This window comes from Erythrolamprus reginae, chromosome 7, assembly GCF_031021105.1.
Source record: "Erythrolamprus reginae isolate rEryReg1 chromosome 7, rEryReg1.hap1, whole genome shotgun sequence".
NCBI lineage: Eukaryota > Metazoa > Chordata > Lepidosauria > Squamata > Dipsadidae > Erythrolamprus > Erythrolamprus reginae.
In genome coordinates this window covers 34,641,865-34,930,222 of record NC_091956.1, presented here as the reverse complement: position 1 = coordinate 34,930,222, position 288,358 = coordinate 34,641,865, and the positions used below count along the sequence as shown (strand labels likewise).

At 42.6% G+C, this 288,358-nt stretch overlaps 2 protein-coding genes across 5 annotated transcripts; one reads left to right on the top strand and one right to left on the bottom strand.

Annotated features, from left to right (window-relative positions):
• Nucleotides 1–39,693: 39,693 nt before the first annotated feature.
• LOC139170651 (Krueppel-like factor 2) lies at nt 39,694–41,667 on the bottom strand. Its single transcript, XM_070758142.1, has 3 exons — nt 41,314–41,667; nt 40,641–40,989; nt 39,694–39,869 (listed from the first exon to the last, which is right to left on the bottom strand). Exons 1-3 carry the CDS (start codon nt 41,665–41,667, stop codon nt 39,694–39,696), a joined length of 879 nt encoding a protein of 292 aa, XP_070614243.1.
• A 32,190-nt stretch (nt 41,668–73,857) lies between these two features.
• LOC139170309 (uncharacterized) lies at nt 73,858–270,907 on the top strand. Of its 4 annotated transcripts, none has more exons than XM_070757319.1 (20): nt 73,858–74,029; nt 75,477–75,577; nt 82,055–82,124; nt 83,984–84,114; nt 86,558–86,643; nt 99,305–99,404; nt 103,499–103,542; nt 103,790–103,867; nt 106,502–106,698; nt 129,605–129,669; nt 130,633–130,739; nt 131,304–131,415; nt 133,026–133,125; nt 196,010–196,049; nt 204,079–204,130; nt 212,430–212,541; nt 220,614–220,697; nt 237,487–237,610; nt 260,817–260,907; nt 270,776–270,907. In XM_070757319.1, exons 1-20 carry the CDS (start codon nt 73,876–73,878, stop codon nt 270,848–270,850), a joined length of 1,923 nt encoding a protein of 640 aa, XP_070613420.1. In that variant the 5' UTR covers nt 73,858–73,875; the 3' UTR covers nt 270,851–270,907. The 4 variants fall into 4 exon arrangements, with proteins under 4 accessions (XP_070613420.1, XP_070613419.1, XP_070613422.1 ...); XM_070757318.1 differs by lacking the exon at nt 270,776–270,907 and adding an exon at nt 269,485–269,802; XM_070757321.1 differs by lacking the exons at nt 260,817–260,907; nt 270,776–270,907 and adding an exon at nt 238,557–241,648.
• Nucleotides 270,908–288,358: the final 17,451 nt, after the last annotated feature.

Below are 288,358 nucleotides of genomic sequence, written 5' to 3'. Positions count from 1 at the left end.
GGGGTCCTGACCCCCAGGTTGAGAACCACTGTATTAGAGTAATGTGATTTCTGTATATGCTTTTTACACTTTCAAACTTGAATGTTTGTTTTGTGTAACAGTTTGTGTATTATATTTGTTAAGGTGGTTCTTTACTGTTTATAAATGTATGTTTGAGGAGGGTGTTGCACATATGTAAAAAAAGACCATTTAATGTAGCATTAGTGTTGTTTGCTGAATACAAATATTTAGACGTTTTTCCAATATGTTCTCTTGGACTATATGGTATATTTTATATGTTTCAAAATCCTGTAAAGCCCACAATACTGTGATTATTTGCATATGCTAATTCAACTGACCTGTTATAAAAGCAAGGATCTGATCAACATGAAGGCATCTGCAAGGCTATTAATCCTGATAATTTCACATTATTGGGCCAATTTCAGCTGGGAATAGGATGCCACTGACCATTTTAAAAATAAGCTGCAAATAAAGTATGTTAAGGTCACTTGTTGCTGTTTTCTTTAAAATCATAAAAGTTAGTTACACTAGCACTTTAGAAGCTTCCTTTCTTGCGTTTAACCAAGGATGGTAATATTTCTCAGCTTCAAACATTACTGAATTAAGACTGCACAACTTTGAATGCAATTTGGGTATGAAGAAGCACCTAATTAGGAAAATAAGGGGAATAATGGTTCCAGAACAAGACAATTCACCAAGTTGTGCAGCCTTAATTCAGGTAAATTACAGAAAATGTTCTCTGGAGGACTAATTTAAGATAGAAATTATAGCAAGGACACTCCTAAGCAACAAAAAGGATTATAGCATTAAATAAAATTGTGAAACGTGTTTCATCATAAATCATCTAAATTGATTAAATACTCAGATGCTCAAAATATAAACAATTACAGTCACCGTGTGACTGTCATAGTCATACGTTGTGTGGTTTCTTTCTTAATATTTTAATCCATACTATGTCGAGCAAAAAAAGAAAGTGGTCGGACGAATATGTACAACATGGATTCACATGTATCACGGAACGTGATGGAAGTCAGCGTCCTATCTGCATGATTTGCAATGCCAAGTTGAGCAACTCTAGTCTCGCACCGGCAAAACTGAAGGAACACTTCTTGAAGCTGCATGGAGATGGGGAATACAAGAACACAAAGCTTACTGAATTCAAGGAGAAAAGAGCCAGATTCGATGAAAGGGCCACTCTGCCTGCTCTTGGATTTGTACCTGTGAACAAACCGACCCTCATTGCATCGTACAAAGTTGCTTACCTGATCGCAAAGCAGGGCAAGCCACATATCATTGGTGAAATACTCATAAAACCAGCAGCGTTAAAGATGGTGAATCTGATACTCAGAACAGCGGCCGAAGGTAAATTATCCCAAATTCCTCTTTCAAATGACACCATCAGTGACAGAATAGAGTGCATGAGTAAAGACATCTTGTCTCAAGTAGTCGCAGATCTAATTTCAAGTCCAGTAAAATTCAGTCTTCAACTCAATGAGACCACAGACGTTTCTATTCTAAGCCAGCTTACTGTTTTCGTGTGCTATGTGAAAGACAACATGATAAAAGAAGAGTTTTCATTTTGTAAGCCTCTTACAACAACAACTAAGGCAGCCGATGTGAAGAAGCTTGTGGATGACTTCTTCAGAGACAACAATCTTTCATGGGATATGTTTCTGCAGTTTGTACAGACGGAGCTCAAGTCATGCTGGGAAAAAAGTCTGGTTTTGGTGTGCTAGTAAAAGCCAATGCACCACACATCATTGTTACGCATTGTATTCTGCTTAGGCATTCATTGGCAACAAAAACCTTGTCTCCAAAAATGGCAGAAGTATTAAAAACTGTAGTGGAATATGTGAACTATGTGCGAAATAGTGCTCTGAGGCACCGCATCTTCAGTGAGCTGTGTAAAGAAATGGACTCTGAATTCAAGGTACTCCTGTACCATTTTAATGTTCGGTGGTTATCCCTGGGACAGGTGCTCAATCGTGTTTTTGCCATGCGTGTGGAATTAGCCCTGTTTTTGCAAGAGCACCAACATTGTCATGCAGATTGCTTCAAAAATCCTGAGTTCATTCTCATTTTAGCGTACATGGCTGATATATTCGCAGCTCTAAATCATCTCAATCAGCAGGTGAAGGGTGGTGGAGTCAACATCATGGAAGCAGAAGAAAACCTGAAGGCTTTTCCAAAAAAAACTACCATTATGGAAACGACGAACAGAGAACAATAACTTCGCAAACTTTCCCCTTCTGGACGACTGTGTAAGTAAGATCGAAGATGTGTCTGGAATCCGAGACATTTCTGTATCCATGGAACTGAAGCAAACAATTGCCATGCACTTAGATGAGCTTGCAAAGTCTCTCGATGGATATTTCCCTACAAGAGAGTCATATCCAGCATGGGTGAGACAGCCGTTCACGTTTGCTGTTGAGACAGCAGATGTCAATTATGAATACCTCGACGAAATCATTGAAATTCAGCAGAGCCAGGCTCAACAGCAACTCTTCAGAACAACCACACTCTCAATGTTTTGGTGTCGACAGTTGGAAAAGTACCCAATTATTGCTAAGAAAGCCCTGGAATTTTTTATACCATTTGTTACAACATATCTCTGCGAACAATCCTTTTCAAGGAGGCTGGACATAAAAACAAAGAAAAGGAACAGACTTTGCTGTGAAAATGACATGAGAGTAGCACTTGCCAAGGTGAAGCCACACATATCTGAACTAGTCTCTCAAAAACAACAGCAGAAGTCACACTAATTTGCAGGTATGTAATTTGTTGTGAGTTCATGCACTGTGTTGGTTTTGTTCTTTGATCAAGGTGATGTTCATGCACGGTTCATTTTGTGTACAAGTAAAACAACATATACCAATGTCTTGAATTTGGAAAAAAATCATATTTGATTTATCACTAAAGAAGGGTTCAATGAATGTGCATATGAAACTGGTGGGTTTGGTACCTCAAACAAGGCTAAGAACCACTGGTCTAGTTGCAGGGAGTAAAATTATACAGTAGATGATAAAGAACTCTGCTTCCGGGTTGAAAGTGAAACTGAAAGTAACTGTCTAAGGCAGGGTGTCTCCAATCTTGGCAAAAGAATTCTGGGAGTTGAAGTCCACAAGTCTTAAATTTGCCAAGGTTGGAGACTCCTGGTCTAAGGAGTTTCTTTTCACTTTAATAATGAATCGAAACTCTTCATTCAAACATCACCTTCTCTGGCTGAGTGCCAATCCGGGGCCACTTCCTCTCTCATAACCCTCCAATGGAAGCACTCAGGAAAGACCAAAGTTAAGTGACAGAGCAGGCTGACCAATAGAGTACAAAAGTGATCCTATGGGCGGAGCTTCCATGGCCCTCTGAATTAATGGGATAAAGAGTCTCAGTATTAGAGGCAGGGTTTGTGTTAGGGAAAAAAGAGGCAAGTGCGTAGCAGCAGTGGCAGCAATCTGGAAGCAAATAAAGGGTAAAAGGCACTCAGACTCTTGGAGTTCTTTGCTCAGTGGTGTTGTACATACTCCTGGTCAGTTGGAGGATGATGAAGAGCTTGAGGACACTGATACAGATAGTGTTTATGAATTAGTGGTAGGCCCTGGGTTACAGGTATTAGAACAGGTGGGAGGCCAGCAACAAGATGTTGCTATGAGTCCAGAATCTAGTGAGGAAGAAACAGACATTCGTTGGGTCAATCCTCAATTCAGAAGGGTCCAAAAATGCAAGGAACAGGTGTTAGGAAAAATATATTAAGGGGAGGAATGGGTTAAATACTGTAGTGATGTATTAGTTATGTCAGGAGGCCAGTGGGGAAGAAGGGCGGAGTTTCAATGTTGTAGTTCTAAGAGGAAATGTGCAGGAACAGTGGTCCAAGCACCTATTTGAAAACTTATCCCACCATATAGAATTTCCAAAATGTTTCCGTCTGTATCGCCTATTTGTTGGAAATGTAAAAAAGAAATTGGTACATATTATCATGCGTGGTGGACATATTCTGAGACAAAAATATTTTGGAACAAAGTAGAGAATTGGATAAATGAAATAACAAAGGAGAAGATTAAAAAATCTCCTGAACTCTTTTTATTGGGTATTTCAAATACAAAGTATAAAAAAGAAACCTATTATTTAATAATACATATATTGGTTGAGGCTCAAATAGTATTTGCACAGAAATGGAAGGAAAAGACAATACCAAAAGACACTGAAGTATTTAAAAAAATTATAGAATGTGCAGAACTAGATATGATGACTAAACGTTCAAATAATCAAACTGAAATAGAATTTTATAAAATATGGGACAAAGTATATGATTGGTGGAATTTTAAAAATGGTATTAACAATTAATTACAAGATAGAATGAAATAGTATATAGTATAACTAACTTAGAAGTGTATATATTTTCCTTTTTTTGTATTACTAATAATCTCTCCCTTTCTCTTTTGTATAAGTATAGAATATTTTAAAATATAAAGAAATTTAATTAATAAGTTTAATATTAAAAATATAGAGTTAAATTCAACATGAATGTAACTTACATGTGTGGCATTTCTGCTTTGATCTGACTATATTTAGGATTTTTTTATATTTCTGTATTAGTTAGACTTCTACGGCAAGCGGAGCAATGGTAGCTCCTTAAATGTTTAGTGTTGTATGTCCTTGTCTGTCTTTTTGAAAATCAATAAAAATATTATTTTAAAAAAAAGAAAGAAAACATATCTTGGTTGGTAAGCCACTCCCACCCAGTCACATGACCTTTAAGCCACCCCCTGGTCACATGGCCGGCAAACCACTCCTATTCAGTCACATGACCATCAAGCCACATCCACAAAATAAGCCATGCCCACAGTGTGGCAGTAAAAATCTTGTCAGCCCAACACTGGGTAAGATTAAGGCTGATATTTGGTTTACAAAGCAGGGGTATTAGCCTTGGAATAAGAACTGATGAACTTTTGTTAGGAACAAAATAAATAGGGTAGAAAATGGTATCCTTGTACATTCTTAGACTCAGTGGATGTATCAGATAGGTGATATCAACCTTTCATAAAAGGTATGTTTGTATGTATGCATGTATAAATATATAATTAAATGTTTTTGCAAGTGGTAATAAGTTTTCAACCCTAGCAAATCCCACCAAAAAGAACTAGCAAACAGAGTTTATTCCCCCCACCCCTGGAAAACGAGTAATGTAAATGTCTGTACCTGATCTCATAACTCAATTTACATGAGCCAGCTCAGATTATCAGGAAAGGAACCTTATGTTCACACTGAACCTCATGCCAATTTTCTGCCTATGGCTATCCTCAATCATCTGGAAAGACACACTGAGGAAGAAGTAGAAAAGCAGAAAAGAACAGTCAACTCCATCTTTTGAAACAGCATGACAAGATGTCACTGCAACAATGCCTAAAAAAAACCCAAGTGACTGCAGGGGTTGGCAAGTAAATAGAAGCTCAAGAAGCATTCAGCTTAATTTTTTAATGCCCCAGTTGTAAGCCATTGCCAGTTTTATCCCCTTCAATCTTTTGTAGATTACATAATGTTTTCAATCTTTTGTAGATTGATTACATAATGCTTTCCCTTGCCACCCTTCTGTTCATGTTTTTATTATTTTCTTTCAATATCCATGAAACTATAAATTAAGTTATTTTCTGTTCATTCAATAAGTATTTTTTCCAGTTTAAATTTTTTTATTAATTTACAATTTAGCATACAAAGAAAATACAAAAGTAAACTGTAGGGAAATTAGGGAAGAGAAAAGGGAAGAGAAGAATGGGAGAAAGCAAAGGAGGAAAACAGAAAAATGCATTGACTTTCGACTCCATTTGGTGCAGTACAATAAGGAATTAATATCAAACCTCAGGTTTTTACTTTTACATAATAGTATAAATATTTTCACACTTATGATTATTATTAATATTATTATTATTATTATTATTATTATTATTTTACCTAATTAATTAATTAGTTAATTAAGTTAAGTTAAATTCATATTTAGTTATACTCATAAATATATATTTACATAGGATAACACCATCTTCATTACCCTTTTCTGCTATCATTTGAATAAATAAAATTATTAAGATCATAAAGATCTATGATTTGTTTTACTTATTTATTTACCTTGAAATGAAAATAATACTAATGCTATGAATTATCTATAATATCTATACTGGATCATTTGCCAGTCAGTTCTCTTTTGATTGTGATCATTTTTTTTTTCTCCCTTCTATTTCTGGTAATGTTTCAAAATCTGGTTTTGCATTTTTGATAAATTGTAAGCTCATATATCTGAAAAATTATAATTAATTGATTGTATTTATTAAGTACTTCTATAAACATTTATTATAACAATAGAATTCTTCGCATCTTTGAAGGAACGCTATATTAATAATATAGATTTAACTTACAATACATGGATAGATTCTAGTAAGGAATATATACATTAACTGGAAAAAATTAAGTAGACAAAGAGGGAAATGATAAGAATATTAAAATCTACTTGGTTTGAACTAAGCTTAACACTATTAAGAGTGGAAGGAACTAAAAAAGCTGTTACTAAGTGGGAGTCTTGGTGGGACATCATAAAAATGACGAGTCTCTCCAACCTTACCAGACTTGGATCGGGGAGAAGACCAATCAATCAGTCTACCTCCCCATTCCAAGCCCCTCCTCTCAGAGATCTCTCAATGATATGCTCCCCAGGGAAAGATCAAACTCTTTTAAAGACCTACAGACCATAATGTTACAAATGCAAGAAATGATGTCCAAAAATCACGATGGTATTAAAAAAACAACTAGGAAAGGTTAAAAACGATACAAGCGAGCCAAAAGAAAAAATTCAAAACATGGACAAAACCCACAAAATTTTCCAACAACAAATATTAAAACATGAGCAAAAAATTCAAGAGTTAGAAGACAGAATAGTTCAGGATCACAGAAATCTAGAAGAAATGAACGAGAGTCTAATGCAGGCAAATAAAGAGCTGGAACTGTCAGTGATCCAGTTAGAAGCTGAAAAAAGCAAGCCACTTTCTCCGCTTTCAAAATCTTAAAGAAGAAAGAAACGAGGACTTGCCCGACACTATGGCTGATATCCTTTCTAAAGCGTTAGGTACAGAGAAAGAGGTTATGCTAAACGAGCTCGATGAGGTATACCACATTAACACTAATTATGCAAGACGCCACAATTTGCCCAAAGAGGTCCACGTCAAACTCGTCAAAAAATCTGTACGAGACAAAATACTCCATAGAGCTAGGGAAGATCCCATAGAACATAAAGGGAGACAACTAGTAATTTAGAAACAGGTACCTAAAAAAATCAGAGATCTGTGCAAGCCGTACTCCTTCTTGACCTCCAAGCTTACCAGACACAATATCAATTTTAGATGGTTAGTTCCAGAGGGTGTCTTGGTAACATGGCAAGAGAAAAGAATAAAAATAGATACCATAGCTAAAGCAGAAGATTTCTTCGAGTAAAACTTTAAAAAAGAACCCCCTCCAGAAAACAAAAGTACTATGGACCAAACAAGACAGCTAGATATAATAGATGCTCAAAGGAAGCGACAACAAGAGATAGTGGACAAGATAAGAGAAGCAGAGCCTAAAGAACCTAGAAGTACTAGAGCAACTAGGCCTAAATACAAGTAAAACTCCCCGTAGATACCATCTATGGAATGGAAATATATTCGGTAAAAGTTAAATTAACTAAAAATAATTTAGATATCATTGTGCTTCAAGAGGTTCACATCAAATAAAAATTTAAACACCTTCTAAATAAAGAAAAGCTAGGCAACCTATTTGCTTCACTTGCAGATGAAAAAAAAGAGGAGTATTTTTTAATATAAATACGAATATTAAGGCAAGTCTTAAATATAAAGACATAGAGAGAAGGATATTAATTGTAGAAATCCAAAAAAATCAAGAGGCAATAACTTTAGTAAATGTATACGCCCCTAATGAAGCCCAAGAAAAATTCACAATAAAATTAGAGAATTCTCAAATGAAAATTTATGTCTCATGGGAGATTTTAATGGAATAGTTAACAGAGAATACGATTACAAAAATGGAGGTATTCAAAAACAAAAGAATTTTTTTTTACCAAAAGCTTTTTTTGAATTAATTAAAGAATTTAAACTAAAAGATGCCTGGAGAGAGAGGAATCCCTAAACTAAAAAAATTACTTATTACTCAAACAGTCAAAAATCTTGGTCAAGATTAAATATGTTCTGATCCACAACAGAAATAAATTCTCAAATAGCAAATGTAGAGATGGAAACAAATTTAGCCACAGACCACAATGCCCTAAAACTAGTCTGAAAAGGTAAAAAGTCGCTAAATCAAGAATCTTTTATACAAAAATTAGGAAAAGAACTAAAATTTTATTTCCAAGAAAATTATTAAAGGACATACTAATCTTCAAAATGTATGGGATACATCCAAAGCAGTAATCAGAGGTATAGCAATATCTTATATGGCCAAAGAATACAAAAAGAAGAACATAGAAATGGAAGAAATGGAAGAAGTTTATAAGAAAACTGAAGGGGAACTCCAAAAACAGCCACAAAACTCTGAATTAAAGCATCAGATGCTTTTAATTAAACACAAGCTAAATCTAATTCAAAATGAAAAACTAGCCCAACAAATTTAAAATAGTAAACAATAATATTTTGATAATGCAAATAAACCTAGCAAATGGCTAGCAAATAAGCTTAAATGCCAAAAAGAAAAAAATTGATTAATTGCCTTAAATCAGAAGAAGGAGAGATTTGCCATGATTTAGAGGGAAAAAAACAGATTGTAAATCATTTTTATACCAAATTATATGAAAACCAGGACTTAAAAGATGAGACGCAGGACCTAATGATTCATGACATATTTACACAAGCAAATCTACAAAAAATCCTGACGGAAACCAAAATATTTTTAAATAACAAGATTACCATGACAGAATTAGAAGAATCAATTAAAAGGCTAAAGAATAATAAAGCCCCTGGCCCTGATGGTCTCCTGAACGAATTGTACAAAGTTCTTCCCAAAAAAGCCATAGAATCTCTGCTAGAGCTTTTTAATGAAGTTCTGGATGAAGGGAAAATTCCACCTTCATGGAAAGACGCTAATCTAGCATTAATAGCCAAAAAAGATACTGATCCAATCCATATTGCTAACTACCGTCCCATTTCTCTTTTAAATTTGGACTACAAAATTTTCAGTTCTATCCTTGCTAGCAGGCTTAAAATTTATTTAAATCAATTTATTCATTGAGACCAGAACGGATTTCTCCCTGGCAGACAATTAAAAAAAATATAAGAATTATCCTAAATATCCTGGAATACTATGAACTGCACAGTGAAAAACAAATAGCCCTAATTTTTTTAGATGCACAGAAGGCGTTTGATAATGTTTCGTGGAAATTTATGATAAAACAATTAGAATTTATGGACTTTGGTACAAATTTTATAAATGCAATTAAAGCAATCTATTCAGAACAATTTGCACATATTATCATAAACAATGATGCTTTGACAAAAATCAGCATTAAAAAAGGCACAAGACAAGGTTGTCCATTATCACTTCTCCTCTTTATCTTGACTTTAGAAGTCTTAACCAGAATAATTAGAAATAAAGAAGAAATAATTGGATTAAGATGTAAAAATGAAATTTATAAACTTCAGGCCTTCCCCGACGATCTAGTGGTTATATTAGAAGATCTGATAGAATCAGGATCAAACCTTTTAAAAGTACTGGAAGAATTTGGCAAAGTGGCAGGTTTAAAAATTAACAAAACTAAAACAAAAATGATAGTAAAAAATTTGACCAATTCACAAAAAACAACCCTTGCCAAAAAATTAAACTTACAAATAACTAAAAAAATAAAATATTTAGGAATTAACATGTTTTATGTATTCTATGTACCTTGTATTATATTTGTAAATCATTTTTTTCAAAAAAAAATAGTATAAACTAGCCATTTCTAGTTTAATCTTTTTTGTATCTTTGTTAAGTTTTTAACCAAATTTTTCGTCTTTTCTTTATTATTATTTTGGCCCGCCACATCTCCATATTCTTCTATTTTTTCTCTTAATTGTATTCCTGTTTCCATTGGTTCCTCTAAAACAGTGGTTCCCAAACTACGGCCTGTGGGCTGCATGCGGCCCGCTGAGGCCATTTATCTGGCCCGCGGGGAATGACAGGAGCACAGGATGCATCCGCATCCTGTGCTCCTGGCCACTGTTCCCTCTAGCCTGTGCGGTCACGTGGCCATGCAGGCAAAAAACAAACTCTGCACAGGTTTTTCAAACCCCACGGGATAGAGCCGGTGCCATTTCTCCTGCCTGACAGCTGATCTGCTGTCAGCCGGGAGAAACCCCCGTGGGCTCTGAGCCCCGCCTGGCTTCTCTGGCTGTGTCCGGGGACTATGCCCCACCCACTCCTACCGATATTCTTCCCGCCACCAGGAAGAAAGAGGAAGCCAAAAAAACCATGAAACAAGAGGCAGCGGTTGGATGGCCTCGCCACCTGTGTGCAGAAGCGGCGCCCTGGGGGAAAAGTGGCGGGCATAGACTTGTGCCTACACTGGAGCTGTCGCCTTGCCCTCTCTCCAACTTTCCCATAAGTTGACTTGCGGGGAGTCTCATTTTTTCCACACAGAGAGAGACAGAGACGCACCCCCTCAAGTTCATTCATCCTGCCTGCTTAGACTTTTTAATATTGGAATTGTCCATTGAAACAATAAGTGATCACGTTACATGGGTCTCAGTTATGTGTTAAATTGAAAAAGCTTTCTCACAGGATATTTTGTGGGAATTAAAAAAAACACCCTCATAAAAAAAACACCTTCTTATTTAGAGTCCTCTCATTTTTCAAGAATTCTCTCATATTTTTTAGACATTGGCTTTGTTAAACGTTAAGCGTACTTTAAATACAGATTGATAATTTGGGCGTTCGCAGCAGAGCTTCTCCCACCCTTCAACCCCCTGAGGCACATGGCAGGGCACAGATGTTTTTGTGAGAGGGAAAAGAGAGAGAAAGAAAGAAAAGGGAAAGAGAGGGAGAGAAAGAGAAGTGGAGTGGAATGGAATGAAGGAAGGAAGGAGAAATGGAGGGAACAAGGAAGAAAGGAAGAATAGAATGAATGGAGGGACAGAGGAAGGAAGGACTGGTTTTTTTTAGGGGTAATTTTTAAAAAAATTCTCTTAACATATATTTAAACAACACAGTGTACCATCTAATTTTCCATGAATAAAATGTGGTATTTTGTTAGTAACTAATATCAATCATCAAAAAAGTTGCAAAAGGTTTTTTTTTTCTAATTTTGTCCTCCAGTTACATTCATTTTCTTTTAATTAAATTCCCTCCTTAATGTTCCTTCAAAAAGTACACCAATTATATTTCTAATTTATTAACCATTATGCCAAAGTGCTTCCTTCTTTCTTTATACATTTTTCTATAAACCAAGAAAACCTTGCATAGCCAATCAGATGTTAACAAAAGAAAATTAAAAACAAAACATAAACATATATTAATTTCAGACTTCTTCCCCCCCTCTAAATCGTATGTTCCCATTTTGTTTTTTACACAATAAGGTATGTGCAGTGTGCATAGGGATTTGTTCATAGTTTTTTTTAATAGTCCGGCCCTCCAACAGCCCAAGGGACAGTGAACTGGCTCCCTGTGTAAAACGTTTGGGGAACCCTGCTCTAAAATAAAAACCAAATCATCTGCAAATGCCTGTAGTTTATATTGTTCCTTTTATCCAGTGAAGGGCTACCAAAATTTTTACTACCACACGGTGGGTGTGGATTATGTGGGTGTGGCTTCATGGCCATGTGTCCAGGTAGGAGTGCCTTGCATTAGGTTTCAGGCATTATTCATTTTACTTTCTAGAGTAGGGGTCCCTAAACCTGGCAACTTTAAGCCTTGTGAATTTCAATTCCCAGAATTCTTCAGCCAGCTATGAAGACCTCTGTTCTAGAGAATACTATAGCCATTCGGAAAGGAGGGGGAGGCAGAAACCCAGATCACATAGAATTAATTCCAGATCTTATCACCTTATACTTTTCCTAGACACTTTTGTTTGTAGCAGAATTGCCAGGTTTGGGTTTTTTAAATGCTTTCAGGAAGAACGCAGAGGCTGCCCAAAGAAGCATTTTCTTTCAACATCTTTTGGTGCAAATTGGGTGCCCTGGAGTGGAGCTCCATTTTTGCTACCCCACTGCATTTCCCCCAGTGAAGGACTATCAAAATTTTTACTACCATGCTGCGGTGTGGCTTATGCATTTTCTTTCAACATCTTTCAGTGCAAATTGGGTGCTCTGGGGTGGAGCTCCATTTTTGTTACCCCACTGCATCCCCCCCCCGGTCCAGGCAGAAGCCCACCTCTGTTTCCCCCTTTTCGGGCAGCAGCCCACCCCTGCTTTTATCTCTACATCTTGTCTAATACAGTATTTCTATTTAGTACCTCTAATGTCGATATAAAAAGCAATGGTGACAAGAGACATCCTTGTCTTGTACCTATTTTGATGATAATTTTCTCCATCACATCTCCATTAAACCTACAGCCTACAAAAAAGCCAACCAGGTGCTTTTTTCCCCCTTCTTTTATGCAGATAACACGTTTCATGAAGATAGAGTCTAAGTAAACAAAAAATTCCAACTCAAAGAACTTTCTCACGAGTACAGTCTCTACCAATAGATGGCAACCACACCGTCTTAAATCTGTTACTATTGGGTTTTTTTCAGCTTTTCAACTTTTAAATCCAAATAGTATATATATAAAAGAAAATTAGTAGTGCGTTTTTACAAATTCACCAATATTCTTCCAAGATGATTTTTAGATGTTAACTTCTAGTTCCATTCGAAATGAAAAACAGCAATTATAGTGTTGTGGTTGGCTCTGGGCCAGCTCCTGCTCCAAGGACTGTGGTCGTTAATCTGAGCGAATCCTCCCATTGTCAGAGGCCCGTTTTGCTGCCGGCTGCTTCCGACAGTGAAGAATCTGGGGAGGATTCTGAAAGTGAAGTGGGGTCGATGGAGGAGGTAAGGACAGGCAGCCCATCAGATAATTCCCCCGTTCGTGAATGATCTTATCATCATTAGATTCTGAAGGGGGAGACATTCATAGATGTGCGCAGATGCAGGGTGATGTCAAGGAAAGAACTACTGCGTAAATATTACAGGAAATAAGAGAGATCACCTGTGGCCGGGGTAATTAGGCTAATGGGGCTGCTGTTAAATAGCCAGCAATGCTGCCTCTGGGCCTGGAAGTTTATCCGTTTGATGATAGTGAGAACTGTGTTTTACATCAGGATTTCACAAGGACTCTTTGACCTGTTTCAAGGTTTTTCCAGGACTCTTGGACTAACTCAGTTAAGTTTTGACTCAAGGACTCTGAAAGGGGGGTAGCTGTGATGTCTTCACAGCTGCCTTTTATCTACTCTGTTTTTATTTTGTGTTCCTAACAGCGTTCAAGGCTGTTGACTTGTGGGAGAGCACTTTAACTGACTAACAGTGTGTTTGGAAGTATTTTCCTTTCGATAAAACAACTTTAGTTCCTTTACAAACGTGTGTGTTTGAATTTCTCTTTTTGGATTTAATCAGGGGCTCGTAACAAGAAGCCTGGCAGAACATATAGTATCCATTTAGCCGCTCTCCCAAATTTCTTGAACTCCTTTTTCCATAATCCATAAGCAAAAAGCAACAAAAAGATGTTTCCTCCAGCAGCATTGCTCAAATTAATAGTCAATTCTCCTCTCCACAATTCCAGCACAAAAACTTACATTCCCTTTTCTTTCCGGATGACTTCCCTTTCTTCAAGCAACTCTTTCTAGCACGCAGTCTCCTTTGCTAATGGCGGCTAGCCGCCTTCACACCGCCTATGGTGGAAGCTCCAGATCTGGTCAACCCTGAGGTTTGCCGACCTGAAACAGGGACAAAACCAAGTCCCCTTCTTCTCCCCCCCTTTAGGGAGGTTTGGGCTGATTCAAACTGAATCGGCACCCCCAAACAGTGGGGTTTGGTGATTCTCCGCAGGAGCAGGAGAACCGCCGCTAACACCAAGGCGCTGACCACGCACCTCTCCGATTATAAATCTTAATAAGTTAATAAGATCACTAAATATGGTATGTAAATATCTAAACCCTAAGAATAACTGACAATCAAAAATCCTAGATATCAAATAAATAAGTAAATAACTAGCTATAGTCAAAGAATATAAAGAGTATAGTTCAAAGGCTTTTTGGAGACAAATATCCTAATAAATCTTAAAATATAAAAATCAAAATTCACAAATAAGATATAAGAAAAATAGAGAAAAAAGCATTTCCCAATTCCCTTTAACAGTTATATGTAAATAAGATCATAGGATCAAATTCATTTGCAAAGTTATCAATCAATGTTCAGTATGTTCAATCAATGTTCAATAATCAGTGATGTTCAATGCTCAGTAAATTGAATTAATTTTATATAAGTCTCATTTCATAATTTTTAGTCCAAAACAAATACTCAGAATTTAAGTTCCAAATTCCTTTAGTAACCAAAGAAGAAAGAGGGGGGGGGGGAGTTCTCTGCCACTGTCTATTACTATCTCTTCATTTAACTCACAGCAACCTCTGATCTGGTTTAAAATAGTCTCTATCAATTGCTAATCGCCACTTCTTCCCACACTGCTGTGTTTTTTCTTTCTTTCTTTTCTTTTTTAAAGTTAAATGTTGCCTCTCTTTCTCTCACACACATTGTTTTATTTGGGTGGCACCGCTCTTTCCCTCCAACTCGTCTCCTTTTCTGGTCATCTCGTCTCCCTCAGGTTCCTTCTACTTTCCTGGACTCTGTTCCCGATCTCTTAAAGGGTCAGCGTTCTCTCAAACTCTCAAACTCTGTTGCCACAATCTCCACCACAATCAAATCAATTGGATCAATAAAGTTGTTCAGAGTAGACAGCTAACAATCCATTAAGGTCAGTTTCTCTTTCCTTTAAGTTTTTGGTATTTTCTTCAAAGATCTTTTAGTTTAATGCTTTCCAGTTCACTTGCTACCTTTTCACGGTTCCTTTCTCCTTCACTTTCCACCACCAAGTAGCCACTATTTAAACTTTATGGTTCCTTTTACATCGTCATACTTGATATATTATCACTTATCTATCCACTCTAATAGTTCATTTAAATACCGTATAGGGTCACTTTTTGATCATAGAATCAGAATTGTATTATATCTTTTTCTTCTTCCTCTGTTACAATGGGCTGTCACGGTCCTACCATCACCATGTTGACAGGCGACGCTTCTGCAACAGAGTTTACAAGGGGTGATTGCCTTTCACCACAACACTTTGAAGGTTTTCTCGTTCTTTCACCCACTCCTCCGGTGTGGATGTAGCAAAAATCTGGCCTTATCGATTATAAGGATCCAGGTCTAGGAGAGCGGAGCTTTGCTCTCTTGTGCCCGCTCGCCATGTAAGATGGTTATTAAGTGAGTTCTGCCTCACTTTACTGTCACGCTGAATATTGCCAGCCCCAGAGACATTTAGTAATTAAAGAGTTAACTGTGTGTGCTTTATTAAGTTCTTCCTATTATGATGTAATATTCTGCCACATCTAACACTGCTTCCTTCTTCTTCATCCTAAAGCTTTCATTCTTCTTTCTATCCACCATCATGTAAGACATATTTTGTTCTGTTGTCCACCGAGACATGTTTTATTTTCTACTTTTGTAATAAAAGAAATCTTGTTTTGAACACATGACTAAAAAGCTTCCATCCATCGCCTCCACGGTAATTAAGGTTCAAACGGACTTTAATCATTTTCACTATCATGACATGGTAGCAGGAGGTTGGTTACCTTATTTAAGCCTGAAAAACATTAATCTGTAAAGGCTTCATATGCCTGCTAAGAAGAAACAGTTTTATCTTTCACAATCTATGTTATCCGGAATGTCTGACAGCCAAATATCTGATGCGTTCTCCAAGCTAACTAGAACTCAAGAAGAACGTGCTGCTAACATGCAAACACAGTCTTCTGATCAAAGAGAATTTTCAGCTGAAGCAGTTTTACCTCCCAGAGAAGAAGAAAATTCAGCAGTTGTGAGTAAAAGTTCCACTCCTATTTTAAGTGCTGACATGCAACAATTGATTGATGTTACACAGTCTATAAAAGTCACAGAAAGTTCAGCTCAGCAGATTTATGCTTCAAGTCAGTTAGAAAATATTTTAATGAGTTCTTCAGAGCCGTGTAGCCAGGGTATTTCTGAGTGCGACACAAGTCATAAACATGGCGCCTCCCTAAAAGCAAAAACGAAAGTCAGACATTCCATTGAACGAGAGTCCTTAAAAAGCTCTGCAAGCAGTGTGAGTTCAACTGAAGATATTCAGACAATAAATAATTTAGTGGCAAACTTAGAGCAAAGCTTACAAGACAGTCAAAGTTTTCTCTCTAATTTTTATACACAGAAGGGACCAAATCCCCTAAATGAAAGTGAAAAACATTTAATGGATTGTTATTTTTCTGATATCATTGGGTATAAAGGGAAGCTTAATAAATTGAGAGATATACAAGTGCGCTTTTGTGAGAGTGATATTGAAACAGATAACAGAGCCGAGATACTAGATGCACAGAACAAATTATAATCTGCAATGTATAACCTAAAAGACATGGCATTGTCTGAAGAAAGTGATGTTGCAGTGCCACCCAGTGGCCAAATTAAGCAAATGCAGCCTACTATTTTCCAAATAACAAAAAAATTCAAAAGTGGTGTTGCAGCACCATCTAGTGGCGTAAAAGATATTAAATACAATGATGTATATTTTGCTAAAAACCAACCAGATTTTATTTTACATGATCCAATGAAGCAAACAGAGCATACAGTGCACTACTACCTTGCAGATAAACTGCAGACACCACAAATAAGCCAAAATGTGCAAATGCAATAGGATCAACAACCATGGATTCCAGTTTCACATATACAACCATTGTGGGTTCCAGTTCCTCAGATACCACCAGTGGTACTACAAGCTGCAGTTCAAAAGCAAGTTCCTGTTTCATCACCATTGCAAGGTGAGTCAAAATTAAAGAATAATGGACAAAATTATAAAGCATGGTTACATGAAATTAAAATAAGACTACACAGTGAAGGTGTTCATCACATGGCGTTTAATCCACCAAATAAACCATGGACTGAAGAACAAAGGGCCTCAGATACCAGAGCCAGTACATTAATGCTAATGTCAATGGAAACAGATTTATCAGTTAGATTTTCACACGATATCAGTGCCAATGATTTGTTTAAAGCTCTAGATGAACTTTATAGATCAATTTCAGCTGAAGGGACATGCTTATTGTTTTCTTAATTTTTACTGCAAAATTAAAGCCTGGAGAGAAAATTGCTGCACATTTATCTAAACTCTTAGCAATGCAAAAAGAATTAATAGAAAGAGGATACAGCATTGACAACATTCAGATGAACACAGCGATAATCATGTCTTTAAACGATGATTGGAGAGATGCTATTTCAAAATATAATAACATACCTTTAGCTCAATGCACCACATCCAGAGTTTGAAAAAGAAGAAGTTATTATGCAAAGTAGACTTAAATCCAGAGCAGCTACTTCCAGAGCTCCAATGAGTCACAATTACCAACAAAGGGGCTACGCTCCAAGATATCCAGGGTATAACCAGCCCAGAAGAACAGATTTTCAACGCTCTCAATCTACAGATTTGCAACGCTCTCAATCTGGTGATTCTCAACGCTCCCATTATTCTGCTCAGCCCAGAGGAACAGATCCTAGGGTTGGCAGACACAGAAGCTCCAGCAGCTACAGATCAACTCAACGAGGTTCCAGAGGTGAACCACGTCCTTACATCAGTTCTTTGGTCCTGAACAACATTCCAGATTTAAATCTTGAGTACAACACTAAATATTTATGGACTTTAGATAGTGGAGCTGCTTTTCACATTACTTACCAAAAAGAACTTTTCACAGAACTACATAAGACTGACATAAAAGAACTACATTCAGTGTCAAATCACTTATGCAAAGTTGAAGGAGAAGGAACTGTTTACACAAAAGAATTAGACCAAATGATTCCATGTGTTCTATACATTCTACAAGCTACAAGCAACTTACTCAGTATGTATCACCTATACGAAGACTTAGGTTACAAAGTTATATTTTTAGGAAAAGAAGCCCACGTTGTCAAGAACGAAACAGTTATTGCTCGTGCTTTTCCAATTAGAGGTGTTTACTATCTAAGGCCAAAACCTCTTATGAAAGTTGAAGTAAGTATAAAAGTTCCAAAGGGTGAAAGCACAGGTCCAGAGAGAAAACCTGTTGCTACTATAGAAACAAAGGCTCATAAAGCCAATGAAGTTCAAGAGGTTCCACATAATGTTGCAAATGTTAAACCTGTACTAACAAACAAATCTTTTCATTCCAGGTGTGCTCACCGTTGGCATCGTCGTTTGGGCCATGTATCCTTTGCAGTTTTATCCAAGATGCCTGAATTTCTAAATGGTTTTAAGGTTGATAATAATTGCAAAATTTACTTAGATTGTTCTGTTTGTAACAAATCAAAATCCAAAGCAGCACCTATTGCTAAACATGCCACACGTTTGTCTACACACATTTTTTATTTGGTTCATACCAACATTGTTGGTCCATTTTGGCCTACTAAAGGTAATTGTAAGTATTTCTTAACTATTGTTGATAGTTATTCTAGATATGGTTTTGTGTACCTAATGAAACAAAAATCAGAGACCTTTCAGATCTTTAAAGACTTTGCTGCAGAAGTTCTCAATCAATATGGTGTCCGTATCAGAAGAATACAAAGTGATTGTGGTGGAGAATTCATGTCCCAGCAATTCCAAGGATGGATGAGACGAAATGGAATACATCACCAGACTTCAGCACCTTACACTCCAAGTCATAACGGTATTGTAGAATGACAGCAAGGTGTTTTACAGACTATGTTTTGTTGTCTTCTACAACAACTTCTATTGGGGTGAAGCACTAAGGTATGCCAATTATATTGTTAACCGTATTTGAAGCAGTATTTTAAATCAAACTCCTTTTTACATGCTTTACGGAAAGAAGCCTGATATCCAAAACCTCCACATTTTTGGCTCATATGCCATGGTTAACATTCCACTGGTCCAGAGAAAGAAAGGAGGTCCAGTAGCAGAAAGACTGAGATTTATAGGTTTTGATCAAAGTTCTAATTATTATAAATTTGCTGACTCTAATCACACAGTTGTTATTTCAAACTCAGCTACATTTGAAGAAGATACAAATTTACAAAGGTCCAGAATACACAGTAATGATACTTCAGTTTATTTTCCTAAAGATGATGTTGAAGGTACAGTGCAACCTGATCCACAGGCAGCTGTTCCAGATGTTGTTTCTCCAAAAGATGATGCACAGTCTTCACCAGTTGCAGATGATGTTCCTAGCGATGCAGTTGGAGACGGAGATGACAAAGATGATGAATGGACCACAGTTCTAAGATGCTCCAAGAGAACCATGCCAGGAATTCCTCCAAAGAGATACCAACAGCAAGTATTACAAAAATCTTTTTCTTTTCTTTGTAACAATGTTACACTTCCTCCTGAGAATTTTTCTCAAATAAGACATTTACCTGAGTCTGAACAAGAAAAATGGTACGAGGAAATGGAAACTGAACTGAACAGTTTAAAGAAACTGAAAATGTTTAAATATGTTGAGCCTCCAATGAACAAGAAGATTATTGGTACACAATGGGTCTACAGAATTAAACAAAAACCAAATGGTGAGAAAATATACAAAGCAAGATTAGTAGCACAAGACTACTCCCAAGTTTATCCAGAAGATTACACAGATACATTTTCACCTACAGTTAAAAATGAAAGTGTCAAAATTGCCTTAACCACAGCTATTGCCTTGAATTTAGAAGTTTACCAATTTGGTGTTGAAACTGCTTATCTGAATGCTGATTTAAATGAAGAGATCTACGTGAAGGGCACACCCGGTTTTCAGGATCAAGAAGGAGATGTCTGGTACCTGCAAAAGAGTCTTTATGGCCTGAAACAATCTGCTTTAATGCTGCATAGATGTCTCATTGACAAGCTAAATTCAATGGGCTTTATTAAGTCCGACTCTGATGAATGTGTGTTTACAAAAGGGCAAGGTAATGTTTATGAAATTATACTTGTTTATGTTGATGACATTGTTTACATTGGTCCAAACAAACGTATGAGTGAAGTCTTTGCAAAAGGTTTAGAAAAACATTTTACATTGAAAAGCTTAGGGCTCATTCATGATTATCTAGGTGTTCAGATTGAAAAAAACTGAGAAGGGGTTTAGCCTCTCATAAGAAAACAAAATTGATCAACTTTTGCAAAATTGCAACATGACTAACGCACATCCATGTCGATCTCCAATGCAAACAGATTTTTACAAGTTGACACAACAGAATAGTCCTCAATTTGAAGATCAAACACTTTATCGTTCAGTCATTGGGTCACTGTTATACATTAGCAGTTGGACAAGACCTGACATTTCATTTAGTGTCAATATTTTGTCAAGGTATGTTGGCAAAGCAACTACATTTCACTGGACATGCATAAAGAGACTGCTGAGATACATGAAGCACACAAAAGACATGAAGTTGTTCTTAGAACCAAAACACAACAAGTTTCCTGAGTTAGTTTTCTATGCAGATTCTGATTGGGCAGGTGATAAAGAAACACAAAAAAGTACTTCTGGTTATATAATGGTTTTAAATGGTTGTCCAATTTATTGGAAAGTTAGAAAGTAGAACTTTATTTCTTGTCCTTCCACTGAGGCAGAATATGCTTGTGTTTCTGACTGTTGTAATGCTTTAACCTGTGTTTCTGCTCTCGTTGATAGTATTTGGGGTGATCCCATGAAACTAATTGTTATTATGGAGGACAATGTTTCAGTTACCTCCATATCTGAAACTGAATGTGTTGGATCGTGTTCATGGCACATCGACATAAGATATAAGAATACAAGAGAATATGTAAAACAAGGATTCATGAAACTACATTATGTGCCCACAACTGAACAGATTGCTGATGTGCTGAATAAACCACTGCCAGCTGACCAACACGAATATCTCTCAAAGAAAATGTGCCTTATGTGAACCAATGTCACTGATGACTGCCAAAGAAGGGGTGTCACGCTGAATAATGCCAGCCCCAGAGACATTTAGTGATTAAAGAGTTAACTGTGTGTGCTTTATTAAGTTCCCCCTATTATGATGTAATATCCTGCCACATCTAACACTACTTCCTTCTTCTTCATCCTAAAGCTTTCATTCTTCTTTCTATTCACCATCATGTAAGACTTTTTTGTTATGTTGTCCACCGAGACATGTTTTATTTTCTACTTTTATAATAAAACAAATCTTGTTTTGAACACATGACTAAAAAGCTTCCATCCATCGCCTCCGTGGTAATTAAGGTTCAAACGGATTTTGATCATTTTCATTATCGCGACATTTACCACCTTTCTTGCCACAGTTGTTAAGTGAATCCCTGCAGTTGCTTGTCAGAAGATCACAAAAGATGTTCACATAACCCTGGGACATTGTCACCATCATAACTAGGTTGTCAAGGGTCCAAAGTTTGATCCAATAACCCCTTTATTTTTCTTTGTTTTTTAGTCAACATTTTTATTATTTTTTTAAAATATGAGACAAAACAAGACAAACAACATTTAACATGTAGAGGAGCTAGCATTGCTCCGCTAAGCATAGAAGTCTTCCTAATACAAAAAAGAATAACCAATTATAATTAGATCAATACAGAAAAGTAAAAATTGTTAGTTAATTTTTTCTCATCATTCCTTTCACCCATTTCCTCCCATGTTGACTGTATAACTTGTTGCTTATATCCTAAGATTTTTATTAATATTGCTTCTTCATTGCTTATTTGACCCCTATGACAATCATTAAGTGTTGTACCACATGATTCTTGACAAATGTATATTTTATTTTATGTACGCTGAGAGCATATGCACCAAGACAAATTCCTTGTGTGTCCAATCACACTTGGCCAATAAAAATTATATTCTATTCTATTCTAAAAATTGTTAGTAACATATCTCTTGATATAACTACTATGATGTAAAATCTACACAATTCAGCATTTTTGTTGTATCATTGTAGTTAAAATAATCACAATTAATAAAACTAAAACTTATCCATTAAGTATCAGTATACAATATATTCAACCTGGTAAAATGAACTTTTCTATAGTTTATTTTTGTATCATTAATAATCTTTATTAGCATTCCACCAGTTATATACTTTCTCCCAAGTTTTATAAAACTCCCTTTTCATTTGATTATTTAGCCTTCTCATCATCATATCTAATTCTGCACATTCCATAATTTTCTTAAAGACGTCTTCATCTTTTGGAATTTCCTTTTCTTTCCATTTTTGCGCAAATGCAATTCTTGCCGCTACTAATGTATGAATTATTAAATAGTATATTTATTTTTTATATTTAGAATCAGTAATACCTAATAAGAAAAATTCCGGGGTTTTCTTAATTTCCTTATTTGTAATTTCCTTTAACCATTTTTCTACCTTATTCCAATAGATCTTACATTTTGGGCAAGTCCACCATGCATGAAAATATGTACCAATTTCTTTTTTACATTTCCAGCAAATAGGGGAAGCGTTTGGAAATATCTTTGAAATCCTATATGGTGGAAGCTGCCATCTATAAAACATCTTAATTTGGTTTTCTTTGAAGGAGATTGATTTAGTTATTTTCCAGTTATATACCCATACCTTTTCCCATGTAACTAAGTTTATTTCTTTTCCGAAATTTTTACACCAACTAATCATATTATCTTTCAATATCCAACCTATCATCTTATAATTTATTAAATATTTATATAACTTCCCAATTAATTTCCCTTGATTTTGAATTAATAATTTCCCAAGTATATTATTATCTTTCTTAAAGATGAATGTTCTCACATCCTTTTGGTAACTAGAGTTAATCTGGGCGTACTGCCACCAATCCATTTCAGCCCGTTTCCTGCAATTCTTGTTTTGTTTTCAGTTTTAATTGATTATCAAGTAAATCTCTATATTTCCATATTTTACCTTCTTTTAACAAATTGGGATGAGAAATAGCTTCTATCGGTGAAATCCATTCTGGCATAACTAAAAAATGATTTTCTCATTCCAAACATCTATCAATGCCTTCCTAATTATATTACTTTTAAAATGTGAGTGGGTTTTGGACTTTTCATACCATATGAAGGCATGCCAACCTAGCATTAAATCATGACCCTCCAGGTTTAGTAGTCTTCTATTTTCCAGTGTTAACCATTCCTTTATCCATGTTAGTGCAGTAGCTTGATAATATAACTTCCAATTTGGGAGGGCAAGCCCTCCTCTCTCTTTCAGGTCCTCTAATGAGCATTGTTTTATTCTTGGTCTCTTACCCTGCCATATAAATTTTTTAGTAATTTTATTTAATTCTTTGAAAAAATTTGGTCCTGGATTAATTGGGATAACTTGAAATAGAAACAAAACTTTGGGAAGAATATTCATTTTGATTGTGGAAATTCTTCTAACTAAAGATAGCTGTAAATTGTTCCATATTTCCAGGTCTTTTTTTATTTGTCCTAGAAGCTTTGTGTAATTATCATTTTTTAAAGACATAACTTTGGAAGTGATCCAGATACCTAAGTATTTAACCTTTTTTGTTATTTTCATATTTGTTAAGTTTTCAAGATGTTTTATGTATAAGTCTGTCGTGTTTTTTGTAAGTATTTGTGTCTTTTCCTTTTTAATTTTCAAACCTGCTACTTTCCCATATTCCTCTATTAAATCTATTAATTTTGATGTTGATGTCAAAGGGTCTTCTATTATAAAGGCTACATCAAATTTGTCTGCCTGGTAGGAATCCATTCTGATATTCATGGATTATTTCATTTATAATGTTTTTAAACCTAAATGGATATATTGATATAAAAATTTTATAATCTACATTTAATAGTGAAATCGGTCTATAATTTTTGATTTTTTCCTTTTCTGTTCCCGCCTTGTGTATTAATATTATTAAAGTTTCTGTCCATGATTTAGGTAATTTACTATCTGCTATTATCTTATTAAATATCTCTAACATATTTGAGAAAAGTATTTCACTGTCTAACTTATAGAATTCTGTGGGTATTGCATCTGGACCGGTGGCTTTATTATTTTTCTGATTTTTAATAGATTGCTATAATTCTAATTCTGTAAAGGGTTTGTTTAATTTTTGTTGTTGGTCTTCAGTTAATATAGGTAAATCTATAGAACTTAGATAATCTGAAATCGCTTCTTTTTTATTTCTTCTTTTTCATATAGTTTCCTATAGAACTCTAAGGCTATTTCCTTCTTTTCATCTATTCTATGCCTTATTACTCCTTTACTATCTATTGATTTTTTAATGATTTTAGTTTCTCTTTCTTTCCTTAATTTATAAGCCAGCATCTTCCTGGTTTATTTGCATGTTCAAAATATTCTTGTTTCACTCTTTTATTTTTTCTGCTATTTCTTCTTGTTCTATCAATCTTATTTTAAGTTTTAATAGATCCCTCTGATTTTTAACTTTATCACCATACTCATTTTGTTGCATTTCTAATTCTATTTTTTTAAATTCATCCTCTGGTTTTTGATATTGTGTCTTTCTCTCTCTCTCTCTCTCTCTCTCTCTCTTTTTGGCCATATAAGAGATTGTTAGCCCCCGTATATATGCCTTTGTTGTATCCCAAAGATTTTGTGGGGTTGTATCATTATTTTTATTTGTTTTAAAGAAAAATTCTAATTCTTTCCCTATCCACTCTTTACATTCAGGGTCGCGCAATAAATTTCTATTCATAAGCCAATTATTAGATTTGTCTTTACTTTTCCAATATATAACTAATGGATTATGATCCACCCAACTGTTAGTTTCTATCTCAATGTCTCTCATCTTTTCCATTGTATGTGCTGGTGCCCAAGCCATGTCTATCCTAGTCCAAATTTTATGGGGGTTTGAGTAAAAGGTATATTGTTTATTTTGTGGGTGGCATTCGCGCCATATGTCTTTTAATAATAATTCCGCATTCATTTTCCAAAATGTTGTTGGTAAGATAACCTTTTTTTCCTTTTCTTTCTTTTTCCCTGTATAGCCCATTTGACTGTCTGAGATTGCATTGAAATCACCTACTATTATCATGTTTTCTATTGATAATTCAATTATTTTATCATGTAATTTGGTGCGTATATTGATATAATGACGAGAGGTTTCAATTCTAGATCTAATTGTACAATTAAGATTCTACCTTTACAATCACTATATATTTGTTTTGACTCAATTGTTTCATCAATATACATTGCTACACCTTTTTTTTGTTTGCTAGACTGGTATAAAGTTTCCTTAATTTTGGTTTATTAAGTAATTTTCTATTTGATTTCTTAATGTGAACTTCCTGTAGAATATTTATTTGTGCTCTTTGTTTCTTAAGTTTAGTCAATATTTGATTTCTTTTCCTGGGGTTATTCAATCCATTTATGTTGACTGAAAAGATTTTCAAGTCATGTGACATCTCTATTTATAGTATTTTTTGGTTTCTTTTGGTTCACACAATCTGCTGTCTAACACCAATTCTTGTTGAATCTGTAGCTGTTTCTTTTTAACATCTTGTATTCCCTCCCTCTCCTTATAGGTAGCCCCCTTTTCTTCTTCTTTATCTTTAGGTTCTTTCTGTGGTTGCTCCGTTCTATTCACTCCACTTTGTGCCAGAAAGGCTCTTCCTTCTTCCAAGTTCTCTATCTTGATTCTCATTCCTTGCCACGTCAAAGAGAGTCCTTCTGGTATCGACCATAGGAAAATTATATATTTTTTAATTAATACGCTTGTAAGGAAGTAATATTCTCTTCTGCTTTCTCTTACTCTCTTTGGGACTTGTTTCAAGATTGTGATGTCTTTCCCTTTATGCTTCCAAGTCTGATTTCTTGCCTGTTTTAGGATGTCATCTCTAATTATTCTTCTAGAGAACTTTATGTGAACTTTTCTTGCTAGGTTGTGCCTCCGAGCATAGCCAGTCTGGACTATGTAAATTTCATCTATCTCTCTTATAAGCTCTTGTGGGTCCATTTGCAATATTTCTCCTATTATCTCTGCCATCTTTGCTGTTAAATCTTCATCTTTCATCTCAGTTATATTTTGGAATCTCAATCCATGTGAGGCGGATCATAATTCCAGGTTGGTTATTGCTTCATCAAAGCCTCTGTTAATTGCGTAACTATGTTCTTCATATTCTTCCTTTTTTTGTCCTTCATCCTGAACTTTATCTTCCATTGCTTCCATTCTTTTTTCATTCTCTTGTAGATTTTGTTGTATAGCTTTCATGTTTCCATCCATCTCCTTCATGCTTCCTTTTACTTCTCCCATTTCAGTTTTGAGATCTCTGATCTCCATTTTGAGCTCAGCTTTCAAATCTCCCATCTCATTTTTCATTTCTTCTTTCATTCCTTGTAGATATTTTTTTCACTTCTTCTTTATTTGTATCCATTGTGGTTTGTGTTTTCTGCATAAAGTCTTGAATAATTGCTAAAGTATCTTGGATAGTCTGGAGATTTTATTCAATCGGAGTTTTCTCCTTTTCTTTTTCTTTTTCTTTTTCTTTGGCCAGCATTGTTGTTATTGATCTTTGTTGTAATGGAGATGATGTAGGGGACACCTATGGAGTAAGAGTTGGAGTGGATATTTGTTTTCGAATTGTTGTTGTAATAGAAGTCACACTTTGGGTCTTAGAAGAACCTTTCATGTCTCAGAAATTTACAGTTTATTATGCAATACCTTAAGTAGCTTTCTTTTTCAGTTAATAATAAGATTATATTCTTTAAAAATAACTATGAGACTAAAGTAGTCAAACTAAATAATAATGCAATAAAAAGGCACAACAATCAAACAAGGAATACCAATATTAATAAGCGATGGAGGAAGAGTAAGTCTGAATCTGACCAAACACTTGTAAGAGCTTTTATTAAGATTTACAAAGTGGCGCTCAAGGTGGCAAGATGCGTGTATCATGCCACCTTGATTGCATCAGCGGAATCCCGCCCGGCCGCTCTGTTTAGGGTGACCTGCTCCCTTCTTACCCAGGGGGAATTGGGGAGCCCTTACAGAGTAGTGTCGAGGATTTTAACACGTTTTTCGCTGATAAAATCGCTCGGATCCGGGCGAACCTCGACTCCAATTGGAAAACAGAGTCGACTGACAAGGAGTCAGTTGAAGTGACTGGGGCCCGTACTTGTCCACTTGTCTGGGAAGAGTTTGATCTGGTGACACCTGATGAAGTGGACAAGGCCATTGGAACTGTGAGTTCTGCCACCTGTTTGCTGGATCCATGTCCCTCCTGGCTGGTTTCGGCCAGCAGGGAGGTGACACGGAGCTGGGTCCAGGAGATTGTCAACTCTTCTTTGGGGAGGGGGTCCTTTCCGGAACCCTACAAGGAGGCACTTCCTCCTCAAGAAGCCTTCCCTGGACCCAGCCATTCTCAACAACTATTGCCCAGTCTCCAACCTTCCCTTTATGGGGAAGGTTGTTGAGAAGGTGGTGGTGCTCCAGCTCCAGCGGTCCTTGGAAGAAGCTGATTATCTAGCCCCTCAACAGTCAGGATTCAGGCCTGGCTACAGGACGGAAACTGCTTTGGTCGTGCTGATGGATGATCTCTGGCAGGCCCGGGACAGGGGTTTCTCCTCTGTCCTGGTGCTTCTTGACCTCTCAGTGGCTTTCGATACCATCAACCATGGTATCCTTCTGCGCCGGCTGGAGGGGTTGGGAGTGGGAGGCACTGTTCTTCAGTGGTTCTCCTCCTACCTCTCCGGTCGGTCACAGTCGGTGTTAGTGGGGGGGTCAGAGGTCGACCTCTAGGTTGCTCCCTTGTGGGGTACCTCAGGGGTCGGTCCTCTCCCCCCTGCTATTTAATATCTACATGACACCACTGGGTGAGATCATCCAAGGGCATGGGGTGAGGTATCATCAGTATGCAGATGATACCCAGCTCAACATCTCCACCCCTTGTCCAGTCAGCGAAGCAGTGGAAGTGATGTGTTGGTGCCTGGAGGCTGTTGGGGTCTGGATGGGTGTCAACAGACTCAAACTCAACCCTGATAAAATGGAGTGGCTGTGGGTTTTGCCTCCCAAGGACAATTCTATCTGTCCGTCCATCACCCTGGGGGGGAGTCATTGACCCCCTCAGAGAGGGTCCGCAACTTGGGCTTCCTCCTCGATCCACAGCTCACATTAGAGAAACATCTTTCAGCTGTGGCGAGGGGGGCGTTTGCCCAGGTTCGCCTGGTGCACCAGTTGCGGCCCTATTTGGACCGGGAGTCACTACTCACAGTCACTCATGCCCTCATCACCTCAAGGCTCGACTACTGCAATGCTCTCTACATGGGGCTATCTTTGAAAAGTGTTCAGAAAGTTCAGATCGTGCATAATGCAGCTGCAAGAGCAATCATGGGCTTCCCCAAATATGCCCATGTTACACCAACACTCCGCAGTCTGCATTGGTTGCCGATCAGTTTCCGGTCACAATTCAAAGTGTTGGTTATGACCTATAAAGCCCTTCATGGCACTGGACCAGATTATCTCAGGGACCGCCTTCTGCCGCACGAATCCCAGTGACCAGTTAGGTCCCACAGAGTGGGCCTTATCCGGGTCCCATCAACTAAACAATGTCGTTTGGCGGGACCCAGGGGAAGAGCCTTCCATGTGGCAGCCCCGGCCCTTTGGAACCAACTCCCCCCAGAGATTAGAATTGCCCCCACCCTCCTCGCCTTTCGGAAACTTCTTAAAACCCACCTCTGCTGTCAGGCATGGGGGAACTGAGATATTCTTTCCCCCTAGGCCTTTACAATTTACGCATGGTATGTCTGTATGTATGTTTGGTTTTTATAATAAGGTTTTTTTTAGTTATTTTAGTATTGGATTGGATTGTTACATGCTGTTTTTATCATTGTTGTTAGCTGCCCCAAGTCTACGGAGAGGGGCGGCATACAAATCCAATAAATAAATAAATAAATAAATAAATGAATGAATGAATGAATAAATAAATAAACAATGGGAGAGTATAAGGGAAAAGGGAAAAGGGAGAAAGATTAATTAAAAAAGGGACTATGACAATGGTTTTTAAAATACACTCTAAATCAAATATCAATAAACTTAACCATAAAATGATTATATATATATAAAAGGACAAAAAAGAAAAAAATAATAAGATTTATGTTCTTTAAAAATAACTATGAGACTAAATTAGTCAAACTAAATGATAATACAATAAAAAGGCACAACAATCAAACCGGTAAGACAATCAAGCAAGGAATACCAATATTAATAAACAATGGGAGAGTATAAGGGAATAGGGAAAGGGGAGAAAGATTAATAAAAAAAGGGACTATGACAATGGTTTTTAAAATACACTCTAAATCAAATATCAATAAACTTAACCATAAAATTATTATATATATAAAAGGGGAAAAAAAGAAAAAAAGGAGAAGAAAAAGGAAAGAGTAAATATAAGATATAATCTAGGATGTATTATAAATCTGGGGGGGGGGTACCAGATCAAGAGGTGGGGGAATAATATTCTAGCACATTTTTAATATCAAAGACAAAAAGAAAGGAAATAGAAAAGCCAAGGTAAGATATAAGAGAAAAAAATATAAAAACCCTATATAAAATATAAATATGTAAATATGTAAATATAAAAATGAAAATTATAGCAAGAACAAAGAAAAAATGTAGATATGCAAATATAAAATGTAAAAATATAAAAATATAGTTATAAAATTATAATATATTAAAAATGGAAAAATAGATAAATGCTTAAAGAGAAAAAAGATTTTCAAAATTTTTCCAAGGTTCAGTCTTTCTCAAAACAGTCTTGGGTCTTTAATTACTATTTTTTAATTCTATTTTACTGTTCTCAAATTCGCAATCGAAATCCTCTGTCCAAATTCCTCAGTCTTCTGTTAAAAAAAACACCAAAATCCGCAATCCACAAGAAAAAAAAGGAGAAAATGGGGAAACGGATGTATTGAGAATAAAAAAAATAAAGAACAAAAAGAACAAACTTTAGTCTGTTTCGTCCGGTTTAATCATTATGCTGTTGCTGTTTTTAAGTAGTCCCTCTGCAGATATCTCCGAGTCACCAAAGTCCGTTTTGTATAAGAAAATCAAGTTCAGGGTCCAGTATGTATATTTTCTTAGGATGTCTTAAATTTTGTTCATTTTAGTCCAAATAATATGAATGTTCACTTAGGAATACATCTTCTTTTTTTAAAAAAGTTGGAAATCATGGGATACTTGGTATTTTCAATCAGTAAGATTCCCCTTTATTTAAATTTTATCCCCGATTTACCAAATTAGATCATTAGATTAGATTAGATTAGTTTAATTGGATTTATATGCTGCCCCTCTCTGCAAATTCAGGGAGGCTCACAACAATAATAAAAACAGTACATAGTAACAAATCCAATTCCCACCAATCTAATTACAATTTTAAATTAAAAAATTCATAAAACAATCCAAATATATATAAAAAACAGGCACACAGTCAATCAATGAAATGGCAAAACAACATGGGCAAGGGGGAGATGTTTTAGTTCCCCTATGCTTGATGACAGAGGTGGGTTTTAAGGAGTTTACGAAAGGCAGGGAGGGTGGGGGCAATCCTAATCTCAGAGGGGAGCTGGTTCCAGAGGGTCGGAGCCCCCACAGAGAAGGCTCTTCCCCTGGGTCCTGCCAGACGACATTGTTTAGTCAACGGGACCCGAAGAATGCCGACTCTGTGGGACCTAACCGGTCGCTGGGATTCGTGCGGCAGGAGGCGGTCCCGAAGATATTCTGGTCCGGTGCCATGAAGGGCTTTATAGGTCATAACCAACACTTTGAATTGTGACCGGAAACTGATCGGCAACCAATGCAGACTGCGGAGTGTTGGAGTAATATGGGCACACTTAGAGAAGCCCATAATTGCTCTCGCAGCTGCATTCTGCATGATCTGAAGTTTCCGAACACTTTTCAAAGGTAGCCCATTATTTCTTCCAGGGATGTAAAATATTGAGGGGTATCTCTTTCTCTTAATATTATTTGATTATAGGGACAGGAAATAACTTAAAGTATAAAAAGAAACAAGTGAAGAAAATAGATCCGGTTGTGACTTAAGTTTATGCCCAAGGATATGTTCTTACAGAGAAAAAAAACTTTTTTTGTTCGCCTTTTATTCTGAGATCTTTTCTTTTCTTTTATTTCCTTATACAGTATAATGAAATCCAAAAGAAATACCTTGTTCAGTGCTCCTTTTTCTCTTTTCTTTTCTGATAATCTTTATTCTGTTGACTTCTGTTAACTTTAAAAACTCCCACTTCGTGAGCAGGAAGCCGCTATGGCCGCATCCCAGCCAGGACAGAGGTGCAGTTCTTCATCACTGGAGGTGTGGGGTTATCCTCTCCCTTCAGGGCCGTGGAGATCCACCCCTCGGAACCAGGCAACCCCCTGTTCTGGATCAAGCCCTCCAGGCTCGAACAAACCGCAAAATACGATCCCCCAGTGACAAAAAAGGAGCGACAGGGACGGAGGTTTATCCCCATCTTCCCAGCGCGACTCGTACCTCACCCAGAAATCATTCCTTCCTAGAAGGAAGAATAGAAAGAATAAAATGGAAAAGAGGGTTAAAAGGGGATACAAAAAAATTAAAAAGGGTTCGGTTCAAAGTTCTGCTTAGATTAAAAAAAATTGGAGTTTGAGAAGGGTTGATTAAGCTTGGAGTATTGTTTTGCTTGCTCTTTTTTAACTTCAATTATTTTTTCTATTTAGATATATGAATTTAGGAATTGCTGATCTGTTTTAATAAAGTTAGAAGTATTGATTATAATAAGATATGTAGTAGGTGATACTGATTTGGATTAATGCTTAAATGGGATTGAATTTAGAATTGTTGGGGAGATTAATGATGATAATGATTTTTAATTGATTGAAAATAGAGAATATTTAGAATTTTTTGCCTTTTTTTCTCAAATTGACTGAAATTTAAGATTAATAATTAAGTAAGAAATGTAGATAAGTATTAATTGGTTAAATGTTAGATGGGCTGAAATAATTTTTAAATTTGGGATTAGGTAAATGTACAATTTAGAGGGGGGAGAAGTCTGTAATTCGTATATGTTTATGTTTTGTTTTTAATTTACTTTTGTTAACATCTGATTGGCTATACAGTAGTACAGTGATCCCTCGATTAGCGCGGGGGTTACGTTCCAAGACCTCCCGCGCTAATCGATTTCCGCGTTATAGTGGTGCGGAAGTAAAAAACACCATCTGCGCATGCGCGCCATTTTTTTCATGGCCGCACATGCGCAGATGGTGGAGTTTGCGTGTGGGCGGCGGGGAAGACCAAGGGAAGGTTCCTTCGGCCGCCCAACAGCTGATCTGCTCCGCAGCGCGGAAGCAGCGAGGAGCCGAAGATGGGGTTTCCCCGTTGCCCAGGCAAAGGGGAAACCCCATCTTCGGCTCCTCGCTGCTGCCGCGCTGCGGAGCGGATCAGGTGTTGGGCGGCTGAAGGAACCTTCCCTTGGTCTTCCCGCCGCCCAGGCAAAGGGGAAACCCCAAGATCGCTTGCCGCTTGCCGCTTGCCGTATTGCAGCTTGGAGCCTTGCTTCGCCTCCTTCGCTGCAATACGGCAAGCGGCAAGCGGCAAGCGATCTTGGGGTTTCCCCTTTGCCTGGGCGGCGCTGGGGCCATGCGGAGCCGCTCATCTAGGGGGGCGTGGACCGGCAAGGTGCCCTCCGCTCTCTCTCTTTCTCTCCCTGTTACCGGTGTGGTATAAGAGAGAGAAAGAGAGAGAAAGGAGGGCGACTTGCCAGTCCACGCCCCCCTGGATGAGCGGCCCCGCATGGCCCCAGCGCCGGACTCCGCCCTTGTTCGGCTCTGCAGCTGAGAGGCCACGTCCACCCCCTCCTCGGTGTCCCCGGCACCCAGCGTCCCCACGCCGCCTCCACCTCCCGGTAATGCGCCCGACCTCTGCCTCTCTCTTTCTCTCTCATATACCACGCCGGCAACAGGGAGAGAAAGAGAGAGAGAAATGATAGAAAAAAGGTGAGAAAAAAAGAGAAATGAGAAAATGATTGCCTCTCTCTTTCTCTCTCATATACCACGCCGGCAACAGGGAGAGAAAGAGAGAGAGAAATGATAGAAAAAAGGTGAGAAAAAAAGAGAAATGAGAAAATGATTGAAGCAGAGAATGACAGGAAAGAAAGAGAAAGAGACAGAGAAGTGACTCTTGGTGATGACGTATGACGTCATCGGGTGGGAAAAACCGTGGTGTAGAAAAAAAACCGCGGACTTATTTTTTAATTAATATTTTTTGAAAAACCGTGTTGTAGCGTTTCGCACTAATCGAGACCGTGCTAATCGAGGGATCACTGTACCTCTAGATTCGAGCTGCTCTACATACGAGTTTTTCCAGATACGAGCTAGGAGGGGAGAGACATTTCTGTTCTACTCCCGAGCTCCAATTCGGGATACGAGCCGAGGCCAAGTCTCGCTCCGGCCTGTGCCCCCTCCGAACGCTCACCGCCCCTGCCCAGGAAACCGGAGCATCCGTCCCCTCCACGCACTTCGCCCTGCCTGCCTCCTGGCTCAAGCGGGCGGCAGACCGCCTTTGGGTTTTCGGCTGGGGGGGAGGGAGTTAGGAAGGTCCTCCTGCTCACCTGGTTACCTTTTGTGCGCCGCAGAACGGTACAAGCTGGCGATGCGCGCCACCACCTCCCCCACCCTGGCTGCGGGCTGTCCGCGCCGCTGCTCTGCTCGGTCGGCGGCCCCGGAGAGACAGGAGCTGGGTGCTGGCCTGCTTTTTGTCCCCCGCCGCCGCCACTGCCCGCTGGCTGCGAGCGCTCTGCCAGGTGGCTCTCCCCGCTCCGCACCTCCTTTCTGTTTCTTTTTAGATTTACATTAGATTTATTGGATTTATATGCCGCCCCTCTCCGCAAACTCGGGGCGGCTCACAACAAGGTAAAAACAATACATAATAACAAATCCAATACCCACCAATCCAATTACAATTTAAGCTAAATTATTTAAGCTCTGGGTCTGCGGAGGGAGGGAGGGAAGCAGAGTGGGGCAGCGGAGGCCAAGTCTCGCTCTGGGCTGTGGGAGGCAGGCAGGGCGAAGTGTGTGGAGGGGAAGGATGCTTCGGTTTCCCAGGCAGGAGCGGTGAGCGCTCGAAGGGGGCACAGCCTGGAGCGAGACTTGGCCTCCGCCGTGGCTGCTGCCCACCTGCTTCTCTCTCCCTCCTTCCCCACGGCGCTTGGCAAGCAGATAGGCGGTTGCCTTGCCTGCCGCCCCACTCTGCTTCCCTCCCTCCCTCCGCAGACCCAGAGACAAAACAAACAGAAAGGAGGCGCGGAGCAGGGGGAGCCGCCTGGCAGAGCGCTCACAGCCAGTGGGCGGCGGCGGGGGACAAAAAGCAGGCCAGCGCCCGGCTCCTGCCTCTCCGGGGCCGCTGACCGAGAGGAGCAGTGGCGCGGATGGCCCGCAGCCAGGGTGGGGGAGGCGGGGCGTGCATTGCCAGCTCGTCCCGTTCTGCGGCGCACACAAGGTAACCAGGCGAGCAGGAGGACCTTCCTAACTCCCTCCCCCCAGCACTTCGCCCAGGACAACAGGCAGGGTGAAGCAGCATGCAGCAAAGGGAGGCTCAAACCGCCGGCAGCTTCAGCTTCCCATTGCTCCGCGGACGGCGGCAGACCGCCTTTGTGTCTTTGGCTGGGGGGGGAGCAGGATGACCTTCCTGACTGCATGGCATCCTGCATGCAGGATGACATGTATGGCAAGGGGGCGGAGAGGATCGGGAGGCTCAAGCCTCCTTCGGTGATGGCGGCCGGTTTCTGATTTTTGGCTTGCACGCATTAATCGCTTTTCCATTGATTCCTATGGGAAACAATTTTTCGTCTTACAAACGTTTCACCTTACGAGCCTCCTCCCGGCACCAATTAAGTTTGTAAGACGAGGTATTACTGTACAAGGTTTTCTTGGTTTATATAAAAATGTATAAAGGAAGGAAGCACTTTGGCATAATGGTTAATAAGTTAGAAATATAATTGGTGTACTTTTGGAAGGAACATTAAGGAGGGAATTTAGTTAAAAGAAAATGTATGTAATTGGATGACAAAATTAGAAAAAAAACGTTTGCAACTTTTTTGATGATTGATATTAGTTACTAACAAAATACCACATTTTATTCATGGAAAATTAGATGGTACACTGTATTGTTTGAATATATGTTGAGAGAATTTTTTTTTTAAAATCCCCCCCAAAAAAGTCCTTCCTTCCTCCTTCCTTATTCCTTCCATTTCTCTTTCCTTCTTTCCTTCTTTGTTCTCTCCATTTCTCCTTCCTTCTTTCCTCCCTCCCTCCCTTTTTTGTTCCATTTCTCCTTCCTTCCTTTCTTGTTCCCTCCATTTCTTCTTCCTTCCTCTCCACTTCTCTCTTTCCCTCCCAATTTCCCTTTTATTTCTTTCTCTCCACTTCTTTCTCTCTCATTTTCTCCTTCCAGGTCTCTCTCATTTCTGTGTCTTCTCCTTCTCTCTCCCCCTTCACACTCTCATTTGTTTCTCTCTCCTCTTTTGTGTGTCCAATCACACTTGGCCCATAAAGAAATAAAGGAGGGATCGTCCCGGAGGAGTTTCCATTGGCTTCGAAATGGGGGCAACTGCGCTGAGAGTTCTGGATCCCAGGTGTATTGGAGGGAAATGGGGTGGGAAAGAGACGTGCTGCCAGGCACTTTTTGCCCTTCGGCCAAGACACACACACACCTCCGATGTTTCACAACTCCTCTCATTGTCTCAGCAGTCAGCACTCCTAGACTGGCTTTTGTTTCTGAGGAAGTCTTTGAGGATGGCTCATGTCTCTTTGGACTGTTGGATTTCCCATTTCAAAATGGGGAGGGGGGCAATCTTCCAGGCCCTGCTTTAAACCCCCTCAGGAGGCTTTTCAGAAAGGTACTGTTCCTGGGGATGGCCCAAGACTCCGGTGCCCAGCAGACAGGGGGAGAGATGGGCATGAAAGGCAGGGCCACCCGTCGGCGTCCTCAAAGACTTCCTCAGAAACAAAAGCCTGTCTAGGAAGTCTTGTCCCGCCGGTTTGCTGTGAAGTGTGGGGGGGAGGTAAAGGAAGAAAGGAGAGAGAAAATAAACAGTGTTTGGTCCCACAAAAAGCCCAGCTTTCCCAGTTCCAGAGGCAAAGAATGTCACCTTACCGCAATAGGCAGTGATGAGGAACAGGAGCTGCTCTGACCTCCAAGCAACAGACCCTTCCGCTCCTCAGTAAGAGGCCATAAAACCGCCACATGGGGGAGGGAGGGGGAGGAGGAGACCAACCGGAATTGTGTCGTGCGAGCCCCGCAGCAGGAGGGTCTCGCCATCGCCTGGCTGGGGAAGAGCTCCCCTCCCCCCACCCACGCAGCCTGGGCTTTGCTAAGGGCTGGCTTAGAAAGGGAATCCAAGGCACTTCGGGTTGGGGCCAGGGATCCTGGGGGCAAGGTGTCCCCTCGGCACATCTTGGAAGTCCCACAGGGGCGGAGCCCAGCCAGAGAGAAGTCTTTTGCTTCTGTGAAATCTCTCTGGCCGGCTCCACCCCCCGTGGGACTCCTGGCCATGTGGGGATGGAAGAGCCCAAATTTTTAACCAAGCAGTTAAAAAAAGCAGGTGACTCTTTTTTTCAGCCTTTTAAACCCCAGCAACCCTCCCCCACACGCGCCATCCCTAGCCTGGGATCCCCACCCCCTCTCCCCTCCGTCACTTCCCCCCTCATGCTCAATCCAGATTTTTTTCCTCTTTGGCAGATCTTAGTGATCATAGCTAGGAAGTGGCGAAATGAGTGAGTGAATGATCCGGGATGGCACGGCTTTGCGTGGCTTCAAAAGTTAGTGCGCGGGGGGTTCCTGATGGCTGCGTGGGTGCGCATCCATGCAGCTTAGAGGAGACATTGGTTGGAAGCTGCCTTTTTTCCTGACTAAAGTTGCTGATGATATAGCCATTTTGTTAATTAATTTGCTTTGGTCTCCTAATATCTTAACTTTCCTGCTCCAGATTACCATTTAATATTATAATATATATTTGTTCTTTGGCACACTTACAAAACTCTCATTGCTCAGATATCAAGAAAATCTTCAGGCATAGTAGTGAGGATTTTCACATACAATGGACCAGATCTTTCCCAACCTGGTGTCCTTTCAATTGTCCTGTAAGTCCTAACATTACCAGCTCAGCATTACAACTTGCCTTTGATAGGACAACATATCCAACAGAGCAGCAAAGAACCAATAGGTTGGTCGAACCACATTCTTTTCAATCCTGAAATTATTTTACCTATGACTTCCAAATCTAGGTAGCAAAAAGCAGGAATAGCATCAGATGGTAGCAGACACCTACAGAACCTCTCTTTTCTGCCACCTTGTAGTCATCTGAATTTTTGCAGCCCAGATCTAGTTTTGCCTATGTATTGTTCCTATGTTAAGGTAGATAATGATTTGTGTAATATTATGCATGTTGGGACATTCCATCCCAAGCATAATGGTAATGGAGAAGCTCAACCCCCCCAAAAAAACCCCCAGAGATATGACCAAAGATCAGCTGTTGCAATGAATGGTTTTATTTTAGGGAAAAATATGTAGAAAAGGAGGGCAAATCAAAGGCTTAGAGAATTCTGAGAAAAGTCCATAAATATTGCACTTTCTTCTAATATTAGAACTTGAAGCATTGTATAATGGTTATAGTATCTTATTTATTCAGTTTGATTTGTGTGGCCATCCACTAGTTATACAACTTTGGTTAACTGTTAATATCCAGTTAAAAACAGATTAAAACCTATGAGCTCTAAAAATTGGGGCTTGTTTTAAAGGTGTATTTTTATGACTTAATTATCCTGCCTCCAAGCATTTGAGGGCACATTGAAAAGATTGTGCATAAAAAATCCATAATTACTGAAAAGCAGTTGTTTACATTCTAGTTTTTTAAAAAATAAAAAACCAAGCAAAACCGCCCACAGGTTTACTGCTGGCACAGTTGTATCTATTTTATTTTTATTTATTTATTAATTATTAGAGTTGAAAGAGACCTTGCAGGTCATCGAGTCCAACCCCCTCCCCAAGCAGGAAACTCTACACCTCCCCAGCCAGATGGCAGTCCAATCTCCTCTTGAAAATGTCCAAAGTTGGGGAATACACAACCTCCACTGCCAGGCCGTTCCACTGGTTGATCGCTCTGACCGTCAGGAAGTTCTTCCTTATTTACAGGTTGAATTTCTCCTTGGTCAGCTTCCAACCATTGTTCCTTCTCTGGCCCTTTGGTGCCCTGGAAAACAGCATGACCCCCTCCTCTCTGTGGCAACCCCTCAAGTACCTGTAGACTGCTATCATGTCTCCTCTGGTCCTCCTTTTCTATAGGCTATCCATGCCCAGTTCCAGCAAGCTCTCTTCATAGGTCTTGGACATCTCTACATCAGGAAGAGTTTTAAGGGTGCTACTAAAATAGCTATCAAGTAAACTAAACATGAGACTCAGATTATAGCCTTGATTGCTTTTGAACATGAGTGTTCTGCTACCGAGCTCCGTCCTGCGGTGCAGCCGAGACATTGGTAGAACCACAAAGCAGCTTTAAGGAAAATCTGGTTCATCCAATCAATGGACCCTCAGCAAATGGCTTTTAAATAAGGGTGAAAGACACATCAATGCAAATGCTTTATTTTAGAAAAGTCTCTTTTTTAAACTTAAAAAAAAAAGTTTTCTGAAAACATTTATTTAAAACAGAATTTATTTAAAAGAATAGGCAGAGGGGGCAAAAACCTATTTTATCTCCTGTTTATAGTCCAAATTCAGTATAGAACTATTTACAATTCCAGTCCAAAGACAATACACAAACAATATACAATTCTGGTCCAAACACAAGTTTATTTACAGTAGTTCTAGTAAATAAACTTGTAGTAGTTCTAGTATAGTTTAAGGCACCTTGAGTGCACACTTTGAGTGTACAGCATAGTTTTGGCATGTTCTCAGAGAGAACGTCCTGTCTCAAAAAATAAATTTTATTTTTTTCTTTTTTAGGCTGCAGTAAACCTCTTACAGTCCTCAAATACAGCTCATGTTTGGGGCATGGTCAGTTATTTACATATAGGCAGCCCTTTTCTCTTCTCTGTCATCAGCCATTTCGACCCTCAAGCCAGAAGTGATCTGTGGATCACTTTGCTTTGCACTGCATTCTTCAGGCATGCCAGATATAGTATCCAGCCAGCAGAAGCTGGGGTGGCTCCCTTCTCTTTTTTCTGCTGATCATTCTCAGCACAATTCAAGTGAGTCAGTTCTGATGATAAGACCGAAGTATGACAGCCATGGTTTTGACTTCAAGTAATATTGTATGGTGAGGGTCAGTCAAGGAATTTTTGCAGTTCTTCCAAGTGCTCTGGTGGTCTTTCTGCAGCTCTTCTCCATAAATAATAAGCCTTGTTCTTCCATGGGGAAATGGCTCTCCCGGAAGCACCAGAACCAGCTGGCTTCCTCAGGTCAGGGTTCAGTCCAAGTATATTTTCTGGACAGATGTAGTAGTACCAGCTATTAGTCGTCCCCCCCGACCCCCACTCTGATCACCAGGCATCAAGCCACAGGTGTCAGAAGGCTACTGGTGTTTCTTCATGTGCAATGCCAGGTGATCAGAGTGGGAGAAGGAACAGTCGCACAGGTGGCACTCAAATAAACAATGGCCAGTATGTTTCTTATAATGGTGGGTCATTTCATCAGTGCAAGCAAACTTCAGTCCACACCCTTCCCAGTAGCAATGGTAGAGTTTCTCACCTGTTTGGGGAGAAGAGGGGGGAAAAGATGATATGAGTGACCACCAGACCTGGTCCTCCTTCTGAAGGAATCTCTTTTTAATTTATTAAACTTCTATGCCTCCTAAATGAGCCAAATGTACCTTGGCTCAAAGTGGCACAGTGGGTAGATTGCAGTACTGCAGGCCACTAAAGCTGACTGCTAGATCTGTAGGTCAGCTGTTCAAATCTCACCACCAGCTCGAGGTTGACTCAACCTTCCATCCTTCCAAGGTGGGTAAAATGAGGACCTGGATTGTGGGGGCAATAGGCTGGCTCTGTTAAAAAGTGCTATTGCTAACATGTTCTAAGCCCAAGTCTAAGGAGAAGGATGGCATAAAAAAATTGAATAAATAAATCTACCTTGCTCTTTTATCCTAAGTAGGAAAGGCAGCCAAAGCATCCTTTCTGTAAAAGTCAAAAATCCCTGTGGCTTTTTGACAGATGTATAGTTCACACCTGTCCATTGTGGCAGGCAAAATACCCCTTTGACCTCAGCTGTACCAGCATAATTATCCTTCCTTCTGTGTTGATGTTTCCAGAATTGTGTGCAAACCTCAGGGGGCGATGGGGCGGTGGAGTGTGCTTAGCAGGGACTCCTCTGAAACTTTCCACTTGAAAAATGAGCTGCAGCTTCCGTTTAAGCCTACCATCTTCATGGAAATAAATGTGTGGCCAAAGTACTTCTCAGTCCCTTAGGTTCAAATCCTTGCCTTCCCTTTCCCTCCTATGATGCAATAAAGCAATGCCTTACCTGTGTGTGTCCGAAGGTGTGCCTTCGGCCACAGCCATCGTAAGAGCAGCCTTCGGCTGCAGCCATTGTAAGACCAAGTGTGCCTGGCGGTCTGCTTGCGTGATGGAGAGCAGTGGTGTCCCCTCCTTGGTGGGGTTTGCTGCATTTCCACTGGGGAGGCAGGTGGGGTGAAGAGGGTCCAGGAGGCTGAGGCCTGATGGGGGAGACTCTCGTCAAAGAGTCCATAGGGAGAGTCTGGGTAGTAGCCCTGCTGGGAGAGGGGTACTAACTGTCCATGGCACTGGGTGACCTTCATCAGGTTGTGGGGGCTCAGTGGAGGGCTCTCTGCACAAGGAAGCTGGGACCATTGCTGGGAGAGGAGAGGCGACCTGCGGTTAGTGGATTGACCTGAGACACTGGCCTGACACACACACCCCCAAAAAAATTCACCTCACAAAAATTCACCTCAGGAGTGAAGGAGAACAGAGGGTGCCTTCCCACGAGACCCCCCTTCCCGGCACTCCTGCAAGAGACCCCCTCCTACCGAAGGGAGTCCCCTCCTCTGCAGAGTTAAGCAGGGCCCCTCTCTCAGGTTTGAGTAGAGACCCCCGAAGGTGAGGGGAATGCAAAGCTTCCACACCAGCCCCGTTCTATTACCACCCGCTCCCCCCCTCTGTCTGTGGGACTAACTCACCTGGGAGGATGGGCAGCTGTCCGCCTTGCAGAAAAAGGCGAACCATGGTGCCATGTCTTCCTCAGGGTCACCCTCTCCAAACTCTCTTGCCGGCAGCGCCATGGAAGGCCTGGCCCACGGTGGAGAGCATCTCAAAAGACAAGCCAAGGACATATGTCTCTGAAGCGGGGAGGACCCGCTCAGGGGATGTACCGTGATGACTCCTTCCTCCTCGAGGCCTAGGTTTAGCTCCCCTATGAAGGGAGTCTCTCCGGAGCTGGGACGGAGCGGATGAAGGTGCTCTGCCGGAAGCGGCGACTGGTCTTTGGGCCACAGCGAAGTCATGCCCGGCATCACCAGGGTCTTGTTGCCCATGGTGGGGTTAACCAAAGGCTCGAGCTGCGCGGGCCTCAGGTTCCTCAATCGGAAAGACTCCCCACCCGCTTTATTGGGGGGGGCTTAGGTGTTGATCGCCAAGAGTCGTCCATGTTGCAGATACTGCAATGAAACACCAAAGTTTCTCCGAGCTTGTGTGAAGCGTTGCCACTCGCACTCGCCTCTAGGTATCAGATGGCCCAAACCCAGGTGGGGCGGGCATTTATACCCTCACCCCATTATCCCCTTTACCCACTCAGATCATTTTGACGTTGGGGGGACAAAAGGTGACATCTTTGAACCTCCCCCAAAAATGCCGCTGAGGGGAGAGGGGTCCCCGAGATGTCACAGGCGCCATTGTCTCCTCCTGGGTTAGAGGGGAGCCCAGCTAGTCTTGGGGAGGTTAAATCCTGGAGCAAAAATGGAGTAAAAGCTGCTCATTGGACGTGGAGGGAGTTAATCTGGATTTGCAGACCGCTAAGTGTTTCACCAATACAGGGATATTTCTTCCTCAGGGGTTGATATAAGCTGCAAATTTCAACCCAGCACTTGGAGGGGAGGTGGGAGAGGGAGGGTTTTTTTGGGCTTCCCCCTCCCCAGGCTCCAAAACAGTTGTGGAGACAACGAAAACAAGCGGGCGGCGTGTAAACAAAATGAAGCTGAGGTAATTTGTGATTTGGCAGTGATGTCACGGAGGTGAACTTTTTTGGGGGGGAGAACAGGGAAGGGCAGCAAAAGTCCCCCCTCCCAGGTCCTCCAAAGTGGCAGTGGCTGTTTTAGCTCCTCGGAGGGCTCCCTACCAGGCGATGCCTCACCGCCACTGCTACTCAGTCTCCCTCTCCCCCTCGGCAAGATCCGAGTCTACAAATCATCCAGAAACAATTTACAGGCGCACCAAAAAGGGTGCGGAGAGGGGCAGCCCAACAAAACGTGACACGCAGGCTGAGGGTTTGGGGGATGGTTGGAAGGGTGGAAAGAAGGGATCGGGGTGGGGAAAAGGCCAACCTGTCACACTCAAATCTCTGCCAGTGTCAATCTGGACCCAAAATCTGTGCGTGGGAGTCGAAACGGGGAATATTCTGTTATCTCCTCTACCCACCCACCCCCAGTTCAAGATTGAGGATTTTTTGCAGATCGGCAGATAGTGAGGCTTCAGTTTTGTCCTGGAGAACACCATAGATGGTGGGCTGGGGGGCGGGCAGGGAGGGAGCCCTTGTACGAATTGAACCAGAACAATAGTAACAGTACTTAGACGTATGTCCTGCTTCCTGGCACTTTGACAGCCTTCTCTAAGCAGTTGACAGGATCAGCCCTCTTGCCCCCAACAATCCAGGTCCTCCTTTGACCCACCAAGGAAAGAAGGCTGAGTCCACCTGGAGCTGGTGGGGAGATTTGGACTGCTGAATGACAGCGAGCAGTTAGCTGGAGTAGCCTGCGGTGCTGCCCTCTAACCACGGCCCCACCTTGCTTCTACAGTCGCACAGAGATCCAAGGTCACCTGAAAGGGCATCTAGCCAGGTACCCATCTAGCCAAGGTGGGTGGGAGGAAATCACTTCCCCCAATGTTCAAGGCTCTGTTGGCCCTTTCACCTCCCACCTCCCACCCAGGTGAGAGGTGTGGTTGAATGATGTGGGGGGGCGCCTCCTGGCTTTCCTTTTTTGAACAAAGCATCAGACGCATGCCCTCCCCCTCACCTCATTCTGTTAGTGGGGTGAGCCTTTATTGGCCCTGAAAAGAAATGCTCTCCTCTGGATGGCTTCTCCGTTCTCCTCTGCGTCCGCCTTCTCTCTCTTGCTGGCGTCTCCCAGATGCTCCTCCTGCACCTCCTCTCCTCTGCCCTCCAGGGAAGGGGGGGCTCCCTTTTCTCCCTGTCCCTCAACTAAAGAGGTCCCCTCTGTCCCGGGACGATGCTCTCCCTCCCTCCTGCCTCTCTACCTTGCTCTCCCTATTTCTCTCTGTCTCTGTGTGCAGCACCTAGCACAGATGGGGGCTTTTTCAAAAGGTGTTACATACACGGCTTTGCCACCAGGCCTGGGGCCGCTGAGAAACCACATATAGGTCCGATAGATGAATGTTTTTAATTTGGGGGAAATTTAATGATTGTACATTGTAGATTGTTTTTATTGTATGCAGCCCTGAGTCCATTTGGAGAAGGGCATCTTATAAATCTAAGAAATTAAATTAAATTAAGGCGAGCGGGCAGGCGCTGCAGCAGGGAAGCCAGTCTTGGGAGGGGCGGCACCGCCAGTTGCAGCCATCGGGTGGGGACAGTGCCCGGCTCCACTCCTGGCGTAGGAGAGGCGAGGAGCAGTGGTAGTGCAAAGTTGGAGACTCTTGGAAGGAGGCAGGAAGGAAGAGGATCTTTTTGTGGCCGTGTTTGTGTGTGTGTGTGTGAGAGAGAGACAGAATTGGGACAATGGCGTGGGGTGCAGGATAAATTATTCAAAAGCAGGACATCTGGCCACCTTATGTTAGTCTCTAAAAGCCTAATTTGGTCTACCTTGCTTCACTTTCAATGTTCCTGTTTGATTACAAATTTGTGTGGGAATACATGGGAACTAGCGGTGGGGTGCAATGTTCCCTCTAATTTTTTTTCAGTGTGAGCGGAAAAGTATACTGTCTGAGCGGCAGTCCCCTTGGGACTGGGCGGCATAGAAAAATAAAATAAGAAAAAAATCCCTTTTTTATTAAAAGAAATTAATAATTGAAAAAAACCCAAAATCCATTACTATTAAAACTAAAACAACTAGCAAAACCAAAAACATAACTATTAATAAAAACAGGTGAGGGCTGGGGGTTTTTTCCGTGTTATTATTTAAGTGCTTTTACCATATGCTTTAAATCAAGAATCACTTCTCTCTGTTTCTCTTTCCTTTCATTCTCTGCCTCAATCATTTTCTCATCTTTTTTCTCCTTTTTTCTATCATTTCTCTCTCTCTTCCTTCCACTCTTCTCTCTTGCTTTCTGTCTCTTTCTTTCTTCCTCTCTCACTCTCTCACTCTTCCTTCCTCTCATCTCTCTCTTGCTCTCTCTCCCTTCCTCTCTTCTCTTTCTCTCTCTTGTTCTCTCTCTTGCTATCTCTTTCTCTCCCCCCTCTCTTTCTCACTTTCCCTATCTTGCTCTGTCTGTTGCTCACTCTCTCTCGTTCTCTCTCCGTTCTTCTCACAGTGGAGACCGGCGAAGGTGATTTTCAATGTCGGGTGCACGGGCTCCCCATCCCCCTGCCAGCTTGCCCAGAACATTCAAAATAAGAAAAACCTTCGCCGGCTGGCCGTGCGCCCAACATTAAAAATTACCTTTGCCAGCCTCCGCTGTGAGAACGCCTGCCCCACCTCTCCTACAGCTCCCTCGCTGACAGTCCAGGACAAAAGCGCTCTCGGCAAAGGGACTGAAAGAGGGGCGGGGCAGGCATATTCCCTCTAAAACTGACCTTACAAGCCTTCTCAAATATATTTATAAAAATTGTCCTGCATATCCTGAGAAAGGCTCTCTTAAATCTTGTTCGGGCTAAATTGGGAGCATACCTTCATGAGTCGCCTAGGGCAGTGGTCCCCAACCTTTTTTCCACCAGGGACCAGTTTCAGCAAGACAATTTTTCTATGGCCCGGTGGGGGCGGAAAGGGGGTTTAGCTTATCGTTCCATTGTCTCTCTCCCCCCCCCCTTTTTAATTTTGCGGGGGAGTTGAGGTGACAGAGGGAGGAAGGGTAGGAGGGGGCGGTTTCCTGTCTCTTTCCCCTCCTGTTCACTTGGGACCGCCGTTTGCCTTTCAGCAGTTCCAGAGGACATCCCCCCCGCCGTTCCGGCTGGGATTGCAGCAAGGAATCCCAGAGCAGGGGGAGGTGCCTCCACGGACACAGTCACCTTCCTTTGCGATCGCTGCCTGCTTGGAGCGCCCACCACTGCCAGGTCTGGTAATTTTCTTGCAGCAAGGAATCCTGCCAAAAGAAAATTACCAGAGCTGGTGGTGGGGGTTTCATGGTCACCCCCCCCTGGCTTCGCTCCCACCCAGGACCCCGGGAATAGGGTGGGGGAGCCTAGCAAAAAAAGAGCTGCACAATGCCAAAGCCTTTTCGTTTGAGCTGCAGGCAGAGCGAGGACTTCGCAAGGGCTTCGCAAGGAGGAAATAGACCACTTTCGATGAGAGAAGAAAGACAGGAAAGGAAGAAAGCAAGCAAGCAAAGGTTTTCTCAGTCCGAGGCAAATGGCGGTCCCAAGTGAACGTGAGGGGAAAGAGACAGGAAACAGCTTGGCACTCGCCGGCTCCACAGCAGCTGCTGACTCCGCGGACCGGTGCAACATGCCTTGCGGCCCGGTACTGGTCCGCGGACCGGCGGTTGGGGACCCCTAGCCTAGGGTATTGTTCACCTGGTGTGTGGTCATGGACTGTCTTCAGTCTCACGAGAGGGCCATGACTGGAGGATCGGACCCTTTGCCATCATATCAATCTGACTCCAAATCTGATTCTAACTTGTCCCCTGCAACTGAAAGCTCCCTGATAGCCTCTGTAACTGCTACTGTTCCAGAGGGAAAAATAAGTGGGACCCCCGCAGGGGCAGTAGCACAGGCTTTCCAACAGGCAAAGGAAAAGGGTGTTGGAGGATGAGTAGAGTCATTGTTTTCCTGTGCTTTATGACAGCCAGGGAACTGCTAATATTGAGCCGCTTCCGATGAAGTTAATTAGAGATCTTAAGCAAGCAGTGGCTTTGTATGGCATTACTAACCACTATGTCTCTGGTCTTATTGATACTGTTGCGAATACTTATTATACATTGCCTAATGATTGGAGAGATTTGTGTCGCATATTAACTGGAGCCCAGTATGTGGTATGGGAATGCAAGTACAAAAGGGAGGCTGAACATAATTTGCATTTATTGGAGGGACGAATTACTCTTCATCAAATAATTGGCACAGGTGCTTTTTCTTCATCCCTGGCTCAAGCGCAATTGCCGCCTTTAGTTTTTGGTCCTTTGAGCCTGGCAGCACGTGATGCCCTTAAAAAATTGGATGATTCTTCTACTGGTATTGCCTCCTTTGTTAAAATTCATCAACACACCAAACAGCCATATTCAGATTTTGTAGACGAATTCCAAAAGGCTGTGTTGCGCGAGGTACGGAACCCCATAGCACAGCAAGAGCTTTTGAAAAAACTTGCTTATGAGAATGCTAATGAGGATTGTGAGCGCATAATTCAACCTTTGCTTAATAAAACTGATGCGGGCTTGGATGATTATATTCAAGTGTGCTGTGTAGTTGGAACAACTGCTTATAATATGGAAACACTGGCCTTGGCACTACAAAATGTGGGGAATTCTAAACATGGTAATTGCTATAACTGCAGTAAACTGGGTCATTTTAAATCTCAATGCAAAGCTCCCGGGGGAACGCTGCTAAAGGCACTTTAAGAGCTAATAAGCCAAAAACTGTGTGCCCCCGGTGTAAAAAGGGGTTTCATTGGGCTAATCAGTGTCGCATAAATCCTTCCCCTTAGTTGGGAAACTAGAGGGGGGCATGCAACCAGCCCCACTCAAGGTTGATTCTGTCATGTCTAATGAGCCTTTTTTGGTCTCCATTGAGTTTATAGCTAGTGAGACTGTAGAAACTTTGTTGCCAGGTATACCTTATTTTCTGCCTATTGAACCTGGCCAGCCTGTCTCCTTTCCTCCTGCTTTGCCTTTGCTTGTTTACCCTCATAGGGATTTTATATCAAGAGGGATTTTAGCAGCGCCTTTTCTCAGATACTGACAAATTTATTGTGGACCTGTGTCAGGGAGGGGGACTTGGTGGCAATTGCCATCCCTGTGCCCATTGAAAGGGATCCCGAAGATTACTGATATTGACATTATTCCAAAGAACTCAGATGTTTGCTATTGAAACAACTTTACATGAAACGCACCCATTGCTTACCCTTACTCTGAACAAATGTTCTTTTTCTGGTATATTAGATATCGGGGCTGACGTCTCCGCCATCTGTGAAAAGGACTGGCCTGCGCATTGGCCGATGGAATATTCCCTAGCAGTCCGAGGAGTGGGGGAAATTCAATCTCCGAGGGTCAGTAAAGATTGGCTGTCTGAAACATCTCCTAACATCTCTGAAACTGCCTACATTAAACCTATTGTTCTGCCTTTGCATGTTAATCTGTGGGGGCGAGATCTGACTGAGCCAATCCGCTTGAGTATTGGCCTCCCCCGCAATGTGCTCTGTGTGGAGAGACGCAAGATGGACCTCTGCCCAGTCGAAGAGGAGTTGTGTTTCCTCCATCAACCTGAGAGATCTGGTGCCCCCCTGGTGGTTGAGATGCGCCCTGGTCGCAACATTGTCCGTACGAACCAACACATGCTTTCCCTGGAGAAGTGGTGTAAAGGTTAGCAGGGCAAGGTGCACCGCTTTCAGCTCCAGGAAGTTGATATTCACTGGAGTTAAGTCCTGAGGAAGCCACAACCCCTGAGTTACATGATGGTCCACATGGGCTCCCCCAACCCAGGAGGCTGGCATCCGTAGTCACAATGATGTGCTGTAGGTGGCCAAAGGGGGACCCTTGATGTATTGCCCGGAACTTCCACCATTTTAGGGAGTCTCGCAGGCCTCTTCCTACCGCAACTAATCTGTGTGTGTGACTCACCCGTCGCTTTTGGTATGGAAGCAGTGTCCATTGTAGCGTGCGGAAATGGTACCGAGCCCAGGGAACGATGTCCACGCATGACACTAGCGTCCCCAGGACCTTGGATAAAAGGGCCAACGGTACCATCCTCTGATGTTGTAATTTGGTGACTAAGTCCTGAACGTTGTGCTGTCTCTCCAGAGATAGGTAGACCTTCATGGCGATGGTGTCTATAACAGCGCCGAGATGGGTGATAGTGGTGGTGGGCGAAAAATGACTTTTTGCCCCGTTTATCGTAAAGCCATGTTCCTGCAACAGCGCCACCGTGTCCCGTAGATCCTGCCGCGCGGTTGCCAGATCCCTGGACAGTACGAGGATGTCGTCCAAGTAAGCTAACAGTCTTATTGACCGGGACCATAAAGAGGCGAGCAGCGAATCCAGGAGCTTGGTGAAGGTACGCGGTGCGGAAGAGAGGCCAAAAGGCATCGCCCGGTACTGGTAGTGCCTCCCATGGACATAAAAACGGAGGTATCTCCGGTGCGCCGAATGAATGGGCACGTGCAAATACGCCTCCTTCAGGTCGATGGATGACATGAGATCTCGAGGCCGGATTGACGCCAGGATAGTGCGAAGGGAGGCCATCTTGAATCTGCGGTATAACACGTACCTGTTTAGGTGCTTCAGATTCAAGATGAGCCTGCAACCTCCCGATGCCTTGGGGACTATGAAGACCCTGGAGTAGAACCCCATACCCTCCATCTGGGCTGGCACCCTCTCGATGGCTTGGATCTCCAGGAGATGTGCAATCTCTTGTTCCAGTAATGACCGTTTGGTAACGTCTTTGGGCACTGGACATGACACAAATTGGGTAGGCGGAATCTGAAGGAATTCCAGGTGTAGGCCCCGGGTCACTGTGTCCAAGACCCAAGCGTCGGAGGATGTGGTCCTCCAGGAGGTACAAAACCTTTGGAGTTTCCCCCCCAAAGGGACCTGCCCTATGGAGTCACTTGGCTCCACGGAAGCCTCGTTGATTGGAACCCCGAAAGGGGCGTCTCGCCTGCTGGTATCCTCTGCCCCGGCCCTGGAAGTAGGTCCTATCACCCCAGTACGAATAGGACTGACCATATTGACCTTGTGAATACGGTCTAGAGGCCTGGGTGGTTCCGGATGCTGGGTCCCATCGAAAGGGCTGCCGGCGTCGATACGGGGCGGTAGTGCGATCCTGACGTCGAGAGGATCTGGGGAGGATCTTCCTCTTGTCCTTGTCCTCCACAAGGACTGATTCCAACACCTCCCCGAACAATTTCGTGCCCTGGAAAGGCGCAGATGACAGGCGCCATTTCGACTTGGCATCTGCCTGCCAGTGGCGGAGCCAAAGGAGGCGCCGAGATGAAATAGTGGAAGCCATGCCCCTCGCGGAAAACTTCGCCGCATGCAAGGTGGCATCTGCGGAGAATTCGGCCGCCGCCAGGAGCTTGCTGAGATCCTGCTTTAGACGAGAATCCTCAGGCCCCATCCTGGCCTGTACCTCCTGAATCCACATCAGGGATGCCCTATTGAAGATGGATGCAGTAGATGCAGCCCTCAGGGCCCATGCTGCCATCTGGTGGGCCTTCCTCAGGAGTGTCTCAGCCCGTCTCTCATCCGGCTTGAGGCTGTCTGCAGTCTCAGAAGGAACCAAAGCATTGGACACCAGTGTGGCCACTGGCTTGTCCACTGGCGGGAACTGCAATAGGTTCTCCATCTCATCGTCGAATGTGTAGAAGCGGCGCTCTAAGTTGGAGGGGCCCTGCGCCGCTGCTGGGTGCTGCCAGGTGCGTTTTATATTCTCAAGGAATATTTCCATGGCAGGTATATTCTCAGACTCCTTGGGCGGCTCCTTACATAGGGAAGCTGAAGTTCTGACTCCATCTCCCGCCTCAGGAGGAGCCGTGGCACCTGGCACATCCAAGGCTTGCTTTACCTTGTGCAAGAGCACCCTAAATAATGCTGGTTTAAACAATCCTGCGGGAGCTGGTTGTTCTGGAACATTATACTCATCATCAGATAGTTGATTGTCCCCCGGTTCACTGTCACCTTCCAGAAAGCATGTTTCTCCCGCAAGTGAGTCCAGCCCAGGAGGGGGCGGTGGTGCTGACCAAAGATCCCTGGGCTGATACGGGTGTGATGATGAAGGCGCTGTACGCTGGGCTCCAACCACCATGCCCTGCGCATAAGCATTAGCAATAATGTCCTGCAGGGCTGGAGGGAAGGCCTGCCAGGCATCGGCTTGGGATCTGAGCCCTGCAGCCGTTGGCGTGAACGTTGCTGTTGGAGCACACACCTGTGTCCCTGTAGGGAACCCATAGGTAGGATGGCCTATTGAAGCAGGCCTATCTGGCCTAGTGAGAGGCGAAGGTGGAGGTGGGCCTGATACAGCTTGTCTGTCAGGAGACCAGTCCCTCTCACTTGCAGTGCCCATGGCTCCCAGAGACAATGATGATGTCTTTGATGAAGGGAGTGGCTGAAATGGGGGTATGGTGAGAACCCCTGCAGTATGGGGGGCCAAGGCCGCTTCTAGCCTTTGTTCCAAGGCTTTAATCTTCCTCTCAGCTTCTTTAATGGAGGATGAAGACTGGGAAGATTTTGACTTGGCCTTGCCAGAAGCCTTCTCCTTATTTTTACTGGGCACTGGAGTTGGCTGGGGCTGTTCCTCCCCATGAGCACCCAGTTGGTCAGCCATTCTTTATCTGGTGATAAGGGGCAGCGTACTCACAACTATTATTATTGAACTGTCAAACGACAAACAGCAATCTCTGCAGTCTCCGTTCACGAGCACTGACTATGGAGGCTGTCACAGTTTTTTCTGCTGACTCTGCCTGATGATCACTTATCACGTGATCGGGCGACCACCAATCAGAGGCAGTCTCCAGGCAAATTAACCTCTAAGGTTATTTTGGCACACCGCCAAGCCTCTACATAGTGGCTGCTGCTTGCAACGGCTTTTCGCGCCCTTTTTTTAAAAAAAGAAAAAATGGCGGGCGTGACTCTCCCCGGTCTTTCGCGCCCTTATAGCCAGCGAAATGGCGGCGCGACTCTCCCCAGCGAGCCCAAGCCTGGAGAGCATTCCTCTGCTGGAATCACCAGTCACTGAGGCTTCCGCGCCGGCGAGCCTTTATTTGGCTTCGCCTCGGGCCGAATAGTAATTTCCGCGGCCGTTTAAATGCCGCCGCGCGGCTTCCCGATCAACAGCTGACAGGCGCTGCTGTCAGATCCGCGCCTGTCATCCATGGCGCCGCGCTGCCCCCGTCAATGGGGAGGGGCGGACCCTCCCCATCTGGGGTGTAGGGCTAGGTCTGACCACGGAGGACAGTGACCTGTAGCCCAGCCATTCCTTGTCAGGGCAGTACTCGCTGGGAGAAGAGGCCCCATGAGGAGTCTGATGGGGGTGCTGCCCGCGGAGGGCAGAAACCCCAGGCATCCAGATACCTGTAGAAGACAAAACAACAACATTAATACAGAAATGAACAAGTAAAAACAATTAAAACATTATTTTATTGAATTTCCTTCAAGAGGAAAAAACTCAGAGTCCCTATTCTAGACTGAATTTTTTAAAACTGAGGTACTGGGGCAGCAAGGGGGCGTTACCTACTTAATATGTTAATTATATTAATTTAAAACTCAGTCCCTACCAATAAGACTTGAGCTAAACCCCATGCTGGACTCTCCTTCCAGAGACATGGGAGAACATTCTCCTGACCAGAAATGTGCTCTGCCGTGAGTGAGGCTAGGTTGGATTCCGCCCAACGAAACAGAGACTCCGACTCTCACATCAACCTCCGGGATCTTGTCCCCCCCCCTGGTGATTGATATGAGCTCTTGTGGCTACGTTGTCAGTCCGTATCAACACATGTTGCCCTTGAACTAATGGAGCAAAACTGCGAAGTGCTAGAGAAACAGCTTTGAGTTCTAAGAAGTTGATGTTCACTTTTTGTAGATCTTAATATTCCCATAGACCTTGGGTCATGTGAGAAGGTAATTGGGCTCCCCATCCCATCAGACTGGCATCTGTTGTTATAGCCATAGGAACAACATTTTGGAAAGAGGAGCCGCATTGTATCATCAGCGATTTCCACCATCGTAAGGAGTTCCTGATCTGTGGTCTGAGTGTTACCTTTCGCTGTGTATGGCTGGACTTCCTTCTTTGAAATGAAAGGAGTAACCATTGAAGTGGGCGCAGGTGGTGTCGGGCCCAAGGGACTATGTCTATACATGACACCAAGGTTCCCAGCAGCTTTGATAGGAAGGCCAGAGAAGGTTTCCTTTGGTCCTCTAGAGTCGCTAATAAGTTGAGAATGTTCTGTTGTCTTTCCTGAGAGAGAAAGACCATACATGACTCTGTGTCGATGATTGTCCCTAAATGAGCCAAACGAGTCGTTGGGTTCAGATGACTCTTGCCCCAATTGACTGTGAAGCTGTGTGGTTGAAGGGTAGTTAAAGTCTCCAATACATCTCGACGAGCTTGTGTCACTGATTTTGATAACACAATTATGTCATCGAGATACGCCATGAGGCGTATCAATCGATATCTGAGGCTCGCTGTAATGATATCTAGCAATTTTGTAAAGGTTCTCGGTGCCGAAGATAGGCCGAATGGCATTGCTCTGAACTGGAAGTGCGAACCGTCGATGCAGAAGCGTAGGAATTGTCTGTGCCAAGGATGGACTGGCACATGGAGGTAAGCTTCTTTGAGATCTATTGATGTAAGTAGATCGTTGTGACGTACGGCTGACAGGATTGATCGAAGTGAATGCATTTTGAACCTCCTGTATAGTACATAGAGGTTCAATTGGCGCAGGTTTAACATTAAGCGACATCCCCCCAAGGTCTTGGGGACCACGAACACGATCGAATAGAAACCTCTGCCACGCTGTGAACAAGGTACCTGTTCGATTGCCTCTATTTGTAGCAGGTGAGTAATTTCGTGGTATAATAATGTCCTCTTTTGATGGTCGACCAGTGGGGGACACATCAGAAAACGGTTCGGTGGAAGGTTGGTAAATTCTATTTGAAGGCCTTGTGACACCGTAGCAATAGCCCAGGCGTCTGAGGATGTAGTTTCCCAGACACCTGCAAAATTCTGCAGTTTGCCCCCAAGTGGGTATAGGCCCGCTGAGTCGCTTGGTATGCTTGAACCCTTTATTGTTGGTTCCTCTAAAGGGTCGTCGTCCTTGCTGGTAAGGTCTAGTACGGTCTCCGAAGTATGACCTGTCTGGTCGGTAGTTGCCTTGATTGAAGGAGCCCTGGAAATATGGCCTCGAACCCTGGACCCCGGTTGAGGAGGGCTCAGATCGAAAGGGCTGCCGTCGGTTGAATGGGGTAAAGCGTCTCTCCGGTCTCTTGTTTGATTTTGGCATAACTTTCTTTTTATCTTTGTCCTCAATGAGGACATCTTCTAACACCTCTCCGAATAGCTTCCCCCCATGGAAAGGTGAGGCTGCTAAGGACCACTTTGATTTTATATCGGCCTGCCAGCTCCGCAGCCAAATTAACCTGTGTGAGGACACTGACGAAGCCATTGCCCTGGAAGCAAACTTTGCTGCGTTCACTGTTGCATCCGCGGAATACTCGGTAGCAGCCAGAAGCTTGTTCAGGTCCTGGCGGGGGTGAACATCATTTGGGTCCACTCTGGCTTGTATCTCTTGGATCCATAATACCGTGGCCCTATTAAAAAAAGAGGCGGCTGAAGCAGCTCGCAGTGCCCACGCCGCCATCTGATGAGTCTTCCTCACCATGTTGTCAGCCCTCTTGTCCTCGGCCTTGAGACCATCAGAAACCTCAGAGGGAACCAAGGCAGTAGGCACTAGATTTGCCACCGGCTTGTCAATGGTGGGGAAGCCCAACAGTGTCTCCATATCTTGTTCAAAAGTATAGAGCTTACGTTCCACCAGTGAAGGGCCTGGTGCTGCTGTTGGGTTTTCCTATGGGCGTTTTATGTTTTCTAAGAAAATTTGAGAAGATGGGATATGTTGTTTGTTTCTTTGGAACAGTAAACAAAACTCCAGGTGGAACTGTGTTGGCTGCGATATCCATCTGCTTTCCCTCTCCCGCTTGTTCAATGGTCTGTTTGGCCTTATTTAGAAGAATTCTGAAGAGAGAGTTTTATTTATTTATTTATTTATTTATTACTTAGATTTGTATGCCGCCCCTCTCCGAAGACTCGGGGCGGCTCACAACATGTAAAAACAAATCATAAGCAATCAGGCAAATTTAAAATATTTAAATATTTAAAAAACCCCATATGCTAACAGTCACACACACAGACATACCATGCATAAATTAAACGTGCCCAGGGGGAGATGTTTCAGTTCCCCCATGCCTGACGGCAAAGGTGGGTTTTTAAGGAGTTTACGGAAGGCAGGAAGAGTAGGGGCAGTTCTAATCTCCGGGGGGAGTTGGTTCCAGAGGGCCGGGGCCGCCACAGAGAAGGCTCTTCCCCTGGGGCCCGCCAACCGACATTGTTTAGCTGACGGGACCTAATCGGTCGCTGGGATTCGTGCGGCAGGAGGCGGTCTCGGAGATATTCTGGTCCGATGCCATGAAGGGCTTTAAAGGTCATAACCAACACTTTGAATTGTGACCGGAAATTGATCGGCAACCAATGCAGACTGCGGAGTGATGGTGAAACATGGGCATACCTAGGTAGGCCCATGACTGCTCTCGCAGCTGCATTTTGCACGATCTGAAGTTTCCGAACACTTTTCAAAGGTAGCCCCATGTAGAGAGCATTACAGTAGTCGAACCTCGAGGTGATGAGGGCATGAGTGACTGTGAGCAATGAGTCCCGGTACAGATAGGGCCGCAACTGGTGCACCAGGCGAACCTGGGCAAACGCCCCCCTCGCCACAGCTGAAAGATGTTGTTCTAATGTGAGCTGTGGATCGAGGAGGACGCCCAAGTTGCGGACCCTCTCTGAGGGGGTCAATAATTCCCCCCCCAGGGTGATGGACGGACAGATGGGATTGTCCTTGGGAGGCAGAACCCACAGCCACTCCGTCTTATCCGGGTTGAGCTTGAGTCTGTTGACACCCATCCAGGCCCCAACAGCCTCCAGGCACCGGCACATCACTTCCGCCGCTTCGTTGACTGGGCATGGGGTGGAGATGTAGAGCTGGGTATCATCCGCATATTGATGATACCTCACCCCATGTCCTTGGATGATCTCGCCCAGCGGTTTCATGTAGATGTTGAATAGCAGGGGGGAGAGGACCGACCCCTGAGGCACCCCACAAGGGAGAAACCTAGGAGTCGACCTCTGGCCCCCCACTAACACCGACTGCGACCGGCCAGAGAGGTAGGAGGAGAACCACTGAAGGACAGTGCCTCCCACTCCCAACCCCTCCAGCCGGTGCAGAAGGATACCATGGTCGATGGTATCGAAAGCCGCTGAGAGGTCAAGGAGCACCAGGACAGAGGATAAACCCCTGTCCCGGGCCCGCCAGAGATCATCCATCAACGCGACCAAAGCGGTTTCCGTGCTGTAACCGGCCCTGAAACCCGACTGCTGGGGACCTAGATAATCGGCTTCTTCCAAGGACCGCTGGAGCTGGAGTGCCACCACCTTCTCGACAACCTTCCCCATAAAGGGAAGGTTGGAGACTGGACGATAGTTGTTAAGTACGGCTGGGTCCAGGGAGGGCCTCTTGAGGAGGGGGCGCACAAGCGCTTCTTTATAGAGTGATGGAAAAACTCCCCTCCCCAAGGAAGCGTTGGTAATCTCCTGGGCCCAGCTCCGTGTCACCTCCCTGCTGGCCGAAACCAACCAGGAGGGACACGGATCCAGTAAACAGGTGGCGGAACTCACAGCTCCAATGGCCTTGTCCACTTCATCAGGTGTCACCAGATCAAACTCTTCCCAGACAGGTGGACAAGTACGTGCCCCTGTCACCTCGACTGACTCGTTGTCAGTCGACTCTGTTTTACAATTGGAGTCGAGGTCGGCTCGGATCCGAGCGACTTTATCAGCGAAAAACGTGTTAAAGTCCTCGGCACTACTCTGTAAGGGCTCCCCAACTCCCCCCTGGTTAAGAAGGGAGCGGGTCACCCTGAACAGAGTGGCCGGGCGGGATTCCGCTGATGCAATCAAGGCGGCATGGTACGCGCATCTTGCCGCCTTGAGCGCCACTTTGTAAGTCTTAATAAAAGCTCTTACAAGTGTTCGGTCGGATTCAGACCTACTCTTCCTCCATCGCTTCTCTAGACGTCTCTTCTGGCGTTTCAACTCCCGGAGCTCCTCGTTGAACCATGGAGCTCTACGGGGTCTAGCACCTCGGAGAGGTTGCAAAGGCGCAATCCGGTCAAGAGCCTCCGCTGCAGCCTTGTTCCAGGCTTCCGCAAGAGACTCTGCCGAACTGTGGACAAGTGCCTCTGGTATAACCCCAAGCGCCGTCTGAAAGCCCTCAGGGTCCATCAGGCGTCTGGGGCGGAACATCTTAATTGGTTCCGCCTCCCTGCGGGGAAGGATTGGAGCCAGGAAGTCAAGCCGTAGTAGGAAATGGTCTGACCATGACAAAGGCAACGCATCTAAGCCCCTTAGTCTCAGACCATTACTCAGTTGCTCAGAAAGGAATACCATGTCAGGTGCATGCCCTCCCTCGTGAGTCGGACCCTGAACTACTTGAGTCAGGTCCATGGCTGTCATGGTGGCCATGAACTCCTGTGCCAACCCAGAGGTTTCGCCGAGTGACGGCAGATTGAAGTCCCCCAGGACAATAAGTCCGGGGAACTCCACCGCCAACCCGGCTACCTCCTCGAGTAGCACAGGCAGGGCTTTTGACACGCAGCTGGGAGGCAGGTACGTGAGAAATAAGCCCACCTGAACCCCTAAGTCCAACTTCATCAAGAGAGACTCGCAACCCGCAATTTCCGGAGCAAAATTTCCGGTTCTTAAAAAGGCCCGAAAAGGCGGGAGGTTCTGGTGGCTGGTCATCACCAGATAAATCATTATCAGCATCGCTGTTCTCATCTTGGAAGGACATGGGTTCCCCCAGGGACTCTGGTGCGGACTGAGGGGCTAGAGTTGACCATAGATCTCTGCTTTTAGATGCGGTAGCTGTCGGTGGAGCATAATGTTGTCCTCCCGCATGCCTTGTGAATAGGCATTTGCTATGAGATCTTGTAAGGAAGAGGGCAAGTTCTGCCATGTATCTTGAGAATTGCGAAATCCTGCAGCAGAAGGTGTAAAGGTTGCTGCAGGTATATGTCCAAAGTGTGGTAGATTGGTCATGTGGATATTAGGGGAATATTTAGGCCAGTTAGGTATCTGTCTAAGAGTATCGTTGGGATCAGGCCTCAATACAGGTGTCAGGAGAGTAGGCCGCTCTGGAGACCAATCTTTATCTGTAGCCGAGCCTACTACCCCTTCACTATTCATGGGGGAGGCCAGTGGAAGAGTAGGCCCAGGAATTGTGGCAGTTGGTAACAGTTGTTTTTGTGCCTCTAATTGTTTTTCCAGTGCCCTGATTTTTTTCTCTGCCTCTCTTAGTGAAGATGCCTGAGAGGTCTTGGATTTCCCCTTTTCAGCTAAGAATTTCCCTATTGGTGTAAAAGGCTTAGCTGAAGTTGATCCTTCTGTTATGGGGATCATTGGATCTGCCATTATGCTTTATAAAACTCCTTGTTTTCACCGCTCACTTTAAATGTAAAAGGGAGTAGATTTTCCCTCACAGCCGATATAAACCGATATCTGTGCTCAGATTAGCAGGCTTAAACACGCATGTATGTTGCCTGGGCAGAATTGACCCTTTCATTGCTGAGCCGATCTATAAATAGGGCAAAAAAATGGGGCTCGTAGCTGTTGCCATAGTAACCAGTGAGGTTTCTTGTGTAGCCTTGCTCTACTTAACTAATAGTAAACAAAATGGCCGTGCCTCGTTGTCTAGGCAACCTTCGGGTAACAATAGTAAACTGAAGATCCTCTTGGCTTCCTGCCCGATCTGAGGCTCAGTTAAACATTTTGAGCTGATAGCCCCGCCCTCCGTCCTCTTGGCTCTGCAGTCCTCCTCCTGAAGCTTCTAAATCAGGCCTGCCATCTCTTTTAAGGGTCTCTGATGTGTCATCCGGCTGGCGGTATATTCAACGGAGCGGCGGACCCCTCCGATGTCAACTGCCTGTCTTTCCGGGCGAGACCACGGAGGTCAGCAACGCGGAGGCTCTCTCCCGCCCTCATTATTCCAATCTTCAAGAAGTGAGTTGAGGGCTTCATGGGGGAGGAGCGGTAGTTTTGAGGGCGACCCCACGGAGGGTGTCAGCCCTCTTCTACCTTAGTTGCTTGAAGGTCTTACCTGTTAAACAGAAGAAAGAAGAAAAATCATTTTATTGTATATTAAATATGTGTTAAATTAACAAAATTATTGAGAGAAGAAACTCAAAATCCCTATACTGTGACTGAGTTTTTTTGACTGAGGTACTAGGGGGCGGGGCCTGCCTAATATTCAAATTGAACTCAGTCCCTACCAATGAGACTGGAGAATAACCCACATTGGACTCTCCTTGCAAGTGCATTGGAGAATGGCTTCTTTGTTTTCTGAGTTTGTTGAATGTCCTATCTATATTGCGTTTTATCTTAACAAACACTGCCCCCGTGTGGGTGGATCAATGGCCACTCACTCATGAAAAACTAAATTCACTTCCAAAGTTAGTGGAAGAACAGCTTTTGCGAGGGCACCTTGAACCCTCTATTAGTCCTTACAACACCCGTTTTTGTGATAAAAAAAATCAGGCAAATGGCACCTAAGATCTAAGAGCCGTGAACCGCGTATTAGAGCCCATGGGCACGCTCCAATGTGGCCTGCCCAATCCAAAATTAGTCCCATGGGACTGGGACCTGGTTATTATTGATCTCCAGGATGCTTTTTTCTCTATTCCATTGCATCCTGCTGACTGGAAACTTTGTGCTTTCACAGTCCCAGAATTAAATAACTCCCAACCAACCAGGCGTTTTCAATGGACAGTGCTGGCTCAAGGCATGCTTAATAGCTCTACCATGTGTCAACACTTTGTAAGCATAGCCTTGGAGCCTTTTCATAAGGCTCACCCTACATACATAATTTACCACTATATGGATGGTTTCCAGGCCTCCTGGCACAGTAAAGCAAACCTTAGAATTAACAGCTATATCACACCAGCAGGATTTACACATAGTTCCAGAAAAAATCCAAAAATCAGAACCTTTTTCTTATTTGGGTCACAAATTGCTTGCTTCTCCCAAGTTACCTTGTTTGAAATTAACTTAACCCACTACTTTGGTTAAATTGCAACAATGTTTAGGGTCCATAAATTGGGCGCGTCCTTACATGGAACTTACCACCTCGCAATTGGCTCCTTTATTTTCTGCGCTCACTTTGGGTTCAGGACATGATCTCATTCAATTGACTGCTATTTATTTAGAGGCCTTGCAACAAGTGAATACTGCTTTGCAGCACACGTGAGTGGACAGAATGGAAGCCAATCTTCCTCTTGTCACGATCCTATTAAACACTGGCTCTCCCCATGGCAATTCTTGCACAAAAGTCATCAAAATTATTAATTTTGGAATGGATTCATCTTTCTCATACCCCATGTACCACTGTCTCTCAGAGGTCTCATCTTTTTGCTACACTCATTTTCAAGTGTTGACATCGGGCCAAATTGTTGGCTGGCATTGAACCTTCTGTATTATATGTACCTCTGTCTTTATCAGTGTGGGATCCTTTGTTTGCAACCTCTGATCATCTTCAGTTTGCACTTGCCAATTGGCCTTGAGAGGTTTCCTGTCATGCACTTCCTGACCCAAGACTGTCACTGGTAAGGACAGTCCCTTTTCAATGGCGCTCCCCGCTGTCCCCATTTCTGACGCTGTCACTGTATTCGCAGATGGTGGTAAAACTTATGGGGCATGTGTCTGGCTGCATAAGGGTCAACTAAAATTACCCCCCCCCCCCTCAGACCTCTGCTCAGAGGGCTGAATTGGCTGCATCTATTTTGGCAATTACAATTTTTTTTGAGGAACTTTTTAATTTGATCCTTGATAGTTTATATGTAACTCAAATCGTTTCTTCTATTTTTGATTCTTATCTGTCACCATCGTTGGACGCAAACCTTTTGTCTTTGTTTTTGTCTTTGCAAAAGTTAATCATGTCACGAAAGTGTTTATTTTTGGTTTCCCATATTAGGAGTCATCAACCCTTTTCTGGATTTTTGCAAGAAGGAAACGTCTCCGTCTCCTGTTGTTTCAGCCCTGACTCCATGGGAAAGTCATTCCTACTTTCATCAGAATAAAAAGGCGCTCATGAAACAATTTGATATAACAGCGAATGAAGCATCCTCTATCATTCAGCAATGTCCTACCTGTAGCCAACAAGCGAACTCCATACTGATAGGAGTCAAACCTAGAGGTACGGAATGCTGCCAGATTTGGCAAATGGATGTAACACAATATCCTTCCTTCGTTCCTTAGAAATATCTTCATGTTTCCATTGATACATACTCAGGCTACATTATGACCACTCCACAAAGGGGTGAAGCCACCAAACATGTTATAAATCATTGTATTCGCACCTTTGCATCGTTGGGACGTCCAAAAGAACTGAAAACTGATAATGCACCTGCTTACACTAGTGTGGCCTTTGCCACCTTCTGTAACTAGTGGGACATTGTGCACAAATTTGGAATTCCTTACAACAGTCAGGGTCAATCTCTCGCGGAGAGGGCGCACTTAACGCTAAAACGTGCCTTGAACAGATATGATCAGATACAGGGGAAAACTGCCCCTAACCTCCCAGCAGTGCAAAACACTCTTAATCTTTGTTTATATACCCTGAACTTTCTTAATCTGACTGGCACTCCTTCATTCTCTGCTGCGACTCGTCATTTTTCCACAGTTCCAGTTTCCTCCCCCAGGCCTTTGGTTTACTGTCGTCAGCTACCAGATCTCACCTAGAGAGGCCCAGCAAATCTTATCACCTGGGGACGAGGCTACGCTGCGGTGCAGCTCGACGATCAGGTGCTGTGGGTACCAGGCAGATACGTAAGACCATATCTTTCTAAACATGCAGGCACAAAAGGGGGACATGGACATTCACACACACCTCCCTTTCCTGCGGGAACCTCCAGAGATGACAGCACTCCAACAACTGGCTGATCCCCTGCGTGACCTGGAGACTGTGCAACCACCGCCTTACGAAGAACATGGAGAAGAAGTAACCGATCCACCTCCATCTATCTCCCTCAGGGGATATTCGTTGCTTCGCCAAAAAACATCCAATCATCACTCTTTTTTAATCTTTATGTGCTTATTATATTGCCTGCTAATTTTGCTATTTTTCTTTTATGCTACATTATACATTACAGAAGAAAGGGGCCTGGTGTGTCCTAAGCTCCTCACATACTCTAATGGGTATGTGGGTCCCTCAATAGAGTAAGGAGACACATTCCTCAACCATGCATGTCCTCTGATCCTCATGAGCTATCACATCGCCTTACCTATAACCTGTGGGTGCGTTTGGCTCAACAAATTAATGTGTCCACATTTTGTTTAAGTGATACTGTGGACATGCATACATTGCTTGGCAATTGTTTGATTCCTGTGTGTACTCCTCTTTCTTTAATCCTCAATGAGACCACCTTGGGAATGTTTTTGAAGAATCGCGAAATTCGATATACTGATTCACCACACTGGCTTCCTATAACTAGGATCCTTCCCTCATTTGCAGTATCCCTTTACACACCAAATGTTGTCAGTGGGGCACATGTTTCCTGTGCACATGTCATAGGTTGTGACACCTCTCCATCTAAAGCACACTGTTTAGAAACTGGCCATGTCTTATGGAACTGCTCTCACTATCAAACCATATTTTACAACAGGGTGCACATCATACTGCCCACTGGTTGGTTTTTCACATGTGGCCAACATACCTTTAATTACATTCATGCATATCTTTCTAACACTCAGTGCTGTTTGAGTCGGCTTACAGCAGTTTTGCCCAAAAAGGAGGACATCCTTACCCGCACAAAAAGGTCCTCTAAACCCCTTGACGCTTCATGCAATGATAACCTAAAACTATTGAACAAAGCTGAGTACATTTCACTTTCGGTATCCCTAGTGGAGGTACCTGGTTTGGCCGTAGGCAACCAATGAACAGCGCATCACATTGCCTGTTCTTTAGCAAAAACCATTAAAGCTACATCAATAGCCATTGCTGCCTTAACACAAGAACAAATAGAGCTCCGACATGCAATTTTGGAGAATAGAGCTGCAATAGACTTTTTGTTACTGTTACATCATCTAGGCTCTGAGTCCATAAAAAAACATGTGTTGCTTTAACATCTCAGACAACTCACATTTGGTGAAAAAACAATTGGACAACTTAAAGGATCTTGCATCTCACATCCGAAAGGATGTGTTACCTGCCTGGTGGGATGCCCTATGGTCCTGGCTTCTGGATGGCTCCTGGCTACGTATTATCCTAACTACTGTGATTATTGTGGTAATAGTTCTTGTAACACTTTGCTGCTGTATTCAATGCATTCCATCATTACTACAAATCTTTAAAAGTCTTCTGCCCTCTAATAAGAAGGTCATTCTCACTAGGGAAGTTAAACCCCTTCTGGACTTAGAGGCCACCCTGCACCAGCAGAAAGCTATACCAAAGAAACAACCTTTCTCTCTGCCCAGTGAAGAGAAAGAGTCTGCTTTTAAAAAAATAAAAACAGGGGAGATGTGGGAACTAGTGCAAAAAGCATAGACCTTGAGCATGACATGTTTGATGACCCAGTTTCTCTAGCAACATTCTCCTTCCCAGCAGTCTTATCTTGCCTTCTTTGCTGCTAGCCTAAGAAAAGTGCAACATTTTATATCATGAGGTGGGGTGATAAGGCCCCTCTCTCGCTCTTGCTTTCCTTTTACTCATGAATCAGCACTCTGAAATGTAGCATAAGTTCTGTGATTTTTATTGGTTATATTTTGTAGGCTTAATACGTTGTAAGTTCAAATTGGTGTAATAGACCCATGTGAAATGTAGCATCACAGAAGCCTGCCTTTCTTTGTTTGCTTTCAATAAAAGGGGCTCCCTGGATTTAATCTGGGTTGTCTCATCAAAGAGAAAAAGTTGTCTAAAAGGTTCTCTCATCCTGAGAAGTTTCTTGTCCGAAGTTTTTTCTCTAATTTGGATTACTCATGAGTAACCTGCAGTCAGTTGCCAGCTGCGTTCTCCCATACTAGATAATCGGCTTCTTCCAAGGACTGCTGGAGTGCCACCACCTTCTCAACAACCTTCCCCATAAAGACTGCATGGAGACTGCAAGCGCCCTTTGAGAGCGCCCTGGGTCCATCAGATGTCTGGGGCGGAACTACCTGATCAGTTCCGCCTCCCTGCGGGGAAGGATTGGAGCCAGGAAGTAAAGCTGCAGTAGAAAATGGTCTGACCATGACAAAGGCAACACTTCTAAGCCCTTTAGTCTCAGACCATTACTCAATTGCATACATTGGATAATCAGCATTTTCCCTCTTTTATTCAACATTTTATTTACAAATTTGAGCCATTATTCTATATCTATCCCTTAATTTATTAGCTTGATTGGTTCCTTATTGTACATTGTGGAATTGTACAATAATACAGGGTCCGACTCATGAGGGGGGGCACGCACCCGACATGGTATTCCTCTCTGAGCAACTGAGTAATGGTCTGAGACTAAGGGGCTTAGAACTGTTGCCTTTGTCATGTTCAGACCATTTTCTACTGCGGCTCGACTTCCTGGCTCCAATCCCTCCCGGGAGGGAGGCATAAGCAACTAAGAGGTTCCGCCCCAAATGCCTGATGGACCCAGAGGGCTTTCAGAGGGCGCTTGGGGATATTCCAGATACACTCTTCCACAGTTTGGCAGAGTCTCTTGCTGAGGCCTGGAACAAGGCTGCAGCGGAGGCTCTTGACCGGATTGCAACGTTGCGACCTCTCCGTGGCACTAGACCCCGTAGAGCTCCATGGTTCAACGAGGAGCTACAGGAGTTGAAACGCCAGAAGAGACGTCTAGAGAAGTGATGGAGGAAGAGTAAGTCCGAATCCGATCGAACACTTGTAAGAGCTCACATTAAGACTTACAAAGTGGTGCTCAAGGCGGCAAGATGCGCATATCATGCAGCCTTGATCGCATCACTGGAATCCCGCCCGGCCGCTGTGTTTAGGGTGACCCACTCCCTTCTTAACCAGGGGGGAGTTGGGGAGCCCTTGCAGAGTAGTGCCAAGGACTTTAACACGTTTTTCGCTGATAAAATCGCTCGGATCCGAGCGGACCTCAACTCCGATTGGATAACAGAGTCAACTGACAACGAGTCAGTCGAGGTGACTGGGTCCCGTACTTGTCCATCTGTCTGGGAAGAGTTTGATCTGGTGACACCTGATGAAGTGGACAAGGCCATTGGAGCTGTGAGTTCCGCCGTTTACTGGATCCATGTCCCTCCTGGCTGGTCTCGGCCAGCAGGGAGGTGACACGGAGCTGGGTCCAGGAGATTGTCAACACTTCTCTGGGGAGGGGGTCCATTCCAGATCCATACAAGTAGGCACTCGTGCGCCCCCTCCTCAAGAAGCCTTCCCTGGACCCAGCCGTACTCAATAACTATCGTTCAGTCTCCAACCTTCCCTTAATGGGGAAGGTTGTTGAGAAGGTGGTGGCACTCCAGCTCCCGCGGTCCTTGGAAAAAGCCGATTATCTAGGCCCTCAGCGGTCAGGATTCAGGCCCGGCTACAGCACGGAAACTGCTTTGGTCGCGTTGATGGATGATCTCTGGCAAGCCTGGGATAGGGGTTTATCCTCTGTCCTGGTGCTTCTCAACCTCTCAGCGGCTTTCGATACCATCGACCATGGTATCCTTCTGCGCCGGCTGGAGGGGTTGGGAGTGGGAGGCACTGTTCTTCAGTGGTTCTCCTCCCTCTCCGGTCGGTCGCAGTCAGTGTTAGTGGGGGGGGGTCAGAGGTCGACTTCTAGGCTTCTCCCTTGTGGGGTATCTCAGGGGTCGATCCTCTCTCCCTTCCTATTTAATATCTGCATGAAACCGCTGGGCGAGATCATCCAAGGGCATGGGGTGAGGTATCATCAATACGCGAATGATACCCAGTTTTACATCTCCACCCCATGTCCAGTCAACGAAGCAGCGGATGTGATATGCCGGTGCCTGGAGGCTGTTGGTGTCTGGATGGGTGTCAACAGATTCAAACTCAACCCTGATAAGACGAAGTGGCTGTGGGTTTTGCCTCCCAGAGACAATTCCATCTGTCCGTCCATTACCCTGGGGGGGGGGATCATTGACCCCCTCAGAGAGGGTTCACAACTTGGGCGTCCTCCTCGATCCACAGCTCACATTAGAGAAACATCTTTCAGCTATGGCGAGGGGGGCATTTGCCCAGGTTCGCCTGGTGCACCAGTTGAGGCCCTATTTGGACTGGGACTCACTGCTCACAGTCACTCATGCCCTCATCACCTTGAGGCTCAACTACTGTAACACTCTCTACATGGGACTACCTCTGAAAAGTGGTCGGAAACTTCAGATTGTGCAGAATGCAGCTGCAAGAGCAATCATGGGCTTCCCTAAGTATGCCCATGTTACACCTACACTCCGCAGTCTGCATTGGTTGCCGATCAGTTTCCGGTCACAATTCAAAGTGTTGGTTATGATCTATAAAGCCCTTCATGGCATGGATCAGACCAGAATATCTCCGGGACTGCCTTCTGCCGCACAAATCCCGGCGACCAGTTAGGTCCCACAGAGTTGGCCTTCTCTGGGTCCCATCGACTAAACAATGTTATTTGGCAGGACCCAGGGGAAGAGACTTCTCTGTGGCGGCCACGACCCTCTAGAACCAACTCCCCCCAGAGATCAGAATTGCCCCTACCCTCCTCGTCTTTCGTAAGCTCCTTAAAACCCACCTCTGTCATCAGGCATGGGGGAATTGAGATATTCCTTCCCCCTAGGCCTATAAAATTTTTGCATGGTATGTTTGTGTGTATGTTGTTTTTAATAAGGATCTTTTAATTATTTTAAATATTAGATTTGTTATATGTTGTTTCATTACTGTTGTTAGCCGCCCCGAATCTGTGGAGAGGGGGCAACATACAAATCTAATAAATAAATAAATAAATAAAATAAACCAGGAACCAAATGTTCATTGAAGTCGAATTAGAACAAATACAGAAAATTTGCAAAATAGAAACACCAAAATCTGATCTGGCATAAGTAGAAGTTCCAATAAGATTTGGAGTCACTGCATAACTGGAACCTGATGAAAACTTGGAAAAACAGCAAGAAGTTGCAGATGAGACACTTGGCACTATGACTCAAAGGCAGCAAGAACTGAAGGACCAAATACTTGCTCATGCAGGGTCCAAGGCAGAGCGAAAGAGTCTGCCAGCCTTAAAAAACATAAGCAAGAAACGAATTGTCCCACTGATGGAAGATATTAACTCTGCACTTGCAACTGTCAATGTAGCTTCAATTGAAGAATTGAATCAACTTGTCTACAGTACAGCTGTGATAGTAACTGAACAACTAGGGTTACTGCAACAGAAACCAATCGGAAAACCAACTGGAAAGCCAAAATGGAAAATCCGACTAGAACTGAAAATCAAAAGCTTGAGATCAGATGTAAATAACCTGAAGAACATTAAGGAGCAGAAATTGAACAATCAAAAGATCAAAGACTATTTGACAAAAAAGTACTGGTTTAGTACAAGAAAGATCAAGGAAGCTCTAGAAATTGTAAAGCAGCAGATAACAGCGACAGCCAGGAAAATTGAGCGATATGAAGCTAGGATCACCCAGTACAGGCAGAATCAAACATTTCAATCCAACCAGAGGCAGTTCTACCAGAACCTGCATCAGCAAACAGATAAGAAAATTGAAAAGCCAGAGGTGAAAATAACAAGAAAGTTCTGGAAAGATCTCTGGGAGGTTGAAAAGGACTATAACAGGACTGCTGGTGGATAAAGGAGTTTGAGAAGGAATTCTCAGAGAGCAAATGCAGCAGCTGGAGATAACACCTGAAATGATTGCAGAAAGAGTGAAGAGAGTAAAGAACTGGACATCCCCTGGCACTGATCAGGTGCATGGTTTTTGGCTGAAATACCTGACCAGCCTGCATGCAAAAATGGCCAAATTGTTCAACAAAATGCTGCAGACAGGAAATATCAGTGAATGGCATACAACTGGCAGAATATATTTAATACAGAAAGACACAGCGAAAGGAGCCATACCAGAAAACTACAGGCCAATAACATGTTTACCGACCATGCTCAGACTGCTGACAGGTATCATAGCTGACAGAATTCAGGACTACCTAGAAGAAAATGACATCATGCCAGTGGAGCAAAAGGGCAATAAAAGACAAAGTAGAGGTACAAAAGACCAGTTCCTAATTGATAAAATGATTTCGGAGAACTGTAACATCAGGAAAACCAACCTATACATGACCTGGATTGACTACAAGAAAGCCTTTGACTCATTGCCACACAGCTGGATCATAAAATCCCTGGAAGTCATTGGAGTCAATGAAAACATCAGGAAATTCTGTTATTCGCTGTTTTGTTTTTTTTCTCTCTTTTTGTTGAGTCATCTGCTTGCTGCTACTGCCTTAAGTGGTTGTAATATCGTTGGAACTGAGCAAGCCAGCCGGATCCTCACCATTGAACCGGATGGTCCTGAGAAGCCGTAGCGCCAGATGGTGGGGGCGCCCGGTATCGGAGGGGCCATCGGAATAGGTGGACTTACAAGGAAGGAGGAGACCGAGTCAGAGACTGAAGCTCATTTTACTGAGACCACATGGAGTTTGTATTAAAATCATATAAGACTGTAGAGGGACTGGAGACTTGGAAATACCATAAGAGCAGAGGAGCAAAAGTGATTGTGGATCCAGAGATAATTTAAATTATTTCCTATATTTTTTGCACTCTATATAACTTTAGCACTTTATAACTTTAACGATTTTTTAAATAATTATATGTTATTCTATTAAGATCTTGAGATTAACTTAGTGTTAATTGGTATCCTATTATTAGTGTAATTGATGTTTATACTGTTTTTTAATTGAATTTATATGGAATTTTTAATAATTAACATTTTAGCTAATTTATTAGAAGGGGTTTTTAAAACTGATGAATTATTGGGGTGGGTATGACGATATGTATGAAATGAAGGATTGTTATGGGTGGGTATGCTGTGAAGAAGGAAGCTCAGCTTCTGGTCTCGCAACTTTGCTGTGAAGAAGGAAGCTCAGCTTCTGGTCTCGCAACTTTTTGCTGAGAGTGCGAAGAGCAAAAAGTTGTGAGACCGGAAGCTGAGCTTCCTTCTTTGAGCCTTCCAAGTTTTCTGGCAGCTGCAGCGCTCCACCTGGCTGGAGCTTCCCTGGCGGCGGCAGCAGGTGAGTTTTGGGGCCCAGTGGGAGGGTGGTGGTAGTGGGAAGGCGGCGGCAGCAGCGGCATCGGGCAGTAGCCGCTGGGCGGCGGCAGGGTGGTCGGCTGCGAGCCAGAACTCCAGGACAGAGGCACCAATGGCAGCGGCTGGACATGTTGCTGTACGCCAGGGGTCCCCAAACTTTTTACACAGGGGGGCAGTTCACTGTCCGTCGGACTGTTGGAGGACCAGACTATAAAAAAACCCTATGAAAAAGTAAAATACCAATAGAAAAATAATGCATCAATTAATATATTTCCATAAATTATACTTTTCTAAAATTTCATTGAATATTTCCAAGCTCAATTAATTTTCAAGCACTTAGCATTTACTATTATTAACTTTCATCAATCTTCTACATTTCCAAGTATATTTTAAATGCATAAGGCAAACTCATAAAATCATACAGTACATATCATAAACCCCTTGTTTATCATATGTATCTTCCATTAATTTTACCTATGTAATTCTATAGTTCTAAAATTCTAATCCAATTTTACGAATTAATACATCCTAATATTAAACAACACTTAAATATATCTTTTACCAATATTCCATAGTCAATCCATATTTAATAATCAATCATCACTCCTCAAATTTCTACCACTGTTCTCAGTTCTGGGTACCTCTCCTGTCTCTCCCCCTTTTCTCTCTCATTTGTTTCTCATTTCTCCCTCTACCTCCCTTTTTCTCTCATTCCTTCCCTCTCTCACTTCTTTCTTTTTCCATCCTTGTCTCCTTCCCCATGTGTGTGTGTGTGTGTGTGTGTGTGTCTGTGAACTCTTGAACCATTTACAAAATCAGGTGAGGGCTGGTTTTTTTTTTCTGTTATTACTTGGGTGCTTTTTACCATATGCTTAAATCAAGAGTCACTTCTCTCTCTCTCTCTCTTTCCCTTCCTTCCTTCCCTCCCTCCTTTTCTCTCTCCCTCTTTCTTCCCCCCTCTCTTTCTCTCTCATTTCCTCCCTCCCTTTCTCAATACAGCAGAGCCGTTCGCTTTCCCTCTCGGCAGGAAGGGGAAAAGGCACGTCTCTCTTGCCTCCGGCTCGCAAGGGGGCTGCTGTGGCCGTGGCTGACCACCAGGGGGCTCCCTCCGCAGGCGGTGCTGCCCTGGCAGTTCATTAGCTTTCAAAGGGAACTGAACATGCACGTCCAACTTTTGCCCGTCTCCGCTTCTCTCACTCCCCAGCCGAAAAGGCATGAAGGGGGAGTGGAGGGAAGGCTTCCCCGGTGTCCATCTCCTCCCCCCACCGGCTTGTTTTGTTTTAATTAACAGGAGGGACCAGCCTAGAAGCAGTCTCAACACCGCGTGTCACCCTCCTCGGGCTTGCAAGCGGCGCCCCCCTCGCCCCTGTGGCACAAGGTGAGCACGGCAGTTAGGGGGTTGCTGTCATGGCAGCAGGGGCCCACTGATGTCCAGCCCGGCGGCGCCAAGCAAAGCTGGCTGACCGGGGAAGCAGCATGTTTGAAAAGCGCGCTGCTTCCCTGGGCGGGCAGCTTTGCTGGCAGGCGCAGGGCTTGATGTCAGCGGGCCCCTGGTGCCCCAACAGCAATCTCCCGACCGCCGTGGTCCCCGCCCCCCAGCAACAGACGGTTAATGGCGCTTGAAGTCATCCGTGGGCTGGATAAATGGCCTCAGTGGGCCGCATCCGGCCCACGTGCCGTAGTTTGGGGACCACTGCTGTACGCCATACATGCTGGCATTGCGTGGCTGGCACTTGCCTGCTGGCTGGGCCAGGATGGAGGCTCCAACCCCCCCACCCATACCCAGCGCAACGCCAGCATTTACGGCGTCTAGCAACACATCCAGCTGCCACTGTCGGTGCCCCTGTTCCGGAGCTCCACCTCCCAGCTGACCACCCTGCCGCCGCCCCACAGCTACTGCCCAATGCCGTGGTGTACGAGAAAGAGAGAGAGAAAGAGAGATAGCAAGAGAGAGAAAGAGATAGCAAGAGAGGGAGAGAGAGGAGAGAGGGAGAGAGAGGGGGGAGAGAAAGAGAGAGAAAGCAAAAAGAGAGAGAGATAGCAAGAAAGAGAGAGAGAAAGAGAGAGGGGGAGAAAGAGAAAGACAGCAAGAGAGAGAGAGAGAGAAAGCAAGAGAGAGATAGAAAGAGGGGGTAAGGAGGGTGAGGGAAAGACATAAAGGGAGGGAAGGAGAGAGAGAAAAAGAGAGCAAAAAAGAGAGAAAGGAGAAACAAAGAGGGATGGAAAGAGGGAAAGAAAGAGGAAGGAAGGAAGAGAGAGAAAGAGGGAGAGAGAAATAGAGCGAAAGGGAGGAAGAGAGAGATTTTTTTGTCCAAACTCAATGTTCCCCAGGATTTTGTAAATGTGAATAATATGCCGCAGCTCAAAAAAGTTTGGGAAACACTGCTCTAGCCTAACCTCCCATTCGAGCAGGAGACCCAATGCCATTTCAGACAAACAGTTGTCCAGTGATGGAGCACCCGCAACTTCTGAAGGCAACTTCTGTTCCATTGGTTGGTGGTTCTCTCCGTTAGGAAATTTCTCTTTGGTTCTAATAGCTTCTCTCCTTAGTTAGTAGGTAAATAAGAGTATCTTCTGAGTAAATCTTACCTAGGGCACAGAAACTTACACTAGCTTTGGTTCCTCTTACCTGAAATATTGTGGAGGATACTTCACATGCAAATAATGACAGTTTTACAAGGCCAAACAGAAAAAAATGCAAGCCAAAGTGGAGACAGTCGTTTGCATTACTTTTTTCATAAGAGGAATGTGAGACTGTCTATGAGATACGGAAATTAGTATGCAGAAGAGGAACTTTGTTTTAGCACCTTTCTTACAGCCTTGTGCTCTTTTAAAATATGACTTTGACAGTGAATGGAATTTATATTTGTCAATAATATCCTCTAAAGATAAATAAATCTATGTGCCCCGAGTCTTCAGAGAGGGGCGGCATACAAATCTAATAGATTATTATTATTAATTATTATTATTATTTTTAAAAAAGAATGACTTCTTTTCAAGCAAAGAACCTAAAGAAATAGGTAAGAATGTTTAAAATGTCAAGAATTCAAACTAATGTTCAGCATTTGGTGAATGGATTAATGATGTATTTAGCATTATTGCCACTATGCAAAAAAAATAATTACAGTATATTATTTTCAAGGTTAGTTTGCAGTGAGGGTTCACAATGTCTAAAACTTTACAGAGGCAGTACATTTTAAATTCTTCCAACAATTGGTATCTCAAAAACCCTCAGAAGATAATCTTACACATGTTGAAAATGAAGGCTGCAAAGAAATATTCCAAGCTACATCAAGTTTCAGATTTGCTGTAGTTTTATTGTCAATGCTAAGAATCTTTTATAGAACCAGCCATCTTTCCATTCTCAATCTATTCTCTCTCGCTCTTGCTCTCTCGCTAGCTCTCTCCCCATCTTGCTTTCTTTCTTTTTCTCCCTCTCTCTCTGTCTTTCTCTCTCTCTGTTGCTCTTTCTTTCGCTATCTTTTTCTCTCTCCCCTTTCTCTCTCTCTCCCTCTCTCTCCCTGTCTTTCTTGCTGTCTTTTGCTCTCTCTCATTTTCTTTCTCTCTCTCTCTCTCTCTGTCGGTGGCGGGCACCTGCGCTGCTTCTCTCACCTGCTTCCAAGGCGGCGCTGACTCAGAGGCACAAGCAGAGCACGCTCAGTCGCTCCTTTGACGGTGCCGGGCTGAATGCCAGGCCGGGATGGAGCCATCTCTGCCTGTCGGAGAAGGATGGGAGCGAATACCTCGGCTGCACTTCCCTTTCCCGGTGGCCACGGGAAGGTGTCAAGCCGGGGGCGAGGAGCGAGCGAGAGTGGAAGAGGAAGCGAGCAAATAAACATAAAAATAAAAAGGGGGGAGGAAAGGCGGGAAGGGACGCTGGATGTGTTTATTGACAGCTGCGGGAGGCTGAGGGGGCGAAGAGCAAAAAGTTGCAAGACCAGAAGCTGAGCTTCCTTCTTCGCTGCTTCCAAGTTTCAAAAAAATCAGGATTTTTAAAAGATGCCCCGGGACATGGGACAATTTGCTAAAAAGTGTGACTATCCCACAGAAAGCGGGCATCTGGTCACCTTACCCTAAGTCCCACTCCATGTCACAATGGCCCCACCTATCATGGGCCTGCTGCTCCGAAGTCAAACAAATATTTGAAACAGCCCTCAATGAAATAGTTCGACACTGTTGATCTAGGTGTTTGTCTGAATTTGAACTGCTCTGGTGGTGCAATTTCTGAAATAACCTTAGGAGGTTGTGCAATATAGTGAGCTCTCTGACCTCTGCTAAATGGTATTGGGGCAGTTCAAATTTCACCAGACTCAAGGTTCTCACCCTTCCAACTTCAGTAAAATGAAGACCCAGTTTGTTTGGGAGTAATATGCTGACTGTGCACTATTTAGAGGGCTGTAAAGCACTGTGTAGTCTCAATCTATATAAGTTTAAGTGCTATTGCTATTATGTCCTGAAGGATCATATCCCATTCTCCTTAATCCCATCATCTTGGAGCTGAAAATCTTGTTTTGTAGCTAGACTGAAATCTTTTCTTAATGGACTCAAAATATCTGCTGGGGGATGGAGACTATTTAAGAAAAAGCGAGTCTGCTTCTCGCCTCTATAAAAACATGTTTCTCCACTTCTTATTTAGGGAAATATTCTGCCTTTTAAAATATTCCTCAAAACATTTCATTCTTCTAGGAGGGGAGCTTCCCACAAAATACAAGCCCCTTTAATGTGGGTCTGAAACAGCTATTTTCAAAGGTTAATGTTATCCATAAATAATATTGTTTGCTTAGGATTGAAATGAGAGGTCCCTGGTTCATTGATATTAACTGGACTGTGTTAATGAAACGTCTACAATAAAAAAGCTCAGGTTCAGAGAGCACCAAGGACCCCTCCGAGTTAACATTTTATCTCCCAAATTCAGGGAATGCTAATCTTCCGTCTCCACGAAAACTCGGTGACCGAGTTTCTAGGCGACACTTTAAGTCTCCGCTTTCCACTTCTCGTCTATCTAGACCGTTAAGGGCCGTTTCCGAAGTTCTGCGCAGAACATCAGTAACTGTACGGGGCAAAAAGATCAGAAGTGTGTTGTGACTGACAGCGGCCGCCAGCGGGCCTCTCCCACAAAACTTCCCGCGGAAAAGCCCGCCCAGGCCGCGCCTCCTGAGGGGACACCATGCACCGCCGCGCGTTCTCGGGGCTTCGCGCCACCGCCGTCTCCTGGCTGTGGACGGGAAACAGTTGTGCTTGCGGCCGACCAGCCGCTCCTCGGCCGCGCTCGGTGCGGGTCGGCTGCGCCTCAGGATTCTGGGGAGACACGGCGGACGCAGGTATTTAGGAGGAAGCCGGGCGAAGGGCAAGCTCAGCCACCAAGCGCTGGCGCTCTTGTTTACAAAGCCCGCCGACGGGCAGCGGCTGGGCCCGCTTACAGGACGAGAGCGCCGCCAACTGAATCTGACTCGAAAAACACTCGCCGCCCCGCCCCCACGTCCCCACGCTGAGAAGAGAGCTCGCCCACGCTCCTCAACGAGCTGCCTTCCCATCAACACGTCACGCGCATGCGTCGCAACGTCCTCGCGAGGATTTGTCTTCTGACTTTCAGCCCTCCCTACTTGCGCCATTATCCCAATGGAAGCCCGTCTGTGTTCTGCGCGTTGCGTCCTTCCACCCTGGGCCTCCTTCCACCCTGGGCCTCCCAACAGGCCCCCTCCCCCAAAACTTTCATTTGCTTCATTAGGCCGCTCTTCAAATGACGCGCGCCTGAGTCTTGAACTAGAGAACACGTAAATCTTCCCACAGCCCGGAACGTTCAATCTAACTTTGATCTGAAAATAAACGGGAGCGATTGACCCCTTTTATTTTTTGGAGCAGTTTTGTGGGAGTTGTTGAAAGATTAATCATTTGCCACATGCTGTATACTGAAGTCATGAGAAGAATGAATACTCCCATTTAATAGGATGACCTTCAGAGAATTTTAAAAAATTGAAACCAGGAGGGATAACGTCTAAGAAGCGACCCCTTGAATAAATAAGAAGCAAGCCTAAGAGCTCCTCCTTTATCCTCATTACACAACATAGTGAATTTAGGAAGCAGAACAATACAGGAAGGGGCTGTACAATAAGCAAGTCAAATGATATGCACAATGTCGTTTTATAATCATAATAATCATAAGGCAAAGTTCATAAGAGTAATTTCTCAGGTTAGCATGGACAAAATCTAACAGTATATATTTCGATAGGCAAGACACTTGGCGACTTTTAAGATGTGTAGACTTCAACGATCAGAAAGGGAATTCTAAAAATTGCCGAGTTTGAAACATCTAAAAGTTGCCAAATTTGAAAAACATGACTTTAAGCAGCGGGGCTTTTACCCAAAAAAGTGGATTGGAGCTAAAACACATTTCATAGGAAAGGTGAAACTCCATCTGGTTTACTAATAATTAAGTAGATTTGAGACAAAACTAGTAACATATCTTAATGAAAAGCTGTATGAATATTTGAGAACTATAAGTTCAATGAGATTTGGCATTAAGTTTTAAAAATTAATCCTCTCATATGGGAAGAAGTATATGCACATTTATCTTGTTTCTTGAATTACATTTTTATAATTCTATAACACAGAGATGAGCAACTTGGAATTTATGGTGAATTCAATTTAGGATTGTAGTAATTCTTTTTCACCATGTTTTCGACAGGGTTAATATTTTTTGCTTAATGAAAGGCTGCCTCTTGAATCATTTCTATTTGCAATCTTTTTCTTTTGATTTTCTTTTATTAGTTCCTCAGATGCTCTACGGGGGAAAGCTGGATTTCCTGGTATTTGATTACCTTTCTGAAATTACAATGTCTTTACTAGCTAGAGCCAAAGCCAAATCTCCAGTAAGTATATTTTTGCAATTTTTTGAAAGTAAAGCCTAGAACAGAATCCATTCTATACCTATGAACTTAAAGCTGTAAGATTTGCATAATATAACTTTTAACTGATCTACAGTGGTACCTCTACTTAAGAACTTATTTCGTTCCGTGACCAGGTTCTTAAGTAGAAAAGTTTGCAAATAGAAGCAATTTTTCCCATAGGAATCAATGTAAAAGCAAATAATGCGTGCAAACCCATTAGGAAGGAAATAAAAACTCGGGATTTGGGTGAGAGGTGGAGGAGGAAGAAGAGGAGGAGGGGGACAGTCGCTGCCGAAGGAAGAAGGTGAACTGAGGGGAATCAAAAAAATCCAAAATTTTAAGGCTTTAAAAAAAGGAGAGACTGAGGCGGCGAGGAGGAGCATGCACCTCCCATACACCCGGTGCTTGCTTTGTAGCCGGCGCCTTTCCTTCACTGTGGTGACTTCTCAGTTTGGCTGAAGCCGAGTTGATTTGGCTGGGGCGAAGCACCCCCTTTTGCTTCTTCTGCGCCCAGATGCTCCGGGAGGTAACCTCGCACCAGGTGTTGGGGGGGGCAGTGTGAGGGAGTCACCACAGTGAAGTGCTTTATTCCCTCTCCAAGTGCGAAGAGAAAGGAAAACACTCAGTTCGCTCTGGGCTGCCCAGAGCGAAGAGAGCCTTTCTTTTCTCTGGGCGGTGGCAGAGGTTTATTCTCTCTCCAAGCACCTAGAGAAAGGAAAATGGTTTGTTCGCTCTGGACTGCCAAAGCCTCCTTAAGCACCACTGAAAAGGCTTCTCTGGCAACCCAGAAAAGCCTGAGATGGCCGGGATTACAGGGGGAATGGCAGAAAACTGGCCGGGTCTTCGTGCCGCTCTCAAATTTCCTGGGAAATTTTTCCGGGCTTAGGTTCTTAAGTAGAAAATGGTTGTTAAGAAGAGGCAAAAAACTCTTGAACACCTGGTTCTTATCTAGAAAAGTTCTTAAGTAGAGGCGTTCTTAAGTAGAGGTACCACTATACTTTGTTTTGAATTTTTAAAATGCTAGAACAGTAAAACTTGAAACAACTTATCTGACCAATGTTCTGTAACTATTACCGATACTTCAATCTAAAATCTCTGCAGCTCTAATTGCATTATGATTTGTATTAATAGCTTTTTTTAGTTTCTTAATTTCTTAAGGACAGCATTTGCTTATGGTAATTTTTTTCTACAGCTAAACAATTCAGAAATACTTCTTGTATAGACAAAATGCAAAAATCTATGCCAAGTGGAAAAATTTGCTTAAGAAAGAAAAGTAAGACTGAACTCTAACATAACCAGAGCCACTTAAATAATTTCAAGAGAATTATTCTGAAGTATTTTTATTAGAGAAAACATGTCGGAAACCAGATCCTCAACATCAATTAATTTCACTGTTCAAATACTGTACAATTATTTATTTATTTATTTATTTATTTATTTATTTATTTATTTATTTATTTATTTTATTAATCATATTTGTTTGCCGCCCCTCTCCGTAGACTCGGGGCGACTAACAACAACAATAATACAATGTAAACAAATCTAATATTTAAGTTAATTTAAAAAACCCCAATTTAAGAAACCAATCATACATACTGACATACCATGAATAAATTTTATAAGCCTAGGGGGAAGGGGAAAGTCTCAATTCCCCCATGCCTGACAACAGAGGTGGGTTAGCTAACAAACGCCTTTGGTTTTTAGTCAGAAGTGCCAGCATAAAAAGTTTAGAGTTTGGGAATGAATTTTTTAGCCAAATTGTAGTTTTCATTGCAAAAAAGAAATATTTAAAAATAGAACCAGTCTTTGCTGATGATTTGGTATATCTTCCTAGTTTAATTTCAGCTGTTTCCCTACCAAGCTTTTCCACTGGTGGGTCTCTCCTTGGTCAGCTTCCATCCATTATTCCTCCTCTGTCTTCTGGTGCTTTGGAAAACAGCACAATCCCCTCCTCTCTATGGCAGCCCCTCAAGTATTGGAACACTGCTATCATGTCACCCCTGGCCATGCCCAGTTCCTGCAACTTATCTTCGTATGTTATAGTTTCCAATCCCCTTATCATCCTGCTTGCTCTCTTCTGCAATTTCTCTAGCGTTTCAATGTCTTTTTTGTGGTGTGGTGACCAAAACTGGATGCAGTACTCCAGTTGTGGTCTAAACTAAGGCTTTATAGAGTGGTATTAGTACCTTCCTGGTCCTAGATTGTATCTCTCTGTTAATGCAGTTTATGATTGCATTGGCTTTTTTGACTGCCATTGCACATTGCTAGCTCATATCATCGCTGTGTGATTATTTTAATGATAAGGATTTTTTAGATAGAGTTTTTAATTATTGGATTTGTCATATATTGTTCACTATTGTTGTGAGCCACCCCGAGTCTTCGGAGAGGGGCAGCATACAAATCTAATAAATTATTATTATTATTATTATTATTATTATTATTATTATTTAATTAATTGGACTTGTATGCAGTTCCTTTCTGTGGACTCGTATTATTATTATTATTATTATTATTATTATTATTATTATTATTATTATTATGTCAATACAACTCAGCAAACGAGATCACTATGCTGGATTTCGTATTTCATCACCAGTCGGGCGCTTCCCAAGCACCTAGAACTGCGTGATGTAGCGGCGAATTATGTTTGCCGATCCCAGTAAAGCAGCCTTTTGCAATTGACAGATGGAGATTTTGTCAATTCCGATGGTTTTCAAATGTCCGCTGAGATCCTTTGGCACTGCGCCCAGCGTGCCAAGTACCACTGGGACCACTTTCACTGGCTTATGCCAGAGTCATTGCAGCTTGATTTTTAGTTGTTGTTGTTGTTGTTGTTATTATTATTATTATTATTATTATTATTATTATTATTATTAGTGTGGTTTCACCCAGCTTGTATGTGTGTTTTTGATTCTTCTTACCTAGTTGTAGGATTTTTCTTTTCTCTGTGTTGAATTTCATTTTATTGGTTTAGGTCGTTTGCTACTCCTGCCAGTTTGATATAATCTGCGAACGTGGTTAGTTCCCCTTCTATTCCCTCATCTGGGTTGTTTATGAAAATATTAAAAAGTACTGGGCCTAGGATGGAACCTTGTGGTATCCCACTGTTTACTTCTCTCCATGTGGACTTAGACCCATTGAGGATTATTCATTGGATACAGTTGGTCAGCCAGTTGTTAATCCATCTGGTCGTGTAGCTGTCTATCCCACTTTTTTCTAGTTTAGGGAAAAGTAGGCTGTGGTCTACTTTGTCAAATGTTTTCCTGAAGTCCAAGTATATTATGTCTACTGTATTTTTCTGGTCTATTAATTTGATCACATTGTTGAAGAATGAAATGAGATGAGTTTGGCATGATTTATTCTTAAAAAACCCATGTTGGTTGTTGGTTATTACTTTGTTTGTTTCTAAGTGGTGGCAGATGTGTCTCTCTTTACATTTTTGTTCTTTTTTTTTCATTCAATTTGTCAGTGAGGTCTTTGTGTAGTCATGCTAGTTTCCTTTTGGATTTCTTGTTTTTCTTTCTCAAAAATGGTGTATTTACTTCCGCATCTCTACTTCGCGGAAATTCGACTTTCGTGGGTGGTCTCGGAATGCATCCCCCGCGAAAATCGAGGGAACACTGTATACTTTTCTGGGCCTTTTTAATTGTGTTTTTCAGAGTCTCCTAAGCTTTTTGAGTTGTTTTACCCCTTGAGGGACTTTCGTCCAATGGGTCTTTCCCAGGGTTTCCCTGAGTTTATTGAAATTGGCTTTTCTATTAGAGTCATCCAGTTCTTACAATAACAGTAATAAATTCAGACTTTTTACATTGTCATAGCAATGATGGGTAATATTGTAAGAAGCAGTAGGTCACTAAAGGGGAGATGGCTTTAGAAAGTACTCCTCTAAATAATTTGGGAAGATTGTATTTCTACTTTAGAATGAGAGTTATCAATCAAGAATATTGATTTTTAAATTGCTTCAAACATGCATATCACTGTAAAAATCAATGCATAACTATTTAATTCTACTGGATGTTCTGACTTTGAAAAATGGATTTTGCTATATTGTGCAGGTGCAGGAATGGACTTAAGTTTGTAAAATAAGCAATTCTCCTATTCCATTATGCTTTCTTATATACATCCTATAAAGTCCCTCGACCAAGGATGTTTGAGATGGATTACTTGTAAGGAAGGTGAATTTGTTCTGATGCCAGGTGTTTTATTTATAAAGTGATTTTACAAAATCTGCAGGATATTGGTATTGTTAAGGTTTAATGTCAGCTGTCAATTGAAGAACAATTTTGTGTGAAATATACCTGTATATACTCAAGTATAAGTTGACCCGATTATAAGCCAAGGTACCTACTTTGCTACAAAAACGGGGGAAATTTATTGACTCGAGTATAAGTCGAGGGTGGAAAATGCAGTGGCTACTGGTAACTTATAAAAATGGAAACCAATAAAATTACGTCATTTGAGGCATCAGAAGATTAAATGTTTTAGAATATTTATTTCAAAGAAAACCAGTAAACTAGCTCTGTAAGTTTAAAAGAGGGTAAACAGGTATATGTCTCCCCAAGGCAGGTATAGGCAAAAAAAAAATTGCAAGTACTTACCTCAATCCCCTGCTGCTCCTGCTGGTTTAGGTTAGGGTTAGGGTACCTGGTCTCTCCTTGCCTCAAAGAGATACAATTTCCCTCTCTATTTAATATTACTGAACATCCAAAATATACTATTTAATTCTATTTATTTATGCCATATGTGTACATACATATTACACAAAGGCACACAAAAATATACCATACATTATCTACTATATAAATTGTATGTATATATACAGAGAGAGAGAGAGAGAGAGCTCTTGTAAAATTATATACATTCAACCTCATTTACTGTGATAAGAAAAACAAACCCAGAGTCCACTTTCTGCGACACATTTAACCATAACTAGAACATTACGCATGCCTTCAGATGTACCGGTACTTCCCTAGCTTGCACATCACTGTTAGAGCTAGGAAATGTCATGGATTGAGTAAAATGTGGTGATTCTCATTTAACAACACTTTTGCATAGCAACCAAAATTTTGGCCTCAATTGTGGTCATAAGTCTTTCATTCTTTCTTCCTTCCTTCCTTCCTTCCTTCCTTCCTTCCTTCCTTCCTTCCTTTCTTTTTCTCTTTCTCTCTCCTTCCTTCCTTTTTCTTTCCTTCTTCCGTCCCTTCCCTCCCTCCCTCCTTTCATTTTTTGTCTATCTTCCTTCCTTCCTACCTACCATCTTTCTTTGTCTGTCTCTCTTCCTTCCTACCATCTTTTTCTGACTGCCTTCCTTCCTAACATCTTTCTTTCTCTCTCTTCCTTCCTTTTTTCCTGTCTGTCTGTCTTTCTTTTCTGTCTGTCTTTCTGTCTTTCTTCCTTATTCCTTCCTAGCATCTTTCTCCCCCCCCCCCCCCCCCCAGGAAAATTACACAGTCAATACTGTACTGGTTTTTATTTAAGGTTACAAAGCAAATGAAGAATCATTTTGAGTATTCTCTAAAATTTCTTCAGTGGGATCCATAGCTTATCTGGCAAAAGATTTTTCACCTGGCAGGAGCCTTGGCGCGGGGCAGTCAGAAAATGAAGTCCCGGCAGCTGGGTGGCTGGCGAGGACCACGCACTCCCATCCGCCCCTTGTTCCGGCCGTTTCAGAGGACCACCCCACCGCCCACTCTGGTAATTTTCTTTTGGAAAAATTCCTTGCTGCAATCCCAGCCGTTCAGCTTTTTAAATAGCTAAGTGGCTGGGATTGCAGCAAGGAATCCTAGAGCGGGCGGGGGAGGTGCCTCCATGGACACAGTTGCCTTCCTTTGCGATTGCTGTCTACTTGGAGCCCCCACCACCACCAGGCTGCTATTTGACGGCTGTGGGTGCCTGGGGCGTGGACGTGAAGGGGCTGCAAGATGGCTTTCGCCGAGTGCTGTCAGCGAAGGGCTGCAGGAGGGGCGGGGGAGGCGCTCCCAAAGCGCTCGGCGAAAGTGCTCTTAGTGAAGCAGCTGCGGAAGTGCTTTCGACGAGCACTTTGGGAGCGCCTGCCTTTTCTTCAGCTGGGGAGAGGCAGCACCTGCCCTGCCCCTGCACAGCTCGCTCGCCCGAGCCGCCAATGCCTGCCAGTCTCCCGCAGATGCCCTCTGCTCCGAACTGGAGTCTCTGCCAGTGCTCAGGCCATCATAGCGCCCGAGCGCCATCAGTGACTCGAGTATAAGTCGAGGTCGGATTTTTCAGCACATTTTTGTTGCTGAAAAACCCGACTTATACTCGAGTATATACGGTAGTACAGCTTTCTTTTTAAAAAGTTGGATTTAGTTTTGATGGGAAAATGAAAATTTTATAGTTGTATCAACTGAGAAGGATTTTATGGCACCGTAAGGAACAATATAAAATAATATATTATCTGGTAAAATGCTTCTGTTTATCTGGGTGGTGTTTTTTTTTTTTTAGGATTTGGGATACATTCCTGATTTTGTATCAATTGCAATGGCTCCTTATATAAAGGACATATGTGGGAAAGGTATGTTGAGTATATTTTTGTATTTTAAGCAGAAGTCATAATTTCATATTGCTGTTTATAATAGTTAAAGTTTGTATTAACTAAGAAGTGACAATTATTTTCTTTCAATTTATAGTTCTGAAATATTACATTTAAGTATTTGGAGTCTTGGTTCATTATCTATTAAGTTACACCTGTCAAAATAGTAATGCCTTTTGTTGCTTTATCAAATGTCAAGTCACAATCCTTGGCCTTTGTGATCATTTAGTCTGCAGGTTTAAGCTGATCCAGAATTTTTGCCAAGTTGTTTAAGATAGGCAGAACCTATATGAACCAAAACCTATATGAATCTTGTTTCCTCTTCCCTCTCCATATGTCAGGGAGCCAGACTATAAGTGATACTCCTTTTCATTTATTCATATCTGTCTGCCCAGCCACCAATCTTCTATTAGCATCTTTACTTCCAAGCCACCATATCTCACCCTCCCCATCCCTTTCCTTCTGCCCCAGGATCACCATTACCCAATCAGAGCAAATCCAGGTTTGTCACAAGCAACCCCTCCATCTTTGCAGCAATTTATTTTTCTTACCTCCTATTTGCTACTCAAGCACAGCATGTCCAAGCTGCTGAACAGGGGTGAAATTCAGCAGGTTCGGAGAGGTTCAATAGAACCAAGAGGCAGTGATTATGTGTGGTTCGGAGAACCGGTAAATTGTATCACTGACTGGCCTCATCCTACCCCACCTCTCCTACTCACTTCTTCTCTTCTCCGTACACACATTCACACAGAGCAAACATGAGAAGGAGGCGAGAAGCAGCCAGGTTGAATGCTAAACTTGGCCAAACTTTGTTGGTTTTGTGGACGTGGCTTGATGGGCTGGTGCCGCCCCACCTTGCTGTGAGTGATGTCAAGTTGGCCATGGCCAGTCAGTCACATGACCCCCACCAAGCCGTGCCCATCAAGCCATGCCCACAGAACCGGTAGGGGGGAAATTCAAATGTCACCCATGCTGCTGATCCATCGTCTCATTTTTCTAACAGCTTCTTTTTCATACACTCCTGTTACCACGTCACTGATAGATGGCATATCCAAGCCACTTTTTTAATACTTCCATTGCCCCACTTCCTCCTGATGCCATCATAGATTATTTTTCCCATTCCAAGCTAAGCACTTTCTTTTGGAATTTCTTTTGTGGAACCATGTCTGACTGAAACACGCATATCTCAAACTCATACTCATCAAAACTAGTTGTACCATTCACACTATATGTATAATGGAACATTTTGCATTCCATGATGTGCCTGGTTGCTATCTTCTTTTTTCATACAGCAACCTAATTTAAATTCTGTCTTGTTAATTCAGTATTTTCCAGTTCAAATACAAAAAAGGAAATCTAACTTTATATAGATTGGAATCTTTGTGTCAGATGCAGTTTCTGATGGAAAGAAGATGGCAGCATGACAAGTGCTCAGTGCTTACAATTATTTCTAAAATTCTCTTTCAGTTTACAAACAAAAAATTTGAGGGGAATCATGAGATATATGTGACTTTTTAAAGTTTAAATAGAATAAGCAGTAAAAATAATTTATAGTAATTTGGTAAGTGATTACACATATAACAATCTGAGCAACTTAATGAGAAATCAAGTGATAGTAAACCTTTGATTTAATAGATCTAGGTTTAATACACTGCATGTTATTGATAAAAATATATTGAATATAAACAAGTTATCCGATGAATCAACAGTGGCCATTCACTGTTAGCAAAAAATGGACATTTGGTTTTAACAAGAAACTGTTCTCATTCGTCCTTTAAATTAGGGTTTGAGTATGTGTTTTAGCTATGTGCCCACTGTTATGAAGCTTTAATTTTGTTTAGGTGTTCGTGTTATCAGTAATGCTGGTGGAATGAATCCACTTGGGTGTGCTGCTGCTCTTCACCAAGTTGCCAGAAATGCTAACGTTGACTTGAAGATAGCTGTTATTACTGGTGATGATTTGATGGGAGAGGTATTTCAATTTTTGTAAATTGCTAATTGTTTAACACTAGTAATTTTACTAAGTTTGGTACAATTAAAGAAAAAACAATTTTGATTGCTATATGATTGAATCCTGATCAAAGTCATGGTATTTTCTTTAAACTTTTATTCCCCAAGTTACTACCAGTTACCATAGTCATTCAAATGTATCACATGGTATATATATATAATTGTGCATTAGCAGTGTACAAATTTAATAGACAGCATGGTTCCAAATCTGTTTATTTTTTATATAATAAATATATTATTAAAAAAGATTATAATTGATAAAGTACCATAGATTCTTCTTCATATGTACAATGGTACCTCTACTTAAGAACTTAATTCGTTCCATGACCAGGTTCTTAAGCAGAAGCAATTTTTCCCATACGAATCAATGTAAAAGCAAATAATGCCTGCAAATCCATTAGGAAAGAAAGAAAAGCTTGGAATTTGGGTGGGAGGAGGAGGAAGAGGAGGAGGACAGTCGCTGATGAAAGAAGAAGGTGAGGTGAGGGGCATCAAAAAAATCCAAAACTTTAAGGCTTAAAAAAAATGGCATGAAACTGGTCGGGCCTTCGTGCTGCTCTCAAATCTCCTTGGAAATTTTTCTGGGCTTGGGTTCTTAAGTAGAAAATGGTTCTTGAGAAGAGGCAAAAAAACACCCGGTTCTTATCTAGAAATGTTCTTAAGTACAGGCGTTCTTAGGTAGAGGTACCACTGTACTTAGATCAGGTTTACTAGTAATATCCCTGCAACTCAGCTTTTTCTTGCAATGAACTTTACTCAGTTGTGAACTGAAGAAAAAGAAGCATCTTTGATCTTTAACGCCTATAGGTGAAATCTTCTCTGTTTTTCAACTACCTTTCCAAATACAATCTGCAACACCACTATGCTATTTTGTATCTAACTTATCATCTACCACCTTTATTAAGAAAAAAATAAGTTACGTGTTTAAAAGGGCTCATTGCAAATAATCTCATATGATTCAATTTAATTTCAACAATTTATCTTATATAAATTGTATATGTGCTTTAGATGAATTTATGTATTTATCAATAGCAGATTTGTTTCCTACTCACTTAACTAAATATGGAGTTAAATCGTTCTCAGTAACTATATATTTTAACCTATGGTTTCTTACCACAGTTGAAAAAGATTACTCAGATACAGGTTAGCACCATTTCAAACTTTATGGCAAACAGGCAATTAAAAAAATGTGATAAATAATTACAATGAAATAAACTTGTGTAGTTTCTATAGTTTTTTTAAATATTGAATGCTTTTTAAAAATGTGAAATGATGTTGATTAGTATTTTATGACTGAGGAAGTTGCTTTTATTAATATTTTATTAATATTTGAATATGCTGTATTTGTCTGGACAGTATTCATTCATTCATTCATTCATTCATTCATTCATTCATTTATTGGACTTACATGCCCTTCTTCTCCAAGGACTTAGGGCAGCTCACAACATATATAAAATACAAAGATACAAAAAAGCAGTTTGAAAGTTTAATATTTAAAACCAATCTAAGAAGCCCAAATATAAATCATGTAACCCTGCTCACTCACACCACAGTCATACTAGAGACTGTGGCTAGATGTAAAAGTTCAGTGGCACCAGGCCTGCCGGCAAAGATAAGTTTTTAAGGCTATCCAGAAGGCCAGGAGGGTGGGGGCGGAACAAATATCCAGACGGAGTTGGTCCCAAAGGGCTCGAGCTGCTACAGAGAAGGCTCTACCCCTAGGCCCCACCGGATGACATTGTGTGGCTGACGGGACCTGGAGAAGGCCGACTCTGTGGGACCTGACCAGCTGCTGGGATACATGAGGCAGAAGACGGTCCCGTAGGTAATCTGGCTCTAAGCCCTGTAGGGTTTTATAGGTCATAGCCAACACTTTGAATTGTGGCTGGAGACGAATTGGAAACCAATGCAGCTCGCGTAGTGATTGTGAGATGTGGGCAGATCTCAGAAGATCCACAATAGTTTGTGCAGTTGCATTTTGCACTATTTGCAGTCTCTGAACATTCTTCAGAAGTAAGAGAGCATTGCAGTAGTTGAATTTCAAGGTGATAAGGGCTTGAGTGACTGTGAGAAGTGACCCCCTGTCCAAATAGCGCTACAACTGATGCACCAAGCATACCCATGCAAACGCTCCCCTCGCCACAACTGAGTGATGGTCTTCCAAGCTCAGCTGCGGGTTGTGGACCCTCCCCGAGGGGGGCAAAAGCTCCCCCCCCAAGGTAATGGACAGATGGGATTGTCCTTGGGAGGCAAAACCCACAGCCTCTCTGTATTGTTGGAGTTGAGTCTGAGCCCATTAATGCCCATTCAAACTCTCACAGCCTCCAGACACTGGCACATAATATACTATAGTATATAAATATTTTTGTAACAGAATCATAGGTTTGTTTTGTTTTGTTTTACAGTTAAACAATATAAGAGACACCATCATATCAGAGGAGAATGGGAAACAATTTCCAGAAAATGTTCAGAGCATGAATGTATATTTAGGGTAAGAAATTTAAATATTGATTTTGTAATATGTTATCTTAGAAGGCAGTGTATAGTGTGCAATTTCAGAATCAGAATAGAGCTGGAAGGGACCTTGGAGGTCTTCTAGTCCAGCCCCATTTTCAAGCAGAAGATTCAGTACCATTTCAGACGAGTGGCTGTCTGGTCTCTTAAAAACTTCTACTGATAAAGCGCCCACAAAATTTGATAGCGAGCTGTTCTCACCATTAGGAAGTTTCTCCTTAATTCCAGATTGCTTCTCTCCTTGACTGATTTTCATCTATTGTTTCTTGTCCTGCTCTCCCTTGCTTTGGAAAATAAATTGACCCCCTCCTCTTTGTGGAAGCCTCTCAAATACTGTACTGGAATACTGATATCATGTCCCCCCAATCCTTCTTTTCTCTAGACTAGCCAAACGGAAGTCCTGGAACTGTTCTTCATATGTTTTACTCTCCAGGCTTTTAATCATCTTAGTTGCTCTTCCTTGCACTTTTTCCAAAGTTTCAATATATTTTTGTAATGTGGCCAAAACTGGATGCAGTATTCCAGGTGTGGGCTTATTAGGATTTTATAAACTAATACTTGACGAGATATTGATTCTCTGCCTCTATTTATAAAACCCAGGATTGTATTAGCTTTTTTGACTGCTGTTGCACACTGCTCAATATTGGGCTGCCCCTAGATTTTGGCAATTTTTGGGCATTCTTTGCCTCTGTGCATACATGGAAGCGCCCTTGCGCAAGATTTTGCTGATTTCTTTGCTTCCCCGCATGCACAGAAGCAAAATCTTGCGTGTGTGTGTGTGTGTGTGTGTGTGCATGCCTGCCGGCCTCCAGGACCGATCCAGTAGGGCAAAGTAAGGGGGGCCCTTCACTGACACTGCTAACTGATATTCAAGTGATCATCCACTAGGACTCCAAGTTCCCTCTCACAGTTACTGTTTTTGAGCCAAGTTCACCCAATCTGTACTAGTATCTTTGGTTTTTCCTGCCAAGGTGTAAAATCTTGCTTTTCTCCACGTTAAATTTCATTTTGTTGGGTAGAGCAAACAAATTTTACAAACAAGTTTGTCAATATTTTTTTGGATCTTGAACTTGTCTTCTGGAAAGTTGACTATTCCTGCCAGCTTAGTGTTATCTGCAAATTTGATAAGTTCCCCTTTTGTTTCCTCATCTAAATTGTTTGTTTGTTTGTTTGTTTGGATTTCTATGCCACCCTTCTCTGTAGATTCATGGCGGCTTACAATACAAGAATAAATACAAAATCACCCAAATCACAGTATTCCCCCCACTCTCAGGCAATTCCACAATAAAGTCCATAGATCTCTCTTTCCACAGCTTTCCAGGCCTCACCACGGATTGCAGCAATCCCTGTGGCTTCCCCGGAGGCCGTTTAGCCACTGCAGGGGGCTGTTTAGACCGGGTAGCTAACTACATAAGCTTTGATGTCTTTTTTTCAGTGAAGGCCACCAAAATTGCCTTCTCACTAAAAGTGCAAAGTTTTCACAAATCCAAAGCCTCTGTTCTGTTCCTGGGCTTTCAGATTGAAGCAAGTGGGTCAAACCCACTATTTTCAGCTTTAAATCACAGTCTTCATTTGGAATAACAGCATTACAAAGCAGAAAGCAGTTCTTAAAATGTTCAGGAAGGATTTTTCTTTGTTGCAAAGAGATCAGTTTAGCTTCCGGGAAAGGCGCCAACTTCGGCCTACTTGCATTCAAGAGACTGAAGCATAGAGTATAAATTCAGTTCACCAATTTCTAACAGTCATGCAGTCATGCAGCGTCTGACAAAGAGTTTTAGCAAGACAGAAATCAGGGTTTGGGTGGGGGGGCATTTTCCAACATCCCAACTCTAACACAGCACCCCTGAAGCAATGTTGAAACTCCACCCAGAATTTCCCAAAATCCTTTGCTTTTATACTTGCTGGGAGTGTCATTAACCCCCTAGAGTTAAAGCTCCAAACTTATTTCCTTTTACAATACAAGTGCTCTTGGCTGCTTTGTAAACTCCTGAATCGAACATCCAATAGTGACTCATCCACTCTAATGTCTCCTTCATTATCATCTGACTTGGACCGATCTCCCATTGACATATCTGTCCCTCTGGTGGTTCCTCAGGTTCATCCAGATCTATTTCTCCTTCACTCTCATTCTCTGCCTCAGCTGGCAACCCCACTGGTTCAGGGTATCCAGAGGGGCCTGGCTTATCCGCTCTCAGAATTTGACCTTACCAGAGGTGGACAAGGAACGCTCACAACAGCTTGGAGTCATTGGCCTTTTCCAATACCTCCTCTCTAACCACAGATGGGACATAGAGTTTCAATCCCACCCAGGCTAAACCATCCTGTAGAGTGCACTCCAAGAAGTGTGCTTGAAACCAATCATCTGTTTTTAAGGCCTCCACCATTCGGGAATTGAGGTCCACCAGGACTTCAGCCTTCTAGTTCTTCTGCGCCTGGGTGACTACTGGGTACGCCAGTTGCTAGACAGAGATGACTGGCTGAACCACTTCCTGCTTGGCGCTGTTGTACTGGGGCAGTCTAGATAGAGTATCTGCAAGTAGCGCAGTAGGAAATTAAACAGGGTGAAATGTTGCAACCATCAGGCCTACTTAGGTAGTAGTTTCCTAGGGGTCTTTAGTGCCTCTAGGTTCTTATGATCAGTCAGTTCAAATGGATTTTTATTTTAAAAAATAATTTGTATTTCAAATACTGTATATACATTTAAAAATACATTTTCTCAATCATAGCATCTTTACATTCACCAAAACAGACCAAAAAAAGGCAAGTGAAAGAGAAAACCATTGACATGACAAAAACAGACTCTACATACCCCCCCCTCCCCGGCTGTCTCATTGACAGCTTACTTTAAACTCAACGATTTATCATACGGTGAATGCTACCAACAGTTATTATTCAGTCATATGTATAACCAAATTTCAAGTATTTTGCATTTCTTCAATTCTTTTTCCCCTATCTACTCTCACATATAGTCAATTATTTCAGAAATCTTAAGTAAATCTAGTATTTTAAAAACCCTTTTAAACTTATTCAAACAGATGTTTAGCCCCTTCAAGGAAATGCCTCCAAGTTAGTAAAGCCCACCGCACAGCAAAAGCTTCTTTTTTCCCATATGGCCCCCCTCTCAGTCTCACTTAGTTTCCGGGAGGTGTAAGCACAAGCTTGCAAAGCTTTCTCCGCATTCGCCTGCAGCAGCATTGCCCCCACTGCTATGTTGCTAGTGTCAACCTGAACTACAAATATGGTGTCCAGGTCAGGGTGTTTGAGAATTGTCTCTGCCGCAAAAAGTCTCAAATGCAGCCTGGCATTCCATCGACCACTCCGATGACTTGGCTTGGGCTTAACTTCACCTTTGGTCTTAAGGAGATTTGTGATAGGTAAAGCCCCAGGAAATGCTGAAGTTGCTTACAGGTGCAGGGGGCTGCCCATTCCAGAACAGCTCTTACCTTTTCTGGGTCTGTCTCCATCCCCTCATGGGATATGCGGTACCCCAGATAGTCAATTTTGCTCTGGTAAAACTCATACAGCTTGGCATACAACTCAGCCGCCCTGAGTTTCTCCAGTACTGACCATACCAGGGTCACGTGGTCTTCCCTGGGCTGTGTGTAAATAAGTATGTCATCAAGATAAACCAACATCCCTTTATATAAATGTTCATGCAGCACCTCATTGATCATCTGCATGAATACCGCTGGCACCCCCTGTAGGCCAAAGGGCAGCAATCGAAATTGAAAGTAACCCAGTGGGCAATTAAAAGCAGTCCTCCATTCATCTCCTTCTTTAATACAGACTCTGTAATACGCCTCATATAAATCCAGCTTAGTGAAGTTTTTCCCTTTTGCAAGCATGTCCTTCATGAGTGGTAGGGAATTCTCAACACAGATGGCCTTAAGGTTTTTATAGTCAAAGTTTCAAGGCGCCATCTTTCTTTTTTCTAAAGAGGATTAGGGCAGCCACTTGTGGGCTAGCTGGTTGTATGAAACCCTGCTCTAAATTCTTCCCTGCTCTAGGTGTAGCTCACCTAGTTCCCGTAGGGTCAAAGAGTACATTTTGGGTTTAGGCAGTTTCACCCTGGGCAGATTTTCTACACTGTCGTCTGTAGCCCGATGGGGTGGAAGTTTATCTGAAGCCCTCTCACTAAATGCCTCTTTTAAGTCCCAATATTCTTCTGGTATCTTTTCCTCCCCAGCAATAAGTTCCTTCCTGACTGCAGCTTCTCCAGGGGTCCCCTCAGCGGTGAGACATGTCTCTCCCTTTGGTTGTGAGGGATGGTTAATACTCCTGCATGCCAGTTGATACCCATGTTATATTTCCTCAACCATGCAAACCATAGCCACAAGGGCCTGTCCATCCCAGGAGCCACAACAAAGCTTATAGTTTCTGTGTGATCCCCAATCCTCATCTCTATAGGTTCAGTTTTGCATTGAGCTAATCCCAGCTAATCACCCATCCAACTGGCAAAAAGCAATGGGCCTCTTAATGGGTTTTAGTTTTAACCTTACTTTCTCTGGGGCTGATTATGTACCAGGTGCAACCAGAGTCCAAAAGGGCTACTATCTTTCCCTGGGCCACCAGACGGCAGATCCAACAATCTGACTGGAAGGCAGAAGGGCCCATTGGTAGGACTTACCAAACAGACATTGTCTGGTTCGCTTTCATCATCTTTAGGGAAGACTGGAGATCCCAGCTCCCCCCCCCCTTTTGGGGAGGGGCAATCTCTACAGTTTCCGTGCCTCTCAAAGCAGCTTCCTGGGCTTTTGTAGCTGGCTTGTCAGGTTTCTTTTTGCCAGCAGGGGTCACCCTTGACACAGGTTTGGCCCTTCTTCCCACATCTGAAGCAGGCAGATGTTTTTGATTTAGCTGCTGCTGCTCTCCCAGTTTCCTTGGAGCTGCATGTCACAGATGAAGTAGAAGATTTTCCTGGGCCATGACCTTCTATGCGTTGATTCCTAGGCAGGTTGATATCCACCTCTGCTGCTAGGACGTACCAACGACACAATTTTCTAGCACAGTAACCTTTATTTAATAAATTTTTTATTGAATTTTTATAGAAATAATAAAATATTCACTCAACACATAACAATGTGATGCTCAAAGTGCCCACCACCAAGCAACATTCATACCCCTCCACCAAAATGGGGGCATATTTTCTATATACCATTTTAACTCAAGAGCAATATACGGGGGTGGGCAACAAAATGGAAACACTTGACTTTTTGGCATCATAATGTTTGAACATGTTCAAATCAATCAAAGCTTGACGTATTTTAATGTTTTTTAAAAATTCTGTTATTTGATATGTTTTTTTAAACTACCTTTTTTAAACAGAAATTTAAGGAAATTGGTTATAACCTTCTAGAAATGGCAAACCTCTCAGACTTTCAAAGAGGCCAAATTGTTGGTGCTCGAATGGCAGGTGCTAGTTTAACAGAAAGTGCCCAAATGTTTGGCATTTCAAGAGGTAATGTCTCAAAAGTAATGATTGCTTTTGAAAGAGAAGGGAAAACATCCTCAGCCAAGCATAGGTCTGGTCAAAAGTCGAAGTTGTCTAAGAGAGACCGTCAGACTCTGAAGCAAATTGTTAGAGTGGATCGCAAGACCACAGTTCCTAAAACCACTGCAGAGCTCAATAGATACATGCAGAACCCAGTATCCACGAAAATTGTTCGAAGGGAGCTTCACAAATCTGGATTCCATGGAAGAGCTGCAATTAGAAAACCTCTGCTCTCAAAGACAAATGTTTCAAAGTGTTTAGAGTGGTGTAGAAATCACCAGAAATGGTCCCTTGAGCAGTGGCAAAATGTGATTTTCTCTGACGAATCATCATCGTTTACCCTTTTCCCGACCTATGGCCGTGTTTACGTTTGGAGACAGCCAAAAGAATCATTTCATCCAGACTGCCTTCTCCCAACCATCAAACATGGCAGGGGTTCAGTGATGATCTGGGGTGCTATTTCTTGGAAATCTGCTGGGCTAATGATTTCCCTTCAAGGAAGAATTAACAGCCATCACTATTTAGGACTTTTGGCCGACCAAAGTCATCCTATGGTTCAAGAACTGTTTCCATAGGGGGATGCCATCTTTCAAGATGATAATGCACCAATCCATAGAGCAAGAATTGTTAAAGAATGACATGAGGAACATTCTAATGAAGTTCAGCCTCTCATCTGGCCACCACAATCACCACCTCAACATTATTGAGCATTTATGGTCGATTTTAGAGATTCAAGTAAGATGTTGATTTCCACCACCATCGTCTCTAAACGAACTGAAAGGTGCTTTAACTGAAGAATAGGCTAAAATTCCTTTGGAAACAATTCACAATTTGTATGAATCAATACCTTGGAGAATTGAGGCTGTATTTGCCGCAAAAGGTGGACCAACACCATATTAAAATATATTTTGATGATTTTTCAAGGTGTTTCCATCTTTTTGTCCACCCCCTGTATCTATTTTAATATCATAAAGTGATTCTAATTTATTCTTTATACCTTGGTCTCGAATTCTACTGACCACATATCCTCTTACCTTGTCCCATCAGTTCCTGCAGATTAGTTTCATTGCAGATTAGTTTCATTGGCTGAATTCATCCTCTTGTCCATAATCTCAAACTGAATATGATCTACCATGTATTGTCCATTTTGTCGCATCCTTCCAGCCTAGGACTATTACCGCCTCAGTGCTTTCTATCGCTGCTTCTTTTATTTCTCTAAATTTTCCCATCTCATTCTTTTTTACTAATACCGCCATTTCCTTTGTAATTGACCATTGTATATTTAATATCCTATTAATATCCTCTTGCACGTCTTTCCAAAATTTTTGTACTACCAGGCATTCCCAAATGACATGCATAAACACTCCCTTATCGTGACACCCATGCCAACAAGTATTCTTAACATTCTACTGAAAGTATGCAAGTTGAGCAGGTGTATGATACCAATTACAGGTATGTAGTATTTTCCTTCTCATTTCTCTAACCCTTATATTCTTGATTTTCCTTATATTCTCCACTATATTTTTCATCTCTTGCACATCTACTTGTAATTCACTCTGCCACCATTTAGTCAATCCTTGGATCACACACCCGTCTGCTTGCAATAACATCTTACGTGTATTATTTGCTTGCGCCTTGGTGCCGTCACTTTTTTATTATTTTCTCTATCTCCTCCCTCAGTAGTGCTTCTTTATTCTTTATTCTCCCTTTCATTCAAATATTTACATATTGCATTTATTTGTAGCCATCTTCCCTGGTCCCGACTCCATTCTATATGATTTCTACTCCCCCCCCCATCCTTCTTGTATAACTGTTCTATCCTAGTTATCCCTTTTCCCTTCAACTCTTCTATTACCCTATTTAAATTTGTTTCATTACCTCTGTTTATTACATATAATGATGACAATTTTGATTTGTATAATCCTAGTTTTCCCTGCCATATTTTCCAAATTCCCACAGTCCCTTTCAAGGGATCTATTAGTTTATCTAGATCGCTCTTATTCCACCTTATAAATATTAAATCTCTATTCTTCATCCCATTCATCTCTTTTTCCAACTTCACCCATTTATTTTTGAACATTTGCAGCTGCATTAATCTTTCCTAGCACAGCAACCTTGAAAGATGTCATCATTCAGGCCGCCCTCGTAATATTCCATCAGGGCTTCAGCCGAGAATACCTGTGCATGTAGGTCACCAGTTTATGGAAGTCTTGAGTCTACTCAGCCACAGATCTCCCCTCCCCCCCCCAAACCAAATTTTTAATTCTGTTTCTAGCTTTACGCTCAGCCTGGGGGTCTTCAAAACACACGCGGAGGGCAGTCATGAATGCGACATAGTCTCTCATCACCAGGTCATTCTCATTGTGGAAGCCTACCATTCACTCAGCAGCAGCCCCCTCTAAAGCCTTGGCAACGTATCTCGCCTTGGAAACTTTATTAGGGAATTCCTCCCCCAAATCTTCCATATAGTGCCAAACGTGGATGAGGAAATACCCCAGCCCCCTGGGGGGGGGGGTGTTCTCCACTGTATTTTTGCCCTAATGGCGGAATGTCAGGAATTTGACACCTCCAAGGTTCCCCTCCCCGGCAGGCCCCCTTGAACAATTGGAGGTCTGGCAGCCCCAGCTGAGATGCTGGCCGCAGCCTGGTTCCCTGGAGATCTGGGCAGGCTTCCTCCCCAGCCTCTCCGGCCTCCCTTCTTTGGCTTCTCTGGTTCTCCACAGCCTCCTTCAGGCTTCGTCAAGCATTGGGCAGAAAAGGGTCTTCGTTCTCTTTTTCTTCCCATTCCCCTCTTTGCTTCCATCGCCGGGACACATTCACTCCTGGGGGATCCTCCTCTAGGTCTTCGAGGCATCCCACTCCTAGAGACCATTTAGCTCTAAGATGAAGTTTGGGGTCTGTTTCTTCCTCACATTCCCACTCAGATCTCTCCCGGCTCTGTCTGGGCCAAGGGGAGGTGGGCCCAGTTGCTCCCTCCTCCTGGTTGCTGTCCTGGCTGGAAATGGTAGCTTAGCCCACTTGGTAGATTTCTCTCCTGGTTGGCTATTTAGCACAGACTTTGCATAATGTCAGGTCTGCTTCCCTTCAGAATCTAGAAAAGTAAAACTCAGAGTCCATTTGAACTTCAAAGAGCACTTTTACTAGATAAGTGAAGCAAAGTCTGAGGGAAAAGGCACACAAAACGCATATTACAAAGATCCGCAAACCCTTCCAGATGGCCCTCCAATCCCTATGTCCTTAGGTGTCAGGTGGGTGCACCATCCATTAGCTCTTTCACATCTGGTATGCAATGGCTGTTGATTTTGAGCCAGAGATAAACAAGTCCATGATGCATAGTTGTGGCAGGAAGAGGATGGTGGTGTTATCCCTCCCTTAATGGTTTTCAAACTTCTAAGCAGTGCCTTTAGCACATCGTCCCCCCTCCCAAAACTCCAGTTACCTCCCTCATCCCACCATTTCTATTGAAGCTGGTGGAAGTAGGCGATGAAAAAGAAATGCAGAGGCCGGCAGAGGCTATGATGATTGGGCTGACTATTGAACTCTAGTGTGTCTGCATGGTCGGTTCACAGCCTTAGAAATTTTTGTCGTGGTGTCTAGTGCCATGTGTTGCAAAGAGGTGTTTGGCTTGCTTTCTCCAGGTCTTCCATCCATTTGATAATAAGATTTTTTTTCCTGAGACAAAGCATGCACATGACTCATGATTGCTCCTTTTTTGCCCTGTCCTGGCTGAATGACTGAATGTTTTACCTTGTAAAGGGGAGTTGTACCTACTGTACCTGATATGCTCTTTATTGAAGGGTGGAGCTATATTAGTCTATGTATTTAGATATATGCACTACTTAATCACTATGCACTTAGTTAATCCACAGGGTACTTAGAGATATGCCTTAATTAGTCATTATGCACCAATCCTTGTCTCTGAAGGGAGGGACTTGGAGGCTGGCTTGCTCCACCCTAAAAGAAAGGGCATATGAGGTAAGTACAACGCCCCTTCTCCATAGTAGGTGGAACTAGCCTCCAAGGATGGGACATCCAAAGTAGTTGGTCCCTTGGGTGGGCTACCTGAAGTTGGCTGGCGCTCCCACCATCCTGTACTCCCCATTGCAATACCTTTTGTCCAAATGTTGCCTCCTCTGAAGTGAAAATGTCCAGTTTGTAGTGGCGGATAAATGGTGTTGGGGATGGCTGCCCAACAGACCTCCTCGATGGACACCCTAGTATGCCAAGCTGCCACGGTAGCAGTGGGCGGTTATTCTGCTGGGTCAAGGTTAATGCAAGAACAATCCCCTGCACAGCCTTTTCCAAGGCCAGGCAAAGGAGCCGGACATTGGAGTTGGGGGCAAGGAGCGACAAGGAAAGTTGGGAGGCCGGCATAGGTTTTTCTTGTTCTGAATTTCATGCGTGTGTGCATGCATGCTCCCTATCCCGCTGCCAGCCCGTCGAGCGGGGGGAGCAGAGAGGCCGCAACCAGGAGGCTCGGCACTGGCCCATCCGTGGCGGGCAGGGGCGGCCGCGGCTCCCTTTCTTTCTCCCACTGCCCATGTCTACCGCTGTCGCGCCTCCCACCAAGCCGGCGGCCAACGCCACGGGTTTCTCGGCTGGGAGCTCCCACTTCCCTCTGGGCAGCCCAACCAGGTGTGCCTTTTCCTCTCGCTCAGCCCACTCAGCTTCGTCGTCTGAGACGACAAAGGAAGGAAAGGAAAGCGAGGGAGGAGACATCCGGTTGTGTAAGACTTGTTTTGAGAGTTTTGCAGTAAGAAACTTTGATTTAAGATTCTGGGACCAGCTACGGAGATCCTGAGTAGGACTGCTACAGCAAAACCCTGAATTTACAACCCTGTGAGTCAGAAATCCTTCTCTTTGTTTTGTGTGCTGACGCAGCTTGCTCCCAAACAGCTTGGGAGAGGGGTCGAGTCAGAGGCTGAATCGGAAGTGACATATTATTTCCCTGGTCGGCTGAGAACATAGAGATACTAAAGTAAACATAGAGCAACTAAAGAAGAGAAAAGAAAAGAACTGAAATCTAACTCTGACACAACAGAAAACCCAGGGAAAGTACATAAAACTGAAAAAGAATTTGATTACATAATCTGCTCTTTCTTTTTATATACTTGATTAGGTGTTAAAAGATGCTTATTAACTTTCTCACTTGATATTATATTACATTATTTTGTGATAAGGTATATTAGAATTATCATTATATATAACAGTTTAGCTTCACTTTAACCTATGAGATTGAAAATGTACTTATAATACTAAGATATTTATTATGTTTATTGTACACTGCTTAGATATACACTTTGCTCTCCCTTCCCCTTCTCTCTTTTTCTTTTCTTCCTTCTTCTTTCTTTCTATAATAGTGAAATACAATCAAGTTAAATTAATCTAAAAATCATTTCCTAAATATTTTCAATCAAGATCAACAATTTTCTTCCTCTTATTTTCCCTCTTTCTGACATGTTTAGAGGTTAAATCTGGTAATATTTATTGTTCTGACATCCATATCATTACCACCCTCCAGTCCTATTTTCTGGGTAACCAACCAATGATCGGTGAATACTATTTAAATTCATTTTTTAAAAAGTTTTTCTTAAAACTCTTATATGCTAATCTGGAATAAGATCTACAAAATTCTAGAGAAACAAGACCAAATACTAAAGGAGACTGCAGGCAACCAATCTAGAGGCGGCAAAAAACCAATTTCTACCGTGCCATCCAGTAATGCTTCCCCCGCCTCACAGAGGCAAATTGTTGAGATGCTCACACTAAAGAAGGACAAAGGAAACATGTCTCTGATGCAGAATATGAACAGCACATTAACTATAATGCAGGAAACAATGCTTAAATTACAAGAACTTATTACCAACAACCACCTAGAATTAAAAACAGACATATTAAGATTAGAAAAAATGTGTTTTTTTCTAATGTTGTCATCCAGGTACATACTTTTCTTTTAATTAAATTCCCTCCTTAATGTTCCTTCAAAAAGCACAACACCAATTATATTTCTAGCTTATTAATCATTATGCCAAAGTGCTTCCTTCTTTCTTTATACATTTTTCTATAAACCAAGAAAACCTTGTATAGCCAATCAGATGTTACTAAAAGAAAATTAAAAACAAAAAATAAACATGTACATATACAAATTTCAGACTTCTTCCCCCCTCTAAATAGTACATTTACCTAATCCAAAATTTAAAAATTATTTCAGCCCATCTGACATTTAGCCAAGCCCTGAAAAAAGTGAGTTATGCGCCCTTTTCATACTTAGGACCTTCGCAGCAGCCTGATGATCGCAGGATCAAAACTTTGCTGCCGTTTCATATTTATGACCATTGCTGTGTGTCCTGATGTCTGTCACATGACCCCCTTTTGTTTCTAACCGATCCACGCCCAGGCATGAAAATTTCCGCTCAGACATTATACTTTTCCACCGACACCAAAAAAAAATTAGAGGGAACATTGGTCAAGGTGATGATAGTTGATCATGGGTTCTGGAAATAACCGCCCGAATCCAATACCCCACCGTGGAGGAAGATACCATGGAGGCTGGCTGGAATGAGATAAATAGTGCCTCTGTCGGACATTTGCCTACAAAGGTCGATGTCCTTTGTAGGTAAATGTCCAGGGCACATCTCACATTTAGAAGGTGCCGCTGCTCTTCAATGGACAAGAATAAAAACCGTGTACAATAATCTCTTGTGTCCTATGGAAAAGAGAGTTAACCTTTGGCAGAAAGGTAGGGCTAGTCTCAGTGCCACCTTTTTATGGTGAAAGACACAAAGATTGGGTCTCCCTGAGAAAGCAGCTCAGGGAAGAAGGTTTGAAGTATTTCTAGAAGATTCTATAACAGCTTTCTTGCCTATGGCATCCATCTGGTAAATTCACAAGTTTCATTTTTCTTGCCATGTACACATACATCTAAACTAGACTGTGTTATTTCTTTGTGTCATATATGAGGGTAGGTAAGTATAATCATATTTGTTTGTTTGTTTGTTTGTTTTGTCATGTTTATATAGTGTATACTGAAGGTGGTGACCCTTTGATAGATGTATGCAATGAAATTTCATTTTAATGTATGCTGATTAGTGTACATTTAAAATGACAATAAAATTATTCTAAATCTAAGTCTAAATTGTTTCTTCAGCGGAACACCAATCAGCAGAGCTCTTGATCAAGGAGCAGATATTGTGGTAATTGGAAGATGCGTTGATAGTAGCCTTGTGTTGGGACCATTAATTCATTCTGTAAGTGTGGATCAATATTTTTTTAAAAAATTATTTTTCTACTAGCCATTTTACCAGACTAAATACAGGTTGTACTTGACTTACAACTGAGCCGGGGTGGTGCAGCAGGTAGAGTGCTGTACTGCAGGCCACTGAAGCTGACTGTAGATCTGAAGGTTAGCAGTTCAAATCTCATCATCGGCTCAAGGTTGACTCAGCCTTCCATCCTTCCGAGGTGGGTAAAATGAGGACCCGGATTGTGGGGGCAATAGGCTGGCTCTGTTAAAAAGTGCTATTGCTAACATGTTGTAAGCCGCCCTGAGTCAGAGGAGAAGGGCGGCATAAAAACCGAATAAATAAATAAATAAATAAACCACAATTGAGCCCAGAATTTATGTTGTTAAGTGAAAAATTTGTTTTGCTCATTTTTTGACTTTTCTTGCCACATTTATTGAGTGAATCACTGCGTTCACTAATTTTACTCTGTTAAATTAGTAACTTGATTAAGTGAATCTGGCTTCCCCATTGACTTTGCTTGTCAAAAGGTCATAAACAATTATCACATGACCTCAGGACAGTGCAACTGGCATAAATATGAACCATTTGACAAGCATTTGAATGTCAAACCACGGGGATGATATAATGGCCATAAGTATGAAAAATAAGTCATTTTTTTCATTATTGTTGTAACTTTGAATGATCACTAAATGAACTGTTGTAAGTTAAAGACTACCTGTATCAGTCATCTTTATGATTTTTTTATATGATTCCAACTGTTTCTTCTATAACTGTTGAAACCAGTCATTATAATGCAACATTCGTTCTTCTTAGTATAAGTATGACTTGTCTTGTCTTTCCCTTCAGAAAAATCACATGTCTTCTTTCAAATAGCTACCATGTATCCCAGTCATAAGAATCCACAATAATTCATGCAATAAAGCTAGCACATACACTACATAGGATGTAAATTTCACTTCCCTTTTTTAAACTCACCTTCAAGCTTCCTTCCAACCCAAGCCTCATATACATATTGACATATTTATTTGTTTCAGCCTATAACTATTTGGAAATAAACACTTTCTGCTGCTAATTCTTGTCATAAGACAGAAACTAATATCAGGGTGTCCAGCAAACCTGGAAAACAGGGAAATCACAGAATTATCAGGGAAATCGGCGGTTTGGGAAATAAATCAGCGGTTTGGGAATTATCAGGGGAAATGATATCAGTGAATATCAGTGAAATATCAGTGAAAAAAACCCAGAATAAATCAGGGGAAAAAACCAAACTCTATTAAAATGTTTAAAAGTCAGGGGAAAATCATGTAAAAAAAAACAACAGATCGCCACACTCCTCCATTCGTAGGAAAGGAAGGAAGGAAGGAAGGAAGGAAGGAAGGAAGGAAGGAAGGAAGACAGAGACCTATGACCACAATTGAGCTCTAACAGTGATGTGCAAGCTAGGGAAGTATCGGTACATCTGAAGACATGTGTAATGTTCTACTTATGGTTAACTGTGGCAGAAAGTAGACTCTGGGTTTGTTTTTCCTATTACAGTAAGTGAGGTTGAATGTATATAATTTTATAAGAGCTCTCTCTCTGTATATACACATACATTTTATATAGTAAATAATGTACAGTAAGTATATTTTTGTGTACCTGTGTGTAATATGTATGTACACATATGGCATATATACATAGAATTAAATAGTATATTTTGGATGTTCAGTAATAGTAAATAGAGAGGGAAATTGTATCTCTGAGGCAAGGAGAGGCCAAGTATCCTAACCCTAAACCAAACCAGCAGGAGCAGCGGGGGATTGAGGTAAGTACTTGCATTTCTTTTTGCCTATACCTGCCTTGGGGGGACATATACCTCTTTACCCTCTTTTAAACTTACAGAGCTAGTTTACTGGTTTTCTTTGAAATAACTTTTCTAAAACATTTAATCTACTGATGCCTTAATTGATGTAATTTTATTGGTTTCCATTTTTATAAGTTACCAGTAGCCGCTGCAATTTCCACCATTGACTTACACTGGAGTCAATAAATTTTCCCAGTTTTTGTGTCAAAAGTAGGTGCCTTGACTTATAATCAGGCTGACTTATACTCGAGAATACTGTATACCGTACCTTGTTGGAAGTAAGGAACTGAAATTCAAAGGAAGACATGATTTTTTTTCATTTTAAGCATTATCCATTAAACTCTTGGAGTAATTAAATCTTTCCATAATGAAGTAATTACATTTGAATTTAGAGAAGAAACTTGTTCAAAGGTGTGTCCCCCCCCCCCAGTATATGCATTTATTACTGGATTGTTCTTAGAATATGAGCCATATTAAGCTTTTGTGAAGATACTGTCAGTGAAGTATTAAAAATAATTTTGTCACTAAGTAAATTTGTATCAATCTCCTTATATAAATTCTACTAAAATTTCTATTGGAATGTTGTCTGCTTAAAAATAAATTAGAAAATAAACCAGTTTAGTCTTTTAAGTACAATTTTAATTTGATTTCACTTTAAATACCCTAGTCTTAGAATATTATAGTTCCGTCATGTGTGTTCTGTAGTTACAGACCTAGAATTCACATTCTTCATAAGGAAAGATATGTTGAAACTGGGGAGGGGTTTTTTGTGTGTGGAATGACATTATTCACCATTTCAAGAGCTGATGGCCACTGAGTGTTTCCAAATATTCAGTAATACAGATCAACTGCATGGCTAAGGAAAGACAGCTTGTTTAATTATGTCATCTCCTGGGAAACTAGTGCTGAGAGAGAAGGGGGAGGGAGAGAGAGATCGAGATCACCCCCCCACACACACACAGACACAAATATACACACAAACAAATGTGCATATAAAAAGCCCTTCTTTGAGGGAGATGGGCAATTTAGAAATGTGAAATGTGTGTGCATATAGCCATACCTACACACACATGCACGTATATTTATATGTGTGGGTCTGTTTCTGTGTGTGCCCGAATATCTGTGTGTGAGAGAGAGACAGCAAAATAGGGAGAGAAGTGTTTATAAGTGTTTATATCCTCTTTTCCCTTTGTTGATCTAATTGTGAAATATACAGCCTAATTGAAAAACAATACAATTATTTCCAATAGATTTCTAGGTCACTAGAATATTTTCTCTGCTTACTGCATACATTAGTTTTTATTTTTTTATTTTTTTATTTATTCATTCATTCATTCATTCATTCATTCATTCATTCATTCATTTGTCCAATACATAAATACATAGGAAGAAAATAGACATGTGATAATATAAAACAGGGTGAAGGCGAACTTAGAGGAGAGGATATATGAAAGGAAGAGAATATATAAGATAGGTGAAAGAAAGGAAAGACAATTGGACAGGGGACGAAAGGCACACCAGTGCACTTATGTACGCCCCTTACTGGCCTCTTAGGAACCTGGAGAGGTCAATCGTGGAGAGTCTAAGGGAGAAGTGTTGGGGGTTAGGGGTTGACACAATTGAGTCCGGTAGTGAGTTCGAAGCTTCGATAACTCAATTGTTGAAATCATATTTTTTACAGTCAAGTTTGGCGCGGTTCATATTAAGTTTGAATCTGTTGCGTGCTCTTGTGTTATTGCTGTTGAAGCTGAAGTAGTCATTGACTGGTAAGACATTGCAGCATATGATCTTGTGGTCAATGCTCAGATCGTGTTTTAGGCGTCGTAGTTCTAGGCTTTCTAGGCCTAGGATTGTTAGTCTACTTTCATAGGATATTCTGTTTTGAGTGGAGGAGTGAAGGGCTCTTCTGGTGAAATATTTTTGGACATTTTCAAGGGTGTTGATGTCTGAGATGTGGTATGGGTTCCAGACAAATGAGCAGTAGTCTAGGATGGGTCTGGCAAAAGTTTTGTAGGCAGAAAATTTATAAAAATGGAAAAAAAGAAATTGGATGGATTATGAAGGGTGTCCATGAGCAATGTATTCATAATGCCTCTTTCATATTGTATACAAGTGAGCCATGCATAAAAGAGGAAACTGGAAAATAGCAGAATTTTATGAGCTTTGGAAATTTGTTGCATGTTCTGCATTTGAGATTTAACATTCTTTTCATTAATTATATTTCAATATGTATTTTTAAACATTATTTTTCTAGTTTGGATGGAATAAAGATGAATTCAGCCTGTTAGCAGCGGGAAGGTAAATATCATATTTTTTCAAAGAATACTGTTAATTTTAATATTGCTAAAATAATACAACGGTCAAAATCCCAGAAGCAATTAATAATTATGATATTTCAAAGTCTATTTCAAAAGGATATCAATTTAAATGTAATAAATATTTGTTTGTCTAAACATTGAATATTATACAGTAGAAACTTTCAATAAATCTTAAGATTTTAAACTCACTTCATTAAAATTGTTTAAATATCAAATGTAATTTTTAGTCTTGCAGGTCACCTGATTGAATGTGGTGCTCAATGCACAGGTGGAATATTCACTGACTGGCATACTGTGCCAAACTGGTATGTTTATTGTTCTGTAAGATACATGTTGGTGAATATTTTTAAAGTATATTTTAATACTTAGATTGCTGAATGATAGTGTTATAAGGACACAATTCAGCCTATGATCATATTAATATCTTTGCAAAAAACAATGTTGTCATTAAGTATGCTTATATCAATCTCCTTATAGAAATTCTACTAGAATTTCTTTTGTTTCCTGCTCAAAAATAAGTTAGAAAATAAGCCAGGTTAGTCTTTTCAGTACAATTTTAATTTGATTTCAGTTTACATATACTACAATAACAGTTCCAACACGTCCTAGACAGGTGTTCTGTAGCTACAGACCTAGAATTCAGGCTCTTCATAAGGAAATGTATGTTGAAACTGGGGAGGGGTTTTAGTGGAATGAGATTTATTCACCCTTTTAGGAGCTGACAGCCTCTGAGTGTTTAAAAATATTCAGCAGTACGGCTGAACAATAGCATGGCTAAGATAATGGAGAGCTTGTTTAATTATGTCATCTCCTGGGAAACTAGTGCTAATAAGATTTTTATGGAACTTGGGGTAGAAGTTAAGACTGAAAGAAAACCTGCTGGGTCCTGGGAGAGTGTAGTGGTAGATGAGTTTATGTTTATTTCTTCTTAGAATGCGTTTATGTGATCCATCTTTAAATAAAAGTTACTGACAATATGAAAAATCAATTCTGCCATTTCAATCTGTACACAGTAGCCAATTTGTGAATTGGTGCTAGCTCCTTATGTGCTAGTGTGTTTCATTATAGCATAGTATTATTTTATCTCTGCTATGTTTCACACTTTGATTTTTAATAAGCTGTCTTGTTGTCACGTTCATGTCCATGAAGATATGGCTGCAATTTGTTAAAGCTGCTATACAGTGTTCCTTCAATTTTCGTGGCGGATGCGTTCCGAGATCGCCTGTGTTGTGGTTAGCTCTGGCCCTGCTCCTGCCCCAAGGACTGTGGATGTGGGGGAGACATCCACATGCTGCAGGCCTGTTTTGCCCCCTGTGGAATCTGCTGATGAAGGCTCCTCTGACTAAGAAGACATGAGTGACAGGGAGGAGGAGAGTGTGGCAGACAGCTCAGAAGGAGATCAATTATCTAGTTCCTCCTTGGATTCAGAACAAGAGTTAATGATACAGCCACGCATGCGGAGAGCGATGCATAGGCAACAACAACTGAGAGATTATTATCAAAGAAAATGAGGCCCCCTGTGGTTGGGTGGGGCTGTGGTAATTAGTGAGGCTGCTTTAAATAGCAGCCTGTGGGTTTGGCCATTGTGGAGGATTATCTGATCGTTGTTTCATGACTGCTTTGCTGACTTTGATCTTTGTGTGCTGATTTTTCCCCGCTTTGAAACTAATCCAGAGCAAAGTGTGTTTCACTTTGTGAAAGAAAAAGGACTGTGAATTGCCTCACAGCTGCAAGCTAAGTATCACAGAACTGATAAGGGACTTGTACAAATTACCAATTTGTTTGGAGACAAGTGCTCTTTGCTATACAAAAAGAGTGCTCTGTTTATTTGCATTTTCGGTATAAAGAAATTGTTTTGAATTTTCAAACGTGTGTGTGTCTGAAATTGTATCTGTGCATTTTTTGGGAGGATTCTACCAGAGAGCTCGACAGAACAGCCCGCGAAAATCGAATTTCCGCAAAGTAGAGATGCGGAAGTAAATACACTATTTTTGGGTATGAACAGTGTCACAAGCCTTCCCTTAACACTTTAAACCCCTAAATTACAATTTCTCATTCCCTTAGCAACTATTTAGATTATTACTCACCATGTTTATTTATTAAAGTTTATTTTTTTTTTAAATTATTAAAGGTGGACGAAAGTTTGGCGATGGCATATGATGTCATCAGGCAGGAAAACCGTGGTACAGGGGGAAAAATAGCAAAGTATTTTTTAATTAATATTTTTGAAAAACTGTGGTATAGGCTTTTCGTGAAGTTCGAACCCGCGAAAATCGAGGGAACACTGTATACTAAAAGCTAGAACATCCTCTATTTTGTCCTTGTTCTTTGTTTCTGGTAACTCTTTCCTCTACATGAAATGCCATGTGTTTGTGATCTCTACTGCATTATGATTGCAATATGGCTGACTCTGAATACTTCAATTAGTTGAAACTTGTGCAATATAATACGGGTAGGAAATATAGGCACTGAACCTCATATAGGTTGACTAGGAATTGTTCTAAGAAATGGGCAGAGAACGCTAAAGATTGCAGAGTGGCTGATAACTTAGGAAATATACATTTTTCCTATAATACATTTGCTTGAATTAAATCTCACCGAAGCAGAAATGTAAAAGTGAGATGCAACAAAAGCAATTAATATCCGATTGTTTTGTTGTGATACTTCTATTGCAATATGAAAGATATTGTATATGTTTCCCTGAACTAATATTGCTCGCATACTCATAACTCTTTGTTAAGCTTTGATACTTTTGACTCTTTTCTGTATCTAATTGGTGTACGATTAAATTAAGGAGATAAACTAAAAGGACTTTTTCTAAAATCGTATACATTTTGATAATTTGTTTACCACAGTTTTTTAATAACACAAACATTCCCATGAAATACAAAATTGATATACTTTCCATATAAGTAAATTTTAATATTTTGAACTTTTAGGCATAACATTGGGTTCCCCATAATAGAAGCTTCTTCTGATGGAAGTTTTATTGTATCCAAAGCACCCAACACAGGAGGCCTGGTGACTTTTGGCACTGTGGCAGAACAATTGGTGTATGAAATAGATAATCCTAAAGAATATCGCTTACCAGATGTCACATGTGACTTCTCTCAAGTCTCCCTTACTGAAATTGCAGGTCAGTGTCTGCTGATATTGGATTATTCTAGGGAAATGACAGGGATGGCATATAATTTTATTGTTATTTGAAAAGAAGAATGCTTACCGTATATACTCGAGTATAAGCCGACCCGAGTATAAGCCGAGGCACCAATTTTTGCCACAAAAAAACTGGGAAAACGTATTGACCCGAGTATAAGCCGAGGTTAGAAAATGCAGTGGCTACTGGTAACTTATAAAAATGGAAAACAATAAAATTACATTAATTGAGACATGTTTTAGAATATTTATTTTAAAGAAAACCACTAAACTAGCTCTGTAAATTTAAAAGAGGGTAAACAAATTAACAATATTAACAATAAATTAAAAAGTAAAAAAAGTAGTTCGATCAGCAACAAAGTTAAAACCTAAGAGTTAAAATCCTTCAAAACTGGATTCCTTCTCATCATTAATTGGATTTACATTATTGTTCTGTTTTTATATATGCTGTGAGCCACCCTGAGTCCTTGGAGAGGGATGGCGTACAAATCCAATTAAATAAATAAACAAATAAACAAACAAACAAATAAATAAGTGTATCCAAAGAAGAGCTTCAGCATTAGCTGCTGTGAGGTTATCAGCATAGAAAACCAGATAGATAGATAGATAGATAGATAGATAGATAGATAGATAGATAGATAGATAGATAGATAGATAGAGATAGACAGACAGACAGAAAAATAGATAGATAGATAGATAGAAATAGATACAGATAGATAGATAGATAGATAGATAGATAGATAGATAGAAAGAAAAATAGATAGATAGAAAGATAGATAGATAGATAGAAAGAAAAATAGATAGATAGAAAAATAGATAGATAGAAAGATAGATAGATAGATAGATAGATAGATAGATAGAAATAGATACAGATAGATAGATAGACAGACAGACAGACTAGCGAGACAAGCAAAACTTGCTAAACACAGACAGCTCTTGTGGTTTTGTATCCTAAATATGCAGGTCCTATTTAGAATCAAACTCATTTTTAAAATATGTAAAATGCTTCACATTATTAGATCCTATCCAAGCAAGGACAGCAACTACCACAAAATACCATTTTTTAAACAGTTTAAATCCTTTCAAAGGAGGGGGAGGAGAATCTGACAGCAGGGGGCCTTTTTAACCCAACTAAGGGCAATGCAGAGAGAGCAAGGAATACAGTTACTGTAAACCTGTTGACAAATACACACAGGGAATTTTAAAAAAAGCCTCTGGGTTTCAGCAAGAGGTAGCTGGCTTTTTTCACGGTGGGGGGGAGAGGGGGCATACACACACACAGACACAGACACACACACAAACACACATACACACACACAACCTCACCGGTTTCCCATTGCTTTTCCCCCTCTCGGTTGGAGCAAATGGCTGCCTCCTTTGCTTGAGCCAGGGAGAAGGCAAGAGCTCCACCCCTCCCACAGCTCCTACGGCGTGCGAGAGGGGACAAAAGCTGGTGCCTCCTCGCTCTGGCTCAAGCAATGGCGCCCTCTTGTGGTGAATTTGTCAATGACCCGAGTATAAGCCGAGGTTGTGTTTTTCAGCCCATTTTTGGGGCTGAAAAACTCGGCTTATACTCGAGTATATACGGTATATGTGAATGTCATAACAGGAGTAAGACTTCTGTGAAAGGTGTACTCATTCATAGTGTTTCCATTGTCTAAGTAAGGATGGATGGGGAATTCTGAGAGTTAAACTCATACAACTTCTAGTTGCTAAGGTTGAGAAATACTGGTTTGAAGAATTATGATGTGTAAATTTTAATGTAGGAGGAAATGCAGAGTGCTGGTGGTAGACTGAGTGTCACATCATACATGCTTGCATTGTGGAACTTTTTTCCATTTCAACGTATCAATGTATATGTGTCAAATTAGGTATTGTAAATACTGACTTTAAATTCATGTTCATGTAACAGCATGAAACAGAAAACTTGAGATGGAGATCCATGAGAATCAGCCAAAAAAGGTTAAATGATTATTATTTCCATAGATCTGGCAGACTTCATGCCATAATTTTGCATTTTCACAGAAGTATGTCATGATGCATATGTTATAATTTTCAATTTGTGATGACTTGCTAAAAACAGTGATGAAATCAGTCTTAGAGGCACCCTATTCACCTTGACTCTTAGTTTATTTTTTAAAATTTTCATTGGAAAAAAAATCTCATTGCATATTTTATATTATTAATAAAAGCTGAACCTTGCCAATATGTATTTAATTTGAATAATACCATGCATATGTTAATGGAATGGAAAGAAGAGGAAAAAGTGTTAGTCTTAAGTGAAAAGTTAAAAAAAAAAGTTTCCCTCCCCAAATCTAGTTCAACTCTTGGTGACGTTGAACTGTGTAATTTTGAGGAGGAAACAATATAAAAGTGATTTTCTGGTCCTTCTTATGGGACATTTTATCTATTTCCTAGGCTAGCCTATAGCCTTGAGATTTCCTGGTGCTTTTACCAACTACTTTCTGCTTAGTTTTTTGAGAAAGGTTAATGTTGAGCAAATGCTGCTACTTTCTGAACTCCAAATCAATAGACATGCAATGCATTCATAACTACCTATCAGAAATATTCAGTATCTCAATTATACCAAGATTATTGCATATTTATTACATGTTTTGAATGAAGTTTAATGTCTTCTAATGTAACAATACATGGAATGGAGAGAGATTATACAGTAATGGGTTTTCCGTGCATCAAGTGAGAAAACGATCAAGAGATCTGGAAAAGATCTTTCACCATGGCCAAGCAACACCTAAAAGATACATGTTCAAAATGACAGTGGGAAAGGAGTTTGATAAAAGAAAGTATACCAGAGTTATATTTTTCCCTGACATTGATTGAAACTGATTTGAAAAGGTCTTTCAATTTTAATACTAGCTATTGCTAATTATTTATTTGCACACTATATTGCTTTATGATTGCAAAGTCAATTATTTTTGCCTACATTTCTGAATTTGAAACCTTATCTCTTTTGCCAAAGTTTTAATTATTAATACATTTTAACATTAATTTTTAATATTTTGCATGTAATTTAAAAATATTGTTCCTCCATCATATACTCATTAGAGAAGAAAGGTGGGATATCCATTAAATAACTAAATAAACAAAGTTTTACTCGATGAATGCTGCCTTTGATCAGTGAAGCATTAATGATGCTAAGTAGGCCAGTATAACATACTCCTTGCATGATATCAGTCCTATTGGGCAAGGATTCAAAGAACATAAAGCTAACCTAAATATTTTTCTCAAAATGTGCTTTATTTGCTCAAAATTGCCTTATTAAGCAGTAGCTGCATTTAAACAGTGTACTGTATTTAAAAAAATAAGAATTAAAATATTTTAACCTTCCAATGAACTTCTAGCTTGTAAATGGCCCACTATGACACATTTGAACTTCAAATGAACTTTCACATGAACCCTCAGTTAGTTATTCTACTAGAAATTGAACAGATGGAAAGTAGACAGATTTCTGAAATATCTTTAGATATAAGTGCTGTGACATGTACTCAAGAAAAAGGATTGCAGGCCTTTCTACTTTAATTGTTTACTTTAGTAAATAGTTCATATGGCAGGATTAGATAAAGCATTTGGGTGAACTTAGTGATGCTCTTTTTAATATATTAAGAGTGATTCATTTTGTAATACAACTGGAACTAAAATTCAATTAAAAGCAAAATACTATTTGTTTTTAAAGGCTAAGTAGAATGTTAAGAGGTACAATTACACTTCACATGAGTCCATTTAAAATTAAATTTCAGAAGGTTGATGTGATGTAATCCCATTAAACTGAATGTTATTTTATATTCTTTTATGTTGTTTACATTTTTAGAGTAGATATTGGCATTTAAATGCTTAATTGTAAAATATTTATAAAATATAGAATACATTTAAAGAGATTAAAATACTATTCAAAATAGTGAAAGAACCCGCTGAAATATAAGATTCTGAATAGAATGGGATAGGGGTAGAACAGACTAGAACAGAAGAAAACAGAACAGAATAACAGAGTTGGAAGGGACCTTGAAACCCACACCAGTGATGGTGAACCTTTTTTTGCTCGGGTGCCAAAAGGGTCTGTACATGCACAATAGCATGCACGTGTGCTCATACCCATAATGCAGTGCCCTCCCACCCCCACATGCATGCACAACCCCCTAGGCTGCCTTCCCTGATGCCTCTAGACTTGCAGTAGGCTTGCTGGGCCATTTATTGTCCTCCTCAGGCTTCAAGAAAGCCTCCAGAGCCTGTAGCTGGTAAAAAAAAAAGCTGCCCAATGGCCCAACCAGAAGTTTGGAAACAAACTTCCGATTGGGCTTTTTTTCACCCTCCCCAGGATTCAGGAAAGCCTCCTGAAGCCTGGGGAGGGTGAAAAACAGCCCAAATGGAAGTACGGAAACAAATTTCTGGTTGTGCCATTTTTTTGCCATCCATAGGCTCCACAGGCTTTCCTGAAGTCTGGGGAAGGCGAAAACGGCCTCCCTCCACCCACTAGAAGGCCAAAAATCAGCTGGCCAGTGTACATATCCATGCATATGCGTGCTGGAGCTGACAGGGCAAAGTCTTGTGTGCCCTCAGATATGGCTCGGCGTGCTGTCTGTGGCCCCCATGCCATATGTTCACCATCCTGGCCCTATACCATTTCAGACAAATGTTTGTCCAATCTTTTCTTTAAAATTTCCAGTGTTGGAGCATTCAGAACTTCTGGAGGCAAGTTGTCACACTGATTAATTGTTGTAACTATCAGGAAATTTCTTCTTAGTTCTAAATTGCTTGCCTCCTTAATTAGTTTCCACCCATTGCTTCTTGTCCTGCCCTCAATGCTTTGGAAAATAGCTTAATTCTCTCTTCTTTATGGTAACCCCTGAGATATTGGAACACTGCTAACATATCACCCGTAGTCCTTCTTTTCATTAAACTATACATACCCAGTTCCAGCAACCATTCTTTATATGTTTTAGTCTTCAGTCCCCTAATCATCTTTGTTGCTCTTCTCCTCACTCTAGAAAGTCTCAACATCTTTTTTACATTGTGATGACCAAAACTGGATGCAATATTCCAAGTGTGGTCTTACCAAGGTATTATAAAATGGTATTACAATAACACTTCACAAGATCTTGATTCTATCCCTCTGTTAATGCAGCCTAGAAATGTGTTGGCTTACTTTGGCAGCTGCAGCATGCTGCTGGTTTTTATTTATTTATTTATTTATTTATTTATTTATTTATAAAATATACTTTATTGAATATTAACAGTTAAAAAAATAGAGGGGAAGAAGGGGAAAAGAAAAAAAGGAGGATGTCTGCCACGTAGCAGACATTTTCAAGATGTACGACTTTATAGTGCCAAAGAGACGTGGGTGTATATAAACTTGTATAATGAATAAAGTTGTAAAATTTAGTTGCAGGTTTCAATACCTCTAACGAACTATCGTTGCTTTTGTATTTCAAAATACGTTTAAAAGTTAAGTTGCAAAATTCAAAATCTACGTTCAAATTGTCAGAGATCGATACTAGGTCGTATTCAATTTTTGTTGTGAGTTCCTTTGTTGTTCCTTGGAACTTGAGAAGGACGGTGGAATTCTTTTTTCTTTGGAAAGGATTGTTTAGGGGGTTTTTTTTGATAACCATTGGTACCATTTCTCCCAAACCTTATAGAAGTCTGATTCCTATTTATTTTGAAGCTTCATTGTGATTTTGGACATCTTGGCACATTCTATAATTTTTATAATAATATTTAGTGTTGTTGGGGTGGTTTCTCGTTTCCAGGACTGCGCATATGCAATTCTAGCTGCTGTAAGAATTTGAATAATAAGATTTCTCCAATCATTGGTGTAGTCCACAGTCAGCAGGTTGACCTCTGACTGTCAACCAATCAGGACTGAGCCCATGTTATAAAACCTCAAGTTCTGTCAGTCTTCCCGCTTTTTTCCTCAGTCCTCAGCAGGTCAAGACATGTGGTCAACCTACTGATTGTATACTTTCACCTTGCTTCCTTTCCTAATTTCTCCCTTTCATTATCAGGTAATTTTAAAAAAAACCTCTCCCTTAAGCCTCCTCCCCTTCAGCCGCTGCCCATTTGGAAACATTAAACTGCAGTTTCCATTGCTTTGACCATTTATCTAGTAAAGCTAAATCATTTACCATATTACAGACACCTCCAGGAATATCAACCCTATTGCACACTTTAGAGTCATCAGCAAATAGGCAAACCTTCCCTACCAAACCTTCCCCTATGTCACTTACAAACATATTAAAAAGAATACGACCCAGAACAGACCCTTGTGGCACACCGCTTGTAACCTGTCTCTGCTCAGAATACTCGCCATTAACAATAACTCTCTGATGTCTACGCTTCAGCCAGCTTGAAATCCACTGAACTATCCAGGGATTAAGTCCAATCTTCACTCATTTATCTATCAGCTCTTTATGTGGAACCGTATCAAAGGCTTTGCTGAAGTCCAGATAGGCAATATCCACTGCACCACCTTTATCCAACACCTTTGTGACAAAGTCAAAGAAATGAATGAGATTAGTCTGACATGATTTGCCTTCAGTAAAGCCATGCTGATTTGGGTCCAATAAGTTATTGTTTTTTAGGTGCTGATTTATCCTCTTTTTGAGTAGAGTCTCCATCATTTTAACTATAACTGATGTCAAGCTAACTGGCCTGTAGTTACCAGCTTCTTCTCTTCTGCCCTTCTTGTGGATAGGCACAACACTGGCCATTCTCCAATCCTCAGGAACATCTCCTGTTAACAGAGATTGGTTAAACAAATCAGTCAGGGGGGATGTGAGATCTGAGTTCTTTAAGAACTCTGGGGCAATGTTCCCTCTAATTTTTTTTCAGTGTGAGCGGAAAAGTATAGTGTCTGAGCGGCAGTCCCCTTGGGACTGGGCGGCATATAAATAAATGAATGAATGAATGAATGAATGAATGAATAAAAAAGAAAAAAAGCCCTTCTTTTTTATTAAAACAAATTAATAATTTAAAAAAACCAAAATCCATTACTATTAAAACTAAATCAACCAGCAAAACAAAAAACATAACTATTAATAAAAACAGGTGAGGGCTGGGGTATTTTTTCCTCTGTTATTATTTAAGTGCTTTTACCATATGCTTTAAATCAAGAGTCACTTCTCTCTCTGTTTCTCTCTTTCCTGTCATTCTCTGCCTCAATCATTTTCTCATTTCTCTTTTTTCTCCCCTTTTTTCTATCATTTCTTTCTATCTCTTCCTTCCACTCTTCTCTCTCTCTCTCGCTTTCTCTGTCTCTCTCTTGCTTTCTTCCTCTTTCTCTCTCTTGTCCTTCCTCTCTCATCTCTCTCTTTCTTTCTTTCTCTCTCTCTTTCTCTCCCCTCTTGCTCTCTCTCTCTTTTTCTCACTTTCTCTCTCTTGTTTTCTTTCCCTCTCTTGCTTTTTCTTTCTCACACTGTTTCTCTCTCTTGTTCTCTCTTCCTTGCTATCTCTTTCTCTCTCTCTCTCTCTTTCTCACTTTCTCTCTATCTTGCTGTCTGTTGCTCTCACTCTCTCTCGTTCTCTCTCCATTCTTCTCACAGCGGAGGCTGGCGAAGGTGATATTCAATGTCGGGGGTGCACGGGCGGTTGCACGTGCTCCCCATCCCCCTGCCAGCCCACCTGGAACATTCAAAATAAGAAAAGCCTTCCCCGGTGAAGGTTTTTCTTATTTTGAATGTTCCGAGCGGGCTGGCAGGGGGATAGGGAGCGTGTGCAACTGCCTGCGCACCCCCGACATTGAATATCACCTTCGCCGGCCTCTGCTGTGAGAACGCCTGCCCCACCTCTCCTGCAACCCCCTTGCTGAGAGCCCGGGACGAAACTGCTCTCAGCAAAGGGACTGTGAGACGGGCAGGGCGTGCGTTCCTGGTGCGGGAGGAGCCGCGCCCCAAGGCAGGAGGCGGCGGAGGAGCAGAGGGGGCGGATCCGGCGGGCGGGGGGCAGCGCCGAAAGGCTGAGGAGACCGGAGGCACCGTGGGGAGGCAAGGGTGGCCGCGGCTCCCTTCCCTTCTACTGCCAGTGCCTCCCCCCCCCCCCCGTGGGCTGGCAGGGGGATGGGAAGCGTGCGCCCGTGAAAAAGGGTGCGCGGGGGGATATTTTGGGGCGCACACGCGCAGCTTACAGGGAACACTGCTCTGGGGTGGATGCCATATGGACCCATTGCCTTATTTATCTTTAATCCTTCAAGTTCTTCTAAGACATCGGCTTCTAAGATCACTGGAGCTGAATCCATACAGCTGGAAGCAATGCTATATCCCTCTATAGTATTATTTTGTAATGTGTTGTTTGAGAATACTGAACAGAAGTAGCTATTGAAATGGTCAGCGATCTCCTTATTCCCATCAATGCATGTATTATTCCCGGTACTAAGCTTCATGATGCTGCAGTTTTTCTTCTTCTTATCACTAATTTATCTGAAGAAGGTTTTATCCCCCTTCTTTACAGATTTGGCAATTTCTTCCTCTTTTGAGGCTTTAGCAGCATATATTATCTGTTTCGCCTCCTTCTGTCTCATTTTATACACCTCTCTATCAGCTATACTTCCAGACTCTTTATACCTCCTATAGACAGCCTTTTTTTCATTGACTATAGCCCTTACATCATTGCTAAACCATAGCGGTTTCTTCTTTCTTTTATCTTTAGTTATTTGCCTTACATACAATCCTGTGGCTTTTAAGATGGCCTTTTTTAATACAGTCCACTGGGTGCTCGCTCCTGCCATTTTATCCCTCCCCTTTAATTCATTATTTAAATATTCCCCCATTGCATTAAAATTTGTTTTTCTGAAATCCAATACTTTGGTTGCAGTATAGGATCGCTCACAATCAGTTTTTACATCAAACCACAAACATAGATGGTCACTGCAACCTAAATTTTCTCCCACCTTGACCTCTGAAATTCAATTCCCATTCGTAAAAACTAAATCTAGAATATTCTCCCCTCTAGTTGGTGTCTTAACCAGCTGTGCCAGAGCTGCTCCTGTAAAGGCCTCTACTATATTCTTACTTTTGCATGTAAGGGCACTGGGGATATTCCAGTCAACATCAGGTATGTTGAAATCACCCATAACCACAATATCTCCCTTTACTGCCATTTGGGTAATTTCATCTACCATCTTGTTGTCATATTCCTCAGATTGTCCTGGAGGCCTATAGATCACCCCAATTCTAATGACAGAACCGTCTTTATTTTGCATGCAAATCCAGAGTCTCCAGATCTTTACACGTATTTTGAATTAGTGTTGTTTTTAGACTTTCTTTAACATAAATGGCTGCTCCACCTCCCCTTCTCTCTATTCTATCCTTCCTATACAGTGTATATCCTGGTATGGATATTTCCCATTCATTAGAATCCTTAAACCATGTCTCAGTTCTGGCAACCAGATCCAAATTATCTCTAGATATTATGGCCATTAACTCACAGAGCTTGTTGCTCAAGCTTCGATCATTCATGCACATTACCCGAAGAACATTATTTTCATTATTAGTTTGCCCCTTATCATCAACAACTACATCTATTCTATTTACAGCTCCCTTTTCATATGCTTTCAGAAACTGATTTATCCTCATTGGTCAGGGACAGAAATCATCCACATCAGTTACATCTCTGTCCCCTTTACCTAATTTAAATGCCTGTCCAAAAAGGTTCTGAATTCCTCACCGAGCACCTGGGTACCTCTGTATGATGGATGCAAACCATCCCTCTTATACAACTCCCTATTAGACCACCTACTGACATCATGACTTACATAGCCAAAACCTTCAGCTTTACACCACTGCCTTAACCACACATTAAACTCTCTGATACAAGTTGTTTTATCCCCCTGGCCACAAATCGGTAACACCTCTGAGAAAGTCACAGAATCAGTTATTTTACTCAGCTCTACACTTAGATACTGAAAATCTCTTTTTAGTACATTAACATTTCGCTGGCACAAATCATTTGTGCCAAGATGCACCACCACATCAACATTATTACCTTTACTCACAGCCTTGACAATGTTTGTAATCCGCCTCCTGTCCCTGCTGGCAGTGGCCCCTAGGAGACACCTCATCAGCTTCACCACATCCTTACTCAGTCCCAAATCAACACCTCTAACAGTCGAGTCACCCACAAGAAAATGTGTCCTCTTTTTATTTCTACTAACTGCACTTGATGGATTGGTGACACTATGCACCTCATTTACAAAAACTTCTCCTTTGGACTCTCCCCCCTGCTATTTAATATCTACATGAAACCGCTGGGTGAGATCATCCAAAGGCATGGGGTGAGATATCATCAGTATGCGGATGATACCCAGTTATACATCTCCACCCCATGTCCAGTCAACGAAGCAGTGGATGTGATATGCCGGTGCCTGGAGGCTGTTGGGGTCTGGATGGGTGTCAACAGACTCAAACTCAACCATGATAAGACAGAGTGGCTGTGGGTTTTGCCTCCCAGGGACAATTCCATCTGTCCATCCATCACCCTTGGGGGGGAAACATTGACCCCCTCAGAGAGGGTCCGCAACTTGGGCGTCCTCCTCGATCCACAGCTCCCTTTGGAGAAACATCTTTCAGCTGTGGCGAGGGGGGCATTTGCCCAGGTTCTCCTGGTGCACCAGTTACGACCCTATTTGGACCGGGAGTCACTGCTCACAGTCACTCATGCCCTCATCACCTCGAGGCTCGACTACTGTAAAACTCTCTACATGGAGCAATTTTTGAAAAGTGTTCGGAAACTTCAGATCGTGTAGAATGCAGCTGCGAGAGCAATCATGGGCTTTCCCACGTATGCCCATATAAATCCAATAAATCTAATCTAATCTAATCTTGAAAGACGGCGTTTAAGGGGTGACTTGATCGAAGTGTATAAAATCATGCATGGGATAGAAAAGGTAGATAGAGAAAATTTATTTTCTCTATCACATAATACTAGGACGAGGGGGCACTCCCTAAAGCTCATAGGTAACAAAGTGAGGACAAATAAAGGGAAATATTTCTTCACCCAGAGGGCCATTGGTTTATGGAATTCACTTCCAAAAGAGATTGTGACAGCTGTCAGCCTTGATAGCTTCAAGGCAGGATTAGACAGATTCATGGATTCCAAGTGTATTGGTGGTTATTGAAATGGATGTCCATGTGCCGCTTCTGTTGGTTGAGGCAGGCAGGATTCCCTTGGGTACCATTTGTTGTGGGTCTTTCATTCAAGTCCTTTGTTGATGGCTTCGACTTTTCTAAATACCAACTGCAACATGATTGCTACGGGCCAAAGAATCGCAAATGACAATTGATCAGAGGAGTGCCTTGTCAATCTACATTCCCTCCACTGGTTACAAAAGTGCATGTGAAAAAGTTGCGTCTTATACACCGAAAAATATGGTATGTTCTTTAATTCTAGCCCAACCAGTGTGCAGTCTATTTAAACATCTCCAAACCGTCCACGTCATCTCCAAACCTCTAGGCAGCTCCTCAAGTGGTCCTGTCCAATAATAAAAATATTTTACTTGTGATTTCCATCTTTTTAGTTCTATCTGATGTGTGGTAACAATCTCCTCAATGCAGTCTAAAAAAACCTCCTTGATTTCAATCTTTTTATAGGAGATACCTGGCCAAATAATGAGTGTGCTGCACCAACAGGAGGTTGGATTGGAAGACCCACTGGGTTCCTTCCAAACTAACTAACAAACAAACAAACTGTTCTGGTTTCTGGTAGAAGTTTAGTAATTACAAATAACTCTCATTAAATGCATCATTTCATGAATAAAGCAACTCCGTTTATTTCTCTGCTCTCCTGTATTTCAACACATTCCAGACATCACTCGGTCCGTTATCTCTCTCTTAGCCACATTTTTCACATTCCTTTTCCTGCTTCACTTAGACAAGATTTATTTCCTAACTACATAGCTTTAAAAAAAACAGCAGCACTGACTAAATACAATACAAAATACTTTGGCTTTAGCGTGGCAAAAACACATCCATATTTCCTTTCAGCAATGTTGAAACTCCACCCTTCTTCTCCGCTAGCCCCCTGACGTGCCAAATACCTCACTACAATATTTAACCCATTCCTCTCCTTAATATCTTCTTCCAGACCTTTGCCCTCTACATTTCTGAATCCTTCTGAATTTAGAGTTAACCCAGTGCGTGTCTGATTCTCCCTCACTAGATCCTGAACTCATAGCCCCATCCTGTGGCTGGCCTCCCATCTGTTCTACTACCTGTAACCCTGGGCCCCCCTACTTCATAAACACTATCTGAATCTGAGTCCTCAATATCTTCATCATCCTCCAACTGATCAAGAGTATGTACAACACCTCAAGGGTCCCTCCCCTCCCCTTGAGGAAAATCAGGGTGAGGTTTATCAGGGAAATGAACACGAAAATTAGCAATCAAACCAGGAGCATTAATGTCATGAGCATCCATCCAAAATGGAGTCAGGCCCACCTCCGGACCATTCCACCTGGTATTGGAGACTGTCGTTGAGCCAACGAGAGTCCCAGATGCTAGTAATGTCCAAGCGTTGTAGTGGAATACGAAGGGCAGCATCTGGATGGGAGGGAGCAGGACCAGCAGGACCCGGAAGTGGGGCCCGAAGTGGAGAGTTAGGGGAGATTGGCAGCAATAGTGAGCGATGAAAAACAGGATGCACCCGCATGGAAGAAGGTAGTCAAACACTATGTGACAGGATTGATGACCTTTTCAACAGGGAAAGGCCCAATAAAACGTTGATCCAGCTTGCAGTGAGGTTCCGAAGAAAGGTATTTAGTAGACAGCCAAACTTGATCACCAACAGTTAATGAGGAGTGTCTCTGCGGGAACGGTTGGCAAAGCGTTTGTAGTCTTCTTTGGCTCGAGTTAAGGAACGTTGGACGAGTTGATGAACGGCACGTAACTCGTTGAGAAAATCACCAACACGTGGAAATGGTGAATCAGTAGGAGTGAGCGGAAACAAATGGGGATGGAACCCGTAGGTGGCGCAGAACGGTGTGGTCTGCGTAGAGGTATGTTCAGAGTTATTAAAGGCAAACTCCGCTTTAGAGAGATATTTGGACCAATTGTTTTGTCTGTCATGAACAAAACAACGGAGGTATTGTTGCAGGATGCCAATAACTTTTTCGGTGCCCCCATTGGTTTGGGGGTGATGGGTAGATGTCAGGGAAATCTTGACTTGGAGAGAGGTCATGAGTTCTTTCCAGAACTGGGCAGTGAATTGTGGACCGCGGTCGGAGACGATGGTATTGGGTAATCCATGGAGGCGGAAGATATTTTGGATAAATAGGTAAGCTGTGATTTTGGCTGTAGGAATTCGACGACAAAGGATGAAATGAGCCATATTGGTTAACATGTTCACTACTACAAATATAGCAGTGAACCCTTGGGAAACAGGTAAGCAGGTGAGGAAGTCCATTGAAATGGTACCCCAGGGTCTTTCAGGTGTAGGTAAAGGTTGCAATAATCCCGGAGGGGATCCGGTGGTGGCTTTGGCTTGGCGACAATAGATACATGAGTTAACATAGGTACTGACATCACGGCGGAGTCTGGGCCACCAAAAGGTACGAGAAATAAGACGTAGGGTTTTGAAGAGGCCAAAATGCCCCGCGGTGGGATTATCGTGACAGGTTTCAAAAGCAGTCTTGATGGCTTATAGTTCCTTTTCCCAAATGGTATAGTTCTGTTCGGGAGGTTTTAATTTCCTAGAATAATAGGCACAGGGAAATAAAGGTCCGTCCTCTAGGCGTTGTTAGAGAAGTACAGCTCCTACACCAACGTCGGAGGCGTCGGCTTCGATGATAAATGGATGGTGGGGATCAGGGTATTGCAGAATAGGTTCTTGCATGAAAGCTTTTTTGAGATTAAGAAAGGCTTGTTCTTCGGTGCCCCATTGGAATGGAACATTTTTCTGGAGAAGGCGAGTGAGGGGAACAGTCAAGGTGGCGAAGTTAGGGATGAAGGTTCGGTAGTAGTTGACAAAACCGAGAAATCGTTGGACATCTTTGGCTCGAGCTGGTGGTTGCCATGTTTGCAAGGCATCGAGTTTGTCGGTGTCCATGGCGATACCTTGAAGGGAAATGACATGGCCTAAGAAGTTGATGGCTGTTTGAAAAAATTGGCATTTTTCTAACTTTGCATACAGGTGGTGTTGTCAGAGGCGTTGGAGTACTTGTCGTAAGTGGTGTAGGTGAGTTTCTGGTGAAGGAGAATATATCAAAATGTCATCAGTGTAGACAATCATGAAGTGGTCAATAAAGTCTTTAAAGATCTCATTCATAAAATGTTGGAGTACTGCAGGGGCATTGGTAAGTCCAAAAGGCATGACAGCGAATTCAAAATGGCCGTAGTGGGTGGCGAAGGTGGTCTTCCATTCATCGCCTTGACAGATGCGAATGAGGTTGTAGGCACCTCGTATGTCGATTTTGGTGAAAATGGTTGCTGTACGGAGGGGTTCCATGAGTTCAGAGATTAAAGGGAGAGGGTAGCAGTTGCGAATGGTAATGGAATTCAGTTTACGGTAGTCACAGCAAAGTCTAAGGTGTCCGGTTTTCTTTTTGACAAAAAGTACTGGGGTGGAAAGTGGTGAAGAGGAGGGTTGGATGAAACCTCTGGCAAGGTTCTGGTCAATAAAGTTTTTTAAGGCGCTGATTCAGGTTGAGACATTGAATAGAGGCATCCAGCAGGGAGTTTGGCGTCGGGTAAGAGGTCTATGGTACAGTCGTAGGGTCAGTAGGGGAGTAACTGGTCTGCTTCTTTTTCATCAAAAACGTCAGCGAAGTCAGCAATCTTTGGAGGGAGGGTGCAGGCGAGTTGGGGAGGAAGTGGAATAGTAAACGGTGGACGGATGTGGTCGACGCATTGTAGACTTGGGAAGGAAATCCGGGTTTGGGACCACACGATATTGGGATCATGGGTTCTGAGCCATGCTAATCCAAGAACCATAGGAAATTGGAGGCCTTTGGTGACATAAAATTGAATAGGTTCTTCGTGGTGTTCAATGGTTAAGGTAAGTGCTTGGGTCTGGAATTTGATTGGTCCGGACAAGAGAACTCGGCCGTCGATGGTTTCAACAATAATAGGAGGTGTGATGGGGCACAATGGGATGGCATGAGAACGAGCGAAGGTCTCATCCATGAAGTTGGTGGTGGCTCCAGAATTCACTAAGGCAATAGCAGGGAGGGTTTTGGGTGGGTTTTCTAAGTTCACCTTAGTGGCTAAGGTCCGGTGTCTAGACGGTCTCGTTTCCTCTATCTTATCATTGTCATTTGGTTTGGTGCCTGCCCGGCCTAAGGTTTGCTTTAGGCCGGGCTCTGGTCGTTTCCCGGCAATGTAGCCTGCACCTGAAACACCAGTATGGTGTTCGAGACTGGAGTGGACGGAGTGAGACGTCTTCTATGAGGGCAAGTAGTTATCATGTGTCCAGCCTCTCCACAATACATGCATAGGCCTCGACGTTTGGCTCGACGTTTCCCGTGTCTGTTGGTATCTGGAAGGGACATCTTGGCACGGAGTTGAAACCGTTGTTTTGCAATCTTTGGCGTGGAGTTGGCACTGGTCTGGTTCTCTCTTCAAACTGGTTTTCATATCTGGCGGCACAATCCTGGGCAGATGAGAATTTAGTTTCGATGGTCAAACAGGTCTCGTAGAGTTCATTTAACGTGTGTGCTAAAAGTTGAACTTCATTAGCTAAATTGGCCATCCTGAGCTGGCTGGTTGAATTTCTTAATTAATTCAAAGAGTAGGGAGTTTTAACACTGTTCTGGTTTCTAGTGGAAGTTTAGTAATTACAAATAACTCATTAAATTCATCATTTCATGAATAAAGCAACTCCGTTTATTTCTCTGCTCTCCTGTATTTCAACACATTCCAGACATCACTCGGTCTGTTATCTCTCTCTTAACCGCATTTCTCACATTCCTTTTCCTGCTTCACTTAGATAAGATTTATTTCCTAACTACATAGATTTAAAAAAAACACTGACTAAATACAATACAAAATACTTTGGCTTGTTTTAGCGTGGCAAAAACACATCCATAACAAGCAGGAAGAGGGAGATTATGATCCCGCTATAAAGAGTGCTGGTGAGACCACATTTGGAATACTGTGTTCAGTTCTGGAGACCTCACCTATAAAAAGATATTGACATTCGCCTGGTGCACCAGTTGCGTCCCTATTTGGACCGGGAGTCATTGCTCACAGTCACTCATGCCCTCATCACCTCGAGGCTCGACTACTGTAATGCTCTCTACATGGGGCTACCTTTGAAAAGTGTTCGGAAACTTCAGATTGTGCAGAATGCAGCTGCGAGAGCAATCATGGGCTTTCCCAAAAATGCCCATATAACACCAACACTCCGCAGTCTGCATTGGTTGCCGATCAGTTTCTGGTCACAATTCAAAGTGTTGGTTATCACCTATTGTTCTGTCGGGCTCTCTGGTAGACTCCTCCCGGAAATTCACAGGGACAAATTTCAAACACATACACGTTTGAAAATTCAAAACAATGTTCTTTATACCGAAAATTCACTTAAACTAAGGCCTCTTTTTGTAGAGCAAAGAGCACTCGTCTCCAAACAAACTGGTAATTTGTACAAGTCCCTTATCAGTTCTGTGATACTTAGCTTGCAGGTGTGAGGCAATTCACAGTCCTTCTTCTTTCACAAAGTGAAACACACTTTACTCTGGTTTAGTTTCAAAGCGGGGAAAAATCAGCACACAAAAGGTCAAAGTCAGCAAAGCAGGCACGAAACACAACGATCAGATAATCCTCCACAATGGCCAAACCCACAGGCTGCTATTTATAGCAGCCTCACTAATTACCACAGCCCCACCCAACCACAGGGGGCCTCATTTTCTTTGATAATAATCTCTCAGTTGTTGTTGCCTATGCATCGCTCTCCGCATGTGTGGCTGTATCATTAACTCTTGTTCTGAATCCAAGCAGGAGCTAGATAATTGATCTCCTTCTGAGCTGTCTGCCACACTCTCCTCCTCCCTGTCACTCATGTCTTCTTGGTAAGAGGAGCCTTCATCAGCAGATTCCACCGGGGGCAAAACAAGCCTGCAGCATGTGGGTGTCTCCCCCACATCCACAGTCCTTGGGGCAGGAGCTGGGCCAGAGCTAACCACAACACCTATAAAGCCCTTCATGGCACTGGACCAGGGTATCTACCCACGAATCCCAGCGACCGGTTAGGCCCCACAGAGTGGGCCTTCTCCAGGTCCCGTCAACAAAACAATGTCGTCTGGCGGGACCCCGGGGAAGAGCCTTCTCACGGAAAAGCAAAAGGGGACACTTCACCCTGGCTGGATCAACTTGGCTTCAGCCAAACCGAGGAGTCACAAGCCCACCTGAACCCCTAAATCCAGCATCACAAGGAGGGACTCACAACCCGCAATCTCGGGAGCAACGAGTCTACGTAGGCAAAGGTTCTCCTTGGCTATAATAGCCACTCCTCCCTCCCCTTCCTTGGGGTCGAGGCTGATGCCATACCTTAAACCCAGTTGGGCAAATTTCTGAGAGAGGAACTCCTCCCTCTGGGCCCAGCCAGGTTTCGGTCATCCTTGCTAGGTTGGCCTCCTCATCCAGGATCAAATCCTGGATGAGGAGAGCTTTATTTACCACCGACCTGGAATTGAGTAGCAGAAGCTTGAGCCCAGGGCCCAGATTACACTCGTCACCAGTGCCCTGGGTTGAGCTCACGGGACCGGAACAAGGGATCGCTTTTAAGCAGCGATCTCTTCTTCCTCCAGTACGGCTAGTCCCGTGACTCCCGCCATATCTACCTCTCCCCAGCAAGACCAGGATATTCTGGCCCTTTGCCACCCCAGACATGGGTGCCCCCTTCCCTCCTGCCTCTCCATCGCCAGGTGGGCTAAATTCTACATTCATACTATTCCCATTAGTCATATACATATCATCCCATCCACCTCACTCATTGATTTCATACAAATCAACCCTCCCACCCCAATCTTCCAACCTTAACCCTCCCCCCGTTCATTCATCTCATATACAGTGGTACCTCAAGATACGAACCCCTCGTCTTACGAACAACTCGAGATACGAACCCAGGGTTCAGAAAAAAATTGCCTCTTCTAACGAACTTTTTTTGTGTTACGAACGCCAAACCCGAACTTCCGGGTTCGGCGTTCGGAGGCTGCTGGGAAGCCCCCCGGCTGTTTTAAAAGGTCACAGCCAGGCGGCGGGGCTTTCCAGCAGCCTCCAAACGCCGAACCCGGAAGTTCGGGTTTGGCGTTCGTAACACAAAAAAAGTTCACAAGAAGAGGCAAATTTTTTCTGAACCATTCAGAGGTTGCTGGGAAGCCGCGCGGCTGTTTTAAAAGGTGACAGCTGGGCTGGGGGGCTTCCTAGCAACCTCCCGAACCCCGAACTTTTGCCGAACTTCCGGGTTTGGGGTTCGGGGGGTTGCTGGGAAGCCCCCCAGCCCGGCTGTCACCTTTTAATACAGCCGCACGGCTTCCCAGCAGCCTCCGAACGCCGAATGCGGAAGTTTGGGTTTGGCATTCGGCTTCGGGAGACAGCTGGGAAGCCGCTCGGCTGTTTTAAAAGGTCACAGCCTGGCTGGGGGGCTTCCTAGCAACCTCCCGAACCCCGAACTTTTGCCGAACTTCCGGGTTCAGGGTTCGGGGGGTTGCTGGGAAGCCCCCCAGCCCGGCTGTCACCTTTTAAAACAGCCGCGCGGCTTCCCAGCAGCCTCCGAACGCCGAATGCGGAAGTTTGGGTTTGGGGTTCGGCTTCAGGAGACAGCTGGGAAGCCGCGCGGCTGTTTTAAAAGGTGACAGCCGGGCTGGGGGGCTTCCTAGCAACCTCCTGAACCCCGAACTTTTGCCGAACTTCCGGGTTCGGGGTTCGGGGGGTTGCTGGGAAGCCCCCCAGCCCGGCTGTCACCTTTTAAAACAGCCGCGCGGCTTCCCAGCTGTCTCCCGAAGCCGAACGCCAAACCCGAACTTCCGCATTCGGCGTTCAGAGGCTGCTGGGAAGCCCCGCCGCCCGGCTGTCACCTTTTAAAACAACTTGGGGGCTTCTCGGCGGCCTCCTGAACGCCGAACCCAGAAGTTCGGGTTTGGCGTTCGGCGTTCGGGAGGTCGCTGAGAAGCCCCCAGGCTGTTTTAAAAGGTGACAGCCGGGCAGCAGCGGTTTTTTTGCGGGTTTTTTTTTTTGGTTGCACGGATTAATTGACTTTACATTGTTTCCTATGGGAAACAATGTTTTGTCTTACGAACCTTTCGTCTTACGAACCTCCCCCTGGAACCAATTAGGTTCGTAAGACGAGGTATGACTGTATATCATTCCCACCATTCCACCCTTCCCAGTCATTCATCATTAAAAAAAACCCACAATAAATTAGTTAGAAAGAATTAATATAAAACTAAAATTCATACTAATTATTAAAAAATATAGGTAATTCCAATTTCAACTAATCAGTTAATTAATCAGTTCAGCCAAGTCCATACAAATAACACCAGATCTAAAAGGTGAGTTCGAGGGATATATAATGTTGGTAAGACTAAGTCTGAGTCCTGGGTATATAAACCCTGTCCTCCCAGGCTCTTTAGTATCGGCAACTATCGTTGGCCAAGTCTTTCTCTTTGCCTCTGTAATTATTCTCAGCTCCCCCACCTCCACAGTACCCCCCGGCTCTCGTGGTTCGCCCCGGATGTCTGCCAGTGCCTCCGCTGGTATAGGGGGACATCTCTGGATCTCCTAGCCCTCAATTGTAGCACACAGCCTCCACAGGATTTTCATACCATCAGATTGCGTCCCGCCAGTCTCCTTCTCTCGGTCTCCTCCCTCACTGCAATGGCCGGTCTTCCATCTGCCAGGCCCTCCGGCGCCGAGCGCGCCCCCATGTAGCTCCTTGGCGTCCTGGATCTCTCCAGTAGGTCACATTGTTCTTAGGGACCTCTTCTTCCATGTATTATCTTCTTTCGGCCAGTGCAATACAGTTCGTTTGGCTCACTCGCTCACTCATATGCTTGTTCACTCGCCCACCTCAGCCCGCCTTGATTTTCGCCTTGGGCTGGGTATATTCCTGGTCCTTTTTTATTTCTGTCGGCATGAGTCAGCGTCAATTACTTGAGTCAGCATCAATTACATGCTTCAGCACAATTATCATTCCTATTTTGGTATCTAATTATTCCATTTCATTTGTTCCAAATTCCATTTAAATTAGTAAACATTAAAAAGAAACATACCTTAGCACACTTTCAAGTTAATTTTAATTTTTCCGAATTCCGAAACATAGTACCATTTAAAACCATCAAGTAAACATACATTTTACAGAGTATAAGACTCACCTTTTTACCCTCCAAAAGAGGGTGAAAACTTGGGTGGGTCTTATACAATGAATGTAGCCCCAGCTAGCCATCTTCAAAGAGTAATTTACCTCCTTGCAGCAAACAGAAGTAGAGCCTGATTAGCACAAGCCACAGATTATCTGCTTCCAGACACTCAGCTGATTCATTGAAGTTGCCAGCAAGTCCTGCTAAAAGGAAAGTGAAACTAAAACTGCACGGAGACAAATTGCTGCAAGGAGAGGCAAAGGCTGAAACTGGCTGTTTGTTTTTTGCTGTAAGGAGGTAAGTCAAAATTATAAATGCCTATACAATGTTCAAATTATTGGACTTATTTTTTAAAACTGCTTTGTTATTGTTCTAGTCAACTTAACAAAATGAAGAAACTTTTTAAAATAAATGCTTGATCTGAAGAGGCCCAGTGCTGTTTTATATTCTTTTAAATAGTAAAGAATACTTCCAGAAAGCCACATCAATTTAAAGATCTGTAAAAGTATAATCTGAAATGTCCTGTTTTAGTATTAAGTATTAGTATTAAAATAAGACAGTTGAGTTAAACCCTGACTTAGTCATGTATGGAGTACTGTAGTTCTATTTAAATAATTGGGAGGAATAAGTGTGATTGCATTTAAGAAAATTTTCTGGAATTAATATACTGCCATAATGTACATTTATCCAATTCCTTTCTGTTTCTATGGGTCAGGCACACATGCACAGAAATACACAGCAAACTGTATATCATCTGTGCTGTTTGCCTTTTCTCCTTGTTTTCCTCCCCCCAAATTAAGGTGCGTCCAGTGTATCTTATACTCCAAAAATGCAGTAATTAATACAGCTTCTATTTTTATAAATTTTGGAAATGTAGCAAAAATGCTATTGTATCAATTTACCAAAGTCATATTAGTACAATTACTAAATGCTTGAAAACAGGTATGCCCTTATTTTTAACACTATTGGTGTCAAGCCAGTGTAGAAATTGGTGAAAAACCAACAGCTTGCCATACTATCTGTAGAAGGCCTGATTTTTATGGGAACTTGAGAGGGCTGATTTCATGAGAGAGCAGATGCAACCACAAAGCATTCTTTCGAGAAGTTTAAGACCATCATATATTCACCACCGGAGCGGAAAAAGGAGTTGTCACACTGGCACAACCAGAATGGGCAACGTGACAAATTTGTGGGTGGAGGGCAAGGCATGTGAACTTTCAACTGGGTGGGAAGCTCAGATTCAGGTTCCTCACTGGAGATGCCAGGATGGCTCCGGAAATAAATTGGAATTTTGAGGAATGCTTTGACTTAGAAGACTCTGATTTAAATTTGGATGTTATCTAGAACCTTTACAATTGGTTGAATTTAAGGTATCCCAAGCAATTTCTATAAAAGTAGTCTCAGGCAATGAATATACCATTCAGAAAATAGGACATCTTATCTGGTAAGATTCTCTCTTTAGGAAGCCATCACTCAATTTTACCATTTTAGATTGTTTACTTCCATTCTAAAGCTTTTTCTTCTTGAAGATTATGGTAGACAACTTGGATGACAGATTTTTTATTAAGTGAATTATTTAAACTCTTTCTAATTGAATTCAGGCTTGAGATGGAATGAAAATAACATGGATACTCTGGTAGATGGATAATATCTGGTGTGTCAAACTCAAGGCCCATGGGATGAATCCAACCTGCAGGGTGCTTAAATCTGGCCTGTAGGGTTGGATTGGAAAAAACAAATGATCAGACCTCAGTGCCTCTGGCATCCAAAATGGGGGGCTGTGCCATGTTTTGGCCAGCAAAATGCTGCATGTGGCTATGCAGCTGAAAATGGGGCACAGGGGGGCTCATGGGTGCCCCCTGGACCCTGTTTTGGCTAGCAGGATACCGCCGGAAGCTTCCATCCCATCTCCCCTCCCCCTTCCTTGCCAGCCCACAGAGAACTACAATGCTAATCTGGCTCTTGAAGAAATCCAGTTTGACAATCCTTGTCTGCATGGTTTACCACTTATATGAAACTCTTTGTGAAGTCATCTACTGATTTGAAATGAAGTGTTATCAGTAGTCTGCTGATGCCCATCTATGCGTCAACCCAAGAAGACAAGAGTCTAAGAGTTTGTTATCAGACTAGTAAAGATTCAAATAATTATTATATAACTAATTGTCTGCACATTTTTTAATTAGTACTGAAGATAATTGTTCTCTTCAGGTGTACCATATGACTGGGAGAAAGAGACTCTGCCTTGTATATTGACTGTGCCTTAATACTGTATATTGATGTGTTAGTTCTATGTTAAACGTTCATTTGCTGGAATTTGTTTTGTCATATTTCCGACATGATGCAAACCAGTAGGGAAGGTAAGTAGAACCCACCCCAAACTAAAGGTACAAATACCTTGCTAGTTCCTCAAAGCTTACTTTGTTTAACATACTTCTGAGGATCTGAGAAGGGAAGCTGACTTCAGAGTAATCCAATCCTTTCTCTTTTCTTTTAACTGTTTGATTTTATCGGATCACCTCTGTAAACAGATTTTTATTTCATTTTTTTTCCATTTAATTATAAATAATCATGAATTCTTAAACATTATTTTTAGGCATTGATGGTGGTATAGTGAAAGTTCAGGGAGCCAAAGGATTGCCTCCTTCACCATTTTACAAGGTTGTTTTTAACTGCTTTACAATGATATAGACTAGAGTTATTTTGGAGACAATATAAAACTATTGTGACATGAAAATTTCAAGTGTAATTTTTGTCATATAAAAAAATTTGTATTTCGGATTTAAAGTTAGGAAGTTTTACATAGTTTAAATGAGGGGTTGGGCTAGAACAGCAATCCCAAACATTTTCGGCTCTGTGGACTGGCAATGGCAGTGAGTGGCAGGGGAGAGGGGATGGTTTTGCACATGCAACCTAATCCTGCATATGCACAAATGCAACTTTGTGTGCCCCCCTGCTGCTTGTGCAGCCCAGTTCCCAAAGGGCCACAGCCTGGTATCAGTCCACAGATTGTGGTTAGGGACCCCTGGACTAGAAGACTTCAAAAGTCTCTTCCAACCCTGTTATTCTGAAAGATATTTGGTTTGAACTTTAGAGCATATGGAATATAAGCAACATTTCACTAACAGAAAAATACAATTTATATTGAATTTTTATAAAAATAAATGAAATACCTGTGAAGCAACAGAATTCTTTGCAAATGCCAATATATGTGCAGGATGATTGACAGAATGTGTGCTCTCCATCAAAGTTCTGTTCCCAAACATCGAAAAATGAAGGTAGCTTTAGTCATGTGACCATATCCACTACCTTCCTTCCATTTTTGATCCTCCCTTTAGGGTGACATTTGTGATTATTAAAATTAAAGACTTGATTCTTGAATTCTGTTGAAGATGGTTTTACAAGGATAATATAATTAGTACTTTATTAGTTCCATAAATAAGCGTAGATTTAACCATTAGTATATTGACAACATAATTTGCAATTATTCTATCAATTATAATTTATTATTACTACTATAATGACTATGTATTTGATAAATTTCATAACCATAAAATTGAATTTTTATATTTTTAATCTGAGATTGTGTAATTAGTTGTAAATCCTTTGCAACTATTTCCCCAGGTAAATGCCACTTATCTTGATGGATTCAGAGCTACAGCTTGCTGCCCAATGGGAGGACCAAGAGCAATAGAAAAGGGAAAAAGAATGGCTGAAAGTATTTTGGAAAGGTTAGATGTTAATGCATAGTACATTTTCCAATTGATTTATTATACAGTAGTAAATTATTATTTGGTCATGATCCTAAAATGTAACTATTTCAATTGATGAACAGTGTTGTATACATTTGCAGCCTCAAATCAGCTGAGGGTTGGGAAGCTGATTATGAGTTGCTTGGCTTAAATCATAATCAGCTAAATTCCTGAGAGGGGGTGGCTTGGTGGGGCTACATTTGGCGTATAAAACACACCCAAATTTTCACCCTCTTTTGGGGGAAGGGGGGGAAAGGTGCATCTTATAGTCCGAAGAGTACATTGTTACCAGTTCATACATCACAATTTTGTAGTAATTGTTTTCCAAAAAGGAATGCTTTTGACATATCAATCAGAACTTATAAAAGGAGTTCAGGAAATCACAATCTTGTGGTTTATGGCTTGGTGCCTTTCTGCTGATTGATGTTTTTACTTACGATTTTATTATATGTGTTCCAGTGTTGTGATATATTGTGAGGTGGGATAAAAATAGATGCGAATAAAATAGAAGAAACAAAGATGGTATACTGTATTTTTTTTCAGGACACGGATTATGTTTCATCAGCAAGGATATGACGACTACAGTGCAGTTAACCTACAGATTTTAGGTTCTGAAGAAACATATGGACCTCATGCAAAGCAGAACATAGAGGGTGTAAGTATGAAATGGAGGGTTTTCAGTGGTTAAGAGGAAGCCAAGAGAAAAATTACACCCTTTGCATTCTTCCATCTCTTTGACTCTCCTCCATATATTTCACTTCTTTTGTGAAAAAAAAGGTAGGAAGGCTGACTGGCAAGATAAATATTTATAGAGAACGCTTCCTTTGTTTATGGATTCTAATCTGCCATTCTTAGATAGGAATCTGAACAGAAATGCAAGTTTCTGGCTAAGCATCAGTAAGAATACAGTCATTTTCATTAATGATAATTTATTTTTGTTTATATGACACAGACCTTCAGCGTATATTGTTTTTAGAGAAAGGTGTAAGTCCATGATGGCAAACCTATGGCATGCATGCCAGAGGTGGCACACAGAGCCCTCTCTGCTGACACGCACATCATCACCCAGGTCCGATCTTTGTGGTGTTTCTTTTGTGAGCTTGTGTTTCCCTGCAAATGATGAAACAGAAAGTTAGAAACCAAATATCACTTTAAAATGTTTTAAGTTTTTTAGTTGTTTTTTCCCCCTACTTTATTATATATAAACAATTATAAGCAGCATATGTATAAATAATAAGTAAGTATAGTGGAGAGACAGTAAGACAGATGACAAAATATTTTATTGTGTAACAAATAGTTTGATTTTTCATTTGTTCATTAAGCAACTTTATGCTTATCAAGATTGGCATTTTAGAAATTATAGTTAATATTAACTGTTTAAATATAAATCACACAATATAAATCACACAAGCCATCCTTCTTGATCAGCAGTCTAAAAATCGTTTTGTATACAGGTCATTCTTGCTTACTGAACATTTAGAGGTCACATATTCAGCATCTGTACGGACTTGTGACAGGGTTGAATGATGGTATTTATATAGATCAGTGATGGCGAACCTATGGCACCGGCACACGAGCTGTTGCCCTACCTCAACTCCAGCATGCATGTATGCCCTGGCCAGCTTGCATGAAGCTCTGGGAGGGTGTTTTTAGCTTCTGGAGAGCCTCCAGTGGGCAGGGGAGGGCATTTTCGCCCTCCCCAGGCTCCAAGGAAGCCTGTGGAGCCTAGGGAGGGCGAAAAACGGGCCTACTGGGCCCACAAGAAGTTGGGAAATGGGCTGTTTCCAGCCTCCAGAGGGCCTCCCCAGGCATTGAATTATGGGTGTGGGCACTCGTGCATGCACTATAGTGTGCACACACGTGTGTTCGGCACCTGAGGGGAAAAAAGGTTCACCATCACTGATATAGATCCTCAAAGTTCCTACAATTGCAGCATCCATGTGGTCACACGATTATCATGTGAGTGCTTCACATCCAGCTCCTGATTACAATGTTGCAATGTCCTAGTGTCGCATGACTATCACTTGCAATCTTTTTTGCCAGCTTCCTACAGGCAAAGACAGCACGAGGTTGCAAATGATGACCATATGTCATCTTTGCCCAGCCCATGATGTTTAACATCAGCAAGCAAAAGCAAGCATTTCTTAACCAAAGACAAACTGTACACATTCTTTCTGTTGCTAGATCATTCTATCATTCTATCTATCATTGATTCCTGTTTGTTCTATTAACCTATGTTTTCTCTCTTCTAATATTTCAAAATAGGGTCCCCGAGAAGTTGTTATTTGGCTTGCTGTATTTCATAAGCAGAAAGAAGCATTAGAAATCTTTTCCAGAGAGATTGCTCCAGCTGGAACAGGAATGGGTACATTTTCAATTTCTAATTCTACCTATTTGATAATTCAACTTTATCACAATTTTTTCTTTTGCTATTGTACTTTAAAAATGAATTCTAATTAATTCTAATTAAGCTGTAGAAAAACTTGTGGTTTTTGATTTTAAAAAAGTACTAATGATTAAAAGGAAATTTTACACATTGGCAGAAAATTTTCAGCTTTTTAAAAAACCTGTATATGGTAATTCCCAACAGATTTATACACTGTTAATTTCATTAATAAAAACAATTTATAACTTTCAAATGAGGTTAATATTTCATGTACTGTATGTATTCAAAATTGACAATTTAGGAATTTTAAACTAAACAAATGTTTGCATTTATAAACAGTTTAAAAGAATTGGTTCTAACAAATATCAGTATTTAAATGATGAGTGGAAACAAGGTTTTGGTTCGTGTGCTCCACACTTTATAGATGGATCAGAATATTGAATTTGTGTTTTGGCTTAGCATGTTATTTAAATCCAAATATGTAAGGATAGCTTCAGAATGACCAAAAGTGTCACATCTAAACTAGTTAAGGGTCCCATCTTGCTGAAGAAAAGGAGACAGTTCTTTAAAAATAGAGTTATCTAAGAAAAGGTTGGCTTTTTAAAAAATGTGGTTGTATAGCAGCAGAAATCTCTCTCTCTCTCTCTCTCTCTCTCTCTCACACACACACACACACAGAGAGAGAGAGAGAGAGAGAGAGAGGACTCTGATATTTAGAGAGGGCTTAGACTAAGCTGTAATGCTTAGAGCTGTAAAAGCACTATGAAGCGGTATATAAGTCTAAGTGCTATTGCTATCAGTTCCCGGTGATTTATATTTGTCAAGATAGGTGTTTGTGTCAAGGATTAGCTTAATTTTAGGTGATATTCCATTATGCTGCCATATAAGGTAAAAGGAAGCTTGAAAGCATGTTAAACACTAATGAATGCCGAGTCATAGGGAGTGAACTGCAGTCTGAAATGGCCAGAGCATGATGAAATGTAAAGCACCTTTACAATAGGTATGGTGTTTTAGATGGTTGTTAGTTGGTTGGCTGAAGCAGTTTGAGCATGAGTTGAGTATTGAGTTAGAGCTGTAATGTTGATACGGAGAAGCCTTGATTAGTTTAATATCCACGTGTAAATAAGTTTTACTGCATATAGCTATAGTAAAGTTTGTAAATAGAAGACTAAGAAAGAAGATATTTTACTTGCACTGAAGAGTAAAACTACAGAATTTACAACTGTTTTTCTACTAAAGTGTCTTCGTTATTTATCTGAACTGGTTCCTGAACTGCTACACTATAAATTCTGGAATCTAGACAGGTCCTATCTAGCTGCTGAGTATCTCAATATATCCCGACAGGCTATGGACCCATAGCCAATACAAGGCTGAGGTAGCCAGAGGCTGCGAGACTAGGACTGGATTAACCAGGACAGAATAGGATAGCCAGGAGTGGCAGAACCAGAACTGAAGTCATCAGTATTGGAATAACCAAGAATAACTAGTTAGGAAAGAAGAAGCAGTTACTGTGAGAGACGAAAACTGTTTTGAATTAGGTTTCTGATAGAAAAAGAAAAAAACAATAAACATGGCATTCTCAGCAGCCGTTTTATCTTTTGAGAAGCTCAGTGGAAACAATTACCATGCCTGGAGCTTGAAGGTTCAAAGCTTGTTAGTAAGAGAAGGGACATTGTTGTAACATCACCTGTGGATGGGGATCCACGTCAAAGAATTTTAAATGATAAAGCCAAGGCCACGTTGATGTTAACTCTGGAAGACGCTCAACTTGTAAATGTAAGACCAATGGAAAATGCCTGTGAAACTTGGCAAAGATGAAAGGAACTGTTTCAAAGAGAAATGGTTGGAGCAAAACTAATCTTAATGAGGCAATTATACAATTTGAAACTGCAGCCAAACGGGTAGGGGTTGTGCAAGGCAGAGACAGTGCGATAATGAAAGTCAGACAGTGTAATGAAAGATTAAAAGCCTGGAAAGACTTTTGCTGTTATACGTTGCTACCATTGTGAAAACAAAGGACACATTGCAAAGAATTGTCTGGGTAAAAGCAAACCACAGTTTAAAGCCAAGAAGTGGGGTGTCGGTGGAGTTAAAGTAAAGATGCAGCCTACATGGTGTGAGCGAAGAAGAAACAGAGCAAGGCAATTTGGATTCTTGATTCAGCTAGTTCAGAGCACATTGTGAATTGCAAGGATTTGCTTAACAATGATGATTTAAAGGCATCTAAGTTAAAACATGTAAAGCTAGCAGATGGAACAACTTCTAATGTACAATTAGAGAGGTCTGCATTTATTCCCAGTTTGAATACAGATGTAAACAATGTACTTGGTGTTCCAAAGTTAAAATTTTGTTTATTTGAGTGTAGGGAGATTAACAGGTGATGGGTTTATGAAAAGAATTGTAAAATTATAAAAAATGGTATTGTGTCTGCTGAAGAGACTGTAAAAGATAGATTGTGTGTCATGAATGACAAAGATGAAATATGACATGTAAAGAACGAACATATGCATAATAATTGTAGTCACTATTTACATAGGATTCTGGGACATGCTAATTTTGGGGCATTGAGGAAAATGTCTGAAATATGTGACTTGAATGTGAAAAAAATGTAATAATTACAGTATTTGGAATGTCTGGTTTGCAAGAAAGTTAAAGTTAAAAGATATGCGGTTCCAAAATTTAGTAACAGAGTAACACATAAACTTTTGAATTAGTGCATGGTGATCTGTCAGGACCATTCAAACAAAGCCAAGGGGGTGCGAAATATGTATTCGTGTTGGTGGATGATTACACAAGGTATACATGTTGTATTTTGTTAAAATGTAAGAGTGAAGCGTTCCAGAAATTCAAAGAATGGGTAATGATGATTGAACAACAGTTTAATAGAAAAGTGAGGCAATTACAGACTGACCGAGGTGGCAAGTTTATATCATATAATTTCAAGTGATGGTTAAATTATAAAAGTATTGTTCATATATTAACGAATCCTCATTCTCCAGCAGAGAATGAAATAGCGGAGAGATGAATAGGAATATTAAATACAATCCATGATGTAATGCTAGTCGATGCTAATTTATATTTAAGTTTTTGGGAAGAAGTGATTATGACTGCTACATAACAGGACTTGGAGTTCTACAGTAAAACAAACTCCCTATTATATGTTATTTAGAAAAAACTCATTTAGGTCATTTGAGAATTTTCGGTACTTATACTTATGTTTTAATTCCAGAAGCAAGGAGGTTAAAAGCACAACAAAAATGGAAACATTTTAGATTCACAGAATACGATGAGAACATTAAGGTTATGGTTTTCATATGAATTTGGTAAGATGATGGTATCCAGAAGTGCAAATTTCGAGAGACATATTGGTTGGGAAAGGATACATAGTAAGTGTTCTTTGGTCAGGATAGAGTAGAGGTAGATCAAAGGAGTGTCGAAGCTGAATGTACTAGACCTTTGCAGGAAAGTATAAAGGTAGAAACAAAAAGTGTTGCAGAAACCGAATGTGGTGCAGAATCTGAACAAATACCGGATAGTGAGAAAATATTGCCAAGGCGATCAGAAAGAAGTAATAAGGGACAACCACCGGATGGGTGTTTATTTATTTGTTTATTATTACATTTGTATGCCGCCCCCTCCAAAGACTTGGGGCGGCTCACAACAATAACAACAATGTAACAAATCTAATACATTAAAAGAAGTCTAAACCCCATTATTTAAAAAACCACACAACACACTCATACCATACAATGTACATAAATAATATAACCCAGGGGCTCATCTTCCCCATGCCTGACGATATAAGTGGGTCTTTAATAGCTTATGAAAGGCAAGGAGGGTGGGGGCAGTTCTAATCTCCGGAGGGTTCCAGAGGGCCAGGGCTGCCACAGAGAAGGCTCTTTCCCTGGGGCCCACCAGACGTCATTGCTTTGTCGACAGGACCCGGAGAAAGCCATCTCTGTGGGACTTAATTGGTCGCTGGGATTTGTGCAACAAAAGGCGGTTCCGAAGGTATTCTGGTCCGATGCCATGAAGGGCTTGATAGGTCATTACTAACACTTTGAATTGTGACCGGAAACTAATAGGCAACCAGTGCAGGCCGCGGAGTGTTGACGAAACGTGGGCAGATCTAGGAATCCCCACGATAGCTCTCGCAGCCGCATTCTGCACAATTTGAAGTACCCCACAAGGGAGAGACCTCAAGGTCGACCTCTGACCCTCCCACTAACACCAACTGTGACCGACCGGAGAAGTAGGAGAACCACTGAAGAACAGTGCCTCCCACTCTCAACCTCTCCAGTCAGCGCAGAAGGATACCATGGTCGATGGTATCAAAAGCCACTGAGAGGTCAAGAAGCACCAGGACAGAGGACAAGCCCCTGTCCCGGGCCTGCCAGAGATCATCCATCAGCGTGGCCAAAGCGGTTTCCATGCTGTAGCTGGGCCTGAATCCTGACTGTTGAGGGCCTAGATAATCTGCTTCTTCCAAGGACTGTTAGAGCTGGAGTGACACCACCTTCTTGACAACCTTCCCCATAAAGGGAAGGTTGGAGAATGGACAATAGTTGTTGAGAATGGCTGGGTCCAGGGAAGACTTCTTGAGGAGGGGGCACACAAGTGCCTCCTTGTAGGGAGGCAGAAAGGACCCCCTCCTCAAAGAAGCGTTGACAGTCTTTTGGACCCAGCTCTGTGTCACCTCTCTGCTGGCCAAAACCAGTCAAGAGGGACACGGATCCAGTAAACAGGTGGCAGAACTCACAGATCCAATGGCCTTGTCCACTTCATCAGGTGTCACCAGGTCAAAGTCCTCCCAAACAGGTGGACAACGACGAGCTCCAGTTACCTTGACTGACTTATTGTCAGCCGACTCTGCTATCCAATCGGAGTCAAGGTCCATCTGGATCTGAGCAATTTTATCAGCGAAAAATGTGTTAAAATCCTCGGCACTGCTCTGCAAGGACTCCTCAACCCCCTCCCCCGGTTAAGAAGGGCGTGAGTTACCCTAAACAGAGTGACCAGGAGAGATTCCGCTGATGCAATCAAGGCGGCATGATGCGCACATCTTGCCGCCTTGAGCGCCACTTTGTACGTCTTAATATGAGCTCTTACAAGTGTTCGATCAGACTCCGAGTTACTTTTCCTCCATCGCTTTTCTAGACATCTCTTCTGGAGTTTCAACTCTCGGAGTTCCTCAGTAAACCAAGGAGCTCTCCGGGGTCTAGTGCCACAGAGAGGTCGCAACTGCGCAATCCTGTCAAGAGCCTCCGTCGCAGCACTGTTCCAGGCCATGGCAAGGGACTCTGCCGAACTGTGTATGAGTGAATCTGGTAAAACCCCAGGCACCCTCTGAAAGCCCTCAGGGTCCATCAGGTGTCTGGGGCGGAACCATCTAGTCTGTTCTGCCTCCCTATGGGGGAGGATTGGAGCCTCAAAATCGAGCCGTAGTAGAAAATGGTCTGATCATGACAAAGGCAGAACATCTAAGCCCCTTAGTCTCAGACCATTGCTCAGTTGCTCCGAGAGAAATATCATGTCGGGTGCGTGCCCCCCATCGTGAGTCGGACCCAGAACTACTTGAGTCTGGTGCATGGCTGTCATGGTGGCCATGAACTCCTGTGCTAACCCTGAGTGACGGTAGATTGAAGTCCCCCAGGACAATAAGTCCATGGAACTCCACCGCCAACCTAGCCAACTCCTCGAGCAGCACAGGCAGGGCTGTTGACACGCAGCTGGGAGGCAGGTACGTGAGCAACAAGCCCACCAGAACCCCTAGGTCCAACTTCACCAGGAGGGACTCACAACGCGCAATCTCGTGAGCAACGAGTCTACGTAGGCAAACAGTCTCCTTGGCTATAATAGCCACTCCTCCCCCCCTTCCCTGGGGTCACGGCTGATGCCATACCTGAAACCAGGCTGGGCAAATTTCAGAGAGAGGAACTCCTCCCTTTGGGCCCAGCCAGGTTTCAGTCATACATACCAGGTTGGCCTCCTCATCCAGGATCAAATCCCGGATGAGGAGAGCTTTATTTACCGCCGACCTGGCATTGAGTAGCAGCAGCTTGAGCCCAGGGCCCAAAAAACACTTGACACTAGTACCCCAGGTTGAGCTCATGAGGCTGGAACAAGGGATCCCTTCTTCCTCCAGAATGGCTTGTCCCATGGCTCCTGCCATATCTGCCTCTCCCCAGCAACATCAGAATCTTCTGGCCCTCTGCCATCCCTCCTACCTCTCCATCACCAGGTAGGCTAAGTTCTACATTCTTACTATTTCTATTTATCTCATACATACCATACCATCCCACCCACCCCATTCATTCATTTCATACGAATTACGCCCCCACTCCAGTTATCCATCAATAAACTCCCCCCCTGATAAGTTAGCTAAAAATCAAGTACTAAAAACATTAAAATACAAACCTTTAATAATTAATACTAATAAATATACATTCACTCTAAAACTAATATTAAGCATATGGATATACACAAGGTGTGTAAACGTGCAACATCTTATGTGAACCACAAAGTTATGAGGAAATGTTGACTAGACCTTTTGAGGAAGTTAGACAGTGGAAACGGCGATGAAGGTTGGATTTTAAGTGTTGAAGAAATAAAGGGTATTTGATATTGTGAATTTACCTGCAGAACCCAAAGCAGTGGGATCAAGATAGGTATACAGATTTAAAGTGATGCCAGATGGCAGTGATAAGTATAAAGCTAGGTTGGCAACGCAGGGATTCATTCAAAGCAGTATGTATAAATATGATAAAACATACTCTCCTACCACTAAGCCAGAGTCAATAAGAATAATGTTAACATTGGTGATTAAAATTTAAGGTGAAACATTTTGATTTTGAATGTGCATACCTTAATGCATCATTAAAGGAAAAAGTCTATCTCAAACCAGTGCCAGGTTATGAACTCAGTAGTAATAAAATGTATCATTTCAGAAAGGCATTGTATGGATTCGAAACAATCGGCTAGCAATAACTAATTGTAAATCATGTATGGGTTTTATTATATTATATGACAATGAATTCATAACATGGAAGTCAAGAAAGCAGACATCAATCAATTTGTCGATGGCAGAGGTGGAATACGCAGCATTGTCCAAAGTTTGCTGTGAAGATATTTGGATTGATCAATAGCTGAAGGACTTCGGAGAAAGCATTGAAAAGCCCATACTACTATTTGAAGATTCTCAAATGTATATTCATTTTGCGGAAACAGAATGTATGAAAGCGAGGACTAACTATATCGCAGTAAAATTTCAAAATGTACAACAAAGGGTCACCCAGAAAGTAATGCACCACTTTTTTTTCTCAGCCTACAGTAATGGTACGAATGCAAAACTTTATAGGCAAGAAATTTTTTATTTACTCCAGTCATATATGCAAATTAACGTACCATGGATCTTGAAATACATTACAATATTTCTTTTAACTTTGGTATTCATGATCCTCCAATGCTGCCTCCAATACAATTGACATCTGGACAAGAATAATTACTTAATTTTTTTTGTGTATTTTAAGTGCTATTAACTAATACAATTTTTAAACTGCTTCTTTACTAATCAGATCTAATCATTTAAGCCATAGTGCTTCAATCTTCTCCATATATTCTTAACAACAGTTTCATAATGTTTATTACCATTACTTTTATAATAATTGCCCTTAAAGATGAGAAACAAATAATCCCAATCATGTTAACTAAATCCTAAATTTTATCTAACTATTACATGGATCAAGAGTATATTAATTCAAGGGGGGGGGGGACAGAGATGTTTAGATATACATTATTTGAATTGTCAGACGTGCATGTGTAAATTTGTGTTTCTTCAGGCAGATAGTGTAGAGTATTGAATCGGAATGCAATGTAGCTGATGGATTAGCAAAACCCTTACCAGATGCGAAACATTGTAAAATGGTAAAACAAATGAATGTCATATAAATGGAATATCAGAAGGGGTGTCAAGGATTAGCTCAGTCGTAGGTGATATTCCATTATGTTTCTATATAAGGTAAAGGAAGGTTGTAAGCATATTAAACAGTAATGAATGCCGAGTCATAGGGAGTGAACTGCAATGTGATTGGGCCAGAACATGATAAAATGTAAAGCACCTTTACTATGGGTGTGGTGTTTTAGATGGTTATTAGTTGCCTGGCTGAAGCAGTTTGAGTGTGAGTTGACTATTGAGTTAGAGCTGTAATGTTGATACGGAGAAACCTGGATTGGTTTAATATCCATGTGTAAGTAAGCTTTAATGTATATAGCTAAAGTAAAGTTTGTTCCTATAAATAGAAGTCTAAGAAAGAAGATATTTTACTTGCACTAAAGAGTAAAACTGTTTACTACTGTTTTCCTACTAAAGTGTCTTTGTTATTTATCTGAATTGCTACACTATAAATTCTGGTATCCAGACAAGTCCTATCCAGCTGCTCCATATCTCAATATATCCGGACAGTTCGCTAAACAGTTTACTGGTTATTTCAATTTTAATTTTTAATTTGTGTTTTACAGTTAGGTTTTTGGTATGTTGGGCTCTCTTAGGCTCATATCTCTATGCTTTCCCTCTTTTATATAAAGAGGGATATTTATAGCAGTCAGGGATCTGAATAAAACGTAATAATTTAAATGAAACATAATAAGTAAAATATTTCTGAATCTAACAGAAAGTCAATAATGCTTAATTGGTCTATCTTCATTTCCTTAGCGTACACATTCATTTTATTGTTGGAAACACTAGATGTTTAAAACAGCTATGTTAAATATTTGTTCATTTAAAGAAAAGAGCTTTTTAAAAAACTCATGTTTTTACAAAGTATATACACTAATGTAACCAGACGTCCTGCTTTTGGTGGGACAGTTTCTTTTTTTAACAATTTGTCCTACGTCCCACATCATTTTTAAAAAGTCCCAAATGATGCTTAATGGCAAAGAAAGGGTGGTGGATGAAAAGAAGAAGAGGGGAAGGGAGAGGGGCCGAGATAATGTCATGGATTGGCTGCACCTCATGTCAGTTGGAGGAAGGGGCCCCAGCGCTTCCGCTGCTTCAGCTCCCGCTGAACAACTCCTAGAGCTTGACCCATATGGACCAAATACCCATCATAGGAAATGCTGCAACTTGCACAGGCAAGACCAAGCCATGATCTCAACCCCTCCTTCCTGGGGGGGGGGGGGTCCATGTGGGGGAGACAAACACCTCCCTGTCACTCCCTTGCTTCAAAGAACCTGGGGGAAAAACCTAGGTGGCAGAACCCCGCCTCCTTCTGCTGTCTGTCTCTCAGAGGCAGCCAATAGGGCCGGCGATACATTGGCCTATCCGGGAATGCTTGTAATTTCCATGGCAGCGCTTCTGCAGGACTGAGCGAACTAGCTTCTTGGCGAGGCTTGGAGGAAGAGAAAAGGAGGCAAAGCAAAGTGGAGGGAGTGGTGGCTAGTTGGTCGGTCGGTCTGCGGGGAGATGGGGCCCCTGCGAAGCGATCCCTGGGTTTCACAGGTATGGTTTACTGAGCAGAAAGGCCCCTGGGATAAGCAGTGGCAGCAACTGCAGCTGTTAGTTTCCCGTCTTTCTTTCTCTCCTTTTTCTCATTGCCAGTGGAAAAGGTACTGACTGCATTGTCTTTATTTCCCCTGCTTTTGATAACATAAGTTCAAACCATTAGCAGCATTTTAACATCTTCTCAAAAAAAAGAAACCCAACCCTTCCCACAACTATTCAATTATTATTATTATCATTATATAACTACCTAACCCCTTACCACAAATGTATAATTTGTTATAGAAGGAAAAGCTATGTAGGTACTCCTTGGGTTACAACAGTTTGTTTAGTGACCATTCAAAGTTACAAAGGCACTGAAAAACGTAACTTATGAGTGCTCAATTGAGGTTGTAAATCAAGGGCTACACCCCCCCCCCATCCCCCCTGTCAATGGTATCCCGCTTTACCAATGTTAAAATCTGGTCACCTTAATATACACACATATTTAAAGTTTCTAAATATTTAAATATATCTTTGGAAATCTGCATTGTGTAAAGCACTCAATTGAATTTCAGGAAATTATATTTTTAAAGTAATGATTGCACTATTTGTTTGACAAAACTCTATCACAAATGACAGTTTCCATTGACCATTTACAACTGAAAATTGTGATAATTACACAGGAAAAATTAAACATTTTTTGAATACATTGCATTTACTTCCAATTAACTAATTGTATTTCTTTGAAACATGAAATACAGGAGCTAATATAAGTACTGTATATAAATAAATTACTCAGCCATTGGGTCTAGGGAAGATGAATGTGTTGTTGATTTTAACTTGTTTATAGAAGAAAGGTCAGTATATGGTCATAGTCTAACTGACAATAAATTTTATTTTCTAACAAACAGAGAAAAATAAAGGGATATTTATCTATACAATTTTAACATTTACTAAGATAAGACAGCTGTATCAATTCTGATGTTTGTTATTGATGAGTATTTGCTTTTAAGAGCATTTTTAATATTTAAAAAACATTTCCTTCTGCTGTGTAACTTCAAAAATATTGTTTACTAAAATTTCATTCCTCAGTTCATATGTAAGTATAACTAAAAGTTTTCTTAAGTATTATTGAAAGTTCAAAGCATGGTTACACTAAAAACACGAAAAATCGATTAGCATATCTTTCAGAAACAAAACTATGTTATTCTGTGGTAACAAAAAATCAGGAGTTGTCTTGTAACATCTTTTGAGATTAACAAATGTTATAAAAAGTAATAAGATTTTATGAATACAAATCCTTTCTTAATGATCCTTTGTACTGCCTTAGCCTGGTTGTTTCACTATCTAAACTACATAACATTATCAGTAAGGAATATGGTTGGTCTCAGTTTATATTCTAATGCAGGGGTCCCCAATCCCTGGTCCATAGACCAGCACCGGGCCGCAGTACTAGATACCGGTCTGTGCAAATAAGCAAAGTTCCATCCGTGGAATGAAGCACACAAAACCATGCCCCCACCGATCCCCAGAAAAACCTCTGTATGGAACCAGTTCCCAATGCCCAAAAGGTTAGGGGCCACTATTCTAGTGGCTTGCCCTATCACTGTTGGTGGAGGTGGTCTTAGAAATTCTTTGATTGGGCTGTTTATGGTTAGCTTGTTTGGCAATTCCTTGATTGCGGTATTGTTTACTTCCTGATAGTTAGTCTGATGTTTATCTTGGAATTACTCTATTCTTCATCTTGCCTTCACCATCTGTGTAATCTCCTTGTTCTTCATTTTCTTCGTTTTCATTTTCCACCATTCTCTTCTTTATAATCCAGGCTTCATTTCTATTTTCTATTTTCTTTTCACCTCTGATTTCCAAAAGGTAATTTTTTATATCTTCATAGATGTATTTTAACATTCCAGACAGTTCTTCATAGATACACGCCTCCATCTTGTCAAGTTCACAATTCACAAAATTCATAGATTTTTTTTTACTTGCAGTTTAAGTCCATATATTCTCTTTGTATTTCAGTCCAATCCATTTCAAAATCCTTCTGTCTTCTTTCACTAAAATAGTGCCCACATTAGTAGTGAGGTTGATTTGCTTGCATGGGTGATGTCGTAGTCAGGGGCTCTATAACAAAGTAGGAAGCGATGTGTGGCATTTAGGGATAGATCATAGACGATGGTTTCAGGGAGGGTAAGATCATGTGCAACTTGGATGTTTTTTAAGTTTAGTGACTTTTTGGATACTCCATCTCCTTTGCGGGATTCACAGTCGGACTAGAAGACAAGATAGTTTCTTGATGTGATGATGGAGTCGGGATAGGATTCATTTAACCATGTTTTGCAGATAAAAATAATGTTGAAGGCGTCAGTCCCTAGTAGTAGTAGTAATTCAGAAGTCTTGTTAAGTACGCTTCTTGCATTGATTAGTTTGCATTTGAGATGATTTTGTATTCGAGATTGGTTTTGTATTGGATTGAGGAAGTAAGGGGCGTGCTTTCCTGTTCTTGGTTGGTGGTACTTGGGATGTTGATTTGTTCTTGAGGGGTGATAGGTTGGAAGATATAGGATGGATTGTGGGTCTTGAATTTGATGCATTCAGCGTGGTAATCTATGTATATGTTTGTTTCTCAATGATCCAGTCGTCTCTTAAGTTCTGCTCATGGTCCACTGGAATGGATATGTTGTAGGAGAGATAGATCTGGCCTGGATCTATCTCTCCTACAACACCACTCTAAGATTCACCTTAATAATGCAACACCTGGGTCAGTGTTCCCTCTAACGTGAGTTGTGCACTATAGCACAGGAGATTTGAGATGTCTGCACATGAGTTTCCAATTCCAGCGCGGAGGTCTGATCTCTGTGCTGGAATTGGCAATTAGAATAAGTTTACCAGACCTTGATCATTTGTCCCGACTCCAAAATGCGGCGTGACTTTAAAACTCACTGGATTGGATTTCCACCCTCGAGAGAAAGAGACAAAAGCCCAGCCGGCTAATTTCCCCCCTCCCTCCAGCTCCAAAATGCGGCGTTACTTTAAAACTGACTGGATTGGATTTCCACCCTCGAGAGAGAGAAAAGCCCAGCCGGCTAATTTCCCCCCTCCCTCCAACTCCAAAATGCGGCATTACTTTAAAACTGACTGGATTGGATTTCCACCCTCAAGAGAGAGAAAAGCCCAGCCGGCTAATTCCCCCCTCCCTCCAACTCCAAAATGCAGCGTGGTTTTAAAACTGACTGGATTGGATTTCCACCGTGGGGAAGGAGCGGGGAAGAAAGAAGGAAAGTATGGCCTTTTCTAATTGGATATTGTATTTTTTAAATTCTCATTGAAGACATTTGTAATTGCTTCTAAATGATGTTGGTTTTGCTTTTGCCAAAAAAATATCAAAACAACCTCCTTAGGTGCAAGTCAGCTGAAAGTTCTAGAGAGACTGAAGGTAGATAATTCATTAACAATCAAGGCATGTCAAACTGATCTGTGTTTCCTGAACTAGATACTGGATATTGGATACTAAATGTAGAAGTTGTTTATGGTTATTCCCAGTTTCTGGAAGTATTGTCTACAAGGTGGGAAGATGTTCCTCTAAAGCAGTGTTTTTCAACCAGTGTGCCGCGGCACACTAGTGTGCCGTGAGACATGGTCAGGTGTGCCGCGAAGCTCAGAGAAAGAAAGAAAGCAAGAGAGAAAGACACCAAGAGAGAGAGAGAAAGAAAGCAAGAGAGAGAAAGAGCAAGAGAGAGAAAGAGAACAAGAGAGAAAGAGAAAGCATGAGGGAGAGAGAGAACAAGAGAAAGAAAGCAAGAGAGAGAGAAAGAGAAAGAAAGAAATAGAGAGAAAGAGAGGGAGGGAAGGAGAGAGAGAGAAAGACATAGAGGGAGAGAGGGAGGGAGGGAGAGAGAAAGAGCAAAAAAGAGAGGAAAGAAGGAAGAGAAAGAAAGAGGGATGGAGAGAAAGAAGGGAGAGAAAGAGGGAGGGAGAGAGAAATAGAGCGAAAGGGAGGAAGAGAGAGAGAGAATTTTATTGTCCAAACTTTTTTTAGCCCCCACCCTCCCCCCGCTCAATGTGCCCCAGTGTTTCGTAAATATAAAAAATGTGCCGCGGCTCAAAAAAGGTTGAAAATCACTGCTCTAAAGAGATGTTTCCTGTGGCTTGTACAGATATTTTAAAACATGAAACATTTTCTAACAACCAAGATGGAAGGGACCTTGGAGGACTTCTAGTCCAACCCCCTGCTTAGGCAGAAAACCCTACAGACAAGTGGGTATCCAACATCTTCTTTAAAACTTCCAGTGTGAGCATTCACAACTTCTAGAGGCAAGTAGTTCCATGGATTAATTGTTCTCACATTCACTCCTTGCTTCTAAGTTGCTTCTCTCCTTGATTAGTTTCTACCCACTGCTTCTAGTCCTACAGGTGCTCTGGAGAATAACTTGACTCCCCCTTTGTGGCAGCCTCTTATTTACATTGTAAATAACTGTCTCAGACAGTTTTCTTAAAACAGAACTCTTATAAAATTGAACATTAAGTAATATCCTAATATACATTTTGAAACTTTGAATTAGAGGAATCAGCAAATGTATGATACTTTAGTGACTGGACAGATATTTAGCAAGATATTTAATAAATTCCACTGCTAGTTGGCATTTATAGCCAAAGAAACATGCAAACGATTGTAGCCTTCTGTTAAAATGAAGCCTTCTGTGAATATATAGTAATACAGTAGTACCTCTAGATACGAGCTGCTCTACATGCGAACATTTCAAGATGCGAAGATAGAGAAAGAGAGAGAAAGAAAGATGAGAAAGGAAGGAAGAGAGTGACGTCATCGGGTGGGAAAAATCGCGATATAGCGTTTCGCGAAGAACGAGATCGGGAAAATTGAGGGATCACTGTATATATACACAGCTTGAAGGGATCTGATCTGATAGCTCAACTGCTAATCCTCTGCCTTACAAGGCAGAGTCCACCGGATCAAATCCCAGTAAGGAAGGGTGTGGCTAGCTGATGAGGCCAGAACAAGGCTGAAATGGGACCATCCTAGTCTCCCTTAATTTTAAAATTCCAGCTAAAAAAAACCATTTGACACACACACACACATATATATATATATATATATATATATATATATACATACATACATACATACACACACACACACACACACACACGCACACACGTATACATACAGTGATACCTTGCCTTACAAACTTAATTGGTTCCGGGACGAGGTTCTTAAGTTGAAATGTTTGTAAGATGAAACAATGTTTCCCATAGGAATCAATGGAAAAGCGATTAATGCGTGCAAGCCCAAAATTCGCCCCTTTTGCCAGTCGAAGCACCCGTTTTTGCGCTGCTGGGATTCCCCTGAGGCTCCCCTCCATGGGAAACCCCACCTCCGGACTTCTGTGTTTTTGCGATGCTGCAGGGGAATCCCAGCAGGGGAATCCCAGCATCGCAAAAATGAGCGCTTCGATGGCAACGGAAGTCCAGAGGTGGAGTTTCCCAGCAAGGGGAGCATCAGTGAAATCGCAGCATTGCAAAAACACCAAAGTCCTTGAAACCCCTCTTCGGACCTCTATGTTTTTGCGATGCTGCGATTTCACTGAGGATCCCCTCGCTGGGAAACCCCACCTCCGGACTTCTGTTGCCAGCGAAGCACCCGTTTTTGCGATGCTGGGATTCCCCTACTGGGATTCCCCTGCAGCATCACCAAAACACGGAAGTCTGGAGGTTGGGTTTCCCATGGAGGGGGAATCCCAGCAGCGCAAAAACAGGTGCTTTGCTGGCAACGGAAGTCCGGAGGCGGGGCATCCCAGCGGCGGCAGTGGGTTTGTAAGGTGAAAATAGTTTGTAAGAAGAGGCAAAAAAATCTTAAACACTGAGTTTGTATCTCGAAAAGTTTGTATGATGAGGCGTTTGTAAGATGAGGTATCACTGTATATATATGTGTGTGTGTGTGTGTGTGTGTCACATGGGTGTTTTTTTGCTGAATTTGCCATACCCACTGGCACTTGAACCTGCAACCTTTGCCTTGTAAGGCAGAGAATTATCCTCTAGACTACAGTATCCAATCCCTTCAGCTCTGCACCAGGGAAGGGTTTATTTATTTATTTTGAACTTTAATGTTGCCCAGTCCCAAAGGGACTGCCGCTCAGAAACTATACTTTTCTGCCCACACCGAAAAAAAATTAGAGGGAACACTGACCTGGGTACAATTTTTTAAAAGCCAACTATCAACTCATAGATGCCGATCTCTCAGTTATTGACTGGCAAATTCTATTCTCTGGCTGTTACACTGCTGATGACCTCTACAACATATTCTTGCTCGAAGTCAAACGAATTATCAGACTACATATACCACTAATAACTACCATAAGCAAGAAAAATAACTTACCCATCTCAATAAGAAAACTACAAACCAAAAAAATATCTCTCTGGCAGAAAAACAAAAAAGGTCACGTAGCCAATTTCACAAGCCGTTACAAAACTATATGCCACCAAATAAAGACAGAATGCTTCAACTATCACAGCAAACAAGAGGAAAACTTCCTGCACACCAAATCCAACCATACCTTCTAAACTTTGTAAATAACAAACTCAAGGACTCAAGACCCATCCCATCAATAAAAGGACCCAACAACAAAGAATGCTATGATGAATCAACCAAAGCTAACCTCTTCAACACATTATTTGGCTCACTCTTTGTAAATAGCAACGGCTCATCCACGAAATTCACTAATCACCTCAAACACTCAAAATGACTTAACCCAAATAGACTTCACTGAAGACATTGTTGGAAAAGCACTATGCAACCTTAAACCTTTTCTATCAATTGGGATTGATGGTCTATGCATATTTCCTAAAAAACTCTCCACAGTCATAGCTGAATCACTAAGCATAATCTTTGAAAAATCATTCAGGACCAGCTCACTATCAAAGCTATAGTTGCTAGCAATTGTCACCTCCATCTTCAAAAAAGGAGATCCCAGTCTAGTTGAAAAGTACAGACCAATCTCATTATGCTGTATCACATGCAAAGTCATGGAATCAATCATAAACCAATCAATTACTCTCCACCTAGAAACTAACAACCTACTCTCTAACAATTTGGTTTCAGAAAAAAATTATCCTGCATCCTGCAACTCCACTGCAAAAACATATAGACTACAAATCTAGATCGGGGCAAATCTATAGATGCAATTTACATTGACATCTGTAAAGCCTTCAACTTAGTGGTTCATGACAAACTACTTTTAAAACTCAAATCCTATGGCATCTTAGGATCCCTGCATAGTTGGATAACTGGGTTCCTATCAAACAGACAACAAGTTATCAAAATTGGGAGTGCCATATCTAATCCTGTTCTGGTTAACAGTGGCGTACACCAAGGCAGCTTACTTGGACCAACACTATTCATACTCTATATAAATGACCTTTGCGATCAGATTACAAGCAACTGCGTTCTCTTCACTGATGATGTCAAACTTTTCAACACCACTGATAACACAGCTACTCTCCAAAAAGACCTTGGCTTTGTGTCTGAATGGTCAAACATCTGGCAACTCCAAGTCTTAACCAAAAAATGCTCTGTCCCACACATTGGCAAAAAAAAATCAGAACACCAAATACAAGCTGAATAAACAAGACCTTGCAGTCAACTCTCACTCTGTTAAAGATCTGGGAATACTCATATCAAATAACCTAAGTGCAAAAGCCCACTGCAACAACATCGCCAAAAGGGCTTCAAGAGTAGTGTTGGGCGAATTGAACTTGCATAGTTTGGGTTCGTACCAAACTTTGTGGTGTTCAGCATGCCAAACCCGAACTTTTTTGAAAGTCCATGCAAAAGTTTGGCATTCGAATGAATTCCGCGATGCACCAATCAACAGCCTTGTTCTAAGCTGAAGCCATGCGGTCTCCAGACATAAAACGCAAGGACCGGCTATGATTGGCCATGTGTCCTGCTGATCACTGATTGGCCAGCCGGACGCCTGGCTGAGATTGGTCCTTTGGGACACCTAACCTACCTGTATAAAAGGCAGGACCATTAAAAGTGGTCGGTCAGCCTTGCATTGCTGATACTGACCTCAGTCAATTTAATTTTGGGTAAAACAAGGGACAATTTCTTTCTCTGCATCTCCTTTTTCTATCTAATCTAAAGTCTCTAGTGCTCTCTGTAAATTTAATTTTTGGTAAAACAAGGGCCAATTCCTTTCTCTGCATTTCCTTTTTCTATCTAATCTAAAGCCTCTAGTGCTCTCGGTAATTTTGGGACAAACACGGGGCTACTTCCTGTATCTGTGATTTTAATGTTTTTCTGCCTAATACAAGGGTTCTACTGCTGTCTGGGCATTTAATTTTTACAGGGCATTTATTTGTCAAATTCTAGGTCCACCTGAACGCTTCACCTTCTTCTGTTCACAATTTCCTTGGGCCAGTGTCATTGCAGGGCTTCAACCATGAAGAAAGCCACAAAAAGGGGACGTGGACGTGGCACTGCTGCTGGTGGTGGTGATAGAATTGGTGCTGCAGGGGCAGGGAGAGGGCGTGTAACATCTGCGCCTCAAACCCCTATCTGTGGTGCAAGCAGGTGCCTGGGTTTATGGCCTATATTGGCAGGCCCCAAAACTGCTTCCAAAGTGGGGAGGCAAGAAGAAGTTGGAGATAATATGGCACGCAGTGCTACCAGTTCCGTGGTATTGCCTTCTACACACTCCAACCCAGCTGCGAGTTCAGAGCCCTCGTCATCACACACCCCTCAAAGCAGCAAGGCCGTCTCAGCCAGAAGCAGTGGAGTCTTTAATGCTGTTCAATGACATTTGTAACTGGAATTCCATGGGCCGTCCACCTGCCCCATCCCCAGTTGCAGACCTTGAACTTCCGGATAACCAAGAGCTTCTGCTGGAGAACAAGGAGGTGTCCAGGGCATCATCAGGGAAGACTACGATGGAGGATGATGAGACCCAAATCCCCGCTCCTGATGCTTACTGCACTGTTGAGCCTCAGAGGGAGGCTAGCGGGGAGGAGTGGGTGAAAGAAGATGCCAGGGGTGATGACGAGGTGCTAGATCCCACGTGGACCAAAGGCTGGCAGAGTTCAGAGGAGGAAGAGGCTGTGGTGGTCCCACAGTCCCAGGCAGCCAGCAGAAGAGGGAGAAGGGTGAAAACCCTCAGCACTCAGTCTGCTTGTACTACTGCCCAATGTGGCCAGGGACTGAGCGCGCCACATGTGCCACAAAGAATCTCAGCAGCGTGGCATTTTTTCAAGCAGTTTACAGATGACACGACAAATGTCATTTGCACACTCTGCCACCATTTCCTGAAGCGAGGGAGAGGTGTTAATAATCTCAGCACCACCTACATGACTAGGCACCTGAATACAAAACATGAGCTTCGGTGGCAACAATACCTTCAAAGTATTCAAACGCCTGGGTCTTCCTCTTCTGCTATGGCTGCCTCGGCCCCTGCCACCTCCTCATCAACAACAAAGCCACCTGTCTCTCCCCTAAGGGACAATGTAGGATCACCACAACCTCCAACAACAACAGCAGCAGCACCAGCACTGGCACCACCATTGCCGAGCCTGTCTATACCGTCCCAGGGAAGCTTTCAGCTGTCCATCCCTCAAACTTTGGAGAGAAAGTGGACATTCAGCCCATCTCACCCATGAGCCCATCATCTGCGATTAGCCAACCAGGTGGAATTCCACGCTGCATATGCTTGAAACGGTGTGTGAGCAGTAGCAGGCAATAGTGGAGTTCCAGCTTCAAAACGCCGGGTGAGTAGAAGTGCAGACCAACAACACTTTACCACCAATGAGTGGGCCTCCATGAGGGACATTTGTGCCGTGCTGCAGTGCTTCCAGTATGCCATTGATATGGTCAGCACTGATAATGCCATCGTCAGTGCTACCATCCCCATCCTTTGCCTGCTGGAAAAAACCCTTCAGGCCATGATAGAGGATGTGGCACAGGAGGAAGCATAGGAGGAGGAGGAAGGCCCATTTTACCAGGCAGCAGAGTGGTGCATCCGTGGCTCGCAAGGTGGGTGGCTGGGCCGACAGCAGCAAGGTACTCCGCTGTCCAGCCAGCATAGAGTTTTTGGGGGGGAGGAGGAGGAGGAGGAGGACTTGCAGCAGGGCGGCCCCCAGTGCAGCTCATGGGCATCAATGGAACGTGGCTGGGAGGAGGAGCAGGAAGAAGAGGAGGAGGAGAGACCTGTTACTGACAACATCTCCTTGGCTCCGGGCAGCCTGGCTCACATGAGCCACTACATGCTCCAGTGCCTGCGCAATGACCCCAGGGTAGCCCGCGTTGTCACCTCTGCCAGTTACTGGGTGGCCACCCTGCTGGATCCCCATTATAAGGACAACATCACCTCCTTGATCACAGCACTTGAGCGGGAGCGCAAAATGAGAGAGTACAAGCGTGCGCTCATGGATGCACTAGTGGCAGAGTTCCCACAGCAATTGGAGTGCTCAGTGGTGGCACACGGAGTAAGAGTAGTCGCAGTCGCCAACACATAGGGGAGGGTGAACATGGCCACAATGTGGGAAAACCTATTCCATCATCCCACACATCCACCACCATCGGATGTGATGGCCCATACCAGAAGGCAGAACGTGACACGCATGGTGGATGGCTACCTGTCCATGCATCTCATGGTACTTAGTGATGCCTCCACCCCCTTCAATTTTTGGGTAGGTAAATTGGACATGTGGCCAGAGCTTGTCCTCTATGCCCTGGAAGCACCGTTCCCTGTAAGCTGCGCACGCAGCCTTTTCCTCGGTCGCGCAGTTCCCATCCCCCTGCCAGCCCGCGGGGGGGGCGGGCGGGGAGGCGCAGGTAGTAGAAGGGAGCCGCGGCCGCCCCTGCCTCTCCATGGTGCCTCCGGCCCCCTCACGCTCCTGGCCTCTCGGCCCTGCCCCCTGCCCGCCCGATCCGCCCCCTCTCCTCCTCCGCCACCCCCTGCCTTGGGGCACGACTTCTCTCGCGGTGGCTGCGGCTGCGGCTTCAGCTCCTTGGGACGAAAGCACTCCCAGCCAGGGGGCTGCGAGAGGGGCGGGGTGGGCTTTCCCGAAACAGACGGAGAAAGCCCTCTCTCGCAGCCCCCTGGCTGGGAGCGCTTTCGCTGCGAGAGAGGGCTTTCTCCGTCCGTTTCGGGAATGCCCGCCCCGCCCCTCTCGCAGCCCCAAAAACACCTCGCTCCCCTTTTCTCTCAGCCCTCCCTGGCTTCGCTTCTCAATCCCTGCCTCCTTCCGTCCTTCCTTCCCCTCAGCCATTCTGTCTGGGGGTCTCCCGCTCTTCCCTTCCCCGCCTCCCAGGCTTTGCCTTCGCCACCCCCACCCATTTTTTGGTTGGCAAGGAGTCCTTTGCCGCATCCCGCAGTTCGCACTCAGCTCGAGGCCGCTTTCCCTGGCTGCGCTCGGAACCGACGGGGCGCTGCTCTTTCTCTCTCTCTCTCTCTCTCTCCTGTGAGTCGGGGGAAGGGAAAAAAAGCAAAAAACCCCTTTGTTGCAGTGGGCCCGCGCGCGCTCCTGCCCGCGCTTGTCCCTTCAGCAGCAGGTGTATTTTCATGGGAAAATTTGTGTGTGTCCTGAGTGCGAATCCAGTCAATAGCTATACTGTACTGTGCACCTGGCCAGGAAAAAAATATATTTTTGGCACAGATGGTTCCATGGAGCCTAAATGCATGTTCCCTCCAAGGTGTGCCACTTTTGAAAAGCTGAGATGTACAGGTGTATTTTCATGGGGAAAAGTTGTGTGTGTCCTGAGTGCGAATCCAGTCAATGGTTGTACTGTATTGTACTGTACACCTGGCCAGGAAAAGAAATTATTTTTGGCATAGATGGTTCCATGGAGCCTGTTCTGCTGGCGTGTTTCAACCACCCGTAATTACAGGGTAATTACTCCAGGAAGACACACACCACACGATAAAAGGAAAACCCAAATATTTCTATAAACAGAAAAACAGAAACAGCTCCCTTTTTAAATGTCAAAGGGATTTTCTGGTACACACAAGACACAGGTTAAATGCAATCCAATTGCTCACCCAATAACTGGGAAATTGAGTCCAATTCTAAAGTCCACAGAGTCCACACACAATCTTCAACAGCACAAAAACCACGATCTTGACGAAACAATGAATCAGATAAACTGCCATGAGGCTACACTTTTATCTGTAGCACTAATTACAGCAGCCCCACCCAACCCCAGGTGGCCTCATTTTCTCTTGTAATAATCCTTCACTTGTTGTCTCCTATGCATCACTCTACGCATGCGTTGATGTGTCATTAATTCTTGTTCAGAATCCAGGGATGATACAGATGATTGACCTCCTCCTGGGCTGTCTGCCAAACTCCCCTCCTCCCTGTCACTCACGCCTCCTTGGTAAGAGGAGACTTCGTCGGCAGATTCCACTGTGAGCAAAACAGGCCTGCGGCATGTGGATGTCTCCCCCACATCCACCTCCACATTCCTTGGGGCAGGAGCTGGGCCAGAGCTAACCACAACAGAGCCTAAATGCATGTTCCCTCCAAGGTGTGCCACCTTTTGAAAAGCTGAGATATGCAGGTGTATTTTCATGGAAAAAATTGTGTGTGTCCTGTGTGCGAATCCAGTCAATGGCTGTACTGTACTGTGCACCAGGCCAGGAAAAGAAATTATTTTTTGCAGAGATAGTTCTATGGAGTCTAAATGCATGTTCCCTCCAAGGTGTGCCACCTTTTGAAAAGCTGAGATATGCAGGTGTATTTACATGGAATAAATTTGTGTGTGTCCTGAGTGAGAATCCAGTCAATGGCTGTACTGTACCATGCACCTGTCCAGGAAAAGAAATTATTTTTGGCACAGATGGTTCCATGGAGTTTAAATGCATGTTCCCTCCCAGAATTGTCACCTTTTGAAAAGCTGAGATATCCAGGCTTATTTTCATGGAAAAAATTGTGTGTGTCCTGAATGTGAATCTAGTCAATGGTTGTACTGTACTGTGCACCTGTCCAGGAAAAAAAATATTTTTGGCACAGATGGTTCCATGTAGCCTAAATTCATGTTCCCTCCCAGAATTGTCACCTTTTGAAAAGCTGAGATATCCAGATGTATTTTTATGGAAAAATTTGTCGGTTTTTTTATTTTTTCAGAAAAGGACGCCGCAGTGACGCTGCAAGCAAAAGGAGGTGGGGAATCCCACAATGGGATTCCAAGGGTGGGGCTTTGACGTCACGAAGACTCCTTCCTGGCGCGTGGCTTTATTTCCAGAAGGGTTCAGGTTCGGGTTTGGCGAACTCACCCGAACTTCACGGCGAAGTTCGGCCAAAATCGCCGAACCCAAACTTTGATGGGTTCGCCCAACGCTATTCAAGAATTGTTAACCTAATCCTACATAACTTCTGCTCTGGTAATCTCACACTACTAACCAGAAAATACAAAACTTTCGCCAGACCAATCCTTGAATACAGCTCATCTGTCTGGAACCCGCACCACATTTCGGACATAAAAACTTTAGAAAATGTCCAGATACTTTACTAGAAGAGCCCTCCACTACTCCACTCACAACAGAATACCCTATGCAACTAGACTTAAAATCCTAGGTTTAGAAAGCTTAGAACTACATTGTCTTAAACACGACCTAAGCATAACCCATAAAATCATCTGCTACAACCTCCTTATTGTCAATGACTACTTCAGCTTCAACCACTACAACACACGAGCACACAGCAGATACAACCACTCTAAACCTGACTGCAGGAAATACGACTTTAGTAACCGAGTAGTTGATGCATGGAACTCACTACCAGACTCTGTAGTATCATCACCTGACCCCCAAAACTTTACCATTAGATTACACTATGTAACAAATTTTGTTCCCAGCTTTTAAATGTTATATTCCAATTGCTTATTTCTAAAACAAATTAAAAATTGCTTACATTCATCATAAACTTCACTTTTGTGACCACGGCAATGAAAATTATGCATTTACTATAGAAACAGACGATTTTGCATCTTCTCATTTATACAATCAGACTAAGAACACTATATGCATTGCAAATTTACATAAATCACCAAAAACTGTTCAAAAGTGTGCGGTTTTCCGAGATTTATGACTATACTGCAAATCAGTTTCCTCGGTGTCTGACCTGATGCTTTCCTTTGAAGGTGGTGTAGCTCTGTCTGGAGGTGTTGGTACAGGAAGTTCAGGGCTGTGTAGTACTGGGGCAATAGATGAAGGAATGTCAGGATATGTTACAGGCGGTGCATTTTTGCCAGTGCGACGTTTGGAAGGGTCCACCATGCAGAAGTAGCAATATGTTGAGTGATCAGTCGGGTCACGCCAAATTCTTGGGATAGCAAAATGCATGGCTCTCTTCTCTCCCCTGTACCAACGTATAAGCAAACAAAATAAAATTTGGATTGAGAATTTGATTTAGGTCTATTTCACACTAATGACTAGTGATATTTACAATATTTACACAGTTAATCTGCTATTTAAGAGAGTAGCATTTATCCACTTACCTTCAAGAGTTTTCTTGCAGTGCTCACATGTGAAATGAGGAGCCCATGGTTTGTCTTGGTCACCAACAGGCATGCTGAAGTATGCTTTGTAGGCCTCACACAACTTAGCAGATGCTTCCACAGAGCTCTTGTCTTTATAAACTGGCCACATACATAGCAAAATGCGTCTGCTGGATGTATGCAACCTCTTGATGCCATCTAAATTGACTAAGTTGTTGTGTACTGTAAGGAAAAAGGATTTCTCTCCAAACTTGATAAAAATTGTCTTTATTCCATGCAGTATTAAGGTACAACAGTGTGCTGAGGATTCAGCAGAGCTGAATCACCTAGTACCAGAGTAACACAATATATATACATTTACATTCCTAAGCTCCTCCTGTAATGGGTGTGGGGTGAAGTGTGAATACTGTCGTTATCAGAATCTGAATTGATATTGAATTCATACCTGTCTGTCTAGGTCAATTCCCCTTTGTCTGTGATGGCCATTGCCCACTTACTATGCAATCCCAATCAATTAGATCCTGTCTCTCCGTCTCTCAGGAAGGGCTATAGTGGCCCTATATAACTATAGTTATACAGCTACCTACAATTCTGTACAGTCCCAGAAAATTGTTGATAATTCTGGACAGTTCTAGAAACTTCTTGATAGTTCTCACAATTCCAGAAGCTTCTTAAGTATCTTGAAATATCCTTAAAATAGATCAATTTCAAAATATCATTGTGCTGACCACAAAAGCAAAGTTTACAGGGAATAATAACTTTTTTCTATTCATTTAAGATACAAACAATCAGGAAAACACACTTAACAACTGGGAACAATTTTTTTTTGGAAAATAATTATCCACTGTTGACCTCTCCCAATTCCTAAGGGGCGTGCATAAGTGCACCAGAGTACCTTCCATCCCCATCCTAATGTTTCTCTTTTACTAGTATCATGTGTATAATATTATATACAGTGCTCCCTCGATTTTCGCGGGTTCGAACTTTGCAAAAAGTCTATACCACATTTTTTCAAAAATATTAATTAAAAAATACTTCGCGGGTTTCCCCCTATACCACGGTTTTTCCCACCCGATGACGTCATATGTCATTGCCAAACCTTCGTCCGCCTTTAATAAATATTTTTAAATGAACTTTAATAAATAAATGATGAATAATAATCTAAATGGTTGCAAAGGGAATGGGAAATTGTAATTTAGGGGTTTAAAGTGTTAAGGGAAGCTTGTGATATTGTTCCTAGCCAAAAATAGTATATTTACTTCCGCATCTCTACTTTGCAGAAATTCGACTTTCGCAGGCAGTCTCGGAACACATCTCCCACAAAAATTGAGGGAACACTGTACTGCTCAAAAAAGTAAAGGTAACACTTAAACAGCACAATATAACTCCCAAGTAAATCAAACTTCTGTGAAATCAAATTGTCCACTTAGGAAGCAACACTGATTGACAATCAATTTCACATGTTGTCAGCACCTTCAACTTTGTACAGAATAAAGTATTCAATGAGAATATTTCATTCATTCAGATCTAGGATGTGTTCTTTGAGTGTTCCCTTTATTTTTATTTTTTTTGAGCAGTGTATCTTTGTATACCATCAATACATACTTGACAAAACAAATAAATAAAAATAATAAATAAGTTCAGTCTACAGCTGTCAAGCACTTCACAGTCTATTACAATATTTTATTTGAACCAGCAGATGGTATTTAGTTCCCAATATAACAAAACAGTTCTTTTACAAAAGTCTCCAAAGTATTTAAAATCCACTTAGCACTTAAAGACACCATATTTTTCAGAGTATAACATGCACTGGAATATAAGATGCACCTTAATTTTGGGGGAGGAGAAAAAGAAAAAAGAATTCTGCCTCTGCTTACCAGCATAAGGTTAGTGGGGTCCTCACTTCCACTGGGAGTTTGATCAAGCAGCACAGATCTTTTTATCTGTTCTAACAAGAAAAAATAATTTTGCTTTCTAAGATTACAGAAATGTGAAGTGAATAAGAAATTTCAAGTAGTCATATATGATTGTATAATCTTCTGTATTTTTGTATTATTAATAAAACATATTAGTAGCAGATGTTCCAGGATTTTTAAGAATCCACTTTCGTTGTATACTTGTATTAGGTGACTAAATTTCCCAAGAAAAGCCTCCTCAGGTAATACTATGAAAACCTAGAAGACTAAGAAGATTTCTTTAAAGCATATATTTTTCAAATCAGACTTTCTGTTTTCTCATGCATCTGTTTACATTTTTTTCTGTAGAAATTGGGATGGAATTTAACTGGAGTGGGTGGGGTGGGGTATGATTTTCATGGGGGCTGAAGACAGACTTGGCTCCACTCCCCAAGTGCCCCATTCTTACTACATATAGCCATAGGCATTGAAAGCCGGGCTTTCTCACAGCAAGGCCCAATAGAGAGGTAGCACATCAGCCTTCCTGCACCTGCCATTTTGTAAACATGCTACTGCGTTTCCCAGCAACCCCTGTGCCTTTGCTGCCTTGGTTGTAGCCTTATTCCCAAAGCAGCCCAGGGAACTGTGTTGAGAGCGTCTCTAACTTGGAGGAAAAGGGGCAAAAGTTTGGGAGGAGAGAAAAAGAGACATCTTTTGGTTGAAAACTTTGTATTAAATCCTTTGCTTCCTTTCTGCGGGCAACTTGGGATCAAAACCAAGGCTGGAGATCCCAAGCGCTTGCATAGTTAAGCATTCAGATGAGCGTTCTGTCCCCGGTGGCAGGGGTTTTTGCCTCTTGTTTAAAATGATCTTATTCAAAATCTCCTTATCTTCGAGAACTCCCATGGCTCTTGAATCCAGACAGTTGCAAAAGAAGTGAGCCCCCATGTAGTTGTCCCAGGGACCCAAGTTACCCCCAACTTCTGTGTCCCACTTCCAACCCCTGGCCTCTGCTGACTCCTCCTGCCTCTACCTCCCTCCCTCCTGCACTCTTCACTCCATTAGGAATCGGGCTCCACGTTTTGGCAGCTGGGATGATCCCAGCACAGCATCTCCTTTTCCCTCCTCCTGAACTTTCATCCCTTTTCCTCTGAGTTAGGGACACTCTCAACTCAATCCCCGTGGCTCCATATGGAAGTGAGGATCCCTGCCACCTGGAACCACCCGAAATTTGAATTTTTATTTGAATTTAATTGCATTTGTATACTGCCTCTCTCCGAGGATTCGGGGCAGTTATGCAACACACAGAGCATGTGGGGCTACATTCAAAAAATTTTCATCCTCTTTAAGGGGGGAAAGGTGTATCTTATACTCCAAAAAATATGGTATTTTCTTCAAATTCTTTATTCTTTTTCTGTCTCTTTAACTTCCACCAGTTATAAAGATATCCTCAAATTTGTTCCCTTAATTCTCTCTATGGTATTTATAATTGCTAAACAGCTGCTCACTCCATTTTAGAGTCTCTTTTGTCTCCTAATTGAAACTATGGTTTAATCTGTCAATATGTTGTGAAATCAAAGAATTTCTCCACTGCACTGCTCAGAGAGTCCAACGTGGGTAATACTTCAGCCTTATTGGCAGGGACTGAGTTAAAAATTAGCATAATATGTCCCGCCCACCACTGCCCCCTCTTAGTCAGTTTTAAAAACTCAGTCATAGTGTAGGGACTATGAGTTTTGTTCTCTCCAGTTTGGAGATATATATTGTTTAATAAATATATGTTTCTGTTCTTTCAAAAATAATCCTTTTTTTCCCTTTTCTATCCCTTTCTACAGGATGGAAACAGAAGTTCCTGGATTGAGAGCCTCTTCCCTCTGGGGTATCGTTCTCCAACTCTTCACCCCTGAGAAGCCTCTGCTCCCCGGAGCAAGCTTTGCTAACAGGGTACGCTGGTATGGGGTCCCTGACGTGAGCGATCAAACCCTCCACCTCCCACCTATGCCCAGTTACCTCCTGGGGTGACCAGCGCGAGGCAGTCCCTCCGGATCGGCTTTTATGCCGAGTGTGAGGAGTCCCGGCTGCCTCGATCTATTCCGAAGCCTGGATCAGCTGTTCAGCGGCATAAAGGACCGCTGTTTTACGAGCGGCATCGGAGGAGGCTTTTGAACGGCCGAATGAGGAGTTCGTCGCCCCCATCAGCTGTTTGGCGGTCAGAAACGCCGCCTCCGAAGCGAACAGCATGGGGAGTATTTTTTTGCCGAGAGGGGGCTGGGAGGTCGCCCCAGAGCTAACCGGCAGAATGGCAAACTTTGGGGGCTTAGATCCCTCTTTGCCTTGTAAAGGGACAATTTTTCCTCCTCTTGCTGCGTCACGGCCGCCATTTTAGGGGCGATGACTTGGCTGCTTAAAGCCTCCCGGCCGCCATTTTGAAACAACAAACGGTTGCCATGGTAATGAGATCAGGAGACAGATCTATAGAGCCAGAGGCCAATCAACCACTAGGGGGCGATGACGCACTTTTTAGGCGTCGCAATTTCCCTAGTCATTCAGCATTTTACTGGCATCGTGAAAAGCCTTTTTCCTTGCTGTCTGTGAGTAATTATCTGATTATGTCTCAATTACCGCAAAGCGCTTCTAGTGAGCCTGCAGTTCCCTCAACAAATAAAGGGAAGGACAAGGCTCATGGCAAATCTAAGGGGAAGTCTTCCCAGTCCTCAGCACTAAAAGAGGCTGAGAAGAAGATTAAGGCCTTGGAAGCCCAATTGGAAATAACCAAGGCTAAGAAAGGCCCTAGCCCCTCCAGCAGTCTTCCCCCACATCAGCAGAGCTCTCAGAGATTCCAATGGAGGGCTTTCAATTCACAGGTGCAGGGGGATTGTCACCTGATCGTCCTTTAAGTGCACCACCTGCAGAAAGTTTTCAGAGGGCAGAATGGTCCAGACCAGCTATACAGCCAAGGTCTCAACCATCTTCAGCTGCAGCAGCCACATTCACACCAACTGCAGCGGGCCTTAGAGGGCCCATGGACAACTGGCAATCAATGTCCCCATCCTTGCAGGATATGATTGCTTCGGCCTACTCTCAGGGCATTGCAGTGGGCGCACAGCAGAGGCCTTCCCCTCTCCCTAGGCCTACCAGACAGGACCCTTGGACTGTACCGGAGGTGGCCACATCACTACATGATTCCTTCCAGGAAGGCCAAGAACTTGGAGAAATGCCCATGGACCAGGAGGATGAGCTTTCCGGAGATGAAGCCACCTTACCTGAGCAACCTCTGTTAGCAGGCCTATTCAAGCAGTCTCTCTTCAGAGTTTTGTTGAATAAGGCTAAGGCCACTTTGACTCCTGATAACTCTGCAAAGCCAGCAGCTCAGGATGTGGGCATCATGCCAGCTGCCAGACTCATCAACGAGCCACAGAAGGAGTCTGAGCACATCCCTGCAATACCCATTTTTGCAGAAAACATCAAAAAGCCCTGGCAGCAACCAACTGCGGCCCTAGGACCATCAGCCTGGGACAGGAAGTTCTATACATTTGATCCAGAGGTGGAGGATTTACTCCAGTATCCCTCGGTGGATACGCCAGTGACATCCTTGATGTCCAATGCTCTCGTGCCATCAGATATAGCAGATGGACTGAAGCTGGATGATAGAAGGGCAGAGAACATGATCAGACGAATTCATCAGCTGGCCGCCTGGTCACTTAGAGCGGCATCGGCCGCATCTTTCTTTAACAGGGCCTCCATCCTGTGGTTGAAGGATATGCTTACCAGGCTCCGCCAAGATGTTAATAAGCTTATTGCTACTACAGAATTCTCTGCGGATGCCACCTTAGCGGCAGCTAGGTTCTCCTCCCGCGCCTTGGCTTCGAACCTATCAGCTCGACGCTTGCTCTGGCTCCGTTCGTGGCAGGCGGACGCCAAATCAAAATGGCGTCTCGCTGCGGCCCCGTATCAGGGCTCTAAACTCTTTGGAGAATCCCTAGACACAGTCCTCATCGAGGATAGGGACAAGAAAAAAGTTTTACCACGATCAGCAAGGCGTCAGGACAGGCGGGGAGCTCCTTATTACCGGAGGCAGTCCTTTCGTTCGGACCCCACCTCAACTTCATCCCCGGTCACAAGACAGGGGGCCTATACACCAACCTATCGCACTGATCGAGGAGGCTATGGGAACAGAAGTCAGCAGTTCCAACAATCCCGTAGGCCATTTCGAGGAGGCAATAGGGGAGGCTATCGCAAACAAAGATGACTCCTCCCAGGACACTTCCATCGGTGGGCGCCTGCAGTGCTTCACCGACTTTTGGGAGTCCATATCCACAGACGTTTGGGCCTTAGACACCATAGCTCAAGGCCTTCAACTAAGATTTCTACACCGGCCTCCCAGCAGATTTATAGAAACCTCATTGAGTCAACCACAAAAGCGATTCACCATCCTACAGGAGGTGCAACACCTCCTCGACATAGGAGCAATAGAGCCTGTACAGGGCCATCAGCAGATGCTGGGATTCTATTCCATCGTGTTTGTGGTCCCCAAGTCTTCCGGCGGCTACCGCCTAATCTTAAACCTGAAACAGCTGAACCTTTACATCAGGTACCAACGTTTCAAAATGCATTCCCTGCACACTATACTAGCATCCATTCACCACCGGGACTGGATGACCTCTATCGACCTCAAGGAGGCATACCTCCATGTCCCGGTCCACCCACAACATCGACAGTTCCTCCGCTTCTCTCTTCTCAACCAGCACTTCCAGTACAAGGCCATGCCCTTCGGTTTGTCTTCAGCCCCGAGGACATTCACCAAAATCTTGGACACTCTAACAGCGAGCCTCAGGGCTCAATCCATCCGTCTTCTAGCATTTCATTTCATTCATTCATTTCATTTCATTTATTGGATTTATATGCCGCCCCTCTCCGAAAACTCGGGGCGGCTAACAACAGTCATAAACAATATACAGTAAAAATCCAATACTAAAAACTAACTTAAAACCCCCTAATGTATAAAACCAACATACGTACAAACATACCATACATACAGTTGTATCAGCCTAGGGGGAGAAGAAGTCTTAATTCCCCCATGCCTGGCGGCAGAGGTGGGTTTTGAGTAGCTTACGAAAGGCAAGGAGGGTAGGGGCAGTTCTAATCTCTGGGGGGAGTTGGTTCCAGAGGGCCGGGGCCGCCACAGAGAAGGCTCTTCTCCTGGGTCCCGCCAAGTGGCATTGTTTCGTTGACGGGACCCGGAGAAGACCCACTCTGTGGGACCTAACTGGCCGCTGGGATTCGTGCGGCAGAAGGCGGTTCCTGAGATAATCTGGTCCGGTGCCATGAAGGGCTTTATAGGTCATAACCAACACTTTGAATTGTGACCGGAAACTGATCGGCAACCAATGCAGACTGCGGAGTGTTGGTGTAACATGGGCATATTTGGGAAAGCCCATGATTGCTCTCGCAGCTGCATTCTGCACGATCTGAAGTTTCCGAACACTTTTCAAAGGTAGCCCCATGTAGAGAGCGTTACAGTAGTCGAGCCTCGAGGTGATGAGGGCATGAGTGACTGTGAGCAGTGACTCCCGGTCCAAATAGGGTCGCAACTGATGCACCAGGCGAACCTGGGCAAACGCCCCCCTCGCCACAGCTGAAAGATGTTTCTCTAATGTGAGCTGTGGATCGAGGAGGACGCCCAAGTTGCGAACCCTCTCTGAGGGGGTCAATGTTTCTCCCCCCAGGGTGATGGACGGACAGATGGAATTGTCCTTGGGAGGCAAGACCCACAGCCACTCCGTCTTGTCTGGATTGAGTTTGAGTTTGTTGACACCCATCCAGGCCCCAACAGCCTCCAGGCACCGGCACATCACTTCCGCTGCTTCGTTGACTGGACATGGGGTGGAGATGTATAACTGGGTATCATCGGCATACCTAGGGTATCATCGGCATACCTAGACGACGTTATCATTCTCTCCAGGAGCCCTCAGCAAGCCAGGCAAGACCTGGCCAGGACAATAGATTCGCTAGAGAGGGCAGGTTTCACCATCAACCGAGCCAAGAGTCATCTAGAGCCAACTATGCGCCTGCTCCATCTGGGCGCTATAATAGATTCCTCGACAGGCCTAGTCTTCCTCTCATCAGAGAGGAGGCTGAAGATAAGGGCACTGGTTCGTTCCATCTCCCGCCGCAACAGAACCTCCCTAGCACAACTGTCACAACTACTAGGGATGTTCATCTTCTGTATCAACATCGTCCCTTGGGCCCGGCTTCACGCTCGCCCCCTTCGATGGTTCCTCCTCCCCTTCCAAAAGGCTCGCCTCAGCAATTCAAAAAGACTAGTGCACCTGACCACGACAGTTCGCCTTTCCCTCACGTGGTGGACCTCGCCAGCCTTAACCAGGGGCTCCCCCTTCTTGACTCACCAGGAGGTGACGATAACTACCGACGCAAGTCTTTCAGGCTGGGGGGCACACTCAAGGGGACAGGTAGCCCAGGGCAGGTGGTCCCCAAGAGACTTGGAGGATCCCAATATCAACAGACTGGAGTTACGAGCGGTGTTCAAAGCTCTACAGTCATTCACGGACATGGTAGAGGGCCAACATGTCCTAATCTTAACGGACAACGTAGCAACAAGGGCACACGTGAACCACCAAGGTGGCACACGCTCAGACCGCCTGATGCAGGAGGCCCACAAGCTAATGTCATGGGCAGAAAGACATCTGGCATCAATCCGAGCGGAGCATATCTCGGGGATAGAAAATACCCAGGCGGACTGGTTGAGCCGGACAACAATCGACCCCGGGGAATGGACATTGAACCCAGAGGCGTTCCAACTAATAGTCCAAAGGTACGGAGTACCAGTAGCGGACCTCTTTGCCACACAACACAACCAGCAATTGCCCAGGTTCTTCTCCCAATTTCCAACACCAGAGGCCGAGCAGGTCAATGCACTGCTGTCACCATGGCCCAGGGGACTTCTGTACGCTTTTCCCCCAGTCTGTCTATTGCACAAAGTGGTGGCCAAGATCATTTCCGAAGAGGTGGACATTCTCCTCGTAGCTCCGTACTGGCCCAGGCGCCCTTGGTTTGCCGACCTGATGGGTTTGTCAATCTTACCACCATGGAGAATCCCGCTTCAACGGCTGGTCCTGACACAGGGATCAATAGTACATCCAGACCCACAATGGTGGAGGCTTGCCATGTGGAGATTGAAGGGAACCGCATGAGAGAGAAACAGGTTCCAGAAAGTGTCATTAACACCATTCAAGCAGCACGGCGACCATCAACGACACGTATTTACCAGGCTACCTGGGCGGCATACTGCACCTTTTGCAGAGCTCAGGGAATCACACCATCGTCCTCCTCAGTACTACATCTCCTGGAATTTCTCCAGAAAGGACTGGACCAAGGGTTGGCGCCCAACACACTCCGCTGACAGGTGGCGGCTATAGCAACAATTCTATGACCAGACCCGTTTTGCCCAATTTCTCATCACCCTTGGGTGAAGGACTTCCTAAAAGGAGCAACAAACCTGTCTCCTCCTGTCATACACCACTTTCCATCCTGGGACTTACCATTGGTTCTCAGGGCGTTAACAGGACCCCCCTTTGAACCTTTGAGGGAAGTATCACTTCGTTTTCTCTCAGTGAAAGTGGCTTTCCTGGTGGCCATCACCTCGGCCCGTAGGGTCTCCGAGCTTGCAGCACTATCGGTTTGGCCGGACCTCTGTGTTTTTCATCCAGATAGAGTGACTCTGCGTCTGGACCCCTGCTTTATACCCAAGGTTAACACCAGGTTTCACAGAGCCCAGGACATTGTCCTCCCAGATTTTTGCACCCATGACTCTCACTCATCAGAGCTGCGGTGGCATAAGGTGGACGTTAGAAGAGCAGTTAAGATTTATATCCGCCGCACTAGCACCTTCCGAAAGTCGGAGGCCCTCTTCGTGTCCTTTCTCCCATCTTCAATGGGGGGAAAAGTTTCATCTAAGACCATCAGCAGATGGATCAGGACTTGTATCATTGAAGCCTATCGGTCCACAGCAACACCCTTGCCGGGTAGGATTACGGCCCACTCTACCCGAAGCGCGGCTACCACAACCACTTGGACTACGCAGGCGCCAATGGAGGACATTTGCAGGGCAGCTACCTGGGCTGCCCCTACGACCTTTATCAGACACTAGCGCCTGGACTCTTTTGCTTCAACGGAGGCAGCCTTCGGCAGAAGAGTACTACAAGGAGTTTGTGTTCCGGCGCCCCTGGTCCGGCCTATCCCTCCCTAGAAGGTGGCTTGGGTATATCCCACGTTGCACTCTCTGAGCAGTGCAGTGGAGAAGAACCGTTGAACTTACCTGAACGGTCTTCTCGCTGCACTGCGAAGAGAGTCCAAACCCGCCCGGCCTTTTGGCCCAGGTGCACAGTTTCTTGAAGGTTACATTTGTTAAATAAAAGTTATTGTTCCTTACTATTCCTTCGTTTTTATCACTGACTAAGAGGGGGCAGTGGTGGGCGGGACATATTAATTATGCTAATTTTTAACTCAGTCCCTGCCAATAAGGCTGAAGTATTACCCACGTTGGACTCTCTTCGCAGTGCAGCGAGAAGACCGTTCAGGTAAGTTCAACGGTTCTTTTGTCATACCTTTTAATTGCCAGTTGGTGTTCATGGATGTATTCTGCCAGTCTTATGGCTGTTTGTCCTACATAGTGGTTGTTGCAATTCTTACATTGTATATTGTAGATGACTCCTGGTTTTTTCTTTTGGGGTTGCAAGAAAACAAGCAATCTCAGAGAACTCCAAGGATCTCTTGTAGCTCAGAGTGCTGGGAGCAAAAGGTTGGGCATGGGAACGAAAGTTTGAGCACAGAATCCATGAAATCTAATATGCTGGTTGTGATGCTTTCAATACTTGAGGCACTAGAAAAGCATAGTTGCATGGTTTGTGTACTTTGGGAGTAGATAGAAGATGCCTCATTGGGAATCCTGTGATATTTCTATGTAGATACAGTTTTGCATGTCTTTAGGAATATATTTCATCAGATTATATAATACACATTTAATTCAGAAAATTAAATTAAGTGTGTAAGCCATTGTTTCATCAAATTACGTAGACTTCATGATCCTGATGAACTCTTTCATCACTAGATTAGATGGTTTATAAAAATGGAAACTAAGAAGGCATGAAATAAAATAATAAAATTAAGGTCATAATTAAAATCAAGTTGTAAATTGAAAAGTAGTGTGCTTTTTTAAAAAAGAAAAGAGAATGATATAGTAATGAATGGACAGCTATAGTTTAGAGGCTGTTTATCCTTCTCCCATGACATTAGTAAGAACTGTGTCACTAAAAACAGTGTAATACAACAACAGTATGCTTAAGAAAACCAATTGTTTGCTAAATTATTCAATACATATGCAGATTTCGTACAGTTGGAGTCTCTAGTTGTTAAAAACTAAATTTATATAAAAGAGTAAATTGTGGCTATGGAAATTTTCATATTAACTGACTGAATTTAAAAGTAAGTAGAAACCATTTCTGTTCACATTTTGTTCTGAATAGTATTTCAGTGACCATTTTAGCATGTAGCAGCAACTAGTAAGCTTATCTGGATTCAGAAGCTAAGCAGAGTCAAGTCTAATTACCGTATTTTTCGCTCTATAAGACGCACCTGCTGATAAGACGCACCTAGATTTTAGAGGAGGAAAATAGAAAAAAAATATTTTGAGCCAAAAAGTAGGCTAAAATATTTATTACAATAACACTGCCCTAGGGGAATTGGGAAAATATACAAACAAGCCCCCCTCTCTCTTTCTTTCTATCTCTCCCTCTTTCTCTCTACCTTTCTTTCTCTTTCTCTCTCTCCCTTTCTCTGTCCCTCTCTTTCTTTCTCTCTGTTCTTCTCTTTCTTTCTCTCTGTCCCTCTTTCTTTCTCTCTGTCCCTCTCTTTCTTTCTCTCTGTCCCTCTCTTTCTTTCTCTCTGTCCCTCTTTCTTTCTCTCTGTCCCTCTCTTTCTTTCTCTCTGTCCCTCTCTTTCTTTCTCTCTGTCCCTCTCTTTCTTTCTGTCCCTCTCTTTCTTTCTCTCTGTCCCTCTTTCTTTCTCTTATCTCTCCTTCTCTCACTCACTCTCTTTGTATCTCTCTCATTCTCTCTCTCCTCTATCTCTCCCTCTTTCTCTCTCCCCCTTTCTATCTCTCCTCTTCCTTTCTCTCTCTTTCTTTCTCTTTCTCTCTCCCTTATTTTTTCTGTTTTTCTGCTGTGGGCGGAGAGCGTGCGGCCCAGACCCTGAGCAGAAAGGGGCCTCCGTGGCTCCCGAGTGGCATCCGAAACCCGCTGGGCAATCTGCCAGGCGCTTTAGGGACCCTCAAACCCCGACGACCTCGCCCTCGGGGCCCTCCGCCGCCCCCGGATCCTGGCCGGGACAGGGCAGCTTCCTCTGACAGGCGCCGCGCGGGGCCAAGGGGGCTTCAAAACTCAGGCACCGCACGGGGCCGAGGGGGCTCAGCAGGAGGCACAGCGGCAGGCAGAGAGAGGGAAGGGGGGGGGGCAGCGGCGTCCCTCCTGGCCTTGGCGGGCCACCCGACCCTCCCCACCTCCTGAAAACGCGGCAGGCGGCGGGGGGAGAGCGAGGAGCCGGCTCCGGCGGGCGCAGGGCTTGGCTGGCTGGCAGGGGGAGCGCCGCTGGTGGTGCGGAGGGAGACCCTCGGGAGGGAGGGGACCAGGCAGCAGCCAGCCAGCCGGCGGGATGGCGCTTCCGAGTTCGCAGCCAAACTTTGCACAGGCGGCGGCCGGCTGTGAGCGACTGGCTGGGTTTTGGGTCTTCGAGACCTCCCCGCCTCCTGAAGCGATTCCCGTAGCCTTCCCAAAGGCTCGGAGCCGCCAACGCTCTTCCGGTGCCGCTCCGCCTCCTAAACCTGCGTGGTGGAGGCGTCCCCCGGCCCAGCACTTCCGGAGGCCGAAAGGCGCGGCTCTCTTCGGGGTTGGAAAGAGGAGAGGCGGCGGTCTCCAGATGAGTATATCGCCGCCCCCCTCTGCTCCAGCGCCCCCCCCTCCCTGCCTGCATCTTCGCTCCATAAGACGCGGCTGATTTTTCATCCTACTTTGGGAGGAAAAAAACTGCGTCTTATGGAGCGAAAAATACGGTACTTTTTTTGATGGGATACCCTGAGCAATACCAAGGCTGCAGACTAACAGAAACCCTTGACATTATATTTATATCACTGAATGCTAGTACTATTTATAGTTATAATATTAGGAGAATCTTGGAACAGGCTGTTTAAAAGTTTTGTCAACGCCCCTCCATTACTCGACTAACTGCTAAAATCTATTCCATTCCATAAAATTTACTCAAGATAGTATAGATCAGAGGTATAGATCCATAAAATAATTATCATTGGTGAATTGAATTATTGACAGTGATTTGGACTCTTTGTCAGTGCTCCAAAGTAGACTTACCGTAACTCAGAAATGAAAGTTGTGTGAGCTAATATTACTTTCTTTTAAAATTATAGTAACTGAATCTTGCAAGTCTGAATGCACTTCCCCCCTTTCCCCTCTTTATGAGAACTGAGGAAAGTCTTATCTGATGCACTTACTCATTTATTTATTTATTTGAGTTAGAAGGAATCTAGTAGGTCATCTAGTCCAACCCACTGCTCAAGCAGGAGTCCCTATACCATTTCTGACAAATATTAGTCCAATCTTCCCTTGAAAATTTCAAGTGTTGGAGCACTACAACCTCCGCAGGCAAGCTGTTCTACTGGTTGATCACTCTCACCGTCAGAAAGTTCCTCCTTATTTCCAGGTTGAATTTCTCTTTGGTTAGCTTCCACCTGTTATTCCTTGTCTGGCCTTCTGGAGCTCTTGAAAACAGCCCGACTACACCCCCCCACACCTTTGTGGCAGCCCCTCAGGTATTGGAAAAGTGCTATCATATCTCTCCCCTGGTCCTTTTCTTTGCTAGACTAACTATGCCCAGTTCCTGCAACTTGTCTTTGTATGTTTTAGTTTCCAGTCCCTTTATCATCCTGGTTGCTCTCTTCTGCACTTTCTCTAGAGTAACGCTGAATGCAGTACAATTTGCTTCGGATAACGAATAAAAGTTGAGATAGCGAACTGCCATGTCACCCACACGCGGCCGGCCAACACCGCAACATTCTTTGAGATAATAACACAATGGCTCCAAAGAAAAGTAAAAGCAGTAGCAAACACATGAAAAGGAAGCAGCCAACCATTGAGTTAAAGGAGATAATTTCATCTTATGAAGGAGGCATGTGAGTGTCAGATATCGGCTTGTTGAAGTCTATGATCTCTTCAACTTTAAAGAAAAAGGAGCAGCTGAAAGGAGCAAATGTTTCTAAAGGAGTGAGTACTTGTAACAAAGCAAAGACATCAAATAATGGAAGAAGTAGAAAAGCTGTTGCTTGTGTTTATTAATGAGAAATAGTTAGAAGGTGTTAGCATCAGTGAGGTGTTAATTTGTGAGAAGGCACTGCAAATCTATGAAGATTTGCAGGAGAAAACCCCAGGGACAAGTGCTCAGAGTGATTTTATTTTCAAAGCCAGTCGAGGCTGGTTTGAGAAATTCAGGCACAGAACAGGCATCCACAGTGTCACAGTAGTTCTGACAATGCAGCGGCTGAGCAGTTCGTTCAAGAATTCAGAGAAATCATAGAAGTAGGAGGTTAAATCCTGCAACAGGTTTTTAATGTGGATGAAACAGGACTGTTTTGGAAGAAGCTGCCGAATAAAACATACATTATGAAGGAGAAAGCACTGCCAGGGCACAAGCCTATGAAAGATAGGCTAACTCTTCTATTGTGCTGTAACGCCAGTGGGGATCTGAAGCTGAAGCCGCTGTTAGTCTACCATTCAGACAATCCAAGAGTCTTTAAGAGGAACAATGTAATAAAACAGAAATTGCCTGTTATGTGGAAGTCTAATTCTAAGTCCTGAGTGACCTGCCAATTTTTTGTTGAGTGGGTGACTGATGTTTTTGCACTGACTGTGAAAGAATACCTACAGAATAAGAACCTGCCACTGAAATGCCTTCTCCTGCTGGAAAATGCTCCAGCATACCCTGTAAATCTCAACGAGTATTTAGAAGATGTGTTCAACTTTGTGTGCGTTATCTGCCACCAAACACAACCCCTTTGCTGCAACCCATGGATCAACAGGCCATTTCAAACTTCAAAAAACAGTACACGAAAGACTTATTCAGAAAGTGCTTTGATGTAACAAATGATACCAAATTAACTCTGAAGGACTTCTGGAAGAATCATTTCCACATTTTGAATTGTGTTCATCTTATTGATAGTGCTTGGGACCAAGTGACCCACTGTACGATGAATTCAGGATGGAAGAAACTCTGGCCTGACTGAGTGACCGAGCGAGATTTTGAAGGACTGGAACAATAAATTGTTGATGGCGTTGTTTCCCTTGGCCAAAGCATGGGTTTGGAAGTGGATAATGATGATGTTGAAAAGCTTGCGGAGGAGCACAATAATGAACTCACTACTGAAGAGTTGCAGCACCTTCAGGCTGAGCAAGAAAAGATTTTGGCTGAGGATATGTCTTCCGTGGGGGGGGGGAGGCAGGGAAGGAGGAAATCCCAAGCTCAATTATTAAAGAAATGTGTGCAAAGTGGGGGGAATTGCAATTGTTTGTAGAAAAGTGTTTCCCTAACAGTGGGGGATGGGACTTTTTGCCTCTGCCAGTTGGATGAAGCTCTTTTTTCCGCAGCAGCTGATAGGTCGCTGCATTATCTCCCTCACCAAAAGGCCCCTAGCTATTCTCCCCAGCCCTTTCGTCACAAAAATCCACATTCAGCCACAGCCTTTTGGCCACATGGGACACTTTGCCACCATCCAATCAGAACAGTCCTAACAAAATGCTACTTTGGGAAGGAAAGAATGGGACAGTTCGCTCTTTCATACACACAGACACCTATTCATCTTGAGGGTCCCCCAAAATGGGGGAGGGGGCTTTGGGAGCTCTTTCATACACACACACACCAGTTCAAGTCTGACCCCCAGCTCAAGCAGGAGATTGAAACAGAATGATGGAGATGGAGGGGACTTCAGAAGCCACATAGTCTGACTCCCCCTGCTCAAACAGGAGATTGAAACAGAATGATAGAGATGGAGGGAACCTCAGAGACCATCTAGTCTGACCCCCAGCTTAAGCAGGAGATTGAAACAGAATTATAGAGATGGAGGGGACCTCAGAGGCCATCTAATCTGATTCTCTTTACAAGCAGGAGAATTGGTCTTCCCGTCAAATTTCTGGGCTGCTATATTGGCTGGTGGAACTCCCTGCTTCACAACAAGCTAATCCTTAAAAAGCTAATTTGGGAAGCCAATCAAAGCAATCCTCAAAAAAGAGGGGTGGGAGAGAGAGCTAGGTAGCATCCTCTTAGCATAGGACAGAAGTGAAGTTACTGGTTACTGTCTGGGGCCCCTTTATGACCTGGTCGTTATGGTGATCTGTAGAATTTTTACGATGCGTGGAGGCTGATGCAAAAGGAACAAGCGATTTTGACAAAACAAACTAGAGGGCATTTAGTCCAAACCCCTTCTCAGGCAGGAGACCCTTACAGAATTGGATGGGACTTTAAGGAGATCATCTATAATCATAGAGATCATCTAGTCCAACCCCCTTCTCAAGCAGATTTCTACAGAGTCTGAGAGATAGAAGGGACCACAGAGGTCATGTAGTCCAACCCCCTGCTCAATTCGGTGACCTCTACAGATTCCCATACAAATTAACAAGTGTTGGAAAGGACCTCGGAAGTTATCTGTTCCCACCCTCCCACCCTCCACCTGTACAAATTAACAAGAGTTGGAAGGGACCCTGGAGAGAGAGAGAGAGAGAAATGCGAAGGGAGTTTGAGAGAGGACCATGTAGCAGTGAGTTCCCCCGGCCAATTTAGCAGCTCAGAATTTGTCAAATGGGTATGGGTGGAAGGGTGGGGTGGGACTGGATGACCTCCAAGGTCCCTTCCAACTCTTGTTAAATGTGTTATGGGTGGAGGGCGGGGGTGGCCCCCTACCCCCACTTCTGAGGCCTCAGAGTTTTTGCCTTTCTCGGCAAACACTTTCTTTTCTCAAAAGTGCTCCACGTATCATAACAATTTCACAGATTACCATGACGACCAGGTCATAAAGGGGCCCCAGACAGTAACCAGTAACTTGACTTCTGTCCTTTGCTAAGAGGTTGCTACCTAACTCTCTCTCCCACCCCTCTTTTGTGAGGGCCAATCTGATTGGCTTCCCAAATTAGCTTTTTAAGGGTTAGCATTGTGGGGCAGGGAGTTCCACCAGCAAATTTAGCAGCCCAGAAATCCTGCTTGTGAAGAGGGTTGGACTAGATGGTCTCTGAGGTCCCTTCCATCTCTATCATTCTGTTTCAATCCCCTTCTTGAGCTGGAGGTCAGACTAGATGGCCTCTGAGATCCCTTCCATCTCTATAATTCTGTATGTCTCCTGCTTGAGCTGTGGGTCAGACTAGATGGCCTCGGAGATCCCTTCCATCTCTATGATTCTGTTTCAATCTCCTGCTTGAGCAGGGGGTCAGACTAGATGGCCTCTGAGGTCCCCTCCGTCTCTATGATTCTGTAACAGTCTCCTGCATGATAAGGGGGTCAGACTAGAACTGGTGTGCGTGTGTGTGCGTATGAAAGAGCTCCCAAAACCCCCTTCCCCCATTTTTGGGAACCCTCAAGATGATCTGGTGTGTGTGTGTGTATGGGGGCTGTTTGTGGGTGTGAAAGAGCTCCCAAAGGCTGCTTTCCCCCACTTTGGGGACCCACAACATGAACAGCGGAGGGGGTAAAAAAGGCATGGGATCGTCTAGATGCCCAGATTGTCTAGATCCCCCTTTGGGGAAAATCTTTTTCTCCAAAGGGGGTCAGACTAAATGGCCTCTGGGGTTCCCTCCATCTCTATCATTCTGTTTCAATTTCCTTCTTGAGCTGCAGGTCAGACTAGATGGCCTCTGAGGTCCCTTCCATCTCTATGATTCTGTAACAGTCTCCTGCATGAGAAGGCTGTCAGACTAGAACTGGTGTGTGTGTGTGTGTGTGTGTGTGTGAAAGAGCGAACTGTCCCATTCTTTCCTTCCCAAAGTAGCATTTTGTTAGGATTGTTCTGATTGGATGGTGGCAAAGTGTCCCATGTGGCCAAAAGGCTGTGGCTGAATGTGGATTTTTGTGACAGATGGCTGGGGCGAATAGCTAGGGGCCTTTTGACGAGGGAGATAATGCAGCGGCCTATTAGCTGCTGCGGAAGAAAGAGATTCATCCAACTGGCGGAGGCAAAATGTCCTAAACCCCTAACGGTGCGATAGGCAATAAGAGCCTAAACATGTTCAATGATAATGTGATGTCGTATTACCGAAAAGTGTTGCCAAAAAGGCAGAACAACAGGCAATGGACACGTTTTTTTCTTCAGCCTCAGTGACAGAAAAGGGAAGTCACCCCTGATTTTACAATGCCAAAGGTTCCCCCTCCAAGCAGTAATCCCACCCCTTCCTTTCCCTCCAAGCAATAATCCCATCCCCTTCTCCCCACACCTCCATGTTTTGTTAAATGTTTTGTTATGTTTAAATGCTTTCTTTAATGTTTTTATGTTTATTTAACTCCATTTATAATATATTATAACTGTTCTCAGTAAAAAAAAAACATTAAAAAATACCTATATAGCCTGTAACTTTCATTTTAGCAAGTCAACAGGGGCTGGGAACCAATTAAATCCATTTCCATTATTTCCTATGGGAAAACTTGTTTCAGTTAACAACCATTTCAGTTAACAACCAACCTTCCAGAATGGATTGTGGTCATTAACCGAGGTGCCATTGTATATATTTAGAGGCAACACAGTATAAATCTGCAAATTTTAATTTAAATAAGGTGTATCAAGAAACATAAAATTGTAATAAGCAACTGCTTTTGTGCTTCAAGGAATTCCTCAGTGTTTAATTATTTGAAATACCCTAACAACCTTTTCTAGTTTTTTATATTTGTAATTCAATAAAAGTAACTAAAAGCCTATTCTATTATTAATTAATACTTTCCTTATTATTTCTTTTTTCTTATTCAAAATAATAAAATCTGATGGATAAAGTTACAATACAATAAATAAAAACATTTTAATAACTATGCTGTCCAATAGTTATTTCTAAAGCCAAACTAATGTGCTAACCCTTATTTCACATCTATTTGACCGGAGGTTGACACTATGTTGACAGCTGGTTAAGACAGTTTGAGATTTTAAAGTCCTCAGTACATGTAAATATTATGAACGATGACAAGTGTGTTAGATATGTCTCCAACCAATTTAATAGTCAGATCAGTCTTCATTCATGTTTGAGTACATAATCCTAAAAGATTTGTTATCTCTCAGTTGGGCGGAAATGGCTAGCTGACCTCTGCAAGTTAAGTGTTTTGTATATAATGCACAATATTGTACTGAATGCAGAACATTTGTTTTTAATTGGTTTGCCATCTAAAAAATTCAGATTGTAATAACTTCAATGACTGGAGCATTGTCAAGAAACAAAAGATATTTTCCAACATAGGTTTTTATCTTCTGGGCTTTTTATCTCATTTATATTGGCCATAACTCTAATTACCATTTTCTGTTTTTTGTAATCAAGTACAGTACTGTACTTCTTACTACCCGCATTCCTTTTCAGCTCATTAGCCAGTCTCTCATCTCTTTCTGTCTCTTCACTTTTTCTAGTACTATAGATCCAGTAATATATTTGCGAAAAGAAAGAGCAAGTAATGGTTCTTAGTACTCTCTTCTTGCTTTTTCAAATTGCTTACCTTCTTATTTCTAGGAATCAATTGTTGCTTTCTACCCCATTGTTATTTCAATTTTTAAAAAGAAAAGCTCCATACGCAGTCATTTGGCTGTTATTTATGCTTTTGTGCTATGTTTTGTGAAATGTGATCTGTTCTTTATACAAGTTCTAAAAATAAAGAGAACTCAAAATCAAGAATATTATACTTTCCCCCATTGAGGAAAAACATACAAGTAATCCCCAATTTACAACAATTCCTTCAGTTACAAGGGCACGGGAAAAGTGACTTATGACCATTTTTCACACTTATGACCATTGCAACATCACTTTGGTCATGTGATTTACATTCAGATGCTTGACAACTGGTTCATATTTATGATGGCTGCAGTATCTTGGGGTCATGTAATCCTCTTGTGTGAATATGAACTTCTAGGATTACCAGTTCATTTGGAAGAGAAATTAGAGTAAAATGCTTAGAGTTAAATGATAATCAGGTGTGGGTATGGAAGGCCTGTCCTTATTTAAAAAACAGAATTAATTGATTAACAGAGTAACAGATTAATTAATAAGAATAGAGCTGGAAGGGATCTTGGAAATCTTCTAGTCAGCCCCTTGCTCAAGCAAAGACCTATACCATTTGAGACAAGTGACTGTATTCCAGACAAGTATTCCAGGTGTGGTTTTATTAGGGCTTTGTAAACTAATATTTCACGTGATGTTGATTCTATGCCCCTGTTTAGGCTACCCAGGGCAATCACTTAAACATAGCAATAACATTTGGACTTATATACCATTTCATAGTACTTTTACAATCCTCTCTAAGCAGTTTACAGAATCAGCATATTGCCCCCAACAATCTGGGTCCTCATTTAACCCACATCAGAAGGTTGGAAGGCTGAGTCAACCTTGAGACGGTAGTGAGATTTGAACTGCTGAACTACAGCTTACAGGTAGCTGAAATAGCCTGCACTGCTGCCTCTAACCACTGTGCCACCCCGGTTCTGCTGACATGAGTCAGCGGTGTGCAGCAGCAGCCAAAAAAGCTAATACAATCCTGGGTTGCCTAAATAGAAGCATAGAATCAACATCAGGTGAAATATTAGTTTATAAAGCCCTAATAAAATCACACTCTAAACATTTTACTCTAATTTCTCTTCCAAATGAACTGGTAATCCTAGAAGTGCATCTTCATAATTGACTTAAATGAGGCAATAGGAGGGGAACTCATCAAATTTGCAGATGACACTAACCTGACAGGGATTATCCAACAAAATGAAATTTAATGTGGAGAAAAGCAAGGTTTTACACCTGGGCAAGAAAAACCAAAGGTACAAGAATAGATTAGTGAAATCTAGCTAAGAATCAGTAACCGTGAGAGAGTTACTGATTCTTAGCTAGGTTTCACTAATCTATTCTTATACCTTTGGTTTTTCTTGACCAGGTGAAAAACCTTGCTTTTCTCCACATTTAAATTTCATTTTGTTGGATAATCCCTGTCAGGTTAGTGTCATCTGCAAATTTGATGAGTTCCCCTTCTATTGCCTCATTTAAGTCAATTATGAAGACATTGAATAGTAGCATAAGACAGAACCTTGTGGTACTCATTTGCTTACTTCTCTCCATGAATTTTATTTATTTATTTTGTCATAGAAACATAGAAGACTGACGGCAGAAAAAGACCTCATGGTCCATCTAGTCCGCCCTTATACTATTTCCTGTGTTTTATCTTAGGATGGATATATGTTTATCCCAGGCATGTTTAAATTCAGTTACTGTAGATTTACCAACTACGTCTGCTGGAAGTTTGTTCCAAGGATCTACTACTCTTTCAGTGAAATAATATTTTCTCACGTTGCTTTTGATCTTTCCCCCAACTAACTTCAGATTGTGCCCCCTTGTTCTTGTGTTCATTTTCCTATTAACAACACTTCCCTCCTGAACCTTATTTAACCCTTTAACATATTTAAATGTTTCGATCATGTCCCCCCTTTTCCTTCTGTCCTCCAGACTATACAGATTGAGTTCATTAAGTCTTTCCTGATACGTTTTATGCTTCTTGTAGCCCGTCTTTGGACCCGTTCAATTTTGTCAATATCTTTTTGTAGGTGAGGTCTCCAGAACTGAACACAGTATTCCAATTCCCTATAATGTCTTTTTCTTATGATATTTCTATTCATCTGCCAATTTATTTGTTTCTTATACCTTTTCCAATATATCACTAAGGGATTATGGTCTGCCCAGGTATTTGTATCTATCTCAATTTCTTTAATTTGTTCAGTAGTTGATTTCGAAGCCCAGGCCATATCTATTCTTGTCCAAGTTTTGTGGGGATTTGAGTAAAAAGTATATTGTCTAGTTAAAGGATGTTGTTCCCTCCAAATGTCATTTAATAATAATTCGGACCTCATTTTCTGAAAGGTGGTATGCAGTATTGTTTTCTTTTTCTTATCTTTCTTTTTACCCGAATGGTCTAAAGATCTATTTGAAATTGCATTGAAGTCGCCAATTATAATCATATTTTCAATATTTAATTCATTTATATTTTGATGTAATTGTTTATAAAATTCCATTTGTTTGTCGTTGGGTGCATAAATAGAAACGATAACAAGAAGTTTTGTATCAATATTCAATTGTACAATTAATATTCTACCTTCCTGATCAGTATATAGTTGTTTGGAGTTTATTGAATTTTCAATATACATTGCAATGCCTCTTTTTTTTTTATTTGCTAAACTAGCATACATATTCTCTATTTTTGGATTATATAACAATTTTCTATTGGGTTTTTTTAATATGGACTTCTTGTAGGATCACTATCTGTGCTTTTTGAGTTTGGAGAATATTTGATTTCTTTTTCTTGGCTCATTTAATCCATTTACATTTACTGAAAATATTTTCATGTCTTCTGACATGATTATTTGTGGTACTTCTTGGTTTCTTTAGATTCTTGCTGTGGTTGTTTTCTTCTTGTGCCTGAGTCTTCCTCTTTCTCCAATGCACTTGCAAGGAGAGTCCAACATGGGTAATTCTACAGTCTGATTGGTAGGGACTGAGTTTAATTTAAATATTAGCCAGGCACCGCCCCCTAGCCCTCCAGTCTAAAAAACTCAGTCGCAGTAATGGGACTTAGAGTTTTTTCTCTCTGATGTTAAACCAATGGTTTAGTATATCACTTTAGTAAAATTATTTGTTCTGAATATGTATTTGTATTAACGATTTTCTCTCCCTTTCTTTTCCCTTACAGGCACCTTGGGGGCAGCTCCTTGGCAGCATAGGGTTCCTACCCTCCGTGGGGCGAACCCTTTGAACTGCGGCCCCTTCTCTCTTGCCCACTCTCAAGCCTCTGTGTGGGTTAAGAAGGGCCCCCCGGGTTGCTTACCTCCGTGGTAGCGCCCGGTGTCAGATAACGCGGCTGCCGCTATGGGGGGGCCTGCTCCCTATGGCGGGCACGCTGCAGGGGAATCCGGAGCTGGAAGCGCCCCCCCAGAGCCCCCAGGATCACTTGGCTGCCTTGGTTTGCCTCAGAAAAGCCCTCGATTCAGGGCGGCGGCCATTTTGGAAACAAAGTTGGGCAGGAACTAAAGGTTGTTTCCTGCCCGTTTCCATGGTAACGTTGCGACGGCCATTACTGAAGCCAGAGCCACAGGGCCTGTTTGTTGACTCGGGTGGTTGCTATGGCAACCGGAAGTCATCCTATTGGAGGCCTCAGTCAGCGTGACTCACGTTCTGAAGGCTTGCTTGACTCTCCTAATCTGCCCTGATACTCGCAGCCGTACTAGAGGCCAAGGGAAAAAAGACACTTGGCAAACGGTTTTTTTCCTTCTGTCGTGTCTGGCTGAGAGGTCTGCACTTGTCTCTATTCTGAATCGTGAGTGTTCAAATATAGAATTAATGATGGCAGAAACACCGGCCCAGACAGTGGAGGAGGCTGTAGGCTTATCTAAGCCAAGTACCCCCAAGGAGAGAAGCCAGAAGTCCAAGGGTTCCCAGGGGGCTTCGCTGAGGGAGGCAGAGAGGCGTATCAAGGCCCTTGAAAAACAATTAGAGGCCACTCAGAAACAGGCCTCCCTAGCCACCTTCTCTTCTGGACCTGATCCCTTGCCAGCCTCCCCCGCGATCCCATCAGGGGTAGCAGGCTTGGCTTCTGAGAGGGACTGGTCCCCGGAGCGCCCTTTGCAATTTGGCCCTGGCCCTTCTCTTGAGGCCTACTCCTCTGCACGACAACCTTCTGTGTGGCCTGGCTCCTTCCCTCCTCAGACCTCTGCTCACTCAGCCTATGGCCCAGCGCAGGCTACCTTCACGCCTACAGCAGCTGGCCTACGCAGCGCCCAAGATAGCTGGCAAAGCATGCCTCCTGCCCTGCAGGATCTGATTACCAGTGCGTTTTCCCAGTGCGTTACAATGGGTGCACACCAACAACGCCAACCAGCGGGGCCACCACCGTTGAGGTTCCGAGATCCATGGACAGCCCCAGCCACACGGTCGCTGGCTGATTCCATGGAGGAGGAGGGATCTCCCGAAGATGTCTTCAGTGACCAAGATGATGAGCTCTCGGGCGATGAGCAACCACCAGAGCAGCCCGCGGTCACTGGTTTATTCAAGCCTTCCCTGTACAAGATTTTGCTTAATAAAGCAAAATGGACTATTGATCAGGCAGGGGAGGGACCCCACAGCTGCAGCTCCTACCACTGGACGCCTCTTTGTTTTACCAAAGCAAGAGACGGTAAGCATACCATCTTCTCAGGTCTTCCTAGAGACTATTCAACGGCCTTGGGAGAACCCGGCGGCTGCTCAGGGTCCATCAGTCCTGGACCGGAAATTTTATTCCTTCGATCAGGCGATGGAGGACTTGCTGAATTTTCCTCCTGTCGACAAGCCCATCACAAGCCTTGTTTCCAATGCTCTGGTGCCTTCAGAGTCCCAAGAAGGTCTGAAGGGTGAGGACAAACAGGCTGAAAATGTCGTCAGGAAGACCCACCAGATGGCAGCATGGGCCATTCGGGCCGCTTCGGCAGCCTCATTTTTTAATAGGGCCACGCTGCTGTGGATCAGGGACATCCAATCTAGGGTCAATCCGGAGGATGGTCGCCTCAGGCAGGACCTCAATAAGCTGCTGGCGGCCACGGAGTTCTCGGCAGATGCCACAGCAAACGCGGCTAAGTTCGCTTCCAGGGCCATGGCCTCCTCAGTGGCCTCCCGCCGCCTTATCTGGCTCCGCCACTGGCAAGCGGACGTAAAGTCAAAGTGGTCCTTGGCATCTTCTCCCTTTACGGAAAAAAAGCTATTTGGTGAAGCCCTCGACGAAGTCTTAATCAAGGACAAGGATAAGAAGAAGGTGATGCCCATGTCAGGGTCAGAATAGGCGATTTATGCCATATCAACGACGCCAGCCCTTTCGGTCTGAGCACGCCTCCGCCTCTACCCAGGCTCCGAGGCCCTTTTACCAGGGCTCGTCCAACCAGGGGTTTTTTAGGTCAGACCGGGCTTTCAGTGACCGTTACAGATCCTCGCAAGGACGCCGACCTTTCAGGGGAGCCAATCGTGGCTTCCGAAAGAATAAGTGACTCTCAGGATTCGCTTCAGCTGGGAGGCAGGTTGGCGCTTTTCGCACACCGTTGGCAGTGCACATCAACAGACGCCTGGGCGACGGCGACGGTGACTCACGGTCTATCACTAGAATTCACTCGACCACCGCCGCAGCGCTTTCTTCACTGCCCTGTCCCTTCCGACCCCCACAAACGGTCCCTTTTACATCAGGAAGTATTGCATTTACTGGAAATCGGAGCCATAGAGCCGGTCCCCACAGACCAAAGAGGCAAGGGGTTTTATTCCGTAGTGTTCCTTGTCCCGAAGTCGTCCGGGGGAGTCCGTCTCATCTTGAATCTTCGGCAACTGAACCTGTACATCAAGTACCGAAGATTCAAAATGCATTCGCTCCGGTCAATTCTTGCTTCGGTTCGGCTCAACGATGTGATGACTTCAATCGACCTCAAGGAGGCTTATCTCCACGTTCCTATTTGTCCTTCACACCGCCAGTTTCTGCGTTTCAGTCTGCAGGACGATCATTTCCAATACCGGGCTATGCCCTTCGGACTGTCTTCAGCTCCGCGAACATTCACGAAGTTGCTGGACGTCCTCACGGCCTGGCTACGACAACGGTCGGTACGCCTCATGGCGTACCTAGACGATATCGTCATTCTGGCCAGGACAACAGAGCAAGCGGACAACCATCCCCGCCTAACCATCAGGACGCTCCAGGCTCTCGGTTTCTCAGTAAATTGGGAAAAGAGCCACCTGACCGCTACCACACGTCTGGCCCATCTGGGCACAACTATCGACTCGACCAGGGGGATGGTTTTTCTGTCCCAGGACAGGCAATCCTCCATCCGAAAGCTGCTTCGAGAACTGGACAGACAACGATACCCCCGCCTGTCCTTCCTGTCGAAGGTCTTAGGAACGTTAGTATCCTGCATAGACATTTTACCATGGGCTCGTCACCATCTACGCCCGCTGCAGTGGTTCCTGCTCCCCTTTCAGCGGACAAAATGCAGTCATCTTCACCGGAAAGTACTCCTTACCACCAGGGTACGCAGGTCTCTCCAATGGTGGGTTACCCCGGCGTTAGGGAGGGGTTCCTCCTTCCTCCAGAAGGACCCTCTCCTAGTAACAACGGACGCCAGCCTAACTGGGTGGGGGGCTCACATGTCCTCCCACATGGCCCAGGGCCTTTGGGGGTCAGAGGATTTAAGAGACTGCAACATCAATCTGTTAGAGCTACGGGCGGTCTCGCTAGCCCTCCGGAGATTCGCCAGTTTAGTGAGGGGTCACGACGTTTTGATTATGACGGACAATGTTTCCACATGGTCACACATAAACAGGCAGGGCGGGACACGGTCCGGGAGATTGATGCAGGAGACCGAGTCCCTGATGTCTTGGGCCGAGGCCAATCTCACTTCCCTTTCTGCGGAGCACATTTCAGGAGTGGACAATGTGTGTGCAGACTGGTTAAGTCGAGAGACGTTGGATCCAGGGGAATGGTGTCTCGACCCCTCGCTGTTCCAGGAGATTGTGGGGAGGTTCGGGACTCCGGTGATGGATCTTTTTGCCACATGTTCCAATGCCCAACTCCCACGGTTTCTTTCTCGTTTCCCCTCCCCGGGAGCGGAGGGGGTGAATGCACTGCGCCAAGGGTGGCCTCCCGGTCTGCTCTACGCCTTTCCTCCGGTCATCTTAATACCAAGGGTGATCAGGAAATTAATATAGGAAAGAGCGGAGGTGCTGCTGGTGGCCCCCTTTTGGCCTCGACGCAGTTGGTTTGCCGATCTCACAGAGCTGTCAGTCTCCCCCCACTGGAGGATTCCCAGTCATCGGCTTTCCCTTCACCAGGGGACAATTTTCCATCCAGAGCCCCAGTGGTGGCAACTAACCGTCTGGCACTTGAGCGGCTCCATCTGAAACATCAGCTCGTGCCTGACATGGTTATAGACACAATGTTAGCTGCCCGTAGACCCTCTACTAGGAGGGTCTATCAAGCCACTTGGGGAGCCTTCTGTTCATTTTGCGAACGTCAACAGTTAGACCCTCAGGGAGCATCAGTTCTCGTAGTCTTAGCATTCCTACAAGCTGGACTGGAAAAGGGCCTTGCACCTAATACTCTTAGGCGTCATGTGGCGGCGTTATCGACTGTTCTGGGTAAGAATTACTACCAACCCCTGGCGAGACATCCTTGGGTCAGGGATTTCCTGAAAGGAGCCGCCAACGTTAGTCCTCCCACTGTACATCGATTCCCATCGTGGGATTTAGCCCTGGTCTTGGATGCCCTCACAGGTCCTCCCTTTGAGCCCGTTCGCCAAATCTCTCTAAGGTTCTTGACACTTAAGACTGCCTTCTTAGTAGCCATTACATCGGCTAGGAGGGTGTCGGAGATTGCGGCACTATCAACCAGACCAGACCTTTGCCAATTTTATCCTAATAAGGTTGTACTACGCTTGGACCCAACCTTTCTGCCCAAGGTTAATTCTGACTTCCATAGGTCGCAGGACATTGTAGTCCCTGATTTTTGTGCCCGTGGGACTCATCCCTTGGAGTTGAGGTGGCACAAGCTGGACGTCAGACGGGCCTTAAAAATATATGTTCGTCGAACCCAGGCATTTAGGGTTTCCGAGGCCCTGTTTGTGTCTTTTTCCAACAAAAATATGGGACGTAAGGTATCCTCTCAGACTATCAGTAGGTGGCTGAGGATCTGCATATCGGAGGCATATACAGCCAAGAACACACCTATTCCTCAAGGGATTACGGCCCATTCCACGCGTAGTGCTGCCACTTCTTCGGCCTGGCGGACGCAAGCCCCGTTAGAGGACATCTGCCGGGCGGCAACGTGGGCGACTCCGTCTACGTTTATAAAGCACTACAAGATCGACTCCTTTGCTTCAGCGGAGGCAGCCTTTGGGAGGAGGGTTTTGCAAGGGGTTTGTTCCTTTTCGATGCCCCTGGTCCAGACTTCTCCCTCCCTTGGATGAGTAACTTGGGTATATCCCATGTTGGACTCTCCTTGCAAGTGCATTGGAGAAGGACCGTTGAACTTACCTGAACGGTCTTCTCGATGCACTGCAAGGAGAGTCCAAACCCTCCCGCTTGGGACCAGGGTCTTGGTTACTTATGTTTCTTGTTGAAGTTCTTTGAAGTTATTGTTCAATAAATTATGTTTGTTTACATTACTGCTCCTTCGTTCATATTAGACTGGAGGGCTAGGGGGCGGTGCCTGGCTAATATTTAAATTAAACTCAGTCCCTACCAATCAGACTGTAGAATTACCCATGTTGGACTCTCCTTGCAGTGCATCGAGAAGACCGTTCAGGTAAGTTCAACGGTCCTTTTCCTGGCTGGTGGCCCCCAGCTCATCTTCTTTCCTTATAGACACTTCCTTTGTTGGTTGCTCAAATTTACATATACCACTTGTTTTGTAAAATTCTCTGGCATCTTCAATGTTCTCTAGTTTTACTCTTTGGGATTGCCAATACAAAGAGAGGCCTTCTGGTATAAGCCAGCGAAAGGTGATATTTTCTTTAATTAGTATTTTAGTCAGGAAATAGTATTCCCTTCTGCTTTCTCGTACTCTTCTTGGAACTTGTTTTAGTATTGTGATTTCTTTCCTTTATCTTGCAGTTTTTCGTTCCTTGTCCACTTCAAAATATCATCTCTTATAGTCTTTCTCACAAATTTGATGTGGACTTCTCTTGGTAAGTTCAGACGTAGCTAGTTTGCACTCTATAAAGTTCATCAATTTCTTTTATTAGTTCCTGTGGATCCACCTGAAGGATTCCTCTTATAATTTCTGCCATTTTTGCTTGAAGATCTTTGTCTTTTTCTTCAGTTATATTCTGGAATCTCAAACCATAAGATGCACGTTGTAACTCTAAGTGTGTAATTGATTCGTCGTATCCTTTATTTTGAAAATCGGTTCTGTCTTCAAAATCATTTATTCTTTGTTCAACTTTGTCTATTTTCTCTTCTACTGTCTTAATTCTTTGTTCATTTTCTTTCAGAGTCTGTTATATTTCCACTACTTTATCGTCTACTTCTTTCATCTTTACTTTCATTTCTCCTGTATCCACTTTCAACTCCCCCATTTCTGCTTTTAACTCTTCACATTGTTGTTTTGCTTCAGTTTGGGATTTCAGCATAAAGTCTTGCATAACAGCCAGTGTTTTCTGAATTGTCTGTAGTGTAGGCTGTGATTGTGATTTCTCCTTCTCTTTCTCTTTTTCTTTGTCCTTGGCTAACATACTTATAATTGTCTTTTGATGCACAGGTGAAGGTAGTGGAGATACTTGTGGAGATATAGAAGTAGTTAAAGTTGGTTTTTTGATTGTCTTTGTAGTGGTGGACGTACTTGTCATCCTGTGTATATCTTGTAACTATATTTTATTTAAAGTGAATCTAGTTTTCCTCACTTCCCCCCCCCCCAATACTTAATACTATATTCAATGTGGGTTGTATGCTATTTTGAAGAAGGTAAAAATCCTTCCCTATACCTGCTTTACCAACTTTCTAACAAAAAGTATAATTTTTTAATTAGTTCAAGTAAACTCCAAACAAGATTTAAAAATTACCACAGTAAATCTGCTTTAAAAGTAAGACAATTTTCTAATACAATTATATATCACTTCTTTCCCTAAATCTTATGTATTTATGTATCACACTTTAAGAATAAAAAGCAGTGGAATTTATTATATAATCTACACTTACGAATATTAGAAAATGAAAGGGTAGAAAGAAAAAAAGTTTAAAATCTATATTATCAAAGACTTAATTATATTATAGTTAAAATACCTTAAAATACTTAAAATACTGTAATGTCGCTTAATAATTAAATTTCTAACAATTCTGTGGCTTATTAAGATAAGATAATATTAAAAAAATAAAATCCAAAAGAGCCTTATATAAAATATGATTGCACTAAAGCTTTATGAAACCTTAAAATTGTAGCTTGGAAAATATATAAAATCAAGTAAATTAATTCCAGTTAAAAAGATAAAAAGATGAATATAAATTCTAATTAAAAGCAGTTGAACAAGTAAATAAATTTTAGTCTTAACAATGGCAACTCTGTTCTTTCGAGCTGAGGTACACCAAATCAGGAAAGAGGAAGTTTAAAATTAGCAGTTCATTATAATATTTAAATTTCAATCTAAAGAAACATAGAAACATAGAAGTCTGACAGCAGAAAAAGACCTCTTGGTCCGTCTAGTCTGCCCTTATACTATTTTCTCTATTTTATCTTAGGATGGATACATGTTTATCCCAGGCATGTTTAAATTCAGTTACTGTGGATTTATCTACCACGTCTGCTGGAAGTTTGTTCCAAGGATCTACTACTCTTTCAGTAAAATAATATTTTCTCATGTTGCTTTTGATCTTTCCCCCAACTAACTTCAGATTGTGTCCCCTTGTTCTTGTGTTCACTTTCCTATTAAAAACACTTCCCTCCTGGACCTTATTTAACCCTTTAATATATTTAAATGTTTCGATCATGTCCCCCCTTTTCCTTCTGTCCTCCAGACTTACAGATTGAGTTCATTAAGTCTTTCCTGATACGTTTTATGCTTAAGACCTTCCACCATTCTTTTAGACCGTCTTTGGACCCACTCAATTTTGTCAATATCTTTTTGTAGGTGAGGTCTCCAGAACTGAACACAGTATTCCAAATGTGGTCTCACCAGCATTCTATATAGCGGGATCATAATCTCCCTCTTCCTGCTTGTTATACCTCTAGCTATGCAGCCAAGCATCCTACTTGCTTTCCCTACCGCCTGACTGCACTGTTCACCCATTTTGAGACTGTCAGAAATCACTACCCCTAAATCCTTTTCTTCTGAAGTATTTGCTAATTCAGAACTGCCAATACAATACTCAGATTGAGGATTCCTTTTCCCCAAGTGCATTATTTTACATTTGGAAACATTAAACTGCAGTTTCCATTGCTTTGACCATTTATCTAGTAAAGCTAAATCATTTACCATATTACAGACGCCTCCAGGAATATCAACCCTGTTGCACACTTTAGAGTCATCGGCAAATAGGCAAACCTTCCCTACCAAACCTTCCCCTATGTCACTCACAAACATATTAAAAAGAATAGGACCCAGAACAGACCCTTGTGGCACACCGCTTGTAACCTGACTCTGCTCAGAATACTCGCCATTAACAATAACTCTCTGATGTCTACACTTCAGCCAGCTGCAAATCCATTGAACTATCCAGGGATTAAGTCCAATCTTCAATAATTTATCTATCAGCTCTTTATGTGGAACCGTATCAAAGGCTTTGCTGAAGTCCAGGTAGGCAATATCCATGGCACCACTTTCATCCAAGAAAACACCTAACAATAAAACTTGAATAAGAAAAAGAAAAAAAGCAGCAATATATATGTCAAATATAATCTAATGAAATTATAACAATAAAATCTAAGTATTTAGTATAATTTCTAGAAAAAGAAAACCCTTGATGACAACAATTATATTCAGATATACTTAATTATACTTATTGCAGATATATTTAATTACTGTATATACTCGAGTATAAGCCGAGTTTTTCAGCCCAAAAAATGGACTGAAAAACACAACCTCGGCTTATACTCGGGTCATTGACAAATTCACCACAAGAGGGCGCCATTGCTTGAGCCAGAGCGAGGAGGCACCAGCTTTTGTCCCCTCTCGCAGGCCGTAGGAGCTGTGGGAGGGGTGGAGCTCTTGCCTTCTCCCTGGCTCAAGCAAAGGAGACAGCCATTTTCTCCAACCGAGAGGGGGAAAAGCAATGGGAAACCGGTGAGGTCGTGTTTGTGTGTGTGTGTGTCTGTGTGTGTGTGTGTGTGTGTGTGTGTGTGTATGCCCCCTCTCCCCCCCACCGTGAAAAAAGCCAGCTACCTCTTGCTGAAACCCAGAGGCTTTTTTTAAAACTCCCTGTGTGTATTTGTCAACAGGTTTACAGTAACTATTCCTTGCTCTCTCTGCATTGCCCTTAGTTGGGTTAAAAAGGCCCCCTGCTGTCAGATTCTCCTCCCCCTCCTTTGAAAGGATTTAAACTGTTTAAAAAATGGTATTTTGTGGTAGTTGCTGTCCTTGCTTGGATAGGATCTAATAATGTGAAGCATTTTACATATTTTAAAAATGAGTTTGATTCTAAATAGGACCTGCATATTTAGGATACAAAACCACAAGAGCTGTCTGTGTTTAGCAAGTTTTGCTTGTCTCGCTAGTCTGTCTGTCTGTCTGTCTATCTATCTGTATCTATTTCTATCTATCTATCTATCTATCTATTTTTCTATCTGTCTATCTTTCTATCTATCTATTTTTCTATCTATCTATTTTTCTTTCTATCTATCTATCTATCTTTCTATCTGTCTATCTGTCTATTTTTCTTTCTATCTATTTTTCTATCTATCTATCTATCTATCTATCTTTCTATCTATCTATTTTTCTATCTATCTATCTATCTATCTGTATCTATTTCTATCTATCTATCTATCTATTTTTCTATCTGTCTGTCTGTCTGTCTGTCTATATCTATCTATCTATCTATCTATCTATCTATCTATCTATCTGGTTTTCTATGCTGATAACCTCACAGCAGCTAATGCTGAAGCTCTTCTTTGGATACATTTATTTGTTTGTTTGTTTGTTTGTTTGTTTATTTATTTAATTGGATTTGTACGCCATCCCTCTCCAAGGACTCAGGGTGGCTCACAGCATATATAAAAACAGAACAATAATGTAAATCCAATTAATGATGAGAAGGAATCCAGTTTTGAAGGATTTTAACTCTTAGGTTTTAGCTTTGTTGCTGATCGAGCTACTTTTTTTACTTTTTAATTTATTGTTAATATTGTTAATTTGTTTACCCTCTTTTAAATTTACAGAGCTAGTTTACTGGTTTTCTTTAAAATAAATATTCTAAAACATGTCTCAATTAATGTAATTTTATTGTTTTCCATTTTTATAAGTTACCAGTAGCCACTGCATTTTCTAACTTCGGCTTATACTCGGGTCAATACGTTTTCCCAGTTTTTGTGGCAAAAATTGGTGCCTCGGCTTATACTCAGGTCGGCTTATACTCGAGTATATACGGTATACTTAATTTCAACTGTTCTTTTCTTCATGAGTCTATTAAACTGTTCTTGTTTGTTGATTATAGGTCTCAAATTTTAAAATCTTCTCCAAAGGTCAATTTAATCTTTAGTTATAATTCAATATATTTCCAATTATAATCCAAAAAATATCCAGTCACAATCCAAGTCCGAATCCAAGTCCAAGTCCAAGAAATAATTCAATTATAGTTCCAGTACAAATCCCAAAGTCAAAATATAGTTATAATCCAAAAGGGTTTAAATCCAAATATAGTTATAATCCCAAACGATTTAATACAAAATTAAGATGCAAATCCAGGTGTTTATTTTTGATTTAAGTCAAATTCATTGTGGTCCAATTCTCAACGCAAGTTCACTTATAACAAAATTTTAATTATATTCCATGGTAAAGTATTAATTCCTTGTATCTATTACAATTTAAAACATTTATTTGCAATGGTTCCTTCCAGGCAGTACAGTTAATTCGTATATTCAGGCTTTATTTAGAATAAATTGTTCTTATTCTTTTTCAAAAAAGTATATCCCAGTTTAAAAAGCAAAGTTAATCCATTCCAAGTATCTCGTTTCTTTTCTATTTTCTCTTTATTTCACAATTTTATTCTTTCTTTTCATGCTTATTGTTGGGTTTAACTACTCTACTACATGCTTGCACTGTCTTGTAAACACATCTCTATGGTCAGGTCGCAATTAACTGACCAGTGTGTCACCTTTTGATGACCAAAAGCGGCAGATACTCTGCAGGCTATATAAACCTCTGCAGAGTAGATGATCCCCCCCCCCCTTCTCTTCTACCTCTTCTACCTTCTTCTGAACTCCTGTGTGCTCCATTGTCCTCGGCTTAGGGTACATGTGTGAGATGAAATCCAAAGCCATCCTCACACATGGGACCATCCAGAAGTTATTAATATGGACTGGAATATAAACTCATCTGCCTGCAATCTATCAATTGCATGAATCAACATAATTGTAAGTAAAGATTGTATTTTTCATCTTTATGAAGGAGTGGTTATTCATTGCTAACAAATGGGATTCTGAACCACGTGTTATTTCTTGCCATGCTAACTCCGCTGCAAATTAAGCCAGCTGAACTCTGCTAATACAAACAAAATTAATAATAATCAAAATACCCAACACTTATTTGTTCAGAGTAAATTCCAAAAGCAATCCTTCCGCAGCTCGTGTTAACAAAGAGTTCCAGAAACTGCTGCCGGTTTAAAACTTTTCTCTTTCATCTTTAAATTTTACTTTTTAGTTGGTTCCCATCTCCTAGAGTCCTCTTCAGAGATGGGAATTTAAATGCGAGTAGTAGTATTTGCCAAATTTTGTTTAATTCTTCGTTGTATTTAGTACAGAAAAAAAAGTTCCTGCTGAGCTTTTTGCCCAAGGATATAGTTTTCCCTTATTACTTTTTTTTGTTCGCCTTTTATTTTGAAATGTTAATAATTCTAAACGTTTTTAAACTGTCACAATAGACTTGTACCTTAATTCTTCTTTTCTTCTTATTTCCTTTTTTCTTCTGCTACATTGGTTTGACTTCTTCTGATCTTCTATTCCGTACGTATGGTCGAGCTGCAATGGCCAAGTCTTCGAAGATCAAGATTCGGTTTTTCCGACTCCAAAGCTGCAGGGCAAGCCCTCCCCTTCGGAGCTTCGGCGTTAGCTCCTTGGGGTCTGGGGACCCCCCTGTTCTTCGATCGGACTGTCCGGGTCCAATCTAATCGCTCAAAGCGACCCTTGGAGGGGAAAAAGGAAGCACCGGGGACAGAGCCCTGTCCCGGAGCTCCCACCGCATCTCTGGTCCAAACCGGAAGTCCCCACTAGCTCTTTTCCAATCCTCTGGAAATTCCTTGGTGTTCCAAGATTTTTTAAAGATATGATACAAGTAGCACAGTAGAAGATAACAATATTAAAACCTCTGTATAATTAATATTTTGTAATTAATTTATGAAGAGAGTATTGCAATATTAAACAGCCTGGAAAAACACTTGTGTAAATTGGGAGGCTGCATTGTGCTGTACCTCTGCAGCCTGCCAATCAAGAAGTCCAGAATAGCTTTGGAAAAAGTTAAGAAAGAGTTAAATTTGGGCAAATAAAAGGGAGAACATGGAAGGTTCCCCCCTTTCCACCGAGTGCTGGGTTAAATGGAAGCAGGAGAATTGAAATGAAATTCTCCTTGGATTTGCAGAAATCTTCCATTTGAGGTTTCATGCAGGGAGAAAAAGAAGATGGACTGAGGTAGGGGGTCTTTCTAGAACCCCATTGCTCCAAATATACGAGGATCCAGTCCTTCCTCGAGGACGGCTTTTGTAGTTCTTTGTGAATGAGCCCGGCAGCAGCAGTGGTGGGGATAGAGTTTGCCTAGGTTCTCCACCATCTTGGAACAACGCTGCACATGGGAGAGTTTTCCAGTGCAGTGCAGTATCGGGATGGCAGAGAGCTTGCTTGGGAGAGCAGGCGGTAGTGGTAGACATTGCTTGGAAGAGGCTAAGGAAGCTCTCCGGCATCCTGGAACCGTCCTGTTCCCGGATGCCGGAGAGGCACAGTTTTGAGATGGTGGAGAACTTGCTTGGGAGAACCAGCTGCAGCAACAGAGATTGCTTGGGAGAGGCCAAGGAAGCTCTTCACCATCCCGGAACTGTACTGTGAGGCAGCAGTTTACCTGTTGAGTACACTGAACCAGAAGATAGGCAGACAGGCAGGAAGAGCCTGCCCCTTCCTAACATGGCACGTCAATTTTTGCATGCCAGTGGGAAGCAGCCTGAGAGTTGGGGCAGGAGTCCCACATGCTATGAGCCTATATACTATGTAGTATAAGTCTTGGTGGCACAGTGGTTAGAGTGCAGTACTGCAAGCTAATTCTGATCACCGGTTGCCAGCAGTTTGGCAGATCGAATCTCAGCAGGCTCACAGTTGACTCAGCCTTCTATCCTTACAAGATCAGTAAAATGAGGACTCAAATTATTGGGGGCAATGAGTTTTACTCTCTGTAAACTGCTTAAAGAGGGCTGTGGTATATAAATCTAAATGCTATTGCTGTTGCTCTGTGGCCAAGCCAAGGCCCATGTTCCTCTCTGCTTCCCACCTGGCCTGCCTCCTCCCCCTGCCAGCCAAGCAGGGAGGGCAGTGAGAGGGGTAGCAGCAGCCCCTGTCAAGTGTAGTGCACAGAGGTGGAGGGCAAGGCGTCCCCAGCATGCTTGTTAATCCAGCCAGCCATACAACTACAAGTCTGGCACAGAAGCTGCTGGTGGTCAGGGGGCAGCAGCCCACACATACACAGGGAGAGGCACAGGCCTGCACTTGGAAGGGGACATCAGGTGAGCTAGCATCGGGGCTGGGAAGGGCTGGGAAGAGAAAAATCCAAAAAAATTCAAAAAGAAAAAAAGCCAAAAACAAGATGGCGACACATGTACATTGCCAGAAACATGGCTTTTACCCATGTGCAGTTAATTTTAAAAAAGATGGTGGCACCCACAGACCAGCACCAACCAATCCAGTTCAATGATGTCATAAGCGGGTCACTACCAGTTCAGGCGAACCAGGAGGAACCTACCCCTGATTCAATGGTGAAAAAAATTCCTGCCAAAGGAATTAAGGGTTAGATAAGAAAACCTCTAATGTCCCTTCCAACTAGTCTAGTCTAGTCCAGTCCAGTCCAGTCCATTCTATTTTCTTACTGGTAGAGTTACAGTCCTACAATTTCTCATTAAGGTTTCATTGTTTCACATACTTCCACTCCAGTACAGGTAGCCCTTGACTTATGATCACAATTAGGACTGGTATTTCTATTGCTAAACAAATCTGTTTTTAAGTGAGTCATGCCCAATTTTACAAAAAATGTTTTACCATGGTTAAGCAAATTAGTGTAGTTTTTAAGTAAATCACATGGTTATTAAGTGAATTCTGCTTCTCCCAATGACTTGGCTTATTGGAAGCCATCAGATAAGCTCACAAATGGCAATTGTGTGACCTCAGGAGTCTGCAACTGTTGTAAATATTTTATTTATTTATTTATTTATTTATTGGATTTGTATGCCGCCCCTCTCCAGAGACTCGGGGCGGCTAACAGCGACAATAAAACAGTGTACAATAGTAATTTGGTATTGATGTTGATGATATATGCTAAGCACCTAAATTTTGATTACATCACCGTGGGGATACTGCAATAGTTGTAAGTGGGAGAACAGGTTGTAAGTCACTTTTTTTCAATTGTAACTGTTGTGATTTCCAACAGTTGCTAAACAAATAGTTGGAAGTCAAAGACTACCTGTAGATATCTGTTTTTAAAAAAGAAAGTTTCCCTGCTCTTATTTTAATTGAATAAAAAACTCAAACTCAAAAGCTCAAACTCAACCCTGACAGGATGGAGTGGCTGTGGGTTTTGCCTCCCAAGGACAATTCCATCTGTCCGTCCATTACCCTGGAGAGGGAATTATTGCCCCCCCTCGGAGAGGGTCCGCAACTTGGGCGTCCTCCTTGATCCACAGCTAACATTGGAACATCATCTTTCGGCTGTGGCGAGGAGGGCGTTTGCACAGGATTGCCTAGTGCACCAGTTGTGGCCCTATTTGGACAGGGAGTCATTGCTCACAGTCGCTCATGCCCTCATCACCTCGAGGTTCGACTATTGCAACGCTCTCTACATGGGGCTACCTTTGAAAAGTGTTCAGAAACTTCAGATTGTGCAGAATGCGGTTGCAAGAGCTACCACGGGGTTACCTAGATTCGCCCACGTCTCTCCAACACTCTGTGGCTTGCACTGGCTGCTGATCAGTTTCCAGTCGCAATTCAAACTGTTGGTAATGACCTTTAAAGCCCTACATGGCATCGGACCAAAATACCTCCGGAACGGTCTTCTGCCGCACGAATCCCAGCGGCCGATAAGGTCCCACAGAGTTGGCCTTCTCTGGGTCCCGTCGACTAAACAATGTCGTCTGGCGGGCCTCAGGGGAAGAGCCTTGTCTGTGGTGGCCCTGGCCCTCTGGAATCAACTCCCCCCAAAGATTAGAACTGTCCCCACCCTCCTTGTCTTTGCAAATTACTTAAGACCCACCTGTATCGCCAGTCATGGGGGAATTGAAACATCTCCCCCAGGCTTATATAGTTTTATGTATGGTATGCTTGTGTTGCATGGTTTTTAAATGATGGGTTTTTAGATGCTTTTTTAATATTAGATTTGTTTACATTGTCACATTGTTATTATTATTGTTGTGAGCTGCCTTGAGTCTCCAGAGAGGGGCCGCATACAAATCTAATAAATTATTATTATTATTATTATTATTATTATTATTAATAATAATAATAATGATAATAATAATATAATAATAATAAATAACTCTAAACTTAATCCTATAATTTGTCCTAGATGTTCTTAAATTGTTAGTATTTCATTAAATGGCATTGCTATTTTAGAATTTAATTTTAGGTCTTTATGAAACTATAAAATGGCTCTGGGGTATATTTACATCTGGACACTGAAAATTACAGTAATTCTTTATGAACTTTCTTTGGTTTTTTGCGTTCTTGTGTTTATTTTTTCATTTCATTCATTTTTAGCACCTGGAGTCACTGCAATTATTGGAGGACGTCCAAAAATGTAAGTGTTTTTAGAGGAGAATTATATTAATTATTGCTCTTTTCTGACATTCTAATGTTTTGCATCCTGAACTTGAGATTGTTGGCTGGGAAAGTTGAAGATGAATTCAGGACACCCATGATTTGTAATTTTTCTTGAGCAGTAGGTAAGTTGTTTTCCTATTGCTCATGAAATTGATGTCTGCAATTTGTAGATGTTGGTGTGCTTTAAGCAATTTACTGAAGAAATATTTTCTATGGACTACCAAATATAGGTTGTTTATAGCAGGGGTCACCAACCTTGGCAACTTTAAGACTTGTGGACTTCAACTCCAAGAGTTGGGGACCCCTGGTTTATAATATTTAGTATGTTAATATAAGTACCATAACTCTACATTAAAACTGGTGAACCAAAAAGAGCTGATTTGTGTGAGCAAGAACAAATTATTATTTATTCGATTTCTGTGCCGCCCAATCCCAAAGGACTCAGGGCAGCTATTTGGACAACTTGTGTAGCAACATAAGAATTTCAATTGAGATCTCTGAAAGATTTTCCCTGGAGTGTAACTCTTCTGCCTTTAAGGTGAAGGGGCCAGGGCCGCCGATAGGCCAGTATTACTGGTACTGGCGTCAGGGGCCCGGCCAAATTGAAAAATGGGGGGGCGGTTTTGGCCCGCCACCGTGTGCCGGGCTCCTGGCGCCTGCAGCAGTCATTGTGCCCAGAACCGTTCCCTGCTGTAGGCTGCGCACGCCTGTGCCAGCGCACCCCAAAACGCCCCCCCGAGCACCCTTTTCCAAGGGCACGCACAGAGCCGCGGCCGCCCCCACCCCCTGCGCCTCTAGCCCGATCGCGCCCCTGGCTAGTCGCCGCTGCCGCCTGCCCACCCGATCCGCCTCTCTTTCTCCTCCGCTTCCCACCTTCGCCGAGAGTGCTTTTGTCCCGGCCTCTCAGCGAGGGGGCTACAGGAGAGGCGGGCCAGGTGATTTTCAATGTCGGGTGCATGGGCCGGCGCGCGCTCTCCCCATCCCCCTGCCAGCCCGCCTGGAACATTCAAAGTAAGCAAAACCTTCGCCGAACATTACTTTGAATGTTCCGGGCAGGCTGGCAGGGGGATGGGGAGAGCGTGCGCCGGCCTGTGCGCCCAACATTGAAAATCACTTTCGCCAGCCTCTGGAGAACGAGAGAGAGTGAGAGCGACAGAGCAAGATAGAGAGAAAGTGAGAAAGAGAGAGAGAGAGAAAGAGGGGGGAGAGAAAGAGATAGAACGAGAGAGAAAGAGTGAGAGAGAAAAAAGGGAGAAAGAGTGAGAGAGAGAAAGCAAGAGAGAGAGAGAGAGAAAACAAGAGAGGGAAAGTGAGAAAAAGAGAGAGAGCAAGAGGGGGAGAGATAGAGCAAGAGGGGAAGAGATAGAGAAAGAGAGAGAAAGAAAAAGAAAGAGAGAGATGAGAGAGGAAGGAAGAGAGTGAGAGAGAGGAAGAAAGCAAGAGAGAGAAAGAGAAAGAAAGAAAGAGATGAGAGAGGAAGGAAGAGAGTGAGAGAGGAAGAGAGCAAGAGAGAGAAAGAGAAAGAGAGAAAGAAAGAAAGATGAGAGAGGAAGGAAGAGAGAGAGCGGAAGAAAGCAAGATAGAGAAAGAGAAAGAAAGAAAGAAAGATGAGAGAGGAAGGAAGAGAGAGAGAGCGGAAGAAAGCAAGATAGAAAAAGAGAGAGAAAGAAAGAGAGAGAGAGAGATGAGAGAGGAAGGAAGAGAGTGAGAGAGAGGAAGAAAGCAAGATAGAGAAAGAGAGAAAGAAAGAGAGAGAGAGAGATGAGAGAGGAAGGAAGAGAAAGAGAGGAAGAAAGAGAGAGAGAAAAGAGTGGCAGGAAGAGAGAGAGAAATGATAGAAAAAAGGGGAGAAAAAAAGAGAAATGAGAAAATGATTGAGGCAGAGAATGACAGAAAAGAGAGAGAAACAGAGAGAGAAGTGACTCTTGATTTAAAGCATATGGTAAAAGCACTTAAATAATAACAGAAAAAAGCCCCAGCCCTCACCTGTTTTTATTAGTAGTTTTGCTGGTTGTTTTAGTTTTAATAGTAATGGATTTTGCTTTTTTTAAATTATTAATTTCTTTTAATAAAAAAGACGGGATTTATTTATATGTATGTATGTATGTATCAAATGTTTTTAGCTGAATTTTTTTAAAATTAAGGGAGACTAGGATGGTACAATTTCGGGCTTGTTCTGGCCTCATCAGCTAGCCTAGAGGCAAAAAGGAGCTGTGACGTTCCTTCAATATACCAAGGAGATCCGACATAAAAAACATATAGCCCCTCCCTGGTACAGAGCTGAGGGATCAGGTCTGGTGGCTCAGCTGTTAATTCTCTGCCTTACAAGGCAGAAGCTGCCAGATCGAATCCCAGTAAGGGTGTGGCTAGCTGATGAGGCCAGAACAAGGTCGAAATGGTACCATCCTAGTCTCCCTTAATTTTAAAAAATTTCAGCTAAAAACATTTGATACATACAGAATATAGTTGTCGGCTATGAATAAATTAACTGCCTTGAAATGGTCCTGGGTTGGGCCTAGAGGCAAAAAGGAGCTGTGATGTTCCTTCAATATACCAAGGTGATCTGACATAAAAAACATATAGCCCCTCCCTGGTACAGAGCTGAGGGATCAGGTCTGGTGGCTCAACTGTTAATCCTCTGCCTTACAAGGCAGAAGCTGCCAGATCGAATCCCAGTAAGGGTGTAGCTAGCTGATGAGGCCAGAACAAGGCCGAAATGGTACCATCCTAGTCTCCCTTAATTTTAAAAAAATTCAGCTAAAAACATTTGATACATACAGAAAGAAAGAAAGAGAGAGAGAGAGAGATGAGAGAGGAAGGAAGAGAGAGAAGGAAGAAGCAATGGGCGGAACCTCACCAAGAGGAAATGCAATCTGGAAATAAGGAAAAACTTGGGACTGGGTGGCATATGACAGTATTGGTATATATTGGTATATATATGCCACCCAGTCCCACGTTTTTCCTTATTTCCAGATTGCATTTCCTCTTGGTGAGGTTCCGCCCATTGCTTCTTGTACTACCTTCAGGTGGCATGGAGAATAAATAGATGCCATCTGCTCTGTGGCTGCCCTTTAAAGATTGGGAAACTACTATTACATTCCCCCTAGTTTTCTATTTGTTGAGCTAAACATACTAGTTCTCTTAGCCCTTGTTCATAGGATTTAGCCTCTAGGCCAGGGGTGTCAAACTCAATTTCATTGAGGGCCACATCAGGGCTGTGTTTGACCTCAGAGGGCCGGGGGAGGGCTTGCCTAGGGTGTGTGGCCATGGTGGGCATGGCACGGGATTTGGGGGCAGTAGTTTTAAAATGGCGGGGGCAGACACTTAGGCTGTATGGGGCCCCAAAATTCCTGATGGCGGCCCTGGAAGGGGCTGAGAATAATAAAAGATTGAAAGCTATGGTTTTAGTTTACTATTGTAGCAACCTGTAGCTACAATAGTAGCTACAGGTTGTACAATAGTGGAATAAGTTATCAGAGATATAATTGAAAGGTCTCTAAATATGCCAATTAGTTGACCAGTTCTGCTCTGATGATAAAAAATTCTCTCAAATTACTTCTGAGGTGCAAATGTGTGGAGAATGTTACCAAACTTCACAACTTCATAAATAGCTGAAAATGCAGAGGGATTTACTGCAGTTTTGGAAGAATCTGATGTTTATTTTCACTATTATGGTCCAAATATAAGTCTGTCAACACATCTAAAAAAAGAAGAGCTGTTGAGACAAACTTGGGACTTTTTCTTTAATGACATTTAACAAGGTTGAAGATCTCGTGATAAAAAGAAATGCCTGAGAAACTTCCAGAGAAGAAAAAGATTTTACTTCATGAAGATAAGTTTGAGGGAATGATTTAAACTTAATGAGCCAACTGAATTTCTCTGTGCTTGATACATGTAACTGAAAGAAACCCAAAATTTGATAATGTAATTTTTTAAACATTTTCGTACATGTTTATGTTTATGTTTATTTAGATTTGTATGCCGCCCCTCTCCGCAGACTCGGGGCGGCTCACAACAAAGTGAAAAAACAGTTTACAACAAATCTAAATTTCTACTAAAAACATTTTAAAAAACCCATTTTCTAAACACACATACATACACACATACCATTCATAAATTGTATATGCCCGAGGGAGATGTCTCAGTTCCCCCATGCCTGACGACACAGGTGGGTCTTAAGGAGCTTACGAAAGGCAAGCAGAGTAGGGGCAGTTCTAATCTCCGGGGGGAGTTGGTTCCACATATAATGCTTAAGTAATTTTTAAACTAGGCAAAAGATATTGTAAATGTGTTTGAGAGTACCTGTATTAAGACAACAGTAAAGAAAATGATGTACCAGTTTAAAAAACCTGTGTGTTAAAAAGGATGTTTATAAAAGAAAACAAATATTATTCAATAAGGGTAGGTTGGAGGGAGGAATCTAAATGTAATATTGAAGTTTAAAGCTTACAGGAGTCAAAGAAAAAGACATACAGTATTATAAAGTTTTGATTTGAAAAGAGAAAGGAAAAAAGTTTTTCTTTCTTTAAAAAAAAGTTTAGTACAGTGGTACCCTCGTCATACGAACTTTTCAAGATACGAACCCGGGGTTTGCGATTTGTTTGCCTCGTCCTAAGAACCATTTTCATCTTAAGAACCGAGCCCGGCTGCGTGCGCTCTCTCTTCCCGCCCCCGCCGGGAATTCCCCGCCGGGATTTCCCAGCTTCTGACTTCCAGATGAAGCACCTGGGATTTTCCCTTGGCCAGCGTCTAGTCAAAATGCCCCCCTTCCTCCTCCTGCCAGGTGAAGTATTTGGGGGGGATGTCAGGCTCCGGGTCCAGAGTCGCTGCTCCTGCCCCCCCCCAGCCAAATCAGCAGCTTCGGGCTTCTCAAAGCCCGAAGCCAGGATGCCTCCCCCCACCCCTCCCACCCAGAGCTTCCCAGCAAAGGGGAACCTGTCTCCTGAAGAGGCGAAGTGCTGAGGGGGGAGGGGGGGCAGGCCCCTGGGTCTGGAGTCACTGCTCTGCCCCCTTCCCCCCCCAGCCGAATCAGCTCTGGGATCCCTTCTCCGTTCCTGGATGGATGGATGGATGGATAGATGATTGATACTCTGTCTATCTATCTATCTATCTATCCATCCATCTATCCATCATCTACTTATCTGTCTGTCTATCTATCCCTCTATCCATTATCTATCCATCTATCCATCATCTACCCGCCTATCTATCTATCTATCTATCTATCTATCTATCTATCCATCATCTACCTATCTATCCACCCACCCATCCATTTATCCATCTTGCCTGAGAATTGAACGGAAACAGTTTGATCCTCGGCAGCCGGGCAAGCCTACGCGGTTTTTACGCAGAGAAACCGCTCCCAGTCCTCCCCACCCTTCTTGCCGATCAGAAAGAGAAAGAGAAGGAGAAAGAGTGGAAGGCAAGCCTCTAGATGGGTGGGTGGGTGGTTGGGTGGGTGGGTGGATGGATGGATGGATGGATGGATAGATAGATAGATAGATAGATAGATAGATAGATAGATAGATAGATAGATAGATAGATAACGGATAGATGGATAGATGGATGGATAGGTAGGTAGATAGGTAGGTAGGTAGATGATGGATAGATGGATAGATAGATAGCTAGGTAGGTGAAGGATAGATGGATAGGTAGGTAGATAGGTAGGTAGATGATGGATAGGTAGGTAGGTAGGTAGGTAGATAGATAGATAGATAGATAGATAGATAGATAGATAGATAGATAGATAGATAGATAGATAGATAGATACAGTAGATACAGTAGATACAGTAGATACAGTAGATAGATAGATAGTCCCCACCCGGGTCTTTTGAGGGCCAGCCCATTGCCAGCCCAGCACACCACGAAAACACGCTCAGTCGGAGGGGTGGGCAACAGTTCCAGGAAAGATGGAGAAGCCCCCCCCCATCCACACATACACCCCTCCAGGGAAACATGAGGCAGGGAAGCTGTGTGAGGCACGTATGGGAGGAAGCTTCTCAGGAGAAGGTTTAAATGATGAGGGGGGAGAAATAAAGAAAGAAACCCACATTTGCCTGTCCCTCAACTGCTCTCTCATCCTTGGGTGTCATTGCAAAGGAGAGGCAGTCAGCCTCTCTCTCTCTTTCTCTCTCTCTCACACACAAACACACTTCCCCCTCACTTTCCCTTCCACTCTTTCTCTTTCCGATGGGCAGGAGGGACAAAGAGGATTCGGAGCGGTTTCTCCCAGACAGGGCTGCCCAGGATCAAAGGGAGGGAGGAAATGCAATGGCCAGATTAGGACTCCAGATCGCTACTTCAATTGGGTGCCGCTTGTTTGGCCAGGGAGACAAAGGGGAGCATGTGGCTGTCACCGCGGACTCAGGAGGAGGAAGGGGTGCATCTTCTCAAGGGAGCCTTGTCTGAAGCCAAAGCACCAGGATTCTCCTTTGCTGTCACTGAAAACTTTCAAGGTGGGTGGAAGCCACACCAGTAGACAAACCGCCAGGCAGCTTCCTGCGCTGTCAATCCACCCACGAGGCTCCCTCCAGACACCCTGCGCTGTCTTCCCCCCCCTCCCCTCCACCCACCCCCGAACAAGGATCCAAATGCTGGTGGTAGTAAGGCAAAAGTTTTGGGCTTGCACGCATTATTCGCTTTTCCATTGATTCCTATGGGAAACATTGTTTCATCTTACGAACTTTTCACCTTATGAACCTCATCCCGGAACCAATTAAGTTCGTAAGACAAGGTATCACTGTACTTTGAAGGAGAAAAGGGTGAAAAAAGGAACTCCTCCACTTTTTCCCTCAGTAAGTCAAATTTGAAAGAATGCAATGAATTTTGTAAATAAAATGGTGACAATTCACAAAGATTACTAGGTACAAATAGAAATATACATTATTTCCACAGCAAGGAAGATAAACAGGAATAGTTTTTCTTGCTCCCTTTCCTTCCCTTAATTTCCAATCTTTTTCTTCTCTTCTTTGTATTTTATTTAATTAAGAATAAAAATAAATTTAAAAAGGAGAAGAGTTTCAATTGAGAATGGTTGATAACCTGATTAAGAGTTTCTTGAAAGATGAAAACTTCAAAAGATGAAAATTGTCAGAAAATATTATCATACCGAAAGAATGAATCTGAGAATTATTTTCAAAAGACAAAATACATAACTTAGAAATGAAGTACAAGTCTATGGACAATCAATCACAAAGTTTTAACTACACACAAAAAATCTAGGCTTCAGCAAGAAAACATAGTTACTGTTGAGATACAGATGATATTATTACATGACTTTCTTTGAACCTTGTACTATAACAACTGCTACATTGTATCTCCAAAAAAATTGCTAAGCAAGCTTGGAAACACAAGATGGACATTCTGCTGCAATATGATTATCCTAGGTCTCACATCTCACAAGTCATCCAATAAGTAATTGTGGAGTTTGATCTCACTATTTGACTCAAATGAAGAAGTGGAAGGTACTTTAAGGACCTGGTTTAGCTGAGGACAACTTTAGTAAGTTTTATTTAGTGGCAGACCTATGTAGCAAATGGCAATGATTATGTGGAAAAATAAAAGGGAACAAAAAGCTATTTAAATTAAAGTTATGGAAGTTCCACCCCTCTTCAAAACAGCAGTAGCAAGATTAAGGTTGTTTGTTTATGGAGATTCTCATTCAGAGCAAAATGTTTTCAAAGAAAAAACCAAGGAAGTCCAGTTAACTTTTGAAAGAGTGCCTTTGGGACAAACTTAAAAGTTTATACATCAAAGATTATCTGTAATATATAATTACACTCAATTAAGGTACTGGCAATAAGTCAAAAGCTTTCTGAAACGATTTATATTTTAGTAATTTTCTGAAGGCCAGCATTTTGGGGGAGGGACATCAATAATTACGTTATGTTTTCAATATTTAAATTGTTACTCCCAAGCACTATAACTGATCTTAAAAAGTTACAAAGGCTAAAAGCTATGTGAAATGTGTTTCTGTTCACATCAATTTTTATTTGCACCTCTTTTTCCAGATCTCCTGTTCTGAAACCATTTTTCTTCTTTTATCCAAAGAAGCATATCAAGGTAGGAACTGCTATTTAGCATTAATTCTAGAAAGAATGGCAAGTCTAATATATTAAATTTTTAAAATAGAATATTTGGGAAATAACATTGAAGGAGGAGGGACTATTATGGCGGGGCCTGAGCAGCAGCCTTCACTTCTCCAGATATACTTGATTGGTGACGATAACAATGAGGGACATCCATTGTGGAATCTACCCAAGCATTAATCCATAACTGCTGAGTCAACTGCAGAAGTTGCTGCATGAACACAAGTATATTTTGAAACTTAAGGCTGCTGTTGATTCTGTTTCTAAGGGCCACAAGGACTTCCAAGTGGTGATTAATACCAATAGGAAGCCTCCTGGAGAGCACCAAGGTAATTTCAATGCTCCCATGGCTACAGAAGTGGCTGTTCTCATTGTCGGTCAGGAGAAGGGAGATGAGTCATTCTGTGTCAAGTGGACCAGTGGTCCACACCTTACCATCTCAGATTTTGGTAAAATTTGGCACATAGTTTCTTTATAATATAAAACTATGCTGTGCAAAATTTTAATTCAAAGGACTAAAAATTGGGAGTTCTAGGAGGCCTCAAGTAAAGGGTTGCAAAATGCTGAGTCAGCAAAAGTGACATTTTGGGCCAGCTTCCAGAACTATGAAACATGGCAGTTTCAGTAGAATGCTGGATATATTTGGAGAACCTGCACACCTTGTGAGGCTTTATAAACTGGCAAAACCCCAAATACCTAGTCCTCTTACTTTTTACATGGTTCAGGCTCAAACTGCAAAAAAAAAAAAAAAACCCTCAAAAATGAATTACAGCAATCTTCAGGTTGCTGTAGTTTCAAAACTACTTGGCCTTTCAGGTTGATTTTTGGCAGATGTACTAAGTACACAGCTGCAAAGAGGACTACCAATTTGCAGCACTATCCTTCAAGTTGTTGAAAAGATATAAGAGTTCAAAGTTGGTACTACAAAGTTGGTAGTCCTGTAAACTGCCATGTTGGCCCAAAATATCATTTTTCTGACTCAGCATTTTGCAACCCTTTACTTAAGGTCTCCTGGAACTCCCAATTTTTAGTCTTAAATTTTGCACAGCATAGTTTTATATCATAAAGTAATCATGTGCCAAATTTCATCAAAATCTGAGATGGTAAGGTGGGGATGAGCTTTAAAATTGGTCCACTTGACCCGGAACGACCCTGATACAGCAGAGACAACAGGTTGTTACGAATCAGTGAGGTTCACTGTGCCTATGAGCTCTGGAGCCCACCATCATCAAAGCCACCTCAAAGAACCTGAGAGACCGGACTTGGAAGGAGTGGAAGTTGTTGATGAGGAAAGAACTCCAACTGTTCCAATTGATGGGCTGATGGAGAGCGATACCAACTCCGACAATGATCCCCTGGTAAGTCACCCAGTGATCCCGGTAACCATCAACATAGAACTGGTAGTTCCATCCTCAGGGCACAAAGGGAACCTGGTAGCTATCCTGAACTTGGGTTACACCAAAAGCTTAGTCAATCCTGCTCTAGTCAAGATGCTGGACTTAAGATTCAAGCAATTCAAAGTGCCCATTTATTTATTTATTTATTTATTTATTTATTCTACTTCTATGCCACCCAATACCTAAGGACTCCTGAGGGCCCATGACTTTTTTTACTGGCTCAGTAGCAGGGGAGGGGCAGGAACATTCATCCCGAACCAATAGAAATGAGAATGTGGGCACACACAGAGTCTGAACTTTATTGTGGAGCTTGGCATAGCAAGACCTCTTGTTCTAGGTTTGGCATAATGTTACATCCTCATACAGATAAAACACAGACCTGAAGCAGTTGTCAGTCCTTTAATGTGGGTTAAAAGCAGGTAACAAACATCAGAAGAAGAACAAGCCACAGGCTGGTGTGACTGACTGCTTATATACATGTAACCCAGCCCCACCTAGCTCACTAGCCAATCAGCTTACAGTATTGTTCCACACCCCAATTATGGGTAGTTGCAAACCCTGATTGTCCTCAGGACACAACACCCCTTCCCACCTGATTAGTACACACAAAATCCTCTAGATATGTGGGTCGCTTACGTGATCTTATAGAACGGCGAAGTTCAACCTCTGGTGGAGGAACTAATGGTTCTATTTCTCTAGGCAAGGATTGTGATTGTGCTTCTGTGTGACTTTCCTGATGTGGTGATTTCGGTGTCGACCCTAGATGTTGATTTCCCATGGAGGGGGTAATCTCTGTGTAGTCGGGTAATGTAATGCTGGTTGGTTGGACGGGTGGTACTTGTGATGCTGGCGTAGCGGCTTCTAAAGTTCGACAACGTAGTTGATCCATGTGCCGACGCCAGATCCGTCCATCCCCTAGCTGGACCCTGTAAGAATGCGGTCCAGCCTGACTCCCAACTCTGTTCTCTTCCCCCATAATTCCTAACATATACTGAATCTCCTTGGGCAAATACTCTCGTGCATTTTGGTGGTTCCTTATCTCTGTTAGGAGTATATGTATGGTGAATCTGATCTAATCTCGTACGCAGACGCCGGCCCATAAGTACTTCTGCTGGACTCCTGCCTGTGGTAGGGCAGGGAGTTGAATGTTGAGTAGTCAAATAAAGGTTCACCTTACTTTTCCAAACCCGTCCTTTAAGGCGACCTAAGGCCTCTTTTGTAGACTGCACAGCCCTCTCCACCCGGCCGTTACTTCTCGGATGCCAAGGGGCTGTTAAAATTTGCCTAATTCCCAAGGTGGCTAAATATACTTGGAATTGTGCAGATGTAAACTGTGGTCCATTATTGGTCACCAACTGATCGGGTAACCCATGTGTGGAGAAGTGTCGGGATAGAATGTTAATTACACTCTCCGGTGTCGTAGACTGTAAGATATCTACCTCTACCCAGCCCGAATAAGCATCTGCCAATACCATAAATTTATGCCCATGGAAGGGGCCATCCAGGTCAAGATGGACCCTAGACCATGGTCCTCTAGGTAATTTCCACTGCCTTGGGCGTATTTCCGGAGGCATAGGTCTGGAGTTCTGACACTCCCTACAGTGCTCTACCCACGTCTGAATGGCTTGGTCTAACCCCGGCCATCAGACATAACTACGAGCCAAGGCCTTCATCCGGACAATGCCTGGATGGTATTCATGGAGGAGGCTTAAGACTATGTCCTGTAAGGATGGGGGAACAATGACTCTTGATCCCCACAACAAACACCCTCTATATATAGATAACTCACTTTGCCTTGTCCGGAAAGGTATAAATTCACTAGGCATGGTTCCCGTGGGCCATCCCCATTTCATCCAATCAATAATTTGGGAAATGATATTATCCATAGAGGAGTGGGTCGCTATGTCGGCTGCAGACAATGAATTGCTAAATACATCAGAGAACTCATCGAATATACACGAATACACGTCACGGGTTACGGAATGAATTCCTGATACGGACAAACCTACTTTGGTAAACCAGTCCCTCCCCACTAGTGATGGTAGGGGGTTAGTTACAATTATTAGTGGGAGAATCCCAGAAAATGCCCCCTTTTTTACATGGACCTTTACCTCCCCCTTAGTTGGGATTAAGTTCCCTTGATAATCCCGCAGTTTCACACTTGTTGGGCTCAACTTAACTTGAGATGGGTCACCAACCAGTTGGGCAAAAATGTCCCAGGAAACCAAACTCCTGGCGGACCCAGTGTCTACTTCCATTTCTAGGGGTGACCCTTCAATAGTTACAATCATGGACATTTCTTTTGTCCCACCTCCTGCTGTTAAAAATACTTCTTCCTCTCCTTTGAACAATTCTTGGTCCGCTTTTGTGGCGAAACAATCGCCTCGTCGTCCTGACGGATGTTGTTGCATGTGATGTGAGGGTATGGCACCCCTAACGGTTTGATTAGGTGTTGAACGGTAAACTCTGGATAGATGACCCGTTCTTCCGCAGTTGTAACAGGTTGCAGTGCGGAACCGACATGAAGACCGAAGGTGTGGGTCGCCACAGCTGGAGCACGGTGGGTAGTTTGATCGTTGCACCGGTGTGATCCTCTGCTTGGTTCCCAGGTTTGATATACAATGGCGGTTGGTGGTGGTATGAAGGCGAGCAACTATTTCACCACGGTTTGCATCGTCCCTAAGGGAGTAAGTTGTTGCGTAGGTGCTTGTTTGTGGAAAGGGTATTCCCGTTTCCGGAATACAGTGAACCCTCGATCATCGCGAGGGTTCCGTTCCAGGACCCCAAGCGATGATCGATTTTTCGCGAAGTAGCGGTGCGGAAGTAAAAACACCATCTGCGCATGTGCAGATGGTGTTTTTACTTCCACCGCCGCAGCGCGTTGCTGGGGAGCGCGCGCGCGTTGCTGGGGCCGCTCCCCAGCTGGGGAGCGGATCTGGGGTTTCCCCAAGCGCGCGCGAGTTGCTGGGGCTGCTTCCCAGCTGGGGAGCGGATCTGGGGTTTCCCCAAGCGCGCGCGCGTTGCCGGCTCCGCTTCCCAGCTGGGAAGCGAAGCTAGGCTGCCCCAAGCTCGCGCGCGTTGCTGGGGCTGCTCCCCAGCTGGGGAGCGGATCTGGGGTTTCCCCAAGCGCGCGCGCGTTGCCGGCTCCGCTTCCCAGCTGGGAAGCGAAGCTAGGCTGCCCCAAGCGTGCGCGCGTTGCTGGGGCTGCTCCCCAGCTGGGGAGCGGATCTGGGGTTTCCCCAAGCGCGCGCGCGTTGCCGGCTCCGCTTCCCAGCTGGGAAGCGAAGCTAGGCTGCCCCAAGCGCGCGCGCGTTGCTGGGGCTGCTCCCCAGCTGGGGAGCGGATCTGGGGTTTCCCCAAGCGCGCGCGCGTTGCCGGCTCCGCTTCCCAACTGGGAAGCAAAGCTAGGCTGCCCCAAGCGCGCGCGCGTTGCTGGGGCTGCTCCCCAGCTGGGGAGCGGATCTGGGGTTTCCCCAAGCGCGCGCGCGTTGCCGGCTCCGCGCTAGGCTGCCCCAAGCTCGCGCCGCCCGCCCGCCCACGCTGTTGCCGGCTCCGCTTCCCAGCTGGGAAGCGGAGCTAGGCTGCCCCAAGCTCGCGCGCGCCGCCCGCCCGCCCACGCTGTTGCCGGCTCCGCTTCCCAGCTGGGAAGCGGAGCTAGGCTGCCCCAAGCTCGCGCGCGCCGCCCGCCCGCCCACGCTGTTGCCGGCTCCGCTTCCCAGCTGGGAAGCGGAGCTAGGCTGCCCCAAGCTCGCGCTCCAGCCCACCGCCGCTGGGGTCTTACCGGGGCAAGAGGGGGAAGACCCAGGGAAGCCTCTGCCCGGCGGGGAAACTCCACCATCTACGCATGCGTGGAAGGGCACGCATGCGCAGATGGTGGAGTTTACTTCCGGGTTGAAAACTAGCGAAATAGCCCTTTCGCGATCCTTGAGGACGCGAAACTCGAGGGTTCACTGTACATCGTTGTATGTCCGCGGAAGTATGAAGTGCCGTCTCTGCAGCGCAGGCATCGTCAATAGCTGTAGCTAGTGTAAGTTTAGAATGGGCCAGGAGGCGGCGCTGAAGCTGAGGGTCTCGCACCCCGCAAACCAACTGTTCTAATAGGGAGCATTCCGAATTTTCAAAATCACAGTCTCTTGCTGCGTCACGAAGGGCAGCCACATATTGGGTGACTGATTCGCCCTCGGCTTGGATGCGGCGTCTAAAATGGAAGCGACATAAAATAAAGGATGGAGCTGGGGCATAATGTTTTTTAAGTTTGTCCATCAGCTCTTCCCATGGAACTTCATAAACCACCTGTGGTGCTACAAGAGTGCGTGCCATACGAAACATGGTTTTACCACAAGCGTTTAAAAAACAAGCAATGCGGCGAGCTTCTGATAATCCCCTAAGATCCTGTGCCTTTAGATAACATTCAAAACGGTCCAAAAAACTTTCCCACGTGTCACTACTAGGGTCAAATGGATCAAAAGGCACAAGAAACAAATTTTGGCTCGCCATATTAATAACCAATCCTCTAGTATGCACAGGTGGCTTTTGGTAACAACAGTAGCACAATGCAGGTGGCTTCAAGAAGGAAAAAGAATGAATAAATAAATAAAAGGGAAAACCAAGGTTCTTCCCAGGCTGCAAGACAGCTGAGTCCCTCGGCGGCAGTGCAAAAGGCTCCACAGAATAAATAAATAAAAGGCAAACCAAGATTCTTCCCGGGCTGCCACAGGAGCAGGAACAAAGCAGGAACAATAAATTTGGGGAGGTTCCCCCCCCCCCCCGCCGTCAATTCAGCTGTAAAAACAAACTCCGGTAGCAACACACACAAAAAACTCAGTCAGGAAACAGCTGAGACCTTGAGTGCTAGCAGCGTAGATGGCTTCAACCGTCGAAAGAACTGAAACTTGGAGTCTCTTCTCCAGTTGTAGTAATGATGGCATGCAGGCTTAAAATAAGCTCTCTCAATTCCCAGTGCAGATGGTTGTTGTAAAATCAGCAATAGCAACATCCAAAACGGCTCAACAACCACAGAGCTGAAAAAGAGGTAACCTGAAAAGAGGAAAAAAACACAGCAGTGGCTAAGCAGGAATCCTGGTTACCTTAAGTCCATAAAACACTTTCAATCCCACCTTCGTCGCCAGATGTTACATCCTCATACAGATAAAACACAGACCTGAAGCAGTTGTCAGTCCTTTAATGTGGGTTAAAAGCAGGTAACAAACATCAGAAGAAGAACAAGCCACAGGCTGGTCTGACTGACTGCTTATATACATGTAACCCAGCCCCACCTAGCTCACTAGCCAATCAGCTTACAGTATTGTTCCACACCCCAATTATGGGTAGTTGCAAACCCTGATTGTCCTCAGGACACAACACATAATTACTGAAGTGAAATCCTTATGTAAACTAGAGGAGGATGTTATTAAAGATTTGGTGGACCAGAAAGGAAGAGAAGCCAGAAAAGAAACATGAGGTTCTTCCTTTACTCCTAAGCCACCATGGGTAGAGCCAAGAAGGGAGGTGGAAGCTGAAACAAATGAGCATCCCCAGGGTGATCCCTGAATCCCTAAAGAATATTGGGATCTGTGGGTCGATTTTAGCAAAAAGGACTCGGATGCATATTTATTTTATTTATTATTTATTCATTGATTTTGTCCATTACACAATGAGAGTTATATTGGGTATACATATAGTAAATACATAATGAAGGTTATGGAAGATATACTCATAGAAAAATATATCTAGGAAAGAATAGAAGAGAAGAAATAGGAATAAAATATAACAATGAAAGAATAGAAGAAATATAGGAAAAGAAGAATGGTATAGGAGATATAGGAGAGCAATAGGACAGGGGACGGAAGGCACTCTAGTGCACTTATGCACACCCCTTACTGGCCTCTTAGGAATCTGGAAAGGTCAATCGTGGATAATCTAAGGGTAATGTGTTGAGGGTTTGGGGATGACACTATGGAGTCCAGTAATGAGTTCCATGCTTCAACAACTCGGTTACTGAAGTCATAGTTTTTACAGTCAAGTTTGGAGCGGTTAATATTAAGTTTAAATCTGTTGTGTGCTCTTGTGTTGTGGTTGAAGCTGAAGTAGTTGCCGACGGGCAGAACGTTGCAGCATATAATCTTGTGGGCAATACTTAGATCATGTTTAATGCCTCTTAGTTCTAAGCTTTCTAGACCCAGGATTCAAAATCTAGTCTTGTAGGGTATTCTCTTTCGAGTGGAGGAGTGAAGGGCTCTTCTTGTGAAGTATCTTTGAATATTTTCAAGGGTGTTAATGTCTGAGATGCGATATGGGTTCCAAACAGATGAGCTGTATTCGAGGATGGGTGTGGTGAAAGTTTTGTAAGCTCTGGTAAGTAGTGAGAGATATTTAGTACCATGGAAAAATTTCCCTCCCTCAGAGACCAAGTGGTTTAATTCCCAAAACACATTAAACCATCCAGACTGCTTAAAAAGTTCCACGAACAATATCTAGATTAGCCTCGATGACCATTCAACTAATTATGCCTTTTATGTGTGTCTCTTCCTCCCTGTCTTATTTACATAACGAATGTAGTGGGGCAGTATGTCAGGTGTGCCATCTCAGTAACTTAATCTTAACATCTCAGTAACTTAATCTATTAACATCTTAATACCTAATGTAATCAAGGGGGGCAGTATGTCAGGTGTGCCATCTCAGGCCTGGCGCCTCGCTGGCATCCTGCCATGAAAAGCTAGGGAGGAAAGGGGGTCATGTATAATGGACAAATGGAATCAAGGGTCTTTCTTTCCTAAGGGACCTATCTGGGGCAGGTCTGACACAGATGTTCATTAGGTAACTGTACAGGTTTACTGATTACTCCTATCATAGATCTATATATGTATATTTTTCCAGATCAATATATTTATGAATGGACAACATGTTGAAACATTTCGGGAAGATATTTCATTAACTTCTGATCTAACTGCTTCACATGATGAGCCCCAGTCTCAAGAAGATTTCAAAGGTACTATTGTTTGTTTATTTATGAATGAATGTATTATAGCTTTTATCATCTATCTTCTTGAGAGATTAAGGCATCATACATCAGGAGTCCACTCATTTTATTCCCATAACTTTATGAGATGGATTGAGTTGACAGAAATAGTTATCCAGTTGCCCTTTCGTTAAGTGTGAATTTGCATATGGGTCTATTTATTTATTGATTCATTTGATTTGATTTGATTTGATTTGTATGCCGCCCCTCTCCGAAGACTCGGGGCGGCTCACAACAATAATAAAAACATTATAGTAGAAGAACAAATCTAATATTAAAAAACATATAAAACCCTATCATTATTTTTAAAAAACCAAACAGCACATTCATACCAAACAAAACAAAGTATAAAAAAGCCTGGGGGAAAGGTGTCTCAACTCCCCCATGCCTGGCGGTATAAGTGAGTCTTGAGTAGTTTACGAAAGACAGGGAAGGTGGGGGCAGTTCTAATCTCTGGGGGGAGTTGGTTCCAGAGGGCCGGGGCCGTCACAGAGAAGGCCCTTCCCCTGGGGCCCGCCAAACGGGACCCGGAGAAGGCCAACTCTGTGGGACCTTATCGGTCGGTGGGATTCGTGCAGTAGCAGGCGGTTCCGGAGGTACTCTGGTCCAATGCAATGTAGGGCTTTAAAGGTCATGACCAACACTTTGAATTGTGACCAGAAACTGATCGGCAGCCAATGCAAGCCACGGAGTGTTGAAGAAACATGAGTGAAACTTGGAAGCCCCACGATGGCTCTCGCGGCTGCGTTCTGCACGATCTGAAGTTTCCGAACACTTTTCAAAGGTAGCCCCATGTAGAGAGCGTTGCAGTAATCGAACCTCGAGGTGATGAGGGCATGAGCAACTGTGAGCAATGATTCCCTGTCCAAATAGGGCTGCCACTGGTGAACCAGGCGAAACTGGGCAAACACCCTCCTCACCACAGCTGAAAGATGATGTTCCAATGTCAGCTGTGGATCGAGCAGGACGCCCAAGTTGCGGACCCTCTCCGAGGGGGGCAATAATTCCCTATCCAGGGTAATGGACGGACAGATGGAATTGTCCTTGGGAGGCAAAACCCACAGCCACTCCATCCTGTCAGGGTTGAGTTTGAGTTTGTTGACACCCATCCAGGCCCCAACAGCCTCCAGGCACCGGCACATCACTTCCACTGCCTCGTTGACTGGACATGGGGTGGAGATGTATAACTGAGTATCATCAGCGTATTGATGATACCTCACAGCATTCCCTTGGATGATCTCACCCAGCGGTTTCATGTAGATATTAAATAGCAGGGGGGAGAGGACCAACCCCTGAGGCACCCCACAAATGAGAGACCTAGAGGTCGCCCTCTGACCCCCCACTAACACCGACTGCGATAGACCAGAGAGGTAGGAGGAGAACCACTGGAGAACAGTGCCTCCCACTCCCAACCCCTCCAGCCGGCGCAGAAGGATACCATGGTCGATGGTATCAAAAGCCGCTGAGAGGTCAAGAAGCATCAGGACAGAGGACAAGCCCCTGTCCCGGGCCTGCCAGAGATCATCCATCAACACGACCAAAGCAGGTTCTGTGCTGTAGCCGGGCCTGAATCCAGACTGCTGAGGACCTAGATAATCGACTTCTTCCATGGACTGCTGGAGGTGCGGCGTCACCACCTTCTCAACAACCTTCCCCATAAAGGAAGGTTGGAGACTGGAGGGTAGTTATTAAACACGGCTGGTTCTAGGGAAGGCTTCTTGAGGAGGGGGAACACAAGCCTCATAAATGGCCGGAATGGACCCTCTCCCCAAGGAGGCGTTGACAATCTCCTGGGCCCAGCTCCGTGCCACCTCTCGGCCGGCCAAAACCAACCAAGAGGGACACAGATCCAGTAGACAGGTGGCAGAACTCACACCTCCAATGGCCTTGTCCACTTCATCAGGTGTCACCAAGTCAAACTCCTCCCAGACTGATGGACAAAGACGTTTAGCCCCAGTCACCTCGACTGACTCATTGTCAGCCGATACTGCTATGCAATTGGAGTCGAGGTCAGCCCAGATCCAAGCGACTTTATCAGCGAAAAACGAGTTAAATTCCTCGGCACTACCCTGCAAGGGCTCCCCAACTCCCCCCTGATTTAGAAGGGAGCGGGTCACCCTAAACAGAGCGGCCGGGCAGGATTCCGCTGATGCAATCAAGGCAGCATGGTACACACATCTTGCCGCCTTGAGCGCCACTTTGTAGGTCTTAATAAAAGCTCTTACAAGTGTTTGGTCAGATTCGGACTTACTCTTCCTCCATTGCTTCTCCAGACGTCTCTTCTGGCGTTTCAACTCCCGGAGCTCCTCGTTGAACCATGGAGCTCTACGGGGTCTAGTGCCACAGAGAGGTCACAATGGCGCAATTCGGTCAAGAGCCTCCGCTGCAACCTTGTTCCAGGCCTCAGCAAGAGACTCTGCCAAGCTGTGGACGAGTGAATCTGGTAGATCCCCAAGCACCCTCTGAAAGCCCTCAGGGTCCATCAGGTGTCTGGGGCGGAACCTCCTAATCGATTCTGCCTCCCTGCGGGGGAGGATTGGAGTCAGGAAATCAAGCCGCAGTAGAAAATGGTCTGACCATGACAAAGGCAATGCTCCTAAGCCCCTTAGTCTCAGACCATTACTCAATTGCTCCGAGAGGAATATCATGTCGGGTGTGTGTCCAACCTCGTGAGTCGGACCCTGAACTACTGGAGTCAGGCCCATGGCTGTCATGGTGGCCATGAACTCCTGTGCTAATCCAGAGGAACCGCTGAGTGACGGCAGATTGAAGTCCCCCAGGACAATGAGTCCGGGGAACTCCACCGCCAACCCGGCCATCTTCTCGAGCAGCACAGGCAGGGCTGTTGACACGCAGCTGGGAGGCAGGTACGTGAGTAACAAGCCCACCTGAACCCCTAAATTCAACTTCACAAGGAGTGACTCACAACCCGCAATCTCAGGGGCAACGAGTCTATGCAGGCGAAGGTTCTCCTTGGCTACAATAGCCACTCCTCCCCTTCTTCCCTGGGGTCGAGGCTGATGCCATATCTGAAACCCGGCTGGGCATATTTCCGAGAGGAACTCCTCCCTCTGGGCCCAGCCAGGTTTCAGTCACACATGCCAGATCGGCCTCCTCATCCAGGATTAATAATAATAAATAATAATAATTTATTAGATTTGTATGCCGCCCCTCTCCGAATACTCGGGGCGGCTCACAACAAGCGATAAAACAATATTGTACAGGCACAAATCTAATATTAAAAAAAACCTAAAAACCCTATCAATTTAAAAAACCAAACAGCACATACATACCAAACATAAATTATAATAAGCCTGGGGGAAAGGTGTCTCAAATCCCCCATGCCTGGCGGTATAGATGGGTCTTAAGTAGTTTACGGAAGACAAGGAGGGTGGGAGCAGTTCTAATCTCCGGGGGGAGTTGATTCCAGAGGGCTGGGGCCGCCACAGAGAAGGCTCTTCACCCAGGGCCCACCAGACGACATTGTTTAGTCGACGGGACCTGGAGAAGGCCAACTCTGTGGGACCTTATCGGCCGCTGGGATTCGTGCTGTAGCAGGCGGTTCCGGAGGTATTCTGGTCCAATGCCATGTAGGGCTTTAAAGGTCATGACCAACACTTTGAATTGTGACCGGAAACTGATCGGCAGCCAATGCAGGCCATGGAGTGTTGTAGAAACGTGGGCGAATCTGGGAAGCCCCACGATGGCTCTCGCGGCTGCGTTCTGCACGATCTGAAGTTTCCGAACACTTTTCAGAGGTAGCCCCATGTAGAGAGCGTTGCAGTAATTGAACCTCGAGGTGATAAGGGCATGAGTGACTGTGAGCAATGACTCCCTGTCCAAATAGGGCCGCAACTGGTGCACCAGGCGAACCTGGGCAAACGCCCTCCTCGCCACAGATGATGTTCCAATGTCAGCTGTGGGTCGAGGAGGACGCCCAAGTTGCGCACCCTCTCCGAGGGGGTCAGTAGTTCCCTCCCCCAGGGTAATGGACGGACAGATGGAATTGTCCTTGGGAGGCAACACCCACAGCCACTCCGTCTTGTCTGGATTGAGTTTGAGTTTGTTGACACCCATCCAGTCCCCAACAGCCTCCAGGCACCGGCACATCACTTCCACTGCTTCGCTGACTGGACATGGGGTGGAGATGTACAACTGGGTATCATCCGCATATTGATGATACCTCACCCCATGCCCTTGGATGATCTCATCCAGCGGTTTCATGTAGATAATAAATAGCAGGGGGGAGAGGACCGACCCCTGAGGTACCCCACAAGGGAGAAACCTAGAGGTCGACCTCTGACCCCCCACTAACACCGACTGCGACCGACCGGAGAGGTAGGAGGAGAACCACTGGAGAACAGTGCCTCCCACTCCCAACCCCTCCAGTCGGCACAGAAGGATACCATAGTCGATGGTATTGAAAGCCGCTGAGAGGTCAAGAAGCACCAGGACAGAGGACAAGCCCCTGTCCCGGGCCCGCCAGAGATCATCCATCAACGCGACCAAAGCAGTTTCCGTGCTGTAACCGGGCCTGAAACCCGACTGTTGAGGCCCTAGATAATCGGCTTCTTCCAAGGACCGCTGGAGTTGGAGCGCCACCACCTTCTCAACAACCCGGATGAGGAGAGCTTTGTTTACTACCAATCTGGCATTGAGCAGCAGCAGCTTGAGCCCAGGGCCCGGATTACACTTGTCACCAGAACCCCGGGTTGAGCTCACGGAACCAGTACAAGGGATCGCTATTAAGCAGCGATCTCTTTTTCCTCCAGAATGGCTAGCCCCGTGACTTCCGCCATATCTACCTCTCCCCAGCAGGACCGGAATATTCTGACCCTCTGTCACCCCGGAGAAAGAAGCCCCCATCCCTCCTGTCCCTCTACCGCCAGGTAGGCTAAATTCTGCATTCAAACTATCCCCATTGTACCCATACATAGCATCCCTCCCACCCACTATTGGCCCAATTCTAATACCACCACACTACATTGTTTTTGAAAGTACTGCTGTTTAACACTGAAATTACTCCATAACTAAATGTCTATGTGTAGGCCTTGCTTTATACAGAATATGTTGCACAGTTCACCTGTTTTCATTACATATTCATGTACATTGTAGGAGAAATCAAGTGAAGTACGGGAGTTGCGAAATCTAAGAGTTTCTTATTTGTTTCAAGACTCATGTCATGTCTAACCTAACAATATGGTAAATATTCAAGGTATACAATTAAATTGAGACCTGGTTTGGTCTCATGGTTAAGGTATCACTCTAGTTCCTCCTTAGGCATGAAAGCTGATTAGGTGACTTTTGGGCTAGTCATTCTGACCTCACGAGGTTGTTGTGGGGAAAACAAGAAGAATTATGAATTATGTCAACTATTAATATAGCTCCTACCAATTGTACTCTCTTAAATATCTAGGGCTATATCTCTTCAGTTGAAATGAGTATGCCAAGTTCATGTAGATGGAAGAAAATAAATATGATGAAAAAGATTATAACAAACAGGTAGTCCTTGATGTATGACTGTAATGGAGCCTGCCCATTACAATACTGAGTCATGATGGTTGTAAAATAGGTCGGTCACATAACTAACCCAATTTTATGATATTTTTTTCAGAGGTCATTAAGCAAACACCACAGTTTTCAAAAAGTGAATGCCACAGTCACTAAGCAAATAGTTTGCTGTAAATACATGAGTTTTGCTGAAAACCAGAACTGCTGACTTTCGGTAAAACAATGATAATACAGTACATGATTATGTGACCATTGGATGTTGCAAAGGCTGTAAATGTGGCTGTGTTGCCAAGTGCTCAAAATTTGGTCGTGACCACAGACAAAGCCCAACTTCCTCTGCAGGTTGTAAATCCCCTTTTTGAGTCTGTTGTAACTGAATGGTCACTAATCCATGTTCATTCTACTTAAATATATTTTTAAATGACTTCTTCCATTCTCTCAATTCAAAGCAATCTAACATATCTAAACGTATTTACATAATTTAATTATATAGGATTTGGTTATTGAGAATCAGTTTATGCATACTAGTCTTTTCCCAGATTTGTATTTTCTATTTTAACAAGGCATTTTGCTTGTTGGATTTATTGTCTACAATATATTTTTATCCATTTTTATTTTTCTAAGAATGAAATCTTAGAAATAAATTATATAAAGTCTCTTGGGATTTTATTACCAAGAAAATAACTGAAAAAAATCTCAGAGATTATTGCCCAAACAAGTTCCCTGGGCTTGATTTATTTATTTATTTATTTATTTGTCTGTCTTACTTGTGTGCTGCCCAACTCCTGAAGGACTCTGGGCAGCTTTCAGCAACAAAAAACAACATTTTAAAACAATTTAAAATACTTAATAACCCTAATAATACTCACTAGTAATAATAATACACTAAGAATATACATAACACTCACTTTCACTCACAGCTGGATCTAAGCGATATTTCATTCAGTCAAGAGCCCCAGGCCTGCCAAAAGAGCCAGATCTTTACAGCTTTGTGGAAGACCAATAAGGTGGGGAGGATGCGAATCTCCAGAGGTAGTTGGTTCAATAGAGTCAGTGCAGTGATGGGCTCCTAAGGGAACAGTCAGGAACACAGTTCCAGTAGCAAAATTTGGAGCTCCACCCCAGAGCACCCAATTTGCATTGAAAGATGTTGAAACAAAATGCATAAGCCATGCCCACAGTGTGGTAGTAAAAATTTTGGTAGCCCATCACTGAGTCAGTGCCACAGAGGAGGCCCTTCCCCACAGCTCCGCCAGTCAACATTTAACCAATTCAATTTCATGCTGCAATATCTCCCAGGGGGGAAAACTTTATGATGTTCCATATTTGATGTAATGGGTGAAGCTAGTACAAGAAAAATAAGTTTTAAAATGATCCAAATACTGCCAGGGACCCACAGAGCAAACAGTTCCTGGGAAAAATATTTATACATAGCTGGTATATTACAGAGGCTTGAAAAACTATTGAAGAGTAAAATTCTATCAAACTAACCAAATGCTGATATTTTACATTTTATCTTTAAATTATAAATACACTTATAATTATAATTGTATTGGATTGTCTTTTCACTTGTTGTGAGCCGCCCCGAGTTTTCGGAGAGGGGCGGCATACAAATCCAAATAATAAATAAATAATAAATAATAAATTACAAATTGTACATTTACTTTTCCCTCCCAAGGGTTAGATTAATGTCCCTAGAGTTTCCAATTAAATTTAATTTATTTTTTGAAACTATTAAGACCGGCCTAGTTCACCTTTCCACCACACCTTAATCTTTAATATTTGAAACATGGAGGAGGAAGTGAGTTTACCTGTAAAATACAGTACTGTAAACTAGTTATTTACTAAGGAAGCAATCTTAATCAAAATAGACATTATGGGGAAAAGTGCTCTATGGATTTATATATTGTTACATAACCTTGTACACTACCAAATCATCAGATTCACAGTAGTTTATAGTTGGTGGAGAAAATGTTTGCCAATCTTTCTGACAACCATTGAAAATTTTGTAGGCATAAATGTATCCTGATGGTATTTCTTCTGGCAATGCATCCTAAAAGACATATTTCAGAGAAATGGGTGAATGTGCATCCCACCTTATCCAAGTCCTATCTCTCTCCTGGCACATCATTGGACTGCAGCTCAAAGCTTTCTTAACTTTTCACTGGATCTTTTCCTTCTCATTGACTTCAGTGAAAGGCAATAATGAAGCTTTGCTTCTTCTGGCTAGAAAATAAATTTTAAGCTCCTGCATCTAGGTATTATTTTGAGCTCATTATTTTGTGAGCTGCTCCGAACCGTGAATTGAAAATCAGAAGTTTCCCTGCCTTGGATGATCTGAAGAAATGGGAGTAGGAATAATAATTACCCATGTGTCTTGTCTCTGCTTCTGTAGAATATTTAAGGAAAAGATTTCCAGCAAAATTAAAACTGTATGAATGAGTTATAAACACACTTAAATATGATCTTTCTAAAAATCCAATTTTACTTGTTGCAGTTGAGGAAGCAATAATCTGTCTCATTTTATATAGATCTACCAAGTGGTCCTCATGAATATCGCCTGGAAGATCTTGCTTATACAAGAAGTGGGGACAAAGGCAATACAGCAAATATAGGTATTGTCAATCCTATTTAAAAAGAATTTCTAATTAAAAATACACATAAGTATTATGCCATAATAATTCTTTCTGTAGTTATAACTGACTTCAAAGTGATGTAAGAAAATGATAAAAAAATTAATGTACTAGTTTGTGTTACTTTTCATACTAAAAGATTTGATGGTTGGGTTTTAGCTTGTCCTCTGGGTCTTACTTTTCATTTCTCTTTTTCAAAAAGTTTAAAAATAAAGAGAAACATTTATACTCAAAGTAATTAAAAGATTGTCTAATTTAATATTCTTCACTACTCATAAAATACTTCTCATCTTCTCTGAGCCAAACTTAACGTAATTTTGTGGATAATGTAATGCAATTTTCTTGGCAGCTGTATGAAATTAGTTTGTCCCTGCCTTATCATTTGACTTCCTAATTCAGACTGCAGCCCTGAACTTCAATTCAAGTACTAACAAATCCCAAACCTGTTTAGCCAAAACAAGATCAGTCAGGTGCTATCCTAACTGACATAATATCACACAATCCACATACTAAAATAACCTAATTCCTGTTTGTGATCACAATGAATTGGGTTCAGTAACCAGGAATAGGACTTTCTTGGTAGCAGTGTCTCCTTATAAAAACATCTTTCAAAAGAACTATAATGCTATTTTATTTTAAAGGAGAGTTAAAGTTAGGCCCCATATCCAGATATTTGTAGGGCATCAACTCTTCTATAATCAGGCTGTTTTCCATACTGTATTTTCAAAATTTTTAGAATATGTGTTTATTATTGTTCCGTTTGATGGTTTTTAATAAATCAGCTGTTTCTTTTTAGTCTCTTTCATTGTACAAACATGCAGTACATTAATCCATAACAATGAATTGGAGAAAATGAAATATTTACATGAGCCTTCATCGTGAAATGTTATTTAACAATTCAAAATTTATTTTCTATTGCTGTGGAAATTAACAAAAATATTTGTAAAATACTTTACATTTGTTTGCATTTTAGTCTTTATAGGTAATATTACTGTTCCATGAGAGATTGTAATATTTTCCATTCTCCAAAGCATCTGGAAGGAGAGTCCAACATGGGTAATTCTCTAGTCCTATTGGTAGAGACAGTTTAAAATTAACATATTGTTAGGCACCGCCCCTTGCCTGCACCCATGAGCTCAGTTTTAAAAACTCAGTCCAAGTGAAGAGACATATGAGTTTATGCTAGTTAAATAAATTAAAATTGTACATTGACTAACCTTTCTTCTTGTTCCTTTCTTTTTATATTTCAGATACTGTAGAAGATCGGGATGGGGTCTTTGCCCTCCGTGGGCAGCACCCCCTACGATTTCCCCCTGTGAGATCTCTTCCCTCAGAGGGTACCATCTTTTTAATGGGTGCCAGCCTTGGGTCACTGGCTCCGAGGCCAAACCCGGCTGTGAGTCGAAGGTGGGGGGGGTCCGCCCCCCCCACTGGGAGGCTTGGGGACTCGGAGTCCCCCGAAGATCAAATGGCCCTCAAATCACCTTATAGCTGAGGAGCCGCTCGCCGCCGGACTGCTGAAGCCGGCAAGGCAGAACGTGGCGGAGTGGGATCGGCGAGGAGAAAGTTCCGCCTCCCATATGTTTGGCGGCTGACTGTGAGCCGCCGGGACCCATCGCCACCGAGCCGGGGAACTGATGCGAAGATCGGCGAAGGGCAGGTTGACGCCTCCCATATGTTCGGCGGCTGGCCGTGAGATACCGGGAACTGCCGCCGCCGCTGAACCCAGAAACTGCGGCAATAAGGCACAGAGGAGGACTGGGGGCGGCACAAACCGCTACCTTCTCAGCCCCCAAGATCCTGGGGCTCACAGGCAGGCGAAACCACCATTTTGGGGAACGCCCTCGCACCGCGCCCGCCATTTTGGGCGGTTGATGGGAAACACACACACACCTTCTTCCTTCCTTAAGGAATAACGAAAGGTTGCGAAAATAAAGGCTGGGGGCGGAGAGACGCAAGCGCAGTCTGATAGAAGGCCGGTGGCCATTTTATGAGATCTTGGTGAGGAAAGTGGAAGGAGAGTGACTGAACACTCATTGCTACTAATAAGATATTTGACTGAAATCCATACAACTGTGAGTACCATGGACCAGACAACTGTCGGTGGGGATCAGGTGGCCCCTTCTACCCCTATCCCCAAACCCAAGGACAAGGGGAAGTCAAAGACTAAGTCATCACAGGCCTCATCCTCCTCAGCCTTTAAAGAAGCCGAAAAATGAATACAGGCCTTGGAGCAGAAGCTGGAGGCAGCCCTCCACATGACTTCCCTAACTAAGGCAGGACCATCCTTAAGCCTTGACCATTTCCCTGGGTCATCAACTCCACGACTGGTGGGCCCTGGGGATCTGACAACCGAAAGAGATTGGTCTCCAGACCATCAGACATTATCCCAGTGCCCTCCTTCCATGAGCAGACCAAGCTCTGCAGGTCAGGCGAGACCATTGTGGGGGTTTTCTTCCCACCCCAGGGTGGCCCCACCTGCTACATTCACCCCTACAGCTGCTGGACTCAGGGCTCAGGCTGACACCTGGCAGGATATGTCACCAGCCCTACAAGACTTGATTACGAATGCCTACTCACAGGGCATGGCAGCTGGGGTACAACAAGGTAATCAACAACCACGTCAAGCCCCAAATCGGGATCTCTGGTCTGCACCGCCCCTTTCAGGTCTAGGGTCTGTGGCAGAGGAACCAGGCTTACTTGAAGACAGTGACAAAGAATATGACCTGTCGGATGATGAGACATCTCCAGAACAACCATTGGCGGCAGGTGTATTCAAGCCTTCATTGTTTAGAACCTGGCTGCACAAGGCAAAGCAGGTGGTGGAATTGCCAGGATCAGCGAAACCCTCATAGACCACTGAGACATCCAGATCCACCACTCTGTTCAAAGAACCCAAACCTGAAACAGACCACATCCCGGCATCAGAGATTTTTGTGGAAAGCATCAAAAGACCATGGCAACATCCAGCGGCGGCTCAAGGCCCATCGGTGGTGGAAAGGAAATTTTACACCTTTGACGATGAAGTTGAGGCCTTGCTTCAATTCCCCCCGATCGACCAGCCAGTGGTCACTCTAGTGTCTAACGCTCTGGTTCCCGCTGAGATGGGAGACAATCTGAAGCCAGAGAACAGGAAGGCAGAAGTTCTCCTGCGAAAGGCACATCTGATGTCCAGCTGGGGGTTCCATGCAGCAGCCGCTGCTTCCTTCTTTAACAGGGCCTCCATAGTATGGATTGAAGACATGCTATCCTGGCTTGGACCCTAGGAGGGGAGGCTAAGGCAAGATCTTAGCAAGTTGTTGGCGGCTGTGGAGTTTTTGGCCGATGCCACCCTGCACGCCGCCAAGTTTTCAGGAAGAGGGATGTCAACCACCCTTTCATCGTGTAGCCTGTTGTGGCTGCGCAACTGGCAGGTGGACACAAAGTCTAAGTGGCGCCTGGCCTCATCACCCTTTCAAGGCGCACAGCTCTTTGGAGAGGCGTTGGATAAAGTCCTCATAGAGGATAAGGACAAATGCAAAATACTGTCCAAGTCCTACAAGAGACAAGATCGTCGACAGAACCCATACGACCGGCGTTAGTCCTTTCGTTGGGATCCTTCCCCAAGGACAGGCCTAATGTCAAGACCGTATTCTCAAGGCAAATACAACCAAAATACATACAGGAATGACCGTATGCCCTTCCAGGACAGGACAAGGGGCTACCAACAAGCTAGACGCCCATTCAGAGGCAATAGCCAGAAAGGCTTCAAACGTCCCAAATGACTCAACCATGACACAGACGGTAGGAGGGAAACTCCATTTTTACAGTACCTCCTGGCACGTCATATCATCGGACAGCTGGGCGCTGGCCACAATAGCCCAAGGACTATGGTTGGAGTTCATCCAGCCCCCAACCAACCATTTTCTTCATTGTCCGAAATCCCGAAACCCTCTCAGAAGGATGGAACTGCTCTAGGAAATATCACATCTCCTGGACATTCAAGCCATAGAACCTGTTCCCCGACATGCGGAAGGCACGGGATTTTATTCTGTGGTTTTCATAGTTCCGAAAGCATCGGGAGGATGTTGATTAATCCTGAATCTAAAACAGTTAAATCAGTATATATCAGGAAGTTCAGGATGCACTCCCTGCAGACAATCCTAGTGGCAATCCACCCTTAGGATTTCCTTACTTCTCTGGACTTGAAGGAGTCTTACACTTACAATCTCCATCCCAACAAAAGATGATAACAAGTATGCTAGCAAAAGAGAAAGAGAAGGAGAAGGAAAAAACTTTACCACAACCTACTCTCCACACCATTCAAGATTCATTGTCTGTCATACAAGATTTTATGCAGAAAACTCAGATCTCTATTGATACCAATAGAGCAGAAGCAAGACAGCAACATAAAGATTTAAAAGCTGGAATGGGAGATTTAAAAGTTGACATGGGAGAAATGAAGGAAAGAATGAACGAAATGGACATAAAAATCAAAGACTTTAAAAGAAAATGATCAAAGGATTAAGACAGTTGAAGGAAAAATGGAAAAAGTAGAGCAGAAAATGGAAGAATTCGAGCAGCGCAGCAGTACAATTAACAGAGGATTTGATGAGGCAATAACTCACTTGGAATTACAATGCACACCATATGGATTGTGGTTCCAAAATATTATAGAAGAAAAGGATGAAGACTTAGGTTCAAAGATGGCTGAGATAATAGGAGAGATCTTACAGGTTGTTGTGGTTGGCTCTGGCCCAGCTCCTGCCCTAAGGAATGTGGAGGTGGATGCTGGGGAAACATCAACATGTCATAGGCCTGTTTTATTGCCGACAAAGTCAGGTAGTGCAGTTTCCTCGGACGAAGAAGAAGGTGGGGGTGACTTGGAAGAGGGGGGCTTGGCACACAGCCCAGGAAGCCAATCTCCATTATCTTCAGTCGATTTGGATGAGGAAGTGTTAGATCCACGCATGCGCAGACTTATGCATAAAAGAGACCAATTGAAGCAATATTACAGGAGATAAGAGAGGCCACCTGTGTTTGGGTGGGGCTCCAGTAATTAGAGCTGCTGATATAAATAGCAGTGTGCTGGCTTGGCCATTGTGGAAGATTATCTGATCGTTGTTCTTCAGGACTGTGCCTTGCTGTTTCCGGACTTGGTTTGTTGATTTTTCACGACTTTGAAACCAAAGCAGAGCAAAGTGTATGTGTTTCACTTCATGGAAGAAGGAGGGCTATGACGTTTCTTCACAGCTGCTAGCTAAGTACTTAAGGACTGATTAAGGGGATTATACAGACTACCAGGTTGTTTTGGGACGAGTGCTCTTTGCAATACAAAAAGGATGCTTTGTTTCTTTTGAATTTTTGTGATAAAGAACATTGTTTTTGAACTTTCAAGTGTGTGTGTGTCTGAAATTTGTACCCTTGAATTTTCGGGAGACTCATACCATAGAGCCCGGCAGAACACAGGTTGACCCCCAGGAACTGATAAAAGAATTTTATGAACTTTATAGAGTACACACAAGTTTCGCCAGAAAACATAATTTACCAAGGGAGGTCCACATAAAATTTATAAGAAAGACTATAAGAGATGATATTTTAAAATGGACAAGAAATCAAAGTCTGGACTACAAAGGAAAAGAAATAATAATCTTAAAACAGGTTCCAAGAAGAGTTAAGGAAAGCAGGAGGGAGTATTATTTCGTGACCAGAATTTTAATTAAAGAAAATATAACCTTCCGCTGGCTCATTCCAGAAGGTCTCTCTCACTGTACTGGCAAGGAGCAAGAGTAAATATTGAGAATGTTGATGATGCCAGGGATTTTTTTTGAAGAAAATGGCCTGAACAAAACTGACCAATCGCGCAAAGAAGCAATCAAAGGAACTGGAGATGAGTTGGGGGCAACCTGCCAGGAGAAGGAGGAATCCTTAGGTGCTAGAAGAAAACAACCTCAAATACAACAAGAATTTATCTTAAGCAGTAGATTGCGAGAACACAAAGATACCAAGAAATATTACAAATAGTCATGTCGGCTGATACAAAAATTTTCTCAGTCAATGTGAATGGATTAAATATAATCCAAGAAAAGAAATCAAATATTTGCCAAACTTAAAAAACAAAGAGCGCAAATAATTATATTGCAAGAAGTGCATATTGAAAAATCTAACAGAAAACTATTATGTAATCCAAAATAAGGGAAAATTTTTACTAGTTTGGCTAATTAAAAAAAAGAGGTATTGCAATGTGTATAGATAAAACAATAGATACAAAACAATTATATAGTGACCAGGACGGTAGAATTTTAATTGTACAACTAGAACTAGAACCTCTCATCATTGTATCCATCTATGCACCGAATGAAAAATTACAAGATAAAATAAATGAATTGGCTATTGAGAATATGATTATAGTGGGCGATTTCAATGCAATTTCTAATAGCTTAATGGATCATTCTGGAAAAAGAAAGAAAAGGGAAAAAAACAATTTTGCCAAAGACATTTTGGAAAATGAGCTCAGAATTATTATTGAAAGATATATGGCATGAGCAACAACCATTAATTAAACAGTATACTTTTTATTCTAACCCACACAAAATTTGGACAAGGATAGACATGGCCTGGGCTTCTGCACATACTTTGAAACATATTAAAGATATTGAGATAAAAACAAATAGCTGGGCAGATCATAATCTGTTAGTAATTTTTGGGAAAGGAAATAAGAAACAGATTAATTGGCAAATGAACAGAAATATTTTACGTGATCCTCAATATGCAGAATGGATGGAAAGAGAATTTTAATTTTTTTTAGAATTAATAAAAACTCTGAATCAACCCCACAAAATTTATGGGATACAGTTAAGGCTTATACAAGGGGGTTTGACGATTTCCTATACTGCAAAAAAAAAATGAAAAAAAAGAAACAATATCAACAACTAGAAAAAGAATTAAAAGATTTAGAAACAATACTACAAAGTGACCCATAGGACAATAAGGTAAAGATGGGAATGGATTTGTTAAAACATAAAATAAACTTGATAGAACAAGAACAAATAGCTGAAAAAATTAAAAGAGCAAAACAGGAATATTTTGAATACGCAAATAAACCAGGACAATGGTTAGCTTCTAAACTGAGAAAACATAGAGAATCAAAAATGATAAAGAAATTGAAAAATAGTAAAGGAGCACTAAGATGTAGAACAGACGAAAAGAAAGAAATAGTGGTGGGATTTTATAAAAATCTATATCAAAAAGAAGAAATAAAAGAAGAAGAGATTCTTAAATATTTAAATTCCATAGCCCTACCACCACTATCAGAAGAACAAAAAATGCTTAATCCTCCATTTACTATGGCAGAATTACAACAAACTTTGGAAAATAAAACAAATAATAAAGCTACAGGCCCTGATGCTCTATAAATTAGATAGTAATGTACTTACTTTGAATATGTTAGAGATTTTTAATAAGATTATTACAGATGGTAAAATTCCAAGAACATGGTCGGAAGCCCTAATAACATTAATACATAAGTCATACAAAATTATAGACCAATACCTTTATTAAATGTAGATTATAAAATATTTGTTTCTATTTATGCACCTAGACTAAAAAAAATCTTAAATGAAATAATTAATGAAGATCAGAACAGATTTTTGCCGGGTAGACAAATAAAAAACAATTTGTGGACAATTATTAATACATTGGAATTTTATGAACACCACCCAGAAAAACAAATTGCATTGGTATTTCTGGATGCAAAGAAAGCTTTTGATAACGTCGATTGGACCTTTATGAAATTACAATTAAACAAAATGAAATTTGGCACTAAATTCATTAATTTAATAGATGTTATATACTCAAATCAAACAGTCAAAATTATATTAAATAATGACCAAACAGAAAGGTTAGAGATACAAAGAGGGGTTAGACAGGGTTGTCCCCTCTCACCCCTATTATTTATTTTAACATTGGAAGCTTTGCTAATAAAAACAAGAACAAATAAGAATATTATAGGATTAGAGATTAGAAAAGAATCATATAAAGTCCAGGCATTTGCCGATGATGTTGTCTTTATTACAGAAAACCCCTTGATTTCAATACCAAACTTCATAGATTTAATAGAAGAATTTGGGAATGTGGCAGGTCTGAAAATTAATAAAAGTAAGACGCAACTGTTAATTAAAAATATGACAGAATCACAAATAAAACAATTAGAAAACCTGACAAACATGAAAATAACAAAGAAGATGAAGTATGTCTTTAAAAAATGATAACTATATAAAACGGATTTAGAAATATGGAATAATTTACAATTATCCCTACTTGGAAGAATTTCAACAATCAAGATGAATATCCTGTCCAAAGTATTGTTTTTATTCCAGGTAATTCCAATTAATCCTGGGGGGGAAATTCTTTAAAGAATTAACAAAGATTATTTAAAAATGTATATGGCAAGGGAAAAAAGCGAGAATAAAACTAAATGCATTAGAAGATGTAAAAGAGAGAGGTGGGCTGACTCTAGCAAATTGGAAATTATATTTCCATGCCGCAGCTTTATCATGGATTAAGGAATGGCTAACCTTGGAAAATAGAAGATTATTGAATCTAGAGGGCCATTATTTAATGTTAGGCTGGTGTGCCTTTGTATGGTATGACAAGTACAAGGCTCATTCATATTTTAAGAGACATATAGTTAGAAAGTCATTATTGGAAGTATGGATTGATATAAAAAAATACTATTTTTTAACAATCCCAGAATGGATTTTTCCAATCAAAGCAATATGTCACCCTAATTTATCACAAGAAGGTAAGTTATGGAAATATAAGAGTTTATTAGATGAACAAATGAAACTGAAAACTAGACAAGATTTACAGGAAGCAGGAATAACAATAGATTGGTGGCAATACACCCAGATTCAGTCTAGATATCAAAAAGATGTAAGAACGTATATATTCAGAAAAGAGAATAATATTTTAGGGAAATTATTAATAAAAAATCAAGGAAAATTGATTGGGAAAGCATATAAATATCTGATTAGTTCTAAAACTGTTGGCTTGATTTTAAAAGATAATATGATTAGTTGGTGCAGAAATTTTGGAAAATAAATAGATTTAGATATATGGGAAAAAGTTTTGACTTATAACTGGAAAATAACTAAATCAGTTTCTTTTAAAGAAAATCAGATTAAGATGTTTTATAGATGGCATCTACCTCCCAATAGACTTTCAAAAATGTTTCCAAATACACCTCCTAATTGTTGGAAATGTAAAAAAGAAATTGGCTCTTACTATCATCAATGGTGGACTTGCCAAAAAGCCAAACTCTATTGGAACAAAGTAGAAAGATGAATTAGAGAAATCAATTCACAAGAAATTAGGAAAACCCCAGAATTTTTTCTTCTAGGTATTACAAATCACAAATGCAAAAAATAAATTTATTATTTAATAACCCATATTTTAGCAGCTGCCAGGATTGTTTTTGCATAGAAAGAAATGGAAATCCCCAAAGAAGAGGAGGTAATTAGGAAAATTATGGAATGTGCTGAGATGGACATGATGACGAGGTGGTTAAATAATCAAGAAGAACCAGAATTTTACAAAATTTGGGAGAGGGTTTATACTTGGTTGAATAAAAAAAATGCTTAATGAATTTTTTAAAAAATATTTGAATTTATTATCAGATATGTCTATAAATAGAGAATTGTAACAGATATTTTTTAAACAAGTTTTTATTCACAAATAGAAAAACAGTACAATTCAAAAAGAATAGTAAAGGACTATTACAAACATGTAATTAAGAGAAAGAAAAGAAACGGTAGGGAGAAAAAGAAGGAAAAACCTAGAAAAAGAGAAGAAAGAGAAACAAGAAAGATGGACAGAGAGAGAAAAAGAGAGAAAAGAAAATAGAATAAAAAGAAAATAGAAAAAGAAAGGAAAATTGTTACATTGTACATCATTTCCATTTTGTTTGCATTCCTGGTGAATCAAAAAGCAAACTCTATATATCCTTGTTGCTTTATCTAATCCATATATCAATTGTTTACATTTTATTGTGTTATTTATAGTTATCAATTATATCCATATATTATTTACTTGTTTATTAGTTATTTCTTCTGGTTTCAAGCCATTCATAAAGATTTTCCCAAATTGTGTAAAAGTCTTTCTCTTGTTTATTTTGTAGTTCAAAAGTGAGCCTGGACATTTCAGCGCAATCCATAAGTTTCTTTATAATCATATTATCTGTTGGAAGGTTATTATGTTTCCACATTTCTGCATAGGCTAATCTCGCTGCAGTTATTATATGGGTGATCAGGTAGTATTTTGATTTTACGTATTGCCCTCTAACAATCCCTATAAGATAGGTCTCTGGTTTTAATTCTAAATCGAATTGCAATATATCTTTTATCCATTCTTTAATTTTCAGCCAATAATTACATGCCTGGGGACATAGCCACCACAGGTGATAGTAAGTTCCAAAATATTTTTTACATTTCCAGCATATGGAATCTATATTAGGATAGATCTTAGCCAACCTGGCAGGAGCATAATGCCATCGGTAAAACATCTTATAGAGGTTTTCCTTATACGGTACCAATGATGTTAATTTATAGTTTTCTTTCCACATTTTTGTCCATTCTTCTAAGTGAATTGGATACCTAAAATTCTTCATTCGTGTCAACATGCTGTCTTTTACTGTTTCTTCTAAGTTATCAAATTTTATTAAATAATTATACATTTTCGTTACGAATTTTGTGGGTGGGCCTAATAAAATTTTGTCTATTATATTTAATTTAGGGCTTATTCCATATTTTTCAGAATCAATTTTATATCTATTTTGAAGTTGTATATATGGAAACCAATCTATATGTTTCCGTTCAGCTTCTAAAGTTGGTCTAGATTTAAACTTACCGTCCTCATCTAACAGTTTATCATATGTTCTCACTTTAGTATTTCCTAGGACATTCGGGTATATCAAGGCTTCCACGGTGGATAACCACCTTGGTATTTCTATAAAGTGTTTATTTTTGATTTTCCTACAAATGAACAGTAAGGTACCTCTTATTGCATGTTTAGGTTTATTGGATTTAGGTTTAGGTTTATTGGATTTATATGCCGCCCCTCTCCGCAAACTCGGGGCAGCTCACAACAATAATAAAAAACATACAGTACACAATACCAAATCCAATGCCCACCCATCCAGTTCCAATTTAAATTAATAATCTCATAAAAAACAGTATATATAAAAAACAGGCACACAGTCAATCAATCAACAAAACAACATGGGCAAGGGGGAGGTGTTTTAGTTCCCCCATGCCTGACGGCAAAGGTGGGTCTTAAGGAGTTTACGAAAGGCAGGGAGGGTGGGGGCAATCCTAATCTCAGGGGGGAGCTGGTTCCAGAGGGTGGGGGCCCCCACAGAGAAGGCTCTTCCCCTGAGTCCCGCCAGACGACATTGTTTAGTCGACGGGACCCGGAGAAGGCCAACTCTGTGGGACCTAACCAGTCGCTGGGAGTCGTGCGGCAGGAGGCGGTCCCGAAGATATTTTGGTCCGGTGCCATGAAGGGCTTTATAGGTCATAACCAACACTTTGAATTGTGACCGGAAACTGATCGGCAGCCAATGCAGACTGCGGAGTGTTGGAGTGATATGGGCATACTCGGAGAAGCCCATAATTGCTCTCGCAGCTGCATTCTGCACGATCTGAAGTTTCCGAACACTTTTCAAAGGTAGCCCCATGTAGAGAGCGTTACAGTAGTCGAGCCTCGAGGTGATGAGGGCATGAGTGACTGTGAGCAATGACTCCCGGTCCAAATAGGGCCGCAACTGGCGCACCAGGCGAACCTGGGCAAACGCCCCCCTCGCCACAGCTGAAAGGTGTTTTTCTAATGTGAGCTGTGGATCGAGGAGGACGGCCAAGTTGCGGACCCTCTCTGAGGGGGTCAATAATTCCCCCTCCCCAGGGTAATGGACGGACAGATAGAATTGTCCTTGGGAGGCAAAACCCACAGCCACTCCGTCTTGTCTGGGTTGAGTTTGAGTTTGTTGTTGGAATGTTGTTGGAATTGTGTGTGTTTGATATTCTTTTTTTCCCAAAGGTGGGCATGCCATCCTTCTTCTAGATTAAAACCTTCTAATTTGAAATTTTTTTGATTATTGAGCGTAATCCAATCCTTAATCCATAAGAGGCCGAAGTAAGTTTAGTAGTAGTAAGTTTCAAGACCAGGTAGGCCGAAGCCCCCCACCTCTCGTTTGTCAACCAGATTTTTATATTTAATTCTTGGCTTTCTCCCTGCCCACATGAACTTTGATATAACTCTATTAATTTCTTTGAAGAATTTTTTTTCTAATTTAATTGGAGCCATTTGGAATAGGTAAAGCCATCGGGGAAGAATATTTGATTTTATAATTGCGATTCTGTCAAGAAGTGATAATTGGAGTAATTGGTATTTATTAGTATTAATTAATTAGTATTAATCTGTATTTTTAATTCTATATTTAATTTTATATTTTAATTAAATTATTAGGGGGATTTTTAATTGATGGATAAGTGGGACGGGTGTAATATGTATGGAATGAATGATTGGTATAGCTGGGATGGGTGGGGTGGGTGGGATTATGGTATGGATGTGGTAAATGGGAATGACATGAATGACACAGTTGGTCCACCTGACACTGGAGAGGAAGGAGGGGAGGGGGAACTTATCTCAGGGGTGACAGAGGGTCAGAACATTCTGGTGCTACTGGGGAGAGGCAGATATGGTGGGAGCCACGGAGCTAGCCGTTCCAGGGGAAGGAGGGATTGCTGCTTAACAGCGATTCCTTGTTCCGGTTCCGTGAGTTCAACCAGGGTGCTGGTGATGAGTGTAATTCTGGCCCTGGGCTCAGGCTGCTGCTACTCAATGCCAGGTCAGTGGTAAATAAAGCTCTTCTCATCCGGGATTTGACATGGCATGTGTGACTGAGACCTGGCTGGGCGCAGAGGGAGGAGTTCCTCTCTCTCTGAAATTTGCCCAGCTGGGTTTCAGGTATGGCATCAGCCTCGACCCCAGGGAAGGGGGGGAGGAGTGACTATTATAGCCAGGGAGAGCTTTTGCCTGCGTAGACTCGTTGCTCCAGAGATTGCAGGCTGTGAATCCCTCCTAGTGAAGTTGGGCTTAGGGGTTCAGGTGGGTTTGTTACTCATGTACTTGCCTCACAGCTGCGTGTCAACAGCCCTGCCTGTGGTGCTCAAGGAGGTAGCCAGGCTGGCAATAGGATTTCCCAGACTTATTGTCTTGGGGGACTTTAACCTGCTGTCGCTCGGCGAAACCTCTGGGTTAGCACAGGAGTTCATGGGCACCATGACAGCCATAGACCTAACTCAAGTAGTACAGGATCCGACTCATGGGGGGGGGCACACACCCAACATGGTATTCCTCTCTGGGCAATTGAGTAATGGTCTGACACTAAGGGGATTAGAAGTGTTGCCATTGTCATGGTCAGACATTTTCTATTGCGACTTGACTTCCTTGGTCCAATCCTTCCCTGCAGGGAGGCAGAACTGATTAGGCAGTTCCACCTCAGACGCCTGATGGACCCAGAGGGCTTTCAGAGGGCGCTTGGGGTTATTCCAGATACACTTGTCCACAGTTCGGCGGAGTCTCTTGCTGAGGCCTGGAACAAGGCTGCAGCGGAGGCTCTTGACCGGATTGCGCCGTTGCGACCTTTCCGCGACACTAGACCCCGTAGAGCTCCATGGTTCAACAATGAGCTCCGGGAGTTGAACTGCCAAAAGAGACGTCTAGCGAAGCGATGGAGGAAGAGTAAGTCCAAATCCGATCGATCACTTGTAAGAGCTTATATTAAGACTTACAAAGTGGCGCTCAAGGCGGCAAGATGCGCATATCATGCTGCATTGATTGCATCAGCGGAATCCCGCCTGGCCGCTCTGTTTAGGGTGACCCGCTCCCTTCTTAACCAGGGAAGAGTTGGGGAGCCCTTACAGAGTAGTGCCGAGGATTTTAACACGTTTTTCGCTGATAAAATTGCTCAGATCTGGGCGGACCTCGACTCCAATTGGATAACGGAGTCGACTGACAACGAGTCAGTCAAGGTGATTGGGGCCCGTACTTGTCCACCTGTCTGGGAAGAGTTTGATCTGTTGACACCTGATGAAGTGGACAAGGCCATTGGAGCTGTGAGTTTACTGGATCCGTCTCCCTCCTGGCTGGTCTCAGCCAGCAGGGAGGTGACACGGAGCTGGGTCCAGGAGATTGTCAACGCTTCTTTGAGGAGGGGGTCCTTTCCGGATCCCTACAAGGAGGCACTTGTGCGCCCCCTCCTCAAGAAGCCTTCCCTGGACCCAGCCATTCTTAACAACTATCGGCCAGTCTCCAACCTCTCTTTATGGGGAAGGTTGTTGTGAAGGTGGTGGCGCTCCAACTCCAGCAGTCCTTGGAAGAAGCCGATTATCTAGGCCCTCAACAGTCAGGATTCAGGTCCAGCTACAGCATGGAAACTACTTTGGTCGCGTTGATAGATGATCTCTGGTGGGCCTGGGACAGAGGTTTATCCTCTGTCCTGATGCTTCTCGGCCTCTTAGCGGCTTTTGATACCATCGACCATGGTATACTTCTGCGCTGGTTGGAGGGGTTGGGAGTGGGAGGCACTGTTCTTCAGTGGCTTTCCTCCTACCTCTCTGGTTGGTTGCAGTCGGTGTTAGTGGGGGATCAGAAATTGACTTCAAGGTTACTCCCTTGTGGGGTACCTCAGGGGTTGGTCCTCTCCCCCCTGTTATTCAATATCTACATGAAACCGCTGAGTGAGGTCATCCAGGGGCATGGGGTGAGGTATCATCAGTATGCTGATGATACCCAGCTGTACATTTCCACCCCATGTCCAGTCAACGAACAGTGGAAGTGGTGTGCCAGTACCTGGAGGCTGTTGGGGTCTGGATGGGTGTCAACAGACTCAAACTTACTATGGAAGAACATGACTATGGAATGTAGATAAGTGTAGAAGCTACAAAGTGTGAAATTCTTGGGATCTTGCACCCTGTAGTAGGACTGCTTTGGAGGAAAGGTGGTGGGAATAACTCAACTTCCCTGCCAGCTCCCTCATAGAGTTTGCTTGTGGAAACTACCATGGAAGGTCACAAATTATGATCATATGACTGTGGGACTCTGTATACCTTATAAGTGCAAGGTAGTTGGCAAGTGCCGGAATCACAATCACATTACCACTGGGTGATATCAGCACCATTTATAAGTATTACTCATTCATATTATTGTAACTTTTAATGGTCACTGAACAAGTGATGTCTATGGTGGTGCATTGCTAAGATTATTTTTAGGTACAGTAATACGATTTGATAATTTTGAGAGTTCCCACCTACCTGGAGGCTATCTATATTGAGACAAGCCATAAAATTGGAATATCAAGAAGTAAAACATTCTAAACATATCAAGACAATATATTTCACCTATTTAGATATTAGTTTACCCAGAAAATTGGTTTGCTTTTTTCCCATAAGATGACTATATTTAAGGTACTGAGGTATTTGAAACTATATTTCAGCTTTTTCATTCAATTAACTTTAAAATGATAGAATTTCACTTTAAATTCAGCAACTACTTTAATTAAGAGTATTAGAATAAATATAGGCTCATCTAATATGCATATATGTGATATACATACATACATATATAAAAAGGTTTGTTATTGTTCTGCCTGGTTATTGCAATTAGCCATTCATGAGCCCAGAATTAAATCAAACACACGACAGGAGGGCAGTTGAATCCAGAAAGTCTCTTTTATGTACAGAGACTAAACGCCTGCTTGAATGCCAGACCAATTACAGTTTTATGAATCCTAAAAAGTTAGTTACTCACACCAAAAGTTCATTTGACATGCTTAAGCTTGTGCCAGAGCCAAGGAGTGATTTATGAGTCAATAAAGACAAAGTTCCACACTCAAATCTGCACAGACGTTTCCTGCTTGAGTGTCTCAGAGTTCACAGAACTGCGAAACAGAATGCAAACCACGCTGCACAATCTTCTTTCTTCCAGAAACGCCAACTATAAATGCCCACTCCCAGCACTCCAACCCTCCCTTTTTTATCAGGGTTTCAACTACATAATTAACCTCTGAACAGTTATACTCCATTATCTGTTTTTATGCCTGTGCAGCTGTTCCTGCCAAGATCCTGCACATGCAGGGATTCAAGATAGGGTTATTCATGATGTCCTCCTCTTCTGAGTCCGAGGACCCGCTAGCTGGGGGGCTGGCTGCACCCATTCCGCTGTCTGTCTCTTCCCCCTCACTGCCTTCCTCTGCCTGCAATTCGGCTTCACTGTCTGGGGCATCTTGTTGCAACCAGACTGGCTTCTATAAATAGATGATTCCCACTGTTCCACATAAAAATCCCCAGCTACAGGAGCTGGCCTGGAGCCAACCACAACAGTTATAAATTCACTCATCTGTATATTGTAGAACTTTCTAAAATGGGTAAAATAAGATAGATGTAGAATTATATTTTAACATTTCATAATATATTTTGGCTTTTTGTGGATTTTTACAATTTTTTGCTGGTTATTGTTTTTTATTGTTTTAATATGTATGTCATCAAGATTTACTGAAACAATTGAGGTAGATTATTAATTAAACAAATATTAGTTGGTGGTACAAAGAGATAGGTTTAGTCTTGAATAGCTGAAGTTTAAAATAATGTAAATTGAATGATTTTTTTTTAAAAAGAATAATAATATTGTTTGGTGACCCCTGCAGATTAAACAAGTGTTTGTTTGTTTATAACAGGTGTAATAGCACGCCACCCTCTTTATTACCCATACCTCAAGAAAACATTAACTGCTTTGGCTGTGGAAAATTATTTCCAACATCTTTTAGAAAGAGAACGACCTGAAGAAATATTGGTATCACGGTAGGCACTCATTTAATTCAAGTTTTCATGCAGTATTGTTTGATTATATTTTTAAAATATAGATTACATGAAAATCCTTATGTAAACCAAGGGCTTAACAGTGTGGCAAACAGTATATTGCTCATGCATGTACATGTAAGATATTCAAACTTCAGTTGTTTCAAAAGGAGCTTTTATTGAAAGGTTTGTGATAACAAGAGATCTAGGTAAAAACTGAAGCTTCTCACTTAAAACCAGCTATTTAAAACAATGCTAACCAAACCTCTTCCATACTACATCATTGCAGGGAAACAGAAACTTCATATACATATATTGCATTCCTCCCCACTTCCTCCCACCAAAATGCCAGCGTCCCTGTAGAAATATCTGGGACCTGACATGCTGCCCCTCTGCAAAAAGGGGAAGCCCACCTGAAAGAAAACAAAAAAAGGAAAGAGAAACAAAGAAAACATGAGCTTTGTCAGGGTACAATTGATGAAATATACATGCTAATTTAGAGGCATGCACATGTTTTTGGGGAACCCATTCATTGTGTGAGAAGGGGAGGTGTTTCCAAGCTACCAGGTACTGAGTGGCCCATGGAATTTTCTAGAGTCAAGAATTTCCTGATCCTCAAAATGTTGCTCATCCTCTACCATAATAGGTGGCAGAAGAGGGGTAGTAGCAGGATGAAGATCACAGGTAAGTTCAGGCTTCAGTAAGCCACAATGGAAAATGGGGTAGACTTTCCATAAAGACTTAGGGAATTGTAAATAATGTAAATAATGCGGATCTGGCCAGGGGACGAGTGGAAAGTGGTGTTCGGCACCTGGTAAACAGTCATGCCCTTCGGTCTCACCAACGCCCCGGCGTATTCCAGCATCTGATGAATGACGTTTTTCGTGATATGTTAGATCATTTTGTTGTTATTTATCTTGCTGACATTCTGATATATTCTTCCTCAAAGCCCAGTCATCTGTATCATCTGCAGCAGATCCTGCAACGCTTACATGAGCAACAGTTGTATGCCAAGTTGGATAAGTGCTAGTTTTTTCACACAACCATAGAATTTCTGAGGCACATCATTTCTCCAGGGGGCATAGCCATGGACCCGGGCTAGGTGTTGCTTGGAAAACCTGACAACCCCTGCAGCGAGTGAAGGACGTGCAGAGACTGTTGGGCTTTGTGAATTACTATCGCACATTTATCCCATGTTTCGCCACCCTGACCGTGTCCCTCACCCGGCTTTTTCAGAAACAAATGCCATTTCAGTGGGGTGAGGCCGAGCAGCAGGCGTTCATGGCCCTCAAGGGAGCCTTCATGAAGGAACCACTTCTGCAGCACCCAGACCTGCGTTGGCGGTTTGTCATGGAGACTGATGCTTCCAAAGTCACCGTCAGAGCTGTACTTCTCCAGGCCCGTCCGGACAGCGGCACCCTGTTACGTGCACCTACCATTCCTGAAAACTCATGCCCTCTGAACGGAGTTATACAATCTGGGAGAAGGAGTTGTTGGCTGTCAAGTCTGCCTTCGAGACATGGAGGCACCATCTCGAAGGAGCTCGGCATCAGGTGGAGATCCAGATGGATCATCAGAACCTGGAGTTCCTGTAAACAGCCCGAAAGTTGAACCAACGGCAGATACATTGGTCGTTTTTCTTTGCACGGTTCAACTTTCAGATCCGATATACGCCGAGTTACCAGAATCCTTCAGCGGACGTCCCATCCTGAAAACCAGAGTTTCTGCACCCCAAAGAACAGGTCCTGTTGTAAATTATTTTGCCCACAGAAGCCCTGGCTGCCATGCACGACCCCGTAGATTTGTGTCAACACATTAGGAAGTGCAGCAGGGAGACGGTTTTGTGGCCCAGCGGGTGCGGGAGATCAGGCCCGATTCTCCATAGACATTTTCGGATGGCCTGCTCTGGTATCGCGGGCAGCTGTATGTTCCGGCAGGGCTGCTTCATGGCTTGATCATGTCCTAGTGCCATTACACTCCTGCTGCTGGTCATTTTGGGCTGTTCAAGACTTTGGAACTGGTGCCACGAACATTTTGGTGGACCCGGCTTTGCGACAATGTGCAATTGTATGTGAACACTTGCGAGCACTGCTGTTTGGCCAAGTCCGCCACAGGAGCCCCACCCAGGCTGTTGCAACCTTAGCCGACGCCTGAGGCCGTGGGGGGGCTGTTTCCATGAACTTTGTGACCCATCTGCCTTTGTCTTCGGATTCATCACGGTGCTGGTGGTCGTGGACATATTGACAAAGATAACACACTTTATCCCCTGTCGCCGAGTGTCTATGGTTCATGTCACTGCCCAGTTGTTTATACAACACATTTTCCGGCTCCATGGCCTCCCGGACTGGGTGGTGTCGGACAGGGGGACCCAATTTACAGCACCGTTCTGGAAGGAACTCATGTCGGCTTTGTGGGTGCAACTCTGTTTGGCATCCACGCAGCAACTCCAGACTGATAGTGGCACCGAGAAGGTCATCAGCATTCTCGAATAGTACCTGTGGTGCTTTGTGTTGGACCAGCAGTCCGAATGGTCACAGTATCTCTTGGTGGGCGATTTTGCATTCAATAACTCCCACCACACGTCAATGCAGACCACTCCCTTTCACACTAATTATGGTTTCCATCCCTGTTTTTTTCCCCTGACCCTTTTGGATTCCCCACTTCCAGCTGTGGAGGAGTTTCTGTCTGAACTACAGTCGGTGCACAGAATGGTGAAAAGATACCTCAACAAAGCCAAGGAAGACTATAAGAGGCATGCCGACCGTTCCAGTAGTGACGTTCCCCCATTGGCTGTCGGAGATCAGGTGTGGCTTTCCACAAGGTATATTTCATCGGAGTCGCCCCGTCAGAAATTGGATCCATGACTCATGGGTCCTTTTTCCGTGGAGCAGATCGTCAACCCTGTGGCCTATCGTCTGGCCTTGCCTGCCTACATGAAGATCCATATGCTGTTTCTTCGCTCACTATTGGTTCCTGTTAGTCCTGACTGCCCGCTCCATCCTGGTGTATCAGGCCTGTCTGCACCCTTTGTTTGGGATCATCTGCCTGACGCCCCGATCCACACCATTCGGGATTCATGATGGGTGGGGGATTGTTTTCAATATTTGGTACAATGGACCGAGGGAGATCCGGATGATTGTTCTTGGTGGAGGCCCCCCTGGTGGATGCACCTGAGCTCATGCGGGATTTTCATGTACAGTTTCCGAACAAGCCCTGTCCTATGCACAGAGTTCAGGGGAGGGGCCTTCCAGGGGGGATGGCTCTGGGCCACCTCCTGCAGCGGGGAATTTTGATGTTGATACATGGGAATCCTCGGTTTATCAGAGACCTTTTTTGTTGCCAGCAGAATCAGACAGTGAAGTTGGCTCACAGCCAGGGACAGACAGTGGGGGAGAGGAAACAGATGGGGAGATGGGTGCAACCAGCCCACCAGTCAGTGCTCCAATTAGTGAGTCATCAGAATCAGAGGAGGACCCACTTGTGGATGCCTGTGTGTGCAGGCTTATGGCAAGAAGAGAACAGTTGCGCAGGCGTGTCAAAAGATAAGTGAGCACACCTGTTCAAGGGGTAATTATGTTAATGTGTTTGTGATAAATTATGGGCATTGGGAAGCGTGGGCTGTGGGCGTTTATCCATTTGTGAAAGAAATACTTTTTTAACAGCTGTCTTATCTACTCTTTCGTTTTGGCACGCTTCTGCATCCAAAGACTTTTCGGGTGAGAGTAATTTGACTCTTCTTGGAGCTTGTGTTTATAAATATGCTTTTTTCTGTTTGACTGTGTGTGTGTTTGAAACTTATTCCGAACTTTCTGGGGGCTAACTGCCAATGGCCCAACATAACACAATTAAGTGATAATTTGGGGAAATTTATTTATTTATTATTTATTTATTTATTTAGATTTGTATGCCACCCCTCTCCGCAGACTCGGGGCGGCTCACAACAAGATACAACAAATCATGGCAAATCCAAATAAATTTAAAATATATAAAAATATTTTAAAAGAACCCCGTTTACTAACAAATACACATACAAACATACCATGTATAAATTGAACATGCCCGGGGGAGGTGTTTCAGTTCCCCCATGCCTGACAGCAGAGGTGGGTTTTAAGGAGTTTACGGAAGGCAGGGAGAGTAGGGGCAGTTCTAATCTCTGGGGGGAGTTGGTTCCAGAGAGTCGGGGCCGCCACAGAGAAGGCTCTTCCCCTGGGGCCCGCCAACCGACATTGTTTAGTTGACGGGACCCGGAGAAGGCCCACTCTGTGGGACCTAATCTGTCGCTGGGATTCGTGCGGCAGAAGGCGGTCTCGGAGATATTCTGGTCCAGTGCCATGAAGGGCTTTAAAGGTCATAACCAACACTTTGAATTGTGACCGGAAATTGTTCGGAAGCCAATGCAGACTGCGGAGTGATTGTGAAACATGGGCATACCTAGGTAAGCCCATGACTGCTCTCGCAGCTGCATTCTGCACGATCTGAAGTTTCCGAACACTTTTCAAAGGTAGCCCATGTAGAGAACATTACAGTAGTCGAACCTTGAGGTGATGAGGGCATGAGTGACTGAGCAATGAGTCCCGGTCCAAATAGGGCCGCAACTGGTGCACCAGGCGAACCTGGGCAAAAGCCCCCCTCACCACAGCTGAAAGATGGTTCTCTAATGTGTGCTGTGGATCGAGGAGGATGCCCAAGTTGCGGACCCTCTCCGAGGGGGTCAATAATTCCCCCTCCAGGGTAATGGAAAGACATGGGATTGTCCTTGGGGGGGAAAACCCACAGCCACTCCGTCTTATCCGGGTTGAGTTTGAGTCTGTTGACACCCATCCAGGCTCCAACAGCCTCCAGACACCAGCACATCACTTCCACTGCTTCGTTGACTGGACATGGGGTGGAGATGTAAAGCTGGGTATCATCAGCGTACTGATGATACCTCACCCCATGCCCTTGGATGATCTCACCCAGCGGTTTCATGTAGATAATAAATAGCAGGGGGGAGAGGACCGACCCCTGAGGCACCCCAAAAGGGAGAGACCTCGGAGTCGACCTCTGACCCCCCCACTAACACCGACTGCGACCGACCGGAGAGGTAGGAGGAGAACCACTGAAGAACAGTGCCTCCCACCCCCAACCCCTCCAGCCAGTGCAGAAGGATACCATGGTTGATGGTATCGAAAGCCACTGAGAGGTCAAGGAGCACCAGGACAGAGGATAAACCCCTGTCCCGGGCCCGCCAGAGATCATCAACGCGACCAAAGCAGTTTCCGTGCTGTAACCGGGCCTGAAACCCGACTGCTGGGGACCTAGATAATCGGCTTCTTCCAAGGACCATTGGAGCTGGAGTGCCACCACCTTCTCAACAACCTTCCCCATAAAGGGAAGGTTGGAGACTGGACGATAGTTATTAAGTACGGCTGGGTCCAGGGAAGGCTTCTTGAGGAGGGGGCGCACGAGTGCCTCTTTATAGAGTGTTGGAAAAACTCCCCTCCCCAAGGAAGCGTTGGTAATCTCCTGGACCCAGCTCCGTGTCACCTCCCTGCTGGCCGAGACCAACCAGGAGGGACACGGATCCAGTAAACAGGTGGCGGAACTCACAGCTCCAATGGCCTTGTCCACTTCATCAGGTGTCAACAGATCAAACTCTTCCCAGACAGGTGGACAAGTACGTGCCCCAGTCACCTCGACTGACTTGTTGTCAGTCGACTCTGTTTTCCAATTGGAGTCGAGATCGGCCCGGATCTGAGTGATTTTATCAGCCAAAAACGTGTTAAAATCCTCGGCACTGCTCTGCAAGGGCTCCCCAACTCCCCCCTGGTTAAGAAGGGAGCGGGTCACCCTAAACAGAGTGGCCGGGCGGGATTCCGCTGATGCAATCAAGGCGGCATGATACGCGCATCTTTGTTAGTCTTAATAAAAGCTCTTACAAGTGTTCGATCAGATTCAGACCTACTCTTCCTCCATCGCTTCTCTAGACGTCTCTTTTGGCGTTTCAACTCCTGGAGCTCCTTGTTGAACCATGGAGCTCTACGGGGTCTAGCGCCGCGGTGAGGTTGCAAAGGCGCAATCCGGTCAAGAGCCTCCGCTGCAGCCTTGTTCCAGGCCTCCGCAAGAGACTCCGCCGAACTGTGGATGAGTGCCTCTGGAATAACCCCAAGCGCCGTCTGAAAGCCCTCTGGGTCCATCAGGCATCTGGGGTGGAACATGTTAATTGGTTCCGCCTCCCTGTGGGGAAGGATTGGAGCCAGGAAGTCAAGCCGTAGTAGGAAATGGTCTGACCATGACAAAGGCAATGCTTCTAAGCCCCTTAGTCTTAGACCATTACTCAATTGCTCGGAAAGAAATACCATGTCAGGTGCGTGCTCTCCCTCGTGTGTTGGACCCTGTACTACTTGAGTCAGGTCCATGGCTGTCATGGTGGCCATGAACTGCTGTGCCAACCCAGAGGTTTCGCCGAGTGACGGCAGGTTGAAGTCCCCTAGGACAATAAGTCCGGGGAACTCCACCGCCAACCTGGCTACCTCCTCGAGTAGCACAGGCAGGGCTTTTGACACGCAGCTGGGAGGCAGGTACGTGAGAAATAAGCCCACCTGAACCCCTAAGTCCAACTTCATCAAGAGAGACTCGCAACCCGCAATTTCTGGAGCAACGAGTCTACGTAGGCAAAGGCTCTCCCTGGCTATAATAGCCACTCCTCCCCCCTTCCCTGGGGTCGAGGTTGATGCCATATCTGAAACCCGGCTGGGCAAATTTCAGAGAGAGGAACACCTCCCTCTGGGCCCAGCCAGGTTCCAGTGATACATGCCAGGTCGGCCTCCTCATCCAGGATCAGATCCCGGATGAGGAGAGCTTTATTTACCACCGACCTGGCATTGAGCAGCAGCAACCTGAGCCCAGGGCCAGAGTTACACTCATCACCAGTACCCAAGATTGGGCTCACGGAGCCAGAACAAGGGATCGTTATTAAGCAACGATCCCTCGTTCCCCTGGAACGGCTAACTCCATGGCCCCCGCCATATCTGCCTCTCCCCAGCAACACTGGAATATTCCGACCCTCTGCCACCCCAGAGATTGGTGCCCCTTCCTCTCCCGCCTCCCAAGCGTCAGGTGGGCCAAATCTATCATTCATACTGTTATCAATCATCTCATCCATGCCGCAACCCCACCCACCCCAGCCATCCCAACCATACCAGCCATTCAACTCATGCACACAGGTATATCTATCCCAATCATTCATTAATTTAGAAACCCCACTAGTATTAAAAATAAATTAAATTAATAGCAATTTAAAATAGCAATTGAAATTAATAGCAATTTAAATAGCAATTTAAAAACACTAATAACACTAAAAAATATATATAAAATATATAAAATATAAGATAAAAAGTTATATAATTATATAAATTAATTTTTGATAGTATAAAATCAGATCTTAATCATTATTTAATCATCAGTAATCAATCAGTCCAGGTGTGATTGCAATTATATTATAGAGTGGTGCAAGTTGGATTTGTTGAAATAAATTTAAATGATATACAGTGGTACCTCTACCTAAGAACGCCTTTACTTAAGGACTTTTCTAGATAAGAACCGGGTGTTCAAGATTGTTTTGCCTCTTCTTAAGAACCATTTTCTACTTAACAACCCAAGCCCAGAAAAATTTCCCAGGAAGGCCTGGCCAGTTTCCTGCCATTCCCCTTGGGTTCTCTCTCTGGTGCAATATATGAGAGACAGCCTCACACTGGCTGTATGGGAGACATGTGCTCCTCCTCGCCGCCTCTTTTTTTTTTCAAGCCTTAAAGTTTTGAATTTTTTTGATTCATCTCACCTCACCTTCTTCCTTCGGCAGCGACTGTCCTCCTCTTCTTCTTCCTCCTCCTGCCACCAAAATTCCAAGCTTTTATTTCTTTCCTAATGGATTTGCACACATTATATGCTTTTACATTGATTCCTATGGGAAAAATTGCTTCTACTTACAAACTTTTCTACTTAAGAACCTGGTCACGGAACAAGTTAAGTTCTTAAGTAGAAGTACCACTGTACTTGTAACATTAGAGGGGAAGACTTAGTATAATGAATGATGAATGAAAGGAATTAATTTGTTTGAGTTTTGGAATTTGAATGATATCTGCTTTCCCCTGTATTGTAAAAGATATTAGTCAGATATAAGATATAAAATATTTAATATGAATTGATATTTCATTTTCAAAAATAAGTAAATGTGGAATTTTTTAGGGGCATTTAGTTACCAGAAAATAGGGGTTAAGAAAAACGAATGATGAGTAAATAAACAAGAGAGAATAACTAGCAGAGGAAGTAAGCAACAACATTAAAATTCAATTGGAAAATGAAATAATTGGTGTAATCTGGGTGACAATTTAGATAAAGGAGGTAGCACCAGATTAATCACATATACCAAGAGTAATGGATATGAAATTAAGAAGTATATGTTTATATGTTTTGTTTTTAATGAATATTTCAATAAAAATTATTTATTTATTTAAATTTGAAATTAAGAAGTATAAATGATTATATTTAGTAGATGATACATGTTTATTAAGTTGTATTGAAGTTTATGATAGTTTATGTTTTTAGTGGGGAGAAAAATTATTTTTAAAAATCTTTTTTGGAATTAGAATGATCCACTCAGGAAAGATCTTAGAGAGCGTAAGTAGAAAAGAAGAAGAGAAAGGAGAGAGAGTAGAATGGGAGGTAAAGGAAAAAGGAAAGAGGAAGAGATGGTAGTAGGAAAGGAGAGAAAAGGTATAAGTAGGAGGGAGAGAAAGGGAGAGTAGAAGGGAGGTAGAGAAGGAGGAAGAAGAAGGAAATGGTAGCAGACAAGGGGAGAGAAGCTGTAAGAAAGTAGGTATTAGAGGTGGAATAGCCATCTGAGATGAAAAGAGGGAAGTGGTGAGAGGGAAGATTGAGATAGATTGAATAATAAAATTAAAAGTGGAATGTAACTTAGATTAGTGTACTATTGTTTTTAAAGTGATAATATATGCATATTGAAAGTATATGATGTTATTTATGTTTTTGATGCGAAGGAAAATTAATTTAAAAAAAAAAGTTGGCAGAATGAGACTGGAGTTTTTAGTAGCCTTAGTTGAAAGCCCAGTTCCCTGAGAAGAGTCAGGCTTATTAGGTTTTACATTACCCTGAATCTAGCAATGCCTTAAGTCTCACTTTTTCCCCTGTTACGGGAATTAACAGTTCTATAGGGTTTGTAAAGGGTTTGACAACTCCATTCACCAAATGGTCTTCATAGTCACTCCCTGACTGACTGGGTACCTCCAGCAGAGGTGTCAGAGTTCCTCATTTCCGAAAAATGAAAGGAATATAAATCCTTCCATTCCCACTATTCTATCAGAGCTGAAGAATCTTCTTGGATGATAAGCAAAACATCTGCAAAGAAAAAACAAGAAAGTCCAGTTGCCTCCTTTGTGACAACATGTCTTGGATGACTGAGAACCTCTACAGACTTTAAAAAGGGATAATATTGATAAAATTTTAGGATTAGGGTTTTATATGCGGTGTTACTATATTTATATATGTTTATATTTAGTATAAAAAACATATATACCCACTTAATTTCCACCCACAGTATATATGGATAAGGATTTTATGCAGTGGTGAAATCTAAAAATTCCCCTACCGGTTCTGTTGAGTGTGATTTATTTTGTGGGTTGACATGAAGTTCAGGTGGACGTGGCTTCAGGAGGGTGTGGCGTGGTGTTCAGGTGACTCGTTGGGTGTGCTTGAATATTATATGACCGGGTGGGCATACTTTGTGCTCAGGTAACAATGGCCAACTTGTAAAATATGGTGAAACTCAGTTAACAATGTTCTTGCTTAATAACCAAAATTTTGGGCTCAATTATAGTCATAAGTTTTCTTTCTTTTCTTTTCTTTTCCTTTCCTTTCTGCTGCACCTCTCATCTTCCTGACTTCGGTTCCGGGACCTTTGTGGGCCGGGCAGCATCGGGGTGCACACCTATAGAGTTCTGCAAGCCTCAGCCTTCAGGGTTAGTGGGGCCTTTGGCAAGGCAGGGAGACAGTAGCACTGCCGAGAGAGCTGTTGTGACTGCATGCTTAGAAGCCATGTAGTGGTTCGCCAGTGACAGCACTGGGGCATTAGCAAAGAGTTCACTGCAGGCGGTGGTTTATCCTTGTGCGTGAAGAGCAGCATCCCTCCTCCACGCTTCCTGCTGCTGCTGAACAGTCTCATTCATGCTGCCTGTTTTGCTTGTGGGACAGATGGACTGCAACTTCCAAACTTCTTTGCAGTGCACCAAAGTGCAGTTGAGTGGGGCTGGGGGAGCCCTGCCTATTGTATCTTCTCTTGCCCTACTCTCCATCCGGGCCACGCATCCCGCCGTCAATCCATAGAAACCAGCTGCCCTGCCCACCAAAGTACATATTAAAAACAAAATAATGGAATTGGCAGAAATGAATAGATTCACTGTGCGTATAAAAGAGAAAGAAGACTCAGTCTTCTACAAAATTTGGCATAAATGGTACAATTGGTTGCAAAAAAAGAACATGAAAGAACATAATTAACTTAAATACATCACATTGAGGAAATATTGTGAGAACGAAGATAAAAAGATTTTTTTATATGAAAAAGATTGTGAGAACGAAGATAAAAAGATTTTTTGATATGTTAGAATATAGATAGGCAAGAATAAGTCAAATGTTAGACATTCCAAGATTAGGTAAGATACATTTATTTGATTTAGAATGATTTTTATCTGCTACTAACAATTAAGTCTTTATTATGAATTTAATGTTATTATTACTACTATTAGAGTTAAATTGTATAAGCATGTATGATACCGATATGAAAATCTGCAAACAATTTAGAAATGCATAAGTGAAAACATGTAAGTAAAGGGAGAGCAAGGTCATCTCTCTTTTAAAGTTGTGGGCATATTTTTGTGTGCTATTTATATTTGTATTTAAACTTACTATTTTCTAATAAAAAAATTAAAATATTTTTTTTAAAAAGAAACCATCTGTCCTGTTTCTGCAAAGGCAGAGCCCTGCAGGGCAATCTAAACAGGGAAGGGGGGTGCTGTAGAAAAGGTTGACTTCCACCCATGCCTCCATGCCACTCACTCCGCATTTTTGCTGGTGGGAAGCAGCACCATGGGCCGAGTTTCCACGGTAGCACTGGCAGACAGCTGGGCCGACCCACAAAGAGAGCAGGCAGGTGGCCGGGTTGGAGGCCAGTGGGCTGCTTTAGAGCCCCAAGCACCACAGAGCCAGCATGGGAGGCACAGGAGCCGAATGGAAGGCAGCCTTTTCTGCAGCATCCCCTCTCCTCTTTGGAACATCCTGTGGGAGGAGGAGCTCTGCCTTTGCAGAAATGGGGCATCTGCAAGTGCAGGAGCTGCAGGTCATCCGCTTGCCCTTCCAGAGCGCCATCATCACCATCTAGGTTTTTGCAATTCCACCAAGGGCCACCTGCCCAACCACTGGCTGGGCCGAGCTAGATGCCAATCTTGGAAGGCAAGCAGATGTGAGGACTGCTGGGAAGGCTGCATGGAAGGCTGCCAAGCATGGCATGGGTGCAGGGAAGGGAATAGGCTACTACCTCCCTTTCTTGCTGCCACACCATGCTTGCCTGCCTTCCACATAGACTTCTGCTTGTCTGCTTTGGCAAGCTGGCCATGGGGACACCTGGAAGGCTCCGTAGAAGGCAGGAAAGCATGTTGGGGCTGCGGGCTGCAGGGAACAATAGGGAAGGCAGGCTGGGATGGTGGGGGAGCAGGGGCATCTAGGTAAGGCCACAATTTCAAAGGCTTACCTGGCAGGCAGATCAGGGGTGCAACACTTCAGTCAGGCAAACTGCAGAGCAGAGACTGGGCGGGGCAGGGCAAACAAGCAGCAACTGGGGGATCAGTTCAGGGGCGTGGCCAAACGGTCATCGCTACCGGCTCAGCGAACCACCGGCGACCGCCACTACCAATATGCAAGAACCGGTCTTACCCAGGAGCATTTCACCCCTGTTTTTATATACCTTTAATTCTGGAAGTAATTTGGGCCATTCACAATAGCAGAGCTATGGGTATATAATTGAGAAATTATCAATATATGATTTTTTTTAATGAATTAGCTTTCTTGAGTCCAGATATACTTCCTAAACTATATGTTAAGAGTATTACAAATACAGAAAAGCAGTCTCCGTATCCAAACTCTGTGTTAAGCCCTGTCTTAGGGCTGACACTGTTGTTTAACCAACAGAGGCTTCTTATGAACTGGTAAAAAAGGAAAAAGTATTCCCTTTCTTTTCCTGTCCTGAATCATATATATTATCATAAATTCACAGGTAATGCCAAGTCACAATACCTTTAATTTTTGCCATAGGAATATATTCAAATTAAGTTTTTTATTTATAACAGTATTCTGAAAACCATAGATTAAGCAATTTTCATTTTTTCCAAAGGTTACCTGAATGGTATCATATGCCTAGTGTCACTAACACACTCTTGGGAAATATGGCATCCACTTCAAAATTTGATCTCTCTCTTTCTCTCTGTCTGGGGTTTCTGAAAGAAACCAGATTGGAGAAGGCATAATAATAGCAATAACTATTGAATGAACTACGGTACAGGTAGTCCTCATTTAGTGTCCAAAATTGAGATCTGCAACTCAGTTGTTTAGCAAACTAAATGAAACTGTAACTGTGCTTATGATCTTATTTCAGCTTTCCTTTGCTTTGCAGACAAATTAATTGAAAATTGGAAATCTGAAAGTAGCCATGTTTATTTAGATAATTCTATTAGTTATTTTAACTTATATTTTCAGAGGGAAGCATCTGCTTGATTGTTTCTACTAAATTCAGCTCTCACCCATTGTGAATCCACATCCATTCTTGCATAGCATTTTATGAGAGATTGATGTTTAAGTTGTGCTTTGTGATAGTCATTACTGTATTTTTCGGAGTATAAAATTCACCAGTGTATAAGACGCACCTAGATTATAGAGGTGGAAAACAAGAAAAAAAGTATTCCGAACCACATGGTGTAGTAATATATTATTTAATAAAATACCAGTGTAGTAGAATAAATTTTACAAACATGTATACTTTTTACAACCATGTACACTTTTTACAATCTTCACACTTGACATCTTTAAGACTTGTGGACTTTAACTCCCATGCTAGCTCCGGAATGGGAATTGAAGTGCACAAGTCTTAAACTTGCCAAGTTTGAAGACCCTTATACCCCTAACCAGGGGTCTTCAAACTTTAACAGCTTTAATACTAGTGGACTTCAACTCCCAGAATTCCTCCTCCAGTCATGTTAGATGGGATATTTTCATCTGTTTTTTCACAAAAATGGGGTGGGCAAGGGTCTGGGATGCCTGCAGAGAACCTCTGGGTGCTGGGGGATGGCAAAAACACCCCCATTTTAATCTGCAGGCTTTCCAGACCTTGTCCAAAAATGGGACATGAGGGTGGGCTTTGGAACAGCAAAAAAGCTGCATTCAGTGTATAGGACACACTGACATTTCCATTTTGATTGATTTGTGCACAGATAGTGATGAAAAAGAAAAAGACATTGAAAATGAAGGACAGACGGACGACAATACAGTCTTACAATGATTATATTGGAATTTACAGTAATAAAAAAGAAGCAAGGGGAGAATACTGGGGCTGGAGGAAAAGAGTTAAAAAGAGGGGGGGAATAAAGAAGAGAGACCTAAAAAACCTAACAGTAGACCTATCATAATATAACTAAAGGGGAGAGAAAGAGTTTGGGGGGAAAGAAAAAGTTGGTATAAAGATAAAAGGAAGAAAAACCCTAAGTTTTAAAAAAGGGGATGGAAAGAACATGTTTATAAGAAGGGTAGAGTTGAAAAACTAAAAGGAAATGGATGATTAATGAATACATCACATTTAAATGTGATAATGTACTAATTGTGTATAAGTTTTAACTAGATAATTAATAACTAATAATTAATTAAACAGACAAAATAATTTTTTTCTTTTTATTTTTTTAGATAATTCTATGTTAGATTGGCACAAGATTAATTGCATTTAATTAAACGTAGAATGAATTCAATTAAAATTGGTATCACTAGAGTAAGGAAGAAAGGAAATGGGTCAATTGGTGGAAAGATAAATAACCTGAACAAATATTAATCTTCTATATGGGACTTGTATGATACAAATTAGAATAAATCATAAATTTGATGTAATACTGAAGACTGAAATACCAAAAGAAAGAATCTACATGATTACTGATGTTACTGGAATGAAATAAGATTTTAAAACAAATAATTATTATCATTATAAGGTTTTTATATGAAATTATATTTACCGTATATACTCGAGTATAAGTCGCTCCGACTGAAAGTCGAGGCGCCTACTTTTGCCACAAAAAACCTGGGAAAATTTATTGACTCCATTATAAGTCGAAGGTGGAAATTGCAGCGGCTACTGGTAACTTATAAAAATGGAAACCAATAAAATTACATCAATTGAGGCATCAGTAGATTAAATTTTTTAGAATATTTATTTCAAAGAAAACCAGTAAACTAGTTCTGTAAGTTTAAAAGAGGGTAAACAGGTATATGTCCCCCCAAGGCAGGTATAGGCAAAAAAAAATGCAAGTACTGTACTTACCTCAATCCCCCACTGCTCCTGCTGGTTTGGGTTAGGGTTAGGAAACTTGGCCTCTCCTTGCCTCAAAGAGATACAATTTCCCTTTCTATTTACTATTACTGAACATCCAAAATATACTATTTAATTCTATGTATATATGCCATATGTGTACATACATATTACACACAGGCACACAAAAATATACCATACATTGTTTACTATATAAACTGTATACCGTATGTATATTTACAGAGAGAGAGAGAGGGAGGGAGCTCTTGTAAAATTACAGGTATATACGGTACATTCAACCTTACTTACTGTAATAGAAAAAACAAACCCAGAGTCCACTTTCTGCCACACATTTAACCACAACAAGAACATTACACATGCCTTCAGATGTACCAGTACTTCCCTAGCTTGCACATCACTGTTAGAGCTAGGAAATGTCATGGATTGAGTAAAATGTGGTGATTCTCACTGAACAACGCTTTTGTTTAACAACCACAATTTGGGCTCAATTGTGGTCATAGGTCTTTCTTTCTTTCTTTCTTTCTTTCTTTCTTTCTTTCTCTCTCTCTCTCCTTCCTTCCTTCCTTCTTCCCTCCCCCTTTCTTTTTCTGTCTGCCTATCTTCCTTCCTTTTTCTTTCCTTCTGTTCCTTCCCTACCTCCTTTCCTTTTTTGTCTGTTTTCTTTCCTACCTAACATTTTTCTTTGTCTCTCTTCCTTCCTACCATCTTTTTTTCTTTCTTTCTGTCTTCCTTCATTCCTAACTCCTTCCTTCCCTCCTTCCTTGCCGCCCAACTCCAACAGGTCTCTGGGTGGCTCACAACAATCACAACAACTAAAAAGCAATATAAAATGTAACAACAATACAACAGCATATAGCATAAAATGCATAAATAACCCTTAAAATGCCTTGACACTGGCAATGAGTAAAATGCCAAGTGTATAAGACAGGGACTTTAGGACAGAGGAGGGGGGCACCCCTGCTCAGGTGCAGAGCACAAAGCAGGGCTAAGTCTCCAAATGAAAGATGCAGAGAACTACCGTAATTTTCCTGGAAGGCTTGAGCGCCGGTGCTTTTCATTCTAGGAAAACAACTCAGCCTCGCACCACCTAACCCCCCCCACCGAAATACCCATTGACAGGACGTCTGCCGGTGTCTCTTTCGGCTGCATCCACGGTTTACGTCACGCTCCCTTTAGCCTTCTGGGAGCCGTAGTGTCTCTTCGGGCAGAGTGGCTGAGCCCGCCTTCTCGAAAAGACTACAACTCTCAAGGGGCACCGGGAGGGAAGTGTGGGCGAAGGGGGCGGGTGGCCGCGGAGTTGGTCGTGGGAATAGTAGTATGAAAAGGCAGCCAAGTCGGCAAAATAAAGGCGAGTGAGTGAGGGAAGGGAATGTCGGGAGGGAATGGCTCGCTGCTTTTCCACCCAGCCAGCCCCTTCCCACTGAGGTTGCGGAACAAGACAAGGGGGTTTATGCAGTCTGGCAAACGTTTTTCGCCTGGCAGGGGCCTTGGCAAGGGGCAGGCAGAAAGTGAAGTCCTGGCAAATGGGTAGCTGGCAAGGACCACACGCTCCCATCCGCCCCTTGCTCTGGCCATTTCAGAGGACAACACCACCACCACCCATCGCCCACTCCGGTAATTTTCTATTGGAAAAATCCATTGCTGCAATCCCAAACGTTCATTTTTTAAAAAAGCTGAGAAGCTGGGATTGCAGCAAGGAATCCTAGGGCAGGCGGGGGAGGTGCCTCCATGGACATAATGACGCAAGAAGGGGAAAAAGCCGGTGAGGTGGGGTGGGGAGTGGATTCTTGCTTCTGTATTCTCGCCTCTCTAGTGTGGCGTTCTAGTGGTTGGCTGGCTCCTTTGCTTGCGTGCGAAAGGGGGAAAAAGACGGTGAGGTGGGGGGGCAAGAATACAGAAGCTAGAATCCACCCCCTACCCCACCTCACCGGCTTTCCCCCCCTCTTGCGCACAAGCAAAGGAGCCAGCCAACCACTCGAATGTCACACTAGAGAGGAACAAAGCCGGTGGGGTGTCGATTCTTGCTTCTTTTATTCTCGCCACCCCACCAGCTTTTTTCCTCTCTAGCGCGGCGTTCAAGTGGTTGGCTGGCTCCTTTGCTTGCGTGCGAAAGGGGAAAAAAGCCGGTGAGGTGGGGGGGTTGCAAGAATACAGAAGCAAGAATCCACCCCCTACCCCACCTCACCGGCTTTCCCCCCCTCTTGCGCGCAAGCAAAGGAGCCAGCCAACCACTCGAATGCCGCGCTAGAGAGGAAAAAAGCCGGTGGGGTGGGGTGGGGGGGTGAATTCTTGCTTCTGTATTCTCGCCACCACCACCCACCTCACCGGCTTTTTTCCCCTCTTGCGCAGCGTTCGAGTTGTTGGCTGGCTCCTTTGCTTGCGCGCAAGAGGGGGGAAAAGCTGGTGAGGTGGGGGGTGGCGAGAATACAGAAGCAAGAATCCACCCCACCCCCCACCCCACCGGCTTTTTTCCTCTCTAGCGCGGCATTCGAGTGGTTAGCTGGCTCCTTTGCTTGCATGTAAGAGGGGGGGAAAGCCGGTGAGGTGGGGGGGATGGTGAGAATACAGAAGCAAGAATCCACCCCCCCACCTCACCGGCTTTTTTCCCCTCTCGCGCACAAACTACCTCAGCCGGGAAGAGGTGATAGCTCCCTCACCCGCCCAAGCCAGGCTCCCGCGGGCGCCCTCTTGTGGTGACTTGTCAGTCACCTGAGTATAACCCGAGGTTGGGTTTTTCAGCCCATTTTTGGGCTGAAAAACTAGATTTATACTCGAGTATATACGGTATATGCTTGAACTTTTACTGTGTAATTTAACTACCAACCAGTGGATGGAAGAGTAACAATAAGGATTGTGCTTGTCTAAATGAGAGAGAGTGAGTTAAAATAGTAAGAATTTGGATTAAAAGAGATGAAGAATACAGTGATACCTTGTATTAAGAACTTAATTGGTTCCAGGACGAGATTCGTAAGGTGAAAAGTTCGTAAGACAAAACAATGTTTCCCATAGGAATCAGTGGAAAAGCCATTAATGCATGCAAGCCCAAAATTCACCCCTTTTGCCAGCCGAAGCGCCCGTTTTTCCACTGCTAGAATTCCCCTGAGGCTCCCCTCCATGGAAAACCCCACCTCTGGACTTCCACGTTTTTGCGATGCTGCAGGGGAACCCCAGCAGGGGAATCCCAGCTTCGCAAAAACGGGCGTTTCACTGGCAACGGAAGCCCGGAGGTGGGGTTTCCCAACGAGAGGAGCCTTCACCTGGCAACGGAAGTCCGGAGGCGGGACATCCCAGTGGCGGCGGCGGGTTCATTAGTTGAAAATAGTTTGGAAGAAGAGGCAAAAAAATCTTAAACCCCGGGTTCGTATCTCAAAAAGTTCATATGATGAGGGGTTCATAAGACGAGGTATGACTGCAGGATTTCAAGGCATTCAGAAATGATAATTTAAAACAAAATAATTAATGATGAATAAAGATATTAAGTAAGGAAAGGGAGCAAAATGCCCCAAAATTAAGAGGCATAAGAGATTTTTTTTTTGGAAGTTAAGCAATAGAGGCTGATTTGGAGGGAAATTGAATATTAAACTAGATTGGGATTATATACCATATTTTTCAGAGCATAAAACATACCAGAGAATAAGACGCACCTTAGTTTTGGGGAAGGAAAATAGGGAAAAGAATCCGCTTACCAGGTATTCATCTGGCTAGCGTCCTTAGCCAGCACATTATTTTATCCCCTGGCTAAGGCTTTAAATAAAATTTATTTGGAGAGAGTAACAATGAAAGAGCTTGCAAGCCAATAAGAACTGGGAACATTGTTAGCAATTGGTTAGGGCTGGAAAGAAACTTATTTGGAGCAAGTTAGAGCAATGAAAAAACCCTGCAAAGACTTAGAGCTTAGAAAACATTCTTTGCAGAAAGAAACAATGAAAAAGCCTGCAAGATAAGAGCTGGGAAAATTGTTAGCAGCTAGTTAGGGATGGGGGGAAAATACGCACTCAAATTATCAGCCTCTTTTAGGGAGGAAAAAGGTGCTTCTTATACTCTGAAAAACACGGTACCCAGAGTTAAGAATTATGTACAGAAATTATATAAAAATAAGGACCATGCCAAAGATTTGGATAGTCTTTAAAAGATAAGGGAATGTGTCATCAGTCTGTTCAATGTGAGAAGAGTTAAAATAAAAAGCACTGAAGGAAAGGCAAAGAAGGAGAAAGAAGAAATAGTGAAGGAAGAGATGAGGGAGTGGAGGGAAATGAGAGGAGAGAAAAGGTGTAAGAAGGTAGAAGGAGAGATAGAGGTAGAGGGAAGGGAATGTAACGAAAGGAAGATAAACAGACTGATGGACTAATACAAAGTAAGATACTGAAATATGGTTGACTGGATAAAATGTATAACTGTGTATATTATTAATGAATTTTAAGGTATATGTATTGATATATATGTATATAGAACTAAGGAAGAGAAAAAAAATTGACACACAAAAAAGATATTAGAAGCTGCTCCAAGGCCAAATGGGTCAGGATGTATGAAATGGAAGCAGGAGAGATTGGACAGCTGAGACCTTCCAACAACTTTAACTTTATAGGCCTAGCCCTCTGTTACTACAATAATTCTAAAGTCCATCAGAAATGAGTATGGTATATCAATGGATCTAAATATGAAGTTTTTCCATTATTAAATTAAGGTGAGTTCTAATAAATCTGAGAACATTTTAACATTTTATGTGAAATCTTCCACAACTAATTCAATCCTTCTCTAGTTATTTGTCATATTGGTGGATCATGAACAATAATGGTCAATGCTTCTTTTTCAACCAGACAATTCAGAAATAAGAAAAAAGTAAAATATTTCACTGCTGTTATAAAATCTGTTCAAGTAAAATTAAATGTTTGTTTACAGTGAACTTTTATTTTAGTAAGGAATCCATGGACTTTTTGTTATTTTAATCATGTTTAGATAGAGTAATGTGAATAGAATTAGAAGAAACTTGCAAAAGAAAGAATACTTTTGTGTATGTCTTAAGAATTAGAAGGAATTATATTCACATGTTTTAAGCTTCCTGAAGCTTCTTATTAACTGTGATAAACACTGTGTTCCTAAAGGAACAAGAACAAATGGAAACAATCATTCCATTGAACAAAGAGTTACATAAAAACATTAGTTGTAAAATAAAAATATGGATATCATTCTGGTATACTGTCAGTATAATTTTTGTTTTTCATATTGCCAATCATATTAGATAACTTTTTAAATATAAAATGTAAGTCCTACTCTCTAAAGCCATTTTGAGAAACATGCTCTCTACTATCTATTCCACAGTCAGCCAGTCTGTTTATGGCGAAGATATTGAAAGCCATAGCACATTTAACCTACCCATGTATACTTGAGTATAAGTCGGCCCGATTATAAGCCGAGGCACCTACTTTTGCCACAAAAACTGGGAAAATGTATTGACTCCAGTATAAGTCGAGGGTGGAAATTGCAGCGGCTACTGGTAACTTATAAAAATAGAAACCAATAAAATTACATCAACTGAGGCGTCAGTAGATTAAATGTTTTAGAATATTTATTTCAAAGAAAAACAGTAAACTAGCTCTGTAAGTTTAAAAGAGCGTAAACAGATATATGTCCCCCCAAGGCAGGTATAGGCAAAAAAAAATGCAAGTACTTACCTCAATCCCCCGCTGCTCCTGCTGGTTTGGGTTAGGGTTAGGGTACCTGGCCTCTTCTTGCCTCAAAGAGATACAATTTCCCTCTCTATTTACTATTACTGAACATCCAAAATATACTATTTAATTCTATGTATATATGCCATATGTGCACATACATATTACACACAGGCACACAAAAATATACTGTACATTATCTACTATATAAACTGTGTTCTTGTAAAATTATATACATTCAACCTCACTTACTGTAATAGGAAAAACAAACCCACTTTCTGCCACACAATTAACCATAACTAGAACATTACACAGGTCTTCAGATGTACCGGTACTTCCCTAGCTTGCACATCACTGTTAGAGCTAGGAAATGTCTTGGATTGAGTAAAATGTGGTGATTCTCACTTAACAACAAATTACACAGTCAATACTGTACTGGTTTTTATTTAAGGTTACAAAGCAAATGAAGAATCATTTTGAGTACTGTATTCTCTAAAATTTCTTCAGTGAGATCCATAGCTTATCTGGCAAAAGATTTTTCACTTGGCAGGAGGGGAAAAATTTTGCACTCAGGTGGATAAGCAGAGAAAGCAGTTCCCAAGTGCACGTAATTAGGGTGCCTTAGAAGTTCATCCTTTCCAAGCCTTGAGTAAAAGATTATACTATGTAAATGGCAAAAAAAGGAAAGAGGATTATCTAAAGTTCAGAAATAGATCAGAGTTATATACTACATGAGTACAGCATTCAACCTATTAATTTAGGCTTGGGTGAGAACAAACTTTCTAGCTGAACAAAGAAATTTAAAGGAAAAAAACTTTTTAGTGTTGACATTGGGCACAGCCAGACAGATGTCTTAAAAGGCAAACAAATTGTCAAAAAGCATGTTTTTTAAAAAATATAATATCTTGGTTGTTGAATTTAATTCTGCCTTGGTGCAGGGCAGTCCCGGCAGATGGGTGGCTGGCGAGGACCACGCGTTCCCATCCGCTGGGGTTGAAGGAAGGTTTAGGAACCCCCGCCCCATCGAGAAACGCCTTGACGGTGACATTCTGAGAGTTTTTGCCTCCCCACTCCAAAAACCCCACTTCTCAGTGCCCTGCCGAGGCTGAGAGGAGAGCAATTAAAAAAGGGACTCTCGGCTTGGGGTTTTCTCCCTGCTGAAATGTTTCTCTCGCCGCTGAAAAGTTGCACCACCGCCACCTCGCCCAACGCCGGCTTTGTCCTTGACTGGCAGAAGAAGAAGAAAAAAAATGTGTCCTTTCCCGCGGCTCTCTTCCCCGCAAATTCAAAAGTGAGATTAAAAGCCCCCGTTTTCTCTTGCATCTAAACAAAATTATCGGAGCGCATGGCGAGAGAAACATTTCAGCGGGGAGAAAATCCCAAGCCGAGAGTCCCTTTTTTAATTGCTCTCCTCTCAGCCTCGGCAGGGCGTCGAGAAGCAGGGTTTTTGGAGTGGGGAGGCAAAAACTCTCAGAATGTCACCACTGAGGCATTCCTTGATGGGGTGGGGGTCCCTCAACTTTCCTTCAATTACTGCCCACTCCGGTAATTTTCTTGCAGCAAGCAAAAGAAAATTACCGGAGCTGGTGGTGGGGGCTTCATGGTCACTCGCACCACTTTGGTGCGGCACGGTTGGGCTCTCCTTTTTTCCCCTGCTGCTGCCGTTGTCTGGGTACTCCTCAACTTTTTCCTCTCCTCCTTCCTAGCCTCGGGAGGTGGCCGCGTAAGGTTGGAGGGGAGCCAGGCAAGAGAGAGGGAAGCTCACCGAGGCCAGGAAGGAGGAAATAGGGAAAAAATAAGGAGTGCAGACACAGCAGCAGGAGGGCAAAAAAGGAGAGCCAAGACAGGTAATCCCGGAAGTGATTGCCGTCAGTCAGCTGAAGCTGCGTGCAGCTTCAGCAGAATGGTTCCATGCCCTCGTGGGTCCAGCCTACCCCTGCTGCCGGCGGTTGGCCCATTGCAGCGCCCGAGCGCCATCAGTGACTCGAGTATAAGTCTAGATCGGATTTTTCAGCACATTTTTGGGGCTGAAAAACCTGACTTATACTCGAGTATATACGGTAAGTTCATTTGTAATGTTTTATGTGACTGGTTTCTATATAAAGCTTTTTTTTCAACATGGTAAATCAGGCATCTTCATTTCCACATATTATTTTAGAGAATGCTTAAAAATTTGGTTTAGGGACCATTCCAATAAAATAAGACTACATTTTTCTATCTACCATCAGTTAATAAGTCCCAAATTAGTTCATGATTTTTTCTATGATAAGTAAAGATTGTGTTGTTAAAGTTTGGCGAGTCACCATATCTTTAAAAATATTTTAAAAATATTAAATATTTAATATTTTAAAAATATTAAATTTAAGCCAAGACTTTATTCATTTTAAAATATTGTTTGTAAAATGAGATACCATGAGAAAGAATTGAATCGTTGGTGTTATACATAAGTAACTGTTAAATTGGAAGGACCTAGACTAAAATTTAAAAAGGAACAAATAAAGCCAAAGTATGTTGTAAACTACCCTTTGTCACATCAAGGAAAAAATACGATGACTCTGTTCAAAAGCAAATTAACCCGAACCTGTTTTTCTATTTTTTGCACTCTTGTGTGCTAGAAAGAAGATTTGGGCTTTCTGTGTCATTGCAATTTGGTATTTAAAGTATTTCAAGAGTGCTATAATAAACCTAATCCTCAAACTCTCTTCATAAAATTTAATTTCTAGTCCCCTGATCACCCTTGTTACCTTTACATTTCTGAAAAGTTTCACAAAAGCTGAATCTTATTTAAGGTAAATACTATAGGTATTACCAGCTATGTTGTTTTTGTATTTCTGAGTAGCTGTTTTTTTTTTAAAAAATGCTCATCATCTTCCATCAAATAGATAAAGTATGGTATTTTTTATCCTTACAGATACGATTTGCCAGGAATATATGGATTAAATTTTGTTCTAAAAAACTCTCTTGGTGGTGGTGGCACAGCATCTCTGAGAAGTGACCCACAAGTAGGTATCTATTTATAAAGAATCATTCAACTGAGCTGTTCAGCAAAGCAAAGATTTCATAAACTGGCCTCAGTTTCAAATACGTGAGATTAAATATACAGGTGAAACTCAAAAAATTAGAATATCATGCAAAAGTTCATTTATTTCAGTAATGCAACTTAAAAGGTAAAACATAATATGAGACTCATTACATGCAAGGCAAGACAGTTCAAGCCAATGATTTGTCATAATTGTGACCAAGTGGACATTTGAATACTCCAAAATTCTTTTTTTCACACACACCCACAAACAAAAAACTCCAAACACACAAACACACATGCACACAACTTGCACCAAATCAACTACACACATGGAAGAACATGGAGCAGACATTATTGTGATTTGCAAATCATGCTTAATGTACACTCTTCTACCCACAGACCTCCAAAACGTCAAGGGCACTAAATGTAAACTTATCTATCTACTGAGAGAAAAAATAGAAAAATCTAGAGCAAAAACTGAACACCCTTATAGTTTAACAACTAAAATGAGAAACCCCAAAGCCCACAAAAAAACCAAGCACAAACAGAACACAGAAATGACCAAGCCACCTCTACACGAGACACACACACCCCAAAGACAGAAACAGCTAGACACATAAGACCCACAGAAAAAAGTATAAAACAAACACAAAACCTACGTCAAAACCAACTCACCCACATCCAACTCCACCAGCTACAAGCAACTAATACCAATAGAAGAAAACAAACAGGCAGCTGATGAAAAAACACTAACAGAATCCTCAATAAAATTGCACCACCAGATACCACCACGACAAAAAAGAACTCCCCAAACAACCCCAGCCAAAAGAATAAAAGGAGAGTGCTCGTAATTGGGTAATCAATTCTCAGGGGAACTGAATCTGCCATCTGCAGGCCGAACAATCAGTCCAGAGAGGTATGCTGCCTCCATAAAGCCTAAATCTCTGACATAACAGAAAAAATAACCAAGATAATAAAACCCACTGACTACTACCCCCTATTAGTATTCCATGTGGGAACAAATGATACAGGAAATGATCTGAAAACAACAATGAGGGACTACAACCAACTGGGCAACAAAATCAAAGACATAGGTGCACAAGTACCGGTAGTCTTTTTGTCAATACTACCTACGAGAGGACAGCACCTGATAAGAGAATGAAAAATTCTGCAACTGAACCACTGGCTAAAAGATTGGTGTCACCAAAGAAACTTTGGATTCTTCGATCATGGACTTCACTTTCTCCAGAATGGGCTTTTAGCAAGGAACGGGTTACACCTCACCAAGACTAGGAGGAATGTCCTTGGAAACTGACTGGCCCAACTCGTTAGAAGGGCTTTAAACTAATACCGTGTGCGGTGGGCAACCACATTCCAGAACCTTCAGGACCTATCACCAAACAAGGTCTCTCAGCAAACAAGGTCAGCAACGAACTAAACAGGGAAGGGAGACATACCCAAATACCAATCAGAAGACACAAAGGGCCCACCCAAAATCAGGCACAAAGAACTCAAACGCCTCTATACAAATGCCTGGGGAACAAACAGGGGTAACTGGAAATACTAATCCACGAAGGTGAACCTGACATAGTTGAAATAATTGAAATCTGTTGGAACAAAATACATGACTGGAACACACAGATTAAAGGATACAAACTTTTCAAAAAATAATAGATCACACAAAAAAGGAGGTGGAGTTGCACTGTATTTAAAGGACCATTATAACGCCACAGAGATACAAGTAACAAGAGAAGAAAACCCACTTGAAATCATATGGGTCAACATTAAAGAAAAAAAGTGTGACATAAAAATGGAGTGTACTACAGACCAAACCAAACAGAAACAATGGACAGCCCTTTCAACAATCAGCTAACGCACATATGCAAAAAAACCAACATAGTAATAATAGGAGACTTTAATTACCCAGATATTAACTGGAAAACCAATTCTGCACCAAGTAAAAAATCAAACAAATTTCTAACATGCCTTGCAAACAACTTCATAGTCCAAAAAGTCGAGGAGGGAACTAGAGGGGCAGCCACACTGGACTTAATTGTCACAAACAGAAAAGAAGTGATAGTAGGAATTGAAACAGATGGAGCGCTGGGTGAGAGTGACCACACCATTCTCAAGTTCAATATAATATTAACACAAACAATTGGACCCAACAACACCAAAGTCCCAGATTTTAGAAAAGCAGACTTCAATATACTGAGAGAAAACCTGAGAGAGGTCCCTTGGACAAAAGTCCTAAAGGGAAAAACCGCCCAAGAAGCTTGGGAGACTTTAAAAACTATGATCATAAAAGCCCAAAACAATGCTATCCTGATGAAAAAGAAATACACAAAATCCCAAAAGAAACCAGTATGACTGCACAAAGACCTTACATACAAGCTGAATTAAAAAAAAACCAAATACAATAAATGGAAAGAAGGACACATAACTTAGGCAGAGTACCAACAGACAGCCAGAATCTGCAAAGAAAAATCAGGACAGCAACGGCCCAGTATGAACTAAGCCTAGCAACAAAAGTCAAAGACAGTAAAGAAAGTTTCTTCCAACACATAAATAGCAAAAAAAAAAACCAAAACCAAAGAAATAGTTGGTCCACTAAAAAAATATGGCAAAGAGGTAACAGACAACAAAGAGAAAGCAGAAGTAATCACCACATTCTTTGTTTCACCAAGAAACTGCAAACCAACAAACCTGTAACGCAGCTGCAGAAATCAAAACTGGAACAATTCTCCACTTTAATAAGAGCACAGTAAAAGACCACCTGTTGGAACTCAATGAGTACAAATCACCAAGGGCAGATGGACTACACTCCAAAGTCCTAAAGGAACTAGCAGATGTCATCGCTGAACCTCTGCAAAATAAAGAAAAGTGGGATAGACAGTAACGCAACAAGATGGATTGAAAACTGGCTGACTAACCGCACCCAATGAGTAGTCCTCAATGGGTCTATGTCCACATGGAGAGAGGTAGGCAGCAGGGTACCACAGGGATCAGTCCTAGGCCCAGTACTCTTTAACATATTCATCAACGACCTAGATGAGGGAATAGAGGGGAAATTAGTTACCATATTTTTCGGTGTATAAGACGCACCGGTGTATAGGATGCACCTAGATTTTAGAGGAGGAGAACAAGGAAAAAAGTATTTAAACCAAATGGTGTAGTATTAAATAGTAATAGTAGAATAGAATAGAATACAGTAGTCCCTCGCTATACCGCGCTTCACCTACTGCGGCTTCACTTCATCGCGGGTTTCTGAGGAAGTCGATAGGCAGATTTAAACAGCCCGCCGAACTCGATCGGCAGGTTTTTCAAAAATAAAATAAAATCTAAAATTGTAAATACTGTATTTAAATACTGTACCTAAAATAAATACTATGTGGGAAGGGTTTATAAACACTTAAAACAATGAAAACTTACCAAACAATTACAATATAAATACTTAAATAAGTACTATCAGTCGATAAATTCCCCATCGCGGATTTCACCTATCGCGGCCAGGTCTGGAACGTAACACCAGCGATAGGTGAGGGACTACTGTAGAACAGAACAGAATATAATTCTTTATTGGCCAAGTGTGATTGGACACACAAGGAATTTGTCTTGGTGCATATGCTCTCAGTGTACATAAAAGAAAATATAGATATGTCAAGAATCATGTGGGTACAACACTTAATCATTGTCATAGGATCAAATAAGCAATGAAGAAACAATCAATATTAATAAAAATCTTAGGATAGAGGCAACAGGTTACAGTCATATAGTCCTAAGTGGGAGGAAATGGGTGATAGGAATGATGAGAAAAAACTAGTAGTAATAGTAGTGCAGACTTAGTAAAATGTTTGACAGCGTTGAGGGAATTATTTGTTTAGTAGAGTGATGATGTTCGGGGGGAAAAATGTTCTTGTGTCTAGTTGTCTTGGTATACAGTGTAATAGTAACCTCTTCAGCCACAAGGGGGTGGGTTTGTGGCTCCTGGTGTTTTCTGTGGGAAATGTCTCCCTTTCTTCTTTCCTTCCTTCCTTCCTTCCTTCCTCTCTTTCCCTCCCTCTCTCTTTCCCTTTTCTTTCTTTCTCTCCACTTCTCTCTCTCTTTTCCCTCTTTCTCATTTCTATGTACCTCCCCCTTTTTGCTCTCATTTGTTTCTCTCTCCCCCCCTTTTTGCTCTCATTTCTCTCACTTTCATTTCTGTTTTTCTCTCTCTTTCCTCTTCTCCGTTTTTCTTTCTCTCTCCTTCTCTCTCATTTGTTTCCCTCTTTTCCCTCTCTCATGCTCTCTCTCTCAATCTTTCCCTCATTTCTCTCTCCCTCTCTCCCTTTCATTTCTGTTTTTCTCTTCCCTCTCCCTCGCTTTTTCCTTCTCATCCCTTCTCTCTCTCATTTGTTTGTTCTTCCTCTCCCCTGTTCTTTCCCTCCATCAGTTTCTCATTTTTCTCCTTCTCCTTTTCTCTCACATTCCCTCCCCCTCTCACTTTCCTCCCCCCACTCTTTCCCTCTGTCTCTCTGGGGACAAGTCAGCAGCCTACCCCACTTCTTCTTAGCTTGTCCTCTGAGGTTGAGTGGAGCGCGTGGAATCCAGCTGGCTTTGATCCTTCGACGGGATGGGGCTCGGCTCCCCACCCTAGTTTCCCACCTTCAGGGGTCCTTTTGGGAGGGTGCAGAGGTCAGCAAAGATCCTCCGAACAGAGGGCACCAGCTGCAGAATTCCCGAGCTGAGGAAGCTTTGTTCGGAGAGCCTTCACTGACTGCTGCACCCTCCCAAAGATGCCCCCGAAGGCAGGAGATGGGGTTGGGGGCTGATGGAACCCCGTCCGCCAGATGATCGAAGCTGCCCTGCGTACTCCTCCACCAGCTGGATGCTACACGTCCCACTCATCTCTGGGGCCGAGCTGTCAGCCTCCAACTGATGACTACTGGGCAGCCTTGGGGACAGCCGCCGCCGCTGCTGGGGCAGTGCCGGCAGGGCCCCTGGGAGGAACGCCTGGAAAGGCCGCCGCCGGGCAGTTGAGGCAGGGTGTATGGCATCAGCTTCTAAGAAGCAGGCGGATGTCCCCTCAAAGTATCCAGCCAGCAGAAGAGCCCGCGGGGAAGCTTCGATCATCCGGAGGGATGGGGCTCAGCTCCATCAGCCCCCATCCTAATTTCCCACCTTTGAGGGCACCTTTGGGAGGGTGCAGCGGTTAGGGAAGGTGCTCCGAGCAGAGGGCGCCAGCTGCAGAATTCCCGAGCTGAGGCAGCTTTTCTCGGAGCGCTTTCACCAACCGCTGCACCCTCCCAAAAGGGCCCCGAAGACAGGAGATTGGGGTGGGGATTGATAGAGCCGAGCCCTGTCCTATCAGATGATCGAAGTCGCCCCATGGGTTCGTCCACCGGCTGGATGCATTGAGGTGACACCCGCCCACCTCTCCAAAGCTGCTACCACAAACCCCACTCATCCCTGGGGCTGAGCCATCGGTCTCCAGCCGACGACTGCTGGGCAGCCTTGGGGATACCTCCGTGGCTGCTGACCCCCGCCCCACATCCGGTGTATAAGACGCACCCGTTTTTTGATGCAGCTTTTTGAGATAAAAAGCTGCCTCTTATACACCGAAAAATATGGTAAATTCGCAGACAACACCAAACTGGTGGGAGTGACCAATACCACAGAGAATAGGCTCAGGATATAGACTTGTACAGTGGACACAAATAAACAAAATGAAGTTAAATGTAGAGAAAAGTAAAATCCTACACCTTGATAAAAAAAACAACCATACATACAAACTGTTATACCGGGCTTCACGTTATGAGCCCTAATTAAATCAGAAATGGAAATTCAAACACACACACTGTTATAAAGTAAACAGAAACACAGTTTATTCAAAGTAAAGCTGTGCACACGCACTTTAACCCTGCTATTCCCCTCAAAATGAAGTTCGAGACTCTATAAAAATTTTCACTGCATATCTGAAACTTGAAATTCCATGACTTTGTATCATTTCAGGGGTTCTTTCTAAGGGTGGTGTGGGGTTTTTTTGGGGGGGGGGTGCATAGTTTTTGCTGGGCAAAAAAAGTTACCAATGTTACCCTCTGGGTCCTTTTAGACCCGGAGTATAAAACGGTTGGTTATAGCTATTGGAATGGTCTTTTTGCATACTTTTTTCACTAGTATACTAATTTGAACTTTTCTGAACACAATGAACTGAAAATTGAAGTGAAAAAATTTAATGCTTATTTGTTTATTTTGCTCATAATAGCACGCCGCCGCTCCCCCCCCCATTTTTGTGCAATTTTGTTCATTTTTATCTAGATTAGGCTGCAAAATCAGACTTTTTATGACCATCTTTGGCATTGGCCTACTAATTTGAACATTTCTGAACACAAGGAAATGAAAATTGAAATGAAAAAAGTGATGCTTATTTGTTTATTTTGCTCAGAAAAGGGCCTTCCCCCCACCCGGCTGTGTGCACAATTATTTCAGTTTATATATATATAAGGCTTCCAATTTTTTGAAATAATTGTGCACACAGCACAATCTAGGATGGTGTAGGGTCTCCTGCACTAGCAGGAGGTTGGACTAGGAGCCACAGGATCCCTTCCAACACAACAAACCAACAAGCAATAAATAAATAAAGGAGTACAGCTGATCAATAAAACAAGCATTGTACATAGAACAACACCAGGCGTCTGAAAAGTATAAACACGCATATGTATTCAGAACTTGGTTTCACCCCTACTGCAGCAATTATAAATAAATAAATTACTGCATCAATGCCACATGGCATGGAAGCTATCAGCCTGCAGCACTGCTGAGGTGTTATGGTAGACCAGGATGCTTCAATAGCAGACTTCAGATCTTCTGCATTGTTTCTCATCTTTCTCTTGGCAATGCCCCATAGATTCTCTATGGGGTTCAAATCAGGCAGACGTTGCCACTCCTGTCACTACCAGTGCGGTGCCACTCCCGTTACTACCAGTGTGCTGAGATGCACATGCGTAGCTTTGGGTATCTGGTGTGCGCGTCTCAGGGAGATTTTGCTTCTGCACATACACAGAAAGATGAGAAACATAAAAACCGAACAATAAGATAGCTCCCCAAATCAACAGTGTGGAAATTTTTGCATCTCATTTAGAAACCAAGAACCCAGAATATAGAGGAAGAAAGGAGAGGCACACACTGCAAGATGCTTGAAGTCCAGTATGAAGTTTCCACAGTCTGTGTTGATTTGGGGAGTCATGTCATCTGCTGGTGTTGGTCTACTGTGCTTCATTAAGTCCAGGTTCAAAGCAGCCATCTACCTGGAGATTTTGGAGCACTTCCTGCTTCCTTCCACAGGCAAGCTTTATGGGGATGCTGACTTCAATTTTCCAGCAGGACTTGGCACCAATGTTCCCTCTAATTTTTTTCTGGTGTGTGTGTGTGTAAAAGTATAGTGTTTGAGCAGCACATTTTCATACCTGAGCACCTGAATTTTTGGGTTGAGGGGCTCGCCATTGGCTTGGCGTGGTGGGACACAAAAATTTCCACCAGCTGTCATAGGGTACAAATAAGCAGTCAGGAAACAAAGAGTAAGGTTTGTTTTCTGCAAGGGGTTACTATATGTATGAAAAATAAAGGTGAGATAAAGTGATTGCAAAATGTAACAATATCAAATAAAACCCTTAAGCAAGAGGTCTTTCTCAGACTGAATATTATGGTGTACTTTTTTGTCTTTATTTCAGGATCTAATGGCATTTGTCTTCCTTGTAAGACTAATTTAGGTTTCCCTCTTTGAAAGGTAATTGGTGGGAAGACACAGGAATGCATGATGGAAAAAAGGCTCCCCCCCCCCCCCACCTGCAGATCTGGTTGAACACTTCCCATGTTCCATTGCTAGCATAGTTGTACAGCAAGAATGTAGATAGGTACATATAAATTAAGCACAGAAGGGGTGTGCAACCAGAGTTTTTAATGAATTACAAAGGTACTTCATAGTTACCTTCACAAAAGCAACAAGAAAGTTTAATCCTTTAGTGACTAGCCAGTATATAGTTGAGTTCATGCAGTTGAACCTAAATGAATGTTTAGCCCTCTGAAATACCTGCGGCTGTGATTTCTTGCACTTCCCTCCCAAGAATAACCTCACTGACCTCAACAGAACTTTCTCCCAGCAGATATACTTGGACTCTTCAAATTCCTGTTATACATAGTGCACATTATATGGAAACTCTAGGAACTGTAATCTAGAGGCCTTGAGAGGAACAGTGTTGGTGGCGGATTCTGGAGGCAAATCAGAATAAAGGGACAAGGAAAGCTGAAATGGCAATCCATTTGACTTTAATTTGCTGAGAGCTCACTGCAGTTTCTGCCCAATCCATTCCCTTTTTTACGAAGCGAGAAAGCTCTTTCTATCCATCATCATTGCTTGAGCCCAAAGACGAGCTTCTCTCCCACACACACCCGTCCCCTACAGCCAGTGGTTGCATCCATTTGCCAGGACGCTACTTCTAAGGCTTTTTTTTGCAAGTTCGGTTCTGCCCACCCCTTTTTGGAAAATGCTCACATTTTCTTTACTTTCTTTTTACCCAAGGCAGCTTCTACTCCTCTGGCGTGCCCTTTCCAGAAGATGCAAATTGCCCACAATCAGGAAGTAAAGCCAGAGCGCACAGTAGCCTCTGCAAGGTGCCCGAGGTTCCTCTCTGCAGTGCAAGCAGGACTGGCTGAGGCGAGAATGAGCCTCAATGATTCTTCTTGGTTAGGTTTCCACTTCCTATTTTTAAGTTCCAAAAACTGCGTGACTGCATTCTCAGATAGGCTCCTTCTGGGCTGCGGGCTCACTCTTCTTTTCCCCAGCCAGTGCTGTGTGGCAGTTTGTTGTTGCATGCGTGGTCGCGCAGCTTAGAGGGAACAGTGCTTGGCACCTGCCCACACTGCCAAAAGCACCAAAATCTGGTTCAATGACCATAGGATTACTGTGCTTGATTTGCCAGCAATCTTGCCTGGCCTGAACCGATAGAGAATTATGTTGCATTACTGAAATAAATGAACTTTTGCATGCTATTCTAATTTTTTGAGTTTCACCTGTATATAGAGGGATATAGAAAAATATATAGTCTCTGTATTTATCCCAAAATTGGTTTCTAGTTAATAGTATTTCAGAAAACAAATCAATTAATCTTTAAGATACAACACGTCAACTTATTGTTTCTTATAACATACTTGAAAAGCAGAATCTAACTATTATTTTTATGTTACATAGTTCCTTTTATTGGCCAAGTTTGTATTATAATATCAATGAGACTTCAGTCTCATATAATTTCGCTCTAAATTTCTGAATCTATTATAAACAACATTCAAAGTTTTCTTTTTGCAGATTTTTCCTTTTTCCATATTGGCTTTTTGCAAATGAGGAATAAATGCAAGAGCAATGTAAAGTCAGTATTTTAGCCACAGTGGACAATGTGCTGAAATTTTAAATCCTTTGTTTGATCATTGCTTCCATGTATTTTTTTAAAGTTCATTTTCTCTCTATTGATACAGTTGAAGTCCATGCCTATTTGCTATATGTATTATACAAGCCTATTAATCAGTAATGGGTTCTAAAACCCTTTGGGAGGAACCTCCCACTATCAGTGCTACCAGTTCTTAGAAACGGGCCAAACTGGAAGCAACCCACCACTGCTATGTATGTTATAGTAGGGGTAAATATCAGATTTATAATGCAGGTATCTAAGGAAGCAAGAAAGACAATCTTGTTCAGAAGTAGATTGAACTATTCTACAAGAGGTTGATGCTCAAATAGTGACACATTATTTGAGAAAAAAAATTGCTTTTCTCCTGGCTAAATTAGAACTAGTTTTTCCCCTTTATTTCTTTTACAGGGCAAGGCATTTGGACAAATGCTACTCGACTTCAAGATTAAAAATGTTCCAGATTTAAAATCTTTGATAGAATAACATTGTTTTTATTCCATTTTAAAATTGCAATATTTTAAATAAATTTTAAAAACAAAAGTTTTGGTGATGTTTATCTTCTAAGGATTTAACTGATTCCGAAGGTCCAGATATGAGAATGTTCTGAGTAATACCAGATCTGCTACTTTGTATATCACTGGTATTTCCTGTCTGCTGCATTCAGTGATGATCCTATTTATTTCTTGTGAATATAATTAAGCAATAAATTATAGAATTTTTTCCAAAAGATAACTACTGCTCTCAAGTAAAAACTGTTTCTCTTTCTCTACTGCTTGGTATTACAGACACAAAACTAGGCATACTGTGCCTAGTTATAACAGTGTCTAGTCCCTATGATAGTAAGATTTAATTTTGGCAAATCCAGTAGTATTTCATTATTCAAATTATATGGCCACCCAAAACAACAATAATGGAATACTACTGGATTTGCCATAATTAAATCTTACTACCATAGGGTCTAGACACTGTTCTTGTGTTTATCTGACATACAGTGATACCTTGTCTTACGAACTTAATTGGCTCCAGGATGAGGTTCGTAAGGTGAAAAGTTCATAAGACAAAACAATGTTTCCCATAGGAAAATGGAAAAGCGATTAATGCGTGCAAGCCCAAAATTCACCCCTTTTGCAAGCTGAAGTGCTCGTTTTCACGCTGGTGGTATTCCCCTGAGGCTCCCCTCCATTGGAAACCCCACCTCCGGACTTTCACGTTTTTGCGATGCTGCAATTTTGCTGAGGCTTCCCTCGCTGGGAAACTCCACCTCCGGACTTCCGTTGCCAGCCAAAGCGCCCATTTTCATGCTGGTGGGATTCCCCTTCAGCATCACAAAATCCGGAGGTGGAGTTTCCCATGGAGGGGAGCCTCAGGGGAATCCCACCAGCGTGAAAACAGGCACTTCGGCCTTCGGCTGGCAACGGAAGTCCAGAGGCGGGGTATCCCAGTGGTGGCAGCGGGTTCATAAGGTGAAAATAGTTTGGAAGAAGAGGCAAAAAAATCTTAAACCCCGGGTTCGTATCTCGAAAAGTTCGTATAGCGAGGTATCACTGTATTTTCTAATATGATAAACAAAGATGTTCGCTTTGTTTGCAAGCAGACATAAAATACTGAACAAAAAGCTTGTTTAAGTACAACTTAGCTATTGGATTTAACCAAAGATCTATAGTATGTACAGGTAATCCTTGACTTATAACAGTTCATTTAGTTACCATTTAAAGTTACAACAGCACTGAAAAAAAGTGGCTTACAACCATTTTTCACACTTATGACCATTGCAGTATCCACATGTGATTTACATTTGCATGCTTGACAACTGACTCCCATTTATGCCAGATGTAGTGACTCAGAGTCATGTGATCCACTTTTGCAACCTTCTGACAAGCAAAGCCAATGGAGGAACCAGCTTCACTTAACAACCATGTTATTAATTTAAGAACTGCAGCAATTCCCTTAACAAATGGATGAGAAAAATCATTAAGTGGGGCAAAACTCATTTAACAAATTTCTCACTTAGCAACATACATTGTGGCCTAAATTGTGTGCTGGCTCTGTTAAAAGTGTTATTGCTAACATGTTGTAAAACAGACTAAATAAATTTGGTTGACCATGTTAAACTGTAGAACATTAGGAAAGTGGGTTCCCAAAGCATCTGTCTTTATAAGAAAACTATACTCAGGATAGATAATCTCAATGTGAACAGAACAAAATGGTGCAATAGCAATAGCATACTGCTTCATAGTACTGCTTCTAAGCACTTTACAAAGTCAGCATATTGGCCCCAACAATCTGGAATTAACCTGTAACACTGCATTCTAACCAATGCACAGTTCTTCCCCTTTCTGAAATAGGCTCCAGATTGGCAAAGAAATAAGACGAAGCTGTATAATATCCTTTTATTCATTCAAGTTATATGTTGAATATACTCAAGGCATATTGGATTGGAAACATATGGTTTAAAACTGCAAAAAGAAATATAAATAACTGAATTATACTACACTACTTTGATACTTGAAAATGCAAATGATGCAGATGTTCTGATAATTAAAATCATGGTGTAGCATGAAAAAATGGGACTAATATTAAATATAAAGATTAATGACTGCAGAAACCAACCTTTGCATTTACAAAATTTTCATGTTGTTGAAGCTTTTGCCTTTTATATTTAACCATCAATAATAGCAGTAAAGAAGGTACCATAGTCTAACCCTTGATAGGATAGCAGTAAAAGCCTTAGAAAAGCTATTCGGAAGCCATATATGTACATCTACAAAGACTAGAATTGTACAGGCAATTAGTTTTACTGTGACAATATATTGAAGCAAAAGTTGGATCCTTAAGAAGCATAATAGAAATAGTATTGATGCTTTTGAACTTTGGTACTGGAGAAGATTCTTATTAATCTTCTCCAATATCAAAAAAGACAGATCATGCCAAACATTTTATTTCATTATTTGACAAAGTGGCTAAATTAGAGTATCAACGAAATATTGTGGATTTAGTATATTTAGACTTTGGTAAGCCATTTGACAAAGTAGACCACAATCTACATCTTGGTAAACTAGAAAAATGTGAGATAGCATCACCACTAGATGGATTTGTAACTGGCTAATAATGGCATTCAGCAAGTAGTCCTTTTTAAAAAAATATTTTTTAAATATTTTTTATTTACAAATATAAATACATAAAACAATACCAAGACAATAATCATACTCACAAAAACAAATAAAAACAGAAAAAACTCAACAAAACAATACGTCAATAGAAATACACATAATAAAATATGGGCGAGTGCACAGCAAGACTGTATAATGATCTGAACTACCGTGTTTCCCCGATAGCAAGACCCCCCCCGATTGTAAGACATATGGGGGGTTTCAGGGGGGTCAGCTAATATAAGCCATACCCCGAAAGTAAGACATATGTCTTACTTTCGGGGAAACACGGTATGAAGAGACAGTAGAACCTCGACATACGTCCCCCCCGCCGCCGTCGTTCCCCCCACCGCCGCCTGCAAGCGCTCTGCCAGGCGGCTCTCCCCGCTCCGCTCTTCGATATGCCGGAGAGCCGGAGAAGGGGGCGTCCGGACACCCCCCCACCCCCAGCAGAAGCCAGGGGGGTCCTTTCAAGCGGCGCTGGGCGAAAGAGGGCGGGCGGCCAGCAGCAGAAGGCGAGAGGTGCCTCCTTCTCCGGCTCTCCAGCAGATCGAGTGTGCGAAGAGGCACCTCTCACCTTCCGCCGCTGCTGGCCGCCCTCTTTCGCCCGGCGTCGCTTCGGAAGCCGCCGAGTGCCGTCAGGGGGGCGCTTGGCGACCACCACTTGGCGAGCGGAGAGGCGGTCGCCAAGCGCCCCCCTGATGGCGTTCGGCGGCTTCCAAAGCGACGCTGGGCAAAAGAGGGCGGCCAGCAGCGGCGGAAGGTGAGAGGTGCCTCTTCGCGCGCTCGATCTGCCGGAGAGCCGGAGAAGAAGGCACTTCTCGCCTTCTGCTGCTGGCCGCCCGCCCTCTTTCGCCCAGCGCCACTTGAAAGGACCCCCCCTTTCCACCCCTTGTCGCCCGACAAAGGAGAAACTTCTGCAAATCGTGCGCCGTCTCCAGCGCTCTCTCCGGGTCAGGTTGTGTGAAACAGGCCGGGGTTGGGGGAAGGGGAGAGGTAAGATATGTTTGGGGTTTTTTGCAACGCCGCTCCGTTGGGGAAAGAGGGAAGGTGGTTCGCTCGGAGTTGGGGCTGAACAGAAGTGCGTGGAGAAGCCCAACCTTGGGGTGGGGTGGGGGAGAAGGGAGAGCTAGGAGGGCCATTGTGCATTGCCAGGTGGTGGGGGTCTCCCCCAGTTCAAAAGGTGCCTTGGCTGGAAGAGTAGCTGGTTTCCAGGGCATAAACTGGCTCGCTTCCGGGGATGGTGCACATCCGCTCACTTGCAGGGAAACAGCTTTGGGGCTAAAGAGGCGCTCCGGGCGCAAGATTGTATCCCGAGTAGTAATTCCATTTACTGCTCCGATGTGCCTCGCTGCAGGCTTTCTGTCAACGAAATAACAGCAACATGTTCTCGGAAGCCACCGCCTCTTCCCCTGCCTCGCTGCCCCTTGTCTCGGGCGACAAGGGGTGGAAAGAGGGGGGTGTCCGGAGCTGCGCCCTCCTTCGCCCGCCTCCTTTCCAATGTAAGACATACCCCGAAAGTAAGACATAGTGGGGCTTTTGGGGGTAAAAAGAAAGTAAGACACTGCCTTACTATCGGGGAAACACGGTATGTATATTCTCTTTAGCCAGGTTATAGCTAACTTTTAAAAATTCTATATAGCTTGTAAAATTTACAGAAAATGATAGAATATATATATATATATATATATATATATATATATATATATATATATATATATTTGTTTTCGTAAATTTTCACGGGTATATGTATGTAGATTGTTCTGAGTTCGGGTTTTGCCCTGTGTAATGTTTTGCATGTCTATGCGACGTTTCGGCGAAATCACATTCACCATCTTCAGGCTGTAGTTCCAATCTTTGTGTTGGAACTACAGCCTGAAGATGGTGAATGTGATTTCGCCGAAACGTCGCATAGACATGCAAAACATTATATATATATATATATGTAGATTGTTCTGAGTTCGGGTTTTGCCCTGTGTAATATATAATATATAAAATATTACACAGGGCAAAACCCGAACTCAGAACAATCTACATACATATACCCGTGAAAATTTACGAAAACAAATATATATATATATATATATATGTGTGTATATATATATATATATATATATATATATATATATATATATATATACACACACACGAAAGCATATACAGTGATCCCTCGATATTCGCGAGGGTTCCGTTCCAAGACCCCTCGCGATAATCGATTTTTCGCGATGTAGGGTTGCGGAAGTAAAAACACCATCTGCGCATGCGCGCCCTTTTTTTCATGGCCGTGCATGCGCAGATGGTGGAGTTTGCGTGGGCGGCGGGGAAGACCCAGGGAAGGTTCCTTCGGCCGCCCAGCAGCTGATCTGCTCGGTAGCGCAGCAGCAGCGAGCAGATGAAGATCGGGGTTTCCCCGCCGCCCACGCAAAGGGGAAACCCCGATTCGGCTCCTCGCTGCTACCGTGCTGCCGAGCAAATCAGCTGCTGGGCGGCCGAAGGAACCTTCCCTGGGTCTTCCTCGCTGATGCCCCCGCTCGCCCGCCAGCAAGAGGGGGAGAGATAGAGAAAGAGAGAGAAGGAAAGAAAGAGATGAGAGAGGGAGGAAGAGAGTGTGAGAGAGGAAGAAGCAAGATAGAGAAAGAGAGAGAGAAAGAAAGATGAGAAAGGAAGGAAGAGAGTGACATCATCGGGTGGGAAAAATCGCGATATAGCGTTTCGCGAAGAACGAGATCGCGAAAATCGAGGGATCACTGTATATATACACAGCTTGAAGGGATCTGATCTGATAGCTCAACTGCTAATCCTCTGCCTTACAAGCAGAGTCCACCGGATCAAATCCCAATAAGGAAGGGTGTGGCTAGCTGATGAGGCCAGAACAAGGCCGAAATGGGACCATCCTAGTCTCCCTTAATTTTAAAATTCCAGCTAAAAAAAGACGACGTTTCGACGAGGTCCCACTCGTCATCTTCAGGCTGGTGTTTCTGTCCTTGTTCTAGGGCGAACACTGCGAGACCTGAGATGCCTTCCTTCTATAAATACTGGTGGCTGGGTGTGGTTTGATGGCTCAGCAATTGCCTGCTGTGTAGAAACTTCCTGGTGAGTCAGTGGGGTAACATCTGGGGTCGTTGATGTAGCTGAGGTATGCTGATTAGTTCATGGTTGTAGATTAGGCATGATATCCTGAATAGTTGGAGCTTGCAGGCTACTTGATTGTTTTGCAATGTGTGTTCTGAGTCTGGTTTCTATGGCTGGGATACGTTTGAGGGCTGGTTTCCAGATGTCTGGTAAGCGGGAGGTATCATCCCGCTTGTTCATATTTTGGGGATGTTCGCCCTAGAACAAGGACAGAAACACCAGCCTGAAGATGACGAGTGGGACCTCGTCGAAACGTCACCAGAAATTTCCAAATCCTACACGGGAAGAAACCCGATTTTTCACGGGTACAGGTATATATGTATGTATCACATATTTTTTGCTGAAATTTTAAAATTAAGGGAGACTAGGATGGCACCATTTCGACCTTGTTCTGGCCTCATCAGCTAGCCACACCTTTACTGGGATTTGATCTGGCAGCTTCTGCCTTGTAAGGCAGAGAATTAGCAGCTGAGCCACCAGACCTGATCCCTTCAGCTCTCTACCAGGGAGGGGCTATATGTTTTTTTATGTCGGATCACCCTGGTATATTGAAGGAACGCCACAGCTCCTTTTTGCCTCTAGGCCCAACCCAGGGCCATTTCAAGGCAGTTAATTTATTCATAGCCGACAACTATATTCTGTATGTATCACATACATATATATATGTAGCATGAGAAACAAATGTTAGTCTTAATTAATAATTCATAACTTATATCTTATATATTCTAATAAGCTTTCACTAGGTGTGATTATTTTTTACATAGTCAATTACAACATACTTAGCAAATTTTATTCCTATTTTCAAGCCAATAATAGAATAGGTTCCAGCAATCATAAAAATGCGTTTCCTCGTTACCTTTTATTTCTAGAGTCAATTTGGTGATTTCTGCAGATTGTATAATTTTTTCTAATACTAGTTCTTCTTGTGGGGTTTCTTCCTTTTTCCATGATTGGGCAAAGGCTAGTCTTGTCGCAGTGGTAATGTAAATAATCAAGTATATGTGATTTTTGTTTAACTGTTGGCGAATGATTCCTAATAGAAAGCATTGTGGCCTTTTATCTATGTTTACCTCTAAAATTTCATCTATCGATTCCCATTTTTTTTCCTGAAGAGCTGGGCTTTTTCGCATTGCCACCATAGGTGGTAATATGATCCATAATATTTTTGACACTTCCAGCAAAGGGGTGGTTTATTTTAATTAATTTTAGCTAGTTTGGCAGGAGTAATATGCCATCTATAATACATTTTGATTAAATTTTCTTTATAAGATGTTGCCAGGGTTAGCCTATAATTCCTGCTCCATATTGATTGCCATTCTTCCATTTTTATCTCAGACTTAAATTTTAGGTTCCATTTATCTATATTGGTTTTTGTTTCAGATAAATTTGTTTTATTAATTAATAAACAAACTGTCAGGCCGAAATCTTCATGTGGAGTTAGAGAGTTCAACCTGACACAACACAAGGGGGGATGGGAGGGGTAGTGAGTAGTCAGAGGGGAAAGTTACCAGACACAACCAAAGATTCCTTTCTCCAAGCCAAGATCACCTTTTGTTCTGCCTCAACTGAAGAGAAGAGGAAGTTGATAAGCCCCTGCACACAAACTAGCTCTCGTGATGAACTTGTGGGTGGGAGGGATGTGAGACGAACCTTTACCTAGGTGGGATTCTGGGAACTAATTAGAATCGGAATGACGATGGCGTAGCCAACATGGTTCTGTTAATAAATCGAGCTCTGATTGAGAGAATTTGACTGGGACTTGATTTATTTCTCAGATGCTATTTGGAACGCTGACAATAAATTCCGATTCTCATCTTCAGGGGCCTGAGCTCCCCACCCTCCACTACTGGCGGAGAAGTAAACTCAGGAGAAATGCAAAAGAAGGGTTTAACTGAAGACCCTAAGGAAAGGGGGCTTGGAATTTCCAGAACCCCTCCTCCAGATGGAGCAAAAAGAGATGAAGGCACGGGAGAGGCATGGTGGAAGAGAGCTGCTGATGAAACAAACCCCCCTCAGGATTTGTCTCTTCTTGGAGCCGTGGGAGGCCAGGACCCTCTGACAAAGAGAATTGAGACATAATTCAGTGCCAGCCGGTCGCCCCCTGCAGATTGGAGATCACTGAGAAGCTAATTTGTCGACCAGCCTGAATTTGGGAGCCTGCAATCGGTGTTCAGGAGCCAGTCCTTGGCAGATCTCCCTGACTATTTTGGACGTCTGACTGTAAGTGGAATAACCCCTAAACAGAACCCCCAGACCTGCGGATGGGTCTTGAAAGCCCCAGGGGATTTTAATGCTGGGTTAGGGAAGGAGACCCAGCGAAGTGAAGAAACCCTTTCTTTCCACACGGCTGCGAATGAAACCCCTAAAGGTGCTGCAGCATAATTGAAAACTACCTGGGTGACCCTTCCTTCTGAGCCCAGGCTGGCACCCAGATCTGATGGGGGAGGCCCCAAGCAGGGGAGACAAGAGCCTGGGGAACGCCCTGAGATGAAGACGCCTAGGACTGTGTATATTCCAGGGATAGGATGGGCCCAGTGCCAGTGGGGCCCTTACCTCCCCCCTGCTCAGGAATTCCAGCAGCCAAGCCTTTTGAGTGAAACTGTGAAAACGACTGCTGTTTCTTTTCCTGCCCAGCCTCCTCCCCCTGTGCCTCCCCTGCCAGCAGAATGAGACTGAGACAGGAGCCCCCTTCTCAGCGGAGGGGTATACCGGTGAGGAGGTTGCATCCATTGTTTAACACCCCTTTGCCTGCTGCCTTGCCTGCTGCAGCCCCCCCTGGATTGCCTTGCACACCTTCCTTCCAGGCAAAATATGATGGGGATCCGAAGAAACTTAATTACTTTCTCTACAGAGTTGGAGCATTTGTAAGGCAACATGGCCATTTGTTTCCCCCATGAGAGAGAAGATGGGCCCTTATTAGCAGCAACGATGAAGGAAAGGATACTGCCAGGTCTCCAAAAGGTACCCCTTGAATACAGAGACTTGGAGAGAGTTTTCAGTGAGGAAGATTGCAATGAATTGCCACCTCACAGACCCAGAGACTGTGCAATAGAACTTGAGCCAGGGGCAGCTCTCCCAAGACCTAGAATGTATGCAATGTCACCAAGGGAGATGGAAGAGCTGAGAAAGTACATAGACACCAACCTAAGAAGGGGATTAATTCAGCCTGCAAATTCCAAGATAGCAGCCCCAGTGCTCTTTAAGGAGAAAAAAGATGGGGGCATTCATCTGGTAGCAGATATTCGCAATCTGAATGTGGTGTGCATGCAGAACACTTACCCCCTCCGTCTTATGAAGGATCTACTCAATCATCTACCAAAATGGAAAATATTCACCAAGCTGGATTTAACAAAATCATGTTGGCTACGCCATCGTCATTCCGATTCTGATTAGTTCCCAGAATCCCACCTAGGTAAAGGTTCATCTTACAGAAAGGAAAGGAATCTTTGGTTGTGTCTGGTAACTTTCCCCTCTGAATACTCACTACCCCTCCCATCCCCCCTTGTGTTGTGTCAGGCTGAACTCTCTAACTCCACATGAAGATTTCGGCCTGACACAAACATAGAATTTTTAAATTAATTTTTCATGTGAACACAATAATAATTTATCTAATGGTTTCTCTTTCTCAATACCTAATGTGTTTTTATCTTTGGTGAATCTTGTTTGAATCTGTGGGTATTCCCACCATTCTATGTTAAAGCCTTCAGCTTCCATTTTTAATCTTGTTTTTATTTCATCATTAGATTTGGTTATATCTTTGTATCTTATTGTGCTGCTTCTCTTTCTCAAATTTGGGTGAACGAGGGCATCTAATGGTGCATACCAGATCAGGATCCCTTTATAGAATTGTTTTATTTTTATTTTAGCCAAACTGTGAGCAGAGATTTCCTTATGAGATGGTTAGTAAAGTATTTATGAATTTTGGGTTTGTTTTCCCATAAATAATAATACCAGCCAAGTTGGAGGTCGTGACCCTCTAAGGTAAGTAGCCTTTTATTAGATAATTGTATCCAATCCTGAACCCAGACAAGAGTTGAGGTGAGATTTGCTTTTTGCATATTATTCATATTATTCATATTTTTAACTATCATTTTAGTTTTGAGTTTGTTGATTTTTAAGCCTGCCACTTTGCCAAATTCTTCTAAAACTTCTAATAGTTTCGGTCCGGATTCAATCGGATCTTCTAATATAAAAACCAAATCGTCAGCAAAGGCCTGAAGTTTGTAAATCTCTTTTTTGCGTCTTAGCCCTACTATTTCTTCATTATTTCTAATCATTCTTGTTAAAACTTTTAGATTCAAAATAAAGAGGAGAGGGGACAATGGACACTCTTGTCTCATACCTTTTTGAATGTTAATTTTTGAGGAAGCGTCTTCATTTATTATGATATATGCGTGTTGTTCCGAATAAATTGCTTTGATTGCATTTATAAATTTTTGGCCAAATTCCATAAACTCTAGTTGTTTCAACATGAATTTCCAGGAGACGTTATCAAACGCCTTCTGGGCATCTAGAAAAATTAACGCTATTTGTTTTTCATTATGAAATTAGTAATATTCAAGAACATTTAGTATGATTCTTATGTTGTTTTTAATTGTCTACCAGGGAGGAATCCATTCTGGTCAGGGTGTATAAATTGGTTTAAATAACCTTTGAGTCTGTTTGCAAGAATAGAGCTAAAGATTTTATAATCCACATTTAAAAGAGAGATAGTACGATAATTGGCAATATCAGATGGGTCAGTATCTTTTTAAACTATTAATGCTAAATTTGCATCTTTCCAAGAAGATGGGATTTTGCCTTCTTCTAGGACATCATTATAGAGTTCCAGAAGTATTTCTTCTGCTTCTATTGGGAGATTTTTGTAAAATTCAATTGGAAGGTCATCTGGTCCAGGAGCTTTCTTGGGTTTTTTTGTCTATTAATTGATTCTTTCATTTCAGTCATTGTAATCTTTTTGTTTAATAGCTCTTTTGTATCAGTTGGAATTTGCTCGGGTAAATATATCCTGTATAATTAATTCCTGGAACTCATTATTTGAGTCTTGATTTTCATATAATATACTGTAAAAATCTTTAGCAATCTGTTTTTTCCCAGCTCATGGCATACCTCTCCACCATCCGTTTTAAGATAGTTAATCATTTTTTTTCCTTTTGCTTTTTTAGCTTATTTGCTAGCCACTTGCTCGGTTTATTAGCATTTTCAAAGTAGTATTGTTTACTATTTTTAATCTCTTGCGCTAGTTTTTCATTTTCAATTAAATTTAATTTATGTTTGATTAGGAGCATCTGTTGTTTTATCTTGGAATTCTGGGATCATTTTTGAAGTTCTTCCTCAAATTTCTAGTATTTGTCTTCCAATTTATCAATTTCTGCACTTTTCTTTTTATGTTCTTTGGCCATGTAGGAGATTGCTATGCCTCTAATTATCGCTTTAGCCGTATCCCATAAATTTTGCAAATTAGTGTGTTCTTTAATATTTTCCTGAAAGAATAATTTTAGTTCTTTTTCTAATTTTTGTTTGAAGGCTTCTTGTTTTAAAATTGACTTTTTGCATGTCCATCTACTTTTTTTTTTTTTACCTTTCCAGGTTAGTTTTAGTGCGTTATGGTCTGAAGCTAAATTAGTTTCTATCTCGATAGATTCAATTTGGGTATTTATTTCAATTGTAGTCCAAAACATGTCAAGTCTCGACCATGATTTGTGTCTATTAGAATAATATGTAAATTTGTTTGCTTGAGGGTTTCTATCTCTCCAGGTATCTTTAAGTTTAAATTCTTTAATTAATTCTAAAAAGGAAATTGGTAAAGTTTTTTGTTTTTGTTTTTGTAATCCACCGCTTTTATAGTCGTATTCTCTATTAATTATTCCATTGAAGTCTCCCATCAAACATATATTTTCTTTTGTGAATTCTCTAATTTTATTTTGTAGTTTTTTATAGAATTTATCTTGGCCTTCATTGGGCGCATATACATTAACCAAAGTTATAGCTTCCTGGTTTTTTTAAATTTCCACCATTAATATCCTCCCGTCTATATCCTTATATTTTAATGTTGTCTTAATATTTATATTTATGTAGAAGATCACTCCTCTTTTTTTTCTTGGACTAGTGATGTAAATAAATTTCCCAATTTATTTTTTTGGAGAAGATGTTCGAATTTTTAATGTGGACTTCCTGTAAAGCTATTATATCTAATTTTTTTAAAATTAATTTATTAAGAAATTTGTTTCTCTTGTTGGGTGCGTTTAGTCCATTTATATTTGCTGAATTTATTTCAATCCCAAGGTTCATTTCTCCCTGCGCTATTTTACTTATATTTGGGTCTTGTTGCCCTTGTACTCCGTATTTCTTTAGTTTCTTCTGTGTATCCAATCCTTTCATCTAAATTCCTTATTTTATCCACTATCTCCTGTTGGCGTTTCCACTCCTGGCCTTCTGTTCTTTCTATTGGTCTATGTACGTCTCTTGATTCAGTTAGATTTTTGTTTTCTGATGGCTGTTCCTTATTAAAATTTTATTTTGTTTTTGTTTAATTCTTTTATCTTGCCACGTCACCAGAATCCCTTGTGGGACTGACCATCTAAAATTGATATTATGTCTGGTTAATTTGGAAGTTAAGAACAAATAAGGCTTACGCAGATCTCTGACTTTCTTTGGCACCTGTTTTAGGATCACAAGTTGTCTCCCCTTATGTTCAATGGGGTCTTCCCTAGCTCTATGTAGAATTTTGTCCCTTACTGACTTTTTAACAAGCTTAACATGGAATTCTCTGGGAAGATTATGGCGTCTAGCATAGTTAGTATTTATCCTGTAAACCTCAACTAGTTCATTAAGCATGACTTCTTTTTTAGTGCCTAAAGCTTTGGAAGGAATGTCAGCCATGGTATCACGAAGATATTTGCTCTTATCCTCTTTCAAATTCTGAAAACAGAGATAATGATTAGATTTTTCAGATTCTAACTGAATCACTGTAAGTTCCAACTCTTTGTTTGCTTGGGTTAATTTTTCGCTCATATCATCCATGCGTCTGTGATCTTGATCTAACCTATCCTCTAGCTCTTGAATTTAGTGAATAGAAGGGGAACTCATCAAATTTGCAGATGGCACTAAACTGACAGGAATAGACAACATCCCAGAAGGCTCAGAATCCAAATGAATATTGGCAGATTTGAACACTATGACCTTCCAATGAAATGAAATTTAATTTATAGAAAAATAACCTGACTGTGAAAGGGATCTTGGAGTCCTAGTGAACAATCATTTAAATGACTGGAACATACTGATAGAAGGATGCAAAATGTTTTTAAAAAACCAGGCCCCATAAAAGAGGAGGTAGAGTTGCATTGTATGTAAAGAACTATTGCATTGCTACAAAAATGCATGAAACCAAAGTCGAAAACCACCTAGAATGTACAGTGGTACATCTACCTAAGAATGCCTCTACTTAAGAACTTTTCTAGATAAGAACTGGGTGTTCAAGATTTTTTTCTCAGGAAATTTGAGAGTGGCATGAAGGCCTGGCCAGTTTCCTGCCATTCCGCTTTGAAACTTGCCATCTTGCGCTTTTCTGGGCTGTCAGAGGAGCCTTTCGGTGGCACTTAAGGAAGCTTTGGCAGCTAGAGCGAATGAAGCATTTTCCTTTCTCTGAGCGCTTGGAGGTCAATTGACTAGGTGAATTGAATTAAATTCCTTTGGTCACTGGGGAAGGCAGTATGGGGCGAAAAAAGGGGCTAATACAGGGGTGGGCAATTAATTTTGTCATACGGCTGCATGAGAAATTGGGATGGTTTTATAGGGCCGGAGTAATATAATTAACTCAGTTCTACCCAATACTGTATATCATTGGGTAAAACTGAGTTATTTATTTATTTATTTATTATTTATTTATTTATTATTTATTTATTTATTTATTTATTTATTTATTTATTTATTAAATGTTTGTGCCGCCCCCCTCCGGAGACTCGTATTATATTATATATTATATATAATTATATTTTTCCTCTTCTTAAGAATTATTTTCTACTTAAAAACCCAAGCCCAGAAAAATTTCCCAGGAAATTTGAGAGTGGCATGAAGGCCCGGCCAGTTTCCTGCCATTCCCCCTTTAAACTCGCCATATTGTGCTTTTCTGGGCTGCCAGACGAGCCTTTCAGTGACACTTAAGGAGGCTTTGGCAGCTAGACCGAACGAAGGAGATTTAAATAGACAAAAGATTCATCTAGAACTTTTTCTTCCCTCTTTGTAATCCTTTGTGATTTACCATTATTTATTGATCTGGACTATGAACTTTGCCTCTCTACACGAAGAAGTAAATGAATTGTAAGAACTGAAAGAATTCAAAATAAGCAATTGATTAGGTAATTACTAAGTGACTGATAAGTTAATTAATTGATTTGATCTTGACTGTTCTTGATGAATTTAATGAATTGATTTAATAATTTAATATTTGACTTGATCATACTATATTAACAAAAGATTTTTGATTATCTTTGATTAATTTTCATTATCTTTACTACTACTGATACATTTATTCTTGATATATTACTATTCATTATTTACCTAGAAGTATTTATTATTGACTACTATATATAATTACCGCATATACTCGAGTATAAGCCGACCCAAGTATAAGCCGAGGCACCAATTTTTGCCACAAAAACTGGGAAAACGTATTGACCCGAGTATAAGCTGAGGTTAGAAAATGCAGTGGCTACTGGTAACTTATAAAAATGGAAAACAATAAAATTACATTAATTGAGACATGTTTTAGAATATTTATTTTAAAGAAAACCGGTAAACTAGCTCTGTAAATTTAAAAGAGGGTAAACAAATTAACAATATTAACGATCTCACCTTGGGTGAGATCATCCAAGGGCATGGAGTGAGGTATCATCAGTATGCAGATGATACCCAGCTTTACATCTCCACCCCTTGTCCAGTCGGCGAAGCAGTGGAAGTGATGTGCCGGTGCTTGGAGGCTGTTGGGGTCTGGATGGGTGTCAACAGACTCAAACTCAACCCGGATAAGACGGAGTGGCTGTGGGTTTTGCCTCCCAAGGACAATTCCATCTGTCCATCCATCACCCTGGGGGGGGAGTCACTAACCCCCTCAGAGAGGGTCCGCAACTTGGGCGTCCTCCTCGATCCACAGCTCACATTAGAGAAACATCTTTCAGCTGTGGCGAGGGGGGCGTTTGCCCAGGTTCGCCTGGTGCACCAGTTGCGGCCCTATTTGGACCGGGAGCCACTGCTCACAGTCACTCATGCCCTCATCACCTCGAGGCTCGACTACTGTAACGCTCTCTACATGGGGCTACCTTTGAAAAGTGTTCGGAAACTTCAGATCGTGCAGAATGCAGCTGCGAGAGCTATCATGGGCTTTCCTAAATTTGCCCATGTCACACCAACACTCCGCAGTCTGCATTGGTTGCCGATCAGTTTCCGGTCACAATTCAAAGTGTTGGTTATGACCTATAAAGCCCTTCATGGCACCGGACCAGAATATCTCCGGGACCGCCTTCTGCCGCACGAATCCCAGCGACCAGTTAGGTCCCACAGAGTTGGCCTTCTCCGGGTCCCGTCAACTAAACAATGTCGTTTGGCGGGACCCAGGGGAAGAGCCTTCTCTGTGGCGGCCCCGACCCTCTGGAATCAACTCCCCCCAGATATCAGAGTTGCCCCCACCCTCCTAGCCTTTCGTAAGCTCCTTAAAACCCACCTCTGTCGTCAGGCATGGGGGAATTGACATGTTCCTTCCCCCTAGGCTTATAAAATTTTTGTATGGTATGCTAGTGTGTATGATTGGTTTTTAACTTGTGGTGTTCTTAAAATTAATTTAATATTGGATTTGTCTTGTATTGCTGTTGCTGTGAGCCGCCCCGAGTCTGCGGAGAGGGGCGGCATACAAATCTGATTAAACTAAACTAAACTAAACTAAACTAATAAATTAAAAAGTAAAAAAAGTAGCTCGATCAGCAACAAAGCTAAAACCTAAGAGTTAAAATCCTTCAAAACTGGATTCCTTCTCATCATTAATTGGATTTACATTATTGTTCTGTTTTTATATATGCTGTGAGCCACCCTGAGTCCTTGGAGAGGGATGGCATACAAATCCAATTAAATAAACAAACAAACAAACAAACAAATAAATAAGTGTATCCAAAGAAGAGCTTCAGCATTAGCTGCTGTGAGGTTATCAGCATAGAAAACCAAATAGATAGATAGATAGATAGATAGATAGATAGATAGATAGATAGATAGATAGATAGATAGATAGATAGATAGAGATAGAAAGATAGACAGACAGACAGACAGACAGATAGAAAAATAGATAGATAGATAGAAATAGATACAGATAGATAGATAGAAAGAAAGAAAAATAGATAGATAGATAGAAAGATAGAAAAATAGATAGATAGATAGATAGATAGAAATAGATGCAGATAGATAGATAGATAGATAGATAGATGATAGATAGATAGATAGATAGATAGATAGAGAGACAGACATACAGACAGAGAGATAGATATAGATAGAAAGATAGATAGACAGACAGACAGATAGAAAAATAGATAGATAGATAGATAGAAAAATAGATAGATAGATAGAAAGATAGACAGATAGAAAAAGAATTCCTGTCTAGCTCTGCCTCATAACACATTATTAGATCCTATCCAAGCAAGGACAGCAACTACCACAAAATACCATTTTTTAAACAGTTTAAATCCTTTCAAAGGAGGGGGAGGAGAATCTGACAGCAGGGGGCCTTTTTAATCCAACTAAGGGCAATGCAGAGAAAGCAAGGAATAGTTACTGTAAACCTGTTGACAAATACACACAGAGAGTAAAAAAAAAGCCTCTGGGTTTCGGCAAGAGGTAGCTGGCTTTTTTCACGGTGGGGGGGAGAGGGGGCATGCACACACACACACACACACACACACACACGACCTCACTGGCTTCCCATTGCTTTTCCCCCCTCTCAGTTGGAGCAAATGGCTGCCTCCTTTGCTTGAGCCAGGGAGAGGAACTACGGCGTGCGAGAGGGGACAAAAGCTGGTGCCTCCTCGCTCTGGCTCAAGCAATGGCGCCCTCGTGTGGTGACTTTGTCAATGACCCGAGTATAAGCCGAGGTTGTGTTTTTCAGCCCATTTTTTGGGCTGAAAAACTCGGCTTATACTCGAGTATATACGGTATACTATTATATACAAAGCTAATAGTTATTAAGTTAATTGACTTAAATTAAAATATTAATAATTTATGACAATTAATTATTACTTACCCATTACCTATTTATTCTCAAGGATAACATAGTGGCATAAATTGTGGAAGAGACAGAAAAGGGCTAGTTGAAGCAGGATTCTTGGTGGAAATATATAAAAATGCCAAGTCTATCCAACCTATCCAGACTAGGTTCTGGGAGGAGATCAATAAATCAACCCACCTCTGCAATCCCTAGTCCATCAACGCAGAGATCTCTTGAGAATATGTTACCTAGGGCAGCGTTTCCCAACCGCTGTGCCGTGGCACACTAGTGTGCCGCGAGACACAGCCAGGTGTGCCGCGGAGCTCCTAGGGAAGCTCCAGCTGGGCGGGGCGCTGCGGATGCCGGGGCGGGCTTTCCTGAAACGGACGGAGAATGCCCTCTCTCGCAGCCCCCTGGCTGGGAGCGCTTTCGCTGCGAGAGAGGGCTTTCTCCGTCTGTTTCGGAAAT

Coding starts and splice junctions, on each gene's coding strand:
- LOC139170309 (XM_070757318.1), top strand. CDS start 73,876: ATGCACCGCCGCGCGTTCTCGGGGCTTCGCGCCACCGCCGTCTCCTGG. Junction 103,543..103,789: donor AGCCTGTTAGCAGCGGGAAG/GTAAATATCATA, acceptor TGTAATTTTTAG/TCTTGCAGGTCACCTGATTG. Junction 204,131..212,429: donor ATCCAAAGAAGCATATCAAG/GTAGGAACTGCT, acceptor ATATTTTTCCAG/ATCAATATATTTATGAATGG.
- LOC139170651 (XM_070758142.1), bottom strand. CDS start 41,667: ATGGGCAACAAGACCCTGGTGATGCCGGGCATGACTTCGCTGTGGCCC. Junction 40,990..41,313: donor ACAGCTGCCCATCCTCCCAG/GTGAGTTAGTCC, acceptor CTCCTCTCCCAG/CAATGGTCCCAGCTTCCTTG. Junction 39,870..40,640: donor ACACCTTCGGACACACACAG/GTAAGGCATTGC, acceptor CTCCCCAAACAG/GTGAGAAACTCTACCATTGC.